The 288,358-nt window shown below is 32.7% G+C and overlaps 1 protein-coding gene across 2 annotated transcripts; it reads right to left on the reverse strand.

Moving 5' to 3' along the window:
• Positions 1–218,496: 218,496 nt before the first annotated feature.
• LOC149056731 (uncharacterized) lies at positions 218,497–225,494 on the reverse strand. Of its 2 annotated transcripts, XM_089223521.1 has the most exons (11): positions 224,488–225,494; positions 222,531–224,279; positions 222,211–222,464; positions 221,879–222,150; positions 220,870–221,092; positions 220,542–220,802; positions 219,986–220,357; positions 219,380–219,913; positions 219,212–219,306; positions 218,841–219,043; positions 218,497–218,736 (listed from the first exon to the last, which is right to left on the reverse strand). In XM_089223521.1, the coding sequence occupies exons 3-11, from the start codon at positions 222,368–222,370 to the stop codon at positions 218,610–218,612; spliced, it is 2,247 nt and encodes a 748-aa protein (XP_089079647.1). In that variant the 5' UTR covers positions 222,371–222,464; positions 222,531–224,279; positions 224,488–225,494; the 3' UTR covers positions 218,497–218,609. The 2 variants fall into 2 exon arrangements, with proteins under 2 accessions (XP_089079647.1, XP_089079646.1); XM_089223520.1 differs by lacking the exon at positions 224,488–225,494 and having other exon boundaries at positions 222,211–224,207.
• Between the last annotated feature and the right edge of the window lie 62,864 nt (positions 225,495–288,358).

The following is a 288,358-nucleotide window of genomic DNA, read 5'->3' on the forward strand; positions in this document are numbered from 1 at the left end:
ACGGACGCCGAAGAATATCCTGAATTCTGATATTGTGTTTATCATTATCGACAACGTCTTAAAAAAAGCGCAGACGTTAAATTCCAGCTACACATTATTAGATGTACTGTGTATAATATAATGATAAGACGCAAAAACCATTCGTATTATAAAATAATGATGTATTATACACACGAAAAATATTGATTTGATATTTTGATATAATCCACATTTACAATATTTGAGCTTCAGTCAACACACAAGTTGGTAAGTTTTGACTCTTTAGAAATCGCGTGGAATTTTTTAATAAGATACGACTACGTTCGATGGTATTATTCTCAATAGAAAACTAGACACACGATAATGGTACCGACACTATGCGTAAATCTGATAAATATCAATCTAATTGTTTCAATATATAACTTATCCATTGTAGTATTGTACAATATAATAATAATATTAGGTATATCGATTAATCAAATTGTGCGATGTTCATGATTTTTTTTCTTATAGTCAATTTTAAAAATTGTACCACTATCTTAAATCATTAGTTGCATAATCATTAATAAATTAAGCTGTTCGAGTTTCTTTGAATCTTAATAGTTACTTTAGTGTAAAGAATCTAAAAAATAATGGTTTCACTTTAAAATATAACTATTATAAGTATTATTGTGTATATATGTATATAAAAAATAAATAAAAAAACATTAACCAGATGTGTTTATTATCGTCATTATATTTTATTTCAAACAGTTACTCGGTTATTATGTATTATGTAATGTAACAAAAAATAATTGTTTTGATTTGTATAACGTGGAGATACACCGCGCGAGAAGGGGGGGGGGTGGCAGACGGAGAGAAACTAATTTGCTTAACAGTCGTATATATATCCACAGAAAATATAATAATCGTATTTTCAATATATATACGACCGTTGTTAACGACCAGTTTTTTGTGAACCGCATTTGCCTTTGAACGCATAAAAAACGAGTACCCCTCTCAATATCGTCGATTCGTTTTATGGCGTTTAAATTAAAAAATGCTAAAAAAAAACTAAATATCCGTCGACTTTATATATATATATCTATGATGAGGATGGACGATATAAACTAATTCAATTTAAATTTTATTGTTATTATCGCCACCAAACGTACATACTATAGAGCATAATATTATACATAAAATCATGACAAACATGTATACTTAATATTGTGTATTTATATATATGCGTTATTCTCTACACATATATTGTATTATATATACGTACATAGACGATATTACGTTATCATTGCATAAAATATCCGTAAGTATATTAAAATCGATCAAATCCAGACGAAATGTGTCGGCGAGTGAATGTACGCGTTGTCCTTTATAGTTTATTCATCGAATTGAAACTATACGAAGTCATATTCGAACGAATAATATATTATATACACGTAAGTTCTCATATTATATCTGCTGCAGAATGAAAAAAACTACGGATTGATAAACGGTGTTATAGTAATATTATAGGTCCAAAAGAAAGATTTCGAACAGCGTTATTATTATATTATTTGAAAATGTTATAAACAGGGCGTTTTTATGTTATTATTATTTTTCTTTTTTCCATATATTATGATTGTTGTACGATATGCCGTTTATACCCCTTCAGGTTTTCCAATAAAACGCACTCCCCAAATATTCTATTATTATTACTATCATACACACGCATAATACGAGTGTGTGTGTGTGTAGGTAGGTACACTGTACATCACTGTGCATAGCATTAATAATATATATTATACGATGAGCAGCGGCTGTATAGCAACAGGTTTTCGGGTGTATAGATGGATTTGATATTTATTTTTTTTCGACAGGGAAAAAAAAATAATAATAATAAAAAAAAAAAGACGATTATGAAATATAATTTAATACTTATTCGTTGTTATGTTATTATGGGGTGCGAGTGACGTGCCGAAAATCGTTTCCCGATACGGTGTGCGCGGCGTCCGGGCCCGCAGCCGACGGTGTGGCAACTCGGGAAATATGGTGCTCATTAACTACTGGTTTGAGTTTTTCGTCATTTTAAAAACCCGTCGCGTCGTAGCCCAAATATTAATAATAATATAGACGTCACGGGACACCGTGTATAATTATCATGGGTTCCCCCGCATCAATGAGTATAATAAATACGCGCGGCGGTCCAATGGTTCGGAACGTTCGGTTTTCGGGGAAAAAACGTATTATAATAATATATAATAAAATGTCATACGGTCGCCCACATCAGACGGAAGAGAAATAATGGTTTACAAACGTCGTCCGAGACTATTATATATTATAATATATTAACACGACAAATAATATACGTATATAATGGTGTGCGTGTAAACGTCTAGATACTGCTGCTGCGGGGAAAACAACGACGACGTATAATAGACATGGCAGTCTCTAAATGTTTGTACATTGTTGTCAAAATAATTTACCATACCAAAATTAAAAAAAAAAAAAAAATTGATAATATAGCAATATTATATCCGCAATCCGCGAACAGTTTTCGCAGGTTAGATGCATTTATGAAGATGGCACTTTCTGTTTCCAGTTTGGATGAAGAGGTTTTTAAATAGTGCAGAGAATGGAAAGTGCTGAATATAATCCGTAGTGATCGAAAGTGAAATGGATTATTGGATTAAAAGATTCAAGTGGTTGTGACGCAGATAAAATTCAATAACTCATTATATTGGTGTTAAGAATGGCCGAATTGAAAGCATTTGTCCATCAAAACATTACAATATGTTTAAAACAAATAACCATAACATAAATGTTATTCTCATTTGAAATTCATATACCTTGAATAAATCAGAAAATATAGCTCCAAATTGCTTCAAGAAACACCTAAAAGTGAATAATTATGGAAGTTATGCGAGTATACTGTATATGTAGATATGTTTATTCTATGAACGCAATATTTATATATCATATTATTTGGCCATCTCCGTGTCAACTTTCGTAATACACCATCGACGGTGTCGGAAAAACGAATGGTTTTGTGACGAGTGAAGGGAGTCGAAAAGTTTCACAGAAGGTCGAACGCAAATAATCGAAGTTACGACAATATTTTGAGTAAATCATTTATCCGTTAATCGTCTTTAGTTCCGACATAAAATATTACTTATCAGGAGCGAATCTAGATATTTGAAATGAGGGGAGGGGCTAAATATTTTCAGAAAAGATACATTTATAGTTTTATAACATGATGTATTATAGATATACGTTTTGAAAACAATATATTAAAGGATTTTATATTTTATTTTAAACAAAGGTATAGACTTTGAGGCCTCGTTGGATCAATGAATGTCACCTAAGTATTTTTACTTAAACTATAGACGATCTGTTGATGTATTTTTTTTCGATATAAGCGTGCGGCTTCGACGTGAATGTGATGAGCGGGTATGTAACGCGTATATACATTATACATATAAGTACTAAATCTGCGGCGTTTTTCGATGTAAAAAAAAAAACACATAAAACCGATTTCGACGATAAAACGACCATTTTGGTGACCGTGGTTTAATGGAATGTACTATAAATATATACAATGTTATCGAACAAGTCGGTTACTATCAGTCCTATATATTTTTATTACTATATGATGATATTATTGTCATTTGGAATTAATTGTTTTCGAGGTAGGTATTAAATATATTTATTGTACGTGGTTGTTTTTAATACTGTCCGTAAAAACGTCAGATGGGAAAAATTCGGCGTTTACGACCTAATACAAATACATATTATTATTATTATTATTATTAAACATACCAATATAATGTACATAGGTACCGCGTCAATCAATCCAATTCTGTAGAACATTATGACGGTGCAGTGCAGCTTGATAATAAGCTATCGTACAGAAGTTTGCGGTTTTTAATGCCATCGTCTATCGAGGGGTTCACACGAAGACTGCAAAAGTATAATGTAATATTTACGTGTATAGGCATTTATTTTTTATTTTTTTATTTTCGGTCGCCATCACTATTACCCGCGTAGTGTGACCAGATGATGATGCATCTGCAGCCGTCTTCGGGACGACCATTTAAAATATCTACCCCATACACTGTGGACTGCTCTATAGGGTCTACAGTTTTGCGCCGTCCGTTATAATGTTTTCGTCGCAGTCATCTGCAGCCACGACGCGGATCTATGCAATGCTGAGCGGGTGGGATCGAACCTGCACCCGTAAAATGATTTATCGGCTACCGGCGCGGCGGCGTCGGCGGCACACATCTGTGTCGAAATCGTACACCGGAAAGTGGCGATCGATACGGCGTCACGTGCGAGTTGGCTGCGTTGTTGCAGTATATAATATATTTTATGGCATATACACAGTATTATATACACCCGATATTATATTAGAATAATAATATATTGCGTTATACCTATACACACATCTATGGCGGTAGTGTACAATAATCTAACGGAATGATGTATACCGATTATGTGTAATGTGTAGAAACGAGAGATTAAAGGGTTCTTTGACTTTTTCTTGAGGAAACGTCGGACATACTTCTTTGCTGTGTGCGTGCGGGTGGGGGGGGGAAGTGGGGCAGTGGCCTCTGCACCGAATCTCGTCGTGGAAACGCGCGGTCGGTAGCCGCCACTGAACGAGTATATATACTTTTATACCGTCCTTGGACACCGCCGCATCATATATATACATATATAGGTACACACTCCTAGGAGCGTACATAATATATTATTTTATAAATAAAATATATATCATTAAACATACGGCGAGGTATAGTAGCAGCTAGTGCATTAATCATCGATTTCCGATGAAGTCCATTGAAGAACGGCGGCAATTATCTAACGACTCGGCGGCGAGCGTATTACTACAATAATATAATATATAATATGGTCGGGCGACGCTGTGGCCGGTGAGTGTGTATACAACTGCACAGCCACTATACTAATCAATCATCGGGATCGCCCGAGCCGAACGACGACGACAAATCATTTTCGTATTAAAAATCTCTTATTCCCATTCAATTGCCGCGCCGATCATATCGACAATAGACATACCAACAGCAGTTATATCCGACGCACCTATACCTATATATATATATATAAGTAATATGCGCGCTACGCGCACCGGTGACGGGACGATTTTTATTTTTTCATCATTTTTCATGTTACGAGCGCGCAACTATTTCGAAATAAAAGATTTTCGATGCACATACCACTGTTGCACCGGTGCAGCGCATGCAATTATAATGCACGATAACTGCAACTGCGATCATATAATATTATGTAATAAAAATAATATATAGTTGTTGTTTTTTAAATATATTATTGTTCAATTCGCTTCTACGACAAACGTTATTAGTATCTTTAATTGTGTGTACCTACATTTTTTTTGTTTATTCATAATTTTTTTTCTCTTATATACCAAGATTGTTCTATAAAATACGCAATAATGTATATAACATCGACCTCGCGGCGATTTCGAATTTATCACAATCAGTTTTTTTAGATTGTGACCAGCTTCGAATAATAACAATCACAAACACCAATGACGTTCGAGTACACGTTTGTAGATAGGTTTATGTTTCCAATCGACGAGAAAAAGAGCTGGTACAATATAAACAGCGTGCTGTTAACAGTTTATTTTTTATTTTTTTTCTAACAATAAAAAGAAATGGAGCTCCGTTCGATCCAGACGAATAAAAATCTAATAAAACTCGATTGGATGACTTATAGGCTATATAATAACGATATTTCGACGGCAAATTTAATTGAGGTAAACGCATATAACAATATAAGTAATATAACACTTCTTTATTTACATAATTTATTATTATACATCATGTACCATGGTATTGATACTTATACCTACGCACTCGGCGGCAACAGGACGAGTGAAACGAGAAAATAATTTATTGTTATTTTTTAACGTCTGAAATATTATAGAAGGCACCGTTAAACAATAAACCAAACAGTGCGCGTTTTGGGTCACGATGGTACCAAAATACACTGTTCTGATAATACTCTTAAATAGTTAGGAGCAAGACCAGAATGATATTTTAATGCAAGATTTGACCACGTATAAGCATTGTATACTCACATACATAATATTATATATTAAATATCTTATACGTATATATTATAATTATGTAGTTTATTTTATATAACTTATATAGTATTGGAAACATTATAATAGTTTGTTTTATTAAACCACGTATTTTATTTATTTTACCGCAAATTCCTTTCGATCGTGTAAAAAAAAAAATAAACCAATCGATCCCTGTCGTTCTCACAACAACGAACAACGATATAATGTGATTTTAATATCACCAAACGTTTATAGTGACAATAATTATTTAGCGTATCAATCATCATACAATTTCCATTAATAATTTCGAAAATGTCATCTCGTAATAGTCGTCGGTTAACGTTATCGCCCTATATATTTTAGAAATAATGCAAAAACCGTTATTCGAATTCCATCATTTCGTGTTCTACACAAGGTGTGACTATGGGAGGCCAAACAATATTTGACTCATTCCAAGGCTGTATAGTCTCTGGTTATATAACAATGCGTGCACTGTTTAAACATATTATTCTGCGTTAAGTGAGTATAGGTACTAAATAGTGGCGAAATCGTGAATTTCAAACGTATAGTAAGAATAAGTAGGGAAAGTCTTCGCGCGCGATCTTGGGAAAACCTTCAAAAAATAGCGAGTTAATAATTTTGACTACTGCCTGATAAAACGATATGCTAGTCTATAACCGTGCAGACGTCATAACCATCATGCAGCAGTATAAATATTAAATACATATCACGTCTTCGCAAATCTTGTAACATCCTGCAATGTCAACATTTCACACTTTAGGATAAAAATAATTTAAGTGAAAAGAGAGAAGAGAGGTTGAGATTGAGAGAGAGAGAGAGAGAGTTACTTTCCTGGTCCATATCGCTACACCTACCAAATCAACGATTGGCACGTACGTGACACCGTCACCGTATTCCGCCGTAACGTTTTGTATGTATATGGGACGTGCCATGACCCGCTGTAGTATTTATGACGAAAAGGAGAGGCGTTGAGTGTGCCAGCAGGATACACGGCAGAATTCTAATTCCGCAGGACCGAACGCAGGCAGTGGGTCATTTTCGCCACCTTGATTATGGAATTGCATTGGAGTTATAGCAGTAGCAAAATGGAGTGGAGGCGGTTGTCGTTAAAATATATACGGCTAAAATTAGAAACAAAAATGATATTAAAGGCGAAAACATGGGGAAAAAAGAAAAACTGCCTAACGGCCCGCCGTCGTTCCCACCGCTGCCGACTGTATAGGTCTGCTCGGTGTAAATAATTCAACCAGATTTCTCGGTACGCAGCATCGGTCCAGGCGCAAATATCCGGAACCCGGTGGAACTCACATACTTAATCCTCTTACGAAAAATATTCGGCGGTGTTATTAAAATATTTATACACGCCCGACGGGGGTTTTCGCCAATTAAACACTTAACCGGCAGTTGCGTGCCAGAAAAGTTTATAAGACTGAGTTTTTCCAAAGGCAACAATTAAACGTCTGCTGTACAAAGAGAGCGAGATAGATTGTGTGTGTGGGGGGGAAAGAGATCCCGCCCTTATACCAAGTCCCGTCAAGCGACTATATATATACCTCTTCGGCGGAAGCGGTGGAATAGGATGCATTTACATCGGAAGCGTTTTCCTTAATGATTTGCATACAAACGGCGCAAAAAGAGTATGTAAATTTCGGTCTACGTTTGAATATTTCCATTTTTTCCCTCTTCCTCCGCGGTACATACGCCAAAGTGATTATATACAATATTATTATATTATAATATATACGAATATCATAGGTATGAAAAAGAAAACTGGAAAACGCATTTCACTCGCACGTAACAGCTGATGTCGCAGTACCTACCTAAATTATAGGTATATAAGATTCGACCGGTCTGGTACATAATTTTATGTTATTGTTTACTTGGCAAAAAACTGCTGGATTCAAAAATAATATATCGTTTTCTACTGCGTTTGTCTTAGGGTACACTCAGTTTAGTCGGTTTTTGATATTACTCATCAGTACCTCTACACGCCCCCACACATACTATTTATGAATTCTGTTTGCGAGGCACGAGACTGTCGGATTACGAAAATATTCCTATGACGGTTAAAATATTTGAACAAAAGTATATAATAGCGAAACAATTTTAGTGCATTCGGTTTATGCGGACACACCACGGTGAATCACATCCCTCACTTAGTGTAGTATTGGTAATAATAATAATAATATAATCACACGTAAAATGCGCCTATGCACGTCGCCAAAACTGCAATTGCGTCCCGCCGGTTGTCATATGCAGACCGACCGCAAAAACACGCGGATCGCTCCCTTCCTCGTCCCATCCACACACTCCGATGATTGCAGCCGACTGACCAACGAATTGTTGGCGGCAGCAGTGATGGCATATTGTTCAGGTGAGAGGTGACGGGTAAGTACGATATTATATAGACACGTCTATTATTACATATCATAAAACAATTAAAACATATATGTATATTATATTGTCACACTGCAGGCGGGTGTGTGGGTGAGCGCCCGAATTACGCACTTAAAACCACAACCTTCGACGGGGTGCATGTGCGTGTGAGGTGGCGGCCGGGGGATGGTTCGTTAACAGAGAATAGTTTATTATACGGGAATGTGTGTCTGCGTGTATACAACGATGACGAATGCAATAATAATAATAATAATCGTCGCACGATATAATAATTATAATAATAATAATATGTGTTATTGCAGCTCGGCATACGCGATATATATTTTATAATAATGTGTGTATGTTGTTTTAACCTCCCCCCGCAAGAGGATGCTGTAACATTGCGACGATGGTGACGAGACCGCAAAATGACGACGACAATAATTCCGACGGCCCCCGCCGGAATCCCTCTCGGAATAATCCGAATAATCGAACTGAAACGATATTATAATATGTGCACTTCCCGTCGTCGGTGTTTATATACAGTTATATTGTTAACACCTAAATATAAGTATATGCCTAACACGTGTATATTACTACATGAATCCTACACCAGCTATTTGTGTACGTCTGTTTCCGACAACCCAATCACCCGGCGTTTATAATAATAATAATAATATTATTATTAGAATGATGCACCAGCCTCGGCCGCAGAATCGGTGCAGGCGAATGCATTTCATCATACTCGGTACAGTCGTGTAAACCGCGTGAAGCACATAATATTATTACGTTATGGCGGTTTGTAGGTACAAGTAAAATATACGCAGGTAGTAATAATACTGCAGCCAATGTAACGAACTTGCACTCGTAGTGAACACATCATAATAGATTGCCCATCATTCGCCTCCGCTGCAAAAACTGTTCTCAAACAGCCTGTGGAAGAAGCACTCGGAGAACAATGCCATCATTCACTTAACTTACAACGTTTTCAAAACCATCGGTGTATTTTAAGAACCAAAATGTAAAATAAGAAAACTACGATTCTCGTGTGAACATGTGAATTACTTCTAAAACAACAATTTTAAACCATAAATGTAACACTGTAATATTTAGCTGAGCAGATATAACCGGCACATTAAATTAATGCAAATGAAGGACATAATGATCTAGCTACTTTTTTTATTTTTTATTTTACATCCGTAACCAATATACAACTAATATAAGCAAAAAATATTCGATTTTCGCAAGTCAAGATGAAATTCATGGTGAGCCACCCCACAGTAATGTATAGGGGTTGAAAAAAAGGTTAAGTCGCCCTTTTAATATATCAATATTTAGATTTTTATTTAATTCGGTCCGTTTGGACGGCCGATCACCGTTCGTGTATACCTTTGTGACATAAATACTGAAAGCCTTTCACAAATATTTGTTTGTGGTAAAACTCTGCTGCAATCCACAAGAGACGTAACCAAGTCAGAAATATCAATGTCTGACGGTTTTCCGACTAATCTGAATAGTTATAAAACATTATTACTGTTGAGTTCAGAGTTTTACTCATTATCGTATACGGAATAGTTAATAAAGATATTATATTTCATATTTTTATTGGTCCTCGAAAATATTGTACTTAATACATGACATATCGGTGTTTTGGATAGTTCAGATTTCCATGACATGATAAAAAAATCTTAGACGTCAATGTCATATTTTCACTTATAAACTAAAAGAGACGTTTTCAGAAAACTTGTAACTTTTTACTGCGGCGAGACTAGTAATAATAATCAGAAATCACAGCCCTAACCTCACGAGTATACCGTATTATATTATATTATGTTTAAGTGGCATGTCGTTCGTTATGACGAATTGTCGCGTTAATGGATGGCATCAGTCAAATGGACATTTAGGATTTTCTAGTTTTTTTCCCTTCGCCGCTTTTGAACGTATACATCATTTATCGAATACAATATGTCGTGCGCACGGGACATATACACACATACCTACTCATTTTACGTCGTAAATATTTCATCACGAAATCTCGAGTAAATCACATAATTGTATAGACATCTATACAGTATAAATCGGCGGTCGATGGTTGTCGGCAATTTTTTCACAAATAAACAGGACGGATGTTCATTATTTACCTAGAAAATTGCAATGAAAAAATACCACCGAGTGGGGTTGACGAATTTCATCGTTCGATTTCAGAATATTATAAATGAACGTATTATATTTCATTTACGCCAAACTTGGGGGTCGGCTAAAACTAATACAGATTTCGACTGATATTCGTGTTTCTCGTGTGTGTTTTTTTTCTACAGTGATATGACTGAATCGCATAAAACCGTATGGAAAATATTATAACCTCATATACACGTAAACAATACTTCGATATTATATTATGAATGGCCTCGAAATCGTTATTAACGTACACGCGATGTCGGGGTATGCGAGCGAAGTTATAAAGCCTCATCGGTTGAGTATAATTTAAAGTAATACAAAGTATATATAAATACAAACTCTCTAATTCTCTCTCTCTCTCTCTCTCTCTCTCTCTCTCTCTCTATCTATCTATACGTATCACTCTCTTGCGCTCGCGGGTGGGTGCACACACACACTAACATTTATTATACATATACGCGTATGGCAACTGCCAAATCATTGCGTCATAACGGGCCAGTCGATTTTCGGAATAATTAATAATTAAGCAGTGAAAAGAGCTTTGGCGGATTGGGATAAGTTTGGCGCCTTCGGAAAAGAGCCTCGGAAACAACACAACAACGAGGACGACGACTTTTAATAATAATTAATATTAAAATACTGCGCGACGAGGGAATTCCACGAGCGAAAATCGTTATTTAAACCTACCCCGCCTCCCCTCACCGCTACCTAAGCATCAGCCTCAGCCACCTCCGCCACCGCACGCCCATTCACCGCGCTATATAGCTAACGCCGATTATACACGGTCGGAGAGATCTCTCGTCGGCAAAACTCTTCGACGGGGAATTTTTTTCGGGGTTCGTGCAATGGTGGTGGTGGTGGTGGTGGTGGTGGTCGGAAGGGGTAGAATTATTCGAACGGAAAAAGAGAAGAATTATTTAAATTTTGCCGCCGAAAAACTTCTTGCCGAAAACCCTCAGTCTGTAATCTTATTAACGTGGTTGTGTGCGTGTTTGTGTATAGCCACTTTTCCGCTCCAAAATCGAAAATCGTTTTGTCCGAGTTACGCACTTAATATACTTATTTACCATATATAGCTACTGCTGCAAAAGAATACACGCGCGTTGAGATATTAAAGTTGTATAATTATTATAACAGGTACTCGTTTTATGGTAACCCACGTGCTATTTTTTTATGCGATTTGTCAATACATCTCCGCCGAAGTGAACTACCATGATGGTAATGGTTAACAGCATAAACCGAAAATCATGTTTTTGTATACATCCGTCTGTGTATTGGTTTCCACAAAAAATCACGAATTACAACACTAATTGTTTGTAAATGCATTCACGTTCCATTTGTTTGTCATTGTATAGTGGAAAATCTAAACGAATATTATAGGTATATACATGACGAATTATATAATTTAAACTTTCAAGTCAAACATTGAAATCGAATGCGGTAGACTGCTGATTAGTAAAATAAAATTTTATAATCTTATAAATAACAAAACTGTATACTGTTATAATAAGAATATCTGTGTGGGAATGCGTTTTGGTCAAGCGCTCATCGTCTTACTGGTTAACGTGGTAATCTTTAGCCTTATATTGATGTAAACATTATAAATAACAATTTTAAAGTGTCTCTATAATATCACGAAACACTGCTGTTGTCTGTTTGAAAATTAAAATATAAAAACGATCATTTACCAAAGGGAATATTTTCGTTACCTTTAAATTTGATTGTTGGCCAATATTCAATGTCGCTGATTACGCACAAAATCGATTTTCCCGAACGCTAATTTGTTGCGATGTTCGTATAGCATTTGCAAGACGGTGTGGAACGCGACTAACACGCACCTCCCGTTAATGAGCGTCGGCGGGGGGGGGGGGGCAACGATAAGGTTCGACGGAAAACGAAAGGGCAGAAAAAAAAACAATCGTAAGTGGCGTGCGTATTATACATCATTGCATGTGTACACATCACATTCATAATATTATTACATTATATTATTATACATTATAATCGAGCATACGCGCGTAATACAGTAGGCCATTAAACAAAAACAACATTTCCCGCATTAAGTGTATATCGTTGAACTTTTCAATCGGCTCCGTATAATTCGGTTAATTCGAGTTTTGCGAAAATTCTCAACAGTGTCTCGTTTCCAATAGACTGATCCCGTTTTCCTATACATTATACATACACACGTCCCTTGCTGGCGCGCGCGTTCTCACACACGCATACACACATGCACATACATATACACACGTACGCGCGCATATATATATATCTGGTTCCCGTATCGGGTGCAACCGACCTTACTTAACTCGAACTAACCCACTAGAAAGTTGAATGTATATGTGTGTGTGTGTGTGTGCGAGTGTGTACTCGCGCGCGCGTGTACCGCCTGCTTGCGTATAGGTTTAAAAACCGACCTATATGTGCCCGTTTCCCCATCCCTCCCCGCTAATCTCATTTCACAATCCAACAATTTGCGCCCAAAAGTTGTTTAACCCCAAAAGCCTCGGCACTGCAGCGCATCAGTAATTGTTTTGTCAGAAGTAATTTTCGAAATTGTATTTAAATCACACAGTCGGGCGATCGCGGACTTTTGTCGTCGTCGTCGTCGTCGTCGCCTTTGTCGTAGTAGTCATCGTGTCAAAATCAGAGGTGGCCCCGCACTACACTTAATTTGTGCGTGGAATTTCACGTTTGTAGCGCGTATAATTTATAATATACAATATATACATATTACATATTAAATTATCAAATAACACACAATATAACGTTTATAAATATATATATGCTAAAGCGTAATCTAGATGGAAAGGGGTTGAGGGGCCAGATTCCTGCCATAAAATTTTATAGTTGTTCAAAGTATATATAACATGCACAATACAATAACTCTAATTTATTAAGTATTAATATAGTTTTACGTTTTTAACTATTTGATTTATTTATTTTTAAAGAATTATGCTCGATTATTATAATTGATATCATATTTAATTTATCTATATATATATATATGTATAAAAATGTATTAAAATTAAAAATTAATAATCATTTAAATAGGTATATATATCGTGCACTTAAAGCCAAACACATAATGATATGGATATTACTAACTAGATCAATTTTCCACAGTTTTAAGATTCTACAAAACTCCAGACATATAGTTTTAAGACCGATATATTAATTATTTGTACATTTTTTCGTTGTGCAGAACGCATCAGCTCCTTACAACAAATATCACTAAATATTTGAAGACACAATAGCGAAAACATATATAAACTATATTACTCCCCATGAAAAATACCTACTCTTATAATAATAAGCCACTGAAATACAAATATCATTTAGCTTATACGTTATACGTTTAACATATTATATTTACATTGATGAGTCTTCGAGAAGACCGTTGAAGTCTTCTTTATATTCATTTCCGGTCTACATTAATTGTATAATGATATATGAGAGTTTTGTTAGGAATATAGCTATGCGTTATCATACCATTATCAAACCGCTCGTGTTATTGAATTCAACTATAAAGACAGATTTTCATTGTACCACACTTTTGAACGTACGCGCATCAAAATATTTTTTTGTGATTGTTTGTGGTATATGCATTTAACTTTTGGTTTACCATTGATATGATTGCCACGTTATTACGTCACGATAAATCAAATTATACCGTGTCGTTGAATAAAATGTTGTGTGTGAATATTCGATGTGAAAATAGTATTTATTTTTTTATTTTTTTTTGAACGAGCCACAACAGATTATTTGTTATAAAAAAAGGGATAACATGTTTTGAATTGGTACAATATCATATAAGATTATATAAATTTATTAGTAAAATCAGGAAAAATAGTATATCAGTTTCTAACTATTCAATCAAGAACCCGTCTATGCTTGTCACCAATGTCAGCCAATATATGAAACGCGCGTGCGTGGTGTGTTCAATGCGAAAGTGAACGTCCATCATACACGTAGACATATTTGGAGTAATAATGACCAGCTTCGACAAGCAACCAAACAGACGTAATGGTTACAATGGTATAATATTATTGACGGTACAAAGGGAGCAGCGATAAGCGAGCTGAACTTTTCACGAATAACTTTGTAAAACAATTCGCACATCAGTATAATATATACCTGCAGCCAAAAAGCGGTCAAATATTCAGAGCTCTTTTTTTACGACCCTGATGATATTTTCGTATCATACTTAGGTAGATACTAAAATTATATTGTTTATATACCTATATAACCCGAGCACATACGTCGACGACGACACACGGAACGCCTTTGACGAAAAGTATGCACAAAGCGCACACAATGGTCGCCGTATCAAACGCTGTCTGATGTGCAGGCAGCATGTCTAGCATGCTAACCGTTTCCTTACCATAAATGTTAAGTCAGCGGATGAGGCCTTTGTGGAAAAACGTATATATTAGTTATATAATGTATATATATATATGTATTTATACGAGGGGGGATTTTTTTTTTATATAAATATCAAATAGTTATTAAAATATCTCTAAACTAATGCCGCTGTCGTTCGCGTTATGTTTTATCTAAATGTTCTGGCAAATTAATTGCTTCTTCTACATTATTCGTATGTTATTACAATATTCTACGAATGACGTATTTCTATTTGGATATACGTAGGTACAAGTCGTTTAATGATAAACGTTATAATATAGTTGTTTGAAAAAAAAAACCGTTTCTTAATTATTATTAGTATAATATTTGTAATTGTATCTACTGCAGTAAATTGCATTGAAAGAAATGTGGGGGAGGGGAATGAAATTAGCTTTTTTCAATCGGTTATAATTTCTTTTTTACACACGAGTGCTTTAAACGTCTCGCATAAGAGTTAAAACATCAAGTTGGAGTATTTTACAAAACACACACATATATTAGCGTCAAAATTATACTTATGCACATAATTGTGTTAATAATATTATAGTATAGTAGGTACCTAACGAAATCCCATGGCAGTTGAAATATCATAAACGATACGTTTCAAGTATACGTACCAATACATAATACACATTGGTACATGATTATGTATATAGACTTGAACAACGATGCAAACGTAATTTGTATACCTATACCATTGGAGTATACATAATATTAAAAAAAATTCTGCTAAAAATATGTGCATAGAATACATTTATTGAAAAAACTTCTCGATTTAATCATAATGGTATGTGATGCACTCGGTCTTTTCAGCAGTAGGTACCTAAATATTGACTATTTAATACATTACGTATATATGAATTGACACACCGCGGACGACAAGTAAATAACGGACAACATAATAACAACGATTGTAAAGCCGTTCGCGGAGAGTGTCAGCATTAATTATTTATATATGTATTATAATATAAGTGTGCCTTGTATATTTTATGTACCGCACTATAAATATAATATTATATTGATTTGGTCTGACTTGATTGGAGTAGGAAAGCCGAACGTTTTCACTGGACGATGTGTAAACGTTGTCGCATGTCATTCTCTCATATTATAGATACGTACACTGTGTATTATACACACATCAAACAAGTGTTATAATAAACTATATACTCGTGTTGAATCGTAACATTAATCGACGAAAATCGATGCTGTTTGGCCTTTGTCCGCGTCGTGTGCCAACCTCAGCTCGATTATGTGATAGTGACAATAATAATAACAACAATATTATAATAATCGACTGCAAACCTCTCCGCTAATACGGTGATCCTCGGCACGTATAGTGTTTAACCCTTTTAATTAACGCCATCGTTTGTCGCCGAAATCGGTGAATCCCGGAATGGTAATAATACCGTATAACGCATACATATATGTCCGCAGAGCTTGGAGATAAGCCACATCTATGTGTTTCACACACACAATTAGGTACATTGTAATACACGCACAAACGTGGAGTTATATATACAAATATACTGTAGTACGTTTATACATGTATATATATATATTGACACGATGACATAGTCACACGACTTTGGATCGACACACTACACCAGTTTTACTGTACAGTGTATACATAACCAATTATGTATATATTATGTGATATTGTATATAATATGCAATTCTATATAATAATTGAAACAACGAAAATCCGCCATGGCCGCCGCACCGGGTTTCGAACACGACTTCGATTGTGAATTTGTGAGTGCCATCTGAATAATATGTGCGAAATTATGCAAAACAGTCGGCAGCAGCCTGCAGACACGCAAAGGCCCTGGCCATCTACCCGTCAACACTACCCTTGTCGACGGGTATGGTAAGGGCTGCCGACCGCGGTCGAGCAAATCGGAAATCGCCTTTGTGCGCCACTGCTGTTATTATATTATTTACATTAGCCGTTCCGATATATTATTATTACACGTTTATAGGTACATAATATATGTATATATATAGAATTTATCAATTATATCCATATCGGCGCGTATAGCCCTAGCACGGCCGGTGGTGATTCCTTTTTCTTTTTCAGTTTCAATGCACGGCCAAAAAACGGAAGTAAACCGGAAGCTGTGAAAACACGAGTTTATGTTTTCAATCCTTTTGTTTTTCAGTTTACAATTTTTTGACTTATTACATCCGCAATTGGTTTTGGCTCTCCCGCGCGGACGGTCGATGACTATAGGGCGCTGAAACAAAAAATAAATAAACTGAAAAACGGACGAAAATAAAAAATCTCCAGAGAACGAACGGCTTTATAGTTATCCAAAATAAATCACTTTGATATACGCCAGCGTATTTAATTTATTTCTTCGGCAAACTAATTGAAACAAAAGGCCCCGAAAAGTTTCATTTTTCGGTCAATTAAACTTATTTCCATTTACCAGCCCGTTTAGTTTTTTCTCTCGCCGCCGCACTCACGTTTTCCTGATTGAAACGACTTTTAAATAAGACGGTTTTTTTTTATGCTCTATAAGAAAAACGCGCACAATATTATAACGACTTGAGTGAGGAAAAAAAACCGTAGCGAATTGCAAGTAGTGCCCTTTATTTGTCCCGATTTCACCTCATTTAGTTTTTGATTGAGGACAGAAATTTTCGAATCGAACCCTCCTCGGCCGGGGGGCGGCGAGCAAGGTGTGTAATTGAGTTATTATTACATCGCACGGCGGTCGCTGCTCTGTAGGGGAAAGTATAGACGCGCGAAAAACCTTGGGGTGTTTAACATTCAAAAAACGTCTCTCGAAAACAATCGCTCGGCCGTCAAACCCCGCGCCGCATCCGTCGTCGTCTTCCGTTGAAAGTCGTATATTGCAGACGCGGACGATCGTCGTCGAAAGCCCATCGCCGCCCGCCTGAAGTGCTAAACATATTATCATTATTATTGTTGTTATTTTACACTTTATTCATCACACCTTTTAAAATATACCGATCGGGTTCGCCTTATATACACACTCGACGACGGCGAGCAGTCTGCTAAATATATTTATATGTATATATTTACCCGCTAGTCGCCGTCGGAATAACAAGCGAGCGCGCTCCGTGTATAATAATATGCAAATCGAGTCGATAGTAAAATATACGAAATAATGAAAATAAAAACCTTTGGTAAAATAAAACGCATCTCCGTACATTATATTATAATATAATGCCTTCACACATTTTGCGTACCTACATTATATTCGATCGACGTGAATTATTCAGATAAATCCGAGAAAAAAAACTAAGGCGCTGATTAAAACGACATCGCAGTGGCAGAGATGACAGGACAATGTGTACAGCAATAATGTCTGTGTCGCATTATAACACCATTATGCATATACACAACTATACAAGGTGATTCACTAAGCATGCTCATCCCCATTTTCGCCTTTTATAAACATTTATTCAAATTCTAATCTTTAGAATTTTCAAATACACTCATAGTCCGTATTTTCAAATTGTTGAGATTTTTTTACCACTTAAGTAATGTCCTGAGGCGATACAAGCTTTTGTTTTTCAAATGAGAACCCCCTTTTTTACTGTAAATTATTTAACGGATAATTTTTTTGAAACTGTACCTAAATAAAAATCTGAATGAGTAGTTTCTTAGTTATTAAAATGTTTGTACTAAGGATAATAGTCCTTAAAATTCGTTTTACAAAAGTATAAAATACAGCACGTACTATTGGAACTAGTATTTATGATACTGAGGTCCTTTTTACAAATATATTTATGTTGATAGATTAATATTAATGACTAATATTTTCAAATCCACCATAGCATAGAACATAATAGAAGCGACAGTCAAACAGCTGAATGCTGATCGATTTGTTTTCATTTTGCCGGAGGTTCAACATGAAGTTGGCAGTGGAGGCTAGGCATGATGTTGTAACCGTATTGTAATTTAAAATCTGTAGCATGTTTCGACTGTTATCACTTTTTTCTGTGATATTGATAATTTAAATTTTTAAAAATTAGGAAATACATTAAGCATTGCGATACGGTTAAAACATCATACCGGTCATCCGCTGCCAACATCATGCCGAGCCTCCAGCTCAAGGTCAACAGAAATATTTTTCGGTGATCAATGGGATTTTGATAGCTGTCGCTTCTATTATGTTCTATGACCATAGACCACATGTCTTATAAACCAAAACTAGTGACCTTTGGTCCCGAGAACACAAAGTTAAATAAAACAAAAACTACTCATTAAAATTTTTATTTCAATACATAAAAATTATCAAAAAAAATATCCGCTAAATAATTTACAATAAAAAATTGGGGCTCTCATTTGTAAAACAAAGGACACACCTCAATAGTGGTACAAAAATCTCAAGAATTTTAAGATATGGTCTTTGAAGTTTGAGTGTATTAATTAAAGATTCCAAAAGTCAGATTTTGAATAACTTCATTATTAAAAAAAAAGAGAATGAGCATGCTTGATGAATCACCTAATGAATGCATTATATTATTATTATAATAATATGTAGATTGTAGATATACATTTTCATTATTATACGTTTTATACGAAATTCTGTGTACTCCCACGAAGTAAAAAAAAATTCTGTTGAATCTAAACTATACTATAAATAGATATAATTAATGCTGTGTACATTTATATTGCACACACAGCGTAGCTATTTATACATATATGATATGAATTCTCGATTTCTAAGAACTATAAGCGAGTGAATTTGTCGCAATAACGCAAAAATAATAATATTGTGCGTATTGGACATTTATAAAAATATCTGTACACATATATTATACCTATATGTCGCTATATGTGCATAATGCATAATATACACACTTCAATTGCAGACAGCATAACCAAGAGAAGTGAATTTGTTTAGTTATGGGGATACAAATTGTCTTGAACATGTGTAGCTAAAAGTCACTTCAATTTTCATACATTAACTGCAATTTATATGCAAATGTTAAGTTTACAAAACACAGCTGGTTTCGAAATTTTTTACCAAAATTTTTTTTACATTTTTTACTGTGCGAGAAATTGTTTAATATTATTTTATACGTATAACGTGTCGATCATATAATTTGAACACGAAACGCATAATTAAATAAACTCGTTAGAAGGGAGGTAGAGTGGCTGATTCTTATCCAAAATACATTGGAGCCCCTCCACAGATCGTTGTCAAGTACCTGTATTTATATACGGCGTACATTTTTTTCAAAAATTAGAACAAAAAAATCCAAACGCTTTAGTCCCCTCGAAACTTGTATGCGCCAGTTCTGTTGAAACAATCGCGCCCGATTACTTCTCGAAATAAGTCGCACTGAAGTTAGTTCTCGATAACAATGTATGATCATCGTCAATAAATTATAATATTTAGAAATCAATATTCACACATTGTTTGAATCCAAGGCGACAGCGTTAAAATACTTTCTAGTGCTAAAATTATATACGTTTCATTATCGTGACCACAGACCGCGAATCCTGTTCACAAACAGTGCATACGCACAGCACGCACAGCGTTTACATTGGTGATTAACAATAATAATGTTTACATTAAAGATTATTATAAAAAATTATCAAACAATGTTCAGAAGTGTACCTTGTGATGTCGTCTGAAAGACGCGCACAGAAAATTGTCGAGTTACGATTTTGTGAAATATCAAAGCAATAATTATTATAATAATTTCGGCACGGGTTTACGTCTCCTGCGGGCCTCTTCGATTTATACATCCGGTACCGTCGTAGTGTAACACCACCTATATACAATACGATATTAAGTTATTATTATATGGTGTACGCAGTCAAACGCGTCTCATTATTTTCGAACGGAATAATATATTTCTGACGCAGCAGCAACAACCATTGACATTAATGAATCGGAAACACCGACAGCGTGGCGGCGGCGGTAAATCCATTGGCCATTTTTCCTTGACTTTGCTCCCCCCGCAAAGATCCTTTTTAATATTCAAATTAGAATCGAAAGGCCTCTCTTGTAATTGAAACGATAGCGCGTGGCACGTCGACAGCGGAATAATGATGATTCTTGGCGCGCGAAAAAATATATACTCTACAGACACCCTCCACTCGGCGGCGCGACGGTGCGAGAAAAAAAAGTGTCAACCGTAATCGAGTCCACCGAATTAATTGGGTCGTCAATTAACAGACTGATGAATTGTAATTAATTTTATGCCGTAGAGGGGAACGACGACGCCTTTTTCCGCTTCTTATTATTTGCGTAATATATAAATATATTTTTTACGGTTTTTTTTTTTTTATTATTTTTATTTTTTAATTAAGAGTTAGCTGCTGATGAAATATCATTCGAGTCACAGAATATCGATCTGTCGTCGGAAAACATTTTACGCTGCAGGGCTATGGATGTTAAATATTAAAATAATTTTAGTTTGTGTATGATATGTATAATATTTCAACTGCTGCAAACGATCAAGTGAATCAGCAGCTGTATAGGTGCCTATTATATTATACGTAGGTAGGCAATTGTTTAATAATTTGTTCTTAAAATATATATTACATTCCTGTCTCGAACAAAATCGTTTAAGTCTAAGGCATGAAATTGTGTAAAAAAGAAACGTACAAATACGTTTTTAATATTGATATTGCCAGTTATCAATTTATATAATATACAGTTGCACACGGCGTTCCACATAATTATTATTGAATTTTGAAAAAAAAAAAAAAAAAACGAAACAAAACAAAATAATCAAACATCAGACGTCGTTGAACTGCGTATAATAAAGTATAACGATTCAAACAGATCAGACATTAAAGTAAAAGAATATTACTACAGACTGTGACGTAAAACTCGGTTATTTACTTTTCAATTTGTTTTCGTTCAAGTATTAAAAAACAATAAGCAGCAATAAAAAGTCTATTCAATAAATCAAAAAACAATATAAGAACATATAAGAGATACTGCAAAAAGTCACATTCGTTTAGCCGTCTGTAAAAAATAAATACATATTCGGAACCATCGTGCAGACAAAAACATAAAACCAATAATATTCTACAAATAATAATAATTTCGAACACGTGTTATATTCGCAATAATTCTCATTCAAACAGGTGCATTTTTAATCCTACTTATACACTCTGTGAATAATTTTAAAGAGGGATAAATAAAATATATTACACTGAACATTCAGTAATTCTTCGATAAGCTCATTAATTTAACCAGAATTTATAGAATAAAAATACACCGTAATAAAATTATTTGTATAAACATATTATTTTATACTTTTTTGTAAAAGAAAAAATATGAATTTGTATTGGGTAAATACTTAGTGTAAGCATATAAATAAAATAAAAATATTGTATAAACCTATTTAATTATAATATATAACATTATGTTTATTTTGTATTTACAGATATTATGTATTATGCAATTCGACAATAGAGTTAAATTATAAACTTAACCAAATATATATATATATTTAGAAATAATAAGAAATTCGATAGTAAATTTAAATTTTAAGTACGAATGTTATTAATGATTAGCAACATTAGTTATTCTTAATACAACATCTTTGCGGTCGCAATGCTATTTTTGTCATAAATCTTGGTATTATTACATAGTATATTATCAACATTAATAACAACTTGAAATACTCGAGTTTGAAACAGTGTTCATAATATATTTTTTTTTTCAAATAATTGAATTACGTTTTTACCACGGGATTTAGGGATTTATAATAGTAAAATTAAATATAAAAAGTAATGTAATAATATTGTAATTTGAACTGTAGGTACCTAAAACTAAACAAAATTAACCGAATAATGAATTCCGAATTTTTGCACAAGGTTAATGAGAAAATAAAATATAAAAACATATTTTAATGCCATTCATTGTTTATGTTACAAATATAGTATGCTAGCTGTGACATACAATATCGCACAACTGTATATTTGTTTTATATGAATTATTTCCTTATTCACGGAACGAAGAAAAGAAAAAAATCATAGCGTATTGTATATTCTTGTATTGAAACTGGTTATTTGGTCGTGCCGAAAATCTTTGCCAAATGAATATCATTAAACACATTTTTACAATATTAAATTACTCAAAAAGTCTTTAAATTATGTATTGTATAACAAGTAACATTTAATAATATTATACGAAACATTATTACGGTGGTTATTGTATATTTTATTAATTTATTCGGTGACCACCGACTGGTGTTTATATTATATAAATTTAAAATTTAAAATAAAATTTGTAAATAAAACCTAAAATAAAAATAGAATGAATTATACAAAGACGTGTAGGGTTCTAAAACCTCCTGGCTTAGCTTTCCTAAGTGCAAAGCTTTTTTATTTATATAAATCAACTAAATTTTTAAGTTTTATGTATTGTATTGTACCGAAAAAGCATTATGTTTAAAACAATAATTGTTCTGAGAGCTTATCGCTGCAAGCTTGCACAGGATAGTGCAAATTTACGTGTTAACGAATATTAATGCGTAAAAATTAAAAACGTTTAAGTCAACATTTTTAGTGTTTTATATGAGTAATTACAAGAATCATTGGAACAAAATATTAATAAATTGAAATATGCTATAGCATCAAAATCCAATACGTCACGTGTTAATATGTTACACAATTCTTAACAACAGCTTTATTATAGTTGGTAAAATTTTATAATAATATTCATTCTGCCACATCATTCGAAAAAAAAAAACAACAACGCTCAGAAAATTTGTTTTATGAATATTTTTAAACTGATATATTAATATATATTCTAATAATCTAATACAACCAGAATCGCTACCAATTCTACATACCAAAACAAATCTGCCAATAAGCACTGCAGGGGCAAATCCACTTAATCATACAAAAACTTAATCTTATTATTTAACAAAAACAGAATTGTGTAGTTAAATTTAAAAAAAAATGTAAACAACATCTAACCTAACACAACATCCTTATATTAATTACCTAGATGTAGATGTTATTAACTAACAATAAAAAAATAATAATAATACCTATATTTAAAAAAAAAATTGTGCATGTTTTTTACCTATTTTTAACAGTTTGAAGTTTTTTATGGCAAATATTTGAGGACATTGATTAAATTACTAAGCCTAAACTATTAATAATGAATTCTGTGTACATTTTTAATTAAAATTTTTTTTTGTAATTTTTATGGATGTGTCAACATATGAACTTCAAATAACGCTTATATCAAATGCCATTGGCTTCAAGTTAGCTTTAATATTTTGAACATTTTTTTGTGTATTTTCATCAACTTATAATATCAAAAATAGTTGTTCATTCAAGTTACTATATATGATTAATAGTTTTTGATCAATGAATAACAAAATAACGAACATTGTTAAAGGATAAATCGTTATGTTAACGCATTTGATTAACGAAAACTTATTAGAAAATATATTACATTACATTTTAAAATTTTTTAAATCATAAAAGTTTTGTGATTGACCGTAATTTTATACAAATTTTATGTTTAATGATTAAAATAAAAAAATTGTGAGATAATTTATTTTTGATATTTTTCAGTTGAAATAAGAAACACTTAAATTAAATTGAATGCTTTTTCTCACAAACAATAAAATTATCAGTGTTATCAATTTATCATACATATATATGTATATGCTTCATTGGTGAATCGAAAAAAGTAAAAAAATTAAATGTCTAGTTACTTTGACAGCACTAAAATATTTTGTAAATTATATCATGTATCTATAGTTGATTTGCTCTTAAGAATATTAAGTGAATGTTTATTATTAAGTCTCTATAATACAGATTTTGAATTACAACAAAATAATAGTTGTAAAAACCTGTTTTGCGTAAAAATTCCTGTTCTACCTAAGTAGTATGTGATTCTACTTGCCTATTATTATTAGTTATTAGTATTATTACTATATTATTGCTAAATTACTCGCCACAAAAAAATAAATATATCTACTAAGTAAATCATCACAGCACTTAAATCTAAAATACACAACCTGAAAAAAAATATATAGCAGATGTAGTAGGTACCTAAATATAGATAGGTACGATTCGTGTCCATTTGAAACGGCCTCTTTTAATAATCTACATAAATCAAATAATGTAATGTAATGGTCCTAGCTAGATCGTTCCTTAACAATTTCATTCATTGGTAATACTACATGCCGTGCGGGTTCAAGACAAGAATGACCTACCAGGCTGGCGGTCTTACTGCGGGTACAATATTCGATTGTTGATTTGTTTAGAGAGACAATAAATGTTGAATAACGCTTTGTGTTTGGATCAGATCGTCATGACCGGTCTGGGACGTCTCGACGGTATTCATCCGTGGCCTTTGTAAGCAAAAACAATCGAGTGAACGAGATCAATATTGTGGGTATATAATATTAACTCATTATTATCCACACAAAATAATAATATTCTAAAAACGAATAAATTTATTTGATTATTAAGTTTTTAATGAAACAAATGAATATTTTCTTTGCAATAAATACGATTTATTTTAATGTGTTGACTGTCAGTCTTATGATAAATTAAAACATGTCCCTATGAAATTCCAAAAACGGATATTTTCAAAAATTGAAAATTATATTAAATAATATATATATATATATATATATATATATATAGGCGTTAATGTGTCTATATTTTGGTTAAGTTATTTTTATCTACGTGAAATTTGTTCGATACCGATCGTCGTTGAAAACAAAAACAATCAAAAATCCACATTTTCGTGAGTAGATTATACTAACCTATTTAAGACTTAAACATTACGGAAAACGCATACTCACTGTAAATCGCGAACGATGTCTGCATTTTATCGCAAGCGTAAAACGTTTTAAGGAAATATATATAGATAAAGCGTTGCCGACTTGCATAATAATAGTAATAATAAAATATACAAAAAATATCCTATATAAGACGTGATGAATTAATTTTACATTGATGAACATTGCGTTACACACGCATTGCCGATAATCTTTATGATATTAAATTGTTACAAAGCTGCGCGTGGGAAACGTGCGGCAAAACGTTGTTGCATTATTGTGTCCAGAATGATGTTTGGCATTATGTAGGCCACGAGTGTTGAACAGTAACCATTGGTGAAATACGTGATTGTAGAAATATTATATAACGTTAAAATCACAAAAAGGGGAAAAAATGTATACATTTCTGAGATAAAATTTCCCGGACGCTGATTAACGGACGCGTTGCTGCTGCAGGAAAGTCTGCGTAGTATTACCTCGGTGGTTTTTTTTCCTCAGAACAAATTGTAATTTTTTTTTTTTAATTTTAACTTCCACCACTACACACAGACATGCACGCGTGCTTATACGTACATAAAAACAATACAATATATATATATATATGTATAAACGCGCTTGGCGTTATTTACGATCGGTGGATATCCGAACGTATAATAATAATAATGAAACCAAATGGTAAAAAAAAAAAAAGAAAAAAAACGATATCCGTATAAAAATGCATAATCCTTTCTCCGCAGTCGTAAAACTGCTTGTTAGCACAATAACCCTTTTGGGGTTCTGTATACCGTCGCCGTTTTTTTTTTCGCGCACTCCACGGGGTGTTACGAATTCCGCTCGTAAATTATCGGTTTGCGAAATGTTTTGTTTGTCATTATTACCATCGCCATTCGTATTATCATTATTATTATTATTTCAGTTTATTCTCTTCCGTATTGCCTTGTGTCGATGACTCGATTACCAACGCGACATCTAAACAATGATAGTATTAAGTACAATATAACAATATTATTGTAACAGTCGCGGAAAATAATGCGTTTGCGCCGCGCGCTTAGGCATTTGAACACGCACCGATGTCGTCATGTTGCGCAGAGTTCGTTTTATTGCGATTGTTATTGGGTGCCGTTATTGTTTTTTTATTATTATCGCACACAATAATATACGTACTACTATATGCTGTTAGTGTTTTCGAATAGCGCAATAATCTTCAACGCCTTATTATAGTCTCTTTTGTGTTTCGAGGCCACGTCGTCCCACCTAATTTCGAAACCCAATTCGATATATTATATCATCATCGTACTGGTGATGCCGATGTGCCATTATCACAATATAATGTTTGTCCCGGCTGCGACGTGATAGGTATAGAGTTATAAATACATAAAATTACTTCTTTCCAGACAAATACCACGAGTGGTAAGTGATCTCCATCCGCAATATGATTGTACTGCGTGCAATATATTTTTTCACGTCGTCAAAATTCAACATAACAATAATAACAATCGAGCTAAAATAGGCCACTCACATTTAACTCACGGTTATCTCATAAGAAAAGAACCAGCCCCAGTATGCGATACTTGCAATGAGACACTAACACTAGAACACATCATCATAAATTGCACCAAATACACGGAAGCCCGCAAGATCCTCAAAAACCCCATCTCACTCCATCAAGCACTCAACGAAGACAATACGGACAATGTATTCTTCCATTATAGTATAAACATAAGTCATAAATTGTAAACACGTGTAAATACTTTTAATAATTATAATGTTCACTTATTTATATTAATTTAATTTAGGCTAAACAGTCCTTTGATGTCGAAGCCTCAATAAATTTATATAAAAAAAAAATAATTATAACAATCAAAACACTATATAACATAACTTCAGTTGTATGGTATACGGTCGTAATATTATATGAACGGACGAAAAATCATTTCGAAAATTAAGAAAGTTAGGAACACCGGTTATACTGCACACAGCCCGTTGCAGTTGTCCTGCAGTCGTCGAACTCTGCACGCGTAAAACGTCCACCACAGACTATATATACTATATTATAGCGATTGTCAAAATCAAAACTCGTTATTAAAATATTTTAGCCGCGCATTGACGTCGTTTCGAGACGAACGTCGAACGGAAATAATATAATAGGTACACCCCTCGCAAACGTAATATTATAGTACAGATACAGTCACGCTGATATAGTGTGCCGCTCACGTTTATCGTATATAATATTATTGTGTAGGTGCACCCGGGCACCCGACTAAATCGGCAGCGTTTTCAACAGATATTTTAATCTATTCACGGTGATTATTATTTTAATATACACGCCGATGATGGCAAGCGATTAATTGTTTCGCGCCATAACTTTTCACGGCGAATTTATTGTGATCCACGCCAAATCGGAAATTTATTCCTCTGCACAGTATAGTGCGTATAGGTATACTCGTATACGATATCGTGCGATCAGCGTGACGCCCGTTCGCTCATCGAACCGCAAATACTATATAATGCATACATATATGCACATATAGAGCCGTTGATGTATACACATACGCGTTACACCACAGCAGACACCTTATATTGGCCGTATAATATTATACGCATGCGGCAAGTATTATTGTTATTATTATAATACCAGACGTACCTGTTGAACCTGCAATCGGTTGTTTGAGTCGGGTTTGATGAGTTACACACGACGTTTTAAAGCAAATATTATTCTACCCGAGCGACCGGGTCGCCCCGTTAGTATGCGAGTCGCGACTTTAAAAACGGATATTATTTATAGCGAAATCGATGTCCGTGCGTGTGTGATATTCTTGGTTGTGATAGGTGGGTGGAGGGGACAGACAGGGGAGAGACAGTACGACCATTATTTCGTACCTCGGTATGTACGTCTTATATAAATAATTAGATTGATTAGACTTTATAATATTCTAACATGATTGCTGTTGCAGTCGTAGAATATATTATAATATAGACCGATCGTGCGGATACAGAAACTCGAGACGTTTTACGAATATTTCGTTTTAAATATCGCATAGGTATCCACCACACAAATGCTGCGGCCACGGCGACAGTGCATTTTCGAGTAGTATTTCAACCCGATATATTTTATTGTTATACTTATATCACACACCGAGTGCCCGTTTATGTATAATACATATCACGCGTATAAGTACAGTCACAAACAAACGAGTTTATTATTTACAAAGCACCAGACTGTGTTATAGAGCGTAAGTTTAAGCGAACGGCGTGTGCGTGTGTGATATAAAAATAATTTACAATATTTTTATGGGCTCAATCGTTGTTTTTAAACCACAATGATATATTAGAATATTTGCGGGGCTGGTAATAACTACCCTATTTTTGAAGTCGATAATATTATATGATATTTAATTAATGTTTTGCGAATGAATTCGCACAAGACGTAAGACGCATTCGACATGACGTTGGCTTGTAAATAGGTATATGTCAGATAATTGATTATATGATTTATATTGTAATTGTAAACAATTATCCATGTGATCACTGTGTTGTACACATTATCAGTATATTTCATATTTTTTCATTACCTATAAGTAGACAAAAATGAGTTTTCTGTTCAACCATAGGCGTATTTAATTTTAATGGTTATTTGAGATAAGTAATGTAGATATTTTTTTTATGACAAGATTTTAAATTTATTTTCACATTAAAAACTTTGTCTTCGGAAGAGACGGAAGACGTATTAATTTTCTAAGCTGTATCGATATGGAATTTTATTTGATTCAATTTTTTTATTTTTTTTATGTACACATTTTTCGATGTTTGTTTTATTGACGTTGTTTTGTTGTAGCTATTGTTGAGTAGCTATAATTACGATATTGTTCATTTACCGATGGATAATCGTGTTTAAAACAATCCTATTTTACGAGTGTAAAAATGTAAGCTTATGTCTTATAAATTATAATATATATACATAAAAAATGTTAACTTGCAAAATATGCGAGTTATAAATTATCTGTTTTTTTTTTTTTTTTTTTTTTTATCTAAATAACTTTGGCGTCTTATCTACTATCTATATAATAATAGTTAAATATTTCAAGAGTTATCTATTAATTTATAAATGTATGCAGTTTTAATGAATTGTGTGCTATCTTATCTAGATAATTTGTTGGTCATCTTTGCACAACACTGAACGTGAAATATATTATTATTATTATTATTATTATAATGTTATACATACGCCAGACACGAGCAGGAATCGGTGATTTTCCGTTTGGGATGTGCCGTTTCCGGCTGTGAGCCACATGCAATTCGTTTATTTCGCAGGTATAATATGTTTTTTTTTTATATATATATATATATGTATAAACAATAATTGAACGCCGAATGTCGGATATCCGATATCCGGTGCAGTCCATCGAACAATAATAATCGAAACAGCAATTACCGACGTCCTCGCGACGATGCGATGTCCATTCGCGCACGCGAACACGATTTTTTATGTAGGTACAATAAGTATAAATAATAATAATGATAATAATATTGGACACGTACAACGTATTACATATAATGTACGCCAAACAATGTACGGCATTATACGAGTGTACGTCGCTTTTTTCCCCAAACTAATTAGCCGAAACCCATTGATTTGACTACGCAATTCAAACACTGAATTGGAATTTGGAATGTCCAAATCGTTTGCTGCAGACCGCGATTCAACTGCACTGATAGGTGCGCTGCAGCTAGAATAATGGTACGTGTATTATAATTTATAATAATAATTATTATTATTATTCGGCGGTGATTATCGCAATTTTTCGGGTTGACAATACCTATAATGCGTACCTACTTGGCTGTTGTGTATAATTATTTTATCGTATATACGCACGCCGTTTTCGATAATTTATAGAAAATATTATTACATAATTTTGACTTGTATTTTTTGAGAAATACGATGACTATTACGTCACGTCGATTGAAATAGGTACATGCAGCTATGTGCCTAAATTAATTATTTAATACGTCGTCGCGTCGAGCCTAAGTCAGACAGACATATTGAAACCGCACGCGGGTCGACAAGAATATACGTAATAAATAATTCAAATCGGACGCAAGAGGACTGCAAAATGGAGGAGAGAGGGGACGAAAAAAAAAACAAAGCGATAAAACGGTTTTTATATTCGTACATTTTGCGTCCATAAACTCACAGGAAATCGTCTTTTCGATTATATCGCGCCACCGCCGCCGTTGCATTATATGGTTTTATACTTATTCAGCCCGTTCGACCGCGGCACACTCGCACATATCGTGCTTACACACACACACACACACATATATATATTATTATTTATACGATCGAAAAATGTAAACCTCTTGAATCCGTTTACATTTTCCACGGTATCTCGCGAATCTCATCGCTTCTTTATCCCTCTCCGATCCCGTGCGCGCGTCTCTCCCGGCGGACTTATTAAATTTCGACGTTTCCTCTTTTTTTTGCGGCCAGTCTCGATGCGGTATAAGGCGGGATGGAGGTCCTCGTATCAGTTACACAAACTAATTTGCATTCGTATGCATTTAAATGGGCTGTGTGTATAATATAACGTATATATTGGTAGGTGTAGGTAGATATACTTATATTTTCACAGATCTGGTGTGCATAAAATCGAGAGGCATACTCGCTAGTTTGCAACTGATATTAATCCTTTCAATTATAATATTATATATATATATAAGTCTTAAATATTCAAATTGTTATTGTTTCTACGGCGTAGTGTATATACATATATGCAGTCTCGTTATTCAGCGGTGAATATTCTGTAATATGTATGTATGTACCTTGCAAAGTTATACTTTATACATACAATATAGGTATATATGCGATGATGATGATGATAATAGTAATAATAATAATTATTATTATTATTTAGGATATTAATTTATGACGAAGTGTGCCAGTGCGCGAGAATATTTTGTGATGATTTTTACGACAATCGTAGGTATTAAATTTTATGATGATGCGCACTATTTGTCTGTATGCAATATGACGCAATATCAATAATCATAATATTATGTCGTAAGTACCTTCTACTGCACTGATGCAGCTGTGCATCGGTTTCCATAAAAATATTTGTGCGTTCGTATTTGTTTTGCAGCAGCGATTCGACTACATAACCGTCGCTATGAATCCGACTACAACTGAACTCGATATAATACTATAAGCAGTACAATATACGTAAATTAATATATAGTCATAATATTAACGTCCGTCGGCCGTCCCACAAAAACGTATGCCTTACATTTTTACATACATTGCATTTTCGAGTATTTTTATACGAAATGTGTATTTTCGGGCCGTTCTGCAATGCTTTATTTTCGACGGTAAAATATTTGTCTATAAAAACAAAAAACAAATATATATATATATTATGAGAGTGTGTACACGTTCTTCGAGCTGTTTGGGTAAAACCGAGAGACGTCGCTGCGGTTCTGGATACACCAAGGTTACACACGAAAATCGACACAGAGCTGGTCCTTACACACTGCAGCGACTATGGTGTATATTATTATTATTATTATTATTATTATATGATAATTTTCCTCCACCAAACAGTGTATTGTTTTATTAAAATTAGATTAGGATGTGTTGGGAAAACTGAGAGCATCGGCTTTTATTGTAATAATATATTATTCATATCGTTATAAATTATCATATTAATTACTGTTCCAATTATAGAGCGCGAGACGTTTTTAACACTTTATAGAACCCAACATTCTCCGTTTTAAGAACCTTCGTCACAATTATACATATTTAACGTGTATATGCATGCACCGGGCGTTTCGTTTTGTACATTTTCAAACATCTAAATCTACACCTAGACTTTACAGGTAGATATTTTAACGCACATCTATATAATTGCCATAAAAACCGTAAAATTATAATAAATTAATTTGTTAAATATAAATTTGAACATCTGATACGGTACGATGAAATATTATGGATCTATGCCTACAAAATGTATATTTATTTAAACATACCTTCACACGTTTAATCGCAGTTTTAAGTGTTTTAACCTATATGCGAAATCTAATTTGGCATTTCACCGCGGTGAACCTCTATACAGCACTGCGGTCGTTCGCTACTGTACGTATAATAATATATGTATACACTGGATGAGGCTAACTACATTACTGCGGCGTATTGGTTTTTAGGGGATGTGTATACCACTGCAGTAGTGGTGATGCGAGCAGCAGTGGCAGTGACGGAAGTTTTAAATTAAACGAACATTGCAGCAGAGCATCACATTCACAGACGCTGTCGGATTGATAAGATCGTCAAAAAGCGTCGCCGAAAATAACATTGTAAAACACAGCGGAAACGATTTCTGACGACCGGCGAGGGGAGTGGAATCGGAAAAAAAAAAAGTGGGTCGGTGTACGCACAACAAGAGCCAGGCGAATGTATTGTGTGCGCGAGATAAGAAGGGGCAGCGGATAACCGAGTGTCGTTGGGTGCGAGGAGGGGGGACGAGGGTGCGAGATGGCGATGCTGCTGGCGCGGGCTGGGCGACGAGGGGTGTATACATATCGGGTGAGCCGTATAAAACGAGTCGATGGAAAAGGATCGAGCGGACGGACGGGCGAGTGGGGAATGAAGTCGGAGAAAATTAAAATAGCCTCTGGGTTTAATGTCTATTAAAGTCTTGTGCCGTCACAAAAACCGAACACAATGACGGCGAAAACGCCCGGCGGACTTTAAATTGTGTTCGGAAGAGAACGCCGTGCGTGGGGCCTAAAGGAGACCGGGGCGGGGGTAAGTGGCGAAAAAACCAGCACCGAAAAGTAATTGATACGGAGGGAAAAATGTAAGTTTTTAGTGGTATTGCTTCTTTTGACATACTGGCGAGATGATGCGTGCGGGAGTGGGACGGGATGGTTTCGATTATTATATTCTCGGTTTCTTTTTTTTTTCGCTTTTAATAAATCATGCTCCCACTTCACTTCACAAAGTCGAGGTTAATAATTCGAAGTATATTATATTATATTTTACGTAATATGTACAAGTATAAACTTATATTTATATATATTCTATATATAGTGGAGAAAACAAATTAAGAAAATTGAATTCTCTCGAATTAAGTATTCCGTACGCAGCATCATGATAGCATATAATAATAATAATAATAATAGTATATATAGTACATTTTAATAGAAATTCGAAAAAAAATTTAACTTTTACGCGTTTTAATAACCGTACATGACGTGATACATATATATATATTGTAGTCTTCATCAATGCCAAACCCAGACATAATTTTTATGGATTTTCTGGTTATTATATTTAAATATGACATATTCTATTCAATTAAAAACTTTTGTGGTACACGAAAGCTAGTTTTTGAATCCGGAAACCTCGATTAGTAAGGTATACCTCCGTATATTGACCGTATTATATTTTTCAAACGGTAAGTTGAACGTTTGAGAAATATACAAATGCTCATTCTAGAATCGTTTCCTATAATGCCACGTCATAAGACGATGTTTTTCGATGGGTCTTGGCGATAGAATAACAATAATATTTACCCATCATCAGTTCGCTAGTGCTGAGATTTTCATCGATTGATAATTTTAAAAAAATAAAAAAATATGCATACGATAGCGTTACGAAATTGACGCGATTCTGTAGACATATAGTGCAGCTGCACGTGTTAAATGCGCAGACTATAATAATATGTTTTAATTTAATAATATAATGCCTCTATTATATTATAGAATTACAATAATATTTGACTCGTGTTAAACGCGCCGCAAAAAAAAAAAAAAGAAGAAAAAAACATTGTTCTGTATTATACGCTTCGTGCGTGTACCTACATATAATATCATATCTAAATCGAATATAATGTTTCGATAAACGCGCGTGTACTGTTTAAGTATAATATTATGTATTATACATAATATTTTATAATCTATATTATATTGTAATATCTAGGCGTATCACATTATAATACGATGTATAATAATTCACTTACAAGGACACGAATTTATATTCTGTGACAAGGTATGAAATATATATTTATATTATGTTTATACATATATTATGTATATAACTGCTGCACGCAAGATAGACTTGGCAGTTTTAATCAAAGTTGTACCGTTAAAATAATAATATAGTGTTTACAATTTATAACAATCATACACACATATAAGAGTGCTGTTGACATTCGCTATTATTAGTTTAGTATATAAATATTGTTAACGCAAAACTGTGTACGTAAGTACAAATTTAACGAAAATTTGATACCAGAAACCTAATTGTTTGTGTATAAATATAATATAGGTAGTATTAAATACATATCACTATACTATAATGTGTCCTTATTATTGTTATTAAATAAACGTGTAGCTATGGTATATATAATATGGTTCATACGAATGTAACATATTTTGTGAATATTATTACAAATTCAGATATCTTATGACAACACAAAAAATTATATTATTATTATTATTATGCATAACTCTATTTACCTAATTTACACCGTGACCTAGTTGCCGTGAAAACAATTTTTTTTTTTGAAAAATTTTATTCAGCTTACAAATCGTACAGACACGAAATAATTATTCTGGAAACAATGCCATTTATGCATCCTCGTTGTTTTAATCGAGAGAATTGGGCTATTTATTATTATATTTTTTAATGTATATTTGTATTTGCAACGACAACGCCCTTTATGTGTGACAAACATATTTTATTACAGTAAAATATTATTATAATCGTGTTACATGATACTTGTCTTATAAACTGTCTAAAAATGCAAATTATGTCAAAAATTGAATAGTTTTATTGAGTCAACCATTATAATATTTAAATGCACATTATGATTAATAATAATAAAATATAACGATAATATTTTTATATAAGACGCAGAGATGCATAATTATAATGTAATACACCATGAATCTTCGTCATTCATAATATCATACACTGTAGGATAATATTCTAAAATATTGGATGGTTATCATTTTTAAAAGCCATCTGCTTAAAAAAATTAATTTCATATTCTTTTTCAGTGATGCGTATAACTTGTATCATGTATATGGTATTATAACAAACATTCTAGTTACTATTATTAAATCTTAAACAATATATTAAGAAATTATGATCAAATCTTATTGTGGAATGAAATTTCACTTGTAAAATGTAACGAAACTCGAACACTTTGAATTTATTAATTTCATCGTTGTAGTTGTATAATACATCTATTATAATAGATGAGCTAAAGTAGTTTCAAACGCATAAAACCACACGCTCTTATCAAGAATTCTCTAAAAGAAAAAAAAAATCGCTTTCCAGAGCGGTCGTAACTGCAGCGGCAATATAAGTATATACATATTATTATTATAATGTACATCAAAACGGAAAAATGAGTAGTGATACCACAGACCGGCTGGGGAACGGGGGAGGTGGTGAAGAAAAAAAAAATTACGACGAGATAGGAAAATCCGGTCATTAGTCTGTACACGAGGCACTCGTTTCGTATAAAATATCAGCGACCGAGCTCATATTACACAATATTCGAGTCTGAGCAGTGTCCAATAAGTTTAGTCAACAACAGATATTTCTCGCATAACGCGTAAAATGTATTATTTTGTATCATATTTTTACGGCGAAAACGACATTGCTACACTCGTACCGTCGCGTCGTTTCGCTAACCCACATAATATATTATATTATAATAATTATACACATAAATATCGTAATATTATTACTGTTGTTGAATAGAGTGTCGTTATCACTGCTGTCTTCTGCGTATATTGATAGTAGACTTCTGTTCAATGTCAAGGATAAATAGAAAAAGGCTAATGATAATATAAAGGCTAAAAATAATATTATTGCGTTATAATCTTATAATATTATATTTGGGCCTGTGGCGTATCGCGTGTAATTAATTATAATAGCAATATAATTCGTGGCAAGAATATAATAATATTTTTTATTAGAGTTTTCATAGAATATATAACAATATTGTTATCATGCATTGGATATTAATTTTCTTCCGACCTTTGTGAGGAAGGATCTGACGATCAACCCATAACATGATGACGATTCGCGTTTCGAGGTGTTTCGATCGAGTGCACATATTATATATATTATATACTATTATAGTCATCAGCATACATGCAACAGCTATTTTTCACATAATTCGCATGATAATAATATGTTTTATCATATTTGCTTGGCGGATTCTTGTAGGTGCTGCCATCGTATGTATACTTACACACAAATCATATAGTTATTGTTTAATATGGTGTCGTTATCAAAGTTCTTCCGCGTATTGATAAGAAGTCTGTTCAATGTCATTGATAAAAAGACGAATGCTCGAGGACAACGTTTTTTCATTCACATCTGGGCAGTGTCGTCGTATTGATACTAGCTATCACTATATATAATTAGTTCATCAATCATATTATACGTCAAGAGGAGAACGATAATATTTTTCGTCTGGTCATCGCGAGGATTTGATGTAAAGTAGCTAGGTATACCTATATACACAACGATTTGCTTTTCGTGTAGTTTTCGTTTTTTCCGGTGATGGTTTAAGCGCCTCAATATTATTTACGATTTGGTCGCATCTAAAACATAATGTTATTATAAATCGTACCTATAATAATATTTACGTATGACTGTAAGATAACTAGCCTCGCCACTTAATAAAAGAGTTATTTTCACGGTTTTTCATAAAATATGACATCGAACATATTATTATGTATACATATTATATGAAGTTTCGGCGGTATAATAACTATTACAATCATTATTATACTCTTATATTATACGCTTACAAATAAAATATATTATAAATAGATGAGTTGCAAAGGATTGCGTTTTCAAGATTTCAGATACTATATTATAATTATTAATTTTGGCGAAGTTAAAAAAAATAAATATTGTTATATTATTCGAAATCTATTGCAGTTCGTATTGAAATTAGTCGAAAACTTTTTATACATTGTTGAATGCAATGTCATTTAAAATATATTACAAGTCGATAATACGTCACGACGAATGTGACATTGTAATAATATGCATTATAACTTATATTATGTGATGTGCTCCTGTACAATACACGTACAATGGTGTGTGCACCCACCTAGCTAACCGTGACGGAAGAGCAGTGCGTGTCATAATATTATAAAATCATATGATTTGCGTTCAAATAGTTTCGGGATCAACGCGAAACAGTTAGATTTTCTGCCATCCGACAAATCGATCGATGATGCGGACGACGATGTCATTTCAGTCGGTGGAGGTGGACTGACCTCCACAACTCAATACAATGTAATATTATATTATAATAGCCCGACAGTGACCTTGTCTCGCCCGAATCGCGTATTTTCAGTTTACCTATAAAATAGTTCACCTGTTTGTTATATACGTCGTGTGTGTGTATATATATATAGAAATCGCAGGTTATCGTCAGGCGTATATACACCCTATAATATGTAAATACTAAATAATATTACAATATTCAAAGTTCGATAAAATAAACATTCGCTACCGTGTTTTTCTTTCAGACATTTGCACCCTCGTTTCTTTCACGTTTTTTTTTCCTTCTCCACAGTATGTTTCAAAAGGGTTCTCTCCGCTGTATATCTTTACGCGGGTCATTCTGAAGTGTCGGACGCCGCCGCCGTCGACCCTTAATCCCTTTCCTTTCGAACTTTTTTTTTTTTTAAGCGGTCCTCTTTTCGAAATACTTCCGACGCATAACCAGCTCGCACCCGCCTATCGCGACGTATAGTTAAGTAGTAACAAAACGTGTATATATATACGGGGAAAAAAGACCCGAGGGGGCCGCCGGCTTGTTTACAAAATCGACAGCTTTCTCTCCCCGCGCGCCGACAGTTTTTTCCTTTTTATTCCTGTTTTTTTTTTTTTTTTTTTTTTGAACACGCTGGATTTTCCGCCCTTTTGTTACTGTATACGGGGGGCGTTTGAGCGTAAAAACGATCCGCGGTCAATCTGTTGTAAATCGGTCCGGAGAGGTGCGGTGTGGGGAGAAAACCCACTGAATTCTTTAAGGGCTTTATATAGAGCCGCGCTATGTTGCCGACCCCCGTCGACCATATACCTTGAACTTTTATTTTATTATATATTGAATGTTTTTATTATTTTTTTTTTTTTTTATCGAATAACAGAGCGACTGCTATAGAATGCATTATGCGTACTTAATAAACATTTCAACGTCACCGGATTGCTGTGTTATATACACAGTAAAACTGATAAATATGCGAAGAAATTACTGGAAATAAAGAACATCTATAAGAATGCATACGTGTGAAACTGAAGATATTTTGTAATCAATGTAATTATGAAGTAACTGCTTATAATATAAACACATATAAGCCATATAAAAATAACGTAATCATCACTATAATATTTCGAAAATATTAATTTTATAGAAAATTCAAATTTCTGAATCTGATATGCAATAGTTTTATAATTTCGTATTGACCATACAATTTGAACAAGAGGAATATAAGAATATATAAGTTTTTTTTAAAACTATTCAAAAGGAAAAATTAATGTAAATTGAGTGAGAAAGATATTAAAATCGGCCTTTGTATAAAAATATATTTTTAACATTGGCCATCATAATACTATACATAACTAATGAATTCCTGTTTGCAATCGTGATATATTATATTTTACGTTTGTAGTGTAACTCGGCGATTGTTTGCAATTTCGTCGTCACAATATTCAAGCAATCATACTTTTATTCAACTATCCCAAAACCATATATATAATATTATCGTTTATCATGACAAGATAACAATGTTTTCGTGTTTATAGTGCATGTTGATTGGGACAAAGTTTGTCCTTTGAACAATAAAATATGAACATGTATGTCTTGGGGTTGAATTTTCGAGTATAACGATATGGTATGTATATATGAAACGCCAAAGACCCATGTGCCCGCCACTGTATATATATATATATACACACAAACCGAAAAAAAGACTATAAACGCGCGTTGTGGGTAAACAATGTACGAACAATATGATGTCAAGCTTAGCATTCCTCGAAGTTGTCCGCAAAGGGCGATGGATAAAGGGGTTTTGGCGGTCTCTTTGACATAATTCAAATATTCGTTTTTTCGTATTTAGAATGAGAGAACGCGTAGAACGCTTATGTACACATATACGACACACACACATGAACTGCGCATGCGCCTTCAGAAAATGGACTACGTGATAAGACGGCTGAGATAAACTTTATAATTTTGTTTTCAAGAAATTGATGATTTTTTTTTTTTGCTAAATTTCATACGATTTCGATAAAAATTATTTTTGTACATTACGTCATCTGCAATCCGCATATTATTATTGTGCTGCCTCGTTATAATCGGATTCTGTTGAGACACACAAATTGCGTAGACAATCAGTGGCAAATTATCGAACAAATAACGCGTTTTCAGTGGTATACCTAACCTACGTATATTTATTTTTGCTTTTATAGTTATTATTTAATTGTTCATTTTATACAGTTTACAGATGATTTGTTATATAAAAAAAAATACGTGAATTAATTATTTCCTGTTGAATTACGAGAATATTATTGGAGTTTCATTTTATATGAATCAGAAAATCATTACTGGTTATTCCTACATTTTTAATATTTACAACTGATATTAAAAATAGATCATTAATTTTTAATAATAATGATACTAAATAGAAAATTATCTGATATTAAATAATTCATTGAAATAATTAAACATTTCAAACCAAATTTTACAACTTGCCTGTAGATAAATGTCATTGCGGAGTAGACTGTAATGTTCCGTGTTGGTTTTTTTCGGGTACCTACTCAGGTCTATACAATAACACACTAAATAATTATTAAAAATAAATTTAGTAGTTATTTAATGCATTTTACATTTTACACGAAGCCAACACGACACGATCGATATATTTTCGACGACTTACTAAAAAAAAAAAAAAAACCCGTCCGTCGGTCTATAATATGACCAATTACAACGGTTTCGATAATATTACACAATATTTATTATTAAGACCGATGCATGACAATTAATTATTTTGTTTCACTTTTAACCGATGCAGATACATTGTTTTATATTAGGTATGGGGGTGTGTTATGTTAAGGAATACGAAATCCAGTGAACATAATATTATTATGATTCAAAATGTCGAACTTTATTTTCGCAGTGCAGTTGGTTCCTTTTATTTATTTCTCTCTCTTTGCAATAATAATAAAAATAATATATATTTCTCTCTCCTGTTCAAACACCGCGGAATCGTACAATAACAATAATTTTATAACTGTATCTATAGAGTTACAAAAAAAAATATATATATATATATATTGACTATCAAAACAACATCAAAAGGAATGCAGCTACTTCAAATATATCCGTCGAGCGATGTATAACATTATAATAATATGATAACGATGACGATTATCTCGACGTGTAACTAAATATATTATTATGGTAAAATCGCAGTCGTCTGGTTATGCGTCTTATATGCACATAAAAAAAATTACTCCAACAGATCGCTTCCAAGCCTGGTGTGACGTACTGCCTATATGCTCACAATATATAGGTACACAAGTATAATATATTATAATTGTACCACTCGACTTAGGTACATTCGTACACGTATGCGTATACATGCTCGTAATACTATTGTTGTATTTACTATAACAAAACTATAGCGATAATTAAAAACACATTACGGCCGCCCGTGTGAACGCCCCTTCCTTTATTATCGGTCATTATTCTTATAAAAATGTTCGAATGGTAATAATAGTAATAATAAAATAATAAGAAGAAGAAGAAACAAAAAAAAAAAAAAAAAATAGAAAGAACTAGAGGCGCCGGTATCGCCAAAGGGTGAATTTATGACTTATTATCATCATTACGGCTCTGAATCGACAGTTTTCGTTTTACACTCCACTATTTTCCCAACCGACTCGTGTATTATTATTATTATTATATTACATATATAATAGTTCGTTGATGCGATTCCCTAACCACGTTTACACACTCGCGCATACAGACGATAGAAGCATGTATGGTATACGGCCCAAGTTCATTTCATTGAGCAATCCTAAAACGACGAACGATCCGATATACGTGAATAGTGTGCACCTAGAGCGTATCTATAACATTACTTAATTGTGTACGGTGTATTTTATAAACGTCATTTAAAGTGCATTCATAATGCACCACGACGGGATCTGTGTTACACTCATGAAACATTTTTTATTATTATCGGTTCATCGAGGCCCGTATTAAATACCTGCATAATATAGTATTATATTATATATTTATAGCAGCGAAGCTCCAGATATTTTTCATTAGGAAACACTCACGTCAGTTATATATTTATATATACAGGGTATAACAGAAAGATCTGACAAAAAAAAAAAATTATGCCAATTAAACGTATGAAAAAAATTGTAAATATTATATGATAAGTAAACAATTTAAAAAATATACTAATGTCAGCAAATTCTCAAAAATCGTATTTAAAAAAAAGTTATTTTGTAGGCACGTTCCAATTTCCAAATTAATTAAACCAAAAAAATACTGAATTTTAAAAAAATTCTAAAACATAATCTACTGAACTTAGATAAATCTTTTTACCATCAACATTGTTCTTATAATCAGATTCACAAATACGATATTTTTAATTTATTATAAATAATTTTAATTTAAATTAAAACCTAACCTAACCTAACCTATAGGGTCACTTAATGAAAAAAAGAATAGATAAAAATATTAATTTGAACAAAAGTTATTCCAAATGTCAGTTTTATCTGTTATACACCTTGTATATTGTATACCTTTAATATTTATGTATAACAATAATATATAACGATATATTACGAGTATCGTGTTAGCCGAGTTGCGGGTGATATCGTCTATATAAATTATATACTTGCGATGAAAAGTTTTCATATTGAAGGACTCGCCGTCGTCATCGTTATGATAATAAGCTTTGGGGATAAAAATATCATCATATAAGAACACACGGTTGCTTGTGTACACCGATATATTATATGATATGAATTTCATGTTTAACGCTCATAATATTAATATAATATAATAATAATATACATACGAATTCGACGTGCGCCTGTTAATTGTTATTATTCACTCGCGATTTGCATATGCACTTTTCGTTGACCAAATGCACTCCTAACTCATATATTATAATAGTAGGTACAATATTGAATATATCATCGTGTGGCATACACACGCTTTCAGTCGTTAATTGCAGTCAATATATAATATAAAACGGTACGTCGCTGAATATCGTCATAATCAGAATAAAATTCATTATGGATATTTAATTTTGGCGCGTACGGGTTTCACACCTTTTGGTTTAGGTTGTAAACGTATAGGCCCACATCGTATTCTACGTTTTATCATTCGTCACGTCACGCATGCAGGGAAATATTATCATTATTTAATTCGTTTCACATTTTGAAATATTAGTACTGTATAATATTATGTATACATTGGTGTTTTATACGGAAATACCTACTTTGGTAAAAAAAAAAAAAAAAAAAAAAACATTTGTTACTGTAATTATACGATGACTCCGTATTTCAGTATATAATAACATTATAAGCACGTCCACACGATATTAAATTTCATAAATTGTTGTTTGGTTATTATTTTATTATTGGGATAATTACTAATTAGACTGCAATGTTCGAACAATTGAACTAATATTGATCAATTATCGCCATAATTTGTAATCAAATAGTCGACTGTGAACTGCCTACAACGTAATAAATCGAAATGTATTAGTCAAATATTAAAACATAATTATGAGGCTATGTCGTTGAAATATTATAATCGAATTCATGGCCGTTTTTATTGAATTATTAGCTATAGGAATTATATAATCTTGTCAGGTGATAATATACGAGCACGCCGCACCTCTAATAATATTATATGAACACTCGATTTTTAACACGATCGAAAAACGAAATTTCTAATTTTTTTTCATTCCCATTAGTATTAAAATTCTTATATTATAGTATATGAACAAGTGGTGTCTGTGTATATTGTTAGTAGGTACATATTATACTCAATTTGGTTTTGGATGATTTTTGAAAACTCAAATTAAAAACGTTATTTTATTCATATACCATTAGAAGGAATTAATATCAATATAGTATTGACTTTAGCAATAATGGTATATTATAAAATAAATTAAAGGTTTGAGTACGTTTATCGAACATCTTCAGACAAATTATAATGGATATACCTAATGGAAGGAGGATACAAGGTTAATAACGTTTTATTTTCTAATGATTTTTTTTTTTGCACCATTGCATTGCAATATAATTACATTACATTGGTCCGATTACACTTTAAAGTTTTTGTGCGCAGCGGATTATTATGTTTGTTTGAATTTAATGCAAAGCAATAACTGGTAAACCACGCCTAATCGTGAGCAAACAGAAACGTATTTGTTTTATCTGGAAACGACAAGAACCATTGACACCGAAACAATAAAACGTTGGTAATTTATAATAATTATTGTTTATTTGATTCGAATTGTAATTTGTAGCTGTTTGAAGTATTTGTTTAGTCTGTATAGTATACAACGGCACTAACAATAATATTCTCAATACCTATAATATTATACTACAGTTAAAAATGCGTAATTCATAATGTTTTTTTTTTTTTTTTTTTGTAATCTAAACGTTTTTAATATCATCATTATTATTATTATTATGAACAAATACACCTTACAATCAGTTTTGTATGCACATAATATAAATATATTGATTGTTATAATCATATTATCTCAATGTTTTTAATAATCACCTAATTATAGTTCTAAAATATTGTCTTTTGATATTGGGATGGTAACAATAACAATTTAAGTATATATTATGTAGATATCTGAAGAATATATTGTTTAAGGATAATATTATATGATAATATATTCGAACAAAAACCAAAATGAAGAAAAAAAAGGTGTCCTACTTTTAGACGGTTTTAATTTCTATCCGTATTTTTGATTAGTTGACTTTTATGAAGTATAATGCATATTGTTATGATTATATTAGAGATAAAATAATGTCGCTTCTCGATCATCTTGTGTAAACGATGAAAATAATTATTGTCTATTTAGGTATAGTTACTATACTGAAAGTTGTTAATACAATTTTGAAGTTAAACTGACTGTGTCACTATAAAATTGACATTATATTTTAAACAATGAATTCCCGTTTCTTCGTTTCTTTTGTGTATTTTAAGTAAAAAGTATATTACCTTTTAACTGTGGAATATGAGAGTGATTAAATGAAGCAATGAAGCTAAGTTTTTTTTTCTTTATAATTCACTACATTCGCCATTTGCAATTCGTGTCTAAATTGAATTAATTTTTTTTAAATACAAACACAATTGATGTGGATGCAATGGGAAAGGAAACACGTCTTGCACTTTGATATTTTGCATTATGTTTAGTATATTAATATTATGTCGATCAATCTGCAATAGAGCGATCTCAGTCCCATTGTAAGTGAGTAATATATTTGCCATATTTTGAACCTATAATGTAGAGTACATATACATTAGCACCGAATTATCCTAATACACGAACTTTTTATTTCCAAGCGTCATCAAGGGATTCGATTTTTTATAGTAAAATAAGTACTTACTAATATTTCATATCTTGAAGTCCGAAATATTCACACTCTAAGAGTCAATGACAAAGACAATACATATTAATTATTATTATCTAGGTTAGTCCTACCTATATTCATTAAATGTAGGTATATAATTAGGTATACTTAATAGTTGATACTTTAAATAGTATATTACTTAGATAATATGAAGTTTAAATTTAAATTAATACAAATGGTATGGCAATTAAATATTGAACTGTTGGACGTAAAAATTAAAATATAAAAGATTGCAGTGTTTGACTCATAGTACGAGTCGTAAACCCACCCACGCACCCATCGCAAATAATATGTAATATAATGCAAGTATTTACTTCAATCCATTAATTCTTCTAAATGTTTAATATGTTTTAAGAAATAATAATGAATGTTATAATAATATACAGGGTGTCCTGCAAGGATTTATCCATTTCGATATCTCCCGAAATAATTGTGGAGATACTAAAATGCTGGTTTCGTAATAAAACTCACAGGGATAAGAACTACAATTATTTCAATTTTTAATTTATTTTAATGTTTTAGTAAACAATTTAAAAATATAAATTTCATTTCAATTTAATTATTCCTAAAAAAAATTTAAGATTACCATTTTCTAGAGTTTACTTTTCTGAAAATATTGACGTTTCAACATTTTATTTTCATTAATTTCTTGATTTTTAAATTTTTTTCTAGTTTTGATGAAATTTAATGTAATTATAACTAGGCACACTGAAAGCATTTGGCCGGTCGTACGAACACGCGTGCGGCGCGCCGGATCATATATGTTTGATAACACTACGGTTCACAATTTTACATGAAACTAAAAAAAAAAATTTTAAATCAGGAAATTAACAAAAATAAAATGTTGAAACGTTATTTTCAGAAAAATAAATTCTACAAAATGACTATTGTGAATTTTTTGGGAATAATTAAATAAAAAAATATACGAGTATTTTTCAAACATATAAAAATGTGAAATAATTTTAGTTCTTATCCTTGTGAGTCTTATTACAAAATCAGAATTTTAATATCTTTATTATTTTTGGAGATATCGTAATGGGCAAATCCTCGGGAGACACTCTTTATATAAGTTATGAATGTTATGATGTACAGCAATATTATATAGTAGTCATTAATATTATTATTCGTTGAAAGCATAATAATATTATGGACATTTTTACTGTACAGGCAGCTAAATCAATATTTAATTTTAATTTTAAATAAAATCGTATTTTATTTAAATATTTCTTTAAGCATTAAAGTTATATTCGTAATTGACAAAGTAAATTAAAACTTTTATATATTTTTAGTATGCTTTTGTTATGCGTATAATTATATAATATATGTATATTTTTTTTTCTTAAAATGAAATGTTTATAATGAGCAAGATAGAAAATCTCAATTTTATTTATTTGACTGACAAAATAATTGAAAATCTAAGTATGCCAATTAAAAAAAAAAAAAAAAACTTTTTAAAACACATCAGTTACCCCGCCCGCAGTTTAATCCGACCTGAAGGGCAAGAATATAGCATTATTGTCATATGATGATGAGTAACGTGTAACAAAATAATTCAAAGTTATATTAATGTGCATGACATCATATTACCTATATACTATATATTATTAATATTATATTAATTTATATTAATTAAATTATTTTTATAATAATTTGTACAACAATAAACAAAAATATATACATTACGCACAATTTATAATCTAAATGTCGATGACTGTAAAAGTTTTAAAACATTTTATATAAAAGTGACTTATCTGGCAACATCAGCTTCATCATATTGTGAGGCAATTAAAAATATGTCGAACAAATGGTCAAATATCATATTTCATTACACACGTAAAAACCATAGTTGCAAAACCTATTTGTAAGTTCCTTATTTACCAAATATACTAATCTTTAAGTTTTGTAATCAATAGAAATAATAGGTATTACACATGTTTATATAACGATGTATTTAAGAATCGATCGGCGCAATTGACGTACACAATTTATAACATTGAAGTATCGATTGGCGCAATTGATGTATGCCTTTTTCCTATCCCATAATTTTTCTTTTTTTACCTGTGATTTACGGCGCAATTGATATAGGTATGCCCCTGATGTCGGCGTTGAGAGTTAAAGTCATTACCTATATATGATAATACTATAGACTGTGAGGCTAAGTGAAATCCGCAATTATTGGTGATTGCAGTGTGTTTTGCATCGTGGCGTGATAAGTGAGTGGGGTTAGGTTAATTTTTAGGTAGTATATTAAGAAATTTCAAAACTTGATTTTAGGTGTGCAACAGTGAACCGCACGGCACGATATTCCGTCACACGTTGGTTTATATGGTATCATACGGCACACGATAAACCTTTCGGAACGAATTAATATGTTTGGTATATTATTATCGTAATACGTCAAATTCGTGTGCAGCACCTATGCAGTGTACCCGGTAGGCACCTACCATCTATATGTATATGTATACCGATTGGACGCATAGCAATAATATTGTGAAACCGATGAGTACCGATTTCACACCTTTATTCGATTAATCCCGACACGACAATAATCATAATAATATAATAATAACATTACGAAATGATTTCGGATCGAAATAACGCACGTGGGTCGAACGCTTCGCGGGATTTCAGATCGATTATTAACATATTAATATAATATAGAAAATGTTGCACGACAAAATGACGAAGGAGTAGAATATCGTATATATGTGTGTGTGCGTGCAGTAATGTTCGTCTCTGTTGTTTTTTCTACGCACAGATAAACCGTTCACTCGTCGATAATGTATAAATTATTTTTACATTTATATAATACATATAATATATACCAGCGACTTCTCTTGTTCGGCCAGCTGCACATGCCATGGCAATAATTTACGTCATTCGGTATACCCATACAACAACTACGATATTATAATAAAATTTCTTTTTACACTTTTCGTCAGATATTATAAATCACTCGATATACACGGCGGCGGCGGCGATGATGTGTGGTCCTCGGCCTGCACAATAATACATATTATATAATATATAAGACGCGCCCGACCGTTTTTAGCTATGCGCAGTATGGGAATTATTTAATTTACGATTTATTTTTTACACATTATATACGCGTGCGGGGCTGTCATCGACTACGGTACAACCCTACACATTTTAGATTTTTTGTTTTCGCGATTTTAAATCAATCGACCAGATCAGATTAACCCACCCACCTGTTCGCGTCGCCGTTCCTGTACATCGTTGCAGACTCGCAGTTAACGCACCACGGAAATGATATGTTGTTGTTAACAATATTAATCGACTATTATGCACAATTTATTCGGCTCTCGATCGAATCCGTGCCCCGTGCTAAAATCAAGCGAAATAATAATAAATGTGCGTGGGTGAAAATAAAACTCCCATGGTGTTTCATTCGACTCTATATAGCAGGTACGAGTCGTCTTCCTGCGGTTCATATCATCGGCGGTTATCTGTTGTGAGAAAATATATTAATCGAAAATCTAGATCAGGTACAAAATAATACGAATTACGTTGAACAACGAAACAGTATAGAAATAATGATTGTCCGTATTACGAATAAAAAATAAACCGTAACACAAACGGAAATTTCGACCGTTAATTTATTTCATTACACATATGTGTAAATTAATGTTCAGTGCACTTATTTTCTATCGGTGAGTATGTAATATTATGTGAGTGGCTAATTAAAAAAATAAAAATCTCTATGAGAATCACGCGGCCTAGATATTTTATCGTAACCATTGTTCGTTAAAAACTTAACGAAAATTAAGTTTCTTTAGCGAGTTTCTCATACAATTGATCCGAAATCATATTATTATTCAGTGATTGTTGGAAACAATTTATTACTATTTTGTAAATAATTGTATTATTTTTTAAATCCAATTGTTTTACACTTTCTTACACACGTCTATTGCGTTAACTGGGTACATTATAGTTTGCGCATACCTATATTAACTATTACTAGTTTAACTAGTTTGCTAGACAAACGTTAACATTTCACATGGACTTTTATTAGTATATCAGTAAGAAATAAATATTAATTGTTCGTAGGTAGTAAATTAATTTGATGTGTATGAAATTTTCAAAGAATTAAGTTTTAATCATGTATAATAATTGGTATAAGCACGTCATGTTCTGTTCGATGTACAAAAAAATTCATGAAAAAATTATCATAATATCATTATTATTATACATATTCAGAATAATATTGTATTATTTTATTATTATTCTTTTGAGTCATAACAGGCAGTGTTATTCGTATTGTTATTATTGAACTCGGAATACTATCCGGAATTTGCGAACGTGGATTTCATTCCTTAAAGTCAACTCAAGCCGGTTATTCAATTAATTATATCAGTGTACCGAAAAAAAAAAATGAAAAAAAATTCTCGCATGTTTTTGCGACTGGCTATCTCCACGTTCGTATATCATTATCGCACAAAATCAAATATCGTTTGCGTGTTTTGTATCGACCGTCTAAAACAAATTCATTTTAAGCGAGTGACAAAAATCCACCCGGGACGTTCGAATATTTTGTCAGGACAAAAATACATCATATCACACATATAGATATATATATTTTTTTTAATTGGACACACTCATGTGGTCTTTGATTTGGTCCCCACGAAGACGCACACCGGATACCGCCAGATGATGGCGTCGCTCGTATGTGTAACTAATAATTTCCAAATGTCAATACACGGCGAATGTCACGCCACAAAACGTGTGTCTGACTCTTAGAAGAGGGTCTTTTTTTTTTTTTCTTCAAAAAAGATACCAGTCATCGTCATTATAGGAAATAATCTAAAATGATCGTTACGACTACACACACACACTAGCAAACGCACAAATAATATAGGTATATAATATGATGAGCGTGTTCGGAGGGAAAAAAAATATAATGCACTGGAAACCATATTTTTGTCAACATAAATATTACCGGCGGCGGAAAGATAATATTCTAAATCTGTATTTGAATATAACACGCGGGGGTGGGGACAAAACACTGCAGCAGCGAGACATTAGTGCGGGAACATATTATATAGTGTATATTATTATTATATATATCATACAACGCGTTTGTATTATTATAAATGCGTATATTATGTTATACGTCGCGGTGTGTGTACCTATATATATATATATATATATACAACAATACTATAATATGCGCGTATTATGTACCTGCACGTCGCAAGGCGGCAGCCGTTCGATTGATCGGGGGAAGACCCCGCCGCCGGGTGTGTGTGTGTCATTAGAATCGAATTAAGATCACATTAGGAGGCGATGCCGAGGACCGGTCAAGATTGATAGGTAACGGTGGAAAAATGAGAAGAAAAAAAATATTACGAATGGTAATAATAATCGACTCCGCGTTGAAGGTTCGGGAAAAAAAAATAGAACGGAATACAAAAAAAAAAAAATGTAGCTTTATATATATATATATATATATATGTGTGTGTGTGTGTAATACGAATCACGGTTGAACGAATTTTATATATACATACATATATATATATATATGATATTTATAAATATATTTAATCATACGGTCTGTAAATATTACTCGATTGCCTGCAGGATAACACGGGGGACGAAGAGGAAAAATTAGACATCGGCCGATCCGCCTTTCCCCCCACACACCCACCCCGTCCGATACTCCTCATCACTCGGAGAGGATGTACGGTCGATTAAGCTCTTATCCCGACTACATGTATTGTAACGACGGTCTACGGTATTTCCGCGTGCGAGCTGCAGCGTTTCCATATCGGACGATCGAATGGTAATACTCGGCAGTGTAATATTGTAGATAAGTACCTACCTCGTACCTACGAACGGAGTCGAGACCGTCGTTAATAAGCAATAATATTACATTTAATGATGTACGCGCACCGTTCCGGCAGACGAACAACGCCAAAAATTTAAAATTATAATCATCTATATTCCAGCGGTTTCCAACCCGCGGGCCGTAGCTACGGGGAGGGTTTAGGGGATTCAACCCCCACCCCCACCCCTTAACAAAGATAAAATGTAAACATTTGTAGTACGTTCTAAAATGTAAAATGTTTATTTTTCAAACCATTTATTTTTTAACTGAATAGATACTTGATTTAATATTATAGTAGATATTTTATAGTATAATAGTACCCTGTGTGTATTGATAGTGCCTGTATAGTGCATTGTGATAATTGATAAAAGTTTAAATAATAAAACAAAATAGGAACAAATTAATTCCGATCATTGAATACATTTTATTGTGTGATTACTGATTACCGAGAAATTCTTTTAAGAGCACATAGAAAATTTCTAATTACGATCCTGCGGAGTCAACTTGTGGGCCTTGAGCAATTTGGTACTGGGCCGTGGACACTGGTCAAGTGTCTAAACCAATAGCATCTTAAAATTTTTATATTGGAATCAACGTTGAGATTCTTACATGATTCTATATACACGTCTATATTTCTTCCATCGTCTATTTGTGTGCGGTTTATATTGTACACCTATGTTAGGTAAGTGGGCATCGATATTTTTTTTTACGTTATTAGTGGTCTGCATATAACTTAAAAAGTTGGGAACTGCTAAATTCTATCCGATCGATGAGTTGGTATATAAATACTGCAACACCCATCATAACTGCAATACTGCATGCGGGATGGCATGCGTCAACCAGTCTAAAATCTTGTAAAATATATGAAGAATTTTAAATTTGTTGTGTGATTTTTATTTAACAACCAACACATATTATTATTATTCGCAGTTCTCGAGAAACTCTTCTAGCTTCCGAAAAAAAAAAAAAAAAACAATCACCCTGTATGCTCATTGCAGCTGTAATGATGATGTGTTCATACGTATTGCAGGTATTCGAAAGGCAAACAATATTGTCAATGATTGGAGCTAAAGATAACGCGGACTGTGCATCTATATATAGCTGCAGGAGAGGAAACGGAGTAAGCCGCGAGAAACACTTTTTTTTTTTTGTTTTTGAAAATCACAAATGTTTCATTCTGAACACATGTCCGGGGTGGTATAATAACTGACGCCGGTCGACGAATCGTAAAACAAAACGCGCAACGGAAAACCACGCGGCGCGGTGGGTTCGATGAAGAAGGGACCTGCCCGAACAATCGTTTTTTTTTTCTTGGGAAATTGAACGGAAACAATTGGCTCTCGGTCGTTAAAACAACGGACCGATTTCGGGTCGTGTGAAAAACGCCCCAAAGACGTGGACCCGCGGAAAACAAAAGAAACGTCTCCTGGACATTTGCATATGCTAATTATACATACAGACGACACACCGGCGGCGCGTTATTATATTGTTACTGTTTTATATTATATAAAATATATATATATATATAGGTGCGCATTGCGTAGTTATAGTTAGTCGACTATGTAATAATATTACAATCGGCGGGCCCGCCGTGCAGTACCTATTGCAAGACGAGTGCTTTCATCCCTTTCCTCGTTTCGTAGGTATATAGGCGAACCTGCGCCCAGCACACACATGCGATTTATATTTATATACATATTTTTTTTTTTTGTCCGTTCTCTTATTCTTTTCACTCCTAACCGGTATATGTAATATCGCACGTATATATTGTAGATATATACAATGTATACCTGTATATACCTAACGTCATATATATATATATATATATACATGCGGGGAGCTGGATATACCTACCTACGTATAATAATATAATACATGAGAGTTTCCGCGTCCCGGAATTGATTAGCTGCTGCCGGCAAACGCGCACGGAGAGAGACCGGTTATAATTAAGCATGCAGATCGTGTCCATTGATTAAAAAGGGGTAATACTAATCAACCCCCCAACGCCCCTCCACGCCACCCGGCCCCCGGTGTATATATGCAAACGAAGTAGTATTATTCTTAAGGGAAGGCTGAACTTAAGGGATTCAAATTCCTTCTATCCGTGACTGCCCTTAAACTAAAACTAACGAACCCTTTTAATTAAATATTCAGCCTCGTTTTGTTGTGTATGTATACGTATATAGCACTGTGCGCGAGGCGCCCGTAAGCCCAACCCAGCGGCGGTGGCGCGGTAACGGTGGTAGGTACCATGCCCGGTACATTATATATATATATACGTAGGTACATAGAGTTTTAAATTATCGCCAAAGGTATATACGAACGTAGGTATATAATATGGATAACGGTGCAAATATATATTGTGTGTGTGCGTGCGACGGAGGACGCTTCGGGAGGAAAAGAAGCAAACAAAAATGAAACGGAAAAAAATTATGCATAATCCAAACGGGGGTATTGTTCTTTGGGGACGAATTTGCATTATCTTCGGTGTACATATTATTATTATGATTATGATTATTATTATTATAAACTATATACCTACACACGCGTTTATCGAGAATATGAGCTACGTATAAAATATTATAGAACGTTAGTATGTGTACACGATGAGTGTGCCCCTTTTTGCCATCGCATAAATTAATACCGTTTTCCCACGGCTTAATTTATGCATCGGTATCGTACCCTCCGTGTGTTCTTTTATTATTAATCTCAAATGCTAATGATCATCAAATATTCACACACGTTAACACGAACACGCGCATACACATATACTTACGTGCCTACACGTATATGTGCCGTCGTATAGTACGAAATTTCGCGTAGAGACACTTAAAAGGTTATAGTATTTTTATCGATATCGATTGGTTTGGCCGCGGAAACTGCACTGCATCGGCGCAAGTGCATAATATACGCTATACAGGCCAATACCACGTCGTAGGTTTACTTACCTTATTGGTAAACACGCATACCATTATACCAGCAAGGACCCACGCGCGTTAATGGTTCGAGTGGTCAAAGATGGTATGATACTATTGTTTTATTATAACGAGCATTGTAATATGTTCACCGGCGAATGGTAATCGCGGTTCAGTTTGTTGTCTTAATATTAAGCATATAGGCCAAACAGGCTGATGATTTTTCCTTCGACGTAATATTAACAGCACCGCACCATTACGGGAAACAAAGAAAAACAACGGACGCAAATATTGTTCATCGAACAACAACAATACGATCAATTAGTGATTACGAGGGGGAGACTCCTACAACACTACGACGATGAGTAGTAAACAGAGAGATTTCCCAGAAGGGAAAGTTATATAAATTATTGAAATATAAAATTAAAATTTTTCGCCGTCACGACATAATCAAATTATTGGGGATTGTCCATTATTCCGCTATTGAACTTTAAAATTAACATTTTCAACTAACATAAAGTTTACTGATTTATTTTTTAAGTTCAATAATAAAAAATAATAATAATATATTTTACGTTTTTATTTTTTAATACAAAGTTTTCCAAGCCTAACCATAACATAATAACACTGTATAATATAAACTGCTGTTATAATTAAACACCTAAAAAATATTATAGCAAAACGTAAATCAATAATATTAAAAACATAATAAATTATTAAATAATTGTTATATTCAGTAGGTAATAATATTATCTGAAAAGTTCCATTTCGAGTAAAATTCAATACAATTTATTGTTGTTTGTTATGATAATATATTTTGTTCATAATTTCAAGACAAATATTTCAATATTTTTCATTTTTATTTTACTCGACGCATTGATTATAGTATAAAAAATGTATATTTTTAACATTTTAAGAGAAATAATTTTTATTAAAGTGGACCAATCTTCTTTGATGTGTTTGCCGATGGATGATAATAATATCTTTGCGGTTAGTCGTTAGTAGTGATCAATAAAATACTTACAGTTGTACATATTTTATAACAATAAAGTCTGCACGTTTTTTTTTTCGTTCAAGAATTAATGCTAATTTCAAACGAATTTGTTGTTGAATCGAACCGCCACGGTTGCATAATTTATAACCATGTTTCAGAACTATATATATATATATATATATACACACAGTAATGTTGGTAGGTATGTAAAATATAATTCTCTATATAAATTTGTATATATTTTGATTGAAATAAATGAGAAATTTCTTTAGAAAAGTCTGAATGATAAACAGTCGAATGAATTGAAAAACTCTTTTACTCGAATCGTAGAACTATAGAAAATATAATATTCGTATCGCAATATACCATATCAAACATAAAACACACCGACTATTTTTATTCTTTTATTTAATAATTTTCCTTTGGTTTTCAATAGAAAGAGTGTTTGAAAAAAAATAAAATACAATCTACCAACGGGTTATTTCCGAGTATAGCTCTTCACAGAGTAAATGCAATAACTAAGTAGTTGTGCGAAATATGTGCCGTAAAATTTTCCCGTATTAAAAAAAAAGGTATCCGTTTTAATGCGGATAACAAAAAAAAAAATTCAGTAGGTTGTTTGATATTAAAGGCGAATATGATCTCCGTGATGCTTCATTTGGAAGAGGAGCAATGTATGATGAAGGTATACACTTAATGCGGATATTAAATTATTCAAAAGCCCATTACATATTTATATATATGAGTATAGAAATGAAATCGACTTTGCGATGTTTAAAAAAAAATTTAAATATTCATTAAAATATAACTGTTTAGTACTATATAATAATATATAGTGCACTATACACAATTTATCGATGTCAGTATAATTACATATTTTATACTTATAAAAAAACCAAACGAACTTTAATACATAATACATGATATAGTATTCAACATGTCTTTTCATATGATGATTAATCTCATTTATGCATTTTTATTTTTGTTAATTTACGGCCCTTTAATTATCTGTATTTCAAACTCCAAGTATTTAACTCTTACGCATTCAAATTGGTTCAAAAATCGATTGAAACTGTATAATTTAGTTCGTTGTAATAAAATAAGTATACGTTAAACAATTTGACGTCAAGAGTTTAACTAATCCAATAATTAGTTTAAGTGCGTATTTAATTTTAAACTTGCACAAAGTTAGGTAACATAATAAACAATAATTTGAGTGTATTTCAACATATTTCGAGAACGGGCCGTTTAAATATTTTTTGTGTACAAATTTACAACCCCATCCGACTTATACAATATAGGTGTAGTTCCGGTTAGTATTAAGATGCTTGAGTATAATTAATGTGTATAAATTATTTTAAATTGAAGATGAAACAGTTTATAATATTATTATAGACCCAATATATATATATATATATATAGGTTTTGACGATAAACACAACTGATTTTTCGGAAATAAACGCGTCGTATAAAATTATTTTTTTTAACATCAACTACAAAGGTTATTGGCATAAATATTGACATTTTAACATTTTATAACGTTGTAAGTTTCAATTGTTTAAAGATTAGAAATAATTGCTTTCCATAAACATTGTCCGGAATGTTAAATTAATATTTCTGGAGATTCGTTGAAGTTTGGACAGCATAGACGTCGATGTGTTCGATTGAGTTGTTTGTGTTGCATGACGTGTTTAAGGGAGGGTATGTATTTGCCATGAGGTGTCCATGTGTGAATGTTTAGTGTGGCCAATATTCACAGTCGATTGAGAATTACCACTACTTGTCTATTACATCCGAATTTCGGGAAGAGATCAACAGAGTGTTTGATTCTGTGTTTCGCCTATATTTGCTGATGTCTCTTCGCATGTCTACAAGCGAATAACGGAAAGTGTATTACTGTTGGCATTGTTAATTGCATTTCTATAGTATTGCTCTATCTGTCTCCTCGTTTCCGTTTATTTTTCAATGTCCTGGCGTCAATATGAATCTTATTATATCTTTATTTGATTTTGAAAGAAAATTGCAAATTTTTTTGAGTGAACGGCTCCATTTATAGCATTATTTCATATTATTATTGTTAGTACAATGAGTATAATTTATAGATTGAAATTCAAAATTACAATTTCTAAAATAAAGATATTATATCTTTTATGCATAACAATAATTGTAAATGGGATTTTTTCCAACCAACCCATCACATATCGTCGATTACAGTTGAGCAATGCTAGACTGCCTATATTAAAACCCTATATAATGTGTCATATAATGTTTCACAACTTGGTATAGTGAATGTGAGTCTGCGTGTAACACCCTATAGTGCAGCGATATAATATGTGTGTAATATTCTCCCTCCTCGTTGCGAAATCTACGAAATTATATTTAATTACTTTCGACATGGAACGAAAAAAAAAAAAAAAAATTAAATGATATGAGCTCTTCGAGAGGGTTGATTCGAAAGAAAGCCAATCGCGATGACACCGGAGCGAAGAAAAAACGAATCCAATAATAAATATAAAAAAAAAATTATATACCACACATATTATATATTATACGATCCGTCACAGCAGCGACATCGTCAAACGAGATATGTTTTTTTTTCGTCACATGCACAAAATAATATGACATCGCTGCAGCAATGCGTGCCGTGACGTTTCAATTATATTATATTATAATATTATATCGGTTGATTTGTGGGTGTATTCGTCCACCGAACGCGAACAAAAATCGCATATACATAATATATATAATTCATAATGCATATACAGCTCGATTAAATGCGATATTACTGCAATGTCGTGTATGTTTTTGGGGTTTAGGGTAAAAAATCGACCACCGCGTAAACCCGAACGTCCCGGCACGCCACAGCCACGGCGAGTGGGCAAAACCGATGGATGATGGCTAATGCGAATAAGACGTTTACATAATTTGTCAATGTTTCGAAAACGGACAGGGTAAAACGTCGCTTTATCATTTATCAAACGGTCGACCGCGCGCGCGACAACGCGTCCCTTGCTCGGCGTGTGGACCTTTGGAAGCCCTGATCCCGGGACCATTGTTGTTCGGCGAATGCGGGTGAGTGGGTGGGTGGGCGGGTGAGGGACAAATCGCTCTTAAACGATACCGCCGCCACCGCTGCACAGTTCTCTCTTGCAGCAGCAGCAGCGGGGCTAAGGTCTCGGAAGCGATCTCTTTTGTGCTGCAACGCGCTCGAGTACGAGACTTGCCCCTCCGTCAAACCGCCACCCCCTACCACAACCCTCTCCCCCCGCACGACGTGCTCCCCCGGCCTGTCGCTCGCAATAACGATACGGTCAATACCAATGGTCGTATGATATTCAAATTCACATTCATCAATCCCCGTTCGGGCCCATTATCTTAATCGAATTCTACAGTATAGCGACCGAGACCGCGCGCGATCCCGCAGGACTTTTTTCGCGAATATATACATACACACGCACACCCGGGACGACCTGAATACGCGTACCCAGCGTGACTCAGCAGCTGCCACGGTGACGTCTAAGTGTGTACTAAACAAGATGATTTCGACCCGCCAGCTGCAGTCGTAAAGGCATTTTTCAAAAGATTCATACATTATAGTATTATGCATAATATATGATATCGGCTCCGTAAGTGTTTCTCGACCAGAAAGTATGATCATATAGTTTAAGACGTATAGCGTCAAGGAGATTGTATAAAAAACCTACTCTGCTGCAGTCTTCATATATATATATTTGTTATGTTGTATAGGCTAGTTTTTGGGATATCTGCACCCGTACAGAGTATTATTTCAGTAATGATAAATTATTGAAAAATTTCGTAAATTTTAAAATTGTTTTTGTTCTCCCCATCCTGCTTCGCCCAGAGAATCACGAAGTGGAATAAAGTTATTTTAGTGTAGATCACAAATACATTCGTACATTTATTGACATTTATATCAATTTATATCAATGTGTTTACAATTATATATGATGGCTATTCGAAAGTAATTATTTGTTATGCCTATAGGTATGAAAACAAAATTGCAGCGGTATTATTTACTTACGTTTACGAAAATCAAAACTTAAATATTGACCAGGTTTGCAGTTATAGTGACTAAATCAGCTATACACAATGTGTATTACACATAATATATCTGCACAAGCGGAGAAGGGCTTTGATAACAATACCTACCTACCTACTCTTTATTTCCACCGCCAGTCTTATAATTATTTACCTACATGTGCAGTAATAATACGCGTTTTGTTGTGTACGACTAGTCTGTATTAGCATTATTTATCGTAGCTTACGCGTTTAATATGATATAATTATATATATATGCATACCTACAACTGTTGGACGTTTAAATATTATCCAAATGTTCGGTCAAAACCCCTTTGAAATGTATTATTATGATAAACGCGCGCGTTCACGGTTTCTACACAGATTTATTTATGGCGTTCGATTAATTATTATTTATTATTCCCGAATTAAGTAAAGATTATTGGCGATGTGTGTGACTCATGTTTTACCGCGCTGTTCGTATTCGAGTTTTAATATATACATAATATTATATTATACCACCCATATGGAAATCACGGCCGATTACGTATATTATAATATATTACTGTCTGATCACCAAATTGAATTGAATTTGGCCGTGACATACACGTATTGCAGTTTTATACAAATTTTTAAGTTGCAATGCAAACCCTACGCAGATAAGATTGCAAGATTATATTAGATGAAAACATAATACATTTACCATGAAAAGGTTTATATTAATTTATTTTTTTCATTGTCCGTTCGCCCGCTGTATTAAGCTCAATATATGTTATTAGGCCCTAGGTCAACGTACTGTTTAATTGAAGTTAAAAATTCCAGTTAAACTTATAAAATTAAAATAATTTTTAACACGTTCGAGACTCGCTGTATACCGAGTGTTGTTAAGGTCGTAATAATTAAAGTATATTACATACGCGCAATAAATAATAATTCAGATATTGTCTGAATATACCATAATAATTATGGTTTCCTGAGATTTGAGTAATTACTATAAGAAGTCCGTGTGAAAGTGACTTATTTAATTCACGGAAAAATTATGATACGCGTTATTGAAAAAAAATACACAATTTATCACCATCGTATAAATTATAAGTTAAATAATAACAGTCAACCAACGTGCATTTTATTTTTATTAGGGGTGGAACGACTTTCGGGAGATCAAATATAATATAATTTTTTTTTTTTTAATAACAATCATTATAATTATTCACGTTACGAGAAGCTGCAAGAGATTCCCCAAACGATCATATAATATACAAATGAAGCGCACGTATAGGTACTTCCTTCGTCTGTATTTTATTACATCTTCGATGTTTCATTAGCTTTTCATACACATAAGGTCTGAACTATATTATAATGGCACCCATTAGTTTCCGATGTTATATAAGTCACTCCGAGTCATTAAAACCCTCTGGGGGCATTTAAAAATTACCATAATCTAATGACTAATTCGAAACAAACTGCAGCGACGAATAAGTGCGTATGGAAAAAAATTGTCAAGGTTATTTAAACATTTGTCGAGAAAAAAAAATAGTTTTATTTCTGGAGACCCGCACGGTACAACGTAATATACTATAATATTATGATCTCTCGTGTATGGAACTGGAACAAAAATAAATATCACACCTTTTTTGAAGGAAGCATAAATTTAATAATATGATTCGGAACGAATGACAGGGAATAATCAATTAATGAGATGTTTTTGAAATTTCAATACAACGCGAAAATTTGTGTGCATTCGAAATATAATTAATTTCTCATATACTTAAGTCAAATAATTTTTTTTATCCCACGAATGATAGGTAGTGATATCATGATGTTTTGGTTAATAAATCATACTGCAGTGTACAACCGTATGTTCTACTCGAAAATATGTTACATTGTTACATCTTCATATTATAGTAAAAGGGAGTCGTCTGATTATGGCTTGGGGAAAAACATACTATCTAAAACCGTTTGTACTTATGATAGGTATATGCAGTGTATATCATGTTGTTTAAGAGGAAATTATCCATCTTGGTATCTTGATAAGTATCTAACCCTCGATGATAATAATGATTTCCTGCTTTATATTTATAGAATATAAATTCTTATTTCACACCGCGTTAAAAATTTTGTCTTTATGCTACCGACGTATATTATAAATCATGATAATAATTGTCATATCTGTACAATGTTTAAATATCCAACTATATGATGCAGAAAGTATAAACTATAAATGGAAATAATCAAATTGAAATCATTGCTTAAACAGTAAACACAAGTGTACCAAGTTAAGACCAGTCGGAACAAAATATATCAAAAACTGCAACCCGTTTTGACGACCATTTTATTGTGTAGGTACTTTTACAGGAAAATGATCGTTTACATACAACTTTTTTTTTATTATTATTTAGAAATACGCCTCAACTGCCATGGTTATTGGCGTTTTAATCATACAACTTTTAATTGCTATGATATTTACAATATAAATAGCATTCATGGACAGCAAAATAGTTTTGTAACGCAGTATACAACACAACACGCATGATATGCCGAATTATTAAATTTCAAATACATATTTTTAAAAAGAAACCATGTACATAATAATATTTCTATCTGTTTTACTCGATAGAGGTTTTTTTTTATATTTAGTTGTTTAATTTAGTACCTTTGTATTTATATACCTGCCTAACGATTTAACCGTCATCCTCTTTTGTCTTTCCAAACGTTGAATTCGCACCCTACTCAATATTATACCATTGTAGCCACAATAAAAAATATAGTGTAACACTATGAAGATTTAATAAACATGATAATATACATTATATGGTTTTGGAAATTTGGGACCGGTTCTGAAAATCTCGAAACGGTTTTGGAATGTTGGTATTGGTTTTGAAAATCTTGATAATATTATATGTCATTAGTTATTAAAAATGATTTTAAAACGTGAAATTTGATATAGAGTCATAACTCACATAATATCCAAACAAAGGTTTTCATATTACTTAATGTACGTATTACATAGATAGAAGCCAAAAGGTATAATAGGTATTTAGAGAATATATATTATGTTGTATATGAATAAAGTAAGGTGCTATCCATAGATGGCTGTAAAAATGTATTTTTAAACACTCGAATTTGTTTTTAATTAGGGTCTTAATTGGTCGTATTTTTTTAAGCCACCTATCTAGCACAAATGAGACAAATGAGTCTTAGCGCTTTAGAAAAGATCGATTTTATTATTTTTACTTTAGATACTGCATTTGTAGATAAAATTACACCGGTCTCTCTACTCATTAGTTAAACGATTTTCGATGGATAAAACATATAGTACATATTGTACTAACTTTTTTAATTTATCATGTAGGTTAGGTATACAAATAATTATTTAAACAATAATTTAACGAATTACATATTATTAACAATGTGGGTAGCACGATGACAATAAATAATTAACTCGCATGCTGCAGGGAGTTGCGGCCACCCAGCATAACTCGGACTTAATTTTTTTGTACTATTATGGGAACGAAATATAGAAATAATACCATAATAGTACTTACACAACCTTACACGTCCAGTTCGTATGCGTACAAAGTTCAAGGTTGGTTCCGAATACAATATTATTACATTAGTACAGCGCAATATCGTGGTGGTCAGCTAAAATCGTCGTATCGCATTTTATTCCATCCCTCTTTTATTATTATTTTTTCGCCACCATTCTGTCACAAACATTCGGAAAACGTTTGTCACACGGTCGTGTACAAAAACCGCAAGCCGTACACCAAAACAGACATTGCGAGCAATCAATCAAAAAAAGAAAAAAAAGAAAAAAATGCCGTTTCCCATATTATATATTATATTGTCTTTCTTCTTTCCCTCTCGACTTATATGTAACCCCCCCCCCCCCCCCCCCCGGCCGCTCGTCACTTTTCCGCCATCCGATCACGGCGGTCGTGCGTCATTATTCAAACGGAAGAAATAATTAACCGAACACCGGTTACCAATCAAATTCAAATTACGATTTGTAATATTCGATTTACATTAGTATCCACGTCTCGCGTGCGTTTGATCTGCCGAAACGCGGAACCGGTTCCCGTGTCATTGGGCACACAAAACAACGTCAATTCGATAATATAAGATATAAACGCAATTTATTTTTTATTTTTCCACTACATTATTATATTATCGTCTCGTCGTTCGATGATTCTGATTGCTCAATAACTTTTTATTATGTGGGTATTTGTAATATCTGTATGATAGCCAAACAGTTTGTATTGTCAAATACGCGGTCATAACTCGACGTTTAATTGAATAAATATGTTTCCGAAGTTAACTGCAAGTGCATATAAGCTGAATAATAATATAGTTATGGCTAGATTAGGTCCTTCTGCATTTTTATCCGATTTCAATCGCTATTATATGTTGAACCTTACATTTATAAATAGTATACATATTATTATTGTGAAGTGAAAATCATGTTTTTTACCTATATTGGCTATATTTTTATTGATTTTATTCGTATCTGCGTCGTCGATCGTCACCGCAATATATATAAAAAAAAAAACTTCTTATTTTAGATTCTGAGCGGAGCGGGGAATGTATTGATTTTACCATGATGTGTGTTTTTTTTGTGTCAATCATCATCACGTTTTGGGGCAGTAAAAGTTGTTCGATTTTCGACTTCAGTACTTCGTTCGATCAGAAAGTGAATCTAGTTGGTACTATGAGGGGGTCAAAAGTAAAAAATACCCAATATTTTTCTAAACAATCGGGATTTTTAAGCTAAAAATTTAGGAAAAAACGGGAATTTTTACGCACAATATCAGTTTTCGTCAAAATCAATTTTGGTTTTTGATGTTACTTTAAAACAAATGACAATAGATGATACATACAATTTTCACCGAATTTTTATATAATTATATTCTATCCATCGTGCAATTTTTAAAACATTTAAACTTGAATTGAATTATTTATAGGCATATGCAATTTTCGATCATTATTAGTTATTTTAAAATTACGTTGGGTAAAAAGCTTGAAAATTTAATACAAGGCTCCTTATATTATATTGTTACAATAGCAGTTGAAACATAAAAGAAATTCATAGTCACATTTTTTTTTTATATGCATTCAAAGTTTGAATTTTGACAAAATACTTAAAAATCACAAAAATGTGCAAAATATTTTAAGCTAGAAATTCATAAAAATTTTCTTTTTAAATCAAAGATTTGAAAATTTTTAATTCAATAATATATCCTTGACAGGTAATAATTATACCGTCTCCGCTTAGATTCGTTTTTCGTCTACAATGATATTATATCATTGGATTCAAATTTAATTCCATCCATTAATGATGCAGTGACCCACTTGTAAAGTTGTAGTCTACTGCAGTACAGCAAAGCGACATCCACGACTTACCCACTTTTTTTTATAAATATATATATTGGTATATTCTATTTATGTGACTTCAACCTGGCTGCAGGTGTCGCCGCTGTATAGCACATGTTAACAATATCGTCAAGTATTTATCGATCACGTTGTTATATATATAAGACGTATAATAATTTTATTCGCGTGTTGTATAGACCTAGTCGTAATGACTAATATGTACACTATAGGTACCAATACATCTATGTATTAATAATTGTATTATAGTTGCAGATAGGTACACAATTACATAGCGTCATCATCTCACAAAAAACTCGCAATCCAGAAGATTATGTCACGTTGAAGCTCGCCAGCGATCTCTTCAAGGCAATTAACGGGCTAAATCGGCCTTTTGTAATAGTACGACCGATCTTTGTAGGTCATGTGCAGCTTTCCATCTTAATTTCACGTTACCCCCGAGTAATTCATTGAACGTTTAGAGCCCGTTAAAGCCCCGCGCGACGTATATTATAATGAACTAAATGGAATAGGGTAAAGAGCTGCATGGCCATCTCCGCGCAAAATCTCCGTTGATCGTAATATCATATTATACGTTTAAGTCAAAATAAGACTGAAAACATAAAACTAAAAAGATTTATTATTTCTAATAATATAAGAGCGCGTTGTAATAATTACTTACTTCCGATATAATACATTATGCGGCTGCACTGTTACAGCATGATAATGTATTGATGGTTGGCGACGTAGGTACCTAAATTCTAGAAAGTTCAATTATAATCTGTTTAAATTTATGTGAAATTTTGAAGTAAAATTTTTTTTCACTTTGGATCATACTGAAATATTATAAATATAGCAAATTACTTTTATGATAAAACTAGACATTTCGGTATCTAGGTATTACATTTTTTAAGTCTTACTTATAGGTAGGTACACTCAAGACTTAACACACACACACAGTAGTGCAATACTGGTATCGATAAACTACAATTATACCAAGGACAACGCATGATATGTGATGATTATTATTTTATATTATCATACACGAAATTGTAATTATTTAAATTTTAATAGAAGTTTTCAAAAATTGATGGTATTATTTTTTTTAAGTATATTAGATAATATATAATGAGTGTTTACACATTCAATGTATATATACCGTTGAGATCCTTAGTAATCGTACTAGTCGTATAAGACGTAAGTAATTTTTCGGTTTAGGTACCTAATAACTGCAGGCACACACGAAACGCCTTTTCAGCGTTGAATTGCTCGCGTGTGCTTTATTCGCCAGGACCACAAAATATTGTATACGTACCTGCCTATATATAATATTTACTTACTTAAAACCTAAGATAAAAATCGATCAGCGCAGTAATAATTTATTCAGATAATCGTTGATTATTGTCACATTTCGAATATCCATTATGCGTACTCACATACACGAGGACTAATAACGAGGAGGGTCATATATATAATATATCTTAGGTATATGGATCAGCGAGGGGATGATCTATCGACGAACCAGTTTACGGACACCTTAAAGAATGCCACGCTGCGACTTATTCAAATAGAATTGTAGCGCTGCTGCAGCGGTCGTTAAAAGCGACGATATTCATCGAAATGAATAAAATCAAATCGGTAACTATACACGCATATAAATACGATAATATGTACCCGTGCGTGCGTGTGTGTGTGTATACAAAATAAGAAAACGAGATTAAAAAAAAAAAAATAATAATAATAATAAGAAATAAAAAATCGTTCCGATATTATATCGGCTGACATATATCAAAGGATTTTTGGTATTATAATATCGTCGCAGCGCCCATGTATGTATACTAATTATATGAAATATTCAATGCGCGTGACTTGTCGCTTTTTAAATCCCATAATAAATGATCGGATTGCAGATGAGAGGGTTATATTCGTTCGGATTTAACGTTATCGAAAGCCACTGGTCTTGCGCGCGCGCCTGCAGCTCGCTCTCAATCGTGTCGTGTGATAATTCTCTGGCGACATTGCCGTGCACGCACTGTACACGGAGAGGAGAAGAAAAGACGCGTCTAATACAATGAAGAGAAAAAAAAACGTAAAGAGACGTAAAGAAGTAGAAAAAAAAAATCGAAACGAAATATTCCAATTTCACCGCTCGTACGATTATGCTAATATACTGAACGGCCATCTGTTCGTTTCTCGATAATAATAATAATAATAATAATAATAAAAAGCCATGTCGGCCTGCACATATTTATAATATTATAAATACGTTATCAGTTTGGTTTATTATAATATATTACATGATATACCGAATACTCTTATAATGTTATGTAGGTACTACGATAGTTATAACGCGTGTAGTATTGTTATTAATATTATACGACGACATATAATATGTTTTCGATTAATATTGTAAGTATATACTATATAATAATGTTTTTTTATTTGTGTGTGTGTGTTTGAGTCATAACTACCGCTATATACTCACACTGGGCGGACGGGAAGTATAGGTATCTACATAAGTTGAGTGACTTTTTAACGAGATCGTCTAGTATAATGTCATGTACTGTTGTTATTGTTATGATCGTTTTGTCGTGACATCGGATTACGATCGCGCTCTTATAGTCTGCGTGTATGAGAGAGACGAGGACAGTGACAGAGAAATACAGACAAAGGGGCAGGATGAAATAGATGCAGAGACGGAAAGAAAAACGAAGAGATTGATAGATAGAGAGAGAGAGAATGAAAAATATAAATCGTTCGATCGAGAGAATATTTAACGTCATAACTGAATCATACTATATTAAACTAATCGATCGCATACTGTCGTCGTGAAGGTACATTTATACAATTACGAAGACGATGTAGAATATGCATATAGGTACATATTATTTATGAAGGTAGAACGTAATTTAATTTGAAAAAAATATTAACCATGCAGTGAAGAAAGCAATAATTTGATATGCAAGTCCAACGATCTGTCCACGAGAGACGAGCGCTTACGTCATAGTTATTGCATAGTGCATAATATACTATGCCAACTTCGAGCAAGCAATCCAAAATGACACACATGTTAGGGAAGAATATATACATAAGAATTTAGAATGCGCATAGAGTTCGAGTAAATACGCGAAATAAAATACAAGTCTGCAATAATAAACATATCATAATATAGTATTATGCAAGGAAGATAGGTACCTACACCGACTAACGGCGAAAAATCTATTTTTGAGTAGATTCAACGCGACGCGGGATTCACGTTGATGTTTGTTATGGTTTATGTATAATTTTGAGTGTGTGTGTCTCACACAGAGTCTGATTTTATAATGATAATATTATTGTTATTCCTGCAGTTTGCGACGAGAGTGTTGACGCGAGCGTTACGAATAGATTTAATTAGAAGTTATTATAATATGGTTATAAGCGAAAAATCTTGTACACGTTGAAATGAGTCACCGAGACGTGTTATATACTTTTCTACATTATTATATATTATATACATATAGTGTATTATATATATATATATATACACTCATTCAAACGCGTACGTGATGAATATTTATGCGTGTCTTGTGATTACTTTAAATGATGTGGCTCGACTGCGTGGGCCATCGTATTGTTGTACTTATTGTACTATGATTTACATAAAGGTCCATACATGCAGTGCCGTAGCGTCGTTGGATTTACGATATTTATAATTGTCTTAAATCGTATCGATCATTTTTTCCAGCGACGATTACAATATATTACAAGGAGTGTGACGACCAAAACGTACATGTGAAACAAAATATATAACAGTATTCGATAATATATAATTAAATATGCAAGAGACGTGTGAGATACGTGGGGTGCGAATGGTTCAGCGCTGTGCGATAGTATAATACGTATAGGATAATAATTATACACGTGAAAGAAAAACGATGAGGTGCCGTGTAATCGAGAAGGCAACAAAGAATATTCCGACGAATTCTATTGTTTACGGTGGGTCTTTCGCACATTACAAATCGATATTAGACTTATGAATAATACGGCCCGAATTAGAATATTATAATAAGCGTATATAGTATTCGCATAAATTATCGACTATACGTGTGCGCTGTACACGCAATATTTACGGGACCGAAATCAATGGTAATTATTTTTATTGAAATCTCATCATCATGACGACAAGATTCGATGGGGTAGGAATAATAATTATATGATGTATCCTATAGCCGCAGTCTACTTGTAATAATAATATAACCGTCGAAGCGGCAGCACTTTAATTTGGCGGGGGCTCTGTATATTTTATAATATTATTATTATGTATACCACACACACAAGTGTCCGCGGCGGCCGAGTGGAAGTACCTATCCGTATTAACAATCGTGTGAACGCATCGCACAAACGGAAAAAAAAAAACGAACGAACGCCAGAAACGAAATAAAATATAAGGAAGAAAATTTATAATAATAATAATATACGATCAGACAATATTCACGAGACGCCACCATCGCCACACGCAATAGCCGAACCGGATGTCGTGGCCGGGGATGCTAGGCGCGCGTCCGCGGCGAGTACCTATACCAAAGACCGGTAGCTGCAGCTATATGTATACAAAGACACATATAAAACGCATCCGACTTCATTCGTGTGCGGTTTGGCCCTGTAATCATAGACCGACCGAGAATATTGTATATTATGCACCGTGGCGGCGGCGCGGCGGTTCGATTGTCTTTGACGAACTGTTTTTTTTTCTCCAACGGTTTCACGTCATCCCACAATGCGCTGTTGGCGCTGCGCAGGTCTCCTTAAAGGACAGATGTGATGTGTGAGCACACGCTTGTGCTGTGTGTGTGCACAGTCGTAGTGACGCGACGTGAATGGAGTAAAAGATGAAAATAAAAAACAAAAAAATAAAAAAACCTACCGGCACGAGAAATAGCCGACCAGCGGTGGCGGCGCCAACGTAATGATCGACTTCACACATGACTGGCCATTACGACTAATAACCATCACTGCCGAGATGACGCGTAGACTTGAGGCACGAACGACGCCTGTGCGTGTGCCAACCAGTGTGTGTGTGTGTGTGTATGCCAGGACACGATTTATGAGTCGATCCTGTGGTCTTGTCAGTCGGTGGTCGTCGTCCGGTCGTCGATGTATCGATCAAAAAGGTTTGTTCTCAGTACCGGAAATTACATCATTCAATGCCTACGGGTTTCCACGCTTTTTGCACATTATATTATGTGTAGATAAACACAATATTAGTGATTTTATAAAACATCTACTTATTTGTACTCCATGCAAACTCCTACAGACTATCGAACATAAATTAGGTACTACCTATATAATAACGGGATGCCATTCATACAGAGAGTTTGGGGGAAAGATCAACCTATTTAAGTACGGTTCCACATCGCTAAGAAATTTTCAAGACCCGACTAAATTCACCTGACTTCATTGTCTCGTCAAAATCAACAAATAAACTGTAAAATTAATATTATTGTACAATAGAATAATAACCGTTCATTTTGTACATTTTTTTTTTGTTTAAGTGTCAATGCCTATGGTTAAATTTAATAAAAAATATGTATAACAAGAAATACTGTGACGTTACGGATATGGAAAAAACCAAAAATTGTAGTAAAGTTGCAAAGACCACGACCGTTGCCTTTAAACTATGGCATGATAAGGGCCAAAAATGTTGGGTATTTTGTGCGACATGATTAGTTTTTTTTTTCCTCATATCGTTTTAGCACTTGTGTCTTCTACCGGATACTGTCATGGTATACTTTCGTGCAATGAGACTGTATAACAACTATTTAAATTGTCAACACATCATGTTTGTATAATATCAGCGTATACGCCGAATAGGCAATAATAATTATACTATAAACTTCGGGGAGGGTAGACGATGATGTTAAGTATAATATTCTACTGGTCACGGCGTGTGGTCACACGTGTTTAACATCAAACACTGTGATAGTTTTTTTAACACTGTTTTTTTTTTTTTTCTAGAGAAATCCAGTTTCGATAACTTGCACTGACTGATAAGACAAGGCCTCGTCCAAGTATTATAGGTATATACTTTGCGTGTATCTTCAAACAAACCAAAAGATAACTGTGACATTTAAAATACGACAGACATTAACAGATGCGGATGTGTTAACTGCAGTTTTTGGAAACTGTGAGATATAAGCGTCATTATCACGACATTGCAACGGCTGAATCGGTTTGATACTTGCTGGTCAAAAACTAAAAACTACGATAGTAAAATTGAATGAAAAACGCGGTCAGTGTATTGAAATAAGCCGTTTCGCTAAATATTCGATGCTATATTTGTTTTAGAAAATCATTGACGGGACTACGGCCAGAATATTGAACCATGATTGGTTTGTATGATAAAAATAATATATATATTAATATATTATTAAAAACATAAAAAAAATTCGAAACTTAACCTTGCACATGCACTATAAAAAAGTATTAGATAAAAAGTAGTGCTTGAAAATTTGAACGACATCTATGATACCTAATTTTTATACAGAATATTATTATTCCATGTTAACGATTTTATTTTGTTTAACACCAAAGATCTGCAGAAGTCGATGATGTGATTTCATACTAAAAATACCGTGGTTGTGCTAGTAAGTGCATTTCAAACTATTAACAAAAAGCAGTGTAGTGATGTTCCTAATTAAATTCAGCCACATAAATTATATTAATATTTAGTTATTTAAGTAATTTATTAAGGTTACAAAGTATTTACATAACTATGCGTACCTATATAAGAAAGTAGCAATTTACTTTAAAAGTGTGTTATGTTAATTTTTTGCCAATAGGCAATAACATAAACACAGCGTACAATTTACTGCATTAAACGCAGTGGTAACTTATAAAAACGTATAGCAATATCGTTGTATAAATCATTGTCACCTGCTGCTGCTAAATAAGTGTTATGAACAACATTTTTTTTCTTCATTATATAACACCGTTCAGCTGAATTGTGAATGCGCAATACAAAAGACTTATTTTTAAAATGCATTCTTATACCTATCCGTTAATTTGGTATCGGTTAATTATTTTATTTAAACAAATATAAAAAATTAAATACCCATACATATAATAATATTATTATTATTTATGGTCACTGGTCAGACAAAATCGTCTGTAAATTTAGTCAAGATCACTGTAATTTGTTAATCGAAAAACAAACCATCGATTTAATTTAAGCTATAAATAAAAAAATAACTATTTATACACATAAAAAAAAAAAAAAAAATAATAAATTAAATTAAATAGTTGCTCAAATTAACTAAATATAGGAAGTTACATCTAAAGCAACAACGGTAGAATTAATTATATACCCATAGCTATAGGTACTCATCTGGAAGTCGCATAAAATCTGTGAAATTTCAAATTTGAGATTAAAAATATTTTATTAATGTGTTTTGAAAGGATAATGAATATGCATTTTTTCGTATCTATAACTATTACAGTGATGCTTTTTTTTGAATTCCACGAAGAGATTCGAAAACAATACTTAACTTATATTTGATAATTACATATTTTAATTTTAAATGTGTACACAATAAAACTATAATAATTACATGAATGAAAATTACTATAATTAAGTTTTATTATTTGTAAAATATAAACAATGGACAAAAGTTATTATTGTACAATTGCTAACTACCTACAATGAAATTATTGTAATTTACTTTTTATGCAATCTGCAATTCGTTCGACAAAAAAAGATTGTGATTGAAATCAATTATTATGCAAAATAAAAAAAAAAAAATTATAATAAATGAAAATAAACAATGTTTTCTGAACGAAATCATTATAATAACGATTTATAACTGTAATGTTGTTTGATAATGCATAATGATTCATTTGAAGAAACAAATTTAAAATTTAAAATGCTCTTTTTTGTTTAAACAAATAGTTATAATTCAGAACTAATACAAATTAATTATGATTTAGTTATGAGAATAATATTTATGATTTATTCAGAATTAATATTTTAAACCGTTCATAAATGATGAATATATAATATGAATACATCAAAGGACTTTGACATAAAATGCTGAAATTTTGTAATACTCGATATAATAATATTCATATTTGGTATATTTGATAAAATATTATGCTTCAATGCGTACCTATACACGTTATATTGGCAAGTATAAGACTTGGTGTTAATTCATGTAAAATTAAAATTGAGAAAATACATTTATATTTGATTTCGTGTTTAATGTATATAGCTATTATATAGCACATTAGTGTACATTAGCACCACATCAGAGCAAAATGACTAATAGGAGCCCCGCAGTGCTAAACACTGAAACGTCAATATTGTTAGTATTTTCTAATTATAATAAAATAAAATTACAATATTTATTAAGATAAATGTTCAGGTTCGTTAATTAATTGGTTTCCTTCATAATTATATGATTATGCTCCGAGTTCTAATAATAAATCTTTAGCTTTAAATATATTATATGCATTGGCGATTTGCGTCTATGCGTTTAACTTGATAAGTATACAAATGTATATAATATTACCTACATCAATTATTAGTAATAATTATTATAATTATAATATAGCAAGCAGAATTTCAGATGGTTTTCTATGCAGTCTTTGCTTGTGTATGTGATATGAATTCAGCTAATGATGAGCATGGAAAATGTTTCAAGTTCTACATTCGGAAATATGTAGGCAAAATGTACAACTGTGTGCACGACATGAAATTCTACCGTTCCAAAATACACCGTAGTGTTTCGTCCTTTAAACTTGATATTATTTAATAAGTTGATCATTGTTAATTTATTTATAAATTTATATTTTCAAGGAAATCATCAATTTGCAGCAAAAGAGAGGGTTCTCGTTTGAAAAATTGAAGTTTGCATCACCACAACAACACTCATCAAGTAGGTACCTATAATAGTACAAAAAATGTCAGCAATTTGAAATTACGGACTTTATGTGTAATTAAAAATTCTAGAAATCGGAATTTTTTACAAAATATGAACGATTAAATGGAAAAATTGGGATGAGCGTTCACTCAAAATTCACTCTGTACATAATATTATTTAATGTATTATGATAAAAGTAATTGGCGTGCGTTTGACTCGGCTTAAGTATAATAATATATCGTCTGTTGGTCGCGTGCGATTCGTTTCGTACGATATACATATAGATATAATAACACGTATATACCTCGGTGTGTATGATATACAGTGACGTTTCGGGTTTTGCCTCGAGGCCTGAAGCAGCAGTAGAACCATCACCGGAAACTACCCCATCGGAAACCAATCTACTGCCGTAGCACTTAGCCGTGAGAACTCGGGCGCCACCGCCGTTATCGAGATAATGGACACGCATAATATATAATATTAGGTATGTATATAACATATTATATAGGATGAGACGAATAAAAAACAATCGGAAATATTAATTCACGATCCCTATCCCGATATATTTATTGTAACGGCGAGGCGCGCTGCACGATGATAAACGGTCGGCGTCCTTTTGTTTCATATGCAAATCGAATGTGCGCGCGGAGCCAATCGAAGGGATACGGAAAGACAAAAAGGAATTATTATTATTATTGTTATTCGCTGGCAATCTATGTAAATCGCGTATAATATCTGCAGACGACCGTTGATGATAATAAATAATATAATATATCGTCTAGGGACGCACACGGGGTACCGGAAACCAAAAACGCTAAAAAAAAAACACGACTGTATTTTATACATGATATTACTATAGGTATATGTTGATATCACGAAGTTTACAGTTTTTGAAAATTATATTATTGCAACCGTTTATGGAGAATATTATAAATAATACCGAAACGATAACAAAGGGAAATAAATATCGCGGGTACGCCTCGGCAACAGCACACGCGAGTAAAAAAAAAAAAAAAAAAACCGAAACGAAACAAAAACCAAAACACTAAAGATAAGTCGTCATAAACATCATACGCGTACCTATACGAGGTGTTAACTCTCGCGTACCTATATAGGTACATAAAATTACACATGCCTACCCTGCTTCATCGGCGGTTATATAATATTATAACACCGGAGTGGTGCATGCCGCGCGTATGTATACATATATACTTCGGGGAGAAGTTGAAAACGATTATTATTGTAAATCTATACACACACCCCTGCAGGGAATATAACTTTTTATGTTTACGCTGCACCGTAAATACGTGCGATTTACATATATACACGGGATTTTTTGCACTGACTATATAATATGGTGCGTACGACTATATAATATCATAGTATATATATATTGTTAGGTATAGGTACAACACCGCTCTGTCTCCGCGGCTATTTATTTTATAATAATAAAATATTATTATCATTTATATTCTATATATATATAAATATATAGGCAACGTCAAAATAATAATATTGTAATATGTGAATGGACATTTTTTTTTCGTATCTTTTATACTTTTAAAGGACGCCGTGATGACAAACCGGCGGTGCAAACGCTGTAAAAATAATAATGATATTATTATTATTATTATTACCTATATATATAGTATATATCGGAATCGTAAACGGACTAGGTACGTGAAGATTTCCACCACGTGAAACACAATATATACGCATGCATGGAACTACGCGCGGCTGTTCAGCGATTTATTCGAACGACTTTTTTCCAGTGTTTTTACGACTTTTTACGACCAAACGCCACTTTAAAAGCAGCTGATTTTCAAGGTCGCTCTGCTCTCACACACGCTCTCGGAGTCTTCGTATTCTCTGTCTCTCTCTCTATATCGCGTGTCCCATGTCTGTCTCTCTAAATGACAGATGCACAAGTATAACCCCCCCCCCCGCGGCTGTTGATGATGTTTATGCGTCATATGTGGTATATTATTATTAATTTTACTATACTGTGACTATTGTGTTATTATTTTATAATAATATGCGTGCCAAATCTTATATATATATACATTAAACGTATAAAATTAACACTGCTGTAACTGCTGACTAAACATAAGAATGCGGGATAAAGAAAAAAAAATATAACTCTTACACCGCCGAGACGAAATAATTTCGATAAATGACGACCATTGCGCAGTTATTAACTCCGTTTCTTTGAAACGTGCCGACGAAACTTCCAGAGGACGAAAGGCGACGGCATCATCACATCACCTCCACGTGCGGTGGATCAACAACCCATCTCACGATGTACATTTAACATATTATAATAAATTTCGGACGACGACGACGACGACGACGATGAGAAGCGATTCTTTAATTAGAACCCTAATTACACATAATATAGCAGCCTAGAAAGAATAAAACGCATTATATATTATTATTATATTATCAATCTTTGCTGCAGTACCATATGAAAAAATATGTTTCTTTTATTACATAGGTGTGTGTACCTATTACATCGTCCATATTAAGTTTTGTTATGTGTTAAGTATGTCTAAACGCAATAATGTCCATCATTAGTATATAAATATAGTTTCCTATTAAAAAAATATAATATGACTCTTTTATATTATTCATCATCATTTTATTTTTATTTTTCGTAATCATTTTCATTCCACAGGTAGAAAGTTTCCGAGTTATTTGTAACGCTTTAACGAGTTTAACGGGTAAAATATTGATTGAAATAATATGTATTCATTATTCCTTTATTTTTTTTATTTGCCTTTGCTAAAAATTCTTAGGAACACAGTTGTTTTTCTTTTAATAAATATTTTATTGGTAATATTAATGCCATGGCAACTAGTCAGCTCATATTTTTAATCAAAAACTTAATGAAAAATAAAACGGTATCGTCGCTATATACACATGCTTGATAACCGTATACCGCGGAAATAATAATATGTAAACAGAATCTAAAATACGAATTAATGGTTCCAAATTATATTAACAGTAAACAATATGTGCTTTATTAAAGGCGACTACATGCAATACAGAGTCCAGCACTTACCAAAACGTTTTCTCATAGATATAAACCTATATATATATATATATACATGAAATTATAATCTTTACTTCTTCCAGTGCTGTACAATACTATAATGTGTAATGTATCATCTTTATCACATTTTATAACGTCCATGATGTATTAAAATTATGGTTTAAATTTTAGAACCGTAAGACCCATCGCACTCAGTCACTCAGATAACGCTATAAATTATCCGACGTAAAAATCGCGTTAAATCTAGTACAAATACTATTTTGAATAAAATGTTGAGAATTATATTTATACTCGCGTTTAATAACTATTAGGTATTTGTTTTAAACGTAAAAAATACTTATTCTATATACAAATTGTGTAAATTACAAAACACAATACATAAATGTTTCTTCATAATAGTCGATAGGAAAGAAGACCCTCCCATTTGCGACAGTTGTGGTACACTTCTATCTATCAAACACATCGTATCTGAATGCCGTTCCTTCGAATCGGACAAACGAGAAGCTGGAGTATCAAATATTATATCGGAAGCCCTCCACCCAGACAACATTAGCCGCATGATGTCCTTTTTAATCAAGACCAACCTAATTAATAATCTATAATCTAGTATGTTGTAATATGTGTAATATGTGTAATGTTTTTGTAAATAATGTAAATAGTGTATACAACAATTATCATTAACAATGTAAACTATGTCAGCCAATGGCCTCCGCAGCCGAGGCTTATTTCTAATAAAAAAAAAAAAATAGTCGATAGTAAATTACAAAATCATTAATAAATATGTTAATCTTTTCAGGTTTTGTGATATGGATTGACCATTACATTGTTTACACATCGTGTAAATATACAATATGATTTTTTTTTTATCAACTTCGAAAGTAAAGTACACTGCAGGGTACAAATTATGAACGTCAGAAGACGCTGAGTTATTTTCGATTTTCCATTATACTTTATGTTATTATATGATAAATATCATTGAAATATAAATATGACGTATATATACGTTGAATAAAAACATCGAACCGGGAGATTGGATTCTACGTCATAATATGATATACGCGTCGTCCGCGAACAAATCGTTCTTTTGTCACGCACAAGGTATGATATATAATATAGTTCGCAAACACTCGAAATAGGCGATTACCTAGGGGTTTCAAGTTTATTCTCTAAACAGTCTTAAACGGATACGGTGGCCCGACGACCGCGGTAACAAAGATTAATATTTGCGATCAAATGCAAAAGCAACAAATCGTGGTCTCGACATCCATACCGCGTCCGGTCGTCTCCGCGTCACGAGATTTTGACGGGTTCCCCAGAGGGAAATAAACAGATTTTTCTTTTCCGTTTGGCCTCCGGTTGAGCTGTTAAAAATCGATCTCCCTTCCAAAAGTGTGCTGTGCGATATCAACATTACTTTTTCCTTTATTCGAATATATGTATATATATATATTATTTATACATGTGTATTTGATTAAAATAGCCCGTGGCAGTGTTTTACGCAGATGTTCTTTGAGAGCCATTTTGCAATGATTATATTGATACAACGTGAAAGGGAGCGGTGCTGTATAAAGCTGTAGACTTTGAAACACGCTTAGGTGTTGAAGGATCGTGTTTGTTGTCAAAAGTATATGTACTATATATCTACTCTGTGCTTACTATTTTGATTGAACAAGACCAAAAAATCAAAGAACAAAAATAAGTAAATACATAATTTAAAACTAGAATCGTTACTTTCGATTTTAAAATATCACCGTTATATTCTTAAAAAGGTATATATTGTAAGAAAAAATATTAAAATACGAAATGGTGTACAATATTAGATATAAATTCACTTTTCATTTTGAAACTATTTTAAAATTAAATTTGCGGGTTTCTTGTTGTTAGATATTTTGTTTTATTTAGAGTATATTTATTTATTTATATACATTTTTGCGTATTTTACTAGTCCAATTTATTGTTATTATTACTCGGTTATAAACATGAAATTTAATAAAATGGATTATTGCCATTTTAAACATATTAACAACATAACCAGATAAATTACCTGACCAAATGTTTAGGTAACTAAAGCTATGCTTTTGAATCAGATATTTAAAAAACTTAACCATTGACGGTTTTTAAAAGTAGGTATATTATTTGTATTGAACTGTTTAATTATGGAACATTAATTTTTCTTTCATATATCTACGATTTCTTAGCATAAATAAACTAATAACTGAAAATTGGAATATATATCAACAATAATTATATAATTATACCTTTTATAAATACGATGACGGATATCGCGGTCGAGATAAACAATTAACAAAATTCCTAGTAAACTATATGGATCGACTAAACGCAACGAAACCTACTCAACACATATTGTTAGTTATGTCCTGTCGAGATCCTGTAGTGTATTGCAGAACAAACTTATACACACAATAGGCAATGTTTTAATGACACGAACACACCGTCGGCAACGAAAAAGGGCTGTTGGCAACAGGTTTCGTTCGCGACCAAGCTATGCATTTCATAGGGTCACACGAGTATTTCCGTCAGCGTTTCATCGTTCACTGTTCATGGGGGTAAAATATAAATATAAATATAAATAATAATAATAAAAAACTAAGCTAAAAAAAGCAGTGAAGTAACGAAATAGCATCACAGACAGGTGCGAGAGAACCGTACCGAATGTTGAATTCTGGAAACGAAGACGACGACGGTGTTGAGGCGGTGGCGGAGAGAGCGAGAGAGAATGATATTGAACGAGGGAAATGTAGGGGAAAAAAATAAAGAAATACATATTTATGTCGTTTGGCACCTTTTGTGCGGTTTAACAATAAATTCTGATTAAACTCTCAGTCGCCTTAACCAATCGCCTTTTACGGGTCATTAGAGTACGAGGGGGCGGCGGCGGCGGCCGATCGGTTGGGAAACGTATTTTTTTTCTCCTTGTGTTATTTTTTTGTGATACAATGATTTACTGCCATGTTATTTAAAACATAGGTATATACGTACATGATACATGCACATAATAATATATATGTATTATGCTTACAAGAAATATCCATAGCCACTTGGTTAATAATAATGCGTCCGCATGTGAACAGAACGGATTCCGAATTATTATGAGTTTTATCAATTTATTCGTATATATGTACGAGATAATTTATTGCTTTTTGTGTTTACGTTTGGACCGAACAATATCAGGGGTGCCCGAGAGTTAAAAAATAAATAAAAAAAAGGAGAAAAAACTATCAACAGTATTTAATATAATTTGAAATTATTCCCGTTTTCGTCTTCTGAATATTGCGTTATTTATTATTAATATTTGTATTTATGTATTCTTCTTCCGAATAATTATTGCGTAGTACTCCGTACTGCACTGTAATCACCGTGGCCACTGACGCTGCATATAAAAGTGCATATTGCAATATAATAATAATATAATGCCAAATATGATAGGCTTTCAAAATATCGATTAAAACACCAATTAAAAGGGCACATCCATGTACCGTTCGAGTCTCAGTCTGAAATCGATCAAGTACTCAGATACGATATAAATATACATATATGTATATATACTATGCAACATCGCATCAAACGCTTTTTATCCATATCTTACACGGTATAATATTATAATATCAATAGTATTTGAGTATTATACTTATATGTTGTACACATAAGCCCCGCGAACAGCTCGAAGCACATATAATGCATTCAATCAAGCGTGCGTAAAAATATTCGGCAACTATTCATTATCGTTATAACGTGACATGTGCATTCGACGAGAGACCTTTCATCTCGGTTTAGGGTGTGATGTCGTGGGGGTCGTCATAAACAAAGACGATGGGAAATTTTAATGCTATTATACATAATATACGCCATGTACGTGCGTGTCATGTACTGTTACGATATTATAATAATATATATTATTATTATTATAGTTTTTCGAACACTGATGCATATTATAATATCGTATAATTCCCGATGATTTTGATAAGTGATTTTCTTTTTTTTTCGTTGGCGATTAATATTGTTCGATGAGCCTCCGTATCGCTGACGACGAAAACTCAGACAAAATAACCATCGAGTCATATTCTTATGTGTATACATGTATGAAGAACAAACGAAAAAAGGTATCCATTGCCAATTTGGAATCCTGCAATAAAGCGCGCCGATCCCCTCAGATCTCTTCCTCGCTTTCACCTCACCACCACTCCCCTCCACACCGCCATAGATGCAAGAGGTACATTTATATATAATACCTATCCCTCGGCGGCGACTGCGACCGGTGTTCGGGTGAGCACGCATTCTTCTTTCGGCGTCGACAAAAAGACCTGTCGATGATTGTCAACACTATAAGTACACTACGGTCCAAACATATTCAGCATATTTGCCACCTGCCTCGTATAACTATATATATATATTTTTTTTTCCTCCTCTCGTTTTCTTTCTTATTCTTGCGTTCACACGGACGTCTCTTAATGGCCAATCAGACGTATATTTCTTTTATGGATTTATTTATAAAAGTGTGTATTTTTACGATTGTTTATCAATGCGATTTTTATGGTGGCCATATAACAGGAAGCCGGCGGACCCCTTTGATCCCGGTCAGATCAAACACGATAATTTGTGCCGTGGGCTCACTCGACGGCGGCAATGGAAATATACACTTTTACGTGGTAGTTCGCCGCCGCCGCCGCCACTGCGATCTTGTACACCATAGACTATTATCTAAGTATTGGAAATATTCATCAACACGTTATTATTGTCGTTGGCGCCAAAACGATTTGGCACAAAGTGATTAGATTCATTTTATTTGGGGTCATTAATAATTCACGAACACCTTATCTTATTCACGAACAGTCTTATTACAAACAACGTCTTGTGTTGGTTTTAATATTCATAAAAATACCTATTTCAATTTTTAAGCGACACAATCGAGTCGTTTGTTTGAAACTAAATCAAAATCAATAACGTCAACAATTTATAATAACACGTATTTCGATTTTTTATGCATATAATAATAATAATAATAAAAAAAAAAAACCTTACAGTGAAAAATGTATTCATCATTGCATTTTATTCTTATGACTTACAAACTTTAAGCATAAGTACTTAAAAAATTAACAACTAATAATTAAAATAAAAGTTGAAAGTTCATTAATTAATAGTCTATGTAATTTAAAAAAAAACAGATATGTTTATTATAATAATCGATTAATATTACGAGTGCTTTCCATTTGTATAGATGTCAAATATAAGTGAAACATATAGTGAATAACTGTTAGATATCGCGGAAACATAATATTGTAAGAATACTATTCGGTTCGACTCAATCAAAGATGTTGAAAAAATTCAGTTAAAACGTCATACTAATATATCAAAATATATATATATTACCGCGAATATAATATATATTATCCAATACTGTTGAAATCGATTCGACAGCGTAATATTATATTATTATTACAGTCGTCATTCCACGATCGTCGGCACAATCGTTAAAATAATTAGCATATGAAATGCGCACGTCAGACTGTTACTATTTTAATTATTGTTATTTTATTTAAATTCGAGACATCCAATATCGTTCATTTTCGTTATAACAGCGCTTTATCGTTTTCCAAAGCCTCTCGTGCACTGCCGCAGCCGCCGACACCTACTCGGTCACTTTTCTTCACCGTATATAATAATAATAATAATAATAATAATAATGGTAATAATAATAATAATAATGATGATAATATTATGTGTATACAGTATAATGTAATATATATAATACGAGAACGGGTTGAAGTAAAAAAAAAAAAAAAGTCAGTAGGTTTATCTTTATTGGTCGCTAATGGTCGAACGTTATAAATAACATAATAAAATCGAATGATAAAGGAACCGAAAAATGTTGCATTTTATTGCCGAATGAACGTTCTTAATATAATGGTCGGGTTACAATATTATGTTAATTGCGTTTGGTCGATTCGTGTGTGCGTGTGCCCGCGGTATACATATAAAAAACATTTAGCCGACGGAATATATTACGTTATTGCTTTAGAGCCCGGGAGCCGCTCCGGTATAATAGGTGATGAACGATCGAATTCCGGGGCTACAAATCCACGATTTCCATCTTATATACATAATATAGGTAGGTACCTATGCGCAGGTACATATTAAATATATATATATATATGTATGACGTGCGTGGTCCTATATAACTACTGACACGTGCATTATGTTCGAAAAATCCCATTCATGTCGGTCTCGTATACATATATATATATATATGTATAGGTAGGTAGGTACAATCGTTATTTTTCCCTATTTTGATTTTTATTTTTTAGCCGTCGTCGTCGTACGCTCTCACGACATTAATCGTTCCTCAAATATTATTAATGGTGTTAAAACGTAAAACCAGTATCTCGAATAAGTCAGTGCGTTGAATATACGACACGGAACCCACAGTAGTAGTTATACTATTGTATGTCGGTAGGTAGGTACCTACCAGAAATCATTTATACTCGTAAATAAAATATAAGATATGAAAATCGTAATAATATTATTACAACAAAAATCGATATAGGTGATATAGCTGAGGCATTAGTGACGAGCCCGCGGACGAATTGCTTTTAATTAAACCATAATATTATTATCATGATGGTGTGATATCCATCGAAACAAAAAAATACAAATATTATATCTTAAATAATAATATAATATTCGACCGTTTGAGTGTCGGACGTTGGTAACGTCATGATTACTTGAAATACACACGTCATACATTATTATTATTATCTGCTAAATTGGCTGATTTGGTACGCAGATCAATGATCGAGATATAATTATGTATAGATTTAAACATGCATATTAGGTATTATTGTACAGTACGTTTCGAGTTTTTTAGTAATAAACTTATATATTATAATATGATGTATAAATAGGTACTCAATATATATATATATATTTTAACGCGCAATTTACTTTATTAAGTAATTAGAATCCTTGTATAGTCTACAATATACTGGTGAATGTATTATTGCTGATATTATGATATCAAATACAAAACGATTCTCAAAACATGTTCACTGTTTTATGGAGGAGTAGTTAGTAAATAGAAACAACTACTTTACTGCCGAACTGTCCAACGGCATGATAATATAGCAACTATACCTCACATCGAGTTGATTGCAACTATTAAATCATAAATAAATTTTAATATTGATTAGTCTACGTTTTAACTGAAATAGTATTTTTTCAAATAAAATGGACAGACAAAATACCGTATTGTTTATATTCGATTAAAATAGTTATTTTCCGTATATAATATAAATGTATATAATATATATATAAGTACCTACGTTTTAAAACTTGTAACATTAGATTAACGTAGGAATCAAGAGTACTATGTTAAATGAGTGAAGACAAATGTTTTTTTTTTTAGTTGTAATTTTACTATCAAAATAATTAATACCGATAATCAACAATTTATGTCTTCAAACATAAAACAAAATTTAGAATTTCTAAGGCGTTGGTGTCGGTGGTTTCCAATAATAACCACCAGTAAAATTCATATATTATAATAATGCAAATTTAGTATAATATATAATATATATAAAGCCATGTAGGTTCATAGCATGGTAAGCGTTGATGACCTGCAAGCTTTTAATCAATTAACTTTTGATTTTTCCACACGTTTCGGGATTTTCGTCAATAGTTGCGATGCGTGCACGGAATTCGTATATAAGTATATACCTATACAAATAAAAAAGAAATAGAAAAATTATGTGAAAACGAATAATAATAATATTCCGGAAATACGACTTATATAAGTGTATATAAGCAGGTATACCTAACTATAATTACTTAATACCGGTGAGGTGTAGGAATGATTTCCTACTCGATATAAGTATTTTTCCACACTTTCGTCAGAGGTGTGAGCACACAGACAAACGGGCCTGCGATATAATATTATATTACATTTGACCGGGACGAGTCGTATTATTTTCGAATTATCAATTTTTTATACCGCATGTCGCACGACGGCCGATTACACGCCCACGCGGCGTGCCATCTATAATCAACACGTGGATTACAATGGGATATTATTATTTCTCGAGCTATCGGTGTCGCGCCGGGGCTGAAGCTCAATATATATATATGCGTATGTATACATGTGGGAATATCAGTTTGCGGGTGTGTGTGTGTTGTTCGATGTGACATGGAGACCTAACCTGATATATTATAATATAGGAAAAAATAACGATAATAACAATAAGACAAAAAAAAAAAATCAAATGTACGACACGAAGTGTTAACGGTGATTTTCGATTATGAAATGATACATTGTGCACGGAGCGAACGAACCCGATTTTCGAGAGGCGAAACTATACACGTACAGTCGTAGAGGACAGATAAAGAATATTATAATGTCCGACGACGTGTGTTTTAAATTTTCCGACGTCGTGGGCGTAGGTACTTTACGCCGCCGTTAGGTCGGGGTGTGAGAGAAACAAAAAAAAAAAAATAGTTTTTTCGTGACTTTTTTTCTTCTACGGTCCATCGTGCATTTGCTCCGCTCGTGTCCTGCTATGTACCTACGCAATATTATTGTGACGTGAATTTCGAAAAATAACAGAAATTGCCATATAGTCGTACACTGTGGTAGTACGAAATCGTTTTAAAATTTCTGGAAAATTTTTCGCGCACGAATAGTATATAATATAGAATAATAGCGTACTTATTTGTTTGTCCGTTATTTGCAATATTACCGTTCATGTTTCGTTTGTGCTTTTTGCACCAAAAATGTCTTTGTTGTACAAAATTACAATATGAGGTACATTATAATATTATAACATTATAGAGCTCATATAAGAACCTGTCTTGTAATTTATTTATTCAAAACTCGATCGGCTAAAACTTTAAAAAGTTAAATATAATTGTGCAGGATGGTTATCACAAGTTCCTCTTATGTATCATCCTATTTTTGTGCACATTTCCAACTTTATAAAATAGAATTATTTTGTTGCCATCTCGTCATCTTTATAGATTGTTTGTTTTCAAATTCGAAGATTATATTATAGTACCTATAATACTGCAACTGTGTTACGTAAACTAAATTTGAAGTGATGTACTATATTATAATAGTGTACCTTAATAATGTGTGCATGTACAGTGCACAAACTATAAACACATAACTATTGGGAACACGACAATACCGCACATAACAATGGAGTGCGGATACGACGTATAGCGGAAGATCCTATACATCTCATAGACGCTACAGCATTTTGCTATTGGAATTTACATTACAAAATATGAATAAGTCGCAGTGTTTATGTATAACGCGTGTATATACGTATGTATACGTCTTCTGCGGGATAATGGCTGTGATCAATGGTCGCGGCTCTTTTTATCGGAGCTCGTTACAACCCCCCCCCCCCTCGCGTCATCAGAGAAAACTTATGCACTGCAAGGTATATATATATATAGATATAGATAAACCATATATACTAATATAGGTAGTTATATATACACACTTAACTGTAGTAAGAAGAATATGTATCCTAGTAATACATAATATGTATAATATGCATATACGCCAGTCGATGATGATTGTACCGTGCTCGCGGATATATTATAGTCTCGTCTCGGGACACCTCGCCACGCCGTCGCTGATTTCCGGTCGATTAATCACCACCGGAAGTGCATGATATGTATATATATATATATTCTCTATGCGTATAAATAAACTCGGGTGGGAGCCGAGGGGGTCAAGTTAAGTGTGTGCCGCTTGCACCAACACCGCTCGGTATATATATGTATACAAGAATACTGCAATGTATATATGTTGTATATCAAGGAAACGCCGCGCGATCGGGGGAGGAGGGGGAAAGGGTTGCGAGAAGAAAGTGATGGATCCAGTGGCGGCGGCCCGTCGTTCGAACGATATAAATCAGGTATGCAGGACAGGAACAAAGGGGGTTCGATGCGCGTCGTATATATCCATTTATCAACCCGTTAAGTAATAGGGTCGAACGACTATACTGAGAGGGCACGACCGGGGGGTGGAATACGGGCGAGAGACGAAAGCCGCGATTATTCAACCAGATCATGATTCGTGATGCGCAAACACGAGACGTGTTCTTCGCCGGGATAACCATATACATATGTATACGTATATTATGTGCGTGTATATAGACTATATATATATATATATATATATATCGATGGTGACTATAGGCATGTGTATGATATAAGAAGAGAGAGGCCGCGCAGACCGTTTAACGAATATTTTATCAAACAGCTGGTGAGAATTTTTTTTTTTTGATTCATATTTATTTATAGTAATTTTTTTTGTTTTGTCTTTGTGTGTGTTTTCATTGCGTAAGAAAAGAAGCAACAAAAAATGTAGACGATACGTTTTCCTCGTGCCCAGGAACTACGTTTAACCGCTGCACGTACGGCTGTATACACATATTATTAAAATACATATATTATTATAACCTAACCTATTTATTATTATAATATGTCCCAACACAACGGTTTGCATTATATTCATCCCCAAGCTATTTTGTGGCTATAAAGTATTGTCGTACGGCGCTTATTATGACCATTATAATATGAAGTCGGTGCTAACTAGCTATATAGTAAGTGTATAATATAGTATTTTCGCCTATTCGGTTTGTATAATCTGCATAACCGTACTTAGACGCGGACACGTGTCCGGAGGAGAAGTCATGGCGTTATACTGCAGGCGATGAGAAAATATTCAAGTAAAATATGTTTGGACAAATGAATCTATTACTTGAGTTTATATTAAATTTTAACATCATATTTTTAATAGAAAAATATATTACGAGAATTTTATCCATCTTCGAGCACAAGAAATACTAGATGTTTTTATCGTTATAGTCTAGGTATAATCAATATGATGGTATGACAATATTTTTATTTTTTTATTACATTTTTAATTATAGATGTTATAGATTGTTAGGATAAGGATACCAATTAATTAGAAACGAAATAAACGTCTATGAATTTTTTACGAATTTATATGATTGATATTATGTAAATGTGATAACTATTATATGACGGTATTCACTACATTCATATATGTATTTTACGGATGGCATAAATAATATTCTAATATGCCCTCGGGTGCGAAAATTCAAAATTCAACCCTGCAGTCAAAATGTGAATACGTTATATTGATATGATTATGATGAATTACCCGTGCCGTGGTGTAAACCTATATAATATTATAAACCATCATCTGCACAAATCGTCGAACAATTCAAATGACCTCGTTTGCGGCGAGAAAGATAAAAAGAGCATTTCTCGGATCGCGGTCGATCAACAACCCCAAATGCGGGCTCAACGCAAATCATACGTTCTATAAAGGCGGTTTTGTACCATATACCTAGGTATATTATAATATGTTATGTACCGTGTACAATATAATAATATGTGTAAGCATGCGGTGATGTGCAAGCATTGATGGGAAAAACAAACAACAGATTTCGGGGTGTATCGCGTCGTATTACTTTCGAATCCATAATAATCGCTGTCAGCTATACATAATGATAATATTATATTGTATTTTAAACAAATAATGTACAATATATTATATATATATATTTAGTGTGTGGCGCCCTGATCCGTCCCCTTTTTCGCATACGATATGTTTGCTCCGGACGTGTCGGAATATAGCAGATTTATAAATGCCAAATGTATTTTTACGTACAGACGCCGTTCTCGAACCTATATAATATTTTAAACGACAAAAAAAACCGGCATACGGAACGCGAGTGTGACGTTTAATGATAACAACTGCGCAGCAATTTGTTTGGTTCTTGACGCGAAATTGAAATAAATGAAACACCTACGACCCGCTAAAAGTATTATCGTTTTATGCGGGGTTTATAAATCATGATGATGTCCGTCTAATAATAGCGAGCAGGAGATGAATATATTTTGACGCGAACGATCACATTATAGTATCATAACATTATATATGTATTGTATCAGTATTCTCCGTCCCTCCTTCCCAAATAAATAAAAATGTATATCTGCAAATTGAACGGACCGTAGGACTTTAAAACGGCGCGCGGCGGCCCGTCGAGCGTGACTGAATTAGAAAAAAAAAAAAATCATAATACACGTTCAATTAGTACAATTTCAAATTTCGTCTTCACACCGCGCGCACGTCTCCATTGTTATCCATCGTTTACTATGAGAGCCAAACAAAACGGTAAATCACTATTATATACATGCGATAAAAAAACAAATCAACCCGTGCCAAAAAATGTCGTGTTCCAACTAATGAACGTCGTATTTTTAAAATCCAGTTAAAAATTCATTATTATAAGACTCGTTCATGAATTAATCCGACGTGGACACGTCTGTGAACCGAGCTATTTTACCACGGGGGGGGGGGGGGATAATGATGAGGAATTTTTTTTTCAATTTTCGTTTTCGTTTTTCGATCCCACCCCTCCACCCGAACTTATAAGTGCACCACCACACGCATTTCGAATGGGTTATCCAAAAACACTACGGGGCTACGGGGTCGTTGTTGTATAGGTAACCGCGGTTAGGTTAGGTTTATACCTATATACATATATGTATATATATACGTATAACACCTACCACGGCAGTGCAGCAGCAGCAGTAGGTAGTTTTCTGGTCAGTGTGCGGTAATGCAACGCCATAAAATGGTTATATACTGCAACCGATTATTGGCGTGATGCACATTTATCACACCGGTATTTAGCCCACGGAATCTGCACGTGTTCAAGTTTTGATTTCTCGTCGTCTGACAAAGTGCGTGTGATAATAGTAATAATAATAATAATAATAATAATAACGATACTAATGTGCTGCTGCTGTTGTCTTGTCAAGGGTCGTTAGGAAAATTTGCATGAGATTCGCGTCCGCGTCGCACTATATTGCGGACCATTTTACTGCACGACGCCCGTTCCGCGTGTAATTCGTATTATTGATATTGACGTATTTCGAGAGGAAAAAAGCCACAAAAAAAAAAAAAAAACAAACCGAATAATAAATAATAAAGAGGAAACCGGGTTACGGCGCGCGTGACTTAACATCTGTCGCCGACGGCAAATTTCTGTTTCTGCAGCGGTTCTGCCAGCGGCCGCGTACAAAGGAAACCAGATTGTCGATGTGCCGTTTTTTTTCCTCCACTTTTAACGTTTCATATTTTACATATTATCAAACTCGATGGAGACGGCGGTGGTGGTAGGTCGAACAGAAACAAAAAAACTCCAACGATTAATCCCGTTTGGCGACTCTTGACGAGCGGGCAGCCGCCTCGTTGCGTGTAATCAATACGACAAAAATAATAATGATATACATAATCGAACGGCGATCATATATATGTAATAGGCGTATTGCTCAATTATCAATATATTTGACCGATTCACTTGCTGCAGGTCGCGGAAAAACTGAAGTATTTTGTTCATCGATAAGTAAACTTATTATCGGAGACGTGCTGCGGGGAATCCAAAATCTCTTCAAGACCTCTTCCACGTGCGAAGATTTTGCATGCTCTCTCCCAAATTTCTTGTTGAACTTTCGCGGTTATACGCTCATTTATGTTTATAAATATAATACGTACAAATGTATATGGGCAAACGATACGTCAGTAGAGGCGTCCGGCCCATCGACGTCCTATTTTTACTCCCTGTGTATAATTACAAAATATGTTATGATAGATAATAATATTATTAAGACGAGATCACCGTGATAACTGAAACCGAGTTTTTGGATTATCATTACGTTTTAATGCTGCCGCGACGCCCCGACTTGGGTTGGTACTGCAGATATACCTACGTAATAATATAATATAAACAAAATCTTACGAAAATTCGTCACCGGAAAATCGACTAAAGTTCACGCAAGCCGTGAATTCAGTCACAGCGCGCGTATGCTATTATTTTCCTATACACTAACTTGCGAAAATATATGATTTCAAATTAACCAAGCGTCCACTCAAATTTTAACTCAATTTTAAAGCCGAGTTCAAATCTATTTTTAAATTTAATATTTTGGAATTTTTCGACCCTCGAGAACTGTTATTGAAACAACATTTTTTTTCCAAAAGGTATTTTTTATTTATATTCATATTTTCAAGTAAATAGTAGGTTTTTATTTTTTGGAAATTTTGATGCGTACCGATACGAGTAGTAGTCGATTAACTGCCCTTATTATGTACATATAGGTACTAAGAATAGTTTAGTGGTCGGTGAGTTTAGCCTGTAGAATATAATTTTGTAACAAATATGTTTACATTGTACATGCAGGTCTAGGACTTATATGGTTATATTATGGATAAAATATAATTTGAATAAAATAAACTCAACTAAATATATCCGATAAACATCTATTTTATCCGTAGTTAAGTATAAATCGTTTACATTGTATAACCGTAACTCATATAAGTTCTAAACCTATACCAGTTTTGCTGTTTATTATATTCTAATAAAAATATTCATTATACTGATATTAACCTCAGTACTCAGAAGTGTTCGATCGAAGTTGAATGCCAATACATCAACAGTTTTGATAAAAAAAACATTAAAAAAGATATAGTATCGCCGCACGATAGTTTTGAAATTGCAGAAAAAAAAAATACTTAAAAATATGTTTTAATGGTTATCTCGTACACATCTATATATTCTAAAAGCTACAATTTGAATAAATGCATAATTTCATCGTAAAAACTGGGAAAAGATGCTAAAAAAAAAAATCATGATGTTTCAGACTCATCGTACCCATCTTACTCATAAGTGTTTGGAATATAGGTATACCGGTGCGTTTGGTATCGCGAAATTTCAAAAGAATTTCCGTCGTCCGATCATTCGTTTTTATTATTATGTACCTTCGGGTGTCTGACAATTTTTCCGATGGCGGTTTTTATAATAAATACGACACTCTCAGCGCGCTGCACAGAACAAATGGTTACCGGTTTGCTGACCAACAGGTTTATCGATTATGGACGACAGATTAATATTTAAGTAAACGGTTCGATTATATTATAATGCAGATACGCCAGTGTATAATATTACTGGCAAAATTAGACGTCTGAGGTCGACGGGAATTAATTTTGAAAGATATCCGAAGAATTTCGACGACAACAATATCGAACGGGCCCGGATTGTAAACATATATCTACTTGATATCTATTTTTTGTTTAAGTGTCTTTCAATTATAATTAATTTCGAAGTCGATATTTATTATAAATTTTTAATATGATATTTTTAAATCTTTCGTATATGTATATATCATATACAACATGTTGACATAAAAAATATTCTTTTTATTCTTTTAAATTTATTATTATAATACTCCATAACAATAAATGTTGTATCGTTTGAATAATCTTTGTGAACTAGCATTTCAAAGAGAAAGATATTGTTCAACCTCTTATTAATATATTTTATATATTATTATTTGGAAGTTATAGCGAAATTGCACTTTAAATATTTTACTTTCGATACACCTAAAATTAATGTAGGTTATTATAAAAAATATACATATTACGTTCAATGGATAGGTTTTATGGCCGATTTGTCAAAATAATGTTTGAACTTACGAGAGAGTTTCGGGATTGTTTATGTATAAGTACTAAGTATACCTTTTAAATTATTAAAATATACTACACAAACCGTACTAAAATTGTGATGTATGTATTTTTCAATGAAAGCTGCATTAGGGTGATAACATTTTTATGGCTGCTCGAATGTCATAAATCGCGACTCTAAATGGTAAGAAAAAAAAATGTAATTAATACTCCAACAAACATAATGTGCAGCTAAAGATACGAAGATCGTTAAGTACTGTAACACTTAGGTGTACTGCATGCTGCTGAAGCAGTAGTTATTTGAACGAACAAAAAATTAATTAAAAATACTTTGAATCAAAACTTTTAGTCGATAAAATGGGAGCAACGCGCTGGTCTGGTTTTATACCGGAGTTGCATAATACACGTCATGTCGAACACAATTTTCTTGTATTCGATATATGTCGAATGATGGAAATTGAAAAAATTCGGGTGAATATATTATTATAGTCTCGTCGCAGGATAAGCAAATCATAATGGTCATTGATAAGAAATTATATACTAGAAACAAGGAGGAAATCAGTATGCGAGCATTATACATTTATTTATGTATAACGCCATTATATCTTCCTGCGACAAAATGGCCGATTATTATTGATACAATTTCATAGTTCTGTCCTGCAGAGCCTGCAGCAGGTATACAACACGCGCGTTATCACATGTTGCAGCAATTGTTTGTCACGAATTCGGTAGATATAATATATACTATATTATTTGTGCAGTGTTGTGGCAATAATAATGTATACTTATTGCATAGGTGCCTACGTTATTATTACAACAACATCAGTATGAGATGGTGGCCAAATAATACGTAGGCGCCTATATCATATTATGTTGTTCGCGTATACTGGATCTGTGTGTGTGTGTGTGTGTAGTTTGTTCGGGGAACAGTGGAAATTATTCTGGACAACTTCCAATTAATTTATCTATACGACCAAGTTTTGACGCTCGCCGAACTATAATAAGAGACACGTAGGTACCTACCTACTTTAAATTACGACAAACTTGGTGCAGGAAATCGTATTAATATATACCAACGCATATATATTATATACATGTCATGATTTTATATACACAACAGCGGCGTCACACACGCACCCGCTAACAAGATTATAATACTATTATTATACTTATTATTATACTATTAACGCGTCGGTAGTTTGCGCAATGAGCAATCAATATATATACACGCGTAGACTATTGAATATTTTTCCGAATTCGATTTGAGAAAATCGTCTCTGCCCTGCAGTGTACATGTTGGTATAGCAACAATGATTGTTGCGTTTCGAATCGCTAAACGGCAGCTGCCACAATCGATCTCGAAATGTATCTTGCGATACGAGACGTGCGACCGAAAGCTCAAAGTTTCTTTTCGACAGAGACACGCGCTGCGATATAGTTGTAGTTTATAACTGCAATAACACACGCTCGTACGGTCCTCCGTCGTCATCCCGCCTACCCATGATGCGGGAAAATGACACGTACCGATCCGTCCGAATGTACGCGGTGGCGGTGGTGTCCGGCTATAGACGGGCGTGTGGTCGGTGTGCGGCGCCTAAGTGATATTTACGAGCGTTTCGTTTCGATGCGAAACGTTTCCGTTGCGGCGAACTGTACGCGAGGTGGTCGGGGTAAGAATAGAAAACTAAACGATAGTGTACGCGGACGTGTGTGTTTGTTCGAATATATCGACGGAGAAATTTCCGAGCACAGGATCTCACGTACGCGATGAAAAGTTTGTCGATGAAGTTTGGCCAGAGAGAAAGAGCTGCACCGCCGCCGCCACATTACGCGCTTTGATATATTATAAATTGGCGGCGAAACCCATTGCACGGGCCAACTCATAAATAATCCAAAGAGATACACAAATCAAACTTGTCCATCTCTCTCACTTCCTCTCTCCGACTCCATGTCTTTATCTCTCCCCTGCATATCTCTATATCTATATCTTTCCAGTATTTCTCACTTCCACTGACTCATATACTTATTACTCACAATCGCTCTATACGCTACACCGTATTCACCCTTTCCACTTCGTTTTCGTCTCGACCTGCATTGAGCCCGACGCGATGGTATTCGATTACCGGTATTTTTTGCGCCCGTCATCCGCGAGTCGGCTAGGATTTTGAAAAAAAAATTTTTCGTAAGGACTGGGGAACATATTAGATAATTCTGAAGAATTCACGCCAAAAATTAATATTATTTTAATGTATACCAAAGAATAAACCGGAAGCGTTTCATAGAATGTATTAAAAAGTAAATAAACATAATACTTATTGAATATTTGAATACACCACAGACAACTATTTAATCAACTCCAAGAAAATTGACTTAAAAATAACTAGATTTGAAGCAATATTGTACTTAAATATTAAATTCAAGGGAATTTGAGAATGAAATAATACTAAATGTGCAACTTGTACTACAGTCGTCGTAGATTAAAAACATTGATCATTGAGTAATAAAATAAAAGAGTTGCACGCTCAATATTAACACATTTAAAATAATACGGAATATGAAAATGTAAAATTATTTGGAAGCGATTGTAATTAATTAAAAAAAAAAAAAAAAAAAAATTCCTTTATATTTAAAATACCTTCCAGTATTATAATTGAAATATCTAAAATAATATATTAAAATATTTTGTCTGTCTACACATTGCGGTCATTCATGTAATGTTTATGTGGTAATGTCTTTCGATATCGTCTATGGAAAATTATTTAACGACTCCAAGCCTGTTGGCTACAAGAGTACATTCATATAAACTTGACAACTTGGCAATATAGGACACATAAGCGGCGTGAAAACAACATCATAATATTATACAGATGATCCCCTCGATGCCCAACTTTCTGTCGTCATCATTACCACCGATCCATCAACTGCAGTTCACCGAGCGAGTTCGGTCAGAATACAATAATATTGCTATTGGTTTCGTCGTCCAATAAATACGGTCGCGCCTAAAATCATAACGTATTAGATAATATTGTTGTTGTCTCGGAGGTGGTAATAATATTATAATATTTTAATAATGGTGATAATAAACACTCGTGGTTATGAGCGAATGTCGCATGGCGTTCGTAGGTGTAAGAGACCCTAAGATGTGTGTGTCTGCGTGTATATATATTTTATGCTGTGGAGAAAAAACAGATGAGAAAGAATCGTGTAAGATTATATAGTAATACTTTAATCGCGTTAGACTTGTTTCTTTGATCAGACTTGTTTATGAAATATCCGTCGTTCGAGTAAAATATCGTGTTTAATGCATTTTTGTTTTCGAAATGTAGTGGGAAGCACATTGCACCAGTGTCCCCGGGGTGTACAGACTGCAATGCATTACCAGAATATCGTATTACGCACGTTATTCTTATTTGGCCGTCCCTCGAATATGACTTTGTCTTCGTTATCTCCAAAATGTTGTGTCTCGTTTATATATATACATATACATATAAATTTAAATTCGTATTATTGTTTTTCTCTCCAAAGCGGAGCGCATCATGAATATCAATAACGTAAAATAATTATTGTTCTGGTAATTATTATTATTTTATCGCTTGGAAATATTCAAATATATATTATACGCTCTGTCGTCTGTAAGAATCCGCCACAGGATTAAGAATTATTTAGGACTTTTACGGTTTGTACATAATATATAGCGCGTTTACAGGACATATTATTGTTTTCATTGATTTTATAGAGTACAATTATTTATTGTGCGATCACTATTATGACTTATTATAAAGTCAATGGTAGAACACAATATACCCAATAACTTTCACAGATATTACAGCGATTCGTATTATTATATTGTGTCACTCCAAATCATAACCTTTTTTTTTATATATTCTATTTTATATGTATAGGTTTGTGGATCGTGTGATATCCCGAGAAAATAAATAATATAAAATGCACCACTATTCAACGGCTATAAAAATCTCGCAGTAGTAAAATTACAAATGGCGGGTTGGCCTTGTTAAATATTTCAACGCGATTTTCATTTCCTATTTTATGGCAAAAACGTTTTAAAACTAAAATTATTTCATTATTTAATATTCGGACAATATATTTCATATAAAAGTGAACATAAACATGATTTGATTGCCTTCGAAATCTCATGAGAATAATCAAAATATGGATTGCAGACACAATGTCAAATTCGTCTATATATAGGTATTAGTTAGTAAATTTAGTGGGTGGTGTTCGGAAGCCAAAGTACATATACCGTTCTGTAAATTGAACATTTATGTTTTTTTATTTGAAATAACTACTTAGATAGATATCTGTTATCACCATTGGCGTATATAGAAATTAATTTCGGGGGGGGGGGGGGGGGGTAGAAAAATGTAGTTACCTAATCAATATTATAAACTAACTTTATTTTTTAATAATTATAGACATTAAATTGAATTGTAGTACACACATTTTACAAAACGCGCCTTCTATTTTTTTAGAATATAATATTTACCAGGAGAAACGTGTGATCCAAGATAATTGAAATTTTAACTTTCTTTTTGAAATTACCGGAAAATTGTAGTACGTAGAAGGCTGCCATGGATTTTCAATAAATCATATTTCAATTTGTCAGATATTCTTGTATTTATATATAATCCAATATCAAGAATTTCATTTAATTCAGTTAAACCAGTATTATTACTATCAATTTTGCTATTATTATAATAGAATTGGATGAACAAGGATTATCATCATGTTTTACAGGCTCAGTCACGGCTACTTTTTTATTAAAAAAATTTAATAATGAAGGTTGTGATGCCATGTTTAATAATTAATATTTTGTTTCACACGCGAAACTTACCAAAACGACCGACGTCCGAAGTAGTATATAATAGAGCATTCAGAAGGCTGCCCCTTGCAACCCTTGCAACCCTTGCAACCCTTGCAACCCTTGCAACCCTTGCAACCCTTGCAACCCTTGCAACCATTGCAACCCTTGCTGCCCTTGCTGCCTTGCTGCCCTTGCTGCCCTTGCTGCCCTTGCTGCCCCGCTGCCCTTGCTGCCCCTCATCCTCGTCTTTACTCGTCCTCGTCGCCGCCCGATCACGCACGTACGCGACGTATATTTACCCCACCCCACCTCATACACCTCCTGAACCCGTCTACTCATCACGTGACCGATACATATTTTGTATATTTACTCCCATAACATTACATCATAACATATAATGAAATCACTAGCTTTCACGAAATTTAATTTTAGCTGTTAATGAATAACCGATCTATAATACAAAATATCTTTAATAGCTGGTTACAGTAATAGTATTGTTTCATTTTAACTATATAATACTTTCATAATATAGTTGATGATATTTAAAATATAATTAAATAATTGTATTTGTGATATATTAAACATGGAAATGATAAGTATGTGTTATACTGGTTAATACTTTCATAATAATATTATAGTTGATGATATTTAAAATATAAATAAATAATTCTATTTAAATCATACTAAACATGTAAAAGTAAATTTCGTGAAAGCTAGTGATTCCATTGCATGTTATTCACTAATAGGTATTTTAATTTGTTGTTGTTAAACGATTAAGATATTTTGTATTATAGATCGGTTATTCATTAACAGCTAAAATTAAATTTCGTGAAAGCTAGTGATTTCATTATATGTTATGATGTAATGTTATGGGGGTAAATATACAAAATATGTATCGGTCACGTGATGAGTAGACGGGTTCAGGAGGTGTATGAGGTGGGGTGGGGTAAATATACGTCGCGTACGTGCGTGATCGGGCGGCGACGAGGATGAGTAAAGACGAGGATGAGGGGCAGCAAGGGCAGCGGGGCAGCAAGGGCAGCAAGGGCAGCAAGGCAGCAAGGGCAGCAAGGGTTGCAAGGGTTGCAAGGGTTGCAAGGGTTGCAAGGGTTGCAAGGGTTGCAAGGGTTGCAAGGGTTGCAAGGGTTGCAAGGGGCAGCCTTCTGAATGCTCTATTATATACTACTGTCCGAAAACAAACTAATAATTTTGTTTGTCCGGTTCTCCGGTTCTTCATAATAATTAACAACCAAATGATAAGAAATAATAATATCGAGAATTTCGTTTTTAGATTATCGTCGTATTTTGAACACAGACTTACTATATATATACTACGTATATATAGACCGTCGACGACTCGCAGCGGTCCGTCACGACGAGTCAACGTTGAATCTTGTAGTATTTCATAGAAATCCTGACAATATATTATAATAATAATAATAATAATATTAATAATATGATATAATATTATAATAATCAAAATCAAGGTCAATACCAACCATACATTTCGGTGGGGGGGGGGGGGGTGTTGAACCCCTTAGGTTAGGTTAGGTTAGGTGTTGAACCCCTTACCCCCTCCATATACGCCACTGGTTATCACGTATTACTAAATGGGTATTAATTATAGGGTACATGTACTATAATAGGTACTACAACAAAATAGTTTAAATTTGTTTTTGCTTCCAAAGTTGTTTGTAATAAGTAACCCGCAACATAGGGGTGCACAGCTTTCATAAGACTTTCACCTAAACTGAATTTTATATATGTATATTTTTTTTCAAGTACATCAAATACGACAGTATATAAACCATATAATGAACACCTGAGGACCAAATGCTATACCTAATCCTTTATGCTTGACTGGTATGTATGAGCAACGTCTATAGGCACAAAATTATATATAGGACATGTTCATCTTACCCGCACCTCTCACATCGTACTTAATCTAATTACTCCGTCCATCTGGCCACCCTCATAATCCACTGGTCCACAATCATTCGTGATTTTGAAATATCTTATGGATATAATAATCAAAACGTATAAAAACATTTTATATATAAACATGCCACGTCTATATTAGCCGTTTAACATTTACCTACGTATATTATACTTCAATATAGTTACGATGACGACTAACAAAGTTTGATTAACCGATGACCGAAGAACGAGGAATTATTGGCAACAAATCAGGAAAAAAATCCTGATTCGGCTTACGTCTCAAACGACTATACATCTATAGGGATGAGTCTGCTCCAAATTCGTATACGCTATATGTAATTTATTTTACTCGCACGCGGGCGATATACTCTTAAATAATTTCTTCTTCACTTTCGTGCGAATCAATTCCTTCGCCGCTTACATTTATCCGGTCTCGGTGACAATAACAATATGTACACACATGGCTATTTATTCTCCGAGTGTCGCATATATATAGACTATACCTACACGCTCGATATATCACCGGCGTGGACATCGAGCACGACATCGACTGCGATAATAATAATAATATAATCGCCGGTCGTACGCATATATATATATAGGTATATATCGTCTTATAACGCGAAAATGGCAAAAACGAAAAATACGAAATCGACATACACACGCATATTATTATGCTTGCAGTACTTATATATATAGGTACAAGGGAAAGAAGGACGGGGCCACACACCGAACGATATTAATTCTCCACATCTCGTGTACACTGCACGCGTGCGATATAGTTGTGTTCGTACAAGCACCTTTATATACCTTTATAATATATAGGCACGCGTATTATACTGCAAATGCGAGACGATGACGACAGCTCGGCGGTCGTATATTAATTGTTTAGCGATAGGACTCGTATATACGACGTTTGCAGTACTGCATGTCTGTGTAATAATATAATAACATCATTGCGCCTATACGGTGCAGTCGTGTTGTATTATAGTGTTGTTCGCGCGATGAAATTCGAAAATAAAAGACACGAAAAACAGTGCGAAAACCGGGCGGCGATCATCCGTGCGCGAGAGGACATGGTCTTATATTCGTCCTCATCGTTCCGGCCGGTCCGTTCGGCACATAAATCCTCGCGGGCACCCGACTCGCACCACGCTCCGTCCGTCGTCCGTCTGTCCGTCCGCACGTCTGTTGCTCGCCGCAGCGTTTAAAATAATAATAAATATTATTATTGTTATTATATCATCTAGAGCCGGGTGTGTGTAGGTATCACTCGTTTCGTCTCGCGAACCACCGCCGACTCTGCACGCGTGTGTCTGTATTATATTATTGTTGAACGAGTGTGTGTGTGTGTGTGCGCACAGTTCGTGTGCGAAAACGACGATTTACGGCACGCAAATCCGTTCTTATTTTACACGGGCTTAGAAAGTTAATTTACATAATAACATCATGGGACCGACGCGAGCGATTTATTAGTCCCTTATCGATAGCACTACACCGTTTGTCGATTACTATTATAATATAGGCAAATCAGTTATTCCGGTTATTCGTATAATAGGTAAAGGTGCCTAGCTGGGTACCGCGGTGCAACTTTACTGCATCGAGCCAATGCAACTGCATACACGATAGCCAATGTAGCTGCGGTTCTGCGTGCAACAGGTCATTCTATACCGGCCGCCGTCACCGTACCGCGATATTATTATATAGATACCCGGTATGCGGTCATCGCCGTCGCGTGGTGGTATATGCGTGCTTTGCGTGTGTTAAAATACATATAATATTATTATTCGCGAGAGGCCTGATTTATCGGTCGGGTAATCTGAGGCCAACGAGTTTCGGTGTGTGAGCGCGTATATATACACACCACAATAATATTATAACATAATATAATATACAATAATATATAGGTAACGTATATTATTATAACGCGATGCCTACAATGAGCGGACGAGATATTAAATTCATACAATACATATAATATGGTATAACGCATATTTGTCCGTTGTTTATGGCTCCAACGACGCGTGGTTTCTTCTTCCCCCGGACCGAAACGACGACGACGACAAAATATCGTGTCCTCTCGCCCGTGTGTCGCGCAGTATGTCTATGGAGGTACAGGTAATATTTATACCTACACCGATCCGATTCGTGCCAATAATATTATATATATGCGTATTATTTTATAAACCTGGTACGTAGACACCGTCTGCCGATAGATAGATCCGCGTCGCATTCGCCTTGGCCCGTGTGCGTGTGTGCACCATTGTACATAATAATAATAATAATAATAATATACGTACACATAAACCGTGTAGGTAAACGAACGAACGGACGGAGGCGGCGGCGGAGTTCGAGTGTGGTCCGATCGTTTAAATCACCGCGTGTCGCCGTCACCGAGTGTACCTATAAACATTATGATAATAATAATAATAATATGCAGTGTAATTTATTTTTCGTCGAAAAAATAAAAGAACGTCTAAAAATACCGTAGACCAATTAATCTCCTCGACGCCAAAATCTCTAGATCCACGCCAATCGAATGCGAACCGCTACAACTACAAATATAATAATATATTATAGCTTTAGCGTATATAGTTTCGCGTAAAACAAAAAACAAAAATATCGTCGTGATAATGTTATGAGCTCCACGAATGATCGTTACTGCCGGTATCGTCCGTGTGCAACATATATACTCATCATAACAAGACGTAAAATTATATTATACATTATGCTATATTTGGTTCATCTCATCCCCCATACAATTCGAAATGAATAATTCTTTCAATTCATTGAAACACATCGTTCACAGTGCACGCATAACACATATATATTGTATAAGTACAAAAATGATAATACAGGTTTCGTCCGATTAGCATACGATTATAAATTCGAAGGATAGTCGTATCTATATATATATATATATATATATATAGGTATCATTTTTTACGCGGTTTATATTATATTAATGTTCGTCTACTTCTCGATGGTGCCTACCTGTCCTATACATGTATAATATGCTGAGAATACCACACATTGGGATCCCATATGGTATTATATATTCATATGCACAGTCGTATAGGTATGAGTTGGTTGGTATTATTTTTTTTTTAGATTTATACAATTCAGTAGAGCCTATGTTATAATTTATTATGTATACTGTGTCTTCTTTATTTCTCGCTACTTTCTCCGGGGTTTCTGTGTTAAATACACCTGCAGCGTGAACAATTATTGAATTATGTTTTCGTATATATTGTCTATTTATTATGTATATTGTATTCAAATAACGACATCAAACGGTGCAAAAGTATTGGTCTTTGTATAAGATATTATAATCTACAAATATGCCATGAATTTCGTCTTTGACTGTGAAAATATATAGTTCACGGTTTGTAAACTTATGTAAACATAATTAAATAGTTTCGATTAACTATCATGTGCTCGTCCATACCCTTGTACTAAGTGTTAAGTTTATTCATAATATATTTTATGTATTCATTGTAACACAAAAATATGTCTCAGAGAGCTATAGATGAGACATCTTTATGTTTCTGAATGATTTTTCGTATGGTTTTCGTTGTGTCATTGTTACTTATTAACAAGAACTTATTATTTGTGATTCGTAGATTTTCTTTGTAGAGGAAAAATATCGAGTAGCGTGCTATGTTTTTTTTTTTTTTTATCTTATTTATATATTCCGAATTCTAATTATATAACTTAGATTAATATATTACGTAAACGGAATCGTTGAGAATTATAATTTTGTGTTCTATGTTTATGGTGTCAGTGCTCATATATACGTAGTAAGGCGTATAGTGCCTTTAATGAATAATATATTTAATCATAAACTTTGTGATAACACAATCAAAACGGCAAACACAAAGTTACTGAATATACACAGCACACGAGTTACCGATGACTTTTCAAACTCAGGCGCAATTATATACATTTCCATTACATATACATTAAGTCATTTAAATTGACAGCCAAAATCTAAATTGAAATATAACTCGTAACTTTCTAAACAATAATTATCATATATAGCTAGAGTTATCAATGCAACAAATAATAATAATGATATGAATTGTTAGAGTATAGCAATACGCGACCCGATGAGTCCGCACCACCAAGCTGAACTCAACCGAACAAAACTTTCTCGACCTTAAATAGTAACTTAACCTAATTTCCTAAACATATATTTAACTGTCACCCCTGAAAACGGAGAGAACGGCGACGTTTCGGGTGAAAAGATATACCCTCGAAAGATCTGAATAATAATAACAATCGACTGTGAGAGATGAAAGGAAATTATTTACTCTTTGCAGTTTCCGTCTAATCTCACCGGCTGAGTCGGCGCAATCTACTAAGAAGACACGTACACGCCGAGAAATCAAATCGGCCCGAAATTCCTTTGCGGACGTTTCGTTTAAATTGTTTCTTGAAAGCCATGCGACAATATATTAATATAATACCTCCGTCTTCTGCCAAGTCCACACCGGTAGTCCGGAATGGAATTTCTCGAATTTTCATTTTAGATTTTGAACGTGAATCGACGTCGATTGCGCCTATGTATATCGCCATGGAGGCGCTAAGGTTTTATCTTCTGTTCTGCGCCGCTCGAATCGTCGAAATCCTACACGATTGTGCATAATATTGCAGTCTCCAACATCGATTTATTGATTGTAAATAACTTGCTGAGCAAATTTGATATTTTTTATTTATGATATATATATTTTCTTCATCAAACGACTATTTATACGACAGTTTACCGCAAATTGTTCGATATTTTACTCGTTTTTCGGTATATAATATTTTTCATTTCTCGATCAAAACCTAAACGGCGTTGCTATAAAATTAATCGCGCTTGTATTTCAGCTATTATATATACGCGTTTCTGTTGTACAGCAGTGTTCTTCTGTTCACTGTGATCTCTCACTCGTCTACTAAAGATGACCTACTTATAAGGTAAAAAAAAAAATTATTTATATTATTTTGAAATCATAAAATCGAACCTTTTGATTTGCCTATGATAGTTTATATCGTTTTAAACGACTCGGTGGCGCTCCTTGAAACAAATGTACATATAATAAAGTGTGTAAGTATATATATTATAAGTACGAAACTAACACTATTATGCGTATTTGTGCAATATAATTTATTTAAATACTATCGTACGATTCGATTGCAGTCGGATGTCGTTGATACACATTAATATATTATGTTCTTTGTTCGATATCGTTTGCAGATCATCGTAACATATTATGTACACAATAACGAAGTGATACGAACCACACTATAATAATATAACAATCATAAGATTTTTAAAAATGCACTCCTCTGCCTGCAGGGGATTGCGATTTCGCTGCTATATTGGCTCACGGTATAGGTATAATATACTATATATACCGACCGAAAACATCAAAATTGCAAATATCATAACAAACAATCTGCGCGTACACATAATATTATCATTGTTGTAAGCATTCGTGATCGATGGTAAAATCTAACAACATCATCAACAATACACATACCTGTTATATCGTTATTATATTATTATTATTATTATTATTATTATTATTATTAGTACCTATAGGCCCATTACAAACGAATATTGTGTAATCGAACACGCTACACGAAAATAATAACAGTCATCTCATCTCGTTTACAATAAAAACATACAAGCCATCGGGATAGGTATCGTGGTATATATTACGAGTTACCATGCCGTGTTGGATACGTAGAGCCGTGTGTGTGTGTCCCCGATGGGAAACGACATATTACTATAGGTAGTCGGGGCGCTATATCTTATACGCGCTATCGATCGCGGCGTATATAATATTATAATAACGTATATTATTGCCTAGCCGTGAAATCGATACCGGCACCGAATACCGATCGTTTTGTATATCGGAACGACACAAAGAGACGACTCCGTCCTGCAAGGCAATAGTAATATTATTGTAGAGGACGGTTTTCGTTTTATCTTCTATAGGTAGGTACGCTTCGGTAATGTATTATAATATTATGTTTGGGTACGATTATATGATTAATCGATTTGACGTGTGCTTGTGACCCGTTCGATCGTTGTGTACACACCGAACGTCTTATTTATATACAAATATAGTATATACTATTATACATATTGTATTCACCTACCGAACAATTTATTGACATTTACACGACTATCACACGCGGTGACCGTATTGCGATCAAAACATAACATCATGGACTGTGTCTGCATAATATGACTCGGTATTTCTGTCATGATTTCAACCAACTATAATAATATTATACTCGTAACAACGTCTCCCTACTGGCGATGTCCACGATATCAGTAGGTATACCTGTGTATTGAATTCATAACATTTTATCGTTATTATTGACATTATATTTGCCGACAATCATTATAATATACTCTGTTGATGTTTTAACCGACCCGTTTGCCTTCGATCGCATACCCATACGACATATTTAATCGACACATAATTTTATACGATCATGTAATTACATTTTATGATACCTATAATCATGTCAATTATAATAACGTCATAATATATGAAATGTATTATTGTTACTTAACACAACGAGCGTGTGTCTTAGATTTATCCAAATGATATAAAACATAAACTTATTAAAACCGATGTCTGAAACGTACTTTGTCTTCGTCGTCAAATTGGTATTTCATTGGTATGTTTTTTTTTTTTTTTTTTATTGCTGAATAATTATAGTTAGCATCGTAGAACTATGTGCAATATGTTTTATGTTCTTCCAGTATCGCAGTATTTTTTAGGTGACATGTCTCAATGTCTGATCATCGTTTTCGATTAATATTATATTATGAAATAGAATAGAGAACGAACGTCATACAATTATTTTGTGATCTTCGACCGAAGCCAAATAAATCTCTGATTACTCACACCCACCACACCCAGTATTATGCGTGCCAATATAGTTTGTGGATGTAGAATAATGATTTCCCATATTTCGAGGCAGCAGTCGAAAATCTCGCATCATCGTCGATTAACTTGTCGGTATAACTATAACGCTCATCTGGTATCTATTTTGCTGTCGCGAGTGCACCGGCGGAAGACGGGTCGCGATCGGTTGGAAATCCGATTTCCGCTGGTGCGTTGCGTCGAGTTGTTCGCGTCTCCGGATGATCGTTTATAGTCGTTTAGTCGCGACAGACGCAAATGAGGTGTCGTCGGGTAAACGGGGGTGAAAACGTAGAGTCGATGGTGAGCAACTATAATATAGAAGCCGTCGAATATACATCCCCGGGAGGGTAGGTATATAATTTAGTGTATGTTTTGATGTTTTTTTTTTCTTTCTAAAATGCAAATTGGTCCAAAACACATCTTTTTTTCAGGGGGACGCGGGTGAAAGAAATCGACCCCTCTCGCACCAGGACGGGCAGATTTAAAACCGCATCCGCACTGCTGTTGTATACGTATAGGATAATATATTATTATCATATACGCGATATGTATTAAAATAATATTTATCGTTTGCACATGTCTCCGACCGATTTTTATTACTACCTTGCTGCACATCACGGTTCCATTAGTGGTAAAAACCGCGTCGCCGTCGTGCGACCGTACGCACATATATTCAACAATATTATGTATATGTCGCGCAGTGTATGTATAGGTATGTGTTTCTCGGTCGCGAGCTCTTTAAGAGACGTAAATACAAGCCCGTTTACGATCCGAGCAGTTATTATTATTACACGCTTCTCTCACCTATATATACTATGCAGCACCAGTATATGATGCACACGTGACGCCTCAGCCGCCACTGTTCGACGACAGGACTCCGGGAAAAGTACGACTCTAGAGTAACCGCGGTGGCGTTATATTATTATTATTATACTTATACATATTATATATAAATATATACGTGGCGCCCGGAAGCGTCGATCGTAAAACTCGCGTTCGTCCGATCGGTCGTATAATATATTTACGCACCGTGTACACAATATCGTGTACACCATGCGCTTTCTCATGGCAGTATAAAGAGTCATCATCTGCGGATCTCTAAAAGTACTAAATACCTATAATATAGAGTGGTGCTCACTCTTTTAATGTGTGTGTCTGTGGGTGCAAGGGAGGTGCGCGAGGCGGACAAAGTGAATTCATTCGAGGCGGAAGTAGATTATAACGCCCGAACCTCTGCTGCAGTATCACGAGCAATACGAACGACACTGTGCGACCAATAATAGTTTAACATTATCATCTTCAGCATCGTTTTTTTTTTTTTTTTTTTTTTTTTTATAAATTTTACGTTAATACACATCAATGATACCATGAAACATATAGGTACGCAAACGTTATGTAATTATAATACCATTTGTCGTGTAGGCAATAACTGAGTATGTGCCTCATCATCGTGGATTTTAAATTTAAATTTATTTATTCGTTTTACACGTTTTTGCGCCGAACCCATCGACAATTAATGTATTAATAGGTTTAACTATCAAACCAAATTAAATATACCTAATATAGCGTAATATTGAATGTTTTATAGATTCCCACTAATGCGACAATGTTGTGTACATTTTCCAAGACAAAAAAGAATATTTAAAACCATTTTTTTCTCTCTTCAGATCATCTGCAGAATAAAGTTTAAAATTATTTATGTTTTCAATTTGGCCACATTTCCAACGGACGGGAAGTTCGGTTCCCATAATGTATTATATTTGTCATAGTACTAATTTAAAAATTAATTAATTTGATTATAAAAATAAAACATAAACTTTTTCGGATAAAACGTTTTTGTTTCGAGAAATCAAATACATAAATAACTTTTTAACAAAATTAAATTAAATTTTTATTTCACAACATTTTATGGTAGATAGTATTACTTAGCGATAGATTCCTTTTTAATTATTCATCTACCTATCTAATTAACTTTTCGTAGATTATAACTGAGGATTTTATTTTTATATTTTAAATAATTTTGGATTGTATTTCTTTAGTGGCACTTATTCTGTAAAATATTTTATCAGTTATTTATCGTTTACTCGATTTTTTAAACAGCCAACTTGTTTTTTTTTTTGTGGGGGGAGGGGAATTCAAAACCATGCAAATCACGTTCAAACATTATTTACATTTTTAACTGTACATAATAAAGATTACAATTACCTAAGTAATAATGTAACATTAAATGTTTATTATTATTATTTTTAAACATATCAAATAATGTGTTGCAACTATTGTAATCTTATTCCACAAGTTATTATTATTATTATTATCATTTAATAAAATATTATCATAATAATATCACATTATTTTAAATATTATTGTTTTTAGATTACACTTTCCTGTGAATAGTGACATCGTAAAATAAAACAATATATGTATATATAAGTTAAGTTATGCATAGACTGATAGGCTGTAAAATAGTTGTCCGAGAATTATATTTCCGAGCACTTTTTGAAAAAATATTTTATATTAATTATGACTTTTGTTCAGAGGAAAATATACTTAAAATTATTCATATGGACAATAATATTGTATTATATTTGTATGTTATTACAACTTTAAAGTTATTATTAATAAGTGTCGCAGATCTGTCGTTTATTGATAGTTATAAATTGTGTTATTCGTTATTTTTTATTCGTGAAATAATATCAAGTTTTATTAACGGATTACCATTATTCCAAATAAAAAAAAAAAATGATAATGCGTTAATACTTATTTTATTACGCTTAACGTAAGACATATAGCATATTAAAATATACTTTCCAGACACAGCAGTATACCAATAAAATATCCGTAAATATTGTTTACATTTAATCTTTTATGTGTATATTTTTTCTCCTTACATTTATCCGGTTATTATTTATTTTGCTTTTTACGTTGTAATATTATAATGATAATAATAATAATATCCTACTTTAATAATTTCTCAACATTTGTTAGGTATAGCTAATATTATAATAGATCGACCATCATAAATAACGCAGTGGGTATAACACATACACATACATATATATATATATATATACACGACCGATAGTGTGTGAGTGTAGTATTGCAAATTAATACACGCGCAGACGTTTAGCCTTTTATCCAAATTAATCGCTCATGCGACCTATACACTACACTGTGCGCCGATCGCTGCACACATAATAATGTATAACACATAATGACCGTGCGGAGCATAAACACGTGTTGTCTTAACCGATATAATATACAGTTTCATCGTATATACATATATACAAGTGATTTAAACAGTAGTCTTGTGGGAATCATGAACAGAAGACTCGGCAGTCGATAATTTGTTATATTAAGGGCATCTGTTGCTGCTGGAAGTGATTTTCAATGTTCGTCATTATATTGAACGCAAGCCGTCTATACAAAGTGTCGAAAAACACATGGTTTGATGTGCAGACACGTCATAAATATTCATAGAGCACATATTATTATTATTAACAGTAAGTAGTAACAACGGTCCTGCAGTACGCACCATTATTTGTATTATATATAATATATAGCTATTACATTATGTCTTATATGATATACTATATTTAGTCGCGTTATTATATTACGATAATAATGTCGTCGAAATCTTTAGATATTATATAATATTACCATACTCTCTGACCGGAATATACTTAAAATGTATTTATGATCAAAATCATCGTCTGTTCCTTTGGAATAATACCTACATTACGAGTTCACGAATAAAAGTTTAACAATCTAGGAAGTAATAAAGGTAATATAATACACAAAAGTTTATACAGCAACAAAGACTGACTTAATATATGTGTATATATATATAAAGAGAGAGAGAGAGAATTTATAGTATATCTATTGATGCACAGTACTTATACATATATGGTACAAGATTCATTTGAAAATTACTTGTTGTTGACAGCTGCTTTCTTGAACAGTATGATTTTGTGGAATAAGAAGATTAAAAGTTTTGAATGATTTTAGAAAACGGCTTACGTGCCTATACCTTTATAGTATTATATAATAAACAAAAAAGATTGAAATCACTTATACACAATAATATATTAATGTATTAGGGCAATTGTTTACCATCCATATAGGTCATGTTCCATACGGCTATAAACCTTGCTGGCTTCAGGATTAATTAATTTTATCGTACTTACGAATAATTGGTAACCGTAAAAATATTATAAAAACTAATAAGTTATGCAGAATGTATATCAATTGGATCGGATATGTTTTCAGAGTTTTTTTTTTTTTTTTTATGAATGCGATAAGCCTGGAAAGAGTTATGGTTTATTTATATTAATATCATATAAAATAAGTTTATTAACAGTCTTTTATTCATGCCAAGGCATAATCAAATATACGCATAATATAATTATTTATCTACCAATTGCAATTTCACAAACAATTACTTACATTGTTATATTATGAAATAAATGCCATAATCTCATTAACATATTATTATTTGTTGTTTACTTTTTCAAATACTAAAAATCTGAAAACGTGATTACAAACATTGAAATCACTTCCACATTTCAATCAATTTCACCGTTGAGAAACAACATAATTGTTGAATACGTATTTCATCATGCTATTCATTATAGTAAATCAGAGTATATTAGTAGTACCATATCGTACACAGACTCAACCAAAATTACATTCAAATCGCCCGGTAATTAGTACGAAAATAACTGGAACAAGCATCAAAGTAACGGAGAATAAATAAATCCAAGCGACCGCCATTCATTCACAATAATTTTTGGTTAGAATCTTTTTCGAATAACGAAATGATTTATTATATTGCTTTCAGATTCAAAGAAAGCCGCGCAGTGGCCCACCCAATTCCTGTACCTCACTTTTTATATTTCTATTTAATTAAAAATAAAAAAACGAAAAATAGCCATGGGGTATATGACACCCTCAGTCATCACTTCCTCTCTATATAGGGACATCGTCACGTGAGCTGAATGTTCCGGGTTATGATTAAAAATAAATAGTGTTTCTTTTAAAACTGAATTCTAGCGGGTGCGTACATATACGTCATATTATAGACATATTAAAGTCGTATTAAAGAAAAAAAAAATGAAAGTGATTTTGCCAACGCAAACAGTACAAAATATAATACTCAATGCACACTTCTTGTGTTCAGATACGCAAATAATATAATATACGGATGTAATGTGCGTTTCTTTTGCGGGTCGAGTACACGATATTCGTACAACATATAGGTGGGTAGGTACGTACGCGTCATCGCGCATACGATCCGAATTAGTCGAGCAAGATTGATAATGTAATAAAATATTTCGTATTATTAAAAAAAAATTAATAATAATAAAATAAAAAAGGTACCTACAATATATTATACATATAAATTGTAGGTACCCATCATACGTTATTCTTGAAGGAATATAAAAGAAAGAATATTATAAAATGTATATGTTATAAATTATTATATACATACAGTCACGCGTGTGAGTGTGATGCTCATATCTCTTTCTCTCAGACTCCGCGCGCGTACATATATATATGTCTATTCATCGAACTCGTTATACGTGTCGGCCATCGTACAATGATAACAAACATAATATATGATATATACAATATATACAATCCGGTCGCCCTCATCCGTTTCAATGAATATTTTACCAACTTATACTCTCCTCGTCGTAGTCGTCGTCACCGCAGCCGTCGTACACCCACATTTTATATTATTATATATATTATATAAATACATATATATATAATATCATATACTGGTTATTATATATGACATACGTACCCGATTCGGAACTGTGTGTGCGCCTTATAGTAATAATTCACTTGTATTATACACACACTTATAATATTATGTATATACCCCTCGTCTTTGATTACGGGGGAGGCTTCTTTTCATCGAAGTATATAGACACCCCCTACACCTGCTGCCGATGCCGCGTCGCTTTATAATACGTATAATATTCATTTCTCCTCGCATCGGCGGCGGCAAGGGGCAATCATTTTTCATTCCTTTCACATTATTCGACTGCAGCAGCGTATTTTATATAATAGCATAATGAATACGCGTGTTTGATTTTTGTTTTATTAAACGCGACTGAACTGTACACACACACACACACACGTTCTGTGAGCGTTTCGTATATATATATATATATATATATTTCGTATATGTATCTCTTGTAGGCACTACGCGAGTGTAGGTATAGGCGCTGCGCTGTGTGTACATAATATAATATGATTCGTGTGTGTCTGCGCTAATGATGGCCGTGACGATGACGATGACGACGGTGAAAATATGCTTGTGAGAGAGGGCAAAAGACATTCAGAAATAAAATTTAAAAAAAAGTGTTTTTTTTTTTTCAAACACATCTCTCGGTAAGTTTCATTCATGATATGGTGAACACTCTTAACACGAAAAGATTGACGTTTCGTCGATTGCCTACGGGAAAGTCGTACGCATACGATAATAATAATTATAATACAATAATTGAATTGTGAGGGTTTTATTATAAATCGTTGCCTCGCTGCTGTAGGTCACGTATGATAGAACAATTTACCCGACGACGAATCGGCTGGACCTGGTATGGTGACGTGAGAAAATTGTTGCAGGATCGCTTTGGACTGATTTCACCACATTGACATTATTGCATGATATTATTATTATTATTATCGCGCAACGACACGCGTTCGATTGTTACGGTAATCGGATTTCGGGACGAATATATGATATCAGACGGACCAATAACGACGAGAAAGGCGCACAAACTACGTCTCACGACCGTGTCGCAGATAATAGAAAATAATATTAATACAACACTACACTATATACACTCCCGTTTTCACGATCCGTTTCGTAATATTAGTATCATATTAGACAATATGATATGACATAGTGATGTTGTACGCGTAGTAGACACTGGCTATTATTATTCACGTTTCGTTTTAAATACGTATCGAAACGCATTCGGTAGGCACGGTATAATATGGGATGCCATTGATATAACTTCGACAGCTATATTCAGCCACAAATAATACAACAAGTGCGTACCTATAGTACCTCTACCTACCTACCAACCTATTTAATTCGTCTGCAAGTTTTAAACGAGTAGTGCTCACAAACAAACTGTGTCCGTCAAAATGTCCCTCGTCGTTACACAAACTACAATGCTACAGTATATTATGCGTTATCCCGAATCCAAATGAATAGAACGAATGCATTGATATACGTCCGGAGAAAAGAAATCGTTACTGGAATTGATTAATGACCCGCCCGCGAGTGGCACGGTGTAAAATATTTTTATTATGATGAAAATAATAATAATATGCGTGTATGTATATGATATATAGGTTTATAGGTAACTACATTTCGTAGCAGAAAGTCCGACGGCGGGGACACACGCGCGGTGATATCTCCGATGATCTCGACGTTTCGGTTGGCTATTGAGAAAATATGATAAACGCAATAATAAGCTAATACAATATATTATTACCTATCATTTATCAACGAATCGATTTCCCGACAGTGTTTTGTTTTGAATAATATACGCAATAAAATCGATTACCAGCTGTCTATCCATAATAATTTTGTGACGCGTAAACAGGTGGCTGTAGCTGATTTTACATATAATAACTATATTGACTATATTACTCATAGTACCTATATATATATATATATATATATCGCATTATAACTGACGACAAAGAATAAAACCCACCCTCGTCGGCAGAATCATCGCATCCTTCTCGTGCCGTCAACGACGTCATTATAGAGGCAAACGGGTGAGTCTTTGACGACGACGATTATGATGGACACGCTCATCGACCATAAGAAAAATTCAGAATACGACTGACGACTGTCAACGGGACAAGTGTTGAACATTTTTCAAGCAGTCCCTTATAGATGATTATAAAAAATCAATTACACATTATCGTACTATACGTACTATACATATAGGTTAGTATTATGTCATTTTTGACAGTGAAATATTTTCCAAAGTGGAAAAGTACAGTATATGAAAACTGATTGCTAACATTCACGTCTTAACTTGAATATACATATATTAAGAACTATATAATTATGAAATCTCATAATTGAAAAGTATGTTTAAAGTATTGTTCGAGGGCGTTCAGGCTGAGAAGTGTGGTATTGACGGATCGTGAAAACCTTTGCGCGTTAAACGTCTACCGAATTATGCTGTGTTGCGGTTTACTCTTAAACAAAGATTACGATTAAAAAAATATACATATATGTATATACATATACATATATCGCTTAGCAATAATAATAGGTACATATCATCATTGATCATTCCCATGCTCATCTCATCTTATAACAATGATAATAAGTTTTGAAACCCATTTCGTGTGCAAATCACCAGGTGCCGGATTCAGCAAAAACTCGTCTAAAATAGCAGGACTGTCGCCCGTCGACGGAGCTGCAAATCACTCGGAGCGACGTCTGTTGTAACAACGTCTTACTAGTAGTAATATATATATATATATGTTAGCAAATCAAAGCAATCCGCTCTCGGATCCGCGTTCGTGATTAAACGCGGTAAGTCGTAAGTGATGCGTACACTGCAGGACTACAACTGATGTACCTATACATATATATACGACGCGTAGGAGTAAAGGATTATATATTATTATTATTATTATTATATATATCTACCTACCTACCTACCTACCACTACCGTATACCCGGTCACCGCCACCTCGACGTGTCGTATTTTCGGACACGTTATACATCTTCCTTAGGACGTAAGCTCCTTTTACCCCGGCGCGGTAATGAGACGTGTCCTTCACGAGCGCGTGTCTCTCGTCCCCTTGCAGCACACACACACACACACACGCACTGCAGTAAACAATGTATACCGTACGGCGTTCAGTCGTCGTTTTACATATTATTATTATATAATATCTGACGGACGTGTGTATATATGTGTGTGTACACGACGTTTATTTGCGAGCGTTTCGCGTGCGAGCCTGTGAGAGAATAGATTAGATCCCTCGCACATTATAATGACGACACGGTGGCGGGAGACGGACGCAACACGACGTGTCGCCCATCACTCTCGTCGCCGACGACGATTCTGCAGTTATAGCACAGCGGCCGTATAGTAGTATTATGATAATAATAATATTATATTCGCCTTTGCGAATCGCCTCCCGTTACCGTTCCGCTGCGATCGCGTCATTATTCGTTACAACAACAACTGTATTATGCCGCCGCCGCCGCCGCCGTAGTTATTATCGTTATTAAGCTTCGTCCCCGAGACTAGGCTGCAGATGAGACCATCAACCGTTTACGACAGGCTACTATAATTCTACTACAACTATACCACACCCCACACTGCCCACCCGCACACGTCGAAGACGAGCGTCTTGGTGCACGCTGGGGGGGGGAGGGTGTAGAGTAGAGCGCCGGATCATCGCAGCCGCCGGATCGCAATTTATCAAACTCGTGGACAACATTTGGCGCTTTACAGACACACACACACACACACACACACATACGTGTTGTATAATACATACCGTGGACGCGGTAATACGGTATCTGCGGTTGCACACGGAAGACGCGCGAGCCGGACGTGGCCGGACGGACTTGACGGTTTCCGCGGACACGAGAAATATTTTATGGGATTACCATCGCTGCACGGTTCGAGCGATGTAGCTTTAGCCATACACTGCTGTGACGCGTTTCCGCTCACCCCGCCGCCGCCGTGACGTTAACTGTATATTATACGGGTAGGTATACGACTGGTATATGGACTAGGTACGCCGTTACACCTACAGCGCTCACTCATTTTATATAATAATAAGCAATATATGCAACCATATATTATAATATGCCATCCCCTATAAGTCAGGTGCTGCAGCAGTGTCACGCAGTGATTATGATGACATATAAAAAGTGACATTCCGTATATGGAATATGACGTTGTCGCAAATCCGCGCAATACATGACACTATACTGATAGGTAACTGCAGCAAATGATGGGGTTCGTAGAGTGATGTTTATACTTGAAAATTGAAAAGTTCATTTTTTTTGTTTTTTAAAAGAACCGCGTTCTTAAGAAACGAGTTTGTTTAAATTATTATTTACAAATATTAAAGTAAAATAAGGACAGACGAGGTGTAATAAAAAAATGTTTAAGTATTGATATGTTAAAAAATTGTATTTAAAAATATATCTGTTAGCTACTTACATATTTGTTTCAGTTTAAAATTTGAATTTAAAGTTTCCGATACAACTGAGTGTCATTCACATGTTGTTCGCAAAATATGAACGTAAAATCGTGCGATGAACAAAAGTCCCTGAATGCGTCACAGAAATGGTTCCCGATTCGATGGTAGGTACTTATACATTATGATACATGATTCGTGCGCCAAAAATTCTTTGGACAAGCAACAGACCACGAATTAAGTGAACTATCATATTTCTGCAGCTATTATAGTATACAGTTTTTACTAATAACTGTTGTAGTTTTAGCTCAGGTTAATGGTTAAAACGAAAAATAAATCATCGTTTTGACGTGCATCGGTGCATCGGTTGTTCGAAATGCGAAATCAGAGTGTCTAGATGGGTAGGTACTACATATATAGCAATGCAAACTTCTAACGGATATGCACATTTAACGGCCTCCTAACAGTCCTAACGCGAAAACATCGACCATTATGTCGGGATATTGTGTGTAGTTATACGAATCTGTCAATTCTAAACAACTGGTATACTTATGTAGTATACAATAAACAGAACTAAATTATATAATATGTGCTAATATCATTATTCCAATATTCTAAAATTATTTAGATTAATTATTTATATTACAATACATTTCAAATACTAATGCCTAATATTATATGAGCTCACTGAGTGAAAAAAATTACACACATTTATTTTTATGCACAAAAACCATTAAAAATTACATAATTCTTTTCAACAAAATAATTATATATACGTTATTTTATGTATAGGTAATTTAAAACAATATAACACTATTTTGAACTGTTGTATACACGGCCGAAGACTAAAATATAATTTTAAATTAAAAAAAAACACGCACAAGTTTTTTGATGAAAACCCATTGTCATAATTTATGTCACAACATGTCTTCGATACGGGTCATTTGGGCCCGCGAAATAACATGTTTGTTCTTTGAAATAATAATTATAAAAACCATAATGAAAACTCATAAAAGTAGTCATAAATTTGTTTTATTGGACATTTTTGGATACTTTTAGTTAAGAAAAATTATTAAAATAGCTCATGTTTCTGTGCATGTAATGCATGTAATGTGTATTTTTTTGCATGTCAAATAGTAAGTAATTTTTGGTAGGTTTTCAGTAAGGTGTAATTATCAATTATTTATTATCTAGTATAAATTGTGACGTAATATGCATAAAATATAATATATTAATTTCATACGTACACGATATTTAAACGATTTCAAAGTTTTTGACTACCTATGAAGCAAACAATTAGAAAATTGTTTTATCGGTATAATATATAAATATTTAGATTTTTAAAAAAAATATAATATATAATATAAAATATTTCCTTATATAATATAATATTATGATCTACAATAATTATTATACTATTATACCATGAAAATTACTAGGTACACAAATTCGTGAAATAAACCGTTTAAGTAAATATGAATATTTTGTAATATTGGAAAAGTATAGAATTTTATTTCTGTTTATTTGAAGCCAAGAAATTTTAATACAGTATCATTCAGCTCAAATATTACTAGTAATTCACCTTTGCTATATGGGTATATTATTATTCATTAATATGCTAGTAATTATGTTATAATATGTGAATATTAAATAGGTAGTGCCTATGCATAGATATAATAGATAATAAATTGAACTATGGTTTCGCTATTACAAAAATAATTACGTTTTTTTTTTTTTTTTTTTCTTATTATCAAACACCTAATTATTTAAAACGATGATGGTGTTGATGAATAATTGGGTGTTATAAAATTATGTCATTATGCTATATTATTTTTAGTTATTTCGTATAATATAGCATTGCGCTGTATAACAGCTTAATATGGTGTAGATAATATTATGACCGTCGTCGTGTTAATGAAATATCGTTTGTGTGAATAATTATTGTTGTTAACTGTCGAGTTCAATGATTGTACGGCACTAGAAATTCTTGAACTGTTAAATGCATAACACTATGATATAATAGCGTATATGCCGCTACGTCACAGTCTAAGCAAGTCGGTACGATTATAGGGTTGCTAACAGTTTATTATTGAGCTCAATGGTATGTATATAGACTATAATAGGTACGCGGCGCTTTGGTAAAAATATAATATGTATAAGAAATATCTTTTGTACGCACGACTACCTACGCTGTCAAGTCTTCATTGTTCAAACGAATAGATAATTGAATTATGGGAATAATAACATGAATAATGGAAAACGATCATAATGGCTAATGAACAATTAATAATATTGTAAAGGCTTAAATACACACCACACCATTATAAGATGCAAAGTAGGTTTAGTTTTCGATATCTTCGCTGTATCCATACATTATAGTAACTCGGAGTTATAATACCACTGCAGCATCATAACCACTGATATAGGAGGTCAGTAATTTTCTATAAGAGGTGCGGGAGAGGGATGTCTTATTTTTGCTATGGATCCTTAGTTTCAATAGAATATTGATACAAAAAAAAAGTACCTAGGAACAGTAGGAACCTATACATATTTAAGATCTAGAAGATTATTTTCATAATTCTAAATGATTATTTCTGAGTTATTAATATCTTTATACTATATAACGATGATAATCCTTTAAAATGGTTTTATAAAAATAATAAGTATATGCAATGTCAGATGTAGTATTTATTTTACATGAATCAGTTTTACAAACTATTTATATTGATAAATTAATTTTCTAACCTTTACAAACCATCTAAGCCACCAATCTACTTAACCCATTACTATATAGTCTTATAATCCTTAAAACATTAAGTCATATAAATCAAAAACTACTAATTTGAATGTTGATTCAGGTAGATAAAATTTCTCAAAAAAAAAATATCTGACTAATGATTAAAAATTAAAAGAGAGATTTTATATTTGAAAAACGTAAGTTTGTATTTTTACAGGATCATTCTTAAACGATATAGAATATTTCGAGGATTCATTCAAAAATATGATGGTCTTCAAATGTATTTAATAATTCCAAAAATTATAGAATTTTGTTATATTTATAATTTAAACATAACCAGGATATGATGATGTTTCAGAAATTATCCTATATTCTAGCAAAGGTACAATAGGCGTATACAACATAAGCAAATTTAGGACATCGTTTACGGATTTGACCTATAATCGATTTTATATCTGTATGGCGTTTATTCGTTTTGGTCCATATTATTATCAATATTATTGTACTCCCACTGTGTCGGTGGTGCAGGTCGATGATGCCCTTGGCGCAGGGTGTGCCCCTCGAGTCGACCAGCCGACCGTCCGACGACGACAATGAATCACTCGGCACTGGCGGCGGACGGCAGTGTCGCCGTCGTCGTCGCCGTCGTGAAGGTTAGTAAGTCCTTAATAATATTATTGTATTTATATAAATTTAATATCATATTATGTATACATTATTGTTATTATATTATATAGTACTTTATACGACGCCCAATTTTCTGTCGTTGATATTATAGTCCCTCAGCTCCGCCGCCACGTCATCTATCTTTCCTTTTTCTAATAAATATTCACGATTGTTATACTATTATTACACGTGAACACCAAATATAATATGCATTATATACGTATATTACAATATAATATAGGTACGTCCACACCTGTGATTTCCGGAGTTATCTGGACGATGATTACCTGTTGATCGTTACAATAGACACGCCCGTGGGAGAACCTACGACGCTTACGGTAAGACGATTATTCTATAAATAAAAACAAATTCAATCACATTTGAAGTTAGTGATACGAACCTCTGATTTAAATATTATAATATTATTATTATTGTCTATGCGGTAATATCATAGGATGGCCATCATTGGATATTATTGTAACGATACCGTTTGATTTATCGTAATTTCGTATATGTACAAGGAACATATAATATTAGATTTCACAAAAATGAATTTAACATTATTCTTCGCCAGTTAATTTCATCTAATTGTTTTAACTGATTTGAATATTTTATTTGTACAAGACACTGGCCTCGTTATTGATGCTCAAAAACGATTTTTAAAAAAACATTAACTCAAACATCTAATTAAAATGGGAGTTTTGGAAAAATTCAAATCGGCAGTTTTAAATTTCAATCGATGAACTACAACTGATTATATTTAAATCTTATAGTATAGACTTATAGTCGACGTTATTATACGTCTGTTCGATAATATAATAATAAAAACATTCAAAATAGACCGACAAAATTGACATTTTTTACAATACCTATACTCGTAATGATAGTTGTCCAAGCGTGTAATAAATAGAAAATACTACATGGGTAGGTATTTAAATATTTATATAATATTTTTTTTAAAACCATCATTATCCTTAGTACAAACCTTTCGATGAATGAAAAACTACTTGTTTGAATTTCGAATTAGGTAGGTAGGTACATCAAAATGTTCATCAAAATGAATCCACTAGATAATTTACAGGAAAAAAGGGAGGTTTCCATTTGAAAAACAGAAGATTGTACTGGAACAAGACGCGATTCCTTTGAGTAATACATTATAATTCAAAGATTTGAAATGATCTTTTAGTTATTTGTTTAAATATTCCACAAAAATCAAAATTTTAATAGACTCACTATTGAAGGAAAACATTGGGACGAGCATGCATGATGGATCACTCTGTATATAAGCATGTGAGTATCAAGTGGAATCTCGGCTCTGTGCCTGTCACTGCAGCAGACGCAACGTTCATCGATAAATCGGTTTACTAATTAGTTGCAACTTGTTCCTGATCATCCAGCGGAGTCGTTTTGCTACGAATTTCTCGCAGGTCTTTTCGGACATATGTATTATATCGAATAACACATTAATTTGTACACCAAACTCACTTTCAGAGGTCAGCACGTATTGTTCTGAAATGCGAAGTTCTCTGTCACCCAGAGTGTACGTATATAGAAGTACATCTGCGCATAATACACGTCCGTTCGTAAAAATATTGATTTCGGTCGGTAGCTCTTTCTTCTTAATAATTACTGGACGGCGACGATGGTGAAATAATATCATCAACGCGACGATACGGCAAATCTGCATGTCAGGTAAAAATGCACTGATTAAAATTCCTGCAAGCGTGCGCCCTTTGATGTGAATTCCTCCGTATCGGCAGCAGCGGTAACAGCCCGCGAAAGGCTTATTTATCATTTGGAAAGTATTTAAAAACTTTGAATTCAAACGCACAGCTTTTTCAGGCTTGTCACCCGTGTTTTTGCGCTGGGATTTTTATATTTCGCCAAAGTAATATTTACACGAGCTGGCCCCGTTGAGGCGCAGCGCTGCAGTGTTCGCCGCGCTTTTTTCTTCCTGGCAGCAATAATTTAATTAAAAATATTTTCCGTCATATTTTAGTTTTGTTAACGATTTTATTCAGTTCTTTTATTATATTACTATCATTATTGTTATTTTTATTTTTTTTATTTTATTTTTTTTTTAATTGCCGCGCATATTTTTAATGTAATATAAACATCAAAGATGGATGTGAATGGACGTATTAAAATGCAGCGCACGCGTTCAGACGAGTGTATATGTACGTAATTTTATATATATATATAAATACATGCGTACGTGCAAATGTGTGTGTGTGTGTGTGTGTTTTTATCCTTTTCTATATTATATTATTATTATATCGTTGACCGACTACTATTAGCAAACGTGCCCGCAGCTACTCAGCTATACGACAGCTGCCGCAAACAATTAGTCGGAGATACTGTCCGAACGAATGTAACTGCGCGCTAAATCATTTAATGTAACGCGAGATTGTGTTTTAACAAAAATGTTTAAAAGACCTTTGTATTGCAAAATGTGATGAGGATAATTGGTTTGTGTTTCGTCGCATTCTCGTAAAATATAGTATACCATTATTACCGGGTCCACAACACTGCTACACTGTGTTCTTTGACGTGTTATGCCCAACGATCACTTTGAGTATTTGTATCATATATTATATGTTATTATAAACATGTGCATAGCAATAATAAACAACTTGATTTAAAAGACTGAAGAGATAACAACTGAGAAATAACAAGTTTAATCCATCGATATTGCGCGAAAAAAATATTAATAAAAATCCAGTGATTCTTATTTTTATTACAATTTTGCTCGAATCTTTTCTATATTATATTATTTATTCTATTAGACCAAACCATTTTTAATATTCATCACATTGTAAAAAAAAAATCTATTGTGTAAGATACCAACTTTTTATTAGGATATCCTCCAATATATTATTATATTAGTATTGTGCTCATATACGTATTTATTTATTCAAATAATAATATGAATACAATATTATATTAATAAAAAATATATAATGCCTATCGAGGAAACAAAACAAAAAAAAATCGTTTGTTCCTATAATAGTTCGCCGACAACAACCTCGACAAAGACATTTAAGTACCATTGTTTGATCAATTGGCAGTATAGGAACTTTTATTTTCACTCAATAGTAGAACGGTTACCAAAATTCACTATGAAAACATCTCAACTTTTCTCGCTGTTCTTAGAAATCCAACCGGAAGGACCAGTCAGGCTCCAACTCAAAATATGGTCACTTTATTTTCTTCTTTATCTGACATTTGAATATAAGTATATCCATAATGCTCATTTTTAAACTCTTATTTCATTAGAATGTGCTTTTGAACGGGTATTTGCAAATAATATATTTTATTAATATTTTCTTACAAGTGTTACGCTTTACATGATTTTCAACATTTCTTTTAAATCGTAATAACACTTTTAAACGGAAGTATAGGTTAAATAACCCAACATGACTATTATAGTTATTTTGACGTCAAACAAATACGCGTTTTATTATTATTTCGATGGTTTCCAAAACCTAAAATTGAGTAATATTAAAACCAAAAATGTGGGCTTTAGAGTTGGCGACAGGATTTTAGAAGTTATATTATATGAAGTTATGTGAACTATTATAGCTACTAATTATAGAAATCACATTTAAGGTAAAATGTGGAGTATATTATATGGGATTAAATTTGACGTTCTAAGAGAGGAGACTTTTAACATTCAAAATTGGATTAATTTAAACGGTTAAACTTGCTTGACGTATTGGGTAGGTATATAGGTACGAACGTATTGGAAATATGAAACCAGACCAACTGGATGTAGGATGTAAAATATGCAATAAATTATAGGAGTATTGGGACTATTCGGAAGTGCAATATTTTACGACCGTCAAACATCTCCAGATGTGTTTCGTCTCATGTGATTAAGATAATTATTATCACGCAGGGTGTGTGTTGTTGTGAATAACTACTGAAGTCGAAGTAAAATACAGTGGTTAGAATTACAAATGCAATGGTTTTGAATTTCTGAAGTATTCAGATTAACATGGTGTTCAAATAAATCCGAACCAATAGACTTGCCAATAAGCTTTAGGTCGATCTCATAATATATAAAATGATACATGTGGTGTGTATATATACGATTTAAGATAAAACAATTCTAAAACAAAAAATTGAATAACCCTCATAATTGGTTGATGGTAGATGCAGATTAAATGGAATGCTTAGCTGACATTTTTCTGTATCGTTTTCAACTACATTTCAAAATTATACAATTAATCGCGTTCGAAAAACTTTCTCACGGAACTTCGATTATATTATAGAGTTATTTCAAAAGTTATAATAGTTATCTACAGAAAAATCGTTTGTATAATAGGTTATGATTTATTGAGAAGCGGATGCTATATTATATTATAATAATAAAATATTCCCTGATATAAAAACAATAACTGAAACATTATAAAATTTATTAATTTCTTGAAAAAAAATATCATTTATAGTAATGAGTTTCCTTATTAGGTAGAGCGAAGTCGTTTGTAGTATTATAATTTATAATATATGGTAGGTATACGGTATACCTGATATTAAAAATCTGCGCACGCCTTTGATTTGATTAATCAATATTTTGAATGGGAATATTTTAATTCGCTATCATAAAGTTTCTTATACAATTATAAATACTGGTAGGTACAATAAAAAATGTCAAATCACAGCATAATTTAGTTTTTAATAGCAAAAATTAAAATAATTAAACCATAAAACAGAAATCTGAATGCTTATTTTAATAATTTACAAAGAACAAAACAATTAATAAACTTATCAGAAACTACGAGCAACGGACTCAGTTTGTTGCAAATTTATGTATTATGATAAAATATATTATAATCGATTAAAAATACTTTTCAAAGTTCTTTATGGTTTAACGTTTTTAATTGAAATAAGTTGAATTAACTGGTATTTAATGGAATGCAAATAAAAACAAAAGCAAAATATTATTGTTTTCAAATATAACCGAAAACATGGCATTTTTACAGGTGTTTTTATCATGTTTATTATAATATTTGTAATTTGTTTGATTTCGATATTGTAATGGTTTGTTGTTAAATTACTTGAATTCGAGTCGACGTAAGAAGTTTTACTCATATAATATATGGACACGCTTAAAACTAGTTACCGTTTGGTTACATCTGCTGACCAGCGTTTAGAATTCAAAACTAAAATAAATACATCTATTAAACGTGTATTATACATCTCTCTACAATAGTTATAGATGTATATTATTGGTAATATTAATCATAATTTTGATGGTCACGTTATATGCGAACACGAAGTACGATTTTCATGGATATTTTATAATATATGACTCGATCGTGAACGTTATTTTATTCACTATAGCTGTATGATCTATAGACTTCCCGATGCGTAAAATTAAATTGATAATTTTAGTTTGTGATCGGAGCACCCAATGCGATCACTGGCTGTTTCGTGCGCCACCACACGCCGGATTCCAAGTCTTCGGAGGTATAGGTTAGGTTAGGTTCCTTGCGGTGGCTTAGCGGATTTCGCGAAACAACAATAATATAATATATAATATTAATAATATTCAATAATAATGATATTGCGTCGCTTCAGTCGGTTACATTATCGCCGTGCAGCTTGTATTACTATGGCCTCGGAGGCGAACGGTCGCGGTCCTGGCGAATTTATCGTACGATATCGGATTATCGACGGACGCACGCGATGTTTACGTAAAAAATCGGACCGGACCTATAAATCATGTGGAAAAATCCCCGAAGAATGCACGCCGTAGAATACACGATAATGTTATTATTATTATAAATCGAACAGCAGTCTGTTGGCGCAGCTGGACGGCCGGCTAAACGCAATGTCCTATACGACGACGACGACGACGGCGGCCACTCCCGGAGAACATATTAAATACACGCATATATATAATAATAATAATAATAATAATATAATGCGAGGTTAAAAACGTATACATTATTTTATAATATAATATTATTGTGATGTGTACGTGAAAATAGTGTGCCTGGGTAAAGTGTATAAAAATAATGTGTATTGGGTACAAGAACGCCGCTCAATGTTTTTTCATCGTCGTCGTCGTAATATTATCATAATATTATAGTAATATACATTTCATTAATAGGTCCTATAAATTATGTTATTGTCGGGTTTCGATGTTTTTTCTACCCTCCGACTCCCGGAACCGATCTCGTACGGGTTTCTTTCAAATTTTTTTTAATTGTCCGTCGCACGACACCTATTTATAATAATATTCCGAGGTATATGCAAACGCGGCCTCCTCCCGAGACGGATCGATTAATATAATATATATAATTTTTTTTTTCTCATTCAGTCGCGCGTGCACACACACGCATACACTCACATTATCATCGTCATCATTCGTATGTAGGTGGGAAGGTGTATTAAATGAAAAAAACTGCTTTTTCGCTCATAAATTACGCCGACGTCTATTGACGGATGGACTCGGCGTTGTATTATAATATATAATATGATATAGACACGCGCATATATTAAAACACGTGATACGGTATTACATTTAAATAGTGTTTTGTCGGCAATCCGCGGTCGTCGACCGGTGGTCATCATATGAGTATTTATTATAGGGCATCATAAGTAATCCTATATACCTGCCCAACTGCTATTTCGACGAAGACGTGGTGCACGGTTAGGCGGAAGCAACTTTAAAACGCGATCGTAAAAAAATCGATTCCTATAAAACTTGCAGCGGAGTGGACTTGCAGAGGTTTGTATGATTTAGATTCCGAGGCCGAAAGCGAGGAACGTGTAATTTTGTACATGATTGAATTCATTTGTTATTTATTTATTTTTTTTTTTTTAATGTACAAACGTTTAATAGTAGTAATTTTAATAGTGAATCTCAGGCCACAGATATAATTGAGTGTTGATAGTATTTTGAAAATGTCGTGTTTTATTTTTCTGAAAAACGTTCTAATTTTCGAAACATCCGTTAATCAGAATGTAACAATGGGATAGCAATGTTAATACCTATGATTTTAAACTCTCACCAACTGTGTATAATACCTTATCAAAAAGAATTGACTGGAGCTAAAATAACATTTTTAGCTGCTATTTTATTGAACAATCGAAAAACATAGAAAATCTTTCTAATAGTTATCCCATATGGAACGTCCAAACGAGCTTTGCTCGAAATCGTATTTTAAAATTATTGTTGTATAATATTGATTGTATAGAACTAACTGTTTAGCTATTTTTATATTGACTGATTTATTGTTTTATCTGTTTGCTTTGTGACTTCAGATTATCAGATATATTAATATGTTTTTGCGTGGCGTTTGCGCAGAAAATATAACAATAACGATTCGTAATGTTTGCACGAGACAGATCTCACATTAGACGGAATGCTTTAATATATAAACCGATAACAGAGATGGAAAGATTACGGATTTAAAAAACAAAAATGGCAAACGCATTTCATCTCATCGATGACTCGACAACACAAAGTATGGTTAAAAAAATCGCGAGTCACGAGTGAGCGAAACCTTCGGACCGGGCTACCGTTATTGGTAATATAGGTATATTAGGTACCTATGCAATATAGGTATATAATAACATTATGAACCACCGCGATGGTCCTGGTGACTAAGCGGTGCTACCGGATCGGCGCCGGCAGAAGATTACACGGTACACGGTATATGCGGTCGCAAACCGGTCGAAACAATTACCGCGGCGGCGGAGTCGTGTAGTTATTACCCGGTCGGTTTTCGGACGTGATTTTATTCCCCCCTCCACCCCCACAACAGAAAATCTCATTTTATGGGTTCGCTACAGCTCGTCCGACGTCTTCACCGCGACATACGAGTGTTTTGCGACGTCACCTCCACGATGGTCAAATAATGGCCACATCACATCATGCAGCTATATATAGTACAACTGCATCACGAGTGCTGGATGTTCCAGGAAGACCGAAAAAATATGAAATAATACTTTCTTAGAAGTAAAAAAACGTATCTAGAATTTTTACTTTTTTTTTTTATTGAATGCATGGCCTATACATTCCATTGAAATTCAAAAAGTTTCAAAATCTCTTTTACTGAAATGATGGTGTCCATTAGTGTACGCAGTGTTATCTCCAGTGCTCTGATGACATTCATCGGCTTCCACTATCACTTAACGGCGTTCCATTTTTTAACCTTGCCGGGTTCTCTCAAAAACAGAGTGTAGAACAATAATAGTGTACACCATTTGATAACGATATGTGGATCTATATGCAAAGAGAAGCTGCAGCGATCACCTGCGAAGAGTAGATGATAGAAATAACCATGCACAATAATGTCAGCGTCCGTTTTCTGCAGAAGAAACGAACACACTACGAATGGACAACATCCAGAGGATATTAATTGTTTCAAAACAGTGCGAGATATTTTGAAACTTTTAGACTTTTGATGCATAATTTCTGTTTTCAATAAAAACAATGGCGTGGATACATTTTTTTTTTATTTTCTCGATAATAATATTTCATATTTCCCATTTCCTGCTAATATAATATTTGTCATACTGTATACTATATTATGTATATAATCAGCGGCCGATTGCTGGGTGCGCGTCACATATTATAATATAGACACAACGGAAACGGAAGTGATACACATTCTGATGCACAATAGGTTATGTTCCGGTCGTGCACATATTTGTATTCTTGTATAGATAGGCACCAATAGTATAGGTATCTCGTACCTGGCATTCTTCATCTCTTTAGCGAATTACGAAACATTACATACCTACAATGCATAATATTGTGTAGCGATATATAGCAATAAGTCCGACAAACAATAATATTATGGACCACACAAGTCCACTGCCTGAGATTTTGTTAATTTAATGTAGGTAGGTGGTTATTTTTCAAACATTCTATACACGAATCCATACGACGTCATAATAGTTTGATGTCCCTTCACAGATATTGTACATTCGCTGGGAGAGAAAAAAAGAAAAAGTTTGTCGGACAGAGATGCGTGCTGAAGTGCGAGTGTACAAGTACCGCGGGACGTTCTGCATCACGCGTGGGCGACCGTCGCGCGTCCGCAAATTTGATTTAAAATTTCAAGTTCGACGTCGCGCGACTGCGTTTCGAAAATTATTACTAAAACCTCACCGCTGCTGACCCGTCCTCGCCGCCGGCGGGCGGGGCGCGAAAGGGGAATTTACGACCCGCTGCGCGTGCCAACTTACACGGTAGCGGACCGGTTCCACGGCGCGGGGCACGCACACTAAATTCTCCGCTCGCACATTACACATATTATTATATTATATCATATACGATATACACAATATTGCTGTATTATATTATAATATGTTATGCCGTGGTACAACCATTATAACCCACCCGTCGTACACCGTATACCGTACGTAATATGTGTGAGTGAGTGTGTGTGTGTGTGTGTGTGTGTGCTCGCATATTTATTAGTATAAGAGAAAAACAAAACCTATAGTAGGTAATAATAATCGTTAAATCATGGAGGCTATATCTCGGCCAATAATAATGCGTTATTTATATGCGATTTCAATACTGTTATTATAATATCGAACAAGAAGAAAAAAATGTTTAACGGTGGGTAATATTATTATTATTATATATTACCTATTTTATTATTTATCGTGTGCGGCTCCGGCGGCCGCGTTTAATTGCGTCGGCGCACGAACGGGGCTCTTCGATATAATATAATATTATATTATATTATACACCGTGTTTAATATAATTGTCTATATATCGCCGTCGACGGTCGTCGCGAAGATAAACGGTATTTTATGCGAAAAACGACGATTTTATTTTATTTCCCCGTAGTGCGCGTACGTAATGCAAGTCTATGCGCTGATGGCGCAAACCACGAAAATCTTATTATATTATCATTATTATTTCGCGGACACTCGTCATTTGCGGCTGGCTGCGGGAGACAATTTTTTTGAGACGTTGTCATAGGTAATATTTAAGTCTTGCAATGCTATAATAATATTACTATTTTAAGCAGCGGTGTCATTCAAACCGTATGCGTTGGATATGGGTACCGGCCGGTAAATATAAAAGTATAATACGGTAACTCACAAACTGAAAATTGAAATTTAACGTCGGTTCGTGCACATACCTGCTTGTATATAGTAAGCACTAGCGTAAAAAATTATCCGTCTCGGCTTTATAATGACATCGTTGCGTCGGAAAACCACGGTATTATGCGGGTGGCATATCATAATAATAACGGAGGCATTTGGTATTTACCTATTAAATTGTACAAAGCTACCGCTGTAGTTGGAATTCGGCAGTCACTCGCCGCGAATAGATCATATTCTATGTTGTAGGTATCATAATAATAATATTATTACGTGCGCTGTACGCGTGCAGGCGTTTTGGTTCTTTGAGCGTCTTTGTGCGCAAGTATGTGGGTAGGTACACTGCTGCAGTAGATAAAACGACATTCGAAACAATGTACAGGCTGATAATAATATAATATTACGATGTAGTAAAATGCGAGCACACGCGGTTCGAATAGAGCAATACAATTTCATGCTAATAAATAATAATATCAAGACAGTAGACTTTTTATTTAAAATTATTAATCGATCTGTAGCTTCAGCGGCCATTAAACATTATATATTACAGTAGATTTTTACCATGTCGAACGTCGATATTTTTTCGTGATGTCAAAATCAATAGTTCCTCGAAATATTTACCATCGTACGACATCACGAACTCTTTTCTCCCCCCCCCCCGAATCACGACAAACGAAAGTGTACTGTTTATGTTATAATAATAACACATTATACCGATGCATATTATAGTACGTATTACTCACTCGCGTTAATTTCACCGGAAAACAAATTATTTTGTTTCGAGGTTTCTGAAGCTAAACGTAAATTATACTATTACACTTATGTATATTTCATTATTAATACGCGCTATGAAGTAAAATTATTTATCTCATTTTATTATACATTTTTCTTTTTCTTTTTCATTCCGTTAATGATAACCGGAACAGCGGTTGATGAGTTTCATAGGCATATTTTATAAGTACATGTTATTACAATAAAAACGAAGTCCACCTGTGTTCAACTGGCCAATAAGAAAATCATTACGTGCGATGACGTAGGTGCTTTAATTTAAATGTTTTATTTATAGAATAATTATAAAATGCGTTGCATCTGTTTAATAATTGTGTTCTGCAATGAACAACGATAGTATGATAATACTGTAATAAACACTTATTATTATTTTATGATAATGTTTCATAATAATAATTACTGATTATTTTTTTTTTTTTTTACTGAATTTGAAGTCGATTGTTCATACACCAACGCATACAAAGTACCTCTATATTTGTACCTACACTCCTTATGCAGTAAAAAAAAAAATAACAATAATAATAATAAAAACTATTATATAAAATTACATATATTCTATTAGAATATAATGTATAATATACAATATATTATAGTTTACGTCGTGTTCTTTGTACGTATTATATAGTGTTTATTTTTGGGAGGCGATTGGAGAACAAGGTTATCACTTATCCGAGGCATTGTCTGATCTTTAAGGTTTTTAAATCCGGCCACATTAAAAAAAAAAAACATTATTGGCGGTGCATACGCTGATGATAATACAATGTATGGACAACTTGGAAGATAAAACTGTCAAAACTATTAATTGTGGTCTTTCAACTCTCTGAAGGTGCGTCATGTCATATTATGAGCTTTTACTATACTCTTAAAATTAATAACGCACTGCTGTTCGTACACAATATCGATCGAATTTAGCTCTCGTTTCACATTCGGACTCCGCGGTGGAGAGTTCAACGGGATCAAGAAATATTCGAAAAACGTCAACGACATAAATCGTTGATCAAAAATGCTCAGAAACCGCGTTTTCTAGAACATATTAACCGAATTACGCCCGCACTATCCCGTGTCCGAAACAAAAATTACTGACTTACACATAGGTAGTAGTTATATGGGCAACGGGCTCATAGCCCCCCCCCCCCCCCGAGCGGTATAACTCGTGGCATACCGCGGCTAATAAGTCACGATTTCCGCGGGCCTTGTCGATAATGACGATTCAATAAACCACTCGGCGTATGCACTATGTTTGTGTTGTGTGTGTGGTGTCGGCATGTGTGGGCCATAATATGTGATGTGATATTATTCTTCTCGCAGGGTGGCCGCATCGCACAAACGTGTAATGACCGGCTATTATAGGAGGCGCGCGGGTTTTGATTAGTAGGCGGCGCCCCTTTCGGGCGAAGAAACGCGCACAGACAGACAGACAGACGTTCGGATGGACGGACGGACGTGTGTGTGTGTGTGTAGAGTTCAGTATACTATTATATAGTGTAGTTGTGTACGCATGTACACGAGACGAACCGAACCGGACGAAATTGTGTCATTCGACTTCGATTTCGTTTCCTCGAAGACGTCTTATTATTATTGTTGCTGTTGTTATTATCGTCGTCGTGCCATGCTGGTCTCTCCGTCTGGCGTTTAATTGTTTCGCGTCGGAAAAAATATGACGCGAGTGCGCCTCCCCCCATTGTGTTACGGTTTAGTTTAGACGCCCGGTCGCGTGCACCGACTGAGACCCGTGCGTGTAACCGGAAATCTGGGTTGTGGACAAGGCACGAACAATGGGGTTATATACGTGGCCGGTGCGTTAACGCGGAGCTACAACGACGGTATATAGGTGGTATACGTAATGCGGTATGCCACCGGTATCTCATAGACCTATAGTGTTGTGTACCTACACTTTACAGGACATTAGCGTACTTGTCTCGAATCTATTTTGTTTTCGTGATATATCCGCGAGTGTACGACCTCACAACAATAATATTATTATTATAATATGTTTATACATGCGCATCGTGCGATTGGCCGTTTTGTTATCTTTCTCGTCTGAAGCAGCGTAATATAATATTGTGCAATAGTCTCCCGAAAACGTTACGCATAATATATGTCGTATCGTCTGCTGCCTGCTCGTTTCGGAAACGAGCTGTATAGGCTAATATTTTCATTATTTTTTTTTCCAGCCACCACCACAGGTCGTACATAATATAATATTTATATATGAGCGCGACGTTCCGGGTCATAACAATGACTTACGGACGCTATAAATTTTCATTAGCACCGGCCGGCACGCGCGTTTATCCACCGCCGCCGAACGGCAATCGGAAATCTCGCTGCAGCGCGTTAGACATTTCTCCGCGTTATTTATTTATTTACAACGATTTTTTCATACCTCCGGTAAACAATCGTTACCGCGTACCTGGTGTATACCTTATAGTCGTGCCTGTGCTGCAGTATGCGCCGAGATTTAATTTATAATCAAAAATCGTCGCCGCCCTCGTCGAATCGCACTGCTGGCCTAACCTCTTACCAACATATCGTGCGAATATTAGCGCATTTCGTGTAATTTTGTAATATTTTCGACACCGACTATAGAAATTATATGACATTATTATTATTGTTGTTGTTGTTGTTGTTGTTGTTGTTGTTCTGAACGTTGTCTCCGTTCGTTTTTCCGGTGCAGGAGTGTTAGGACACGCAGCAATACGTTTACCATCACAGTTTGGAGGCTCGAGGCCGCGGGGACGGTCTACTTGCTGGACACGTGCATGGCAGACGGTATTTGTTCTGGGACGCATATATAGGTCGTCCCAATATTCGTCGGGACGATAGCAGATTAAATATCGCTTCGATTCCACGTGTCGTTAGATCATGTTAAATCATAATAATACATATAATATATTTGTCAGTACGATATTTATGCGACCGACGACCGTCGTTGCAGTCTGCGTGTGATTCTTCAGTAGAGGGATTTTCACGAGTTAAACCGACCGGTGGTTGGCGTTGTACACACCAAAAATCGTCCTCCGGGATGTATAATTACTATATGTATTGCTATTGCAATTTATTAATCGAATACTACAACTGAAAAATTGCGACGCCCGTCGCGCACGATTTTAACGATATAGTACGAAAATCGTATACGATAATTAGGTCGCCGTGAACAGACGACCGCGTCCACACGATACACCAACAAATTATAATAAAAACAAGAACGACGTTAAAATAACGCAAACCACATAAAATCATTTTCTTTTGTTTTATTTGTTGTATTTCCACATATATATATATATATATATATATATATATATATATAATATAGTTAATTACTGCACATCGCTAAATCTCTCTATCTCTCCCTCTTTTTCTCTCTCACTCCCAATATAAATCTATATATTTATTGTAATTACATATATTTGAATGTACCTACATCTAATATAGAATACGTCCATAATACTGCAGTACACGCGTTTTTTTTTATTCATATCTTTCACGCTGTGTTCGTATGTGCATTATAATGACGTATTTAATGTACGTATATATATATTAATGGATACACGATAATAGGTATACCTAAATACGTATATATGTATGTATGCTCGCCCATTATAATATAACGCTGTGACTTGCACGTCGTTTATTAATTTGCTCGTTATATTATGTGTAGCGCAATAAATATTTTTTAAATCGAGTCTCGGTCGTACGTATATATATATATATAATATTATTATGTATGTATACAACGTTTCGTCGTCGGACCAATATTATAACATGATATATGACCGCAGCAATTAGTTTCGAACAACGCCGATTTGTATGCATATATACGACGTTATTCGCGACGGACGTTTAAAAGTATAAATCCTCGCGAGTCGTACCGTACACACACACATATATTAATAAACGTTACACGACAGTGTGCGAAATCACGGACGCGTACAATTATTAATATTAATATTATATTATATTCGAGTCATTGATACCAATAAAATGACCATCGCAGAACCGACTGTACGTGAATTCGATCAATTGCACAAAATGCTCGGTCATCGCGGATATGACGGAGACATTATACGGATGACCTATAACCGTTAGTGTCAGACATATTATTGTAGTCGAGTTTGTTTTTCTCTGTTCGTATCGCGCGTCTGTAGAATAAACTTTGACTACGGCAAGAGGTAGATTTGCCGTATATTGTATAAGTAGCTGGTATACGACTAAGTACCTATATAACATGCATATACCGGGATCGCGGTAACCGTTGATCTGTCGCACGGTGCCCGTTGATCCGGAGCCAAATTTATCTCTCCGCATACGTGCCTCCGCCAGGGCACCTCGAAACGGAATAATAACGCGTGGCGCTTTATTATTATGTCTTTGGAAATCTACGAAAGCGGTATAGCCGTATCAAACCCAAATCCTACCGCACACACACACACACACACACTACACTATCATTGTTACGACCGTCATATATGTATATATATATATATATATATATATATAGGTATATATGTTATTATATTATACGATTATACATATGATAATAATATTATTATCACATTTGCGCTCCCCCTCGCTCACTCCTGCAACAGTAGGTACAACACTTATCTTTTAAACAATATAAACTATAAACATATATATATATATCACGTCGTATGTTTATAATATATAGGTATGTGTATGTATTTTATGTGACAGTGGTGCGTATATTATTATCTTACCGGATATAGGTGCAAGCTGAGCATGTGATATCGGTGATATTACCACGGTGTATATACATAATATTATATATTTATATACAGCTAGTAAGCGCGTAAGTATATACGCTGCAGAAACGGTATATAGCTGTCGAAAACCCGCAGATAAGCAGCTAAGCTAATTGCCGGGCGCCAACAGCAATAATTCGGCTGGAAGCAATTATATCATATATAGCTATGTATTTAAATAAATATATATATGTGTGTGTGTGTGTACATACCGCCACCACCGATATGTATTAGAGGTATATATGTATATGTATATTGTATTTTCGTTGGAGTCTATACTGTGCGGGAAAAGGTTTTATTATATACCTATAATATGAATGCATATACATGCCGTATATTTATGTATATATATATATATATTAATAAGTATATGGTTACAAGACTTGGGCGAGCGATGGCGGAGGAGGTCTAAACGCGGCAAAATGATGGTAAAGGATTTTCGTTGCCGTGGAAAGCGGGTGGGGTAGAGTCGAAACGAACGTTGCCTTTAATAATAATAATAATTATTATTATTATTATTATTATTTTATTATTATTATCGTCGCCATTCTGCCCGCGCTAACACGACGAGTGCGTGCGTGGTGCCAAAAGTCGAGAGAGTGGAACGTTTCGATAAGAGAGAAAAGCTTTCGGCCGACAGTTTGTTCGGCACAATTAAAACAGACGCCGCGCATATACGCGAAACTTTTCACCGATGAAAATATATTATACAGATGTTCGATATCGTTAAACTATATAATACACACACATATATATATAATATGGATGTCCTGCTAGCAGAAAATATTGTCGGGAAGTGGGAACGGAGAATTCAAGATGTTGCAATAAATTGTATGTATAAATAAATGCGCAGAGAGTATAGGGGAGTTTTATGCAATGATTATATTAATGATTCATTATATCGAACCCAGTGCCTTTGAGAATTCACGCAGAGAATCGGTATAACTACGCATGATTGGACGGTGTGTGGGTAAAATAGAATAAGTCTAATTTTGGGTAAACTTTAAACGGTGTACACATTTTCTTTTTAGAAAGACTGAAAAAAATTTCTATTTCGTTTCTATTATGAAAATATGCTTGGTTTTTAACATTTATTTTCGTCTTAAATAATATTTTTGAAGAATAAAAAAAAATGTATTAAGTCAAAACTATAAGGGGGAGTTTTTTGGAAAGTCAAAATTTTTTATTCAATTGTTACTATCCAAAAGCTGTCACAAAAAAATAAAAACACACTGGCGTACCTATTATAATATACATATTACATCGGTGCTTTAAAATTTTAAATGATTCAATGATTAATTATTATTTATCCGTTGTCATTTTTTAGATATTTTATTTTCTATTTATCCTTCTATATACATCTACGAATATTTTGTAAGTGTAATCATAAAGTTCAAGAAGAGTCGTCTAATTTTTTACTGTGAATATGGGAATATGGGAATAGGTACCTATATATAATATATAATATGGATTTAAAATTCTATATAAGCTTTGATACTTATACTTTAGAGATGTTCAAAATTTTTTTGAATGCACATATTTATTTTTTCGTAGATTCATTTCTACTCTCTCATAAAAACGTAATTTTGTATGAAATCTCACAAATTCCGCACGAGCACGATAAACTCGTGACGCGATTGGTCGCGGTGCCATTGACATGGTATAATATAACGACGATGATGTTCTTCCCTTGATAGGTGATGTGGTTTTTGTTTTGCTTTCTTCCTATTTAGTTAACGTAGTGTTATACTGTGTTGTTTACAAAAATTTTCTATCGTCACGGAAAATGTAGCCAAATACTGTTTAGTTTAGTTTTAAAGGCCTATTATATAATATATACATGCGTAGGAGTTTACTATATACTACAATAGTGTCTGATTAAATTATAATAAAAGTCCTGGTTCGGAGAATCGTTTTGATAAATAAACGCAAAGGATAATATTATATAATAATATTTTGCTAAATTAATAGTCGTTTGCGAAAAAAAAAAACTAAAATAAACAACTAGAAAATGAGATTTCATATTTTTAAACGATCAACAATATTAATAATTTAATATAGGTACACCCACACGATTCTTATTTACGCATGAATCTTATTGTTGAGTATTACAATGTGTAACTGAAATACTTTTATCATCACATATATAGACGCTAAATTTATTGGTAGAGGAGGGGAACTGCATTTTATTGTTTTTTTTTTTTTTTAGTGAATTTATTATGTGTATTTTTATGGAAAATAATGTTGATAATATTATAGTAAGACAAACGTTTTTCATGTTCATTATTTTGAAACACATGATATGTATAAAATATAAATAAAATAGTTTTTCTAACGGTGTGCGCAAATAGTACTTAGACTTCGGGAAAAGAGTGGGGGACGATATTCTTCTCCAGCTAGTAAAAATTCCAAATAACGCCATATACGACATTGGTCTGCAGCAGTAATTGAATCATAATATCATACTAAGGTTACATATCGAAGTTGTTCAACCATAACCGTCTGCTAGTGTTCGTAAGACGTAGGTACCTATACCTGTTTTCGTCTTGATTTCAAAATCTCAAAATTTTTAAAAGCGGATTATTTTCCGATATATTATCCGCCGTTATCTATACGCCGACATTTTGACAAAATAGCGATAACCAATGTACAGTACCTATATACTATTTGTAAAACTGTATAATATTATATTGCCTCTACTATTTAATTTGATATGGATGATTGTATTATAAAATTATATATTCTATTATACTATGAAATTTGATTTGATTTTCATTTTATAGTTTTATTAATTCACATAATATTGTTTAATCTAGGAGAGGTCTTTACGTTTGAATTAATATTATTTAAATTGTTATTATTTAATGGCGCGCAGAAGACCCTTCAGATTAATCATACACCTTTTATGATAATATATAGTAATAGAAATCAGAATCCATTGTATTTGTCTTATCTTCAATTAGAAATTTCGAATTAAAAAAAAAAAAAATAACGTTTAATTATTTGAAACGTTCATATTTAATCGTTTCCGATTGTTGTGTACAACACAATATAATCATAAATATTATGTTATCGTATCTTGAAACCATCAAACGAATCATCGGAATATAATAAGGTTATATATTATGTACCTGTGTTACATTTCGTTTTTTTTTTCACAAAAACTCTCTTTTCACTGTTTTTAAAATCATAATAATTCAGTGGAACTAAACGATTACGCCGTGTGTACCTATTTTAATACAATAATTCAGTTATCTATTAAATCAAACGAATGAGATACTTTTACTAAAGACATAGTTTTATAAGCAGTACACGGTTTTTCGTTCACAGATGGATTATTTTATGCCTCAAGTCCAAGGCGGTGCACACATAACTACGATGCATAATAATATGCAGGTGCATCTATTATAAATGTTGTATACCCGTACTCTCGTGTTTTGCCGTGTCTCGCGCATCAGCAGGTATTAGACGAACAAATTATTCAAAAGAAAGTTACCATTGGGGACTCGGATTCGAGGTTTTTAAAAGTTGTTGTATCGAGGTCGGATATTACAAGACGTGAACGTCGAGTGGAATCGCGAGTTGCGTGAAGTTGGCCCCCCCACTTTGTCGTATCGACCTCGAACCTTCGCCAATATTTTGGAACCAATTTGGAACTAATTGGAACCTTGTTTTCGAAATTTGGAACCTCAAATTTTAACCAGCACAGAATTTTTTCGGTTGGGGGGGCCAACTTCACGCGGCCCCCCCACTTTGTCGTATCGACCTCGAACCTTCGCCAATATTTTGGAACTAATTTGGAACTAATTGGAACCTTGTTTTCGAAATTTGGAACCTCAAATTTTAACCGGCACAGAATTTTTTCGGTTGGGGGGGCCAACTTCACGCGGCCCCTCCACTTTGTCGTATCGACCTCAAACCTGCGCCAATATTTTGGAACTAATTTGGAACTAATTGGAACCTTGTTTTCGAAATTTGGAACCTAAAATTTTTACCAGCAAACAATTTTTTCGATGGGGGGGGGCAACTTCACCCCTAACCTAACCTCCCCCCCCACTCTGTCGTATCGACCTTGATCCTTCGCTAATATTTTGGAACTTATTCGGAATTAATCAATAATTTGGAAATAATTTGAAACCTAATTGAAAACTAGTTTTCAAAATTTTTTTATGTCATATTTTTCACAGAATTGAAGACTATGAATAATGCGTGTAATAATACGTATTATAACAATGTATTATTTAAAAAATGTTAAATAATATACCTCATATAATAGATATTTTACCTGCCTACCCACTCACTTATCCTTATGGTGTAATTCCAAATAAAATACCGACATTAATAGAAGAAATGAATGTAACAAATGTTGCTAATAAAAATGAAAACTTACATTTGATCACTTATAGTAATAAAGTGTTATATTTTAATTATTTTGAGTGTTCAATGGTGTACCTACGTGCGTCGGAAGCAATCGGCGTATACCTATACAAAATACAACCTCTTACTTCAACGTTTGCGTATAAAAACTACATTATAATATTATATTGTGTATATGATCGTATGTAATACAATTGTAATTGATTAGGTAGGTATACTGTAGGATTTTGATAAACAAAAAATTATACATATGGTTAATTTATATATAATAAAAAGAATAAAAATCGTGAATACAATTAAGTATAATATTCAATGTTCAATAACTACTAAACAATTTTTAATATAAAAAAAATAAATTTTAATAAAAAAAAAATACTCAATGTGGCTGGGCAGCGGACACAAAATTAAAATTGCATATTAAAAAATCACTGCTAAAACTAAATTATAATATTATAAATTAAATATTCAAGTATTTTGACTCAGCCAAAAAAAAATTATTGACACTTCAAATAATAAATTATCAGAAAAATCGAAAATTTCAGTTGTTAATAAATAGCTCAAAAAAGTCGAAAAATTTTGAAAATTGAATCATGTAAAGAAAATGGCAATCTAAATAACTGGTGAAATTTTCAAGTATCTACGAATTACACTTTTTGAATAATAACAAATGTTTAAAATCGGTTGAGGACAAATTGTTATCGTTACGCAATTTCGTAAAAATTTAAAATTCAAACGCTCATAACATTTTTCCTATAATGACGCTTCGAGTTTTCTCTATAGCTACTTGAAGGAAAACTTATGGAAAACTTAGTGTTGAATTTTTTTATCCTTAGATATAAACTCAAAAATTTTATGATTTTTCAACTTCAAAATTACTTGCAAATTTTGATTTTGGCATATTTCGTAAAAATTTTAACTATTAACGCTTATAAAAAAAAAAATTGTGACTTACGATTTTCGATTTTATTTAATTACAATAAGAACCACTCATAAGGAACCTTTTAATACATTTTCAAGTTTTTTGGCCATCGGAAACCACCGCCGAAGTTTGAATCTAAAGCATTATTTCGACTTGTTATGCTGTACACAGACACAAAAAAAAAAACAAAAAAAAAAAACAACAATCATTGTAAAATCAATACATTCATCGACTCATCACTCCGTTCAAAATCTAAAATGAAACCTCTACGACAGTATAACAAGTAACAACTGTAGATTGTACATTAATAGTTTGGTATAACCACGACATGTTTCACTTTTATGACCTCTGCTTGCACAGAATTGCTTTTTTATTTATTTATTGACATTTGAAATTTCATATTTTTTTAGTTTTTTATTTTATAAATGACAAATGTCAATAAAATTGTATTCATTTGGTCAAATAACTTAAAAATGTAGTACAAGGTTCTCCATAAGTTGATATAATAGCAGTTGGAAAACATTAAAAATACAGAAGCACGTTTTATTTTATAACCATTTAACGTTAAATTTAAATTTAAAATTTCGACAAAATTTATTTAATTTTAAATTTTAAAATTATTCAATTGTTAAAAATATATAAAATGTTTAACTTTAATAGCTAAAAAATTAAAATTTAAAACAAGGTCCACGTAAGTGGTTAATTCTGTAATAAAAAACCTAAAACCTATAAAACATAGTTTTTTTAAGTTCAAATTTGCATGATATTTTAAATAACCAATAGTCCAAGAATAACGATATTTTAGTTATATTGTAGTAATATAAAAATATTACTCATGGGTATTTGAAATTTCAAGAAATAACTTTATATTATAATTATTATAATAGTTAATGTCGTTAATGATTTACATTAATACTTTGTAATAAATTTATTGTACATAGGAACTATGAACGACTGAATGGGTCGGGTACATAATGAATCTGATTTGATTAATTGGGAATTTATTTTATAGGTACCTACATTTTTTTTAAAAATAATAACAATAGAATTAATATAGTATAAAACATCCTAGACTGACAAATCGTCTCCGCTCGGTTTTTCGTATGCACTTCGGATGCACCGCCATTTTTCACCACAGTTGAGCTGTATAAAGTCAATATATATTTTTAAAAACCTGAAAATCCATTCTCTAACAGTTAAGACTAAACAACATTTAATTATTAAAACAACAAATTTTTATTTAATAAAATAAAATTGTAATAATTACTATTACAATAAACAGTTTAAAATCAGTTTTTTTTTATATTAGGTACTTACTATTACTATTAGATTTTGTTATTTTAAATTTGTAATATTATACAAAACTTAAGTAAAATGAAACACAAAATTATGTTGTTATGAATTACCTAAAAAGTTTCCCTTGAAAAGTTAAAAAGAAAAAGAATTTTTATATTCGATTAAAAAATCGAAGCCCCTTTTATGTATACTATTTTCAATGATAGGAAAATCATTAAAAATATTAAAAATAGTACGTTATTTTCATACTGTACTACAACAGCAGCTGCCCGCTGTAGAAGCTTGAGGTGGCAACCGATTCTGTTGCCTACCTTGCTATCAAAGTGTACACGAAATTACACACTCACACACATAAACAATCATTTGAACTGCGCATGCGCTTTGCTAGTTGGGCGGCAATAAAATAATATTTTCGCCTCCTTCAGTGATAAGGATCAACCTCGCGGCTTATCACAGTGACACATTCACAAAACTGCTCATTTTCAATTATTATCAAAATAAATCGTATTTCTCTATGCGTAAAAGTAAATAATTATGAAAATTGAAAATGTATAGTTATTAGTTATTAGTTACTATAATAATTAATATTGTATGTTGTATTAATCATTAGTGATTAGTCCCTAAGCAATTATTTATAAGTTATCAATTATGAGTATAAGTATAATAATTCTATAGGGCGAAGCCCCCCACGGGTCACTTATGTGAAGTTATTTATCGCCTCCCCAGAAAATTATTGCCAAAACCGCCACTGGGTACATTGGTAGTACATACGGCCTGTAAAAAAAGAAAAAAACAGCCCTGGTGTCCCTGAATACGGCACTCATACTCACAATTAATAATAATGTTCAACTGATCAATTTATTGTTATACCTTCAGTATACTAATTCAAATAATTAAAATTCGCAAAAATGTACATTTTAAATTTGTATTTATTACTATAATAAATTATTATCAACTTAGCATTTACATATTCATAAAAATCATAACTTAAGTAAATTACTTACCTTTGTATTGCTCATTTTTAGAAAAAAACTTATAAAAAGTTCTAACAGCTACGTCCAAAATGCTTAAATTTAACCAAAATCATAAATTTAATTTATAAGCGTCTATCTCACTACATTAGCGTTTTGCAAATGAATGAAAATATTATCTGTTCTGTGACTCGTGGTTTTACCATTTAACTAATGAAAATAATACGGTATATAAAATATATGTATAAAACTATGTTATGAGAATATTGAGCTATTTACAAAGTAATCGATAAAAATAACTCTTATATCGGCTTGTTCAGCGGACTGAATGCGTTGTACTAAAAATAGCATATAAATTATATGACACGATAAATATAACATAGATAATGTGATTTATAATAATAAATTAGTAAATTACTCATAATATTATGATATCATTAAAAATATGATGCTTACCAAATTATAATGTTGTATACTTGTGTGCCATCACTGCCATCCATCGCACAACAGGATGCGTAAAATATAAGTACTACCTACTACAACTCTTATTACTTTATTATAATTTAGTTTTAGCAGTGATTTTTTAATATGCAATTTTAGTTTTGTGTCCGCTGCCCAGCCACATTGAGTATTTTTTTTTTTTTATTAAAATTTATTTGTTTTATATTAAAAATTGTTTAGTAGTTATTGAACATTGAATATTATACTTAATTGTATTTACGATTTTTATTCTTTTTATTATATATAAATTAACCATATGTATAATTTTTTGTTTATCAAAATCCTACAGTATACCTACCTAATCAATTACAATTGTATTACATACGATCATATACACAATATAATATTATAATGTAGTTTTTATACGCAAACGTTGAAGTAAGAGGTTGTATAGGTATATATGCCGATAGCTTCCGACGCACGTATAGGTACACCATTGAACACTCAAAATAATTAAAATATAACACTTTATTACTGTTTTAACCAACAATGTCAGAATGACCCCAACAAGTGATCACCATGATCTACATTTGTCTACTCTTACAGCTATTATAAAATATTATCTTAAAACGTGGCTTCTATTTTGCTTCAAGTATTAAAACATAAAATTAAAAGTTGTTACTCATAACGTAAATGTTACATTACTAAAAAAAACTATCCACATTGAATTGAAAATTCATGGGCACTATAAGTTACCTAATATTTTTTTTAGATTGACGATAGTTGATAATGTGATGTTAAATATTTCTACGATCGGGCGAAATTGGCCGATAGAAGCTGCGTGAAGTTTGCTTCTATAATTTTAAGATTTAGATTTTTCGATAAAGTGTACGTAGTTTTTTTGATGATGGTTATACACACTTATAAATATTTTACATATGCCTACTGCGTAATATTATACAATATATTATTATACCTTACTTAACGTAACCTAACTGTATTATTTGCAGCATCATTTCAGTTACTCTTCGCTTAATTTCTCAATAAATATATACAGTAATAGAATATTTTATTTTCTATATATATTTAAATGTCAGAGAAAATTTAACACATTTTAAAATATTTCATTTATAAAGAAATTAAAAAAAAAATAAATTATCAAAAGATATGCATTTTTTTATTATGTTTATTAAACAGTTAGTTAAACCCTACAAAGTGGGGGGGGGGGCACGTGAAGCTGCCCCCCCCATCGAAAAAATTGTTTGCTGGTAAAAATTTTAGGTCCCAAATTTCGAAAACAAGGTTCCAATTAGTTCCAAATTAGTTCCAAAATATTGGCGCAGGTTTGAGGTCGATACGACAAAGTGGGGGGGCCGCGTGAAGTTGGCCCCCCCAACCGAAAAAATTCTGTGCTGGTTAAAATTTGAGGTTCCAAATTTCGAAAACAAGGTTCCAATTAGTTCCAAATTAGTTCCAAAATATTGGCGAAGGTTTGAGGTCGATACGACAAAGTGGGGGGGCCGCGTGAAGTTGGCCCCCCCAACCGAAAAAATTCTGTGCCGGTTAAAATTTGAGGTTCCAAATTTCGAAAACAAGGTTCCAATTAGTTCCAAATTAGTTCCAAAATATTGGCGAAGGTTCGAGGTCGATACGACAAAGTGGGGGGGCCGCGTGAAGTTGGCCCCCCCAACCGAAAAAATTGTTTGCTGGTTAAAATTTGAGGTTCCAAATTTCGAAAACAAGGTTCCAATTAGTTCCAAATTGGTTCCAAAATATTGGCGAAGGTTCGAGGTCGATACGACAAAGTGGGGGGGCCAACTTCACGCACGCAATTTGAAACTTTGCATGTTAACGAGCGACTTAGTGTGCGCACTAAAATAAAAATTGAGCAATGTTGCGCGTTCCCGTGATTTTATTTTTTTCCACCAGGCATTTTACGCGGTTTCTATGTTATGAACAATTTGATTAATATATTATATGCATAAAATATATACACGTAGGTGTATCGTATGTATATATGTGTATATAAAACCGAGTAAACTTTTTGTTGTGTTTACTCAATAGAAATTTCGAAAACAAGCCGCGCGTTCTTATAAAGTTTAAGTTAGGTAAATGATCATTAAATCATTGCATCGCAACAAACATGGCAGATTAAATATTATTTCAACATCAATTATAGTTTGGCAAACAATTTTTTCTTAAACTAATATACTGTCAGACGTAGGAATATTATAATATATCTATGCTATATACACAGCGGCAATTGTATATACCTAACATAAATATATGAGTGTGTGTGTCCGTGTGAGTTTGTGAGTAAGTGCAACACACGTATTACCTTTACCTATAACTTATACATAGGAGAGCGTATGGAACGTGTTATAATGGCTTCACGACGTCTTGTGAAAAGTTAACGTATAAGTGTGCGCATCACTTCATCTTTTTAATAAATCGTCGAATCTCGTGTGCACTGCAAAACGTTCGGTACGAACACGAGCATATTATTATTATAACAAAATAATAATATCGATGATAATAACTATTAATATTTTATCGTGAGTTTTTTTAATCTTTCATGAGAAACTCATAGGTTTATCTATGTACGTAGTTTATAGTAATATTTCTGTTTGTAGTATTATACCTATACAATATATATATATATATACTATGAAGGTATATATACTGTGAGTTAAGCGTACCAGCGAAAGACTTTTCGCACGCATGTGGTGCCGTCCGGTAACACACCGTCGTGGCAGACTGTAATATAATATAATAACAATAATAATATACAATAAAAGCATTTAATAATATTTCCTGCTCGTCGATCTTCTTTATATTGGAGAGAGTTGAACTCACATTTAATATCGTACCGTCGGGAAAAAACAACCTACCGCGAGGGTCGTAATGTGTATACGACGAGCATAACCGATACGATTATATTATTATTTTGTGTATTATACGATGAGTAATAACGGTATATAAGGTCTACGGTGTATGTACAATATATATCGCACAAAGTTCGCTTCCGTTGTTTTTTAGATTATATCCGTCTCGACGGATCCCGTCAGCTTCCATCGCATCGTACATGATATTATAATGTATATAGGTATATTCTTTCTCGGGCATCCGAGCGAAGGTACCTGCTCGGAGCGACCGCGTTTTTTCATCTTCGGTTCGTGTAAAACTTATAAGGGTTTTTGATCGAACGCGTTTACGCCGCCGCTGGTTGTTTTTGACAGACGCTCGCTGTAGAGCATATAATAATGTACGGGAGCGTGCGCGTGCGCACCGCACATAACGTGTGCATAATGCTTGCCCCCCCCCAACCCACACCCCACTTGTGCTGACAACCGTTTTTTCGAATGATTGATAACAAACGATCGCGCGTATGCTTAACTCTTTTGAAAACGCGAACGGTGCAGCGCCTGCACCCCTCCACACCCGCACTTGCAGAGTGTCGAGAGGGCGCGAGCTTTTAATTATTTTATAGACTTTCTCTTGCTCTCCCCCCCCCCATCACTCCCTCACACCCCCTCTCTGTACCGCATTTTACATACGTCATATTATATTGTACTCGAAATTACAATATATAAAATAATAACGCGCGAACAAAAATTTTCCGCTTATCCGAAAACCTGTCACGACAAAACTTTTCCGATGTTTCTGCACATATATACGTCGCATCGCTGTTCCGAACACGTCACTCTGCTCCTTCTCCTTCTTCTTTTCCTTCTCCCTTCTCCTCTTCCTCGTCATCCACGTGTGGCCCGGCGGGCGTACTCTGCCTCAGTTCAACTGTATACACACTCGAACATATTATACCAATCTCCGTTCGTTATTTACCAAGTGAAACCAAACCTCTACAGACTACAGCCTAAACGATCACGTTGAATATTATATATTTTATCTCCGTTCCACCAGCGATCTGATCACGAGTGTGCAGCCATTATTATTACTCGGTGGCTTCTCACTGCAGTCCTTAAAAATTCGAAAACATTCATCGACATAATAGTAGGTTGTATAGGACGTAGGTTTTCAATGGAATTTGTATTTTTCTTCTATAGTAGTAGCTGTTTATGATGTGCTCGTTTCAGTACAAATCTGATGCACGTCTTATCGCATGAATACAAGATTATTTTTTTTTTAGTTTTTAGGCATTTTTACATTTCTGATGTTTCTGAGAATCTTATTCGAAAATTGAAACTTAAATATTTATTTTGCATTTGACATATTTTAAAACAAGTCGGTTCGGATCAATTTAACATCATGTATGTTATATGGACCACCTACCTCTCTGTGAACAAAATGCTGTTATAATCACTGAATACAAAAAAACCTAATTAGGCATTATCAAATCAATATTCCATGCTTAATTATCATTCAAATTATACAAAACAAATTCAAATAATATATTTCTATGTAGCTACGATGCATGTAGTTAGATCTTTAGTATACTCATGACATTTTTGAAAAGCGTCATCATATATTTTTATAGGGAATTATACATCTTTTATAGCACATTTTCTTAATATTTTAAATTTTTAAATTTGAGTCAGATGATAAAAATTGCTGACTAAATATTTTATGGCTACAACTATGTATATCGTTTCGAAAAATGATACTACCATATATATAATATAGTCTAAGCGTATTATATATGAATCGAATTATTGCTTTGTACTTTTTAGGTTGTAAAATAAAATAAAAACATATGTGATTGTAACATTTATAGGATTGACTATTATTTCTGCCATACATTTTTATTTCATCCGCAACAATAATGTTATTATTGATCCTTGCAAATTGAGTATATTTTTAAACCCTAGCTGCTATGACGAACGTCGTCGTCGTAGTTTAATCGTCTTACGTGCAAAACACAGAATTGCCAAGAGTTACCCGTTTTTTTAGATATACTCATAATATTTCACGCAAAATATCGCACGTGTTTGATATGATTTTGGCAATCGCATGACTTTTTGTCGGTCTGAATACGTCTTTCATAATAACAAATACGCGATCTTTGACCAGATTCACACTAACGACATGCATTATGCCCGACACCATCATACATTAAAAACGTCATTCTTTAAGTCGAATTTCGTAATTATAATACGTACTATTTTTTAATTTTTTTTAAGCTCGCGAAATGCCATAAAGTATCTATCAATAGAATATGCGTATAAAATTATAACATCACTCAGGGTTAAATGACATTCTTTTGCGTCACTGCACCATACTGTGCAGCCGCTATGATATAGTGTATGTGTATTACATTAAAAAAATGAATGCTCATATTATTTATTTTTTGTGAAATTTCTATAAACGCGATGGACAATGCATAATACATAATAAAACGACGTATAATATTATTGTATACAATATTATTATTATATACCTATACTCGCGCTGGTGCGCGCGATATTAATGGTCGCGACGAAAGATATTTTATACTTTATATTATATTATAGAGTCATAAGTATACGCTAAACCGAAAACGCGATAATTTGTTTGTCGTACAACATTTCGTGAAGGAATAATAAAAAAAAAAAAAATTTAAAAATTACCTTCAAAACTCACCTACACTCGACAACGAGCTATACGAGTATACGTATAGGTATAACTCGTCTTGATTTGTTTCGCGGTCCGTTGCGTTAATAAACGTTTCGTTTTTTTCTTTCCATACAGGTATATATAGATATCTGTTGTGAGTATATTATAATATATAATCACTGTGTTTACAATATTATAATATACAATCTTTATCTCGACTGTCGATCTCTTTTGAATAAATATTGTTTCGATATCGTCTCATATAATAATTTTTAAAATTATTATTATTATTATTATTATATATTCGACGTCATAATATTATCGGATATATATTATGTGTAAGTGTACCTATCTACCTATTCAAGGGGCTGCGTTATTCTTAAAAATGTCATATGTATATAAAATTTAGTATAACATACGCGTCACGAATTCCTATAAATGCAATTTAATTATTTGACGCATGTTTATTTATATGTATGCGTAAAACACGTTTCAGGAGAGAAACCGATTCATTTGATTTTTTTTTTTAAACAACACGACGATCGCAGAATAAATTGTCCGATATGACTTTAGGTTTCGAATCGTCGTGAAACTACCTATAATTTTTATGTAGGAGACAATATTTTTAAATACTTGGAATCTTTACAATTAAAAATGTATCTTGAGGTGAAACAAATTCCTTTTTCACCACCCTGTACCACAAATTGTAAAAATCGGATGATCTTTTTGAAAATATTTATCGGATTTGAACGATACGTTTCGAGTTATTGAAATGAGCAAAGAAAACTAATAAAAATAATAGTTCTTAATAATAGTTTTACAAAACAATTAAAAATAAATCAAGTATTAAGTCTAGTAGGAACTTATTATATCCAGACAGTATTTTTACAAATTATAAAATTTGAAAACATCAATTATTCGATAATATGTGCCCACTATGCATTTAAAGTGATTTTGTCCCTTATTTATCGTCTAAACCTATCATCACGATATGTACTATATTTTAATCCATATAGACTTAAAGTTTGGTTACCTACTCATGAACTCTGCTTGTTCGAAATTTTGTATTTGTTAATATTTTAAGGTCAATATTTTTAGAGAGTAATTCCAATGACAATAAAAAAAAAATGGTTTTCACTGTTCTCGATTGAAAAAAATATTTTTGCATTACTAGGAGAAACGACCCCTCCAATTTCTTAGAAAAAACTAAGTATTTGAAAATAATATCTTAATATCTTACTAGGTATTTTATATTATCTACTTAAAAGTTCCAAAAATCGGAAATTGAAGCGCTCTGTATATAATATGACGTACAAAACTACCATGAAGTAAATGCGATTATATGCATGAAAATAATTTCAAAACGATTCTTTGTGTGTAAGTGGTTGCCGGTTGTCGGCTGCAGTAAAGACGAAAAGTCCACTTTTTTACATTTGTTTTCCGAGAAACATGTAAAGTCGGGCGGGGCTCTCAAAAGGTTTTCGAACAATTGTATGTCATTATCGATATTATGCGTAAAAAATATAATATAATATTAAACATTTTATAGCTATGTGTATTGTCCTTGCATCGAGGGTAGTTCATGTGGTTATATTATGATCCTCGCCCGCTAAAAAGAATATTATTTGTTTTGATTCGATTCGATTCGATTCCCTCAAACGAACCTTATATAGCCCCCCGTGGTCAACATATTATATTATGACTTCGAGTCGACCGCGGTTCCTAATACATATTTTTGTACATCGAAAAGATTTATCAGCCACATATTGGACAATATAATATGTACAATTCAACATCGAGTACTATATATATATATATACTATATACTACTTAAAGAAAAAAAAACGTTTTATACTAAAATTTCAACCGTTCATATATTATGTTGCATATCACATATTATGTTGAAAAATATACTCGCGAGATAGGTCAAATAAAATAGTGTATTTTTTCGACGGCAACAAGAATAATTATTGCAATTCGCCAACTATTGTAAAAGAAAGTTTGTCTAAAATATTTTATTTTTAGACCGTCGACTTTAAAAAAGTTTTTAATGCTGCATCAATCGTAATTACACACAATGCGTTACACACTACAACAGAATTTATGCACAAGAGACTATAATATTATGTATACTGCATAATACCTATATTTCTCTGGAGAGTCTATAGTTAGACTTCGCGTTTGCACTGTTTCCATAAAAATTTCAACGGAAATTTAGTTAAGTTTTTACAGTGGTGCACTTTAAAACAGTGCCGACAAAAATTATAACACGTCGCATGTGGCCTAACTAGTCTAACTCGGGTATATCGCGATCAGAAGCATCGAGGACTTGGACGACTTGGACTCACATCACATTTGTCACGACGTCCGTCCCACAACCGCCAACGTTCCAGCCCTTTATGATAGACCATAATAATATCATATTTATGTTATTATTGCAATAATTATTATCATGCTGCAGGTAATATGTTCCGGTCAACACACTTACCGGGCAACGATAGATCGGTAGCGCTCACTGCCGCAGCCGGAGACGTCGCGACGTGTGGGCATGTGCAGTGAGTTATAATTATGACCGCGCGCATACTGTGCCGCAGCGAGAACCTAGTACCTATATATTGTATAATAAAATATGTTCGACATCGACATTTTTTTTATTTATTTATTTTTTTTGGTTTTTTTATATTTCCCAGCGAGACCGCATAAATCTCAGAGACGAAATTGATTTATGCCGCGCGTAATACCTACATATCCCATACAGCCGCCGACGCCACCGACGAACGCGCGCTGCATGTTGGGTGGGCGACGGTTATTTTTATTTTTCGAAAAATGCTTTTTTTTTTTTTTTATCTTTTTGTTCCCCCTTCGCGTCTCCCGTTCGTCACTAGCGGTCGTCCACCACCGCACGGGTCTCTCTTTCCAAACAGTGATTATCGCACCTGGCCGCATGCTGGGCCGAATATTCCGAAAACCACAATTTCTCGATATCGTTCAATCTGTAAGTGTATATAAAATAAAAACGAATATGAATACATAATAATGATAATACGCACGTGTGCGTGTGCGTGTGTGTGTGTGTGTGTGTGTAGGTATACATATACGTACTAAAGACAATACGGCGGCGGCGGGCTCACAGTCATATTTTAATACGTGCAGCGCTCGCGATCGCGCCGCCCGTTCGGACACGCCGGGTCGATAAATAACTCACCGAGAGAACTTTTTACCGGGATCCGATTATAATTTATTCGACGTGGTCTCCGCTGGAAAGGAAAAATGAGTAAAAAAAGAAATGGAGAAAAAAAAATAAGAAAAAATTGTTGTTTCCCGTTGTCGGACACGTCGAACTACGCGCGTCGTATCTCCGCCGCCGTACCTATCACTATACCGCTTTGATGCATTGCCCGGTTATCGGTCCTCGCAAGTGTATACACATTAGACATATAGTTAAATATTATACCCATATAATATAAAATAATGTATATAAGTATATACAATATACAAGCACCTATACGACTCGCTGGTACACACACATTGATAAGTAGCTATTGGATTTCGAACAGATTATAATAATGTGAAGATAATATTTTAATAATAATCTTATTGTCGTGTGCTGCTATGTCACCGCGCATAAAACTTAAAACCTTATAATATATAATTTACCTGCACACACACACATATATATATATATATATATATATATATATCGTAACAATTTAAAAAAAGAATCGATTATCGTTCCGACCGATCGATGCGGTTAATATGAAATAATTTTATGCTACGCGTGTAATAAACACGAGCTTGGAGTTTTTATCCTCGTCCCATTTTTTTTTTTTTTTTTTATCAAATCTTTTACACGAGCGACTTCTTTACACGTCGCATTACGGATATTATATTATATTATATATTATAATACTGTATTTTATGACATTATTATAAACGGATTGTCGTTTTTCGATTTTTTTCTTATATATATATATATAAGAAAGACACAACACGTATTATAGAAATTATATGTTAACACGAATCGATCAGTTTATTTAACACATAGCGTATATTATATAAATTAATCATATATTATATTATGTAACGACCATCCTATGTATATAGGTATAATTACACTATATAATATTAATATAATAATATTCAGTCCTATCCAGTTCGGTATATACATAATATATGTTTGAACAAGCCGACCGTGCTTACAGAGCAGTAGTCGTTACACGGCGATTTACATATATTTAAATGATCGGTAATTTTTATCTAAAAACACATTGTTGTGGTGCATTGTGATTTACACGTATACGTATCTCGATCGGGCGACCGATTAGCATATATTATGTATGGGTAAATCGAAAAAGTGTGGCGCAAACAATAGAACAACAAAACTCGTTTTCGTAACTAATTTCTTTCGCTTGTAATTAAACACAAAAGTTTTAAGCTATATATATATATACATTATACATATATTAATTATATAGTAAGTACGTGTATAAGTACTCCGCAGCAACGATACCGGAAAGGCATAATGGTTTTGATCGAAATAAATCCTTAAAAAACATTTTAGTGATCGTTCTTTCCGCCACTTATGTATGTTGACCACCTGCAAATCCACATCACAAATATCGTATGATTATCATAATAGCATCATATAAGTATTTCACTATGTGTAGGTACACACTGATCAAAACTTTATGTGAGAAAACTCAAACACATAATCATAATTGCATTCATTTCATGAAAATTACCCATCATATATGTCTTCAACAATAATTATTATACATAAAAATATACCTATATACTCACCTAGCACAACACCGAATTGTTTCGGCAAGCCGTCGCGGTCTATACGTTTCAACCACAAATAATAATTATTAATGTATAAAAAACGTTTGTACGTATGAGCACTTAAATAATGGTAAAATGGTAAGCCACAATTAAAACATAATAATATATACAATTTATTTTTCAAATATTATAGGTATTGAACAAATTTATTAATTCAATTTCTGTAAAACTATACGCACATTATAATTCATATAATGAAGTATAGCTTCAGCGTTTTAATTTATGGCCGTATTAAAATGAGTCAAAATATTAAAATTAATTATGAGTTATATGTTTTTGACACATATTTATTTTTCACTCAATAAATTATATACAATATAACGTAGTCCGATGGGGAATGTGCACCGACCACGTGACGAATTTGACATAGGTATTTAATAGTCACTGTATATATATACCAGCGAAACGCGACTTTTATATAATAAATAATGTAATCTCATTCTGTATAATATAAAATTAAACCGTGCATAAATTATGTGCATGTCATTGGACGTTTGGAAAATTCATAGTTTTGTGACAAAAACGTGTCTTTTTGAAAATTATGTAGTTATTTCCCCATAAAAAAAATCATCTGACTTTTATAGAATATTTCAATTAAAAAGAACGGCAATCGTATATTTTAGGACTATAATTATTATAATAATATTATATATATATGTACTTGTTATTATTCATTATAATATTTATCAAATATGTAATATTATTAATTGTAACACCCTTTATCGGCTATTATTATAGTTTTAAACAGCAAAATAACTGTTGTTGAATAGATTGTTTATAATAGATCATTGTTTTATTTATTCAAACATTTTTTTTTTTTTTTTTTTGATTCTCAATACACTATTATATACTCATATATAAGAGAAAATTTATAATCAATATCATAAACATAACAAGTATATTATGTGGGTTAAAAGAACAATTATAGAACATGAGTAATATAATTTTAGAAATGCCACCCATTGATGACACTTTCATTTTAATTTAGGTTTTGTGAATTTTTATTTTTATTTTACTTTTTATTTTTAAATGCCATAAATCTCTACACTATTTACGTTTAAGTCAATTAGGGGACTACCTGCGGTTGTGATGGTTAATAATTTCTTGATGAGTGGATTTTAACGAGAAGATAGACGGTTATGACATTTTCTATAGGAACATTTAGGTTACTCGTGAATTATTTTTAATAATTACAATATTCTATATGTACAGTATGGTTTTTAGCGCAAATTAAGCGTTGGTCAAGTGTTAGACTAAGTTATATTACTATGGACAAGGAAGGGATAGGATAGGGATGTCATAAAGAAATACATTTGGGCAACGGACTTGTCTAAGTGTGAAAGTATAATAAGTATTGTTTTGTTATGATTTTTTTTTCAAGTTTTCATTTAGTATACCCATTTTTAATCAGGTCAAGGTGAGTTTGCAAATATAAAAAGGCCAAACATAGGTCTTTCTTATTTGAGATGATCACTTTATCATCACCATAATCAGCTACAATATTATATGATTAAAATACTTGGAAAAATAATAATAAATGTTTTGTAAGATTTGACCGACAGGTGTTCGATTAACGCAGTGTGTATCTGTCTCTATATTTGTCCAAAATGAACCTATAACTTGACCTTAAACAAAACAATTTAATTTCGAAATCACTGCCCTGATTGAGTAATACAATATAATAATTAATCATTGTTAAACAATTGTCGTTTCTCGTTGCGCACTTGAATTTCCTTCTTAGAGAGAGAGAGAGAGAGTGAGGGAGAGCTCGAATGCCACAGCCACACAGAATCCTGCAGTACGGTGTAGCTACCGGTTTAGACCAGGTCCACGCGGATGAAAACCCCGTTGAATATTTTTGTGTACATATTATTACTATTATTATTATTATTATTAAATGATGACAACGTTGTACTACTGGAATGGTTAGCACGGGGAGGGGGAGAGTATGAGAGAGAGAAACAACACAAACGTTTTTCAAAATCCACTCGACGGCTACCGGCCTATATATACAGCCCAGTATATGCATTATAAACTATAATACACATAATGTATATACCTATAATAATATTTCAATATATATATATATATATATATATATATATATATATATATACATTCAGAAGCACTCGATTAAGAGGCTTACACCCGGAATTACAACCTTTTGCATAAGGCGAATCGCACACATGCCTAAACATAACATATGTATTATATATACACGCCGTGACCTAGTCAGGATACAGCATTTTAACCGCACGATAATAATACTATGCCACTATGGTGTAGTGTATAATATATCGCCGCGATGTTTGACGTGGGATACGAAACCCGATCTCTATGTTCAATACAAATATTAATATAATAATTATGATTGTGCATCCGTTATTTTAATATTATTACGTGTATTGTGTATATACGTATATACTTACTCGCGTCAGCAGTGGGTCGTGTGTTGCATTTGTTCTAAACAATAACGTATTTTTACGTACCTAGCTATTGTGATAACTGATAAATAGTCACATACGCGACGACGATGTATAGAATGTTAGTGGCGTTAGTGCTATCTCTGGCGGTGTTGAAGATTTTAAACAAAAACGTTATTATAATAATTGTTTGACGATTTTCATGTTCAATAAACAATAATGAATTATTGTTAGACGATACGACACTTTCGTGATTTTACCGGATTTACCAGTGTTGTAACTATATATTTAAAAAAAAAAAATCAATGACACTATACATGGCACTATGAATCAGGAGAGGCTGCCACTGAGCCATACGATATAATACGGTTAAAACGATATGAAGAACAGCAGGAAAAAGGAATAATACCTATAATATTATTATATCGGTAAAATTATCGATAATCGAGCCTCGTGGTTTGGTCACCGCTGCTGTATAATATTACAATCGGATACTGAAAAAGTCTCTACGGTAACGGTGCGCAGCAATAATGAATGAAGATCGTCCAGACAATTCCTTCCTAATGTTATTTGGAGAAACGCATCAGACGCATTCATAAATGTCCAGTGTGTCTCATCTGGCTCGACGCATTGCTGTACGGCGACTACCCCTTGACACCTATATCACACGCATTATTATGTTATTGATTAGGTATGTGCATAATAGAATGTTCATTCTGTTTATAAAACGTCTCAGCTGGCAGCGCAGTATGAAAAAAAAAAAATTAACTTCGGCCCATGAAGTGGCGGTGGTGGCGGCGGCGGCGGCGGCGACCGAATCGTATACAACTTATACACTATATAGATATAATAATAATGCGCGCATTATATTATTACAATGTTATTCCAACACTCGGGAAATTAATTTTCATTAAATTTATAAGTCGGCCGCCGCCGCCGCCGCCGTCCGTACATCCATTCATATAATATATGCCTAATGGCGGCGACGTGTGTATTAATAACACAATAATATTCTATACACCTATATATACTATTATTACCTACGTGCCTATATTATAATAACATAATATAGACGTATCTGTCTTATTTTTTCCGTGTCAAAAACGTCATTGTGTCTCGCCTTTCGAAGGGCGGCGGCGATGACGTCGTATTATATAATGATATCCGTCCGCCGCGTTGTATATTTACAAAGCGTAATAAATAGCCGTGTAATTATTATAAAAGGCGATGTCCCGCCGACGTGACCGGGTGGGCGGGGAGTGAGCGTCGTCGTCCGCGGGGACACTGATGCAAATTAATGATTCCGGGGGATTTCGTGGCATATAATACACAACCGCGCCGGACCCGTTTTGTTCGACGTCGACGACGGCGTAAATATGAAATTACTGCTGCGGTATTATTATATTATTGTGCCACACATATTATATATATATATATATATATATCGTATTGTATTGTAAATATAATATACAGTGTCTGAGTATATATATATATATGTATTCTTCGCTCCAATACATATATATTTTTCCGTCGTCTATGTATACAGAACATTATATTATATTGTACGATATTCGGCCGTGTAAAATATTATATTATAATATAACATCGTTATTGTTATTGTAGCATTATATTAAATTATTATCAAATACGCGTATAATGCTCGCGCGCAGTAAGATAATAATAATAATAATATAAAGTTCTATAATATTATTATTATTATGTATGACGTATGACAATCCCGAACTGTCGTCGACCGGTATAAATCGTCCGACCATTGTGCGCGTAGTCCGACGAAGACTAAACACGGTCGTCTGTGCCGCGACGCGTTTTCGACGGGTAAATGTACCACGATGGGTACACGTCACATCATATTATTATAATATACTTTAAATTTCAATAATAATAATAATATATTGTATATAATAAATAATACGACACTGCAGTACCTAACCTTTTTTTTTTTTTTTTTTTGATTTTATATGATCACGGTCATACAGTGATTATAATAAAACAAACTATCTGTACGTGGATTATTTGTATAGGTATGTAGTTATACAAAGGTCTCATCGATTATGGCGTGACGACGAGTCGTCGGCGAGAGGTTCGGTCAGCCAGTCCTGGTTTTTTTTTTTTTTTTAAGTGGTTCCGGTATAGGTTTAGAGGGACAATAAATAGTAGTATGATAATCTTTGACGTCACGACTGTGCGAATCACCGTCGTCTCCGCAGACCGTATAGGCATGTATTGCATCATATATATGATGTATTACCTATACTATATTATTACACACATACTGTAAAAAGGCACTTTAAATTTTACGGTCGTCTGCTCGAACTCTAGCGCCAAAGATGATATTTTGGCCAGCGTCTATATAATTATAAACTGGGAAAGACTAAAGAATTATTTTACATCAAACGATGTAAGTCTATTAAACGTGCAGCCCGCTACCGAATGTTCTCCGTGTGCAATCAAATCTATCCTGGACGGTATACTGTAGCCGTGTCACATGTGACCTAAACCACGGTAACTGATCTATATTATAACCATCACTTAGGTGATAATATATTCAAAGTCCTAAAAAAAAAAATAAACGAATAATGATGATTTAAAATAAATTATTTAGCAAAAACACGATGATGGTGTGTCATATAGAAGTATTTTTTAAATCTATGTTTTAATATCGTTGGATACCTTTGGTAAAACAAACAAGTTGACTAACAAAAATAAAACTGTCTTATATTTATTTAATAAATATACCATTATTTTAAAATTGAATAAACATATTATCTTCATGATGACTGGTTAGGTGCCGATTGATATCAATAGCTTTTTATATTAAGATGACATGACAATATTTTTGGATTAGTCCCATGATGCGCGTATTTCATTCGATATTTTAAATTTTAAACGTGACCGAGTGAATTCAATTGTCTGCGTATTAGCACTTCCTTATTGTATCAGGACCGATTAAATTTTTCGTTAAGTTGATTTCTTATATTTATTGTCTGTATTATTTTTTTAAAGATTTAAACATGAATAAATAATGCCCATTCATCGGATATATAACAGTAGTATCAACAATAACATATATTACACAAAAATAAAACGTAAGTCATACAATATGAAACTATATGAAATAGACAATGCAGCCACCTATGTCCTATAACACTATAACAACACACAAATGGGTAGGTCATACATGTGGCACGAATTTCTGGGATACAGGATAGAGGCAGCCGATTGCATATCTATCAATGGCATCTCTCTAAATTATATGAAAGTTTGTGTCTGTCTGTCTATCTGTAATTTATTTATTTATATTGTTTATCTGTAATTAATAACAAACTAAAAAACTACTGAATCGTTTTTAATAAAAGTTATATCAATAACTTTCCTAGAAACTTTGAGGGTAATTAACGTCCAAATACTCTAAAGGTAGCTGAAGGGTAGCTCATCACGCATGCATTTTATTTCAATTCATCAAAAAGAACAATTTTATTTTTTATTTAAATGATTGCCATTAGTTTCACGTTTACACAGTTACATATTTTATTATTATTACTAATATGTAGTAGACATTTGGGCATATAGAAAATTGTTTGCAATTTATACATTTATAAACCAAAAATCAAACCACTGACGCACGTAGTTTGTTATAATACTCTAAAACCGTATATATACACTCGATTTCTGTAGGCATGTATTATATGCAATAATTAACAAATGGCCATTCTCACGCTCAATAAAATAATAAAATTATATGTTATATTATATAGGTATATAGTTATTGCATAGTGACCGTCACTTGTGAATCGAGTCATTTCGTACAGTTGTATGTTATATACATAATAATATTATAATATTATAAATAAATCCACTCGTACGATGTATATAATAATAATAATATTATTATATGGTATTGTAGTTCCGTCTCGACAGCTGAAACCGTTTCAAATAATGTCATTTAAAAACACTCTGTGGCCCGAAAACCCTGCATCACAATATGTTTCTTAATATGCTGGTACAATAAAATTGGTAAGGATTTGTTTTTAGGACACACACAAATACATTGTAGGAATTAATTAAATATGTATATTATGTATAGGTAAATCGTAAATATATAACGCGCCTCGGTGACGCTGCAAGTGCTTGTGTTACGCGATCGCGGTGTCGATGTGAAAAGGGTTTCGGCCCTTTTGCCGTTGAAAAATATTCAACTGCCACTGCAGCATGTTTGTATAATAATAATAATAATAATAATAATAATAATATCATTATACTATTATCAGAGCAATTGTTAATTCATCACAAGACAAAAAACCGGGATTTTCGGCCGATTGCGCTCGCTCAATATTATAATACCTATAATATAGGTCCTATATGTTATATTATATTATTTTGTTAAACAATACAACACATAGGTACCTAGACGTCAGTATACGGTAAGTGTATATCATAATATTATTGGCTTGTACCTAATATGAATAATTATAAATGAAACAATCACTGCAATCAAAACCTGCAGCCCCTATAGTTGTCGAGTTATATTTCGTTCGTTTCGAATCGATGTAACGGTCGTCGAAAACGTCGAGTTTTGTCTATAATACCTACATGTGTTATATAGGTATACACCATAAGTGCAGTGTGCCACAGTCTTGCCGAATGCGCCGTTCGTATTTTTTAACATTTATAATAAAATATTTTTAACGTTTATACAACTTTGATGTTAGGTATATATAAAATTTTATGAGGGTTACACTGACTTATATATACAAATGAATAACAATTATACGGTATATATATTTTATTATATTATGTTCCCACGAACTTGGGCAAACTTTTGAAAACGCACTGCCAGATATTATGTAAATAATTTAATTTTAAACAACAGAACGCAAACCATCGCAAAAGTGTTAAACACATTTCATATACACTATTTTGAAATTATTTGTCGAGCATATTTTTTTCCGAACTATTTGTTTAAAACTACGGGCAGAATGATAAATGAAACGCACTAGTCGATATAGTTAGCTACATCTGTAGTATACTCTAAATACTCTTCAGATGTTTCACTTCACTACTGATGGAAATTTAAAATATAAAAATTTTACCTACGCAACTGGAACTAAAATTAATAAATAAATAAATGTATACAGATAAGTTTATTTAATGTTTAAAAAAATATAAACTGGCGTCTCGCCGTCGTACGTCTTTTGCGTAGGATTACGCGATTTTCGTCGAAAAATAATCACCCGTGATGTCCGGTCGCAGAACTGGTTACGAATTCGCCGGTGAACCATTCATAATAATTGTCACAGCCGCAACATTGCTGCGAATATTGTATTTATAACGAAAATAATTCAAAACGAATCACTCTTTTTTATATAACGTGTTCGGAACGGGCAAAAAACGTAGTCATAACAAATTGCGACTGGTTATTATTATTATTATTATTATTATTATTCGATCATGCGGCCTTTCGTCATCATCGTTTCGAATAATAATTTCCAGTCTACTATTAATCATATTATATATTTTTATGCACACACATATACATATATTAAAATATTGTGTACGCGCCGTGTATTATATTATATATTATAATAATATATGCATATATATAGATAATATATTATACAATAATTATGGTATAGGTATATACACGCTTAAGCGATTCCGATCGACCGACCGAGATAAGTCCAATAAACGCATTAATTGTCATTATAATATTATTCCGAAACAATCAATTACCCGCCCGTGTGGCATAAGCGTATACATATACATTTCCGTTAAACAAAATTTTCAACGGCACTGAATTTGTTTTTCGACCTATCAAATTTAACCGGAAGCGTGGGTCGACGTGGTGCGTTCGCCAAGACGTCCCCCCCCCTCCCACACAGTTGCATCCGGTGTGATGGATGCCACTCATGTATATATACAATATACTATGCGTGTGAAGACTTTGATCTCGGGTGGTCGATGCGGCCAATATTATTATTTTTTTTTTCTAATTTAAATGTTCCCGGAATCGTCTGATGAATTTTTACCTCTGGTCTGGTGCCGAAATCAAATTTATTATACAATAATGATATGAATCAATCATTCAAAACAATATAATTTTGGCAATAATATTGTTTATGTTTATTGTTTATTGCGACTTTTGTTGCTATATAGAGTAGAAACAAAAATGTTTAATCGAAAGTATATTATTTTACCGGACAACCAACTTATGAACTATAATATAAACAATGTGCACATATTATTGTCTGGACCTATCGTTGAAATTGTGATAAAAATAAATAATTTCGACCATATCACACATTTTACGTCATATTATTACGACAATATACATGTACATACGTTAATATTATCAAACTCACTGTGTATATTACGTGGTTACTTGCGGTGATAAATTGATGAGCTTTTCGTTATTTTTGCTGACAAACCTGAAATGAGTATAATTTATGTAACCACTGTTTGTGGAAACGTGTACCTATATGTATGTTTTTACAATGGGCTCACGAAAAATGATTCTGGCGTGACTGAAGCAGAGGTGTCGAAAGATTCACTTTAGACAACATTTAGGTTTCAGCTAAATATTATAATATAAAGCATTACGACCAGTAACATTTCAATAACCATATACAATGTACATATCACGTAGGTATATACATCAGGCGGCGTGTAACAGAAAGAACTGACTTTTGGAATAACTTTTGTTCTAATTAATATTTTTAAATTTTTTTTTTATTTATCATTAAAAGACGCTAGGGATATAATGTAAAATTGATTAATTTTATGTTGATTCTTTAGTACTGAAAATAAAAATTTAAATTTTTTTAAATAAATTAAAAATAGCTTATTTGTGAATCTGATTATAAAAATAATTTTGATGGTAAAAAGATTTATCTAAGTCAAGTAGTTTATTTATTAGAATTTTTCAAAATATCAATATTTTTTCGATAAAATTAATTTGATAGGTACCTAATAAATTTAAAAAAAATATGATTTTTGGGAATTTTCCGAAATGAGAATATTTCTTAAATTATTCAATCATCATAATATAATATTAACAATTTTTGTCATAGGTTTAATTAGTATATATATATTTTTTTTAGTCAGTTCTTTCTTGTATAGCACTATTATCCATACAAATAATAAGGTGCATATAATTCAAAGAAACCCCACCATAGGATAATTTAAGAACAAAACTAGGAGCATTTTTTTTTGTGCTGGGTTTCGATCGAATTTAAGTGCTTGTGCAGAAAACCCCTATTTTTTTTTACACATACATAAATAATATCGTATACTACACACCGCCAATTTTGTTGCTAATTGGAGATCATACCGCATCAGAGACTCTGTAAAAAATATCGAAATCATTGTGATTTATAGGGCTCGTCAATAATGTTATTAGTCTCTCGATAGACGCATACGAAAAACGGTTTTGAGTGTTTGAAAAATAAAATTTTAAATAGAATAGGTACACTACTTCTTTGAAACTTAAGGTGTTGTTACTTGTTATAGTAGTAGCAGGGCAGTAGAGACCCCAATAGACATTTGACTTTAAAACTATGGAAAATATCGACTTGGTGATGACGTTCTGAAAACGGCACGCTTTAATGTGACTTTCGCGACCGGTCGACATACGTAAATTGTTAAGCCAACGACATCCGTGTCGATTTTTCACGACCAATTATTATTATAGTGTATAGTAGCTACAGTGGTGGCGGCGGTATTGTTGTTGTTATTATTATTATTATTGTTCTTCAGAACCCAATTGGTTCGAGTGCGTGAGAGCGATTATCAATTAATATCTCGTGTATATTAATATATATTATATGGACCCCCAGTCGATGATGTCATCATGTACAATATAAATGATGTAACACGCGCGCACGCAGGATGTTCGTTCATTAACAGGCGAATGGTTGGAAATAATAATGGAAATAATAATAATAATAAAAAAAAAAACGAAAAAAATTGACTGATGTACGTCGGCGTCTATACTACGATTATATATATATGTATGATTATGTACGCTATAAAATGTGTTACACGACTGAGCACGCAGACGCGTTCGAATGATATACGCGTATAATGTTATAGCATAAATGCACTGACAATAATAATAATAATAATATAGCCAATCGGCCAGGAAACCGATTATTGTCGCGCCGCGCTCGCGTTATCGTATGTGGGTAGTTTTTAACATATATACGGGAATTAGTGATAATGGCCACTTGTGAGACAAGTCATTGAACAAACGAACCGTAATGTATTAATATATCAATTATTATTATTAATATTATCAGTCATCGTTTGGCCCCGCGCACGCACCATGATCGTTTAATAGCATAATACCTAAGCAGTAATAATAATAAATATCGCGTTACCATTATAATTACCTATTAACGATATTTACCCATTATCAATAACAATAACGGATGCAATAATAATAATTAATATTATAATTATACATAAGTAAGACGATATTATAATGCGCGAGTACGTCATTAGTCGATTATTACAATTTTATCGTATTTTAACACGATAATCGATGAAACGACAACGACAGAGATCGTAGTTCGAAAGCTCATAGGTATAATGAGTTTCTACCCATATGACTTGAATAAAATAAGTATTCGCTTGTCGTCGAAGTCGAAGCGTGCGCACGCGAATAAAACCAACAAAAACCTTGCCGACTCCGCCGGTACTGAATATTGTATTAGTAAAAGTTTGGCATTTGTAATTCATTTGAAAAAGTGGAAGAAAAAAAAAAGAAATAATAATAAAACAAAAGTTAAGAGTTCATTCTTCAAACAAACATCTGTTGGCAAAACGAAATACAATTAAAGTGAGCGAAAGGGGAAAAGAGGAAAAATTATATTTATGGCCTTCCAAAATCTTAACCCTTTACCCCGATACCACGTCATCCCGCCACACGCACTTGGGTTTTATTTTGTTTTCACTTTTTTCCTGCTCTTAATGTTTTTTAATCAAAGTGCAAACTTGAAATATCGTCGTATTATTGTCTTTCTCCCGCCGAGTTTGATTCAGTTATGACTTTGTTGTTGTTATTAATTTTTAATCTCTTTTTTTATTTCAGTTTTTTTTATTTCTTCCCCCGCCGCGTCCCTTAAACTTTTTTTGTACCACATTCGTATATATACATACACACGGGCGGTGACGGATTGACGGGGGCAAAAAAAAAATCCCTCTATTTACTCGACTCTATGGTTTTAATAACTTCGAACCCTTTCGCAAAAGGCTTCTTTATTTTCATATTTCGTTTTTTTTTTTTCATTTTTTGCAAACAATCCCCGTAAGCAGATTTGACAGGCCATCGTTTAAACAACTATTTATACAGTATTTTTCGTTAGTGTACATTTCTGTACTTTAACTTATTATATTATATATTTTCACGACGCGTCCAACAAGGTACACCATCTATTACCTATTTATAGCTACAGCTGTTTTCAATTATCGTTGTATATTTTATCGGTTTATTAGTACTTAGTCATTTGGTGTAATAAATTCGAAATTGTAATATTTTAAGATATTAAAAGGTACTTGAATAAAAAAAAATTGGTCAACGTCGTTTTAAGATCAAAGCAATAATGAAAACAAACAATGTGTCAACGTCTAATAGAGATGAATAATTTTAAACAAAAGAAGTTGTGGCTGGATGAAAAATCATATGTACATGAAGTTCGGGCTCTCCACATACTTTGCCCAAACAACTTCAAAATACTACCAAATAATTAAAAATGAATTGCAAATTAGATTTGTCTAATTGCCAGTGAAATCAGATTTAACGGTGAAGGGAACAACTTCATAATATGTCCGGTGCCCTCCAAATTGTTCGATCGATTTCAAAATATCAGCAAACAATAATAAAAATCAGTAGAAAGACGAACCCTCTCCGGCTTATCACCTCCTAAACAAAGATCACTAGCTGCAGCCTCCAATAATTGACAAGTGCAGTGGGCATATTGAGCGAAAAATCTATCGGTGGGGGGGGGGATAAATGTAAGAAATTGCTGTAGTCTATAATATATCAGGAGCCGTCAACCAGTAGCTTTAGTATAATCAATGTAATTGACCGTCTAATCAAAGTTTATCACATCAATAAATTATATAATAACGAGCACACGTTCGCACACGTCATACCAAATCTGAGTTATTGAGATATTTCAAATCTCATCAGCTGTACAATCCGTCAAAGCTTATCCGAGTTATTCAATATCTCCAATACTTAAACATATAAAACAGCTCAATCGTTATAAGTCTGATTTCTGTATGTATTGTGTATACTATATATGATATTATAATACCTATTACGAGTGTGAATGATGCGCATGCTGTCCATTAAAATCGAGAAACTTCAGGAAGTATATATACTATATAAGGAGAAATGATGGCTGCTGTTATTCCGTCATCAATTCGTCATGGCGCGCTCTATATAATAGTACTAATATGGAACAATATACAAACATACAAGCTCAGACATCACGTATTTCATCATATTATGATTTTTATTTAAACAAATTATATTCGTTTCGGAACTTATTTTGTACCGTAGAAACGGCATTATTGCAATTTGCGACGGAAAGATACTTTCCACTACCATCACTGTAAAACACGTCATACACCATAAAATATATTATTATTATGATATTTTATCATAATAATATTTATAATAAATGGTCGGGACAGTATTGGACCATATCGACATAATATAATGGTAATGTGTCTACTGTCTATATACGCGTATTGGACTTTAAGTCATCCGAGAAATGTTACACGAACGGTTGGGTTTTCGAATCTTTTGGTATAATATTTCTAAGCATATTATGGTGTGACAGAAAAAAACATTGTTCAAACGTAAATAGTATATATATATTTATTTTATGCGCTTATAACTTTGTTGTTCGGTCGTTGTCTAAACAGTATTGAATGGCGTTTCGATCGTGATATACGGGATAATATTTGGGGTTTTTTTTTTAAGGTGGGAGGGGCACACGACGCACAAGAAAAAACCTGCAGATTTGACCGGTCCGTTGCATGAAATGTCATCAAAAATGAATAATTAGACTATATTATTATTTTAGCGGCACTGCAGACACGTATTCAGTTTATCGTGTAATTAATAACACATGAAACCGACAGCGTTGGACGGAATCTATCTCCGTGTGAGTGTAATGTACTAGATAGTTTGACGATCGTATATTTTTGTGTATTATTTTAACATTTTTTTTTTCGCCTCGATCAATATTATCGTTACTATTATTGTTATTATTTAGTCTCTCCGTCGGCGTCATCGTCCCGAACGCGTTAATTGGAGCGCGAAACGCCCGCGCTTGTCTTGTTGTTGTTTTTCCATTAATTTACCAACCGATAATATAATAATATAATAGGACCGGCGCGGTGGTGGCGGTGCGTGTGTGATGTACATCATGAGCGGACTGACGAAGAAGAGTGCGGCTACAGACGAGGAAATCTTCTTTATTATGCGATCCGTCAAAATCGCGGCTTTAGTCCCGGTCAAACCGGTCATTTAAATTAAAACAAGCCTTTGTTTCAACGTCACATAGGCCCTGATCCAATCTATCTTAATAATCCCCTTTGGCCCGTTTCGGGGATTTCCACCCCTCCACCATTTCACTACAACACCCACCCCCCGACCACTCGCCGCTGCACTCACGCGTTCACTATAAACCATCACTCCCTGCAGACGCTATATCGTCAAATGAATTTTTTCCTCAGTTTTATGCACCGCACTACGCACCTACACCGTACACGATAATAATGTATAGGTACATATTATTTAGAGTACAATATGTTACAATATTATAAAAGTTATTACAAAAAACATGTGATAACATAACGCCGTGTAAGGCGCCACAGCCACCTGTGCTGTACTTCACTTTTTTTAAATAATTTAGGTAGAGTAGGTAGAGTTTTAATAGAATATCTATCATATTATATTATTATTATTATTAAAAATATGTTTGGCCTTTTTTTTTTTTTTTGTATTAACTTATATCCTCCGTCCTTGTATCACGCGTTTCTATATCATCGGCGGACCGTCGCTGCAAATACAATAAACCGTAAATTGTGCACGAAACCCGTTCGCAATGAAATTAGAACCCGGCCAGGTAGGTATATATTATTATTTATAAAATACTAGACATTACGTTGTGCGTCGTATACAAAGTATAATTTATACTATATATTTATATGTATATTGTATGTATATATATATAAATGTAATAATATATATTATGGTCCCGTTCGAATATCGCTGCGAGAAAGGACGTTGATTGATGCTACGATGGCGGCAGCAGGTCGGTTAATTAATTAATATAGAATCTCTCCCTCGGATGGAAAAACCTAAACCCTTTTTCCTAAGGGTTGCCTTTTCAACCCTTTTTCACAGCTTTTCCGATAAGTTTTTTCACCAGTCTTTTTTAATTTTTTTTAACCCGGCCTTTGCCGCCGACTTGTTAAACTTTTGACGTCCGCCCGACCGGAAAAGGAGCGGTTTTTGAAAAGAGATCCGCCATCGTCATATCTGTGTCTTGGCCATCAGTCTAATTAAAATTAGACGTAATTAGCCAATAATTCGGGTGTTCAAGAGATAAGCAATTCACGGACGTGGATTATATCAAAGACGATTTTCCCAATCTTCAGAAGGCCGTTATTTAATATTCGCGCATTTGAAGTACTCCAATTATATATAATATATACATATATATTCATTATTATTTGCTGATGATTTCGTCTGAATATTCCAGCGCGTGTGTCTTCCTTTTATATATTTTAAGAACAACTCGAAATTATTTTCTCTTCGATCCCATTATCTATGCTCGTATAATAGTTATCTCAAAATTCAATTTCCTTTTACGATATAGTCGGCGGCGCGCATTTCAGATATCTAATCGAATATTATATTTTGTTTGCGGAAAATAAATGAGCGGATAAAATATTATACGGCTTTGACCTCCATCAAAACCATTCCTATCGCAAACATTTCTCTTTTTATGTTTGTGTACATATACATATATATATATATATATATATATATATATATATATATATATATATATATATATTTAATATATTGTTAGGAATATTGTAGCTTCCATCGTAAGTACGTATATAGCTTTTTCATAACTATCCTTTGCCCGTTTCGACCACAATACGACAACTATTTTTCCCCCCCTCCCCCCAGTTCCTTGGCGACCTTGATACGAAAACGTTTTTATACCATTCTACGGGATTTGTCTTTAATTATAATAATATGATAAGGCTACAGCAGTTCATATTTAGCACTTTAATAAAAGCCTTCATTAGTTCAATGGTGCGGCTCACCAATGCGAGATATGATTTGGGTTTAATTGCTTACCAATATATTTCTTCAGCTAGTTCGGCTGTTGCAATTTACACCAAACCCTAAGTTTTATCTAAGTTGTATATTTATCCCAATACATTCACTCATTAATTTTGTGGTATATAACTGTTGATATATTTGTAGTTTAAAATCGTAAAAATGTTTGAACTTAACAAATTATTGGTGGTAGGTAACAATCACTTTTTCTGCACAAAATATAATTGTTCGCGTCGTACAATGATATGCACATTGATAAATTGACAATAATAGGTATCATATTGCGATTTTTATAATTAGTTTAAGCACTATGTCTGTTACGTCCCTATTGTTAAAATACAATAGTTAAAAGCGATATTATATAAAAAAAATGTTAAAATTATTCGTTTACATTCAGATGCATTGCCTGTATTTGTGTTGGCTAGTTGGCTTAATTTAATATATAATTATCACCTAATCTAATCCAGTAGTATCTGATCTTATTTTTACGATGATGATCTGAATTTGAAATACGCGTCAGCACTGCAGGCCAACATTATTTAGAGAAGGAGACAAACAGGTAATGGAATTTAAGAAAGATAAGAATAGATTATAATTTTATATATTCATTAATTATTTTGAATATGATTTTACAGAGGAAAACAATAATTGTAATTGTACGCCATGTATAACTTAATGAGAAGTTTGGAATTGCTTATCTTGTAGTTAGCTTGCATCACTTCTGCTCTAATCAGTATCGTCGTGGCCTAAGCTCTAATAGTAATGAACACGTTTAGTTTTTTGATTTCCTTTTCAGCCAACAATTAATAAATGCAAAACTAATATATTATATTATCTTCTGAATACCAGTTAGCTTAACCGGTCGGAATAGGTCAGCGAACCTTAGGTTGGAAACCCCTGATCTGATCGATATACCTACAGTTGAAACAATTAATAATGTAATTTCGACTGATGCATGTACTTACGTGTACCTTTTTAATACATTCTGAACGCTTATATAATATTATTATTATATATATATATATATATATATATAACTTCTAAGTGGTTTCCATACCTCTAATCATCGTATAAATCGTAGACAATTTATTTATAAACACGATATCTACTCGGTAATAAATAAATGCTGGTAAGTAGACAATTGGCGAATTATTCAGTATTGTTGGCCTTACTACGTTGATGGCGTTTCGTGTTTCGTACAGTGATTAAATCAAAAATGTTTTATTTTTAATTAATATAGGTAGGTACGCAGGTACACATGGATCATAGAATAATTAACTCAAAAATTATAATTGCCGTTTCATTCGTGTAGTTTACCAGAAATTTTATAGGTCAACGGCCGAAATATAATGTTCGCTTTGAAAACAAACGCAATAAAATTATTATTAATTACTATTAATAAGGCGAGTCGTCAGTAGGTATAGATCGCACGAAATTATATTATATAGGTAGGTACCTACGATATTAGCTTACAACGCGTACAGTGTACTGAAATGTATTGATAATTTTTTAAGAATTTTCGTTTCTTACATAACTGCAGCAAATAATTATTTATTTCAAAAATAAATAAAAGGAGATTTTAATAGGTAGGAGGTAATCTCTAGAATTTTTTTTTTCTACAGTCATATATAACGTAAAACCCTATAAATTCGTAAACATAATTCGCATAGTATTTTAAATACCTATACGTAACCAATTAAAAATTCTTCTGATTGACCTCGCGACGGCGTTCTACTTCATACAATATTTGTCATTTTGTTCAGTGTAACAATAGCTTGATAAGAATAATTATTTAAAAAAAGCGGTTAAGTCATGGATGTCGCTCTGCTGTACAGTAGGTTACAAATGGGTTACTGTAATGGATGGAATTAAATTTTGAATTCGATGATATTATATCATTGTTAACGAAAAACAAAAAACTATTCTAAGTGGAGACGGTTTATCTAGTTAGGTTAGGGTAGGTTAGCTTAACCTAACCCTAGATTATTAAAAATTTTCAAATCTTAAATTTAAAAAGAAAAAAGTCACTCAAATGTTTTGAAAATTTTTCAAAGTCTATGTAAGACTAAATAACCAGAATTTCAAATTTTTAAGAATGTTTTTAACCGAATTACAACAAAAAAAACTCCCAAAATTAAAATGTCTATAAATAGCTCGAAATTTGCTAAAATTTTCTGAATTTTAAACCGTAATTAACAAAATCTAAAATACAACAAAAAAGATCTCTTTTCATTTATCATTTGAAGCTATATTTCTGGTAGAAAACGTCGTCCGTAATTATTTAATATTATAAAATCGTAATCGTACGTTTTTCTCTTTTAACCGCTTTTATTTCGAGTGCCGTTTCGAAAATCCAAAAATGACTTCTCTAAAGTACCAGCTCAAGAACATTACCGTTCAGAAAAAATGCTACACTTGATACTATTGAGCAAGTTTAGAGAGAGTAAAAGTGTTAAAAGAATAAAAAATAAGAATAAATAAACATCGTTGTAAAACAAACACATTCATCGCTCCGCTCAGAATCAAAAAAAAACCTTTTCCGACATGTGTGCGTAACTTTGCAGTACGTGGCCATAAAATAATCAAAATCAAACTTAATTCCTATGCACTTGTGATAAAAACCTAACAATAGAATAATGATGATATATTTACACACATACACATACATATACATATATATATATATATATATATATATACATATATATACATAGTAGGCAGTTTACATGCATATGTTATGCTAATTATTATTTACAATTATATTATACCGCCGAAAAATCGCTACCATTAACAATGTGCGTTTGGATTGGCGTGTTTTTAAAACAATCATCATTGTTAAATATCATCGCGATGATAATAATAGTATCAAAGCGTTTGTCATGGTCTGCGACGGGTAACGCGCATAATAATGATAACAATAATAATATGTGTGATATAATTGTTTTGGACAATTTTCATAGGTATATCTGCGCGAGGTGAACGGCGCACACAAAATATGTCAATTATAATAAACCATACACATTATGATATTATATTTTATGATACACTATTCTTCAGCGAATAATATAAGTATACGTGTTTTAATAACCGGAAACGTATTATCTGGTGTTAAAGTTATACTGTACTGTATAATATAATGGTACTCTTATATGGTATATAATGACGCGCCCATTATAATTCCTAATTCTTTCGGAATTATTACTGTTATAAAAACGTAAAATAGTATATAATAATATAATATATTATAGACTCGAAGAGTGAATAATAATAATAATATAATACATTCTGAGTTGTAAAAATTTAATCGACGGGGCCTTCGAAAATCTTTTAATATTATACTTGGATCGTTTTGCAATATTGCGCGATCCCTCGAGGTATAAAATACACGTAGGTATACCGAAGAATATTTAAGTGTAAAATATAATATAGTCACCTAACTACGCACAAATAGTTTTTAATAATTGCGTTTGTATTATACAAGCCTCACATAATAATATAATACCTATAATAAACAGTGTTTCGGTTAGTAATAATTTGTTGGTATTTCAATTATTCGCACTCATCGGTGTTCTACAAACTTCAAACGTCATCCATCGTTCATGGTTTTATTGATATTCTAACGTAAACGATCACCGACTAAAATATCGTAATATATATTGTACAAAGTCGTTTACCAATAAGCATTGGCAAATTTCCTATAACAATATAAGAAGTTGTATTCATAACTATACATTTTTGAATTTGCTTTGTATAATATATATAAACACCATAATATTCTGTATAACTTATTTTTAAAAACGAGATCCACAATAATATAAAATAAAATTGGATTACCTACAATTAATATTACAGTGACTATATACTCGGAAGATTGGTAGAATAATATAATTTGCTGTAATTTTCAAATCATCGTGAACCCCATATATCTTTCAAATCTATTATCGTGGACAGATGAACCTATAATATCCTTATTCCTTAGTGTACACAAATCTAAATTATTCAAAAACTAACTACTCGTCTCGTTATAGACTTGATAAACAATTTATAATAGTTCTCATTCGAAAAAAAAACTATCATCATCGAACGATATGAGAATCTAAATTTTTGGAATATTATGGTGGTGATTAAGTATAAACCTGAAAAATAATTTAAAGAAACAATCTGGTAAAGTAATGAGTAATCTCGGTGAATAGGCTTATATGTATATATTATAGGTATATACATCAAGAAAACTGTACGGGACATACCTATGTATTATCATTGTATTCTTTTGATGTTAAATACACGTTCTATTGCAGAATCATAATTATTGTTAAATATTAAAACCTTGGCGCAGTGTATACGTACTAAATTTAGTAAGAACAATTCATTATTACCCGAATATCATTATACCATCAAACAATATGAGTTTTAACGAGATAAATAATTTGTTTTTATTTCTGTTTTATTCCATGGCCTAACTTAGATGTATAATGCAAAAAAAAGTCAGACTGACGTGGCTCATATACCTTCAGTACATAAGAAATAGTTGAAAAATAAATAAATAGTTTTGTTTCGCAAACTAAAAACAACTTTGAAACTATTTACTTTATGCGTTTGACGTGTACGGACCGTTGCAGCAAGAATGCAAATAATGATAAACATAATATCGTGAGCGTGTAAACGTAGGTAGGTACATCAATCGCGCGAAAAGTACGATTCCACCTCCCATCTAATACAACGAGTTGGATAGAAAATAACTTATTTTCATTGCACTCGGATTCGTTTGAAAAAAAAAAATCAGAAGCAGTCATAATAACCTAGAATGAGAATCACGGTTCGATTAAATTTTGGCCAACAATCGTATCCGTTTAATTTCGCTCGAACATCGCCATAAATCATCTGTTTGCTCCCAGAATCTGAGAATAACGAGTGCAATACAATATAAGCGCAGAGAAACACGACTGGCAGAAGCGGTTTAATATTCGCACTTAAATCACTACAAATGCGCGCACACATATTTACGTATATATATATCATATTTGGTCAGAATTTTTAGAAATTAAATTACACCTGTGCAGCTAAACGATGAAGGCGGATTGAAAACGATTGTTAAACAAATATAACATCTTATAACGCTGCGTGGGGTGGATCGAGTATGGGAATTGTTTTCGTTAGCTATACACTGCAGTTGCAGAATTCGCGAGGATTTAAATTTATTGCACTCGATAAAAATATATACTGCGCAAAATACGCCAAACCCGAGTGTACCACTGCAGTGGTGGAGTATAAAAAGCCATTTTAAGAAGCGATCACTTCACACAAGAGTGGGTGGCAGTGGGGTGGGTATTATAGGTATCTATCAACTACAGACTCGTTTATAATTATTTACGAATAGTTTATGTGCATTTATGAATTTTATCCGGTGTCGGAAATAGCCGTCCACATCAACAACACGGGAACAATAATGGTGGGTGCAGGTAAAAGTCTTGTTTTAAATATATAGTCGCTTCATATAGAAATATAACATTTAGGTCACCACTGCAAAACTCTGTACCTATATCAAACCCATACGTCCAATCAACTACGTCCACTTTTCACATTTCCACCACAAGGTATAACATATTATTGCAAAGCAGAAGGTGTCTATATATATTATATATAGTCATTAGTCTTATAGGTCGGAAACGACTACATAGTATGTAAAACGTTTTGATGTTGTCGTCTTATGCCGTGCGGTTAAATCAACGTCGATCGATAAAGGTAATCGTAATTATTTTTACGATAATAATATATTTTTTACGAGTGCGGACGACGTGTAACGTACTAACGTGCAGGTACATATAATATTGTATTATACCGGCCGGTGTGATTCCTCGCACCGGCTACTCGGAAATAAATTATAATAACGGAGAGAGAGGATTTTAAAAAAATAACTCGTAATTACCAATTTGGCTTATATAGAGGTACCTACGTTAGTTTATTAATTTCCGGTCAATTGTCGACCGCCACCGCGCATCGTTGTATAATAATACATATTTTCGAGGCGCTCATTAATCCGACCTGCGGACGGTTTGGCGGCCGGTGAGGATATTTTCGGCGCTTAAAATATACCATCATAACATATTTAGCTAGACATACTTAATGATATGTTATATTGCTATCGTATATAATATTATATTATTATTATGAACTTATGTTGTGTGTGTGTTGAATGTATATTTCCATCCACCCCTGTACATAACCACCACCGATAGATACGATCTACAGTTGGACACGGAGTTTATTTCATTAAACAATGCGATCGACGTATATCAATTATTGTATCTTACCATATGACTGTAGCTTACTGTCGCATCCGGTGAACGTACTTTTGGTTAATTAATTAACAATGAAATATTATATACATTATAAGAAACATTACCTACCTATCGAGTTTGAAGACGTTATGAAACATGTTGTCTCAATTTGCAAGTTGAAGAATAATTAAATTTTAAATCGTATATTGAAATAACACAAACTGATGACCTTACAAATAATTAATTTGTAATATTTTCTCTAATGATAATTTCACCATTTAATTCTGTTTGAAAGTATTAGCTTTACAAAAATGTGAAATAATGTTTAATATAAAATATCAATACAATTATATTCATGCAATAATATTAGAAAATTGAAAAATATCAAATAACCAATTAATAGAGGGGGGAAATATTTTTAATCATGTCTTTAGTGCTGAATCATAACTGCGTTATTTAACTGCGCTATAGTTATTATAGGTAGTCTCTAAACAGACAAGCGATTGCAGCTATAGCAGAAACGGACCGTGAGGATTTACCCATTTCGATATCTCCCGAAATAATGGAGATATCAAAATTCTGGTTTGTAATAAGACTCACAAGGACAAGCACTACAATTATTTCATTTTTTTGATTTATTTTAATGTTTTGGTAAAAAATTTAAAAATATACTTTTTTTATTTAACTATTTCCGAAGAAAAAAAGAATATAGCCATTTTCTAGAGTTTATTTTTCTAAAAATATTGACGTCTCAAAATTTTATTTTCATTAATTTCCTGATTTTGAATGTTTTTTTTTATAGTTTTGAAGAAATAAAATATAATTATAACTGGGCAGTGTTGTCACAGGGTCATAATATGTTTTGATGACACTCCGGTGTTAAATAATTCGCAATTTTTCTCGAAACTAAAAAAAAAAAAAATTAAAAATCAGGAAATTAATAAAAATAAAATCTTGAAACATCGTTATTTTCAGAAAAATAAACTCTACAAAATGATGACTATAGTCAATTTTTTTGGAAATAATTAAATAAAGAAGCTTGAACTTAACCTAACACTAATTTTTTTACCAAAACACTAAAATAAATTAAAATATGAAATAATTGTAGTTTTTATCCCTATGAGCCTTATTGAAAAACCGAAATTTTGATATCTCCATTATTTCGGGAGATATTGCAATTGGTAAATCCTCGCGGAACACCCTGTATATATATATATATAGCGATGTCTGCACCCTATGCACACAAATATTATACTATTATACACCCCGAATAGTCGATTTTAGGAGTGGGGCTGAGGGTCCGACGGATAGACGTATACTGACCCAGTGGCCTAGTGTGCAGACGGGGGACTAACTAGCGCGCGTGCCGGGCCTCTCATGTGTGTATATATGTATATGCTTGAGTATATACAGGAGCGGTACGCGAAGGGGTTTGAAACCGGCAACAAGTGGCGTGTACATATATATATATATATACACACACCGAGGTCGTCAACGACCCGGCGGCGCGGCATAGGATCGCCACCACCGCCGCCGCCGCTGCAACCACGAGAGAGTGGAGCTACTTTACTGCTTTCGTAGTAGTCAATATTTATTTTATATCCCTCTCGATATTACACCATGTCGAAGGGTGTCCAAAGGGATGTCGACGAGGGAAACCGGACGGGAGGGAAACGAACAAAAAAAAAAAAATGGAGAAAATATCTTATATTATTATACCTTCATCTCCCTGCAGCTCTCTACCACTCCCTACGCGCCGATGACCCTGATTTTACACTCGTCCGTGGCCTTGCAAAAAGGGTGAGAAAAAAGGATAATATTGTCAAGTTCCTGTCATATCATTATATAATTCAACAACATTGTGTTTGTATATAATACTACCCATATTAATATCTGCTGCACAACAGACGAGCATTGAACTCTTTAACTGCAGACTCAATGGAATATGGTCAGGTCGATCACGCTGCGTATTAAGAGTATTTAAGACGATACGCGATACATATAATATGTAAATATGTTTACAAGTCTGGCCGCTCTTAATATTATTGCCAGACCTATACCAATTGAAACTGATTTCTAGAATATTTGTCTTATAGGGTCTATCTGCAATATAAACAATTCTTGACGTGTTCACAAAGTCATAAGTATATTTATAATATGTTTAATAGACGAGGTAGTTATATATACTCTGAGGGAGGTTATCTCGCGTCGTCTAATAGCCTATTATATTAATTATATATTCTATATAAGCTCCATACTTACTGCAGTACTAATATAATGCACACACTGCAGTTTTCATTATGCTGTTATAAGTATAATAAATAATATTATAAATCTGCGATACACATGAACAAATTTTTTACGATCTATCCATATTATATTATATACTTATCAGATGTTATTTGGGTAATAATACTGAAAGTGAGAGGCCCTGTCTATCGAAGAATATCGATTCTGACGACTTGGCTATAGTTATTAAATCCTGACCCAAATTTTGATGCATTTTTATTGTATGCGCGATGCGTTCTCCGGCGCAGCTGCAGTTCGTTTTTCACAGAGGTAGTCAACGGTTTTAGATATTATAGTATATCTATGCGGCATAATGGTCGTATACGGTTGCACGAGAAGACTTGAACGATTTACGAAATCGACACGCAACAATAAATTAATGGGCGATGAAAACTCTCACATCGTCGACGACGGCTGCCGCCGGCACGTGGATATTCACAAAACAATAGTAATATTATCATAAAAACCAAAAAAATAAATATGATCAGCAGGCACTGTCACGATATTATCGTGTTACCAGGTCATAGGTATAAGCAGATCTTCGCAGCCACCACCGGCTTCGCGTTACATATAGAATTCTACCAGCGGCATTGACTAATTATATGTACCTACGACGCCACCAGGTCCTATATATATATTTATATAATAGATTATCGAAGACGACTGCTGCCGGTGTTCGAAGAGTGTAATATTATTATTATTATTATTATTATTATGATGCGTAATGCGCCGGTGATGGTGATGATGTACGAAATGGACGTTTTTTTGGTTTTTTTTTCCCCGGCATCGCGATCGCTTCGGGGGCACTCGTCGCTAAAATAACAATATTATATTTTATTCCCGGCGGTACGGTCGTACATCATTAGCACCTGACGACTCGCGTGCAAACGAAAAAAATAAATAAATAGAAACACGCGCGCGCTATACGATATAATATTATGCGCGTTGTTTCATTTCGATCGCTCTATATAATTATTGCATTTCACAGGCATATAATATATATATATATATATTTGTACCGTCTCGACCATATTACATCAACACTATATAAAGTGTATGCTTTTATTAATAAACCTTGTGTGTGTGTGTGTAGGAGAGTTTTGAGGCGTGCGGGAGTGAAGAAAGAGACGGGTAAAACTGCGACGGGGCAGGTGACAGACGTCTCCAATTACTGTATATTATTATATGTATTATGCTACTAATACATAACTACCTGCAGCACAGACGGGGCCGGCAATAATAATAATTACCTTCGCTCGTGTACATTATAATATTTTTACGTATATATATACTGTATAGGTACAATGGCATTGCGGTGGCGGCGGCGTGTGCGGATCGCATAATATAATATATACAATATCGGTGGGCGTATCGATGACGAAGGCATATTCCGCGCATAAATTTACTGCTGCCACTGCGAGGTAGGTATATACAGTACATATTATTATTTTACGATGAATATGCACTTGTGTGTTTGTGTGTGATGATGATGGATATAACCTGTAGAGGTATAAATAAGTCGGTTTTCGTACGTAATAAAATATCCACATAATATGATGTGTATATATAATATTATATATTTCCGTATAACGATGAGCAGTACGTAGACGAACGCAGGTGAACGACAAACGATCCGCGCATGTGCAGTAGAAACCGTTTTTTACTGTTTTTTTTTTTTTACAATTTTTTTTTTTTATAAATACCTCACGCTACGTTGACGCGATGACCGCGCGCTAAAAATTCGTTCGACCGCGCGCGCATGCAATTGCAGCGAAACGTCAAGGTATAAAACATGATGATGCGCGTGCGGTGCAGTTAGTCGATATTAACAATAAATGCATCGTCTGCGATTATAATATTTGCTATTCTTTCTTTATTTTTGTCGCGCAAAAAATGTAATGCCACTGCGGCGGTTTTACAATATTATAATAATAGCTATATTGTTCTCAGACCACAGCAGTATACAAGCCAACGTTCGGATATCATATCATTATAATATTTTTATTATGTGTATTATGACATCGTTATTATATGCGCGTGTGATATAATATATTATAATAATATAACGACGGAACCAACACGCACAACTTTCGTACTTGCTTCACTATGCACATATATATAGGTACCTCGGTGGGCACCAATAACTATAATAAATTATGTTATACTTGTGCATAATACATTATTATATATTTAAAGGTAGATGTTTATTAAGTCACCGTTGTCGTTGTTTTAATTTTGATTAAGTTATCAAAAAATAAAAAATAAAAAAAAATATGTTTAGACCCGGAGAACCACTCCCACGTCGTAAATATGGACTTCATCGAATTTTATGGCTCATACCCCGACGTGTACTTATCGCCGGCCGATCAACAGGGAAATCGCATTATAAAAATGATTAATTACTCGGATTTACATAAACGTATTAAAAGGTCACGATGGGGTCCCGCGTGTACCTGTATACGAATTTACACGCGTTCGGCGTTTTTATTTTTTAATCTAGTCGTGCAATTATATTCCGCTGCAATTACCGAGTTTGTGCAAGGGCCGAGCAACAACAATGTCAGCCAAATTACAGTACAGTAATAATATTTGCCTATATATGTATAATATATTAATATATTATAGGTATACGTAATGTGCCTACATTTGGACACGTTGACGTTACACTGTTTTCTATGTACCTACACACAAAAGATATGTTAATAGGTAAAGTATGGTAACCCCGAGCAATAATTTACGACCAAGTTTCGAGTGAAATATCCCTCCTACCACCCAACAACAACAACAAGAACAACCTACATTTTGATTTATATTGTGTTTTTCGTAATTTTTTATATCAACCGCCGTACTTAGGGAGACGTACCTATAGGTAAGTGCAGGTAACCCAAGTATAGGGTTTTTCGTCAACTTTTGATGTTTTTTTTTCATTTGTACACGGATACCAATAAACCTATACTGATATGCCATACACTATTGATAGACACCTGCAGATGTGTGAAAAAAAAACGGAATTCAACCTAAGCCTTATTAAACAAACGCGCGTGCAATGGCGCTAGAACTCTTTGAAACGTAACGGTTTTCAGAAATGTATATGTTAAAAAACACATTTAGCTTTCGTTGGGAAATACCTAGTACCTACCAATACAATATATGTATACGAGATAATCCGCCATTGATGAAATTCTAACGCAAAAACTCAGATGATTGCTATACTGAATTATACACGTACAACATTTCGGATTTAAGCACAATTATTAAAATCCGTTCGCGTTACGTATGATACGCTGTTTTATCGTCTGACGTGCGCAAATATAATATCAGTTTCTATAATGTGTGTCAATATATTTTATTTTCATTCGTTTCAAAATGTCGATTGGTTTATCTGCGCAAAATTCTTATACGTTTTGCGTATTTTTGTTCTACCTAATAATAACGGCGCTCCAACAATTCGTCCGAAGAAACAATGATCGTCAGAGCTTATATTATTTCTTAGCGTAATGAAATATTCAGTACCTAATCAAAGGTTTTATAGTTTTATTTAATTTCTCTTTACGGCAGATCGCACGTAGTTATTATGCAATAGCTATATTATAATACCTTTGCATATTATTATTATCTATTGTATATTTTGTATTAGCTGTATTAAAAATGTTTACACGTTTAGGAAAATTAAATTTATATTATTTCATCACAACCGAATAATGTAGGAATAACAGAATGTTCAGCTCAATTTTATACATAGGAAAATTTTTAATTAAAAATCTAGAAAATTTGAAGGAAAAAACAATAATGCCTTCTGCATAATAACACAAATGTAGTTACAATATATTTATATTGCGCCTATACATGTATAGTATAAACATTATTTAGATAATATGTATTTATTTTCGTATATTACCGAAATAATTGCCTATACCAATGCTGTATATTATTATAATAAACTCGTGACGTATCGCCTGCATAGACGCGTATTCGTAATCGAATTCAACCGAAATTATTCATTTTCATAATTCCTCATTCAAGAACAATAAAATATTCGTTGTCAATAGTGTTTTTTAATGCCCACCTGAAAATTTTAACTCATCGATTCGTTGTTTTTAATTATCTTCATATTATTATGTATTTCCAATGTCCTTCTGAAGACCTCAAACACACCTAAATATGATTGACGTCATATATTATAATATAGAATTAATTAATGATCGTTATGACATCATTCGAATATTGATTATACCATTCCATTATAGTCGATTCTCAAGTTTCGATTCTGTGACTTTTGTTTTTTTTTTTTTTCACCAAACGTCAATTCCCTCGATGTAGTTAAGTTGAGTTTAATGTGGCGCTCTGTTTACAACCACAAAGCAGGGTCGAGACCAAATTTTTTCGACCACACCAAAGTGAATATACAGTCCATTTCACCCAACCATTTTTAAGCAGCCCTTACCATTCATCCGTAAGCGGATATAGTTGTCCCTTTTTTTAATCATCTCTTTGCTTATTTTAAAGTGTCTTTATCGTGTTTAGGCTGAAGGTACATTAAAAAATACAAAATTAATCTTCTCTCTACGATTTCATAATAACTGTTGAAATGCGACAAATTGAGCGAATCAAATACATATTTTATAGTTATTTATTTATAAACCAATTACCTATTAACTATTATAGCTGATTGGTTAGGTATTTGTAAATATTAAGATAAATCAAACGACGAACAATTATACTGTGGACATTTCTGTAGGTATATGGAACAAAATAAATTCCACGATCAACGCGTACAAAAACATCATATACCTACATATTATACGAAAAAAAGTCGTCAAGCATAATAATATTATAAATGGTTATATTATACACTCATGGCTTGGTTAGATAATCATGATGGTTAATATTTTAATCAATAAAATAAATAGTTTCGTAAATATAATTTTTGTGAAGTTATTTTTTCTCGAAAAAAAAAACTATAAAAATCATCAAAACTTTTATTTCGAAAACAATTAAGTATGGGTATCATGTACCTGACTTCAAAGAGAGCTCTAAAGGATATTTTTTTTTTACCAAATCGACATTACATTTTTATGCATATATGTATAGTTATTATTTTTAATAATAACTGTCGAACCGATTTAACGTATAAAATAATCAATAATATAAAAAAAAAATGTTCCAATTACCCACATGGAATAATATATAACAACTATTAAAATATAGAGGCCAGTAGATGGATTCTATAAATCGATAAGGATTTGACTAAAAAGTTTGTTAAATTGACTTATCAAAGTTCATATAGCTTGTATCGAACTATACAGAATCCATCTACTGGTGGTATAGCACAACATAAATAATTATTAATATGCATCAAACATTAATTATTTTCATTTAAGAGTAGTCTCCATACGACGAGCTTGATATATACACACAGACGTATTATACCTAACCTACTGCAGGCTATACAAAACAAATACATATCATATCGTGGTATATACTTTAACATAGGTACAGCATATTATACACAGTATAATAATGAACTATTTTCATTTTTCACAGACGTTAGAGAGACTCTTTTTCGGACGTTCGATGTAATTTATGCATCATATGTGCACACACATATTAATTCGGTATGTATAATAATAATAGTATATATTAATATGCATATATAAATCATCAATTCCGCGAAATATCGTCCATTGTTTTATCGCACCGTTGAGCAATGACGTAGATAGGTAGTTTCTTTTTGCATTTTTCTGCGGTTATATTTAATTCGTGTGCTGCAGCAGCACAGCTCATAGCGTAGTGGTTAATACAATAATATATTGTAAATTATATTATATTTAGTAAACTATACGGCGTGTGAGCAATAATAGGTGAGAACGAAATGGAGAAATTACACACGGCCGGAACAATTAAAACGGGATCGCGGTCGATGGGATATATTATATGGCAATAATATGTATATTATACATGCTCGCGAGAGTGTAATTATTATTGTTTAGACGCACAACAAAACGTATAATATAATATATCGCGAAAATTGATGATAAAAGACAATGACAATAATATTGTGCCGTATTCGAATCAGCTGGCGACGATCGTCTCCGGACGATGACGATCGATCCGACGACGACGTGTGTGTTCCGGTCCGACGTACAAGCACTACATACATGTACACGGTCCTTGTCGATCTACCGAATAATATAATCATTATCGGGGGGGCCACGGGCGCCCACCAATCGCGCGTTGTGCACGCGTTGCAACCTATCATTTTCCAACTCGGACACACGTATAGGTAATACAAAAAAAAAAACATTTTATCTGCGGTGTTCAAATCTCCGGGCTCTTCGCACCCGTTCATGTGCACTGCAGGACCTTAGATTATGATATTATTATGTACCCGTGCGAGGCGTCCTCGGCGGTCTAGTCACGATCGACTGCTGCAGGATCGATCGGATTTGAATGCGGTTCTCTTTATTTTTTCATTTTTAATATTATTTCTTCTATATAGATACATCGACGGCGTGTCTTTGTTGGTTGCCGAACATTACGAACTCGCGTTCGTTCGTAGTTCGCCGTTATAATAGCATGTTATAATATTGTATATTATTATGCTTATATTATTACATTCTCCGAAATTCGCAACACTTTCCCGCACGGCGCGTGGATTTTATTTAACTTTTATTTCAACCCACCCCCACCCCGTAGGTATTCTAGTTTTCCTCATTTACCTGTTGTAACGTATTCGAATGTGTGTGTAATGTGTATGTGCTGCGCATTGTATATTATAATTTATAATTCTTGTTTCAGAGTTTTCCTTTAAGTTTACGAAAACAATGCACCACTGGGTAGAATAATATCGTAAATGATAATAAAGGAATATTTAATAACAAAACTGCACGAGAAAAAAAATGTTTGTTAAAAAAAAAACGCTTCAACAGAACGACAACTTCGTGTGCCACACATACCTGAATACTTCACGTCGTCTCCGTTTGTTTACTTTTACAACATCATAACTACAACAACAATAACAACAGCACACACGTATATGACTTTCAGGTATATATGCTATATACTGATGTATATAAGTTCAGTCTGCTGGGCACGTGTACTTCAATCAATGTAAAAAACTACGACGCACTCGCTGCACGTGTAGTTTTGATCATTTGACATTTTGAAAATGTATATTAGATAGGTACGAAGAGTTTCTATACAGCGAATTAGAAAAAACATAAACTCGGTGAAATACCTAGTAAAAAACGATATTTGCTTGGGTTTTTTCCTTATTATAAAGTTTTTTCCAATATTGTATTCTTAAAATAACCACTATTAGATTTAAAAATAATAATTCCTTGGTATTTTCTGCGAATACAGAGCGCAAAATATTTTTAGGTATGTCAATCGATTTTCGTCGTAATTTTGTACCAGTTTTGGCTCCATTCTATGGTTCAATAATGGAAATCAATGATTTACGATCCATTTGAGTACATTTTTACGGATTAATTATTTATTTAATTCTATTATCTTACTCACAAGAATAACGTACTAATAGTACAAGTGGTGATTATTGTTTGTATTATATCGTACATAACTAATAGACGTTTACCATTGAGTAAAACACTCAGTAACATGTACACGAATGGCGATGATGCTCTCATTGGCAACAATAGATTATGCTTGCAATGGGTGATGGCAGGGACAACAACGCGTAGATATTTTGTAGATATTGCCATAGACGCATGCAGATATCCACAAATGTATACATTGAATGTATACGAGTAACATAGTATTATTAGTATTAGGTATAAAACCGATAAAATAACTCATGTTTTGAAGATGGAAAAAAAAATTATTGTTGAGCTATCTCATCGAGGACTATGTTTTTTTCTAAAACAATGACGTTTGTAGTAAGTATGAGTATCTATAATAAATTAAATTATTCAATTATTGTGATTATTGTATATATTTACCTAACGTAATAGTACCTATAAATAATATATATTTATGTATTATCAAGGTGTCACACTGAGTCAATTGAAAAAACATACCTGTACTGCAACTTGCAGGTATACAATATTTTAAAGATACTCATTGTGTACTTCCGGTAATAACTATCACGATAATAATCATTATATCATCATAAAAAACCGCACCAATCAGATGATGCGCTATAAAACCCCATCAATTCAGTTATAGTTCTGCACAATAAAATATATTTCAGTCAGACGCCAAATATCGAAAAGATTACAAAAACCATTTTCGACATGAAATTATGTATGTACAAAGAAAGTTTGATTATCGTACCAATGTCCTACGTAAACGTATAATATGATAATAATAGGTATATATAATCGACGACTGCTGCAAGAACGAGTTAAAAGATAACATAGTTCCGTTTGTTCATTATAATGTTAATAATGGTGCAGTACACAAACATAAATTAAAAACAGAAAAATATAATTTACAATAAATGTATTTCTGTTTTTATTGTCCCCGTGATGTATCTAAATTATTCAGTAGCATGTACCGAACGTATATTCCAATTTACTGTTGTAAAGAGGCTAAAAGTCGTTTAACTAAAAACCAAAAATAAAAATAATAATTATAATTATAATTATAATGATGATAATAATAATAAAAACTATATTAAGAAAAAAAAAACATGATTCTAATAAATTCGTTACTGTGCGAGAAACGAGAACGCGTAATAGTTCGTTTGATAACGTTCGGATAAAACTGAACGCATTAACGTTCACTGTCACGCGAGTTTTTCATATGATATAGCTAATATACTGTGCGCGCGTTTATCTCGTTTATATTAATCAGTCGTCTATATTATAAGAGTAATTAAAAAAATGCAATATCATTATGATATTTACGAGAGGGGGTGGCGTGGAATAAATAAAAAGCAGTTTTTTTTGTTTTTAGGGCCGTAAAAAGAAGTTAACAATATCGAATAAACTATAATACGGTTCGCATTTGTTGTATAGCGATAATTACACGCTTGCAGCGGTTGTTGTTGATTTGTGATAATATGTGAACGTGGTTAACGTATTTAGCCGGAAAACTTTTTATTCAAATACGATATCATATTGTTAATATTATAATGATGTGTAGACATCGCAATTAAGTAGAGTATACAAGCCGAGTGGGTGTACAATACAGGTACATGGGTGTACACACGCACGTATACGCAAAATATTGCGTTCAATAATATAACTGTAATGTTTTTGTTTAAACCATATTGAAATCGTTTCGGTTCGTTATTCGAAACTAAATCTCTGCACGCGTATTAGTCCAAAATAATAATATAATACTTTATTAATACTCATAGGACGTATTATAGAAAATATAATAACATTTTAATATTATATGTTATGGGGTGCAATAAATTCTTTGAATTTAAAATATTTGAAACTGTATTCTCGGAAAAGACGTTTTTTGAAACTATTTATTTTTGAATCTTTATAATTTGGAATCAATCAATTTTAAATGTACAAACCTTGATTGTACATTGTTGTTTGAAAAAAAACATGTACCCTGCCTATATTATGACGTATTATTATGTGCGTGTATGAGTATACATGATATGGTAAACATGGTACAATATATTATACGATACTCTGCAGGTCATATATCATATATATGGGTACCTATAACCATGTGCATGCGCACAATATACCTAATATTATTTGACCGGTGCTTTAACAGGAGTTTCGATAATCGGGGGCGCGGAAAAGCGTCCAATTAAAAAATTTAATAAACCCTGTGACGGACCGCGAGGAGCGAAAGAGACTATTTTTATTATATTTATTTTCTCGTTCCTGCCGTTTCTTTCGTCGAACTTTCCCCGTTCCTCCCTCTCCCAGTGGTCCTCGGCGACGGACGATTCGTTCTTTCGCACTCGCACTGCGCTTCGCCACCGTCTCTCCACCCCTCCCCCACCCCACCAACCAGTGTATATACATGCATATATAGGTGAGCAGTATTGCGCGCCGCAGCAGTGGCGGCGACGGCGGTGGCAGACGATACCTCTGGGATAAGGCACACCCGTAAAAGACAAAATTACACTCTTAATATTTATGACAAGCCGAATCCCTTATCGACCCTAAAAACACACCAACCCTTTCTCTCCGTTTACACTATAAAAACCCGATCGCGACGAGACGCTCGCTATACTGCGGGCGCGGCGACGGTGTGGTTGTAATATACTCGTGTACATATATACGAGGAAAAGCCATAGCGGCCGCTGCCGTCACTGTTTACGACTTCCGATGCCCTAAATAAGCTCTCCGCCACTTTTAAGCTTTTATCTTTGCCGGCGATATTATATATACGTATACATACGCTCTCGAGGTTATTGTAAAAACCGCCGTCGCGACTTGTCCGCACGCCGCCGCTTGTCGAGTATATATATAATATATATATATATACACTGCAGCAGCAGCTCTCGGGAAAACGATGCGCTGCAGCAACAGCAGAAACCCCTTCGGCCCGCCGCCGTCTTGTATATACATAATAAATATATGTAAATATAACGCGCCTATAAAGTGAACTTGCTGCGGCACCGCACAATGTTTTTTTCAACAGCTGTGCTCCTACGCTATATATATATATACAACATTTAGACAGCGGCCGACGATATTTATGTAATTAGATTTGTACCGAAAAATTCGTCCTCCCATTTCGGTCACTCTCTCGTCATTTACGAACTCAAATTCAGATTGACTATATCAAAATATGTTTCTACATGCTGTAGTGTGTATATTATATGATGTCGATAACATCAAATACCTACAGAAGTATATAAGAAAATGAAATAATCGTATCGGAGAGAGAGAGAGAAATAAAACAATTTTTTTATAAAAATATAGCATTCAACTTAATATCATCATATCATATGAGACATGTCGCAGCCTACCTTATTCTAACAAAGTTGCAGACGTTAACTGGTTAGCTAGCGTATACGTCTTCCACATATGACTGGATTTCGTTTATAATATCATATGTCTGTATATTGAAACAATACGACATATTCGATATTTCGGTAATGACATTCTATAATAGAAACAGTGGCAAAATAATTCTTCGTCTGCCGCCATAAAATATGTATATAAAAAGAACTGTTTACAAAAGTCATATAGAGCTATATTATATTTAATGAACAGCGCTTCAAGACAGAGGTCAAAAGACGAGACGGAGTGAATGAGAAAGATGAGAGTGCACGAGAAATTGCAAACATAAAAATAAAAAAACACTATACTATACTAGACGAAGACTTTTTTTAAAAAAAAAGATCACACTATTTACTAAAAACTTAAACGGTTTGTTTAGTAAACATATATTTTTATCAAACAATTTTTATTTGTACATAACATATTATATACATTCGCAATCAGATATCTCATCCGATTAAATTTTCCACTCGTATTTTTACCATCGCTAAATTGAAATAATGTCAAAAAAAAAAATGGCGAACACGACGCAATGTGACAATTTTATATAATAATTTATGTATAATATTAGTATAATTAGCCAAGTTTGCATGTATTTAAATTAGTAAATTTTAAACGGAATATATTGCAATAGACGTGTGATGGGTAGGTATAGTTGACAACTGCAGACAGATAATTTGTTCTAATACACTATACATGTAATGGGCACATTGCACATATTATTATTATTATTATTATTATTATTATACACTACAACGGTTTATATTATTATAATTATAATAGGTACTACGTCTCGGAGTAAGAATTAAACCACAATAATTGCACTCGAAACGCGTTCCGCTAACACTATTACAGTACGACTGTAGTGCACACATATAGCAATAGTATACTATAATATTTAAATGTAATATATTGTATTTGACAAGCGCAATTGCCATCGAATAACCGTATATAATATAGTCCGCTATACTTCCGCTTTCGAGAATTCCGTGTAAGCTCATTATTGCCCTCATACGCAAATCTCCCTACCTACCCAAGTTGGGTTATTGTATGTATAGTTATATACCATGTATATGACGCATGACGTCGGAACTATCAAGTAAAATATATTTACAAATATATTATGTAAACCGCGCAATAATAATATAATATGTGTGCCTCGTTCGTGGTGTAGGCGCACAACACTATGCGTTCAATATTAGAATGATAACGTCAAAAATTTCCAATCATGCGATTGCATAATAAGAACCGTATAACGTGTAACCGTACTCGCCGTTGCGGTGCGATTACAACAGTGATGTAGCAGGTGCAGTCCTGCAGCAGCAGTGCAGGTGGCCTGGAATGCAATAACGGCGGACCTTCAGAATTCTACGACTATTGTATATTATAATGTGTAGAATAATAAAATTATGACTGATAAGTACCTCGATAATAAACTAATAATTGATTTTTACATTATTGAAACATAATCGGCCCGGTGTACACACCATCGCACACACTTCAGGTCAGTCCACTGAAACTGCAGTGTGTGGTGGGTACAGTGCACTGTGGCGGTGGCGGAGGCGGATTATTAAACGGAAAATATTTAAAAAAAATACTAGTTAACCGTAAAGTCTTCGGAACTATAAAATATATTATGTTCACAAATGTATGTCTGCCTCGTCCGTGGCATAGACGTACAACTATAATATATGCCATATGGGTTTAATATATAATGGTAACGTCAACGGTTTTCAATCGCAATGGTCGCCTTAACCGTTCTCGCCGCTGCGGTGCAATTATTGCATTACAGTGCTGCAGCAGGTGCAGTATAGTCACTGGTGCACTGTGAGGTGATATAGCGGACTTTCAGTATTCTACGACTAAGTCATATTATCTATATATTATGTAGTGATGAGATGACTGATAAGTATACACCTAACTAGGTAACAATCAATTTTTACAAATCGACGCGTCATAATATCGGCCCGGTGTGCTGCACATCACCATCGCACGCACACACTTCAAGTCAGCCCATTCAAACTGCAGGGTGTGCGGGTGGAGTGGGTGTATTGTATTACATAATGGTAGGTACCTATACTGCAGTGGCGGCGGGTTAATTAACGAAAAAGATTTAAAAATTCCAGTCGGTACCTATCGCGTATAGGTACTCGTTTAAACTTGCGGTTGGCGTTGCAGCACTCGTAAATCTGTCTTTGAAGACGCGCAAGCGGCGTATACCTATAGGTAGGTACCTACGGCCGTGTAGTTACGAATAAGTGAACCTGCAGGAAAAAAAACGCGAGTAATCTGTTGGAAACGTAACGATACCGGGGCGGAAAAAAAAGCGGATTATTAGAAGCAAAGGGATACATGCGAAATTAACGATGAAAATATAATGAACTTTTATATAAAATCATCGTACCTATATATATAATATGTAGGTATACATCATAACGTTACGCCATCATTTATATGTTGTGTGTAATAGGTATCTATACTTATATACTTCTATACTTATATTGCGACGTGTATATACTGCTCTGAGTATAATAACATGTATATATTTTGAATGGGGATTTTACCCTCGACGACCTCGAAATCGTTAAAAACAAGCTCGTGTGATCCTTAAAACGTTGGGCGCGGGCAGAGACGACGACTGCTGTTAAAACGTATACAATTACACGGCCTTTGAAACGGTTCTTTTTTTCATTTATTTATTATTTATTTATTTTTTTTTTTTGTTAACCTCCGGTCGACGTAAGCGATTGACGACAATTTCCCGTAGCCCGATGAGCACCCGTGCGGTTGAAAGAGACGACCCGGCGATGTACATAATATTATTATTATTATTAAAGACGACCCGCGCACAATATATACCTATATATAATTTATATACATAATAATAATGTGTACACGCCGGCAGATATTGCGAAGTTTTTTTTAAATATTAAGAGTGACCGAAAAGGAGTATGTATCCTACGCGTGCCGTCAAAGGCCGGTCGAGTGGTTTATTATGAAATCCAACGGTTCGGAATTTTCGAGAAAAAAAAGTCTCTTTGAAGCGCGGGTCGAGTGGCTTCGTTTAATTTGTCCTTGTCATCCCTCCCATCACTTTATAATACACACCGTGGCCGCGGTCTTATATATCACAGGGTTAACATATAATATACAATAATAATATATATATATATATACATTTATAGGTAGGTACGTCGTATTTCAAGTAGATATATGTAAATTTAATAAAATATAGGTTACACATACATAATGTGCATATTATTTTTACAAAAATAATATGTAATTAGGTAGCATAATAATAATATGCATTTGAAATTTAAAAAAAAAACTTGTTACAATAAAAATCTCGTGTAAACGATTTTCAAAGATTAATCATCGCTCAATTTCGCTTTTCAAAACTGCAGGTGATGCATATCATGTGTATGAAACAAGACGTTACAAGCGATGTCCACCTCTTTTTTGTCGTGCCGTTTTGACCTGCGCCTCACAATATTGTCGTTTGATAAGTATTAGTGTATTTTTGAATGCCACCTACACATATTTAAAAGGAATTGTTTTCAAATAAATAAATTGGCGCTAAAAAACTTCACCAGGTACGACGATTTCTTCCAAACAAAAATACCATCGATGATGAGAGTATACAGACTATAGCGATGGTAGTTGTAAGGTTAGTGTAAGTTGTAAGCGCTGTAATTCATTGAAGTAAATTGTATTCTTCAAGATCAAAAGCGTACATATAGGATATAGATAGGTACTATAACAATATAAGGAACATAATATTGTGCCTATTTCAACTGCATAACAATCCGACGCAAATACTTAAAAAATAAAAAAACGTCGATTGGCTATCATAATATAAAGTTCGGAATGATATTATTTTCAATAATATAATAATATTATTGATATACGTGTACGATGCAAATTTTATCCTTGACACACGACCGTATACGCGGTCAAAGGATAATAGCGATTACGGTCACACGTTTCAGGGGAAAAAAATACCATACCACTAACGACCGGAAAACCCCCACAACTTTTAGGGGTGGACATTTATTTAATTTCAGTATTTATTTTTTATCCCCTTCTCTTTTTATTTTTTTTGTTGAGAATTGATGTTGTGGTTTTTAACGATCGTCGCACTAAATCTTGTGTATCAAAAAATATCCGCGGACGTTTTTTTCACCCTCACGCCCGAACAAAGATTCACCGATACCGTCGGAATTTAAATAATTAAAAAAACTGGCGTAACCTCAAAAAAAAAAAAATAAACCATTATCTCTTGAACCCTTTTTCGTTTTTTTTTTCGTTTTCAGTACTACAGAGGACCCTTTATCTTACATGTATATATACGCAAATTTAGTTCGCCCCGTTTGATTTATTTTTATCGTCCGACTATCGTTACTTTTTTGCGTTATTTCGTTGTTGTTGTTGTTTTTTATTTTTAGTTTTTGTTACCTTTCTGTTTTTTTTTTAATCCTACATCGACTGCCATTTACTTTTTTTTTTTTGTTATTCCACGTTTTCCATACGCATGCCTTTTTGTGCCCTTTTCCCATTAATTCCTCGATCTTTTTGTGCTAACAAAGAAAGGGTGTGGTGTTAGTGTTCTCAATTATTTTTAATCAGACCCTTTTGTTCGAGCAGCTCATAAATAGTAATGACGAAACGCTACACGATACGCCTACGCGCGGGGGGTGCTAATAATCTTCAGATGGCATAACCGATGGAATATGCCATTTTACCGCTAATATCCAATTTTCTGAGTGTACGTCGCGTATAATATACATTATATAATGTACATATACTTGCCTGCTTAGAATCTCCGGCGGCGAAATATCGCCAAATATTGTTCATCCGTTGCTGCAACTGATGAAGTTGCAGCCGCCAATCGAATAAAACCAAGTTGGGACTTGCGTATATATAGGTGGATGTTCTATTCATGTTTTGTTGTGATTATACCATGATACTAAGGCCTTAGTGTCATCGGTGCCGTCGCGAATTTCCGGTTTATTTTGTTATTACTATTATATATAGGTGAACATATTTTTTTAATTATACGAATTAAGTTTTTCCGAGTACCTACCTCGGACGATGGTCCGCAGGTAGATATCTCCATGTTTTTTTTTTCCTAAGAAATATTTTAACTGGAAATAATAGGTGAAACTTGATAATTAAAACAGAATGTGCAAGTTTTAAATTATTTTAATAATGAAAGTTGAAAAGAAAATGTTTGCTTTATAAAACGTACACTATATAGGAATTCCACGAAAAAATAAATAAATCTACCGGATGATATAACTTTGTTTACATTTATTATAATTTATATGGAGAGATAGTGATGTTTGACTAATTAAAAGTTAAAGATGACTTCATTAGACAACGCATTTTTTTCCTTATTCTTTTGAAATGTTGTATAATAAAATGTTTTGTCCACGTATTGAAATGTTCCAATTCAACGAAATACAACGATTGAATAAAACCACCATAGGTATCATCGTAATATTATTATACCTTCGACTAATTAGTGAAATCGAACTTGGGCGCGAGTCTAAAAAAGTTTTGTCAACAATTTTTTATTCAATGTCGCCGACCTGACTGCAGTATAATTATACTATTATACTGACATCATATACTCGCGTATTTAACATTTTGAACTCATTCCACTCTGTAATGACTTTTAATAACATAATATTTCGCATTGCGAACTTAAATAAATAAAAAAGGAAAATATTTTTATATTATTTCTCTATATATAATATATATATATACGCCACAATATGATTATCGTATAAGCGTAGCTAAATGTGACATAACATAAATAGAATGTATAATATAAAATATGTATATATATATATATATATATATATTTTTTTTTTTTTTTTTGGTTACATTTGCAGTCGATATGTTTTCCAGTGTACAATATATTATACGTTTGGAAAATATTTTCTCATAAAAACGAGCTTCTCGGAATATCTTTAAATAACACGTATACGCGAATAACGCGCAGTGCTTTTTTGTAACGCGAATATCAAATAATTCCGCTGCTGTTATATATTATGTAGGTGTGAGGTGTAGATCATTTTACCGTGCCATTATATATTCCGCGAAATAACATATATTACCCATAACTTTATATTGTATATTGTTTATCATTGTCGCTTTGGAACATAAACGGACGATGGGCTTTATCAGAATATTGTATACATTTTATTATATTATAATATAGTATGTATATCGTACCTATATAATGGAGTATGAACATCATGAACCTGCAGTTGCGCCTTTAACCAAAAATATTTTATGATTTGTATTTAAAGGTCAATGCACCAATATACATTATGCTAAATACTAACTAATCGACACGATTGAAAATCATATGACCTTTCGAACAATATGCGTACAGGTAGCCATTTAATATCATTACAATTTTATAAAATTATTATATCGATTGTATTAAATTAAATATTTTTTTTTGTTTATTCATTTGTGTACACTACAATAACTGTACTTATCGTGGATTGAATATACAACTACAATTGGACAGCTAGTGTTTATATATATTATAGTGTCCGTTCGACTTACTTGGAACCACGGCTTTACATCTAAAGTCGTGCTTGGAACCAATCATTTTCGCTATTCTGCGATGAGAGTCTCCACTGATTGTACTGAACATACATAGTAACTATGATTCTTATACACATTATTTTAAAATTAAAACCACCAACAGATATTATTATTAAGAGCACAATATGGTCTATAATAAACCCAGGAAATGACGGTGCGCCACTATATGGTCAATCGACCGTATAGAAATGTAGGTATATTGAGCGCGATTTACTGGTATCTGTGAAGGTCATTTTCACCACAATATTGGAAAGCTCCTTATTATTTGATAATATTTCATAAACGTCGTACCTATAGATACGCGATAATTTGCCTGCATGGTGACAGGGTGAAGGATATATTTTATAAAAGTCGTTTCTGCAGTGAAACAATCATCATATTACATGTTTAATAGGTAGGTATATGTGTACATATATTATTATATTATATGTATAGTGTCGTACACAACTCGCATATCATATTATTATGTAAAAACACTGTTCGACCGTATACACATCACACACACGGATGGCGATGATATATTATGCTTAATTACTGTCGAAAAAATTGTTGTCCGTGGGATTATCAGGGTTATTAAAACGTTAATTAATCCGCAGCTCGGAGCTAATTGTTCTGGGATCGGTGGTGATGGGCAAATAATGTAAATTTTTTTTTTGGTAACGAGTGCACAACGTGACATCAATATGTATTATACTCAAATGCGTAATAGGTACAAAAATTAATATACATGCATGATGTGCAAGTTTAATGTTCGTGTAGGTATTATAATTTATAATATCATACTATGCGCATTTACATATTGTGATTTTTTTTTTCAAGTGCATTTTCTGTTGTCTATAATGAATGGTAATAATAAGAATAATATGATAGATAGAGGTATCTCTGGTACACTCAATCCGATTCCAATTTGTGTCGATGAGAATTTTAGTAATATTATATAGTATATACATATAGGTATATCATCTAACGCAGGGATTCCCAACCGCCGTGCCGCGGCGCATAAGTGTGCTGCGGAATTATTCAGGTGTGCCGTATAATTTGTGTTCTTACATTGTAATTGTTTAATAGAAATCTCCTAAAAATAATAATTGATAAAATATCCACATGGACGTACAATATACACACAGCTATTATTACCATTTTCCACATCATGCCTTTGTGAATAGGCATTTTCTGCTCTGAACAATATAAAAACAAGTTGTAGAAATCGTTTGAAAAATGATGTTGAACCTGATATTTATGTCTTGCTGTTTCAACTGTTTCACTCCGAATAGAGGATTTATGTAAAAAATACCAGTCTCAAATACCTATCACATTAAATTTGCATCATTAAAATAATAAATAAAAACAATGTAATATATATATATCAATATTATGACATTATGTATACCATTATTATTTATTTGTGTGCCGTGAAAATTTTTAATATGATCAAGTGTGCCGTTGGGAAAAAGGTTGGGAATGCCTTAGATTCTAACGCAACAGATGGTATTCGATTTAAATTATATCAAATATAATGTTAGGTGCTCAAATCTATGTAGTTATATGTATAATAACCTTATCATACTATGGGAACTTAATTGTTAAGAAGTAATGATACAAATTGCATGTGTGCCTTAATGTCATATTTAACTTTATAAAACGCATATATTTACTTGCAAGTCACAATATAATATCATACATTTTGAAAGATTTTCCATCGATAGTCCGTCCTATTACTTCGAAATTCTTGTCTTTAATACGAAACACGAGTATATTTTGAACATGCGTCATTTTCGAAATAGTTCTTATCGCTTACCGTTTAATATTATTATTATTGTGTCGTTTATACGTTCACGGTCGAACTTACTTCAACTGACATCGAATTCGCTGCATATTATATTTTAAATTATCATAATAAAAACGTATACTATAATAATATACCGTCACAATCAATCGTATTCATCGAAAAACGCAACAGTAATATATTATTATATAGCTAAACTTATGCATTTGTGTGTCGTTCGTATAGGTAGTGAAGAGAATATTGCTGCAGACGTCGGTTATTGCTCTTCGGTTTTCGACAAATAATAAATTATTTCCTCTTGATATCGGAATGTTCCTTGTTTTCGCAACACTATAATATAATATCCACGCGTATATATAAATAGATATATGCATTATTTTAAAACGGTACAAATAATAACAGGTATACTCGGTATATATGGCTCAAGTACAACAAATAAATTTATAAACAAAATTTAAATAATAAAAAAAAAAAAACATTACATATTTATGCTATTTAAACATACGTACACTGTGTTTGTAGTAATATATATTAAATTACAGAAAAACAAACATCATATACTTTGTCGTATTTATATAGTTATATATTATATTATACGCATACCTATGTAGCGCGCGCGCGTGTGTTTTATAGTTTAAAAAAAGATTTTCGAAAACGATTTCGAAACCACTGGGCATTATTTCTTGGTATTTTTACTGGAAAGAAAAACAAAAAATAAAAATCATGATGGGCGAGTACGCCTGAATTATTGATGCCATCGGACGGCGGAAGAAGAAAATGTTTGCGAACTGTTCTATTATTATTATTATATGTACAGGCACGCCGTGGTGTAACTCAAAATGAATAACGAGCCAATTTTTCAAATTTAGTGTACAATAAGAATCGTATATATGCGATAAACAGAATATTGAAAGAAAAAAAAAGATAAATAATAATAATTAAACTAATTATTGTTAATCACGTAAGGTACACACGTCTACATATAAAATATTATGTTTATGTATATAAGAATAAAGTATAATATATACCTAATATTATATAGAATGATATTCACTTGACCGTATTACCTATTCTTTTATGCTGCGAACAAAAAAAAAGAAAAGATTTTACGCGTCTTAAGTGGCTCGGTAAATATGTTATGTAGGTGCATATAAATTCCGACTTTTCGCTGTGTCGATTTTAAATATGTGTAGTAATATAATATATTATGTACATATATATTATGCATAACTAAAGAACGCTCATATAGGTACTTACCTATTTATGATATTATAATATGCGTACGCTAAAGAGCGCTAAGAACGAATTATCATTTAAAGATTGTGTGTGTCGTGTGTGATGTATACATAATATATAATACTTATAATATATATATATATAGGTACATTATTGCCGGTTTCTCTTTATAAACCGTCTCTGATTCATTGTTTTTCATGACACGAAACATATTATGTTATCCGCGAACAGAATTTACGGTTAATGATAGCTGGTACCCATATACATATATGTATAAACATCACAATATTATATATGTAGGTACCTACATCTATGTATATAATATCTTCGTTTTATATTATATACCATGTACCTACCTACTATGAGCACCGAGCCAAAATCTATAGGAGACGTAAAGGTGTTAATGGCGTAAATTAAAATATATTACCATTATTGTACCTATACAGTAAATTATTGAAATATATTTTTGAACAAAAAGCGAGTTTCGTAGCGTATCGTTGTCTTATATAACGCGATGCACATAATATATTATAACAACAGCGGTATTGCGCTTCAATAAATCACGAGAAAATAATTTATAATATGATGCTCAATCGCGCTAGAGAACGAAATCTGTGCATTTATAGGAACTGCAACAATTTAGCTCTGTAGCACTTGCTGCGGCGTATGTATACATTATAGCAGACCGATATTATTACAATAAATTTAACCGATTCGAAACGAAATAACAGGTAGGGATATAGAGTGTTCTGCTGTTGTACGCCGCCGTCTCCGTCGTCGAGGATGAAAAGTTTACGAAATCGAATGGTTATAGAAGTTGATATAATATATAACATATATATATATATATGACATATCAATGTAAAATACATTATAGGTAAGTATGCATAAAATATTGTGTATTATTAATTTAATTGCACATTCCATGATATGTGTTCGAGAAAAGCAAAGGAATTCATCAAGATTGTACAGCGATTTATATTAGCCCCTGTATATTGACTGTTCTTTTTGTATGTAAATTTTATTTTAACAGTTATAATTAAAATGAAAAAAAAACAAAGATAAATAAATACAATCCTAAAATAATACATTTAATTCACTTGAAACCGTTGTTGAAACGTTTTAATCGTAAAAACGCACAATATATATAATATATATACATATTATTTAGAACGAACTCCCTAGCTGATTTATGTACAAAATATAATTATAAGTGTGTCGACTCTAGATTAATTAGCTTATTTATTTTGGTACATCGTAGTTTTGTATATACGCTACTTATAACTATTGCACACATCGTGTGAAAATTGCAGTTCTAGAGAAAACTGTTTCCAAAAAATAGCGTACAATTAATATATAATATATGTTGTAAATTTTCGAATTTATACAATGCCAACTATAACTGTTTTACGAGTATGTCGTAGATATAGGTATACGTATAAAATAAAAATGATTCATTTAAAAAACATTTTACCACGTATTACGGTGTATATGTGTGCCATATATATATATATATATAAAGTACAAACAATTGTTTTACTTTTACCTAGCAAATTACAATCGCACGGATTACATTAAAAATGTATGCTATATTATATATGTGTTTGTATGTACAACTTAAATGTATTTCATTTGAATCATCATATTATATACGTTTTGAAAACTTATTTTTTTTTTAATGTTTGCTTTTACAAAATACTTGGAAACTTATTCAAATACACATTGGTTCTAACGAATTTAATTACAAACACAATTATATGATTTAATTAATTTTATTCGTAAACAACTTAAGAACAATGTCTTCAAAAATATCGTATTGTTTTCGGACTTTTATTTATCACTTTTAAATTAACAATTTTTCTTAGGTCAATTCCTCCTGCAGTTTATTCATAATTTAATTGAAAATCTTGAGCTAATTCACTTTCGCGATTTTTCGAGTAAACGCTGAGAGAAAAATGCGGCAAGAAACTTTGTGTAGCTGAATAAAACGAATCTCTCCGAGATGGGACTTACGGTGCACAGGTCCCGTTGAAAATTTATAAATATTATGTTTTCCTTTGTGACCTCAATCGGGAGGTTTTTTATTTTTATTATTCGGGTCCAAAGGGATTTTCAGAGATCGCGAGTACCATAATATATACAGTCGAAGAAATCCAAAAGGGATAAAAGATAAAGTTTTTCTGTCCAATTGTAAATCATACAGTCAAACGTGCGTCGTATTTTAGCGGCATGCACCGACGAATGATACGATATAATATGACTCTCCTCTAAATAATATAAACATTTGATCCTCTAAAATAAAAATAAATCGTTTTTTTAAGTTTTCGACGTCCGAGGCTTTATTGCGATGATTTCGGACTTAAAACTCGTATGTATATATATATATATATATATTTTGCGTACCTACCTATATACAAACCACGTGAATCCCGCCGACACGTTTTGCATTTGATTTTCTATAGTATTATACTTGTTCAACTCTGTCGTATTTGATCGTATATTCGCATATATGCATAATATTTTAACGTTTCGAACAAATCCGAATGATGCTATTTACATCGCGTACATAATATATTTACATGTTTGATGTTATATAGGTAATATTAGTCGTATTTATATATATTTTAATTGGTTATACCTAAATGTATAATTTATTATACCTGTTCGTTGTACAATTGTTAAGATTTCGAAAAGTAACTGAAAAATATTATTATACTGTAGTTCATAATATAAGGCTATCTTTAAAAAAAAAAAAAAATATGAATAAATCTTTTTTGTTTACCTACCTTATGAGTAATAACAAGAAATAAAAAGACCACGGCAATTATAAATGTATTTGTATTTTCTATAAAAGTTATTTTATAATGAAAATAAATGAAGCAATTTAAAGCTACACAAACGATAACAAACAAACGATAACATAGAGAAATTAATAGTATAATGCGATAACCTATAAAGAGAGAGAATAGTTGTTAATATTGTATCGTTGTTGTTATTATTTTTAACTGTTTAGTTATAAGGTATATTTTAAATTTTTTAGCCGATTAGTGAATCACACGTTTTCCCCGATTAAACGTTTGACGCTACCTGAGTACCTAAATCCATTGATTTTTTTTTTTTTATCAAAATCACAAAAATTACGAAAAAAAAAATTAGTTAAATGGATTACACTTGCAGAGTAATCTACATTAAAGTCTATGAAAAATTATTTCTATTATACTTTTACAAGAGGATAATTTTACTTAATTTCGCTTAAATATGACATGTATTACTGGAATATTGTGCTGATTCGACGATCATATTTTGAACGTATTATTTTGCGCAGTATATAGGTAAGAAAATTACACTTGTGCAACACGTCTTGTTCAACGTTCTAATTGAACGCCCGCGATTTATAACACTGAAATGTTTAGGTATAATTGTGCATAATTATACACATATTATTATTATCATTGTAGGTACAATGATATTGTGTGCCCTCAACTGCTGAATACGTCGAACAAACGACACGAAAATCTGTCGTCATTAAAATATTATATGAATAATCGTACGCACATTATTTTGCTTTTTATATTGTAATATTATTATTATTATTATTAGAATATTAAAACAAACCTTACGGGACAAGAGACGATTTGCATCTATTCTTTTCCGGGACACGAAATTATACCGTTTGACGTAGTCGTGTCCATAATTGATCTTCGCGTGTTTTAATACGGTCCGTTTACAGGCTGCTGGTCTTGAGAGTTCCGATTAGCATCGCACACGACACACACACTCTCATCGTCTCTCATGTATAAAATATTTAATACGTATACCAATTATTATTATTATTTTCGAAATATAAACGCGTATATATAGGTGTGTGAATGATAGCTATCATGGTGATAAGGTGAGAAGCGGTTTGAGGGACGTGCGTGGGGTGGAGGGCAGAAGGAAAAAAATAATTATATCGCGTCGTGATAATAATAATATTATTATAATATAATATTATTGCTTATTATTTAGGCACCGAACACAATCGTATCATGATTGTCAGTATTATACACCACATGTATATATATATAATGATAATATATAATTTACAAAAATGTCCAATTTTCCCCCGAGTTTTTCCGAGTGAAACGAAACGAAAACTAGTCCTCTTACAAGGACAATTATTTAGATTAATATCTCGGCGAGTGTGTGCGTGGCGTGTGTGCGCGGCGGCGTATAACAATGACAACGACGACGACGACAATAATAATAATAATATTGTGATCCTTCGTCGTTGTCGCAGTCGTCGTCATCATTTTCTTGACATTTTTATTCGAAATTAAAATAATTGCCAGTGTATACGACTTCATCCGTAAAATATTTAGTTGCAGCGTTTTTATTTCACCTGGTTAACAGCTCCTTCTGCAGCACTCCGAGTGTCTTCTGCCGCAGTTTTCGCGTGTATAATATTTCATTTAGAATTTTTTTAATTATCGCGATTCGTTAATTCGTTAAACTCATTTCACGCGGTTAACAAACCATTATGTTCAACAGTCGACCATGTCAGCTATTTGTACGTCATACAGGATAATTCATCGACCATCATGATGCTAAACTCCGCCATTGTTTTTTTTTTCAATTAGACTACTTTATTAAAATTTGATTTTTGACATTTTCTTATAACCATAATATTAAGACCACGTTTTATTTCGCTTCCACTACATATAGATACGTAAATAATGTAAGACCACTATCCTTAATATGTATCCATCGTGTACCTATATATACAGTGTAGGTCACCGCATCTCAACAAACATAACTATTGGCTATACAGACATTATATAAAATAAATTTCTCGAAACAGCTCTACAAAAGCCCTCTGGTTTATGCGTATATATAATTAAAAAAACTTTCCAAAGTCACGAATACACCGAAGAATATCGTTGTTAGACATTTGGATCAAAGACCAATTCAAAAAATATCACTCAAAACTCAACTCATCTGAAGGAGCTCTCCTCTCTTGAATTGGGGAAGATATTTTAAAAAAAAAGCTAATTGAAATCTCGGCTCTCTCAAAATATCACGTTGGATCTTTCATCATCAATCAACATAAACTTAAAATCTAACAATTTTAGTACTTTACACGTTTAATTTTTATCATATTTAATAATATTTTAATATTTTAATATGATTGTAATATGTTTACTATAGATTGTTAAACTGATAATTTTGGGGCTAGGTAAATTGAGTCCGAGATAAGTTTGGTACATTTTGAAAGCGGTTAATTGAGTCGTGGGGAAAAATAGGTAGTAGGTAAGTTGAGTCCCGGAAAAAATAAGGCAGTAGGTAATTTGAGTCCCAGGGAAAAACGATTTATATGCATTTAAAATTTAAAAATGTGCACTATAAAATTTTTATTTGTGATTTGTGGACATTCATTGACTGCATCTATATGATTTTGAATATAGCAACATGCATTTCAATTGCATTTTTATTAATTATACAATTATTTTTTATGCAATAAAAATGCATGTTGCTATTTTCAAAGTCATATACATGCAGCCAATAAATAATGCCCACAAATCACAAATAAAAATTTTATAGTGCACATTTTTAAATTTTAAATGCATATAAATCGTTTTTCCCTGGGACTCAAATTACCTACTGCCTTATTTTTCCCCGGGACTCAATTTACCGAGTTAGGTTCATTTGGGACTCAATTTACCAACCCCGATAATTTTATCATATTTTTGAAAATGTTATTGTATCTAAATTAAAACTGAAATGAGTTAGTTTCGTTTTATTAAACTTTGGTGTTTAAAAACAATGCCATGATAATAAAACTTATACAGTTATATGATATTTTATGGGCTTCAACGATAAATTAAAAATTCTAATGATGAATATTAATATTAATTATTAATCAATTATAAAATGTTATCTTTTTAAAACATTGTTTGAGTAGGTATAACCATATTATATTAATTTAGTGAATGAAGTATCAAAACATTATTATGAAGTATAATATTATCCTTATAGGTAGGTCGTATTGACATCCGTTATTTGGATATAAATAACTATATTCAACGTTTAATAATTGAAAACCATTCATTCAAATGTCAATTTAGATGCTCAATATTTTCAAAAAGTAAAAAAAATCACTTGAAAATGTACAACAAAATAGTGCAGTACTCACTATTGTCGGAAAAAGAAAGTTTATATAGTTTATACAGCAAAAAGACACACACAGAATTATGCGATAATAATAGCCACTCAACCTATTACGTTTAACTATAATCCAGCCATGGAGATTCGGACAGATTTTTAGAAAACCGACAATTGGATTTGTTGATGGCTTATGTAACATATAATATATAAATATAATATAATGACTCAAATTTCTTCTAAAATAAGACATACATGGCGTAAACTGCAATCCGTTAATATTATACACTTAGTTATTTTTATTTTTTAATTTACCTAAAGGTAACATGTTGCAGTCAAATTCCATACTGTCACACAGCCACACAGTATAAGTGACTGCAAGACCGCCGTTAAAAATTTATTACTATAGTGATGTATCACTTCTCCGGTGAATATGATGCTGCAGCCACGTGTATTATTCGTAGTAACCTAAAGTGACAAAAGACGTTATAGGCACCATAATATCGACACACGTATTTAACATTTTAAATTATTGAATGTTATCTTATACTGGCGTGTCACTTCGGAAATGAAATGTTATTGTCATAATAAATTGACCTCTAAATCATTGATTCGTTAAGGTATGCTTTTGGCTCACACGCGGAATTCGGTTTTACTGAAACGTGCAAAATAAAATATATAGTCAATACAGAGATAAATAAAAACTAATAACTCTAATTATTCAGATAGGTATAGTGCGTATTATTTTAACGATGTAATTTTATAATATTATCGAACAATAGAAAAACAGATGTTTGAGAAATATTCGTCTTATCTCAAAATTCTGTATAACTTAATTTAATACGTCAAGGACCCAATTGTTATAAATTGTAATACTATATTATTGCTGTTTTGTTGTAGGTATAGTCCTTGATTCGTGCTGCAGTTGCATAACCTAAAATATAAAATTATCTACTTACATATCAAGGGATATAAATATGATGCTGACAAAAGATATACTATTATGAGAAATAAGTACCTATAGTCTATACCCATTTAATTAAAATTAAAATTTAACGATTTTGAGGCTTATGTGTAAGAAAAAAATTAACTGTATAAATAATTTAGGTATACCTGCAATCAATATGCTTTGTATTTAAAATATTCTAGCTGAATAACCTGGCTTCACCCGTGTACAGTTTTTTTGTGTTACCTACTATTACTTTTATTTTATCAGTTATTATATTTATTACAGGCTGCTTTTAGGTACGTTGATCCTAGGTTGCCCATGTATTGTATAGAAGTTTCTGTAAACTCTTTCAAAACTAATTAAGTTTTACAACGTCGTCGTAACATTATTATACACATTATGGTGTTATATAAACCGAAAAAATAATATTTATATTGACATATTTTATTCATCTCAATACCTCTTTATAAACAGTATTTTTGGTACTGCCTTTTGGGGCTAAAATAACCAAACTACTGGCAGAGCTAACTCTAGAACATGCGACATAGAACTGTCCATGTGAAAAACATTCTTCTCTCAAGTCAATTCCTGCCATACTCAATGATTGTCCTTGAGACTTATTAATAGTCATAGTAAAACAAACTTTGAGTGGAAATTGTATTCTTTTAAACTCAAAAGGATAATCAGTTGGAATCAACTTTACTCTCGGGATTAAAACGTATATCTCCTCTTGCACACCCAGTGATAACGATAGCTTCTATTGCATTTTTGTGCGGAGCTTTAACTTGCAATCTAGTCCCATTACACAATTTAGGTGGGTATTTCTTAGTAACATTATAGGTGCTCCAATTTTAAGGATAAGTTTATGTGATGAGAGACCAGAAGGATTCAGAGTATTAAAAAATTCTAAAGGGTAATGGACAGAATCATTCGAATGGATCACTTAATCAAAAGATTTATATTCAACAGCTTTTTCATTAAATGCTTTTATTAGAATTTCATTGATTTCGGCTGCCTTATCGTTCTTTGGAGTTAAGATGGCTCGCTCGCACGACCATTCGATGGGTTTCATCTTCATATTTATTATATCTGGGTAAATTCTGGAAATTAGTTCTGATAAAGAGCTAACAACTGTACTCAAATTTGAGCGAATAGTGATCTCACCTTAGTGAGATATAGTGTGGGGCATAATTTTGCCATTTATGTTCAATAATTCAACAACAATATTAATTTTTTTTTTACTAATTTGTAAGAACGTAAATTTAAAAATATAATTATAGCTATGTATTACCTATATATTGGTGCTTATATGGTACGACGTCCCATTATTGGCTTCAAAAGTTCATCGAAATTAATTTTAATTTTTAAATGTTTTTCTATTTACCTATTAAATACTGTATAACGTTATAGGTTGCATCGCTTAAAATATTTTCAGTCTCCTTTCATACGTATAATATTATTTAAACTATTAAACACATATTATGATAATAATATGGAATGCGACTGAATTTTGTGTTAGTGCCTATAACCATTTTATCGTTTAAAACATTATATGTATATAAATACGTATTATAGGTGTATTTATTAATTGTATTACCTAAGATCTAAAAATAAAACACACAATATGTGGCAGACAAACTAGAATTCCTTGTGCGCGAAACTCTACGAAAAAATATGATGTTTTCATATGGCCACATCCCACATAACTTCCTAGAAAGCTCAAAGTTATCCTAACTAGACTACGAATCGGGCACATACAAATCATTCATAGTCATCTAATGAGTAAAAATGATCCAATTAAACACACAATGACCGAATGTCGAACATATTACGAACCAAAAATCTTCCAGAACACTTGTGAGAATCACTCGCCCACAGCGCATCCTCACTCGCAGTCACCTTCGATTTCATTTCAAGGTCAGAACTTCAAAACAAAATATAAAACTTTAGAAATATAATATACACTAATTCGTAGTCTTAATACATAAATAAGTAATCGATATAAACAATAATCCTTGTATCTCAATGATCTAAAGTCAATTCGGGTACATCTTGTTAATGAAAAACATACACACACACACACACACACACAGATTACCATAATATAAACCATTGCTTCTGATCATATTATTATTATAAGACATAAACTCACTTCACTAAAATCGAACATAGTCTGCACATTATGGGTATAACTAAAATATTAGATAATTGTCTAAACTCTATGTAGACAGCGCCTCGATATTATAATATATATTGTTATTTTTATCTGCTTCGCAGTGTACGCATATCGTAATCACGCTTTGTTGATCCAAAACAGTAGGCAGACCTCGTCTAGGTCAGTCATATTACCTACCTACATGATATTATACATATTATATGCGTATTGTACCTGTATACCTATCAGTGGATAAGTATATTAGCATATATTATATTATATTACGCGATGATTTCGACTTGATGTGAACCGTAAGTAGGAGAACTGCTGCAGTGTCTGTGTAGGTGTGGGTGATGGGTGTGCGTGATCGCTGTGTTTGACCAACGTCGTGTTCTTACCAATTATTATTAAACCTCGATGAAAATATGATATTAAAAATCCAATTACTAATTGCTCGCGTTCAGAGTATTTATATGAAATCGTGTATACCAAAAGTAAATCCATAATGATATGTAGATTATACGCGATTACAGAATAATATAGTATAATATTATGTTCTATTCTCTATGTACCTACATAATCATTATCTCCTTGATAATAAAAATAACTAATTGATACGCGCCTCCAATCTTCATACGATCTAGCAACCATTTTGGTTTCACGGTGAGTGATTTTTCTTGGTACTCACTGATGCACTGCCTACATGTGCACATCACAGTAGTTGTATAATATAGCTAATGCGAGAAAATCATAATCTTAATTCGAAATTGATTAAATCGTTTCAACACATACGTTGGAAATTATATGCGATATAATCGCAAAAAAAATTAAAAATAATAATTGTAAGAAACCGAACGAACGTATCGTGGTATAATATACAGTTATGTACACTTGGCATTTAAAACACCTACTGATAATAATAATAATAATAATCGGAACGGTCATAAAAATAATAATATTATACTGGCAGTATGTATTTTAAAGCACAAGAGTTATAATGTTATTATTATTATCATCAACGTTGTTGCCCTTCTATATTACATTATTATTTTCATACACTGTATTTTTAGTATGAAATCATCATAAAACAAAACGTGTGCGCGTGAATCGTGTGTTAAAAATATATTATAAAACGTTCGCACGCAATACATATAATAGTTGTGGTCTTAACCGAAACCGAATAACCTTTAAAAACACTGCCACAGAATATGATGTGTTGCGACATCTCGAAACGATACTACACACACACACACACACAAACGTATTATAATATTATTAGATGTATATATATTGGACTGTCCGCGGCGGGCGAGCAATTAAAATCCTAAGTGTATTGGACGTCTCGCGCGCTACTTAAAGCTAATATTTTGGGAGCAGCACACACAAACTAACTTTTTTTTCTTATTTTTTATTTTATTTTATGGACAAAAGCTAATAATACATTTGAATTATTGCTCTTCTAGAATTTATTCGCATTCGGTCGTGTTTGTTGCATAGTAGTAGCGCTGTGTGTAAATGCTCGCAAACGTATATATATATTACAGAAACCTCTGGCAGAATGGACGGTGGAGGGAGGAGGGGCGTACATGATAATTGATATGACAAAACAATATTATTGAAAACTTAATTACAACGCGTGTTGCAGCGACGCGACGGATAAACGAACCGAGATGAAAAACAAAACTATTTTTACATTTTTAAAATAATTTTTTAACGCATATCCGATTATCACTGCCATCCAACCCCACCCCCCTCCATGGACGGGCATCGAAGATCATCGTGTTCGGATTATAATAATTATTGTAGACCAGAAGACGCGCACGATACAATATTTTAATGGTAAACACCGTTTGTACTGAACACCGTGTGCTGTTGCATGTGTGATTATTCATATACTCGTATGAGCGTTCAGAGTTCGTTTGGAGACGCGTTTAAGTAATATTACATCACAATATTATTATTAGTTGGAAAATGTGACGATGAGTGTAATATCATATTATCACACTTTTCGTACTCGTATATGTATAATAACATCTTGTACGAGCTTACGCGATGTTTTGTAGCTCATAAGTCGACGGTGACGACGAGGGGCTTCATGTGATTTAGCTGTTGATATAATGACGCGTACGATTTCAAGTGATGTGCTGTACAGTAGGGGACTATATTATTATTATATTATATTTTATGCGCTTATGATATTACTATATTATAGCAGCTAACTACATCAGCCTGCATACCATTATGCCACAGAGCATTAATTCAACGTTAATAATAATTATAATTATCATTACACAGTAAATATTATTACGTACTAGGTACGTGTGTATAGTATTTCTATTTCTTCTTATTCTATTTTATTTTTTTTTTTTTTTTTAATTTATTGCAGACTGTCGCGGTGGTGGTGGTTTACATACATTATTACTGCGACATTATAGAGTGGCACGGGAGATAGATATTTTTATCCCGTCTTTATATGAACACTCGCGGATCGAACACGCAGCGATAGTCCTATACAGATGAGACGACCGACGACGGTCTGCCGAAACCGGAGCACTGTATAGACTGGTCCTGGGCACTCCTGGCGACTAGAGATGAATAGAAGAGAAAAAAAAATTCGACAACCGCCACACAATATAATATCATCATGACGATAGTATAATAATAATAATATAATATACGCTTCGTCGCGTCTATATGCGCAACACTTAAATACGACTGTCGTGTATTATATACCCACACACGGCGCGCTCGAGAGTTTTTGTCTTAGCTGCAGTATTATTATTATTCTTTTTTTTTTTTTACAGAAGTCACATCATAAATATACCTATATGCACATTACAATACTATTATATTGTGTTATACCGCAGCAGCAGACCGAACAGTCGCGGCCTATTCGTCGCCGACGTTACGCGCGTTATACGAGGTATATACACAATAATAATAATATATTAAATCCAACACACACGTGCCTCGTCGCGTTTTAGATCAAAAACATAATACGCTTCGACCGTATGTGAAGTATATACATATATATAATATAATATAAATATACTGCAGCAGATATATACGACCCATTTCCGTTTTTATGGCCACCGAAAACCGCATCGGATCTGCCGAGTCATCATTTACTTCGTTTGTCCGCGGCAATACAGAATAATAATATTAAAATATTATTATGTGTATTGGTACCTCCTGCACTATGTGGTATGATATTATTATATAGGTACACGTGCCGAAGAAAGCCACAAAGGTTCGACACCGTTCGTCTACACGCATGTGCGCTGCTTAAACATATACCGGGTATACACCTGAAATGATTATTGCAGGTGTATACGTACACGCGCCGCGCACCGAACGCGGTTTATTGCCCATAAATCGTCTGCGGAGTTTCCAATTTTCGATGATGGCATAGAACGGTCGCCATATAGCTTTTGTCGCCATATTATATTATGTATATTATACTATGATAGATAGACATAAAACGTACAATATTCTGGTATGTGTGTCTGCGTGAGCGTGTGTGTGTCTGTCTGCAGTCTGTCTGTCTGTCTGTCTGTCGCAGTGATCGGACCCATAAAAATAGCGCGATAATGTGAAACTAGGTAGGCATATACATTATAATATTATGTTTTATGCGCCTGTCTGAGACGAAAACGGACTTTAACAACAGTTTTTCTCGGCGGCACGTGTACGCGCAATAAATCCTCCGGCCAACGGGTTGGTTTTTAAAATACTATTTCATAATACCTTCGTATAATAACAACACGACGTGTTACATTGTATATATAAATACGCGAGAGAGAGAGATAGAGTGAGAGAGAGAGAGAGGAATGAGATGAAGAGAGTGATGCACGCGCTGCAGCACTGGTTGCGCAGAAGTAGCTGTGAGAGTGTGTGTCAGTGTACATATTATACTTGTATATAGGCGCGTTTTATATTTTGTGGAGAATAAATATAAGAAGAAACTACAAATTTTAGCGTTTTTGTTCCAGCGCGCGTGTACGTATATAATAATATTTGTATAAAGTCATAGGTATAATTATGGTAACGCGTGTGAAGGCCGAAAGGGTTGAGGGAAGAAAGCGTGCGTTCGCCCCCCCCCGCACGCAATCACCCCACATAATGATAACAATGAGACACGCTTTTAAAAACGAGTTTTATCGCATAACCGTCTGCTCAACTCGTTTGAATTATTATTTAACTTTGTTTTTTTTTTTTTTTATTTAAATATATATATATCAATTTTTCCCCTTTCAAAGAGGCAAAAGTCGTTATTAAGAACGGGTGTTATTAAGAAGAACTTCTTAGCGGCCGTTTCGGTAAGGGGGATAAATCGTTTCGGGTTTTAATACTATCCATATTTTCAACCCTTTCTACACGGAGTATAAAAAAAACCACACTTTTCCCGTCGCTTTTAGCGCCTCCACAGACGCCTTTCGAAAATATTGGCTTTGCACCCCTCTCCCGCCCTCTTATCAGCCGTTCTCCGCCACCGCCACCGCCGCCAAGTGTGCTGCGTAGGAGTGGGTGTGGGCGGAGAGAGTGCCGAAAGAGTGTTCGAGCACCACCGCTTCCAGATGGTTTTATTTTCATAAATTATCGGTTTACTCTGTACAAATTTAATTAATGCGCTTAAAAACGGCTTCGGGAAATTCCGAAACTGTTTTAAGGAGTCTACTCTTCCCCTTTCGGGATAATTTTCGATTTCTGTGTAAAGCCACCGTCGCCGCCACACTGCGCGACGTCGTCCCTCGCTCCCACGCCATCTTAAAGCGAAACCCAATGATAATAATTATGCAAACAAACGCAGTTAGAATATCATCGTGCACGGGTGGGTTATTTGCCTCTATAAAGTTAACAAATTGTTTGCTCTTACACTCTGCATTTATCGTGTTTCCGTGAAAAATTAACCGATCGAAAAATCGCAACAAGTTACCCATTGTATACGTATAATATATAACGTTGTGTATTTTTATTTTTTATAGTTTTCTATCGAGCAAATTATCGCTTCGAGATACACAATAGTTTCTCGTCGAATCATATTATAACATGTTTATATATATTCCAACGGTATACAACACTATACAGCAGTAATATAAATAATACGCATTTATGGTATAAACTATAATGATGGTATGTAAATAAAAATATATTCTTGTATAATTGAATAGCATAAGCATATATAGATGGGTACACAGCAGTCGGTTATTATTTATCATTGTTTAATGGTTTATACGTTGGTTTTTTTTATTTTTTTTTATCATATTTATTTAATTTGTACAATCTGTAAGAAAAATAATTACAAAAAGTACAACGGAGTGATACATAATAGGTTATGGTTGGCTTGATTGAAGAAGCTGTTCAATATAGCACTTAATGGCAGGATAGTAGTGCAGGTTAGTAGACTATAGTCAACTAGTCGACTATAGTAGGTCACGATACCAGACGTGCTTTAAACGTTTATACGTTCGTTAAATTAATATAAAATAGGTATAGGCCGACTACTAGGACTTGAATCGCTCGTTTCGACTTGAATGATTTCTAGGAAGAATTAGATAGTATAGATGATGAAAATATATTATATTATATAAGTGTGTAAAAAAATTTTTTTTTTACATTTTATAATCATGCACTTTGGAAAAATAATCTTAACCTCGATGTCAATAGTATGTTTTGGTTAGTTCTGCGTCCCATCGAAAATCCAGGAAATCCAGTTACCCCACTCGCCCTGTAATACTTACGCGACCACCGTCTGCCCTTCACGTCAAGCCTATTATTACAAACGTGACCGAATGTGTGCCCCATCCCTTCCATGCATATATCGATCCTATAACCTAACCTCCCCTCGATCATCTATGTCACCAATGACCCTCTCTATACTTACCCAATCCAACCTACGATTCGAGCTATGTTTTTAAGTAAATGCCCTGCCCTGCCCTCCCATTCATGTCTGTCACTTACGCGCCCGGCGGCCTTACCCCCCTACCATCAATACCTACCACAAACACACCTGGCCCCTTCTCATCCATCATATACATAATACAACTCAAGTTCACATATCTGTTTACAAACATACATGTATATAACTATATTGATCTGATCGATTATTTCAATATCATTCAATTTTTTTTCATAAATATTCACCAATGTTTTATCGAACATTCATCAACTTATCAATCTATCAATTACATAGTATACATTATATCTCAAACTCAATTCTAATCCAATATGGAATTTATACTCCAAACTTCTATATATTATGTATATGGTTTCATTTTACGTATTGTAATATATGACACTCGAGACGAAATTGGCAAACTTATAAGTAAAATATTAGAGGCAATAATTAAAAGTTTTACGTGCATCATATATGACACACAATATATAGGCGCAGACAGTCATCTTGTTAATAATGAACTCTAGCTGTTATAACTTTTCTTATTTATTAACTGTATTAGGATTTAATATTATTAATATATAAATATCACTGCTCTGCATTTATGATTTCACTCTTCCATGAATATCACTATATATATATACATATAATTTAACTAACTTATTCGTTTGCAATATAATATTATATATTATTATGTCACATGCGGTGTACGGAGTATAAATTAATTTTACAAAGCATACAAAATAAAAATTGAAAAAAATTACAAGGTATTAATAACAAAGCTCGAAACGATATCTTTTTGTAACAATTTAACGCATAACACGCATTCATTGAAAAACAATCATAGATATTTATTATATTTACACATAACAATAATATATACCTATTTAAACAGTATACTATATACAAGTGCAACAAATAGCGAAATCTATTATTATAGAATCGTTTACTTTTTCATGATATATATGAAAACATAATGCAGCTATTTATTATGATAAAACTTTACGAATACAAAATATTACCTATACAACTTTGTAAGTATAATAATATATTTCTATTACCTACTAGCTCTAAAAAATAACGCAACAATCGAAACAATAAATTTAACTACAGAACAAATTTCTGTACACCTAAACGTCAATAATACACAATATGGCTAAATGATTATTTATTATTATAGTAATATCATATTTTAGAGTTATGTTTGTACAAACTTATGTCGTTAACAAAATTGTATATCTTGTGTACGTATCTTATGTAAGTAGGTATATTATGGCGTTTTATTTATATTATAATATATCCTAAACAATAATAATATTATGTGTTCGTGACTAGTATTTTAAATTCGTAATAAACAATTCATTATTAATGCAAACAATAATTAAAATAAACTACGTAAATTAATTATAATTTATAAGCGCATTTATCTATCTACAGAGTAATAAATAATTTTAAATAACATTTTTGTGGGATGTCGTACGTTAGAAACTTAGAAACATATTATATTATTGTACATTTATAACTGCTGCAAGAACAGAATTTATTTTCCATCGAGAATCTTTGGGCAAATTTGTATTTTATAATAATACAATAATATATTCCTTATTGGAGCGCTGCAGCGCATCACGGGTATTGTTTTTCAACAATTTATTTGGTTTTTATTAGGATAAAGAATGCGTCTTGTTCTAAATGTTTCACCCGATGACAACCGAATATAGAATTGAAAAGTTTTCGGTGTGCTGCACGTCCGCAGTATCGTGTGGTTTGGGGTTATGAGAGAGGGGAGAAGGGGAAGGATCGGCTCGGCGTTTTTGCGATGTACAAGTAGTTTGTCTTATGTATTTTTCAATTTGCCCTTAATTTCGTATCCAATCCCATTTCTGAAGGAAAACGGACGAATCCCCCCAGCTGAATTCGGCGTGCAAGGAAAATCTCACGCCGTGGCGGGGAGGGATGGGAAAAAACTTATTATAATACTTCGGGTCCCTTTTAACCAATTATCGTATTTCTTTACAGTCGAAAATGTTATTTTTTCCCTTCCTCCTATACAGTGTGTTCCTCGACGACAGCGTAAACGGCGACGAATATACAACGACAATATAACAACAACAAAAACAATAACAACTAATACTAATACTACTACTACTACTACCACTGCGACAAGGCATTATATATAAATTATAACCTAAGTGGTTTCGGATAACGAAAGACATTCGTTTTCGGATCCTGTGCGTCACCCTGCCACGTCTTTCACCCCCCAAACATAGTACACTGCTACAATTTTACGGGCAACGAAATTTTATATTCCAGGCGCCACCGGTATTTTTTTTTTTTTTTTATTATTATTAAAATAAGTGTCAGCCCGGAGCGTTTCGTTTTAGTAAAAACAAACCGAGGGATGAGGAAATAGATTTCATTATTATTATTGTTTTTGTTTTGTTTTTTTCCTGCTGTATATAACAAACTCGAGATACCGTTTTTCAACACTCGCGATGCTATCAGTGCGTATGTTTTCCTTTCAAACGTTAAGATTTTGGTCTGAACTGCGTCTCAAACATTTTCTCACACTAAAAAACATGTAGGTGTACACATACACGTCATACGGCAGCTATATATATGTATGAGTAAACACGTATATTTGCATTATAATTTGTATCACTTAAGAAGACTTTACCCTCACGCAGTGTGTTTATTATTCAAGTTTCGTTCAATTAGTCGAAGTACAAATATATGCTCGAGAATAATATAATTCGAAAAATTTTCTCTCCCATGGCTTCAGTACGTAAAAAAGGTAAATATATATCATAGTATTATACAGAGCCTGCAGAATTAACTAAATTTAAAAGTGTATAATTCACAGTATAATCATCATGCTCGCAAATTGTGTTCGTGTCTTATAGAAAACTTTTCATCATATATCGCAGAGCAGTATCTTCTAAGCGTTATATGCAATCGTCGTATAACTGCGCACTATGTATATTATATCTCAACAAAAACACTACGTCAACTCCGTGTAAAAAAACGCTAAGTAAAAAAAAAAAAATATATAAATGCAATAAAATGTGTGATATAAGGTGGAATCTAAGTAAATAGTTTAATGAATAAAATGTATGTATAAATAATTAATTCAAATTTAATAAAAATTGGTTATTTATATTAATTTATAATATGAATTATTTTAACTCAAATTGATCCAATTTTGGTTTACTTAGCCGGAAACAATTTATTTATTGTAATGGTGCTTTCATTATTTATTACATAAACTATTAGTACTTGGCTATACATTTTTTAGACTGAATCTTCCGGCCAAGTAAACCAAAATTGGATCAATTTGAGTTAAAATAATTCATATTATAAATTAATATAAATAACCAATTTTTATTAAATTTGAATTAATTATTTATACATACATTTTATTCATTAAACTATTTACTTAGATTCCACCTTATATCACACATTTTATTGCATTTATATATTTTTTTTTTTTTACTTAGCGTTTTTTTACACGGAGTTGACGTAGTGTTTTTGTTGAGATATCATTAGTTTTTATTAGGGTCAAGATATTTTTTATTTTTTTTTCCATTATTATGATGTAATGTCTTATTTATAATTTTTTTAAGATGTTTAAACATATCGTTCTGTACAAAAGTACATTTTGTTTCCTATACTTCAGCACCCATTTTAATACTCTATCTACAGTACACCTACCTTGAACCAGAGGCATTTTTAATTTACCAATTGATCTATTGGTACATTTTTCAATATTTAATAAAATGGAAATAACTGTTTGGATTTTGGATTCTTTCTTTTTAGTGGTACTTCATGTACCGTGTTAATACTGCACTGTTTAATAGTAGTACTATTATAACTTTCAACTACGATTTTAGATTGAGTAGACTCCTGATATTTTTTTTCCTCATATCTCGCGCCTTTTGGAGTTAAGTTACCATTTTTAATGTAGACACAAATATGAAGACAGTCACAATAAAGTATTATAAATTATAATAAAGACTGTTATAATAATAATTATTATTATAACGACTATATATTATTTAACAATAAAATGCTCAATGGAAAATGATAGATAGTCGATACGGTTAGGTTTGGTGATACCACGTGCATTGAATAATAATATTATGGACACGAGACAATAACGCCGACAACAAGCTCGTACGCAGGACGCGAGACGAAAGAACGAAATTTCAAATTACGAAAACAGAATGCACCGATACCGATAACTGATAAGCGATTGTGGACCATGTTCGCGTGTTAGTATGTTGTATGTGTCTAGCGGTGGGGGGAAGCAATAGTAGTGGGAGACACACGCCGCCGTCGCAAGAATCCTCTCACTCGTCCCGTCAACATGACGCGTTTAAGAGGACGCTACACGTAAAGCGAAAAGTATACAACGGCCGAGAGAACGCGCTGTTAAGTGTTTTGGCGATCCGCAAGCGCGCGGCGTTTAAGTCACGCCCACTACTCATAGTCCGTGGCACTGCTCATTCAGCGCGTCTGGCCGTTTCGGGAGCGCCGATTATTATTTCTTGAACGGTCGACCATGACGGATCGCATCAATATAAATTTCACACACGTAAACGCCGCGGTATTATTTTTAATATCCGTGCGTATCCATTCGAACTTTTTTTTTTTAAAGCTGCTGCTTACCTAAATATATGTAGCAATATTTATATAGTAAATACGGTAATACAACATAGCTTGATTTGTAGTTATTGAATTATTACTTATTCAAATATAATTATATAAAAAGCTACAATATTACTTATTGCGTGTGTCAATTCTATTTGAACAGAAACATATTATTTTTTATTCAAAAAAAACAAAAAGGTATTATAAATTAAAACAATTTTGTTTCAATTGCTGGTTTTATTGCCACAATACCTATAATAATATGGAATATTTACACAAATAAAAAAACATTTATAATTTTAACAGAAGTATTATTATAATTTGTTATTTTTTTTTTTTTTTGCATTTAAAATATGTTTTGGTTCTCTTATATCAGAGATACTTATTCGCTTTCCATATAGAGGGTCTATGATTTCGGGTAATAAACACTCAATATAAAACCTAAAAAAAATATAATAATATATTATTATATTACCTAATATATGTATAAAATATAATATATATAATATATTTAAATTTAAACATATATTGTTTAAATCACTCACAATTTTAGTTTATCGACCATTTTTTTCTGCCAAAAAGATACATCAAAATAGATTTTTTCAACATTAGTCCAATTGGGCGTGTGTATGACAAAATAGCATACATTTCTTCTTGTGACCCGTAATTGACCCATCGCTTGGTAAAAGTATATATGGTCTTTTTTAAGTAAAATATTGCCTTGTTCGGTGATGGTGCAATATGATAGCTTAAAAATACAATTTTATGAAATTTAAAAATATCATTGCGATTATAGACTATGTATTAATTAATAAAATTGTACATATTTTTCCATAAAATATTTAAATTTTAAACTTATTCGATTTTAAACAAAGTAAAGAATGTATTGTTTTATACAAAATAATAAGAGATTTACCAATTTATTTTCCACTGCTTCAATGGCACTCTTCGTATTCTTTGCTACAAATGGACACTTAATTTCTAGTATTTCATCATCACCTATCAACCCATCTTGAACAATCCAATATAATATTTAAAGTTAAAAATAGTATTATGAATAAAAATAAATAATTTTTAGTTTTACCAGGGCTTGCAGCCAAATAAGGGAATTCTCGGTCAATAAACAAACCACAAGTACGTACGGTCAACCCATTCAATTCTTCAAACTGTCTCCTAGCATGAGGCTCCATTTCAATACCATAGCTCATTGATTTACACATTGTCGGATACTTATATAAAATGTTATGGACTTTGATTTTACAGCTAGTGTTCTCTCTCATTTTACATATTTCTCCAAACTTAGACGCTGTTAATCTTTTTCGACGCTCGTTTCTCCATGCATCACATTGACTTTGCCCTCTAGTTATTTGTTCAACCTCGTCTATGTCGACATCATTCAGTTTTTTTAAAAATGCGGTTTTTTTTTCAGCAAAAGCTTCTGGGCTGAGACTAAAGAGGTCATCCAAAGGCTCTGCTAAGCCATAGTCTTTGTCCGGCGCACTAGATTTTGTTTTCGGTTTGGATCGTACCACTCCCGCAGCGAAAAGTTTTCGTCGTCTCATTGTTGTGTTACTTCGTATCCGGTCTATATTATTTGAATATTTTTTAGCAAATTTTCCTATTATAAATATATTTTATTATTACAATGTACAGGTGCTTATGTATAAATAAATACTTTTAAATAATTTACCGGGGCTTTTTAGCATAATTTTCTTATTTATAGTTCGTATGTAGTTTCCTGAATTATGTGCAATAATAGCAGCATGGACCCGTGTTTGATAATTATTAGATTGTGTAAAATTAATTCGCTTGCCTCCGATATGCTTATTAATAAGGGAATTAAACTGCTCACACGGGTTGTTATCGACATCCTCTAACAAGCTATCAGCGTTTATTTGCAGCCTATATACTATGTTTCGGAATTCAGCCATAAAACCCGATATTTCTGCCTCAGGAACAAAATTTATTTTACCAACTTCTGGCCCCGTACAAAAGTATGAAGCACAACTGTCGTGTTGACCCAAACGGTGATATGGAGCGTTTGATATGTCTTTTCTAAGCCCTAAAAATATTGTTCAAACAAAATTAAAAACAAGGAAATATGAAATAACCATAAAAATGTTTAATGAAAATAATTTTTAGTTATTATATAGTTTTAGTTTTATAAATGTTATATATTTGTGTGTGTATAAATTTGGTAATTCCAAAATATTCATAAAATTTGATATATTTTTTTTTATGTTCACCTGTTGTTTTTTGCTGAAGTGTTAAATCCGTGCTCAAATGATATCTAACTGCTTTCCTAATATCAGACCGAAATCTCAGAGTGTTGTTTATTATAAAGTTACGTATGATAATGGGATATTCTGTTCTTTTTGAAAGGGCACTCAATTTCGTCATATAATTTCGCAGTAGATGATTTCTGCATTCAATTTTTTTAATTTTGAAATCTGGTCCATACGGCATAACTTCGTTTATTCGTTTGGTGACGCTACTGTCACCGTCACCTGAAAAATATAATTAATATATAATATAGAAAGTGGAAAATATAATTTCTTGAAAAATATAATTTACCAATTAATTTGTTATATTTTAAACCATGCATACTCATGCTGTTAAGAAATCCTTCCATTATTCCGTCCGCTTCCATTGCCGTTGATGCTTTATTCCAATTCAAAAAACATTTGTGAGTTGGTGCCTCTATATTTAAATTATTCGCCCGTTCACAAACGGAACAGTACCGATTGCGAATTCCAACGAATAACACCTTTTTGGTGTTATACCCTATAATAGTAGCCTGTAAAATTATTTAAAATTATATTATTAAAACAGGTACCTATACGAGATAACAAAATAATTTATAAATGTACACAATTTTAAATACAGCTACAGGTAAAAAAGATGTAAAAGCTTTGAATTTTTAGATTCTGAGTGAAACGATGAATGTATTGATTTTACAATGATCTGTGTTTTTTTTTATTTATTTCTTTTTTTTGTGTCTGTCATCACGTTTTAGGACAGTAAAAGTGCTTGGATTTTCTTCGACAGTATCTTTTCTGATAGGAAAGTGAGTCTAGTTGGTACTTTGGGGGGGTCAAAAGTTAAAATTTCCCAGTAGTTTTCAAAAGCGCCGTGAAAAACAAAAAAAAAATTAAGGAAAAACGGGAATTTTTACGCAAAATTTGTTTTACAGAAAATCGATTTTAGTTTTTGGTGTAACTTTAAAACAAATGACCGTAGATACATGAAATTTTCACTGGTTGTTTATATTTTATTTTTATAGTCATTTTAAGTTCGAATTTGGACGAAATTACTTAATAAAACAGTTTAGTCAAAAATATCCGGACAGAAAAAAGTCAACTTTAATATTATAATAGGTAATGTAAATACTTGTAGAATGTAATTATAACATAGCTAATTAAAATAATAATACCTACCTTATATGTGAAAATTATACTAGATAATAAAATATACAAACAATTAATTTTTTGAATTCAAATTAAACACATAATTTACAGTAACCTACTTAATTATGATAATAAATAATAATAGGTACAAAAAAATAAAAACTATTGTTTCTTACCGCTCCAGAAAATGAGTTATACTTAGTCTTATACGATCTTTTTGACCATTGGCCATCTGTTACTACAGTGCATAGCGGTGTACCATTTTCATCAACATTACCAGTGTTGATGGCAATTTGCCTTTCTTCATTACCAGCTTTTATCATCTCATCAAAAGCCGTTTCTTGAATAGAATTGCTCATAACGGACAAATTTTTTAAATAAGATACTGTTGATAAAGAGGGGAGTTCTATAGATGCCGACAACTCGCTAAGCTGCGTATGTCCAATACCTTTAAAATATAAATAATTAATACAAATTGAAAATAATTTTAGAAAAATAATTTAATTACCAATTGCTAAACTGCCATTTACAATAGCTTTATTGATGGGCAAATATTTATCTTTATTCTTAATATTTTCAGATGTAAAAGATGAACTCTTATTACACATTTTACACCGAAAACTAAATACGGACAGGTATCCTTTATGACATTCTGATTGAAATGCCATATCCAAAAATGAACAGTCAAAAGGTTTATGTCGACTATTTTGTATTTGATCAAACAAGTGTTTGATATCCACAATTCTCCGGCCTTCAAGACTTCTATAATAATTATATAAAAAAAAATACAACTAAATGCTGAAATCGCTATAAAAAATAATGACATACTCAGAAATTGTTGAATTATCCTCACTATTATAATCAGTATCTAAACTATATTCCAACAATTCGGATCCATTTTCTTGACCAAATCCAAATGACGATTCAACTACTTTCTGCCTTTTACTTTGTGGTGTACTAGTATTTTCAGGAGCAAACGGACTTACGTGTTTCTCAGCGGTAAAAATTTGTGAATCACTATATTAAGTTTTTAGATTCAGAACAGTGATGAATGTACTGATTTTACAATGATTTATTTTTTAGATTCTGAACGGAGCTAAGTGATGAATGTATTGATTTTACAATGATGTGTGTTTTTTTTTTTTATTTTTTTTTTTATTTTTTTTTTTTTTGTGTCTGTCATCACGTTTTAGGACAGAAAAAATGCTTCGATTTTCTTCAACAGTACCTTTTCTGATAGGAAAGTGAATCTAGTTGGTACTTTGGGGGGTCAAAAGTAAAATTTTCCAGTAGTTTTCATAAGAGCCGTGATAAACAAATGAAAAATTAAGGAAAAAACGGGAATTTTTACGCAAACCCGATTTTCGACAAAATCGATTTTGGTTTTCGCTGTAACTCTAAAATAAATGAAAGTAGATTCATGAAATTTTGACTGAATTTATATAAGCATTTTCTACACACCACACCATTTTAAAAATATTTTGACTTATTTTGAGCTGTTTACGGACATTTTCAGTTTCCATTTTTTTTCTATAAATATCAATAACATTTTATTTGTTGGGTAAAAATTCTTGAAAATTTAATAGAAGGCTCCTAATATATTGTTTCAAATGTAGATGAAAAATATCAAAAATCCGTAGTCACAATTTTTTTTTCTAAGCATTTAAAGTTCAAATTTTGACAAAATACGTAAATTTGACGAAAATTTGCAAATTATTTTGAGTTAGAAATTCATAAAAATTTTTCTACTTAAATCTAAGATTTGAAAATGTAATACGAGATTCCTCATAAGATTGTTTATCTTTATTAACAAAATAAATGTCTACAAGCAAATCTAATTAAATTTCGTTGAGCGTTTTAAGTTCATATTTTTCTAAGATTGGATATTCACTCAATTTCTCATGTAGCGATTTTGTTATTTTGTTGTAATTCAAAAACGAATTACCGTAGATACCTACATGAAAATTTTACTGAATGTTTATATTTTCATTTTCTATACACCATAAAATTCAACACATCCATTATTATAGTCGGTGAAACACGATTGCGCCCGTCCTACCTTTTTACATGCAAAAAACGCAACATGATTACGCTCCATGAAATATAGGTCTAGCCCTTATAAGAATTTTCCAATGCCTTTTAACTGGTCATAACTCATAAATATAGGGAAAATAAAGTACTTAAAAACTTAGGCTAAGTTTACCACCCCGACTGTATTTTTAAAAATTAATTGGAACATTGTTATAAGGGCAAGACCTATATTTCACGTAGCGCAATAGTGTTGTGTTTTTTGTAGGTGAAACGGTAGTACGGCCGTACGGGAGCAATCGTGTTACAGCCATTATAGTGACCTACTCTATGACCGAGGTCCACTGATATACACTATACAGCAGGTTAACTTCCCCGGTTTTTACATATTGTAAATCGTGTATACTTGAAGTTATTATTATTATATTATATATTTATATATTTATATTTAAGATTAGATTTACATATACTTACGTAAATATAGACAAAACATTACTATGAATTATTGTTGAAGTCACCAGATTTGATCCGTTTTCCGCGAGTTGTATACTAATAAATATCAAATATCATAATATATGTGATTGGTATTTATAGTATTATGTATGGGTAATATATTTTCAAATTGAAAATTAAACACCATATTTGCTATACAATAGTTTACAAATGACTAATTTAACATATTTTTTAATCACAACAAAAAAACATATGAACACATATAAAATTAAATTATCGAGTTTGTAAATAAATTACAACTTACTCGACAATATCAATGTTAGGCTCTTCTAGGCTCAAATGTTGCCTTATTTCTCTTTAAAATCATAAAAAAATAATCATGATGGGTATTCAAGTTTGAAATTTTATAAACAGATGATAGTCGATAGACAACTAATTAGGTAGTAAATATATACTTACATATTATTATGCCGATTTTTTTTAGCCATACCTGCCATACTTAACCGGGTCTTCATATCTAATTTACGCTGTCTGTTTTTTTTTTTAACAGTACGTGCTTTTTTGTACGGAGACATAATACAAAATCAAGTTTCACAGCGCAGTGGCAAATGCCAAGTAAAAGTTAAAATAATGTAAAAATAAATAAAATCGCATTGACATCGAACGTTTGACGTTCACTGTTGGATGTAGAAGTCACAATGAAATAAATTCATATTTTATAAAATAATATAATACGGAATTATAATATCATCGGCAGTATTATTGTTTTCGTATCGACGATTTGGATATTTATAAACTATGCGGGCCTGCGATAGATAGCTATTTTCGACCTATGGTGCGGTACGGTGCTTATGCGCGCGGTGTACGTGTATGGGTACGTTTTTAGAACACTGCCGCTAGAGTAGCACTGGCAGCATTATACGGGACTATTACATGTTACAAATACGAAATATTTTTCAAAAACATGTCTCAGGAGAATCAGTCTCATTTGGGTTACATTAATCGTACAAAATCCAACTTTCGTTAACATAAAGGTAAGAATATTGTCTGTGTTCCTATGTTTTATTTTTTAGATAGCATTAACATAGTAATAATTATTAAATGTTGAATATATAGTTTTTTTATACTTTTCTACAATCCATAAAAAATTATTGAGTTAAGTTATAATCATAATAAAACATAGGAACACAGATAATATTGTTATCCTTAAGTAGTCAAGATTTGATTTTTGTGCGATACCTACAGCCCAAAGGAGAGCGATTCTCCTAAAACATGTTTTTAGGTGGCAAAAATGTGTGTGTAGCGTCCTCTTAATACGGCAGCCGTCGGCGAAAGTAATATAAAATGATCACTTAAATATCCACAGTTTTTTGATCATAACTAAAATACTATTCAACCGATTCTATTTAAAATTATAAAAGCACGTAGCCTATGATTTTCTCGATCGATTGATATCTCATTCTAACTATTTGGTTCATTTATTAGACCTACAGCCTTTAATAAAGAATACCAAAATATTAACACGTATTAAATGGGAATGTTTAGGTTTCTGTATATATACACGGTCGAGTGCTTCGCCTTCCTTTTTTTTTTACTTAGCTCGCGACACTACCGTGTCGCTGGATACTTAAAGGTTTAGTTATTATTATTGGTACCAAAATAGACTGGAAATCGCTTTTTTTCTTCGATTCGCGGCATATACGACATACGTAGCCCGACGTAAGTATAGTATTATTATTAATTTATTAAATGTATATTATATAGCAAGTACGGTAAGTCAATATGTTTAAGCAGGAAATATATTTACAAAAAAAAAAAATGTTAGAAACCACCTCAACGTGTACATTCGTGTACGACAATAATAAAAATAATAACAATATCATTGCTCGTTTGATGGTTTTCCATGACTGATGCATATGTATATTATATACAAGATACTCGCATAGTCGCATATGATGTGCATCGAACGGTTGTTGTATACTTTGGCAGCACAAATTGCTTTAGTTGTTCGAAAGAGCTGCATAGCCCGTATATGCATTACCCACGGTAAGCTGAGCTGTAACAGTATAAAATAAATATCGCAAAGAAAATATCAGTGCCCGCACATGCAAAGCATAACATTATACGCGTACAATTCCGGCAAATCGAATCTGTAACTAGTACTTTGGTCGTTAACTTTAACAATAATTGCGAACGTCGCGTCGTTGAAAATCTTATAATCCGTGCAATTTCGAAGTAATTTTATTTCGTTTCGTATAATATTACGCACATATTATAATAGCAGTCGAGAAACATTTCTTTTCGGAATGTCTGATGGTTTTTATTTTTTTTTTCAATTTTATATTCATTGTAAGGTTCTTCGGCATATTACGATATTATAATATACGTATAGTACCTATACCTACATTCGTAATATTATTATATTATATTGCAATACATTAAAACAACAGACGAACAAACATAATACCGAATTATTCTTTCGATTTGAACGAAATCGTCGAATAAAATATAAATATATTAATATTATATGATACGTCCTGTCTTCAGATACGATTATGTTGTACAATAAAATGCATGCTTATAATGCTATCAAACTATACAGTATACGACGACGACACCAATAATAAAAATATATGTTATAGTAAAAGTAGCAAAAATAATAATAATACTACCTACGCTTTATATTATATTAACAAAAATAAGGAGAAGAAACTATTTTTCAAACTTATCGACATATTTTAAGTCCCCTCCCTTCATCTACGCCATCTGATTGTTTTCGTGCATTCGTAAGGGAAAAAACCACATTTATTGACTGCTATTTGTTTTTCTTATAAGAACGAAACGAATAAAAAAAATAAATACCGTTGTACAGGTATACGGTGAGCTTATAATAATACGAGAAAAAACACGCATAGTTGTTCTGAGTTGGCTAATAAAAAATTATAAAAATAATGATAACGAACAAATCTAATGGGTTCGGTATCGGTATTTTTCAATAACACACGATGAGACACCGTCTCACTGGATGTCTCGGTTTCTCACGGTTGTCGATCGGAATGCCACTACTCACTGGTGTTTCAATATATAATATAATATGTTTGATCCGCCGTAATTACATTGTCCCGTCGATATATTATATAAAAGTCTGACGATTCGATTGTGCTTACACATGCATCACTCACGCGCGTGCGCCCGTGGAAAAAATGACATATAATATATTATATTAAAATATTTAATAACATAAACAAACCAAAGAATGATTTTCAGACGGATCTAATAATGTTATTTACATAATTTATTAATATTATATTGATCGGCAGAACTGTAACAGCGTACTATATCTTGTACATATATTATATTATTTTATGAATAATATTGTTGTTTTTGTAATTATTAAACATATTATATATTATACTCGTAAGTTGAGTAGTTCCTATACTTACTTTTATTTTTTTTTTTCCTGTGTACGCGTCGATCGAAATTTCGACGATATTTTTCGTGAGAAGTTGAAATTGGTACGCGGAACTCCCACGACGAGTCTTGGTCTTCGATTATCACCGTGTTTATACCTCCTCGTATAGGTACCTACCTATATTTATCAGATATATATATTATATATATATATATATGTATATGCGAGATATAATATGTAATTGCTTTACACGACGTGTGCGTTGTTGCATGTGCGGATTTTTTTTTGTTCGAGATCAATAAATGTTATACGATTTCTCTGAAAACTAATTTTCTAACACGGTACACTGCACAGGTAGTCATTATTTATAGTTACAGTATCAAAGTATAATATGTATAGGAAAATATGTATTCAACGAACCGTTTTTATTTTAAATTTGACGTCGATTTCCATTCGCACGAAACCGGATCAAAATCACCTGTACTACCGGAAATGCTATTCACAAACACGTCATCATCTCGAGTCTCCTCGACCTAGAAACCATAAAAAATCATTGATACAATAATAATAGGTATGTACGAATAACTATAATATAGGGGTGGAGTGACCATACGTCCGTATGGCACAGCGGCTGGCGAGCTGCACCAGTCTTGGTTAAAACCAGATTAAACTGCTTGCTGCTGCTGGTGTGGGTGAGGGGTGACCACGTCTGCCATATCTAAAAAATTTAAAAAAATCTAAAAAGACTATCTCAACACTTTTTCATCTGTGTATTTTTAACTACTTAATTAAATGGTTTATACTGTACATTTACATTTGCATGCGATATGCAGAATAAATTAAATTTAAAAATAACTGGTTAATTATTTTAAAAATCTATAATATTTTCCGACTAGTTGTAATAATATTATGCTATGCGTGCCTACTGTGAATTGTTTACTAATTAGTAATTTATAATTTATATGCATGATATACAGGTACGTATACATTATTAATAAATATAAGTGAAAACTTCCCAACTGTAATAATGATTAATGAAACATATTTTATACAGACTTATATATTCCAAGACCAAGCAATTAGCATGTCGTCATAAAATTATTTTATGTTGTATTTAAACCTGTGACAATACTACAATAGACTTTTGTTTACTAATCACGCACATAGTTCATAATATAATAATGTGCACATTTATCGATTTACAATATCACTACATAAGTATGTGGTTATTTTTAATCGCTATATGGTCCATACTATATAAATTTTTGGTAACACGCCATATTCAATTATCATTATGTTATTTGCAGAATTTCATTTTCGCTTTGAATATACTTAAATAAAAGTGATTATTAGCCGTAGTTATATGAATAATAACAATAATAAATTAATTAAATGTTTCAGTTTGTAATCCCAACAATTACACGACTTAGTTTCGTTCAAATAAAAATATTTATATTAAAAATTAGGTTCTATGATAAATTTGATATTTAAAAAATAATAATAATACCTATATGTACCTTTTGGCTATATAATACAATTTCATATAATATTTATCATATTATTATGATAGGTTTGATTAATTATTTTATACGTACTTGAGTACCTATTATTTGTTATTCATATCTTGAAATTGAAAATAATTAATAAGTATTATAATAATTAAGGTAAAATTAAAAACCATAATTATAACTATAATAATTGTATAATATAATATATGTATATATATGTTTATTAATCATCCCAGTAGGTACGCCTATAAATTATAATATATAAATTATAATTATGAAATTACCTTGGTACAAAATTCAGAATATTACTATGGTACTATTACAATATAGCAACCGTGTTTATTGAACCCTATGTTGATATTATAATATTCGTCTAGGAGTAATTGCATTGCACAGCAGTGATCGAAAACGAGCGTTGAAACACGAGTGTTGCCGCAGGTTGTTATTACATCGATGTAATGACATACAATTATTGTATTGCTCTAAATTTAAATTACAAGTTGAAATTGATTAATAAAATACTAGTTTACCGCCAGCAGTGATCACGAGAATACTACGTATAATTACCTGCAGTTTTTATTTGAACATTACAATATGATCTATCACTTCAGGAATAACGTACAGTGTATAATGTCTTATATAGGATTTAGAAAGCCGATCAATTTGTAAATTGAAAACTGGAACAGGTTAATTAATAATATAAGCAACAAAAACATGGAAAAGTTATTTATTATTTATATCAAATATTTAAAAAAAAACTTCGAAACACTTGAAAACATGTGAAACCATCAAAAGTCAGACTGAATGAATTTATGTTTATGAATGATTAGTATTTTTACTGACTAATCGTGATAAATGAATACATTTATTTTTCAAATTGTTTCGTAAAATAATATTGCAATTGAAATAAGGTGTACTCTGTTTAATTTTCTATTTTTATTTCTTAGTGTAGTATGCCTATTGAAAAAATCATGTGTTATTAATCAGCATTTAAAGTGTAAAGTTTGTCTGTGAAAAGTAAATGACTACAGAAGTATACCTACTTCGCAATCGTTGTTTGCACTTCTGTATTAGCGAAAAAGCCTTTTTTTTTTAAATATTTTACGTATACCAATCAATTTTTTTAAAGAATATATTATATTTTCTAAAAACATAAGATAAAAAAAGTTTAAAAAAAAAATAGCGAACCCGTGTAATGTATATATTGTCTACCGTCTTCTTTTTTTATAACTCAATTTGTTCTTGAGATTTTTGTGAAAAAATTAAACTTAATTTATACTCCAAAAAACAAAAAAATTAATATTTTAGATTTTGTTAAGCGCGTGGTGTGACTGTAAACAAAATACGATTTCGTCTTGAATAACTTCCGCAAGGGATTATTTAACCTTTTATTTTTCAATGATGGATAAAATACAAGATCTCTGATAGAGTACTATATAATTTTACCACCACTGATAACTCTGGATATTTGCATCTATTTATACCCATCTAATGTCTTTTTTATATTATAACTGATAAAAGTGTCCCTATCTTTTAAATTATGAAAGATCGTATATTATTAAACAATTTTAACCGTTACTGCAGTAATTGAGTTGTTAATGTAGTTATCAATTATCAGATTTACCGACAGCGGTTTATATCAACGAAAATTGACGTTTGTCTGTATCATATCATACTACGTCGCTCTGCAGGTGCTATAATATTATGGTCCTAAAATTAAGATTGTTTGTAAAAAAAGTGATAAAATAACGATAATATTTCAAAATCATGTAAATCGACTCTTATTGTAAACAAGTTAAATGACACATAATAATTATGACAGTGGCAAATGGACTATGCCTAGATATAATATGTTCATTACAGATAAAATAGTATTTTAGTGGTTTTTAAAGCGCGTTGGTATATGTATTATGTACATCACGGTCTGAAGCATATTATATGATATATTATGAGTATTATATTATATATAGGTATACCGATGAGAATTCATTAAAACAAAACAAAAAAGGAAGACTTTTAGTAATGAATTTTATAATAATGCGAACACGCAGAAATCCGTTGTCCAAAATCATTGAGTCCTGGTAATTGAGGTACCTAAATATTATTTTAAATTATCGTGTTAGATGTGTATAGGTAGCTCCTATTTAATGTATAAAAATCACAGGTGTATGGCCATTCTTATGATATCGCCTATTACCGTTCGTACTCGTATGTATAAATATATATATATACATCGGAAGTATAGAAATTCGCCATTTAAGATGGTGCCAATGTAGGTCAAATATAATATTATACATAAACCATGACTAGTTCATATAATATAAAGTTATATTAGCCTTATTGGTATGTATAATATACTATATTTGAGTGTGGTACCTACCTTATAATATATATGGGAGAGTATGTGGGTGTAAATTGTATACATATATATATAGGCTAGGGCCTATGACGTGTGCATATATGCGCGCGCGCGAGTATGTGAACGGATGCGCTAGGGTGATTTGTGCGGAAAGATCGAAATCTAAAGATTAGGCACTCGAAGTAATTAAACTCAATTATATACACGCCGAATGAAGTGTTCTATTTTTATTTTGTTTTTTTCGCTTCGTTTTTTACTTAATAGTTAATTCCCTCGGCCCGTGCACCGCACAGCAGCAGTATTATAGGTATATGTTTATACGTGTATGTGCGATGAACATCGTGTGCGAACGTAGATCCATTCGATGTTTATGAGACCATGATGTGTAGTCTCTGCCGTATGTGTTTGTGTGTGTGTGTGTGTGGGTGTGGGTATGTGTGTGTATGAAATATTATGTGTCGGTTAAGTGCAACCATTAATACGCGTTACATATAGATGTATATAATGACCGCAATATAGCTAAAAAATAAAATTACATGTCTTATTGTATACCACCGAGTAGGTGTTTACCGACGACGGACGGACGGACGGTTGTAAAACAAAAATTATAATTGTTTTAAAACTTCGAACCGTGCAGCAGCACACTGCGGAGGCCTACACGTCCGGAGATCAAACTCCATTTTTGAACACTATATTATACTATATAGTCCTACGTTACGCTATTAACATATATATTAACACCTATATATATATATATACATATATGTATCATGTAGTTAAACATAATTGTACATACGCAATTATTTTGGACCTACAAAAACGATATTAATTATTATTATTATTCGCTATTTTTTTTATTTCTATTCGTATTCATGCTCGAGGTATATATAATAAATAATGAACATAATATATAATTCATATATAATGCTGAACCGGTGCATGAGAGTGAACTCGATTTTATACCTAATTAGGGTTATCTGTATTGACGATTTAACTCTACAACATTGTGTACTAACTACCAACTCGATATGAAGGTAATTAGTAATTACGAAAACATATAATATATAAACTACTCGTGTAGATTAGTATCGGAAATCCTTTTATAGTATTAATACATATATACGATATACCCATATCTTTGCGTTTACCATATATTAAACACAAAACTTTATTTTAACACGAGTCGACTTTTCGGCGACCATTTATAAAAAATAGACCTCTCATAGACTCATAATACATAATAATATATAAAAAATAATTTTTGATAATTTTTCTCTACGTCATCGAAAACAAACTAAAATAACTTATTGGTAATTTTATCTCTAACTAAATTTTGTTGAAGTAGTGTCACTGGCGGGCACCCTCTTCACTCACGTCATCAAGCCTTGTAAAAAAAAAAAACCCCATCAAAATTACTTATTGTATAAATATTTACAGATTGTATATTTTCTTTTCTAATAAAAAAATAAATAAATTGTATATAATAATATGTAAAATGATTTGAATAACGTGTGTCAATATTAATGCAGTTTTTAGATGCATAATACAAATCGAGAAATAAAGCAAAAATTAATACTTATTATTATAAGTGAGCACTTACTGATTAATTAATTTTAATTATTAATTAATTTCCCTGATGTGCAATTATTATTATATGTGATTGTTGAGCTGTATAAATAGTCACCACATTAAAAATTAATAAAAAATTCAATTAATTCTCCAAAAACATCATAATATTATAACGATGACATTATATCACATGGTATTGACGGTTTATACCAGTACTGCCTGGAAGTATAAATTATGTGATTTTAACTGATCAATAGTCAATACATATAAAAATTTATGATATCATAATGTACATTACAAATATTTTGTTTGTTTAGTTTTTTTTTTAATTATCAAACGATTGTCTATATCGTGTTAAATATTGGGTACCTACCCATAATTGAGCCACATGCAAGTATAATTAATATAATAAACACACACACTCATTTGTGGGTGTGTGTGTGTTAGATCTATTCAGAACAGGAATAAATATAAGATACGCGCATATCAATAAGTGTTAAATCATGCGAAACTCCATAATTATTACATAGCGTGTAATTTAATTATATAATATTATGTATTGTATTATATTGGGAGCGAATGTTCAACCCTTAAGCCTAAAACATATAATATAGAGTATAGAATATCATAGGTTCTTATATATAATGAAATAAATTCAAGGTCAAAATTCACTTTGTGTAGTGTGCGCTAATATTGTAAATTATAATATCACACGCGTGTAATATATATGCTGCGGAAATCCCAAGTAACTAAACATACACTACCATAGACACGACCAAAATGCACATAATCAGTATAATATTATGTTAATGAATAACATATTTATACGTTTTATCATGTGAGTACTTAATGCATATTATAATGATATTTATACCTACCTATATGTGTTCAATATTATTTGAAATCATCGTACACGCAGGACAAAGGCCACGACTGCAGCTAACATACAAAATCGTATAAAAATAAAAGCCTATACTATGGTGATGGTATTATTAATAATTATTCGCCCTTGAATCGTATCATATAGTATTTTATGATACGCGCATCATGTAAACTAACCTAATTATATTTTTAATATAATTCTCAAATAATATCGTTAATACACGCACGCACACAATATGGTCGCAGCGTATAATATTGTAGGTAATAGGTTGTGTCCAGCGTACGCACCACGCTAGCGTATCACGATAATAGACACGTAATTTATTAATATTATTATAATATTTAAACTATTATTATAGGTTGTTTTTAATCAAATATCGTTTTTATACACAAGCAAGCCGCCTATATTATTATATCATATATTATTTTAGGCGCCTTTTTAATTTTTAATTTTTCATAACATACGATCGCATATTTAATTATCCGCGTAGGTATAGGTACTTATATATTATATTATACGACGTGCGGCGGGTGCATAATATTTATAATAATATTATGTAGGTACCTATATACATAAGGTTTTCGCGTTTCGTTCTCCTCAAAAGGCTCGCATAAACCCGACTGTCGGGTCGTACGTGTCAATACAATATTATGGCCGCAGATTCTACACTTGCGATATGTCACTGGGGAAAACCCAAACCCCCAAGCGTGTACGCATATACCAATTTCCGTATTATTATATTTATATATATATATATATATATATTATAACGGTGGCAGTTGATTAAAACGATACATATAATATAGTGCATAATATATATGAATGCATGCAGTAACGTATAAGTCATTATATATATATATATATATATATATATGCTCACGTTTATCGTTAGAGTATTGTGTTTTTTTTTTTTTACTTTTTTAAGTATTATACCTACAAAATTAATTATAATTTAGCATTTACATAATATTTACAATACATAGATAGCTGCTGTACATAAACCTATACCCACGGGCTATGACCGTTTTTTTTTCTTTACGACCTGTGCAGGTATATTACCTGCGCGCAATAAAGTTGTTAATTTTGTTTATTAATAATTCAGAGTAGTTTGCATAATAAAAACCTATTGTCTCACGTTCTGAGTCCGCCAAAGTGCATAAGCGTATAATATATTATATTAGACGTTTGCTATTACTTTATATACGTCATAATACATCACAACATACATATTATAATATAACTGTGGTGTTGTGAATATTGTTTTATATATTATTGTTGTGTTGGAGAGTCGATACACAGCTATAGGTACACTTTATATTTCGGTTTGGATTTGAGCGTCGTCGCGAGAAAATTTCAATGAATCACGAAGACGCGATATTATAAATTATTAAGCGGAGACGGAAAAAGTCGAAAACTCAAGACTCGGGACAAGAATAATAAAATTCTGCTATCTATAGATGTTGCTACATAGTCATTTTGCCATTTTGGATCGTTTTCGATTTAGTTAGTACGACACAACGATATGCAGAGAATATTAGGACATGTGGATGTCATGTCTGCATATTATGCACTTAGCGGATGATAAAAATGTATTATAATTGTTATATAGGTAGGGCTGAATATTTAATATATAGATACATCGTACAACGTAGAAGTATTATTTAAGAAACGTTACGTGTTATTATATTATTATATGTTATATATTAGGAAACTCGGCGAATATAAGGCATTTATTATTGTACCTCTAATAGAGGACTATCCTCTATACATGTATTATATAATATAGAGTCTCGACCCCCGGCGGTCTTGAAAACCGCCCGGACGTCCGGTTAGCTATATAATTATTATTATTCAAACCAAACTCGCACACACACACACGCCACACGGTTATTCCAACGTGTCTCGTCACACTTTACACCTTATAATATGTACGCATATATGGATAGATATTATAGACGGAGAGTGAGAGAGAGAAACACACGGCCGCAGCAGCAGACGATAAATTTCCAGTCTGACGGATCTCTCACACTCGCACACGTGTATATTATATAATACGCAATATTCTAATTTGCCGGACCGATTACGACTTTTCCGGTTCGTTACAAATCGTATATAATAATCCGCGCGAGTGCAATTATACGGTTCGAAATTTTGCACAACTATATATATATATATATATGTATACACGTCATCCCTTCCCCGCGCTCCAGTGTGCAGCTATATATCTGCAAATATATATTTATATATATTACGCATGGTGATGTACTGATGTATATATAGATACGTTTATATTATGTTATTCACACACGAGCGTCATCGTCCCTCTCCTATGTAATATATATATATATAAATCTACATCACCATCAGCAATCCTTAAACTATGATTGTGGGGGGAGGGGGTGTCTCAATAGTCGTTTCTGCTGCTGCAGCCACCGGTTCAAGTTCGCAAATAACCGACTGCGATTGTATATATATATAAGTGTCACTATATAGTAACTATATATAATATTAAATATTATGTTTAAATGAATCAAATTCACGATGAGTGGAGAGGATACGGTATATAGATATGATGGTTATGTATATGTATACAGGTATATTTCTAAGTAGGTATACGGTCAATTTGAGTACTGGATAACGCCACACTGATCTAAGATGACGCCATGCGTGACAGCTTATATATAGAAACGTAAATGTGGATGTGTATATGTGTGTGGGTCGTAGAGAAAAACCGAAAGACGTCAATATGAGGTCGTATAAATATATAGGTACGCGCGCGCGTGTGTGTGTGAGAGAGAGCTAGTATGCTCTGGCGAGAAGCAGAGGGGAAGAGGACGTGGTCCATAGAGAGGGCCCCCTCTCGGGCGGATCGATAACGGGTGGACCGCAATTTTGAAAAGACTCGGATGATGGGTGGGGGACAGCGCGGGTCACGTTCAATTTTTTTTTTTAATCAAATATTATAGAAACTCGTCCGGCCGTCTTTGGGTTTTTTATTTCACGGAGAAAAAAAATCGTTAAGTTCCATTGTTCTGTGTTGTTTATATACATATATATATATATATATATATGTGTGTGTGCGTGCGTATATAACACTATTTATATATATAAAGCCACGACGTCGGTGAAGAGTGGCAAGAAAAATTTTCGCACACACATTTATTGAGCACCTGTTTATTAACAATTGAATTCGCGCATCGCGGCAGCAGTCAGTGTTTTTTACACATTTTACATTTTTATAATATACGTATATCGTGTATATATATTATATAATTTTTTTTTTTGTAAGGAGAACCCGCGGCAACATATGCCATTGGGTGTGGGGTGGTACGGTAGGTTAGGGTTATTTTTGTAGGTTTGTTTGTAGGTTTTTAAGTGGGTAGGGTTGTAACACGTGTTTGTGTATGTGTGGCAAGGATATGTTGCTAAAAATCCCGGGTGGTCACCCATCCGGGAGCTAACAACTGCGGCCGGTACGTACGCTCTCAGTGCGTTTCCGCAGATTGAGCGTACGACCGCGCGCCTCACCAAGCCACATTATATAAATTATAAATTGTTAAGCAATTTTGTATTAGTTATGTGCACATAATATATATAGTTACTTATATACATATTATTTATTTTTATATATATATATATACCTAAACCTATAAGCATGATGTATAGGTAATAATATATACGCACGCCAGTTGTGTATAATAATAACGAATAATAAATTACAATATATCGATGCGGTGAAGGTACAAACATATAGGTAGATATATAATATTCGCAGTAATAATAATTATTCTTCTCTCAATATTCAGTTTTATATATATATATATACATATAATACCTATATAGGTAACAATAATAAATATATATATTATGAATATTATTGTGTGGATAAACAGGTTGAATAATAAATGGTATAGGTATATAACGCTTGCAAGAAATCGATTTCAGTCCACGCCAAATACGTATATATATATATATTCAGTATAAATATGTGTATAGGTGCGCGTATTATGTATATAGTGACGTTCGTCGCTTGAAATTATCGTATCTACCTCAATTAATATTCGGTAAGATTTTCCGAAGTGAATTATGGTCTCGTAAATAAATTATACAATCAGCCCATCCGTTGTAGGTGATTTCTTACCTAACCTATATATATATATACACCTACACTTTGCATTGTGCGCAATATTCAATAATAATAGTAATAATAATAATATTGTGATTATATTATACAATATATAAAGTATATATAAGTATATATATATATATACCTACCTTACTGTTAAAATATATATAGTTGACGAATTATTGTTCCGTCTTAGGTTATATATAAATTAAGTATAAATATATTTAATTTGGAAACGATTTCATAGATGCAGATTTTATACAATTTTATACATAGGTATATAAATTAATAAGAAAATTGTTGTTTTTAACGAAAATATTGACTCTGACAAAAATCATTTGCCATATTCGATATGTATTATTGTTTCAAACCGGTAATAGAGGTACACAATAAACACATTATATTATATCTATATACACAAGTAGTGTGTTTCAAAATGGAAATAATTTTTTAAAAGAGAAAAAAGTATATACCTATACATGAATAATCTCCTTCAGATCGTTGGCGTGTGTCGTTTTCCGCAATAAATCATGAGACCATTAATAATTCAGCGCGAAACTCGATTTGCGTGTATACAGCGAGCGGAGGAAAACTATTTAAATTTTAAAGTTGAGCTCGTATCAATATAAAAGGATACATATATATACGCACATAAATACAAATATGTATATAGGTACTAGCTAATAAATTCCTATGCATTATATTATACTTAGATAACCAATTTCGTATATAACGTGTTTTTTGTATTTATTATATATTTTTATATTATAGACGACGCTGTACCTATAATATTATTTATTAATTTTGGCTCGATTTAGATATGGGCACATATAATAGATACATGCACACGTATAGGTTTCGTCTTCTTCTGTTCCGACCAACCACATATAATGTTGAATCGATTTTAACTTCATCGCTGGAAAGTATGCTTTGAATTTTTGTATATAATTGCTAAATGCATCGCGTTGAACAATAAGTTTTCATGATGGCATAAAATGTTACGTTTATATATCGCGGATAAGCAACCCATATATAACCTATATATACCTCCTTATATATGTCGATATATAATATTATGTAATAAATTAGTAATTTATATATATTCGAAATTATTATGTAATCATTAGGTAACAATTTGTTTGTAGTGAGGCGAAATAACACTATATTGTTCGTGAACTATATGTATTACCTTTTTTAAATTTTTGTTAGATATAAACAATCTGTACAATAATTCTATATATTACCTACGCAGTTTTAATTAACTGTACGATATGGACACCGCTATGCATATATAATACTAACAGCAGTGTAACATTGAGATTAATAAATACACCAGTAAAAAAAAAAATTATCATAATATATAATCAATAATTATTACACAATTAAAAATGCGAATTTCGTGTAATGTAATTATTTTCGTCCTATTTGTTCTAAAATGCCCTAATCTTCTATATATAATATGTTATAGAACTATAGTTAAATGCTAATGATACACGCAATCATAATATATTGTAATATATCATATATAGGTATCATAGCCATATTATTTTAAAAATAAAGTTGCAGCATGATACGAGAATCCCGTTGTCATGTATTTCCATCAGGTTACTCAACAGATATTAAATAAATGTGCATAATTAAAACTGAAAATACAAAACTTTTTTTTTATATATGCATAGGACGCGCAGATAGTATATATTATATATATATACATATTAACTTATTGCCGCAAAAATAGTATAATACATATATGATATCATTATATACCTACCTATATCATATTAATTTATGTATAATCGTCATCCTAGCGATTATATCGTGGCCGATGACTATTAATTTATATTATATCTATTCTGTGATTCAAACAGCATCTTAAACGTCAACGTTTATTAATATTTCACCTATTTTGAGAATATAAAATATTATTTTGTATCATATATAAGTGCCTGTTTCGAACTGTTTTGTAAAATCTAATTAACTATATACACTCATATCGTGACGCGTATGTAATAATGGGTGTCTATATATACTTCAGTGTATTACTATAATATGACTATAGATACATGTAATGGTTTGACAGAAATCCAAAATATTAAATGTTTATTTGTTAGCTTGCTATATTACGTCCACGTCGCGGTCGGAATGAGCTGAATGTACATAATGATCTAAATTAAGTTTTCGCGTAAAAGATACGCATATATATATATAATATCTACATATTTTTTCCCCTAGTGCCTAAGACGAGTTTCGACAGTTCATTGGTGACGCGGGTGCGCGAGCGCGTTTTAAATATATAACAAAATGTTGGCATTTAAAAAGTATAGTTTTTAGAAATATTTTCTCGGGCCATTTGACTTTGTTCCAACTCCGAAAACACGACCGAAACACGTATAGCTTTTAGTATTATTGTTATTGACCTTTTATACCTATAGTTGTCCATATATATATATATATATGTATGTATGTGTGTGTATCATTTAAGCGTCCTATTTATTTTTACATAGATATATAGTATATATCGCTACTATATATGTATAATATTATATAGGTAGTAACTATGTAATTATTATGTATAAGTGGGTTAGAATGATGGTACTTTCTGGACCTAATACCATTATTGATTTTAATACTATATAGGTACTATATATTTTAAAGTCAAAGTTACATGTGCGTATCCGGCTAAATATTATCATATTATATATTGTGTTATTGTGTAATTGCTTCGAACATTGTATTTGCAGGTCATCGCAAATGTAGAGAACTATTTGGTCAAGTATAGAAGGAAGTTGCAAAAATAAAAATTATGAATACAATAATATAATGTTATATTTATATTTGTCAGTTTTTCTCAAATAACCTTTATATATATATATATACAGGGTGTATCAGATAGAACTGACTAAAAAAAAACAAAATATGCTAATTAAACGTACAACAAAAATTGTGAAAATTATATAATAAATAACTAATTTAAGAAATATACTCAATTCAGAAATAATATTTGAAATAAGTTATAACGCTCCAAAGTTATAATTTATACAAAAAAATATTGATATTTTAAAAAATTCTAAAAAATAAACTAATTGATTTAGATTAATATTTTTACCATCAAAATATTTATTTTAATTAAATTTACAAATTGGCTATTTTGAATTTTTCCAACAAAAATTTAATCAAATTTAAATTTTTTTATTTGTACTATTAAAAAAATGAAAATTGTTTTTTATATTGTACGTGTAGCGCAAGGGTCTATTAATAATAAACAAAAAAAAAAAAATTTAAAAAATATTAATTAGAACAAAAGCTATTCTAAAAGTCAGTTCTATCTGTTACACCCTGTATATATTATATTATATGTTATGCCCGCGAGCGGTGATGATCATCATTGAAATACTACGACCGATTATTATCAATTTTGAACTTCTGCCCACCAGTTTTTCGTATATCATTACTTCGAAATTTAACGAACAATAACGGTGATGTGGATGACATAATATTAGATCAATGTGGCTTATTATTGTTATATAATTATATAATATGAATTATAACAAATAATATGTAGGTATACTATTATCGTGTGATATGAAGGTGGACCGTAGGAGCATATTATGGTACGTATATGGATTACACGCAGCTCATATGTCTGTCTATATAACAGCTATAGTATGGTGTGTAGTGTATATTGGGTTTGATATATATAGTATTCGATATTAGCGTTAAAACATTATTGTTTTATTATTTATACATCACCATCACACGTACCTTTAGGTTTACCTAATATAATTTGTATTTGTACCAGCGCGGCCTATACCTGCAATATAATATACCTATATACTATAGCGTATAGTTCTTATGAATATATGTATACATTCCAACTCATAAATATTTACACGTGATTGACAGGCGTGAAACGTTATTATTAGATTTTGTTACATATAAATATATAGGTATAAAGCTAGTATAGGCTTATAATATATATATATATATATATATAGGTACCTATACCAATGCATCATGCAGGGTGCAGTGAGTCGGAGGTCATGGGGAAAAAGTAATAAAATGTAATGCTGCTGTGGGAAGAGATTAAACGGATCGGAAAACCCGAGTCAAAAAATCTCCGTTTATAAATTAATAAAAAGAAAGAGAGGAAAAATCATATTGCATAATATAAAAATACGAGCGTGCTCACGTGTATCTATATATGTAGGTATAACACGTGGGGGCACGTATTAGTCGCCGTATGTACTTTTCAATTATATATAATATAAATATATATTATAAATTATAATGTTACGACGTCGATGATGTAATGATATAATAAAACGATATTATAATATATAATATGTATAAAACATAAAAAAAAATAATTACTCATTAATATATATATATATATATATAATACAGACGATATAATAATAAGAATCGGTTAAACTCATCGCGTTCTACATTACAGCGCACGATGGACGGAACGAAATCGCATTTTAACTGCAGCAAAATGCAGTTTGTGTGAATTGCTGCAGTAGTCACTATAATGTATACATATCGTCGTCGTTGGTATGACGAAATGTATAATAAATCCTACTTAGAAAAAAAAGCAAAACACATATTTTATACCACAACTATAGGGAACCTGACCTTCTATGTATTAATAATATAAGAAATAATCGATCCCACGATTGACAACCAGAAGACGCGTCGTTATTCATTGCTTGGGAGAACCAAACTAGAGACATTTATGCATCGCTTAATTATTCAATTTTTTTTTTATTTTTCATAGTTTTAATAATAGCTGCACGGGCACCCTATACCTTATTATAATTCTCCCTTCCATAAAATATTACAACATAAAAAGTAAAAAAAAAAATAAAGTCCATACCTATTACAGCTGTATCATATACCTATATTAAGGTATAATATTAAGGTAATGTATAATATAGGTATATGATGAGCACGAGAAAAAAAATAAACCTATACGATAATAATAAGACTAGCAAAATAAATAACCTTATTATGAATATTGTAACAGTAGTATTGATAAAATATTGTAATCATAACATTAATATAATACAATAATAATCAGATGAACGTCTAGCAGACGGCGCGGCGGCGAGGTTACCGCCGGCACCAGCAGCACACGTGTGGCGGCGGCGGTGGCGCCGGTGGGCGCGCCGCGCGTACATATTATATTATATATCAATGTGTATTATTGGAAAACCGTCGATACGGAATACAACAATATTTATCCGTTTACCCTCCGCCGGCGCCGGAATACACGAAAATACAATATAAAAGCGTCGGCGCGCGCGCGCGGGCTGCCCTCCCCTGCATCGCACGCACGCCGCCGGCCGCGATCGAACGGTTATCGGCGGCGTATAGAAGAACGACGACGTTCCGCCCGCAGCCGCCGCAGCCGATACTCGCGGCTATTGGCGGCGGGTGGCCTCCGATGACACGCTCACGCACACACACGCCGATTCCGATCAATCGGTCTGCGGCGGCGGCGGCGGCGGTAGTGTTCTGCGCGCGGCGCATGACGACGCTTTTTTTTCCCCTTCTCCTCCCCGACACACGGCCGCAGCCACCGACGACGACCAATACCTCTACCGCCGCCGCAGACACTACTACTACTACTACTACTACTACCGCACCGGCGGCGGTCAGGTACGAGTGCAAGTAGTGTGAGCGTGGCACGCGCGCGCGTGTGTGTGTGTGCGGCCGCTCCCTCGCCGCCGTGCGCTCATCGATATCATCGACGACGGCCGACGCGCCCAACGGGTTTCCGATCGCTCCACCCACGTACCGATTTTCCCTCGTGTTCGAACGGCACACCACACCCCATTTTATCGGCACAAACTCCTCCTCGATATCATATATATTGTCCTATATATTATTATTATTATTATTATTCGTTTTACGTGCATTGTTGTGAAGGTGCAATGACGTTTTGCGTATATCCCCCTCCCCCGCGATCGGTACGGTTTTCGATGCATGCACACAACGATGACCGCGGTTATGGTTGCACGGTATTATTTAATATTATATCGTGTAATACAATATCATAATGGCCAATGAAACTCGCGAGTACTTACTTAAGTACTAAACTAACGCCTATTAGTTTTTATTTCCTCCGTAAAGCCGGCACATTATCTATTATTATCTTGCAGCAGCAGCAGCAGCAGCAGCAGCAGACTAATATTGTAATATTTTACTACATCAGATACCTACTGCAGGTCTGCAGACGGTAAAATTTTGTAGACAAGAAAATATTATGTGTTATCGATTTTAGATACTTTTAATTATTATTTATTATTCCTCGGTGCATTCGGTTCTTAAGTTGTACATAATATATTAATATATTATTAATATGACGTAATGATATTTCAATAATTGTACAAAAATATTCTTAACCACTTGCTCGCTATGATTTCATTATACATATTATTATGATGAATATTATTGGTTTATATTGTTTTATAATCTTTACGACATATATATATATATATCACAAAACGATTTCATGCTATAAGTTATATAAGTTATATAAGTTATAACATGTCCAATCGACGATTGTTATTCATATTTAACGTCAATTATATTGTAACGTCGTTGCTGATGACCCCCCCCCCCCTCTTCCCTCGATGAAAGTATTATCTCATCCATAGTATAGATAAGACCGACATCATTATTGTTGAATTGGATCTAATCCGCTCCTCCAATAATATTATTATAATTGGCTATATTTTCAGACGTTTATGATTTGTGTTTTTTTCATTATTCATTGCAATAATGGTTAATAATTAATATGGCAAATATGTTTAGAAAACTCGCTACTGCAGTAGAATCCATGGATTCATATCGGTTTTATGGTATTTGATTATTTTCGTTAATCGTTTTCTGTTTTAATTATCTTTACAGATTTCAATCATATACGATTAAAACGTTTTTGATCATTTATAATGTTATATTATCATAACGTTTGCAAGCCCAACTGATTCTAGCATAACATAATCCCGTTTGGTTTATAAATAAGAACTTTTTGTATGTTTCAACGAGAGAAAATAATTTTAAGGTAGGTACCTATATTATAATAGTGTATGACAGTAAAACTATCTCTAAGGCTCTATATCGAAGTGAACTATTATATATAATATTAGTGTAATTTCGGGGAGCGCGCATGCATTTACCTACCTATTCATGTAGACATACGTACGACGTATGTCGTAATTCGTACATATACGTGATATCTGTTTTCGTAATTAATCGCGTTCGTATTTATTCGGTTACATGAATATTATATTATAATATCATTTAACCACCTATATAATCAGCATACACCAGTGTGATATAGAAATACAAATAACAATGTTGTGTAATCTCTCATACTGTGGCGCACATTTTATCGCTCAATTTGAATATTTACCGATGTGCGGTTCATTAATAATTCGTTATTTCAATTCCGCTTCTCCTTCGCGTCTCCCCGCTTGCCAGTATAATTTAATATACATGCCGTAACGATATAGATGCGTTATGGGTACGTTAAACCACAATAGAATTTATTTTATTACCCACTGAACCTTCAATAGGTATATAAACATTTTACTCTGATGTACCATAATATTATAAAGTAAGATATGATAATATATATATATTATGTAGAAATAATAGAATTACAATTTTGGAATAATTTCAATGCTCTAGGTACCTATTATAACCTATATATAAATTTAAAAAATCTTTATTGTATGAACGAATCTCACCTAACTATAAATTTTAGAATTATGTTTAGGTACGCACCTCTAATCCCTATACTATACCAACATAATATAAGTTTATATCTACAATTTTAGAATCTTGACCTTGAATCGCGTCGTCGATCAATATTGATGTTATGATGGCCTAACCTATTATCATGTAATTGCCGTGACAAAATTATGTTTATATATAAATTATAAATAAATATATATATATACTCGTATATAAAGAGAGGTATATAGGTATATTATATTTATATTTTATGATTATACTAAAATTACATAATCATTTTGGTAAGACCATTAAATATATAGTATGTACATAGAATGTCATTGATGGTATCGTGATGGGTATGACAATATAATATATTATGTATATTATGATAAGTATCATCTAAATAGGTATCTATGTTATATCAACAACAATAAAAAAAAAATAAAGGTTATAATTGATTATAGTAAAAATTATACCAATCTAAACCTTGCTACATATATCATACATACTCGAATCACCTTGAAAAACTCTAAAGTATCGAAACTATTACCTACCTTAAAAAAATGAAATGGCATTTTTGAAAAAAAATATAATCCAATTATCATGTTCATGTAGGTACCTAAATAAATATACCTAATGCTGCAAATAGCAATTTGTAAACATGAAATAATATGTATAGGACTTCATCTTGGGGGACAAACAGTACATAATAAGTAAATACGTCCCACAGGATTCTTGACTTTTGTATAGTACGCATCAGACAGTTTTCACTGAACATTTAACATATATTTAGTTTGTCCAGATGGATGATGTTAGCGTCGTTTTTATTTTGAAGGTATATTAATATATTATACACATTATATATACACCCATTTTCAATAAATCATATTTTTTGGCCGTCCGTGTGAAAAGTTTTCCATTTTTAAATACTCGAACGACCTGGAAAATAATGATACGCGTGTTCATGGCCAACGATTTTTTTTTTCTAGAGAGAAGGAACCTTCGGCTCCCTAATCACCTAACACGTCGTTATATGATGTGGTTTGATTCTAAAAAAAGAGAACATTCCTACCAAACGAATGCAGTATACTAACGCTGTCGCGCACTTATTAATAAGTACCCAAAACGTTACGGGTTATGGACGTAGTCAGGTATTATATTGTGTAATAACGGCGACAACAAACAAATAATTTGTGACATAAATTTTTAGCATGAAAAATAAACAAAAGATAAGTTTTGAGAAAGCACATTATGTAATTATGAATTGTCATTATTTTTTATCGAAGATATAAAACATTGTATCGTAATCTACTGCATAGTATAGATATTATATAATATACCATTTAATTCATATTTGCAGTGTAGTTCTATGTCTTTATAAATTATTATAACAAGTGATATAATATAGTTGAATGAATCAGTCCTTACTCATATATATTAGAATGTACAATTACTTACATTATAATATTTACAGTACCTATAGACTATAGTAATATATTAATCAATTAACAGATAAAATAATTACTATTTTATTTTATAATATTAAAATCTATATATCTTTATGTATACAAAAAAAAATACAAATATGTATTATTTAGGTACATAATATATATCTGTATATCAACTATAGTATAATGTTTTCAAATAGATACTATTTTACTGCAGTTTTACTTAAACTGCTATGTGTAATGCATTTAATATTATATATATATATATATAACTATATAGCAACAATTATAATGTATATTAATATACACGTTATATACATAAAGTAGTTTAGTAGTATAAACACAATTAAACTATATACTATACCTAACAAACTAATATAAAACTAATAACTAACATAGAGAAACAACATTTGTCCATTCTATGATAGGAATATAACTATAATATTATTACATATTATGCAGTTCAAGTAGGCGCTGATAAAAAACAAGTTACATAAATGTTTAATTATCGATTCCGCAGCATCACGACCATGCGTTATTTTAGTATTTATCATTAAAGTATACCTAATACCTACCTATCATCGAGTTCAAACATGACGTGTTAGTGTACATATTTTTCCCTATATAATACTCATTACAATAATATGTAAATATCTACTTATAATATTCAACACACAACCATTATATCTATTATATGTTCGGTATCTTAAAATGAATATTAATTATATATATAAATATATGTACCTATTATTACTATTATATATATATATATATTAGTGATACAGCGCCACAGCGGTGATAGCAGGCAGCGGATATGATGATGCACTCTGTCTATCACACACATATATATATATAGGTACCTACCTATACATGCGCATAGGTATATTATATGGTCGCCCGCGTCGTTATTGCCTCTGTTCCAAGGACGAGCGCTATACTTTTTTCACCGTGCGTGAACATAAAATATGTATTCCATGCAGCACACCCTCACACCCACATATGCGGGTGCGCATACACACACTCCGGTCGCCCGCGATACCCACGCCCGGGGTTATATATATTATATATATCATAAATACGTTCGCTGGCGCAAACTGCACACATACGCGAACCGTGCCCCGTCAACCAACCCCTCGTGGGTGTTGGGGGGGGGGGGGGGGGGGGTTTGATGGGTAGTGGTGCGCGGAGTGCTGGGTTTTGGTCGTTGGGGTGGCGGTTGGGGGGGTGAGGCGGTGTTGGCGGCGGCGATCCGACAGGGCGCGCGGCGGGCGACCAGAAAGAATGTCGCGGGCGGACGGAAAAACCCGGGCCATCCTATTATCGGCATTTCGCCGTGTACGTTCGTCCCGCGCACGCAAACTTTCCGTTCGATCGTCGCCACCCCCACACCGCCACCCCACAACCACCCGACACCGTTTTTTCGTACCTCACCCCCACCCACGCATCACACACACACACCGGCCATCGGTCGCGGGGGGGACGATGGTTGCCAACGCCCTCCACCGACCCCCTTGGCCTTCGCGTGGGTGGTAAAGATACGGAAAAGGGGTAGGCGAAAGAGATATTTTTTCCCGGCTTATTCTCCGCACCGCAAAACGGGATGACCCGATAACGGCGGTGGCGTCGTCGTCGTCGTCGTCGTCGCCGCCGCCGTCGTAGTGAAGTCGTTCGATTTTTAACCAACCACCCGACGTGCCCCCCGACCGGCCCCCCTCCCATACTTACACGACAAACTCCCCGCCGCCACTGACTAATCGTTCCTCTGCAGGCCGCCGCCGACGCTATGCGGTATTGTATATATGTATATATATATATAAGAGCGCGCGTACACACACACACTCACATGCGACGGCAGCGGCGGCGCACGACCACCGAAAAACGCGGTTTGTATTCTCTGCCAAATAATAATATGATGTTTAGTAAATATTTTATTGTAATGATTAGGTACATTATTATTATTGTTCGGAATCAATAAACATAATTCGGAGAGATCTATTTTTAAATAATTGCATGGGACATATAATACGTAAGTGAGACGTATCGTTATGTCGACGCGTCGCGTGCATAGAATTGTACACGATTTCAACATGATACGCTGCAGAAGTGCAGACGCGCGTTTTTAAACGACGAAACGTGAAAATAAAAATTAAGCACTCTCAGTCGAATCGGACGGCAACGAAAGCACGAGTGAAATTAATGGATGATATTATGTGGATTCTATACAACGCATGCAGTTAAGATCGTAGATTTATACATCAATATAATATAATATGGCACAATTCCCATTCAAATCGACTGGCGCCTCAAATATTTTATAGTATTTCGTATTCGAGTATATATAATATTCAAATACCTGATGTGATTTTTTTTTTTTTTTCAGTAAAATAAATTCGCGTTTAGACGTAGACGACGATAAGTACCTATACGATAGTATACGAATACCTGCCGTTCACCGTATATATTATCTCATACTCTCATAGGTATATATATATATATATATATATATATATATAATAGATATATTATAATATAGGTGATAAACAATACGAATAAATATCATTATGTATAGGTACTCACATTGTCAAATTGTTTACTATCATGTGTGCCTGCAAGTCTATAAGCAGCTAGGTATATAGTATAACAACGCTGCTTACTTCAAAGTTAAAACACAAAATTGTTTTAAGAAATTATATTTAAACAATTTTATTTGAGTAATCTATTCAATTATAGAGTTTCCAGTTCAATCTGATGTATTACATGTAAGGATTACAATTTATCAAAACTGATAATATGAATATAATTCGTCAATTTATGGAATAGGTATTATTATTATTATTATTCGCTATTTTGAGTTATTTTAAACAATACTGATAAAACATTAAGAATTTTGTTTTCAAATTATTATTATGAAATTATACCTTCATATTATTGTATACCTTCATAACCTTTAATAATAGATCACCATTCACCATTCATAATACATTTAGCCAATTTCATCAACATTAATAATTAACGATAGTTAAGAAAACGTTTTTGTGGAAATCGTTGATTGAATCTCTGTGATAAACTTGATGGTAGCCGAAAGGGATGAACTGTTTTGGCCGATAATATTACCTATATTATACCTATCTAAATACCAAATAGTATACCTAGCTGCCACTATATTTTATACATATTAAAATAAGATACTGACAAACAAAAAATAACTAAATTATAACTTTTCTAAATTATTTATAATTTTAATTAAGATGTAATTGAACGTGTCTCACGTGGTGCAATGGGAAACATCATAATATCATATTAAATATTCCAATAACTTTCACGTGAAAACCTTCAAAGTGTTTAATTTTATAATCTTGCAAAATGCAGAAAGTTTTATTAACTAATTATTATATTATTCTGGACAAATGTATATCCTAAACATTAATAAAATGACAATTTAATTACATAAGTTTTTTACAACTAAAAGTTCACCGTTTTATTTATTTACACTTTTTAGTCCATTATTTATTCATACATTTTGCACAAAATCTATACACTCAAGTGATACTTATTTAATTCAACTAATTTAATTATGTTAAGGTTCATTACATTTTTAAAAAATAATCTTTTCTCAGGTTTTTATTGCTCAAGTAAAACTTTATTTGTTTTTTTATACATATACAATGTAGGTACATATATATATATATATATTCCTTAGTTTATAAATGTTAATAGAAAAAAAGTTTTTCTTGTTTAAGTCCAGTTTTAACACCTAATTTTGTTCGTAAAACATTGAGAAAGGGTCACAATATATATAATAATGACTTTTTACTTTTATTTCTTGTACCCTGTTCGTCTATGGTTATTGTTTGAACTTAGAAAAGCTCTTTTTAGCATCCGTAAATACAACGAGGAGATCACACTGAATGAACTGTAACACAACAAATTTTTAATAATGTTCTTAATTTTGCATAACTCTTTCTTCCCCTAAATATCCGGCAATCAATATATGTATATACCTATTTTATACAATCATCCTTAGTACTAATTCGTTCTACAAGTTATTTTTCTCGCATTATAATCATTTATTTCAAACATCGCAATATACATAACAATAAAAACAGAAATATAATAATACTCACGTGTCGCGGCCTACAAGGGTAGGTATTTATAAGTGAATGAACAAAAACTAACCAAACTGCACGTATTAATAAAACATATTATTAGAAGAGGTTATCATATTTTTATAATGGTATAATTTTTTAGTAAAATTAAAAACACGGTGAAAAACTTGTTTTTTGAATTATTCTTTTGTGTGTATTACGAGGGGGGAAAAACCGCTACCATATTTATACGTAATCAGCTTAATAAGCCAACTTCAGCTGCAATTACCGATATTGTATTTTGTACACCTTCATGGTAATGTACTGTAATATAATATTGCCCCAGTAAAGTAATTTTTGATGAACGGCGAGATAATATACCTATAATGATACGGATATTATATTATAATATATTATACGAGTATGTATGATGATGTTCATGTCTGCTAATCATCATTTTAGCCTTTAACGATTATGATATTAACTTATAATATATTATATTATAACATGGCGTATAAAGTATCTATACAAATGATGTACAATATTATTACCCAACGCACAATCAATTACATGATATATCCTGTTGGCGATAATACAATATGGCTATATGTTTTAGCCATCGTATTATATAATACCTACCCATGAATTATTTATCAGTTCTGAACATATGTATTTCGATTTTAATGAATCAACAATAATTGAAACTAACCTAACCTATCTTCTCCTATTAATGACATAAAAAGAGTCATCAAAGATGACACATTACTTTTGTGTTAAGTGGAATGGAATGAAAATGTCCATCAAACTAAATGAAATCAAGAAATTCGTTCAACTGTTTCTCACCCCGGCAATACCTCAAGAAAACACGAGACCTCTATCAACCGTCTCAGAATAGGCTACACTCGGCTCACTCACTTCCATTTAATGAAAAAGAAGACTCGCAGTTAAACATATTTTTACCGAATGTAGAATATATGACAAGGAGTTAAGACAATTTCAAATCTCCGACCTCCATGCTGAAATATTCAATCCCGAACCTAACAATCCAAGCTCATCAATTCCTATAAAAAATAATAAAATATGTAAATTGTATAATATATTACTTAATACTTAAATTCATTGTTTTTTTTTCACTATTTGTTATTTCTAAAAATTCCATTTTGTGTATTATCAGTTTTATTAATTATGACGTAATTTATCTAAAATATATTGTTACGTCAAATGGCCGCAGATACTGGCGATATCGCAGACTGTTAAATAAAATCTTTAAAATAATAATAATAATAATTGAAGCCGTAATGATATATTATTCAAATTATACAATAATTTACGCAGATTTAAAACTGATTTTACCAAACAATTTATATATTGTATTTATGCATAAATTATGCATAAATTGTTTGACAATAATTGCTGATTTTAAATTGTTTAAATGTTGTTTAATACATAGTTCTGTACTTCTGTGTATATACAAATTGCAGATAACACCTGCAGACATTTTCTTATTCTCAACACCTTATTACACAATTCCTCCACATAGGTACCTAGATATATTAATATTTATAGGTAATCTCATTTCATTCACAATATTATCATACTGATTTATCATTAATGGGCAAAGTATAATATAAGCACATTTACATATAGATATAAGACACAAAAACAATATTGAAAAAACGAACAAATGCTATAGTGGCATATTAATCTGTACATAGATCATATTAAATTGATGCCCAATCCGTCTACCGCCAAGGTCTCAGAAGTGGACAACAGCCAATTTTTGTATTCAAACAGAAATTATTATTATACCTACATAAAAATACAATTATTACCAAGAAATAAAAATGTCCCTTTTTTTGTTCTTATTTTTATAATATTTTTTCTCTTCTGTCGGTCACCCCTGGTATACATGTATGTACATACCTAAATCACGACTTTTTAATATAATATAATATTATAATATTTTGTGTTGATCTGACGGAAATAAAATTCCTTGACGTCAATACAAAACATAATATAATATACAGATACACACCTATGCTGCGATTAATGAATTATTATACGCGATAATCGCGGCGGCGTACAAAATTGTCGTCGGGCGTGCGAGTGGGTCAGATATATAATACGCGGACGGACGGACGCTAGGGCGGAGGAGGAAGCGGCGCGACTCGGCATCGCGTCCGGAGGAGAGGGTGCGTCGAAGCTCGCGACATGCGCAACTATGTGGCCCGGTTTTTACATCGATTGCCACGTTTCTTCTTTTCGTCAAAACGTCGTCGTTGTCGGCGGCTGCGACTCAATATATTTTATAAACTTATATTATATATGATGTGTGTACTGCAGATAATAATATGACGTGTTTGCGAGCTTATACTGTGGGAAAAAAAAAATTATTTTTTACTGTGCAAACATCGTACGCTCGTCATATGTCATATATACATATTATATTATGTTTAATTTTGTAGGCATATATCTTCGTTGATTACCTATTTAAGTATAGGCCGTGTAGATCGCGGAAAAGGAAAAACGACACTATTATTATGTGTTACTATATATATTACTTCCATCTCCATGTGTAATATGCTTATATAATTTCACATACAACAATTATTTATTTGTGTTTAATGTTATAATGTTTCATGAAAATCGAAATTAGTAAATTTTCTTCTATATTTACAATCTTGGCCTTAGCCTTGGCAATATTTGTGTTTTGTAATGCGGCTAGAAGTTTCAGAAAATGTGGTTTCGCATAAATAATAGTTGAGCAGAAATGTTTAATATAATATATTACATATATATATGTATAGGAGACGATATATTACTCGTTTTGCTTATTTCAAATCAAATCAGATTTAACGCGGAAATCCAAAATAGCTCATCACATATATATATTATCTATATATACAGAGAGATTTTTCAATTGTTGGATAAAAAATGTAGTTTTGACGAATCCGACAAACACAATAAATATAATTTTTCATTTAGCGTTTATCTTTATATTCTTCTTTTTGTGCAACAATTAATTTGTATATATTTGTACTGCTCTTATATACGTCTCATATGTATTATGCATTTTGTGATAAACTACACTATACTATTCACCTGTATAGGTAATGCAAACTGGTAAAGGTGCCAGCCGTCATATAATATTATGTCATAATATAAAGTCAAATGTAATACTGTGATAAGTGGGCGTTGACGTACTTGTAATGTAGGTACCTACCTTATAATATAATATATATATATATATTATGCGTATATATGTGTGCACAGTGCAGCACGCATGTTGAAGGCGCAGATAAAATCATTGCTTTAGGCGCACTTTTCCATAATCCGGCCTCGAACACAAAACGCTGATGATTTATTTTTATTTTTATCTCAGGATAATATTAAAATGTTGAACAATAACCAAATCCATATAGGTACACAGTTTTAGTGGCGCGCGACGACTATAACGTTAGAAGCCTTTCGATGCGTTTACCTCGCACGACTTGCATATTTTATACAAATAAACGATTATAATTTTATATAATATCGTTAAATACGAATGTGTGTGTGTGTGCGTCAGGCCGGAGGCGGGTCCACCGCGATGTTCGATAACGTCAAGAGCAGCCGGATATTCGCAGCTATAGGCTTTCGCGTATATTATATACATAATATGACGATGATATAATATGATGTGTATATAAATATACGTATATACGATCTGTCGCGTCGTCGTTTACCCCCACGCGTGCCTCTTCCAGCGACCAAAAAGGTTTTACACACTAGCGACGTATTCATGTGCACGTGCGTGCGTGTGTGTCAAACAGACGAAGGAACAGAGTTCGGAGGATTTTAATTAAATGATAATAACAACAGTTGTAAAATGCACGAGACAGAGCTTTTCGCACTCGAGCGAATTCAATTCGAACGCCGCCGCCGCTCGGGCATATACATACATATTACATAATATATGTATATATATATGGTACACATATTATATATATTGTTATTATTATATACGTATACGGGCTCCCGGATGTGCCGGAGTGACGCGCGGTGCGTGGGTGTGGGTGTGTGGGGGTGATTGGGGTGGGGAAGAAGGTTGGAAGAGCTAATGTAACGAGAAGACGTTACATAAAAAGGGTCATTGGATTACAGAAGCCGCGAGTTCCGGCATAGATCCGCCTAGTGGCTGCATCAATATCAAGTTCATAATATTATCGTGATATTGTGATTGCCATCGAACACGCGATGATGATGAGTTACAATATGATTCGGCGGATGTGCAAAAATAATATAATAGTTGTTGGACCTGTGATCAATAAAAAAAAAACATTTTGCATTTTTCAGTAAATTCAAAAAAAAAAACACACACACACACATCTTATTTATACGTCATGATATTAAAGACAAAATTGGACACGTACAAAAAATAAAGTATTGTTTTATTTATTTTAATTTCGTGTGAAATTAATTAAAATTTTTCCCTGCAGCGGATACAATTAGTCAATAACGCTAGCTGTTGTCCGACTGATTTAAATAAATTCAATTGAACGACAGTATAGCACACGAAAATTAGGTATACGGTTTTAGGTGCACATACAATATACATACCTATATATTATATTTTATTAGTACCATTATCTCTTGTTCTTAATCGAAAAACTAGAAAATGAAAAGATAACTGGTATTTTCTATTGAACGTCTAATGCCATTGTAAAACTACATACCCTCACTATATCCGTGGTCAATCACCAAGCGCAAGAATCACCAAGCGTGGAGCATAATGATGGTTAATCGGTTAATGACTGTTATTATTATCGTTCAAAATATGTTGTCAATAATATTATATTACGTATTTATTTAGATATTAATAATTACGTGTAACACGTATTAAGTACTATGGTATAAATTATACCGTATAATTATTAATTATTGTTTTCCATCAATTTTTAAATTACTCGTTTTCCTTACACCTAAAAACGTATAACTGTTGAACATTTTTTTCTAAAAAATTCTTTTAAAAATCTATAATATATTAGTTCTATATGCAGCCATGTTGCGATGTTGTACACTTAATTTATTCCAAGGATGAAATTTTTTTTTTTACACAATCTGTCGTATCGTTATTTTGATTTTTTTGACAACTATTTTATCGGCGTGCTCCGATAACAACAGTGACACGTGTGTATAATTGTCTGTAATATATATCACATATTTTTTTAAGCAATGTTGAGGCGTAAATGGTCATTATGGACGACACTATTGGACTTAAAATATTTACTAAAATCGTAGTTTACATTTCAATTGTATTTGTTATTGAATGGGTGTAATCGAAATAACATCAGATTATGTCTAATACATATTATATTTTTATAATGTGTTATTATTTATGTAGTTATTTAAAATCTGATTTTTGAAATTTTTAAATATTATTTAATATTTTGAATTCTTTGAGATTTTTTGCACTGCTGTGTCATATAGAGATATAAACTTTTGTTTTTCAAATGAATACTGATAATTTTCCAAAAAATTTGACGCATCAAAATCAAATTTAAAAAAAGTTGTTTTTGAGTTACTTGGCGCAGTAGGGGGCTTTGGTAACTTGAACATTTTCCTGGTTAACATTATTGATGTATATACGTATTAATAATTTATTAGATGGTCTGGGTACTATAAATATAATAAATCGTTTTTAGGAATATTATTATCCTTATAGTATAAAAATTTATATAACTTATAAAACACTCGTTCAACCCTGATTCATAGGTATAGGTATATCCAAATTTTCTAAAAATAATCTATGAATAATTTACAACATATAAAAGGTGCGTGTTTTTAGTTGAAATATAATATTTTGTATCGTTACAGGATAGACCTTAATACTACAAAAAAATCTCAAAGATTTAAAAATATATGATCTTGGTGTATTCCAAATTCCGAAAATGAATCAATTTTGCATGAAATTTATAAAAAAAAATGGATTTGAGCTTTAAAAATCACCCTGTATATGTCTGTTCTCTATAAAAACGAGATAATATTTAGGTGTACTCGACGTTTTTTTGATTTTGGTTTAGGGATTATCATACTTTATACTTATCCGTGACACATATTCATAATTATATATATCAGTTGTATACAAAATATACAGAGGAAAATTATGTAAAATATTATTTTAAATTTCTTATTTTAATAAGAAACTTATACATTATTATAGTAGTCTGATATTATAAGTTATGGACCAGATATATATTTTTTAAACAATATCTTCTTTGGAATTTCAAATAATATATATATAGTAATTTTTATAAATAATTTTAATTTCTAATTTTCATCCAGTGATTATATTTTACCAAGCATTTTGACACGTATTTTAATCTGAAAATAGAAAATGATTATTTTTATATAATTTTTTTTTTTTTAAATGTTTTATTCGATTTGTTGCAAATAAGAACATCTGAAGAAGTAATAGATACTAATAATAAAAAAAAGTAAATAAACAAACAAACAGATAAAGATAACAGAACGTAGAAGCTTCCCCGCAGTGGGGGTACTATGATAAAGAAAACCTGAGTATATATTTATAAACGAGAAAAATGTGTGTGATAGCATTTTTATATTTTTTTATATATATTTAATATGGTAGGTAACACAGCAGATTTCCAGAAATCCAGAATTAATATAATTTGGCTATAGTAACCTACATGGATATTTCCATTTACAGTTTAGGTATCGACATAAAGTATTAGGTATTACCTCGCACGTATCATTAAGATAAAAAATTAAAAGCCGATTGTGCATCAGATACCAAGAAAAATTACGTTTCAAGAGTTTAATAATGATTTCATTTGTCCGTTTTCGTATTAATTGATGGTTGTCGATGGACGAGAGTGGGAAATATTGTTCCGGAAATCATATTTTTAATGTAATGCGGACTATTATAATATAGAAACTTAATTGGTTTTATCTTATAACGCCAGACCAAACTCATTAGGTTCTATACTGGAGGTAAGTACCTATACGCATATATTATATACCTATGTCTTTAATGTAATGTAATAAATACATTTTCCATCTATTCAATTTATCTTCGCAATAACTGATCCCCGAAAGTTGCTTATCGTAACTATCAATCTTTAATAAATATAGCAGCAGGCGGATATCAACGTATAATATACCTAATACTTTAAAATAATAGGGGAAAATGGAATTTTAATGTTTTTCCTGTACGCGCGATGAGCGTGCAGGAGAATCCATGTAATGTCATGATGCGTATCCATATTATTTCTCAAGTAAACTATATAACCATATGAATGTATAGCTAATATTATTATAATATTGTGGTTGTATTCGTTGTAAAAATGATAAACGCCATTGCATTGTTTTATTATTTTTTTACCTGTCCCCGTTGGTCTCAAAAATGCTGGTAAAAACCCATGAGTGTTCCTTAAACTATAATTATTAACTAACCAAATTATCAATAATATATCAATTATTTAAATAACTGTCAGTAGTTTGTTTTAATAATATATAATTATAATTTTTACGCAGCTTAAATGTTATGTGTCGTGTATTGATCAGCTTTTACTAAGTCAATTTGTATATCCTAGGATGTACACAACGTGTTTATTAAAAGCTCGGATAAAATTTAGAATTTCAGCATTAATTACTGAGTACAAACAGTAAAACCTAGCATTAACTATAGTAAACCCTAGGTTTACCTAGTGATCGGGCATTTACGGTAATATATACATCACAAAGCTGTTAATGTTTTAAACAAGAATATAAAACATAACTCAAAAATGAATAATTATTTATAACACGCTGTTTTATGTGTACAACACTAAAATCATAATATCGCGTTGGTAATTATGTTTATGGTCACTACAGATATTTATAAATAATAAAAAAATTGTGAAATATACTATTTTTTAAACTTACATGTTCATTAATATTACATAAGGATGACATCATAATATTATTATCCAATAACAATTAATGTCGTATTATAAAATATTTTTACACTTTGATAATATTTCAGTGACTTCTTAAAAGTTATATTTACTTTTTACCACGGATAACTGAATCGCGGGCAAAAAAAAGACAATTTCAGTGAAGATTGGCTTACTTTTTTTTTCAATGTTACCTTATTCTATATTATAGCATCTATACGTATATCAACATACTTACTTACCAGAAAATATATATATCTATACTCAAATTAGAATCACCCAATTATTACAGGTGCTAGAGGTACTGTTAGTTTAGTCGTACTCACATTGTTTGCTGTTGTCTGAAAATGTTTCTAAAACTCTTTTTACAAGAACTGAAATTTTGAGACTGCCTTATACTTTACAAATTTTACCTATACATAAACACAAAATATAAAATCTATGCACAATAATATGAACATCATATAATACGGACGGATTTTACTGTAATATTATGTAGGCATAAGTTATACTTTATATTTTTAAATTCAAACATAATGTCATAAGATAAATGTTTGTTCGGTCGGCGAAGTGAACCGAGAATCATTATAATAACTGTACGGTGTTGTAAGCTACATTAAAAGATGTATTTGAAAAGAGATCACTTTGCAGTTTTTAAAGTATATATCCTTAATAGTATATATATTATTATCTTTGTGTTGCGGACAAAGGATTTCCAAATGCATTTGCTCTACCAAAAAAAAAATCAATTTTTACAGTATAGGTTCCACAAAAATATTATGTCGTCGTCGCAATAAAGTTATTTTTTTTAATTGTTAACCTATATATCATATTATAATATGTATATGTATATAAAATGCCGTCTGTCCATAACGAATCTGTTTGACTTTGACGTCGCTAAGAATCTTAAACTGACATCGAACGTGAAGTCGTTCTTAAACAATTCCATTGTAGTAGCCTTATAATAATAATTGCTTGACTGTGCTCTGTGCCTCCGATTTTCCTTCGTGAATAAAAATATTATTATATAAAGAAGCGTCTTATAAATCCATTTGGACATTTACCTGGTTATCGCGTGACTAAACTGGTTCTTAAAACTCTTAAGTGTATTATATTTATAGATGAATATTAAATACTAAACCGTTCCGATAAAAAAAAAACCCCGTGTAATCGCGATCCAACTGTAATCCATTAAAATTAAAATTACGAAGGATTCACTGAGAAATTTAATTTATAATATAAACATACCAATATAATACCCACCTACTGTATTTCGAACAATGTTGTGAGATCGGAATTTATTCATGTCAATCTGCATAATATATCGCTTCCTTCCGCAGTTTATTAGTTCTATACCTATATACTTATATCATATTTATTTTTTATAATTATTGTTATTATATCAGGTTCAATGAAAAAAAAAAATGACTCTACAGTGTTTTAAAAGTGTTAAATTCAGCATCATCTCAACACTTATCATTTAACGCTTATGAAACAAGTTATAACGAAATATATACGTAATATAATTTGGTTAAATCGTATTCGTAGAAAACGGTAGGTAAATATACATATTATAATATATTATGTATATCATTAATAAAATAAATTACGATAGTAAAATCTACATGATTAAAATATTCATAACATTAATGATAATCTTATATAATATTTACTTGGCGAAATGTTAAAACGATTGAATTTCATTAGTCATTACAATCAAACGAATCGGTATGTCACAGCATAAAGGTACACACAAAATTATAAGTTATCATAATATGATAATTATTACAGTATAGTTACTTAGATATTATTTTACTATTATTACTTTCAGGTCGTTGTACACTTGTACAGATCCACGTGTATTTAATCACCATAAAAATCTTAATTATTTTTTACGAGTATCAGCAATAGGTATACCTACTATGCGAATTCTAATACTCACTCGTAGACATAATCGTTTTATCAAAGAGACGTGTGAAATATTGGTTATTTAAAAACGATAAGGTACTTCTAAAGATCGGATATTATAATAAATATAATTATAATAATCGGATACTATAATAAATCTGTAGCTATTTATTAGATAGATAAGATTTTTTCAACAAAACGTTCAGTTTTTATATATATTTTTTCTAAATCAAATTTTTTCTGAGCATATATGCAGTAAAAATTCTAAAAAAAAATCATAATCTTTTATTAAAATATTATCCAAGTACTTAAGACTCGTTTTATGAGCACCTATAATTTAAAAAATTACTTGAACACATTAATCACTAAAATCATAAAATTGTGTAATTTATCATCATATAGAGAAAACATAACAATTTAGATAAGCGAAGATAAGATGTCCTCTAAAGAACCACAATGTTTGAATCTTTTATTTTAGTTTTGGATTAAAATTGGATCAAAGGATATATTTGGTTCACAATCTGTACTTTTTTATGTTTAATATTCGCCTTCAGAAAACCATATTCGAGATGATTTACAGTGTTTAAAATAATTCAATATTATACCTGGCCACTATAATAGATTAAAAATTGCCCCACGAATAGTAAAAATCAAAAAATAGAAAAATACCTTCCAAAGAAATTTCAGAGATGGTGTTTTACAAGATTCTTGAAATAATAAATATAAAAACAAAATAATAAGTAAATCATTATACCTAGTTTATATTTCAGAAAACTTACATTTATTATTTACAACTATATTAATCTTAACTATATATATTGACGATTAATATTGATTTACTACAATTTTCAAATCATCATAGCCTCCATAATATTATATTAACCTATTACTAAGGATCTTTTATCCTATTGTAATACAAAGTTTAATGAATCAAAACTATACTCGAACGAATTTTCATTTTGATACGTCAAAATGTTCGAAAAATTATCAACCGAATAACATTCAGTTAAAAATAGGTGTTCTTATTTGAAGAACTGCAGAAGTTCGTATAACTCAATATATAGGATACTTTTAAGGTAATTAAAAAAAACTCAAGAAATTGAAAATATGGTTTTTAAGTATTTTTTAGAACTCTAATAATCAGAGTTTGAATAACTGCATAAAAAAGGGGTGAGCATGCTTGGTGAACCACTTGGTATGTATATATATAGATATGTCCTCTGCCTACAAAAAATAATATTTAATAAATAATTTTTGACGATTTATTATTTCACGTACAATTTTCGAACGAAAAGCCGCCGTAGAGAGCTCAACAAACTCTCTTCTTTTCCTATATTATACACTTGAATTTTACATAACGTACTTGTGCGTCTTTGGAAGCGTTACGAATGTCCCGGTTTCATTTCCGATACAAAATACAGTTTTTCGCGTATTCCGGGTGAAAATAAAAAAAAGTGAAAAAACAAACGAAATAAAAAACAAATTTATACGTGAATAACAATACCCTGTTAGTCCGCTTGTGTTTTCGGTCATAATTTATTCAGAGAAACTCTTAAGAGGACGACAATAGAGCCATTTTTCGTAAGCGAGCGGTGTCGTCTTCGCAGTGCACGAAAAGCGATATATTTTCCACAAGCGCCCCTGCCCCCTCTCGTCCGAACACCTTCATGACCACCGTTCCATCCATTTTTCGAGCAGGGTTTATATAAATATATATATATGTGCATACTGCACATATACAGCTGCTTATAGAGCACATTTCTGATACAGCAATAATAATAATGACGGGGGCGCACGAGAGACACGGAGATAACTGGAAAAAAAAAAAAGAAAGAAGGAAAAAAAACATTTATAAACGACCCTTATGCCCAGCTCTCTACTTTTACCTTTCGGCACGGCGCTGATGCCTCCACAGTAGCGCGTAGCTGCAGCCACCACTGTACCACCTCCACCGCTACGCTTCACTCGCACCTATTAGTCATAAATAAAATTTCTTTAATCTCCGAAATGGAAACACGCCCGGGGTTTAATCCCCGGGCAGAAAAACAAGAGTATATAGAGGAGAGAGAGTGTGTGTATGTGCATGTGTGTGTGTGTGTGTGAATGAGTGGAAGAGAGAGAGAGAGAGAGAGAGTGATGGAGAGTGAAAACGCGACGGAAATGGAGGAAGTAAGCAGGCGACGCCGTTTATGTGTATATACGAGTGGTGATAAATATGAGATCAAGAATGATGTATTCGATCAACAAGAGCAAATGCTCGGAATAAAAAATGAAAACTTTCTATTTTTTTTTTACTGCACATCAACAATAAGAACAAACTTTTAATGTATCACTTGCCTTTTTAATCTTCGTTAGATACATTTTTATTGCCCCCGTCCGAGACAGGGGTCGTAAACCCAAGAACCCAAAGGTATTATTTGAAACTGTATACATCACCATGCGCATCTCGCTTGAACCGCGGCACATTCGTGAGTATATATATAAAGGTACTGCGGGCACCTTATAATTATAATCTCGTCAGAAATCAATTTCATATAGGTACTTACCTACGATTCGTCATAACTACATTTCAGTAAACAAACATTATAGATAATATATAAACGACAATAATAAGGATAAGAATCAGCAAAACAGAAATTATTTCTTTATTTTCTTGTGATCAAACACTTTACCTTATAGTATTATGATAATATAATAATATAGGTACATACGATGGAAAATTAAATATATATATTTTTTTAATTGATCAAATAAAACCCGGCAGCTACATGGCCATTATTAGTTACAATAAATTATGGTAGGTTATTAATTATGGTTTTTTAAGAGGTTAGGCATCGGAAAAAATACAATAATCTGCATATTATGTGTATTGAAACGGAAAACTTTGTATTGTTTTGGTTATTGACTAATAAGTAAGTATATAATAATAATAGCGACAAAATATGAACTTACCAATATCTCGTGTGTATGTTATATATAATAATAAGGTAAACGGCCAGGTGCTTAAAAATTACCGTTAAAGTTTTCTATAATATATGTACCTAGTATTATACGTTATTATTATTATTATTATGCACATTCCTCAAAGTTTTTCTAAAATTTAGACATTTCATCACTTTGTGTGGACCAAATTTATTACTGCGGTATAATACATATTATACCTGTTATTGTACGGCGAATGATATATTATTACGTTTCGTCCTTATTATTATCATATACGATGGATTCTATTCAATGTATAATAATATCATCTGCAGCATGTGTCGATAGAATAGTAGTATAAACCTTCCAAGATCTAGCCGATGTGTCCTGCAAGTCATGAAAAAAAAAAAAAAAAACCAAAAACGTGAGTTTGGGTCGGGATAAAAACCTCCCCATAACATATCTATACTACCTAAATATATTTAAAGTGTTTAATATATTATTATATTATTACCGTTATATTTTATTGTGTCACAGCAGTGCAGTATAATATATGTACCTATTATACAAGACACACTTATTATTTTACACAAAAGCAGCAAATCGGGGCGGAAACACGTGCGCTAGCTATTTATACAATATAATCGCTTCGAGTGATTTCGATATGGACATGTTAGTGCGTGCCGTAATATACCTATCGGGCGGCGGCGTTCGAATAAAGGACGACGACCGCCGCCGCCGCCGCCGCGGCCAAATGTCGTGGTGGGTCGGGACGGGTCGACAAGGATCGGATGGGTGGTGGGGGTTGGGAGAAAAGGATAGACGCCGCGAGGTTAATTTATACACCTCTTGGGTCCACTTGCAACAGGATCGCCGGCGCCGGCGGCGGGGCCGAAAAGGTCGCCGATGATTGATACAGTCCGGCAGCGCCGCGCGCGCACACAATGTAATAATAATAATATATTGTTATAGGTTCGCCGAGAGAGAGAGAGAGAGAGAGAGAGAGAGAGTACAACAATCGAATGGAGCGGGGCAATAAAAAGGCCTAAATTCATTAACCTTAAAACGGTCGTTTTATATAATAATAATAACAATATATGCTCGCACGATTCGGCTTTTTACGTGTGTATATCATTATACTGTAGTTGTTGTTGTTGTTGTTGTTGTTGTTGTTGTTACGAGTTGTATACGCACCGTTCTCAAGTATACCGCACGAGCATTGAGCCGACGACAATGGGAAAAAGGGTAAACGCGAACGGCGACGGCCTTATAAATACATATATATATATATACATTATTAGCAGGTGGACCGGCGGCGGCTTAATGACCCGGCAACGGTCGGTTGTACCATTACACACGCGCGCGCAAACACACACACACACACTTGTACAATGTATATTTATTTTATTCGGCCCCTTTCGGTCCTCGTTCCGCAAAGTTTCGGACGCGAAAAGAATACATGTACGCGCCGCCGCCGACCGGTGAGTAATTCGGAATTGTTCTCCGGGATCCACGGACCGTGCACGCCGCCTTTGACCGGTCGCGCGGCCGCGTGTCCGCTCCGCTCGCCGGAAGGGTCGTTTACTCAACGACGTGTGTTACGGCGCAAAATGGTTTTCGGAACAAAAGTATATATGTATACCATGCGTTCGCATATATACCGCCGCAGTGCTATCGTGCCGCGGCCGCGCGCCGCCCCGTCGCTTCGGTCCGCAAATGACCGTGGCACAATATATACATGTTATACCGAATAACACACACATCATGTACCATCGCCTACCCGCCCACCCGCCTGCCTATCGACCTACACCTATATGCTACCGATTCGCAAACCTATACGGTTTAAGACAGATGCGCGCAAAGTTATAGTTTGTAAACTATATATATATGAGCGATTAATCGCGGCGACGGTCGCGTGGTCGGTCGACCGGACCGGACGCAAAGTTTGATTTCCGCCTCGCGACGTTAAAAGAACGGCAAAAGTTGCGGACCCCCCTTCCCCTCCCCCACCCAGGATCTTCATCGTCGTGTCGTCGTGTACCTGTATATGTATGCATGAGCTGCGGAACGGCGGTGCAGGTCATTCATCGTATAACGTCTGTATAACTCCGAAGCTATATATACACAGGCGATCTCCGCGTCGCACTGCACTTCACGCACATATTATATAACCTGCAAATATTAAATTGTCGTTTTCCCCAGTCGGCGAGGGTCTACCCACCCCACCCACCAACGCTTTTCGCTCTATAATATATTATTGTGAATTGTACCTAAATTATTATATTTAATATTGAAAAGTATATCTTGTATACCGTCATCCGTATATTGATATAATTTTCTACTTCGAAAACCAGCAGCCATAAACTCGAGTGTTTGTGCATTTCAACTTCTCCAGAAGTCGATACCGAAAAATTTAAAATCTATTTAAAAAAAGACTCGCGAGTAATAGTTTATCGCAGCCAGCAAGAGCTCGACGAATTCAAAATTAAAATTGTTACAGTACGGACTTTGCCCGCGTATACTGCGAGCATCACTATAGCCGAGACTTGTGCGACGACTGTAAACTTTCTCTTATTTACACACACACATTATTTTCCTCGAACGGAAAAAAATAATCGCTGTTAGGATGTTTCGCGGATTTATAGGACATTGTGTTGGCTGGTTTATTATTTTTTTTTATTCATGTACGTATATACCCGCCGTACCACATCGCGAGCGACCTGCAGGTCAGAAAACAGCGGTAGTGGTTCAAGGCTACACACAAGCTTAATACAGAGTGAAGGGTTAATTTCGCCCACACGCACCCTTTGCCGTCGCCGAGATTACCCTCGTGGCTTAACCCCGTCCGCTGCAGCACCGCTAATTACATACGCGGAGTCGTGGTATACTATAGCTACACATATTATATACATGTATATGTATATATACGTGATAGTTTGTGCAGGACGACGGGTGACCGCTGTTCCGGTGGCGCGGGTGGGTCCGAAGATCATTTATATTAACTAATAGCAATTAATAGATCCCAAGACGGTTGACGCTCTTTGTGTGTGTGTGTATATAATATATACATACCTATAACATTGGACGGAAGGCAAAAACGTTCGGTGTGTAAGGCGGTCGTCTCCGGTCGAATTAATAACGGAATTTGCGCGTAATGCGTAGACGGTATATCATGGTATATGCCAGAAGTGGTCGACGACGACCGTCGGGTGGGTTGTTTAAACGTTTAGATATATATATATAATATATATATATGAATGGTTATAGCCGTACGTCGTGGCGTGGGTTGTCGGTGTGTATATTATATCGAGAGGGCAAATTGTGCGCCCGTAAACTAATCTAAGACTTTTCACGCGGCAAAAACATCGACAAACAAGCGCATAGATTTATACCTATAAATTATGATATTATATATATTACATATAGCTATCGTTTTTGCCCGATAGTCATCAAGTGCAAGACGACCTACGTATACACACACACATATATATATATATATATATATATATATATAAATATATGCACAGATGATGCGATCGGTGGTATTGTCTTTTTGTGACACGCGGGTGACGACGTGGCGATCGAGAACACGATTGGAGACGTTATATATCGTTGAAGTTTTCCTATATATATATATATGTAATACACAAACCGATTTAATAATAATATTAAATTATGTCCTATTAGATCTTATAAAAATTCGTTGTTACTATGTTAACTATGTTAATATTCGTTTCTATGTACGCAAAATTATACCGCCCATGATGACAGTAGACATGTACGATTAAAAAACATAACATAATTCACACTATTCGCTATAAGTTTTTCAAATTTCGTATGATACCTACCGACACGTTTATTGAACGTCTTAATAAGTCGTTAAAAATTAACAATATAGGTACGAATTACTTAACTAAACTCAGCGACCCATTATGTACGACCGTGAACCGCACCCTATCAATTAAAACAGATTATTCGTAAATTAAACATAAATTTATATTATTATTTCTGCAGGTAAAAGCGATTTTCCCAAGATGTATAAAATAACTATTGATCCACGTGGGCTACTTTAAAAATATGTGCATACCATGATATGTTTGTATTGATTTTTGAGTGATTTTCTGTATCGTACATATTGACTTTGGTCAATGGATAAGTCATAGTAATGTTTCTAGTCGTTTTTATACTCTTCCTCGATACCTTATCTCGTATAGTAAATTCTACACGGATAGGCACATAATATACGAAACAAATCAATAATAATCGTCGATGAAAATATTACCAATCATTTGACTGGACTGAAACATAAAACATGAAATCCGAAGTATTATTCAGTGATCATATTTTATACGCATCGCTATAATAGTAGGTATCTATATTACCTGAACTCGACCAACAGACAATACGATCTCTACAAATGCTTGATGCTTGTATAGCGGGAAAAATCTAAATGGATGTCTAGCTGTTAGGATAAGTGGTGTCCGGTCCGTCTTAACCGCTCGTGCAGTGTTGTACATTTTGGATAGTATTTCGGTTCAAGGGATTTTAAAACTATCATTAATCGTCCCTTTCGCAAACTTCTCGTTATGCATTCTATACGTATATGGATGTAGCGAGAGGAAGCGAGAAAAAAACACACCAACACCGTCGTAATTAATTAAATTAATTTTTTCCACAGGAACAAAAAGAAAAAAAAACAAATACATTTTGTACAAACACAAAGCTCGGGTAATACGTATATTGCGTACAAAGGAAAACCTTTTGCCCGCAGAAAACAATGTGGAAATTTACATTCCGTTTGTTTTATGAATACCTGGAAGGGTTGGGAGTTCGGGACGGAAAAAATCCTTAGAGGAACACACGCGCGGCATCTCCCAGTAGCCACGCAAAGATATTCTCGCAAAAGTATTCATTTATATTATTTTTTTGACCCTCTCTTTCGGACTGCAAATGTAATTTTTTCTCTGTTACAGACGTGGTCCAAGTATAGGACGTAACGAGGGTTATTATTAATATTTTCTGTTTGTATATATATATATGTATGTTAGTGTGTGTGTGTGTGTATAGGACAAAACGACACGCTACGTGGAAGAAGGGTCAGAGAATTTTAATTTTTTTTTCTGCTCGCCGTCGTCGTGCGTGGTCCAGACAAAAGGAAAACGGCAAAAGCGAACGTGTGTTCTGGATACCATAGGATGAAAAAAATTTAATTACAGAAAATTATATATTTTTACCCCCAGAATTAATCAGCCATTGCGTATGCGAAGTGTGACGTGGGATTGGCTGACACAAAAATACAATTCGTTTGTCGTTATACTGCAAAGGGCCAAGCTGTGACAAAAAAAAAAAAAAAATACAATCGTCGAACGTGACCCTCGGATGCAATCGTATTTGAAAAATTGGTATACTTGAGCGTTCAAATAACGAACGTGGCAAATTAGTAAAAAATAACGATATTTTGTGTAAATCGAATTTTCCATTGGACTAATATTTTTATATTGTTTAAGTGTTTAAAAATAAAATAAAAAACATAGAACACGTTAAATTTATCGTTAAATAGTTTGAATAAAAACAATGATCCCCTAACGAATATCATACAACATCGAGAATCGATATCATATATTATACATATAATGTTATTTATATTGTTTTAAAATGAGATATCATATTATGCAATATATGATATATATATATATCATATTAATAACAATATTTTTAAGAACGTGACATTATATTTGCAAAAAATATTATATTACCTATATAATAATATAGTTATCTTTGGCGAACAATCAATATCATCCATGCACTGTATATGTCAACATTTAAAAATATAATTAAAAAATTAATTATAATAAATTACAATCATCAAACACGTTTAAATTCATCCACGTTGTTTTAATGTCATGTTTCAATTACTTTTGACCGTTTTCCCCATTAAAAAAAAAGCAACAACAACAATAAAAATGTAAATTGATTACCAAACAAAATCAAATTAAAATTGTTAGTAAAAACTCTAATACAATATTAATAATAAGCACATGAGTTATATGGCGGCTGAGCTCTGTACGCAGTTACTCTAGATTTTTTTAACTGTGTAGTCACTGTTCATCAATATTTTCCCCTTTACTGGGGAAAAAAATACTGAACGAATATATTAATAATAAAATAATTTCAATTTCACTACAAACGGTTTTTGATTATTAATTAATTTGTATCCGTTTTTCACTAAATAACTTTTTATTTCAGTGCACAAAGCATATACCTATGCAAAACATACCGTTTATTTTTCTACAAAAATAAACCAATGGCCAAGTTTAAACATATTATCATTATGAAAAATCTGTGACACATTCTAAAAAATAAAACAATATATTATATTTTATATTGTTTAGAATTTCGATAGTTTAAATTCATATTATTAATAATAATATGCATAATAAAGTATTAAATTGTAATGTATGCACTGAGACACAAACTAGGAATAAGCGTACCTATATTGTATATCATATTCTTACATTTTATTCAATTTTCTATTTAAGGTCTTCAAAATATTCTTAAAATATTGTATCCTAGCCTAAAAATAATGAACGCGGTCCGTTCCTCCTAAAGATGCCTAAGTTAAGCAATGCACCGTCGGTTTTAATTGTTTTACTAAGACACTTCAAAAACTTTCATTGCTTTATGTCTTTGGGTCAACAAGATTTATATTTGTTACCAGACATCACTGTCTGGGGTATATATCCGTGGTCATTTAAACAGAATTTTTTGTGTCCGAGACTCCTGCATTTCAACCAGTTTCTACTTCTGGTTGAGTTATATTGGTAGCAGAGTTGTTCTGTCACGATTTATAAAAATATACCGTCTTTCTTGCTCAGTATCGTGCTCTCGCGAAATGGTCCTAAAAACCGAAAATCTATAGTTGCTCTGTCACTTTCGAACTCGTCATTTACTTTAGTTCAGTATGCCTAGGTAAAACGACCGTTTATTTTATTAATGATATAGCTGATTTACATCGATTTTGGTCTCACTTTAAACTCGTCTTAAAGTTTTTTACTAAAGTCCAGTAGGAATTTCGTTTCTTACTTATGATTTCAAATAATGTTTAATTTCCATCATCAGCTGATATCGGTGATTATTTTTCTCCAATTGAGCTTATAACAGTCTATTTCATAAAAATATATACATTATTACAGTTAATATTATTAGTAGGTCACGTATTAGGCCACGACCGAGTTTTCTCATAGAAAATATAATACATATTAACCGACAATAATATGTAATTAATATGTATTAGCAGGCATGGTAATTAATTGATGTGTTTAAAACGTATGATATTGTACACTGCAAATAAATTCAGACACGCATAATAACAGCTATACATATATAGTCTATAATATATATAGGGACGAGTGGAGCGTTAGGAAATGTTAGGCGTGTTATTATATTATTATGAGCATCGTACGATCATACGGTTGGAGTTAATATTTTAATTTACGCGTAACAATATATAATAATAGAATATAATTTATTGGATGCAATTCGTAAGATATTAAACCACAAGGCCGAATGCGTTAAGGAAAAAAAATTGATGTGTTATCCATCGCACCGGGATTGGGAAACGTTTCGGGGAGTAATGTTATTATAGTGTATTATTATCATGATCGGTGTACCGGCGACTGCTGCTGTGGATATATCATGGCTGCAATAATTAACAGTAATTGAAACACGTTGCACTGGTGCACTGTTTGTGGTTGTACTATGATGGGAACAGTGAAAAATCAAACAGCGTTCTCGATTGAAATATAAAAAAAAATCAAGTAGACGAAAACAACGAATCGCTTATTATACGTATATATTCAAACGTCGATTCCGACAACGATTTTTGACAGTCGAAGTCTTCCGCCTTTATTATAGATATACCTACGCGATTGTACATATAACAATCATAATAATAATAATAAGAAGAAAAAGAATATTATGTGGTATGTGCCTAAGTGAGTATTATATTATTATACTATTATCGGTCGTGAAGATTTAGTCGCGATAAACCGAAGGTCTTCTCGATTTGGAACGTGTACGTGAATAAGTATATCAGAGCTATATTATTATATAATTATTGGTATACACGGTAGGTACCTACGTTGGTTACGTTTATTACGAAGGTTTTGCCAGAAACTGAAAATTTTAATCCCATTCAATTCGTGTGAAATGTTCGATATGCGCCTATATACACCTATATATATATTGTATATAATATGCGTACCTACTAATTGCTGCTGTTTGTCTTGTCTGCTGCAGCGGGGACGGCGACGAATGCCAACGGTTGACACAATGTGGTGGAATTAAAAAACGACAATAGCGTTTTTTATTATTATTATTACTATTTTATTATTATTATATATATAATATTATATATACACGTCGAAATAATAGAAACCCAAACAGGCGACATTAATAACGACACCTAACAATAAATAAATAACAGACGGCGACCGAACTGGCACGGCATACTTGCAAGTCACTCACAAGATTCCTCGTTATTTCCATGACAGACTGGATTTCGTTGTGTTTTTTCCCTCCGTGTTTCACTTCTAGGCGCCAGACTGCTCCTGCAACACGGACGTTCATACGCGTGTGCCTATACGTGTAGGTATAGATCGGTATATAGGTACCCACACGTATATAGGGACCGAGTAATTAACTCTTATTTGCTCGACTAAAGGTCAAATTTATATTATATATATGAGACATAACGCGTATTTACGATGCGTGAGAATATAGACAATACTTATAGGAGAAAAAATACGTCGCGACAAACAAAAGCGTTTTAAGACTTTTGACACATTGTGTAATGCTGGCGACGGCTCGTGTATATTATTATGTCTGTATCGGAGTAGCTGCTCGCCGTGTGTCGTCGTGAAAAATGTGAAAAATGATTATTGCCTTCGGTATGTCACCGTGACCTCGGAACAAATAATATTTCGTCCAAGGAAATCGTCAGAACGAATGAATGACCGCGCGCGCAGTTATAATATTATATATATATATTATAGTCTCGGACATCACACAATATACCGTTTGTGACAAACAATCGTACACACAAACTCTTCAATACGCGTTATTATTATTATTATTATACGATTTCCCATGACAGTTAAATTATATAAATAATAATTTGATTCGTACTAATTTTTATTTATTTATTTATTTCGTGTACATAATTCGAAGCGCATTTCGAAATGATAATTCGGCGACGAAACAGTATTAATGAATTTTAAGTAGGTAATCCGTCGAATGGAAAAATAAAAATGAAATTACAATTTATATTAAATTATTTACCAACCATAATATAGTTGAATGTGATAAAATATTAACATTTTATTTTTAATAATATCGTCATTTAAAATGCTCGATATTTCATTGGAATGCTGTATATAGATGATATATTTAATCAATAAATGAAATAAAATTGTTGAGGTTATATATTATACTTAAAATGCGGTTTATAGAATATTATATTATGATAAATAAAAATCAAAAATCAAAAATCGAAAATAAAACATCTACAATTACGATATACAATTGCAGTGAACTGAGAAACAATAATTGTGTTGATTAAATTTGAATATAAATCAATTTATTTTTAAATGCGTTTTGTTTTACCCGTATTGTATATAATCACTTAATACTTGTTGATAAACATTTTCTAAATGTTATTAAAGTACACCTATTTAGACAAAATAAGTTGGTTCCGCGACAATAATTTAAAACTATGTAGGTATATAGACTCATACTTATATATTATATATACACCATTGTGCAGTGTAGTATGTGTGTATATTTACGGTCGGTGTTTATTTGTTATTTTTTCTTCCGTTACGTTTTACTCACAACAAAATGTTTTATTATATGAATCGTATTAGGTTTCTCTAAACGAAATGTTCAATATTGAATAAAAACTATAGTGTGGTATAATACGTTCGTGCATAAAACTATAATCGTTTTTTTTTTCGTTTGTGAAATTCCTATTAGTTATACGTACCTATTTGTAAGCTGTATCCAAAAGCAATACAATATAATGTTTACCTATAGGTTAAATAATAATGGTACGATATATCTGAAGCGTGTTGATGTACGCCAGCTAGTTGGCCAGTTACTTGTGTAACTATTCATTTAAATGTTTGGTCAAAATATTCAATTATTTTTATTTTGTAATATTATTGGGTTGTATGTGAAACTTTTTTTATTCTCTACTGTAGGGGATATCCTATAATCAAGCCACAAAAATTAAACTAAAATTTTTGACCAAATAACAAAAATGAATTAATACCTTTTGTATCTGCATTTGGATTTATTATACACATCTCATAAACAAATTATTGTTTTTCACATGCTTTTAAGTACAAAAGAAAAAATATAAAAAGGTAAAAGCAAAAGGTATAATATGACAATAAACTGTAATACCCAGCAATTTTTTGTTCAAAAAATGTTTAAACACGAAAACACTAAAAACTCAGATTCCTCAACCCCTGAAAATATTCCTTTTCATACGCAGAATAAACTGTTTTGTGAAAAATTAGCACACGTCACTTGTAGACGAGCATATAATATTGTCTAATATGCTTAAGCACCTTCAACAAAATATGTATTATGAAAAAAACATGAAAATCCGGACTGTGATTATTATCATAAAAATAATTTAGGTATACGCGTCGTCAATCTATGTGTCTGGATGTCTGTCTCTCTCTCGACGCCTGCAGCGGTGTATATAAACAAGAGGAGGACTCGGTCCGCATTTATAGAGTCGTCTCATTAGAAGCAGTCGGTCGAGCGATACGCGACGCTGCTGTCACACGATCACTACCTCGTCCCCTCGTTGTCCTCGTCCTCGTCCTCGTCATCGTCATTGTCGTCATCGTAGTCGTTCGTCAGGGCACGTCCGCGTTTATATACATAATATATCTTTATTTATATATTATATATATTATATTGTATATAGACGAGCACCAGTGGCGACGGTGTCGCCGCCGGAGGGCTCGCACGGGGCGACCGGTCGAGAGGGCATGCCACTGTGTACGGTCTTGAGAACAATCCACTCGAAAAATGTCCTATGGGACAGCAGCGCAACGCGTTTCAAAAGTAATAATAATAATAATAATAATCATAAATATATATACACGTCATTGTTTTATCCCCGTGACGTTTGACAAACAATCCTTTTTTCTTTTTTTTTTTTCATTCTTCCCTCACCGACCGCCGCCAACTGCATATAGTAGCCGCCGCCGCCGCACAATCGTCGCCGTTGTTGACAACTACTAATACTACCTACTCCCACTAGTACTACTATTACTATACTACTACTATGCTGCTCCAATGACGACACAATGGGTTTTTGACGAGAGACGTGCCCGCGTGCTGCAGCGTCGTATGTATATAGGGAAATTTTCGCCTCAAACCTCACGACGACGATGGCGGCGGCGGAGTCGAGTGCACCCCTTTCCCTCCCCACTCCACGTCGCTATCAGCGCCCCGAGAGAGCCAAAGGACTATTTAAAAATTCCGAGCGAAGGCGTTCGGCCCCCGGGCCATCGGATCTTTTGTTTTTTTTTTTTTTCCGGGCGGATAGAAATTAAAAACGGAAATAATTGTCGGAGGAACGAAAAAAAAACGTATTATTATCATTATTATTATAATATGCGCGCTAGTATAATAACAATTATTATTATTACTACCCGCTGGTGGCGGTACTCGATGATTTTCCCGAGTATCATCGCCGCCGCGCGGTCCGTATATATTATATTCTCATAAAACACCACGTACAATAATAATAATAAGCAGTATATGGGTAGGTATTACCCACCAGGTATATATATGTGTCATACTGCACTGGTTACATGCCTTTGAGTTTGTTTCCAAAGCACACACACACCTGAAGCGTAATATCATAATGTGTATTATTCGCGCACTGCAGTATATAATATGTTCCTACTTAAAGTGATGTCGTCGCAACATTAATTGTCGTTTGTTGATGAAAAAAAGTATACGTGCCGAGTGTCCGAGTCGGAGAGAAAAAACAAATATCGTACGAGGTACACATATGTATGTATATTATTATTATATACATATGAATATAATATTCGTACACGTGAAAAAGTGTAACGTTTTGTTTAGCGTGTGACTAATGGTCTGTCGCGGGTGCCGTCCGCTGGGGGGGGGAGATTCCTATACATATATACATATATATATAATATAAGTATTTACCTATATGTATATAATATTGTATCTGTATTATTATATATATATATATGTTTGTATACACGTGCAGCTAAAATTAGTACACTTGCGGTGTTATGGGCATGTAATAATATTGTACCGCGGTGAAACGTTACCGATTTGGAATACGCACATACCAGGTTAATTAATTTTCCATTCGTATAGGTATATAATAGGTAATATAGGTATATATATATAGGAAAACTGCGAAACGACGTGTACTATACAGTGATAGCCTACCATCGTGTAGACAATATTGATATGTTATGGTATTTATAATTTATGTTATACTACGCTCGTACGTTATGTGTTATATGTATAAAGTATATATAGGTGGTATGTGGATGATTGATAAATGTGTCATCTAAAAACATTGTCGTTCGTATTTTTACTTCCTACACAATAATGACAACATATAACTTCGTTTTACACGCGATACCAATATAATAATTACTCTAGATAAATATATACGTATATATATATATATATAATATACAGTATACTTGCTTTGTAATATTATGTATTTATTGTATATGATGCAAATATTATAATGTAAATTTAAACACGTCAGAGAAAAAACGGTCAGTCTCATGACACGTCATACAATTTACTATTATGTGTTACGGCTATATATAGTCTGAAATTGCAGGGAAATGCGAATTACCTGGATAATTTACACGTTAACTGTCTTGAGTTGTTGGATTGATATTTTAACTATTAACTAATTAATGCGAATAATATATTTAATTATTGTTACACATGATATAGGTATATTTGTCTAATATTAGTTTTAAAATTCGTTAAACTCTGATGGCATTTTGATTTAAAATAAAAAAATATATTTCTTACACTCTAGTCCATCGGTTAGACTAAGAAATCGCTTTTATAGTATACCCTTGACTACGCACCTAACAGTGATCGATGTATAGACTATTTATCTATAATGGAAGACATAAATATACACCGCACAGATCGAGTTTTAAAATCTTACATAATATTGTGTTATTTCACCGAAGTTTTTTTCTTTTGCCGCCCTTCGCGCAAATACTACACTCAGTATTACGACGCGCGTGGATTTAACGATTTCATCTGCGTCTATTATTCACAAATTAGGTCACTAAACAATCATATCGATAGGACCTACCTGCATTTTTATAGTATACCTATTAAATAATGCTATACGAATTCGATTGTATCGAATCGAAAAATCGACGTCAACGAAGTGCTGGACGGGGGAAAGGATACATAATAATAATGACACTGTATTAATGCGACTTTCGAAATGTTCGTCACGATTAGACTTGTGATAATTTTCGCATGACAGCTCAACGTGCAATTTGAAGCATACGCATTGTTGCAGCTCGGCGCGCAGTTAGCGATTTACTGCGTTTTAATATTGCTGTGGTTTGGTGCGTTAAGACGTTTTGTACATTATGACATACAGTACCCATGTCCTATATCTATATAATATGTATAACGTGATCGGTGTTCCAACGTGTAAGTACATTATGTATATATATATATTAAACATTGTAACTTGTGGCATATCATATATACAACGTGACGCATAACAATGTACTCAGTAATTGCGACTTTCCTCTAGAAATCTGTGTCGATGTTACATTAAAATAATAAATAATTATTATACAAACTACATCGATTTTATAACATATAAAACATACCTACTGCAGATTTTTAATACAATATATTTGTCAAATTTCATACATATACATCATTGATAATCTTTCCGTTATTATACTATCTTATTTATCATAGATTCGCCTGCACTGTTCACCTAAAGTATTAAACGGATTTGTATTAAAATAAATCATATTATATTCACTATCCTAAAAACAAACATTTTACATTTTAATACCACCAGATGATATATATTATAATTTATAAGCATCTGTATATACAAAGTATTTATTAACACTTATTTACAGTATGTAATATTTTAATATTACGGATAAGAAAAAAAAAAAACATTAATCAAATTTCACATTGAAATTATTTCCTTTTGGTACGGATTTCCGCTTTATATATTTTATATATAATATTTTTAAGTAAACAAGGAAATATTTTAATTAAAAATTCTTTGTTAGGTATAATAACAACACTCGAGTTAAATCAATACTGTATCGGATTGGCGTTCCTTTCATTAAGTATAAGTCACTCAGAAACGCATTTAATGTATTTATATACGAATATGGAAATGGATTCAAATATAGCATGCTCTAGTCGGTATAATTTTTTAGTCACGGAACATTATTTCACATGCGATAACGCAAAACGAGTGTGGGAATAGTCATAAATCGAACCCCCGTATTATAATGTGAGTGTACTTATATATATATATATGCAACTTCAGTGACTCCGGAAATATTAAGAAATAGAAACTTATTGTGACTGTCAAGTTTTAAGAAGTTTTAAAAAATGTTCGAGACAAGTTTTAACTACCTATATTATCCGTTTACAATATGCACATACATATATATATAATATAATACGTTTATTATTATCTTTTATAGTACCTTATATTATATATATATATATATATTTATCATTATATATTTAGTACAGAAGTAACCAGACAAAAATATAATTTTTTTTTATTTCTTAGTAGTTTTATCGAACGCTCACCAATCCCCCCCCCCCCCCCCCGTTCGATAATAATATAAAATATGTAACCATATATTATATTATACACAACGCATAATATATATTATATTATTATATTATATCTGCTGTTACAAATATGAGTAGTTTTAATGTATCTCCGTGCACACACACACACACACACACATACATGTTGAAAACATTTCGATTTCGTTTCAATTTCCATAATCCGATTACCCCTTTCTTCGTGTTTAGGACCAAACACACACTTCGAATTTCTCACCTTTGTAATATGCGTAGTCCGGGGGTCACCCGATCACGTCGAACGAGCGATATAAATAATAACGACTCGACTACAACACAACCCATAACTCGAAGTCGGTACTCACACACACACTCACACACAAACATAAGTATGTGTGTGTATACATGTATTAATCTTCGACAAGTACATAATAAACGAGAACCCCCTTCACCCCTACCAAGAAAAAAAATAAAAAAATAAATTATATCGTTTGGTGCATCATGCACGTTATGCGGTGTATATAGGTATACGGGCGGCGGGTCTATTGAAATTCGAATATTATATATAAATTATGCGCGGCCCGAATGTTCTCCGCCCATTATTTTTTCGGATAATTAAATATCCTACCCCGCTAATACCTGTGCGAAACGAACCACTCGTATATACTGCAGCACAGAGAATTAACCCTCCGCACAGGCAGCGGGCGGCGACGCGTACCTATTTTAAACAACGAAACCATTTGATATTCTAATTTATTCCGGTAGTGTATTGTTCGGTTCGATAACATTATACTTGCCCAATTGTATATATATATATATATAGGTTATATATATATATATAGTTGATGTTCGAAATTGTTTCTTTTTCAGATGAAAGGATTATCTTTCCGAACGCGCGAATTCTGCCGATCATATAGCTCTGCGTAGGCCATGAAGTCTTTACGTTATATTTGTATATACATTGTATAGTTATGGTTGAAGGAATCTCCCGGAGGATTGCGATTTGCCGTCGATCGGAAGGATATTGTCCAAATTCGCATTGTCTCTGCGTTATTATTATTATTTGTTTTTTTTTTTTACTCGACTAAATTTTCGGAATATTAACATAATACTCGTACCTATAATGCCTCCGCCTACACCCCGCCGACCAATGGTCTATGAACGTGGTTGCGGTATACGATATTTGTAGAGAAACAATTGGTAACAATAATTGCCATCTAATCTATTCCATTGAACGGCCGTAGAATGTAGATAATAACAATGGCAAATACGAATAATGCCGATACAGTCCGATGGGGTAGGGGGGTGGAGATAATAACAATTCGGTCCGCTAACACGTTTAACAATATGTAAATCGAACAACCGGATGTTTTTAAGGTAGAAAAATTTTACACTTTGTTTGGTGCAAGACATTGTACATAATTTTCGTTTAACAAATAACAACGAATAACAACTAATTACATAACTACCTAAATAGTTAATATGCACGCGTGTGTGTGAGTAGCAGTTATTACTTAAAAATGACATGGTATGCGTAAAATATCCTACGCATACCTACCCGATTGATAAAATTCAATTTGATTTATTCGCATATCAGATTTCAAAGATTTCTGACTAATCCAAACGATCATAATATGATATGATCAAGTGTGGACTACATGCAGGCACATATGCAGCTGCAGTCGCCTAAATATTTTGAAAAACGAGGTATGCAAACCACATACATAAATATTAGTTGTGTGTAGATCCCATTAGAACGATGTTGCTTCATATAGTAGACAGTATATTACACAGTTTATTATTTATAACTGATAAATTATAAATCTTTACGTAATAATTATATTATATATCTATTATTATCCATTCAACGGGTAATAACGTATTATATAGGATAGATATGACATACATATTCCATGTATACATATAGGTATAAATACTATAAATGTGTAAACATGTACAATGAAATGGACATTTTTTCACTCATATTCATATGCTTTCCAATCATTTTTTTGTTTTTTTTTTTTTTTTTAACAAACAGATTTATTAAAACGACTACACACACAAGCTGCGTATATATACGAAAAATATTATAACTGCAGAATGTTTAGCATACTTAAAACTTAATATATATATTATGTTTACGCGTGTGTAATTATATGTATAAATGAATTGTTTGAAAACACAAATTTACCGTATAATCGCGCATTTAAACGTATTTATAATGTTCGGTTAGCGAACACCTACGGTATTGTCTCATTGTCCCATACTCCCATTTAATATTAAATCAAAAAACAACTATACAATAAACTTAATATAAACGTATTATTGTGTAATATAATATATGACATAATACGATGGTGCATTTAGAATTCAAACGCATTTGAATAGAATAAAAATAATTCATTTAAACTGTAATTAAATAATAATTTAAACGCGTATAGTCAATTGTACACTGCAGATATTGAATTAAGTCGAAAAAAAGTTGTATAAGTGTAAAATAATGTAATATAAAATTAATTTTTTTTTTTACAGTTTTGAGTGAAAAAACATATATTGTACTTTGTTTCCCTCTATCTGTTTATCACGGCGATATATGTGATGTTTTACTGCAGTGGACCACATTTGAATTAATAATAAAATCATGACTAATGCGTCGACGAAAACCCGAAGGCGGTAAAATAATGTGACCCGCGGATTAGAGTCGGGCGGCTGCAGCGAAATAATTCAACGGTTTTATTTATTATTATTTATTATTAATAATATACTGATAATATTATTTTTTTTCTCTCGTCGATGTTCCACCTGAACGTCTCATCCCCGGACCGATGGGAAACAGTAGCAGCCCATATATTATAATACTCACGGCTGCTGCAGCGCTATACATAGTATTATATACCATTAACGGTCGAGGAAATCAGATTTCCTCATTTTAATAATCCTGAAGGATCGGGTTCACATAGCCGTAAATCTTATTTCTTACACAATAAAATAATAATAATCATTATGCAGTCGATGATGGTTGAGTGTGTTCGAGTGGCCCGGGGGAACATATTTCGCATCCGAAATGAAAAAAGAAAACATTTGCATATAATTCCAGAAGAAATCTGGAACGCTCTCCGAACGAGAGACCTGCGACGTGCTGCAGGGGGACCGTTTGTTATCCGTAAATAAATCAAAACAGATACTTTTGGAGGATTAATAAATTTACATAAGAACCGCACACCGCGTGCACACGTAATATATAATAATACTCTCGATAGTGTACGAGTGTGTGTGTGTGCCTGTACAGCGTGTACAATAATTTATCAGCTATAAAATATTTTTGTGTTGATGAATATAATAGCAGCAGTAACACTTCATGGGTGTACCTATGTGTGTGTGTGTGTGTGTGTGTGTGTGTGCGCGCGCACTATAAGATTCGAAGGCTGCTGTACCTATTTAGGTATATGTGTGCCGGCTAAATCTATTCCTGCAGCCATAAACGTATATAAAATCTATTATACGAGTATATACCTTTAACCAAACACAATGGTAGTTAAATACCGTGTGTATACGCACATATTATATTATATATATTAGGTATACTGCAGCTTGGTGGTGTTCGATAAAGAATATAAAATTCGATTCGTCGTGCATATAATTGATAAACCTGATTTTCAAAAATATCATCTTCGAAACGGCAAACAATTATATAATATTGTGTACAAACACAACAAACGAAAATATTTCCCCGCTATATACAATATTAATTTTATTCCACGAGAAATCTATCGAATTCCGATGAAGGTACGCACCTCCTTCCTACAATATAAATATACATCTACTATATATACCTATACCGGTGTGGGTATTTTTTTTTTCTTATACTTTATATTTTTTATGGCGATTATAATATTATTCCGATATTATAGGATTTTGAGTGTAAAAAAAAATTCCTCGGCCCAATACCGTCGGGCGACGCGCGTGTAATCCGAAAACGATAATAATTATTATTGTGCGGCGGCCATATCTGTTCGGAATAATTGTATAATATATCTGTGTGTTATACGCTGTATACATGTGTACCTATTTATAATAATTTGTGTGTGATATCGTGTTTTCTTTGTATTTTCATAAACGTGTGTCCCGCGTGTGATACGTGTGACGTATGCACCGCGCACGACGGTTCATTGAATATATATATATATGCGATATATATATATATATATACGGTGTAATTGGATAAGGTATATAACACCACGAACACACACATATGTTTCTCTCCCGCCAAGTCAATTTCAAAGATTATTCACCTAAAAAACATTCAGCCCCGGTGATTTATTATTTTCAGAATTTAATACGCTCACAAAAACGTCAGACGTACGCACAACCGATAAATCTAACCGTTTTCGGTCTATCGAAGTCACAAAAATATCATTTTATAGGTCACACAACGCCGTCCTCCCTCATCTGCGATGTAGCTTGCCATCATTTCGGAGGACCTATAAATATTTTGGTTATTATTATTATTAATTTTTTTTTGAGAAGCATTCTTCAACAATAAAAAAAAAATTAAGAAAATGTAAATTAAATGAATCTCCGTGTGTGATTTATATTTAAAAAAATATTCTTCGGGTATATCGTATACTATAATATAATATTTATCACAAGCACGTTTCAAACATATTTATACAGATAGAGAAGAGAAGTGTGGTGAATAAAAATATAATGTTTTGACTAAAATATTTGTATTTATAATATCGATAGTTATATCGTGTTCGAAGAGATATCGCGAATCGTTATTCACGCGTAATTAAATTTTTTATTGTAACAAAAATATCTAAGCATTCCAATAAATTTTCGTACATTTATTTTGTGTATATTATTACTATTATTATTATTATTATTATTATTATTATTATGTAGGTACACTTAAATTCCAAAACAATGTTAAAAAATATATACACGAAATCATGTTACATAATAACATTATACTAGTGTTTGATATTATATTATTGTATATTTTTTTGAATAACGAAAACTATTGTAATATTATTTTACACTGCATATGCCTTACCCTGCCACCTGTTAGGTACGATTATTATACGCGTGTACGGCCAAGATTCCCATTATTGATTTCTATTATTCTTAATAAAATATTACACACATGTACCTATACTCTGTAATTGAGCATAACGCGACTTGTTAGGCCTGTTAGGGCTGTATGCCTACAGCACCTTTGTCTTTCGGTACTGTTGTAAACGCATTATTATATTATATCACATACAATAGCTCTGCAGCGTATTAAGCGCATCGATACGAATAGACAGCGGCGAGCAAAATAACAATCGAGAAAACGCAATCTTATGAGTGCGAGTCCTTACTTCCTTATTGTGCACTGTGCTGCAGTATAATCGTTTGCCTATATGTTTAATGTTTATAGAAAACTATACCGTTTGACGTTGCGAGCGGCACAGTTGTACAACAGATTGAACTCATCACAAGATGTGTGGTTAACCGAAATTTTCTTCTAATCTTTTATTATTAATATGATTATGATTACCTACAATGCTATAATATATTATATTATGTTATTATTATCTATAAAGGCATATCTTATTATTATAATTATATGTATATAATATATATATATTTTTTTAATGATTGCGTATTCGACATTTCTCGTCGGAAAATCGAAAGTGCGCGAATCACATTGATAGTGTTTGTTCACATCATGGTATTTTATACACATCATATTAGGGCTATTCTATGTACCTATTCTCCCATCATATGTGTAGGTATTATTGTATATAATATTATAGGCGTATAATATACGTCACGTAGGTACAGGAAACCTGTGAGGTTACCTGATCGACATTTTCGGTTGTTATTTTTTTTCCTTTTCCGGATATGCCGTCGGAAAAATATGTTCGTTAAAAAAAAAAAAAATGATAATAAAAATCACACACATTAAAATAGTTATAATTGAGCGTCTATACCACCCCAAATCGCATGGGCAGGAAGAGTATTCTTCCCGAGTGTCTATAATGTATGGCTGCTAGCTGTAGTGCTGTATATACATAATATTATATGTGCACGAGTGTTTGTTGTATGTATTACGGGTATATACCTCACGTGGTATACGAAAAAAAAAAACGGTGTCGTCGTAGTCGTCGTCGCGGGCCAACGGCGTGTTCTCCCCGCAGCATCCGGTAAACCGCGCGACGGACGAAATTTGAATAAAAACACCGTCAATAATAATAGGATAATGCGAGCACGACGACAGCCAGTACGGTCTTATTGTATGCGCTGTCCTTGAAACGTCTATTTTGAATATAAACCGATTATACATATTATATTCTGTGTATGAAAATATATATATATTATGAATAATAATAATAATAATAAGAGACAAGTATAATGAAATAATGATAATAATAATAAAAAATTTCGCTTTCATACAAATGCACGGAACGGTATTAATGGCCGTGTATTGTCTGTTTTGAAAGCGCGTCTTCTATTATTAATATTTTTTTATATTATTATTTCGAGTGATATATATATATATATATATATATATATATATACTATTCTTTTTCCAACATTTATAATAAATATATATTTATGTGTGTGTGTATACATACGTGCGGCGTGTGTGTGTGTGTAGTACGTTGATTAAACGACAATAATGAGAGAATAATAGGATTAAAAAATGGGTATATTATATCCCTATACGCACACATGCGCGAGCTCGCGCGGACCCACGCTGACGTTGTCTTATGGCGAGGCGGCGGTGGTCGTAAACAATAAACCGCAAACGATGATGGTGATGAAAAACCCGCGTAAGACCAAAGAGAGAGAATGATATAGGTATTAGATAAATTTTGAGACGTTGTGCGTATACGAAGAGAACGCGTCGGCGTCTATATAGGAAACTCTGTCGACCTTCGATATAATGCAAGCCCTGCAGCAGCATGTCTATGCAGGATTCGATGGTTCTCAATGTTTGCACGCTCGTTGCACCGGGTACTGCAGGAGATTGCACGACGAGCAGCTGCAGGCTTGCGACGACGAGAAGACTTTTGACTCCGCCCTATATTAGGTTTTTGTGGTAAGTGCAGTATACCTACGCTGGTGACCAAAGGCACCAACAGTGGTAAGTTTATATTATAATATAAGTATATACCTTAGATACAGACTGCAGCTGAACGCGTAGTATGTATCTGAATATAGTAGTCGAACAATCGATAGTATGGTTATGGCAGCATAGTGAGATAACCGTTAGTCGCGGCGGGGTGGTGAACAACTCTCCTCGTTCATAATATCGTATGTACGTATAAATCGACGTTCGGAGGGTTTTCGTTTTTGACTTCGAACACCTAGCTAAAAGATAAACTCAAAAGTATCATAATTATCCGTTACTTACCTATATTCAATTTCGAAATCTCGAAACCGTACATACATGGTAAATTGATTTAACAAGGTGGAATAATCGACGTTATACGAGAATAAATTCTACACTTTTGAAAAATCGTCGATAAGTATCGAACTATACGAGACAGTAAAGCATCATAAATTCATAAACCAGAACCGATGTATTAAAAGAGCTTAATTTCTCAAGTTTGTCGATTTATTTGTAAATGTATAATGCGTATAAGCAAATAATACGATACACGAAATTCAACGTGTAATTTATTAGGCGGAATAATGCTGCGTTATTGTGTAATAAATTATGAATTTTTTTTTCCTCAATCAGCCCGCAATTAAAACAACATTTTAATCGACAAATGTACATAATACCTACAGTATAATAATGTGTACCCACGAAATCATTTCACTGGTTTACGAGAAGGTACAGTGCATTATCCCTCTCGATTTTCAATACAACGGCGGCATTCACTCAGTTAATAATAATAGCCTTTGAAGTGACCCTTTTTAACACCCCTTTCTTCCGGCACGACCGCAAACCTCGAACCATTCGAGCACTTTGACCCTATACGATAGTTTGAAAAAATAACATTCTTGAATAATACAGTATATACTCCTCTTTTGAAACATTACAATTATTATTACTGTTTAGTGTTTAATACGCATCAATAAAACACTATAATAATAGTGTTATAATAATATAGATATACCTCCAGGTTATGTACACACGTTTGTCGATGTTATATTTGTTTGATCGTATAATTTAAGTAGACGCATTAATAATGTTACTCATTTACCGTGGTCACAGCTATACTTACTCATAACCAATATACACCAAATACGGTTTACGTAATATACACAATACACGTGGTCAACAAATGCTGAATTACGTGCTTTAATAAGCTACGTATCCTGCAGTGGGTGGACGATAACTCATACAATTGTTTTGTTTTAAATTAACTTTTTAGAGACAATGACAAATAATTTGAGCAACGATGACTATTTGTAATTTATTATACATAAATATTAATTTAAACATACTTCGAAAACTATTAACGGAGCTATAGTTTCAGAGGGGGGAAATATCAAATATAGTAGATTATTATAGTGATTAATTATATCATAGACCCGATGAATGAGAAAATATCATTGACATGGTTACGTGTATGGTCTTGGGTAGGGTCAATCTATACATCAAAATCGATCGAGTGTAGGTACGTATATAAATAATATAATTCGCATGACAAAAAATTATGCAAATTATTTTCGTAATCGATAATTATGAAACTAACCCGACAATATTTAAGTATCGAAACGAAAGATGCAATTTTAACGAACAGAATTTATAACTTAATTATGCATATTATTAATTGTTGGGAAGTATAATTTTTTCGCATTTTTTAACTTCACTATACTGCAGTTAACACGTATAATCACAGAATATATGGAATTGGTATTTTATCTATTCTTTTTTGGTATACTATTAATTATACGCATATTATTGAGTAGATTATATAATTGTACAATATAATATTTTGATCATTGATCACATACTATCATATTTATAGTTATTTAATATTTAAAATCTGGTGAAACGATTTGACACAAGATGAAGGATTTTAAATGTAATAAATAACTTCACAGCCTTCAACTGCCGAATAGTAAAAGAAGGGACCGTTTTGTGGACACTGGAACCAGAGACGACGAAATCGATACATACAGTGTAAAACCGTATTCAGTATTTAATAGGTGCAGTATAATAAATTACGAAATCGGTCAAGTCGGCACGTCATCGGTTGACTTTAGAGCAATGAACGTGGCAGATATATTGCATGTTACACAATGGATACAACTAGGACATTTTTATAAATTTGAGATAAACTCACAAAAATAAATATTTTTAACGTCTATTGAATAAAAGAGTAAAGAAATAAAATATAAAAGAGTAC

The sequence above is a fragment of the Diuraphis noxia genome, unplaced genomic scaffold (assembly GCF_037042655.1).
Source record: "Diuraphis noxia isolate RWA-SAM2 unplaced genomic scaffold, SU_Dnox_SAM2 contig0003, whole genome shotgun sequence".
Lineage (NCBI taxonomy): Eukaryota > Metazoa > Arthropoda > Insecta > Hemiptera > Aphididae > Diuraphis > Diuraphis noxia.

Bases quoted from the DNA above. Each gene is read 5' to 3' on its own strand.
- LOC149056731 (XM_089223521.1), bottom strand. From the start codon at position 222,370: ATGGCATTTCAATCAGAATGTCATAAAGGATACCTGTCCGTATTTAGT. The intron at 220,358-220,541 runs GTGAACATAAAA...CAATATTTTTAG, and splicing joins ACTTCAGCAAAAAACAACAG to GGCTTAGAAAAGACATATCA. The intron at 218,737-218,840 runs GTGAGTGATTTA...TATTTTTTTTAG, and splicing joins ATGGTCGATAAACTAAAATT to GTTTTATATTGAGTGTTTAT.